This window comes from Moschus berezovskii, chromosome 24 (genome assembly GCF_049115385.1).
Source record: "Moschus berezovskii isolate FMDL1 chromosome 24, NW_MosBer_1.0, whole genome shotgun sequence".
Taxonomy (NCBI): domain Eukaryota; kingdom Metazoa; phylum Chordata; class Mammalia; order Artiodactyla; family Moschidae; genus Moschus; species Moschus berezovskii.
The window spans coordinates 1126398-1404221 of NC_142483.1; the positions used below are offsets into that span (position 1 = coordinate 1126398).

At 57.6% G+C, this 277824-nt stretch overlaps 6 protein-coding genes across 10 annotated transcripts; 3 read left to right on the forward strand and 3 right to left on the reverse strand.

The window, feature by feature from the left end:
• Positions 1 to 5068: 5068 nt before the first annotated feature.
• On the forward strand, positions 5069 to 65107 carry KBTBD12 (kelch repeat and BTB domain containing 12). 4 transcript variants are annotated; one of them, XM_055413434.2, is made up of 7 exons: positions 5069 to 5178; positions 14551 to 15732; positions 20188 to 20458; positions 23406 to 23556; positions 41201 to 41398; positions 61254 to 61363; positions 62247 to 62439. In XM_055413434.2, the coding sequence occupies exons 2-7, from the start codon at positions 14663 to 14665 to the stop codon at positions 62298 to 62300; spliced, it is 1854 nt and encodes a 617-aa protein (XP_055269409.1). In that variant the 5' UTR covers positions 5069 to 5178; positions 14551 to 14662; the 3' UTR covers positions 62301 to 62439. The 4 variants fall into 4 exon arrangements, with proteins under 4 accessions (XP_055269409.1, XP_055269406.2, XP_055269408.1 ...); XM_055413431.2 differs by having other exon boundaries at positions 61254 to 65107; XM_055413433.2 differs by lacking the exons at positions 61254 to 61363; positions 62247 to 62439 and adding an exon at positions 52309 to 58688.
• On the reverse strand, positions 53727 to 58818 carry LOC148773963 (uncharacterized). The gene is made up of 4 exons (XM_088831880.1): positions 58682 to 58818; positions 58453 to 58557; positions 56866 to 56961; positions 53727 to 53993 (listed from the first exon to the last, which is right to left on the reverse strand). Exons 1-4 carry the CDS (start codon positions 58727 to 58729, stop codon positions 53727 to 53729), a joined length of 516 nt encoding a protein of 171 aa, XP_088688006.1. The 5' UTR covers positions 58730 to 58818.
• A 3604-nt stretch (positions 65108 to 68711) lies between the features above and the next one.
• SEC61A1 (SEC61 translocon subunit alpha 1) lies at positions 68712 to 82558 on the forward strand. The gene is made up of 12 exons (XM_055413436.2): positions 68712 to 68858; positions 68974 to 69041; positions 72046 to 72111; positions 72196 to 72274; positions 73217 to 73348; positions 74918 to 75027; positions 75305 to 75458; positions 77490 to 77650; positions 78613 to 78810; positions 79056 to 79247; positions 79594 to 79670; positions 80698 to 82558. The coding sequence occupies exons 1-12, from the start codon at positions 68852 to 68854 to the stop codon at positions 80882 to 80884; spliced, it is 1431 nt and encodes a 476-aa protein (XP_055269411.1). The 5' UTR covers positions 68712 to 68851; the 3' UTR covers positions 80885 to 82558.
• Positions 82559 to 87874: 5316 nt separating this feature from the next.
• RUVBL1 (RuvB like AAA ATPase 1) lies at positions 87875 to 119562 on the reverse strand. The gene is made up of 11 exons (XM_055413437.2): positions 119341 to 119562; positions 115967 to 116053; positions 108400 to 108532; positions 102890 to 103041; positions 100154 to 100243; positions 99280 to 99429; positions 97683 to 97746; positions 96458 to 96656; positions 92514 to 92616; positions 89044 to 89135; positions 87875 to 88263 (listed from the first exon to the last, which is right to left on the reverse strand). The coding sequence occupies exons 1-11, from the start codon at positions 119479 to 119481 to the stop codon at positions 88104 to 88106; spliced, it is 1371 nt and encodes a 456-aa protein (XP_055269412.1). The 5' UTR covers positions 119482 to 119562; the 3' UTR covers positions 87875 to 88103.
• A 6842-nt stretch (positions 119563 to 126404) lies between these two features.
• Positions 126405 to 241994, forward strand: EEFSEC (eukaryotic elongation factor, selenocysteine-tRNA specific). Of its 2 annotated transcripts, none has more exons than XM_088831894.1 (7): positions 126405 to 126550; positions 171949 to 172156; positions 179412 to 179508; positions 180298 to 180462; positions 218154 to 218804; positions 223019 to 223175; positions 241616 to 241994. In XM_088831894.1, exons 2-7 carry the CDS (start codon positions 171969 to 171971, stop codon positions 241801 to 241803), a joined length of 1446 nt encoding a protein of 481 aa, XP_088688020.1. In that variant the 5' UTR covers positions 126405 to 126550; positions 171949 to 171968; the 3' UTR covers positions 241804 to 241994. The 2 variants fall into 2 exon arrangements, with proteins under 2 accessions (XP_088688020.1, XP_088688019.1); XM_088831893.1 differs by lacking the exon at positions 126405 to 126550 and adding an exon at positions 126870 to 127258.
• A 21726-nt stretch (positions 241995 to 263720) lies between these two features.
• On the reverse strand, positions 263721 to 264416 carry DNAJB8 (DnaJ heat shock protein family (Hsp40) member B8). Its single transcript, XM_088831719.1, has one exon. The coding sequence runs from the start codon at positions 264414 to 264416 to the stop codon at positions 263721 to 263723; it is 696 nt and encodes a 231-aa protein (XP_088687845.1).
• Between the last annotated feature and the right edge of the window lie 13408 nt (positions 264417 to 277824).

Genomic DNA, 277824 nt, shown 5'->3' on the forward strand with positions numbered 1-277824 from the left:
GTCAGCACGCAGTGTCGCTGCGTCCAGCTGGTTTGGGTCGAACACGGCCACCCGTCCAGCAAAGCCGCTCCCCTTCCTCTGGGTCACAGCGCTGGACTCGGTTTCCCAGCCTCCCTCTCAGCGAGCTGTGACCATGTGCCCTCCATCTTCCCAGCGTGAGATGTGCCTTTTCCAGCCCCGATCCCCCAAACCTGCTGTGTGCTCGCTCCCACAAGCTGTCCCTCTGGCTGGAGACGGATCCCCAGCGGACGCTACTCAGCACCGCTGCCACAGGGCAGGTGTCTGAACAGCCAACGGGCGGAGGAGCCCCCGGGTGATGCACACGCCTGCCCTCTGCCGCCGAAATAGGAAGTGCGCGTGCCTGTCCGTGCTGAGCCCTGGGCTGCTGCAGCCGGTTCTCACCGCCGCCCAGCCCCCACACTGCCCATCCTCATCTTCCTGTTATCCGGCCTCCGCTCCCCACCTGCTGCGCCCCTGAGGTTTCTGCCAGGTCCTGGGCTCCGATCTGGGTTCTTAATTCTTCCCATAACCCGACTCTCCTCCCACCACTTCCTCCTGGCTGGCGTCCGCAGCCAAATTCTGTTTCAGTGGCTTTGATTTTCGGAATATTTTTCTCCTGTCCCTCCATCTCCACCCCGACCTTGGGTGTGTCCCCATCCTTGGCTTCTCTCTCTGACGCGGCTTCATCTCTGATCTCATGGTGTCTCCTGTCTCATCCAAGAAAACAGAGGCAGGAGAGCTTAGAGGTGACTTGTCGCCTCACCAGGGTATATTCTTCCAGGAAACAAGCTTGTTTTATTCACAGCTGTTCACTGGCATCTAGTTATGCCTGGCACAGAACAGATGCTCCATGAACGTCACTCATTTTTATTTACTTTTATTTATGGTGTGCAGGGTCTTCGTTGTTGCCCGGGGCTTCCTCTAGCCACAGCAAGTGGGAGTTTCTCTTCATTGCGGCAGCCTCTCTTTGCGGAGCACAGGCTCCGGGCCTGCGGGCTTCAGCAGCTGTGGCCCCAGGCTTAGTTGCTCTGCAGGTGGGATCTTCCCGGACCAAGGATTGAACTTGCGTCCTCTGCACTGGCAGGCGGGTCCCTGTTTACTGCATCACCAGGGAAGTCCAATGTCTGTTAAATGACTAGACAAACGTCGGCCGTGTGGACTGTATCCCGCCAGTCCCCTCTGTCCTCGGGATTCTTCAGGCAAGAATACTTAAGTGGGCTGCCATGCCCTGCCCAAGGGCATCTTCCCGCCCCAGGGATCACAGCTGCGTCCCCTGAGTCCCCTGCGCGGGCAGGCAGGTTCTTGACCACTAGCGCCACCTGGGAAGCTCGACTAGGCAAAGTAACAGAGGTGTTGCCTTTCCGGTGTCAAAGCCCAGTGAGCCCCAGTGATGGGAGGACAGAGTCCAGAGTTCAGCTGGGAGTTTAGAGAGAACTCGAGATCTCGGGGTGTCACTGGGGAGTCAGGGCGCTGCATGACACCCCTTTCTCGCGCAATGTGGCGTGAGGGTCTCTGCCGCCAGCAGGCACCAGCAGAGGGAAGGAAAGGGCTGGGGCACAAGTGTGGAAGAACGTTTCAGGAGAGGAGCCACATGAGCGGTGCGGGCAGGCACAGAACAGGAAAGCAAGAGCCCAGTTCTCTGCCGAAGCTGACAGTTTCTGAGAAAGTTCCACGTCTGGGCCTCCTCGTAGCTGAGGATCTGCTCTGTGACAGCCACTGCTGCGCTCTGGGGACACACAGCTGAGAGCGGCCACTCTGTGCCCAGAGAAGCCCACCGTCCAGCAGCACGTCAGACCCAAACCACGGTCATGAGGTCACACACTAAGCGGTACCTGCCAACAGCAGAGCAGGAGAGCCCTGGGCACAGAGGACGGTGCCAGTCACCCTGCCGGAGACGTGTACTGGGACAGACACACAGAGGAGCTGCCGCCTGGGCTCTTCTTGGGAGAAAATCCCCTACTAAGGGCATCCGTTCACTCTGCAACTGGTACTGAGCTCTGACCCTATGCCAGGCTCTGGGCCACAAGGGTGGGCAGAAACAGACACAGCCCTGACCTCACTTCCCCGGGGAGAAGTGCCATCCGCCTCACAATCACGCCAGCAAACAACCTAAATCGGAAACCAAGGCAAAGGCGGAGCGGTGCCAGGCTTTGCTGGAGGAGAAATAAACCTGTGTGCACTGATGGGTCTGTGGCGAACGTGGTGGGCAGAGACCGCGGGCTGCACCAGAGTGTGGATAACAGAGCTGCCGGCGCCCAAGGAGAGGCCAGACTGTCCGGGCCCACCCTCAGGGGCGAGGTCTGGCCACGTGACCCAGTCACGGCCAGCAGAATCTGGGGTGTGACTCCTGAGCACGTCCCTAGAGGAGGGACTTCTTTCCCTCCCTTTTGTTCACCTTTCTCCCCCGCTGGAGGTGCTGGCCAGTCGTCTGGGAGCCTATGGACCGCGGGAATACTCCAGGGAAGCTGGAGGCGGGGGCCCCAGCGCACTGATGCTGGAGCTGCCTTCGGAGCCCAGGAACCCTCCCCAGGTAGGCACGTGAAAGAGAAACGGACTTCCCCCTTCTTAGGGAACCATCACTGGAGCGCTTTGTGGGAGCAACTAAACTCACACATCTTTTTTTTTTTAGAACGAGCCTTATTTATTTGTCCGGGTCGAGTCTTGGTTGCAGCACACGAACCCTCACCGCACCACGCAGGATTCGACACAAACTCGGGCTGTGGCGTGCAGGCTCAGTGACTGATGTGTGAGTCTAGTTGCCCCTCGGTCTCTGGTAAAGAACCTGCCAGCCGAGTCAGGAGACATAAGAGACCCGGATTCGATGCCTGGGTCAGGAAGGTCCCCTGCAGGAGGGCACGGCAACCCACTCCAGTGCGCTCGCCTAGAGCAGCCTGACGGGCTACAGTCCACGGGGCCGCACAGTCAGACACGGCTGAAGCGACTTAGTACACACGTGGGATTTCAGTTTCCCGACCAAGGATCGAACCCATGTCTCCAGATTCTTAGCCACCAGAGTGCCCAGGAAATCCCCGAACTAATACTTCTTAATGCACACATCTGGAAGATACTAACAGTCGCTTAGCTTTCTTTTGCCAAGGAATTGATGCTTTTGAACTGGCGAAGACTCTTGAGAGTCCCTTGGACTGCAAGGAGATCCAACCAGTCCATTCTAAAGGAGATCAATCCTGGGTGTTCATGGGAAGGACTGATGCTAAAGCTGAAACTCCAATACTTTGGCCACCTCATGTGATGAGTTGACTCACTGGAAAAGACTCTGATGCTGGAAGGGATTGGGGGCGGGAGGAGACGGGGACGACAGAGAATGAGATGGCTGGATGGCATCACCGACTCAATGGACATGGGTTTGAGTGAACTCCGGGAGTTGGAGATGGACAGGGAGGCCTGGCGTGCTGCAGTCCATGAGGTCGCAAAGAGACACGACTGAGCGACTGAACTGGACGGTCGCTTAATAACCCCACAGACAGTAACAATTAGTCGGACTCTGCCTCAGGAGAGATTTAATTATTCGTGTACTCAGGATCTGAGGAGCTCATTGCTGGGGAAATGAAATCATCTCGGGATGTGGAGAGAAGTTTGGCTTCTAGAAGGTTCGTGACCTTTTCAAACCCCCTCACATCTATTAGATTAAGCTGTGTGCAGCCCCGGCCGCCCCCAGGCTGGGCTGTCTAAGGGGCTCGTTATCCCAGGAGAGGGAAGGCAAAGCTTAGCAGAAAGACGGCACTCCCTTCTCCACGCTTCCCCATGACAGGTTCTTACAGCAGGAGAGCCTCCGAAAGGAACATGGTTCCTGCCTCTGGCTTAGGACACGACACGGCCAGTATTATCAGTGAGAGGTGACCGTGGCCCGATTTCAAGTCCTGTGGGGAGAGGAGTCTGCGTTTTTTTTTGTGTGTGTTTAATTAATTAATTAATTTTAATTGGAGGATAGTTACAATATTATGATGATTTTTGCCATACACCAACATGAATCGGCCACAGACATACATGGGCCCCCCATCCTATCCTCAACCCCCCCGACTTCCCTCCCCACCCCACCCCTCTGGGTTGTCCCAGACCACCGACTCCGGGTGCCTTGCTTCATGCTTCTCTGAGGTCACCTGGTTTATATACGGTATTCTGTATGTTTCAGTGCTATTCTCTCAAATCCTCCCACCCTCTCCTTTAAGGACACCGCCACCTCAGGAGAAAACCACCTGGGGAACAGGGTGGCTATCACAGCACATTCAAGCATCAGATCTCTAATAACATGGGAGTGAGCTGGACGCATTAGCGGCCAGTCTGCTGTCCCTGGGGCTTCCCTGGTGGCTCAGACAGTAAAGAATCTCCCTGAGATGCAGGAGACTGCAGGTTCGATCCCTGGGTCGGGAAGATCCCCTGGAGAAGGGCATGGTGACCCCACTCCAGTAGTCTTGCCTGGAAACATCCCATGGACAGAGAAGCCTGGCAGGCCGCAGTCAGCAGGGTTGCAAAAAGTCGGACACGCCTGAGCGACTGAACAGCAACAACTGCTGTCCCCCAAGAGTCTGAGCTTGCACAGGAGGTCGCGGGGCCTCAGGAGCAGAGGCAGCTGGACGCCTGCTTCCTGCCCCTCCGCAGCTCTGCCCCACCGTCACCGCCATCGGTGCCCACTCGCTGGCCACGTGCTCTCTGCAGGGCCAGCATGCCAACGCGGGCAGGGCAGAGGTCACAGCCTCTGGGGAGGTGTTCGCACCTGGCTGCAGTCTGGCTCTGGGGTGAGCACCGTGTGCTCGGCGGGACAGCTGGGCTCCCAGCGCTTCAGGCCGGATCGTCCACAAAGGACAAAGAAAGGACTGCGTGGCGACGGCTGGGACCTCCCGTGCTCACCACGAGGCTCGGGTACGACGGCCCCGCGTGCATGAAACACGTGTGTAAACACACACGCGCGCACGCATGCAGTCACGACGGCACGCGGTGCCTGCGCCCGGGGTGGGCGCGGAGGGCGAGCAGCTGACCGCGCGGAGCTGCCAGGTCGGTTCCCTGCCCGCGCGGGCCCCGCGCCCTCCCTGCGCCGTCTATTTATATGCGCCCCGGCTCTGCCCATATTGGTCAGGCGCCCGGCCCAGCCGGTCAGGCGCCATCGCGGCGGCCCCAACGGAGCGAGTGCGGCCGCGCCTCCAGCCGGGCAGCCCCAGCCCCGTAAGTAGCGGCGACCCTCCTCGGGGCGGGGGGACCACCCGCGCGTCCCGGGTCCCTCCGACCCTGCGCCTCCACCGCGCGCGTGCGCGCAGCCCCGCGCTGGGACCCGCCCGGCCCTGGGGCGCCCTCCTCGCCGCCGGTGAGCGCTGGGGCGGGGGCGCCTGCCGGTCCGGGGGATCCTCCTGGAACCTGAGGACAGTGCCCGGCACAGCACACGGTCCACAGTCTTCACTGCAGATTGAAGACTCTAACCGCCCTGCGTCTCCCTCCCGCCCTGACCCCGGGGGGATTCTTGAGGAGCGCTGTGCCAGCTAAAGGCTCTGGGGAGAATGCAAAGAGGCCTCAAAGGAAGGCGCAAAGGAGCATCTTCTGTAGCTTAATGCCCTCCTGGTCGGCCTTGAGGCCCTTGTGTGTTTTATGACCATGCAGTAAATCCAGGGGCGTCAGTACCCCTGGGAGCCTCGGGGCACCCAGCCCAGTCCGGAGCCATTTCTGCCAGGCTCTGAACAAGACTGTGATGCTGAAAGGCAATAAGGCTGGAGACTAGTGGGGGAAGCGAGGGGTCACCAAGGCTGTAGGGGTGAGAAAAGCAACAGCTCGGGAGGAGTTAGAAATGAGGGCGGGGTCTGTCCGGGGAGAGGGGGCGGCATGTCCCCTCTGAGAGGAGGGGTTACTCAAGGCCTGCGGGTGGTCGGCCAGGTGTGTGTGTTAGTGGCTCAGTCGTGTCCGACTCTGCAACCGGTGGACTGTAGCCCACCAGGCTCCTCTGTCCATGGGATTGTCCAGGCAGGAACACTGGAGTGGGTCACCAGTCCCTTCTCCAGGGGATTTTCCCGACCCAGGGATCAAACGCAGGTCTCATGCATTGCAGGCAGATTCTTTTCACTGAGCCAGCAGGGAAGCCCGGTCTGAGAGGTGGGGTTACTCAAGGCCTGCTGGCGGTCCTTGCCATGCAAATTAAGAACCCCCTATTGCCTGTCTTCCTTTTTTTTTTCAATGGATGCTGGAATATGTCAGCTTTGCATGTTGACAAGTTACCAAAAAAAGTCTGTGAGCTGCCAATTTGCTATCTCTGGCTTCAGGTCCTTAAGACAGGGGCCAGAGCCAAATTCCTGAACACACGGTGTTTCCTGGGAACTGATTTAGAGGGCTGGAGACCTGGATGTCAGAATGTGTCAAGCTGTAGGCAAGGAAATCAAGGTAATGATTCTGCAGCATTTATTTGCCTTGGACAAAGGAATAGCAACTTAGAGAATCAAGTGCCACTTTTGCATGTAGAAAGAGAACATCTTCACGATATTGGTTAATAACATGCATAAAAGCTATGAATTTCTTAATTAAGGGCTAAGCAAAGCACTCATTTAATTGCACAAACCGTGTTGAGCAACTCTCCTTGCCAGGCGGTGTCACAGAAAGATGTTAAGAACACAAAAGGAGGTACTTCCCAGGTGGTCCGGTTGCTATGAGTTTGCCCTCCCAGTGCAGGGGGCCCAGGTTTGATCCCTGGTCAGGGAACTAGATCCCACATGCTGCAGGTAAGACCCAGCACAGCCAAATAAGTAAATAATGATTTCAAAAAAGAATACAAAAGGGCTAAGATCGGAGCCCCTACTGTCACTGTGCTCTCCAGTGAGAGGGGAGGAGGGCCAACACATAAATAAATTGCGGTAACAACAGTGCTTTTGAACTGTGGTGCTGGAGAAGACTCCTGAGAGTCCCTTGGACTGCAAGGAGATCCAACCAGTCCATCCTAAAGGAGATCAGTCCTGGTTGTTCATTGGAAGGATTGATGCTAAAGCTGAAACTCCAATACTTTGGCCACCTCATGCAAAGAGCTGACTCACTGGAAAAGACCCTGATGCTGGGAGGGGTTGGGGGCGGGAGGAGAAGGGGACGACAGAGAATGAGGGGGCTGGATGGCATCACCGACTCGATGGACACGGGTTTGGGTGAACTCCGGGAGTTGGTGATGGACAGGGAGGCCTGGCGTGCTGCAGTCCATGGGGTCGTGGAGAGTCGGACACGACTGAGCGGCTGACCTGAACTGAACAACAGTGCGGTCACTGCTGTGCTCAAGGTAAAAAGCAAGGAAGAGCGTCCCAGGCTTCGCTGAGAGAGTGATGTCTGGGCTGAATTTTGAAGGGCCAGTTCCAGTTTTTGAGGCGGAAGCGGACGAAGGGCACTGCAGACACAGAACAATGTGTGAGGCTGGCCGCCTGGAACAGCCAGGGGTTCACAGTCATGGACAGCCTGTCATACAAGGGGGCGGAGTCAGCCGGCGAGGCAGGCAGGGCTGGGAGGGGCCTTCTGATGCCTGGGTGGCGCTGGTGCTGGTGAAAATAGGCTCGAGAGAACTTCTGTGAATGTGGGGAGACTGAGTTCATGCAGAGCCCCCAGCTCCCAGAAGGCTGTGTGGTAACTCTGGAACTCAGGCAGCACTTTCTGAGGTCGCACTGACCTTCCTGGGCTTGCCAACCAAAATCTGTTCAAAGAGGTTTTAGGCTGGAATTTGGGACTCTAACCATGTAATTTCTTAGCTCTTCAGTCTTTTTCATCAATAAAATTCAAGGCTTTGCTATTGAGCAACTCTATCATTTCAGATTATAACCTCCTCACATACTGAACATATCTATGGGAAAAAAATATATATACACTAATTCAGTAACTTCTTTTCCCACCAAAGCAGATGTAGGAAGACATTGTTCCTGCCTTTCTCCCAAGGCAGTTCTCATTCAGACTGGAGAAGCAGGGTGTAAGCTTTTGGATTTTCCAGTGACTCGTAAGTTAGGTTGCCTACACCGTGACGGGTTTAAAAGGAGATTCACGATGTATCCATAGATCCTGTCTGTCTGTCTCTCTATACACACACTAATGTGGTTTACCATGTAGGCTACATTTTCAAAGTCAGTAAGTTTCTCTAATGTTAATACAAAGTTTAATTTTAAACTTAGTTTATGCAGTATTTAAGACATGCAAAAAGGCATGAGCAATAATAATGAAATGCGTCGGGTGCCCACCGTGCAACTGACGAAATTAAACGTGGATTATCCGGCAAAGCTCCTTGCACCTCTCTCCAGCTGTGTCCCCTTCCTCCCACGCCTTCTGAAGGCAGCGCTGAGCTGAAGGTGGTGTTTATAGTTACCTTTCATTTCTTTATACTTCCGCTACAGTTGCATGTATCCTTAAAGAATATGCAATTCTTCTAACTTTCTTCTGTTTATTTTCTGGTTGCACCATGTGGCAGGCAGGATCTTATTTCCTCGTCCAGGGATTGAACCGAGGCCCTCTGCACTGCGAACACAGAGTTCTAACCACTGGACAGCCAGGGAAGTCCCATGACTGCTCATTTTAATATAATGTCAGACTTACAGGACAGCTCTAATAATAGCACAAAAAACTCCCTAAAACCCTTTACCACATTCACCAAGTTTTAATATTTACTTTGTCCTAATTTACTCCCTATGTTTGCTCTATTAGAGTACATAATACTGTTTTGCATATTTTAAACAAGGCGTCAGTGGCACGCAGCCCCTGTTCTTTTCAGCCTTTTTCACACACCGAGGTTTGTGAAATTCATCCATGTTGACACGTGTAGCTCTAGTTCATTCTTTTCTTAAGCTTCTACACGCTCTTTTTAAATACTGTACAATATTCTCTTGAGTGAATATGCTATAGTCTATCTGCTCTCTTGTTATTGGCTATTTAGGCTCTTTCCAAAGTTTTGCTAACTCAAACAGTGCTACTTTGAATTTAAACTACTTTTAACTTCAGCAAACTATAGAGGCATGGTCACGTATGAATCATTATTCAGAGAGGGTTGGATGGCATCACTGACTCAGTGGACATGAGTTTGAGCAAGCTTCGGGAGTTGGTAATGGACAGGGAGGCCTGGCGTGCTGCAGTCCATGGGGTTTCAAAGAGTTGGACTCGACTGATCGACTGATCTGAACTGAACTGAGCAACTTTAAAGGTAATATAAAGATTATAAAACTAAACATCGTAAAAGCACAACACTGGCAGTTTAAGTAAATTAACATTCTTATGTCCCGTTAAACTTTGCAGCAATCCACTTCTTCAAACTAAGGATTCCGGACGTGGGTGAGACTGCACACTGGCTTTGCAGAGTAATTGGGCTCTATTCTTGTGACGTGTTCATCTTTGATACTCATTTTCCCCATTGTTCTGGGCACTGTTAATATGAGTGCACAATTCAGTCCTCTGTGAATCGGAGCAGAGAATAACTTCCCATTGATGTCACTGAAGACTTTGTCACAGTTTTATTTTGCTGATGAAAGGAGAATGCCCTCTGTACCCCACCCCCCAAGGAAACGTTGCCCTCAGTTCTTTTACTTGTGAGCCATGTCTGTGCCCACAAGTAGTCTGTCTAGGAGCCCAAACATTTTTATTGTTCAAAAATTATTTGCACAGGTGTATTCAGCTTCACCAAGCAAATTACATATTGGAGATGCATGGCCTTATTTCATTCTCCCAACTATTCTGATATAATTGTGGACACTAATCTCAGGTCAGGAATCAGAAAGAAGCTAAGAAACTTGCTCATGTTGTAAACGGCACAGCAAGGTCGCAGAACCCAGGTCTCAGGAACCCAAGAGAAAGCCCATGTTCCTCACTTCTGAGCCACACTGCTGCCCCACCATGAGCACCTGGACCCAAAGGACTGATCCAACTGTGAGTACACAGCGCCCGCACCTTACTGATGCAGAAACCAGCGTGCAGAAAGGTTCCATCGTTCTAGGGTGACAGCAAGTAAGTGGCCCAACTCAGACCCAGGACTGCGGTGTGTGTGTGTGAGTTACTCAGTCGTGTCTGACTCTTTGCCACCCCATGGACTGCAGCCCGCCAGGCTTCTCTGTCGATGGGACTCTCCAGGCAAGAATACTGGAGTGGGTTGCCATTCCCTTCTTCAGGGGTTCTTCCCGACCCAGGGATCGAACCCAGGTCTCCCACACTGCTTGCAGATCCTGTACCGTCTGAGCCGCCAGGGACGCCCAGACCCAGGACCGCGCCACGTAAAGCCCCGTCGGCAACGTCAGCGTCTTCTCTGCAGCTGATGCGTTCAGGAAACAGTTCTGGGAACGCTTATGGAAGCAGTTAACTGCCCACGCGTTTTCCAGGGTCTCCACCAGGAAACCCATTTGGTCTGCAAATCCATAGCAATTAGAGTAGCTTTCAGGAATTGTATAAAAGGTGGTTAGAAGGAACAGATACTTAACTGCATGTGTCCATCTAAAAAAGTCATAAATGTTTCTTCAGAATGTTTGAAACAGTATTATTTGTTGTTGTTGTTGAAGCCAGTGTTTGGGGCAGAGAAACTGTATCCAAACATTTATTTAGAAAATTGATTTATCTTCAGGAATCTCGGGGAGACAACCAGATGATCTTTTTAAAACAGGAATCTGACCCTTCCCTGTCTCAAAACTCTCCAGCTGGACTGAAGCAGAGATTTGGAGACCGAGCCCCAGACAGGGTCTGGACGGTTTCCTTATGACAGCGGTTCAGGCTTGTTGTCCTGCTGTCTATTTTGCATAGCCCGTGAGCTCAGAATGAATTTCATCATCTTAAACGGCCTTTTAAAACCAAAAGAAGAACAACATTTCACGATGTGCAAGTGTACGGAATGTCAGCTTCAGTATCTGTAAGACGTTTGTTTCTGGCACAGAGCGGAGCTCATCTGTTACAGGCTGTCTGTGGCTACCCCTGCATGGCAGTAGCAGCTCCGAACTCAAGACAGAAACCCCACCAAGCTGAGACTTCCTCCCGGCTCTGGTCCGGTGCTTGCGTTAGAGGGCTGCGTAAGAGAGCAGGCTCCGGAGTCTGGGTTCAAGACTCAGTTCCCCTGCTCATGAGATGTGGCCGCTGAGTGTGAACAGGTCAACCTGACTTAGCAATTTCCGCCTTCTATCAAGGAGAAACAAGCGACTGTGGAAATGTCTACGGTTCCTTTGCTCCACGGTGCAGCGACAGAGAAGATACACACACAGTGAAACTGTGAACTGCGTATCTGCAATTCCTTATGCAACGCTGCCTCACGCTCGCGCGCGTGCCACCTGAACTAGCGAGGCCCCCCGAGTGCCAGCAGCAGCAGCACCACCTCAAGCTTGCTTGGACATCGAAGGCAGCGGCATGCCCCTCTGAGCTGAGACACAGAGCTATGAGGCATGTCTGAGGCACCGCCGCCCTGAAACCGCTGCCTCCCTCCCTGCCCTGGCTCCGCCCTCCTGCTGGCTGTGGGCACACGGTGCAGAGGGTCAACCCGTGGTCGAGCACGCGGACGCCCCGACCACTGCACCAGAGGCTGAGTGTCACTGCAGTAGGGCCAGGGCGAGGGGCGTGGGGGGGAGTCCACCGCCCCTACCCGGGGAGGCAGGCTGGGTGCTGAGAGAATGCTGGCACTGTGCATAGAAAGCTGCGGGTAAGACGTGACCTGTGATGCGTGTTTATCAAGAAAACCAGCCCAGGAACTTCCCTGGTGGTCCAGCGGCTAAGACTCAGCGGTCCCAATGCAGGCGGCCCTGGTTCCACCCTCAGGCAACGAACTGGATCCCATATGCCGCAAACAAGGGTTCACATGCCACCCGAAGATCCAAGTGCCCACGTTCCACAGCAGCACAGCTAAATGCATAAATAAACAAGATAGAGATTTAAGAACAGAAAACCCATCCATCAGGGACCAAGGATTCTGTCTTTGACCTCTTTGAAACGAATGCCACTTCGGTTTTTATGAAACTAGTCCTAAGCCAAAAGGTTCAACAAGGGTGGCTTGGTTCGTGCCTGAAAGATACAAAATCCCTGCAGTCATAACGCTTGGGTCCCCAGTGCCTCATTTCCCTCCAGCATCATCAAGATAAGCGCTTTAGGAATTAGCAAGGCTGAATTGCCTGCATTGTGTTAGATCTTGTAATGCCACCAGGAAGCTTGCTCGTGGCCTTCTAGCACTGTGGGGGTAGGTGCCCTTTGAAAGAGTCTTATCTATCAGTAAATGGAATGGAAATCTTCAAACATTTATTTCCTTTTAAGACCTGTTTTTACACTTTTTAAGCTGAGGCAGCAGCTGTCATCTGGAATGCTGACTGATGTGTTTATGTACAAAGAAGCCTGCATAATATGGTTTGGACCACTCATAATGTGTTGCAGGAGACCTCAGAAAGATAATGACTGCCTAATTACCCGTAATTGGATTCTCTTTGTAAAAATCTACAAGAAAGCAAAAAAGCAAAGGTTCACTTTTAGCCTGAAAACTCTTACATAGGAAGTTTTAAGTTCTTATTGAAATATAGCTGAGCCATCGTTCTGTTCTTATTGTTGTTTAATTGCTAAGTCATAGCTGACTCTTTGCGACCCCATGGGCTGTAGCCTGCCAGGCTCTTCTGTCCGTGGGATTTCCCAGGCAAGAAGACTGGAGTGGGCTGCCATTTTCTCCTCCAGGGGATCCTCCAGACCCAGGGATCAAACCTGTGTCTCGTGCATTGGCAGGGAGGCCCTTTACCACCGAACCATCAGGGAAGCCAGCTGAACCATTACTGCCAGAAAATCCGTCAGGGAGGGCTGTATTCTCATCTCGAGTGTACGGATTCTAGGACTGGCTAGATGATATGATTCTACACCCTTGAGCAGAGTGATTTTTTTTTTTTAGGTCTTATAGTTGATATTATATTATTAAACATTCCTTACATGTTTAACACTTGTTTCCTGAAATAAACTTTAATTCAACATCGAAAACGTGCCATGTCTCCTTGAGACATATGAGATTTCTAACGCTTTACCGATTATAGAAATTTGGAAAGCTTATAACCTTTGCAGCTGACAGATTCTGCTTTCACGGTGTTGAAATTATCACCTCCCCTTCTTTCTTAGCTCCTCTGCTGACTTTTCTGCCATCGATGTTAATTCTTGCTGTGTACAAATGTAGCCACATTACACCTGGATGGGGTGACAGAGACTTGAGATCCACTCCTCCCATCAAGGGCTTCCGACTCTAGGAATGTCCTTCTTTAGAGCAAAATGGTTAATTGGCTTCCTTGAAACATCCTGTTTCCGTTCCCCTGGGGAAGGTGAAGCTGAGACAAGCTTAAAGAGATTTTTAATTAGACTTGTGCCTTTTCAGGCAAGAAGTACTTCTGCCTCTGCCTCTGCCTCTGGGAAATAGGGAAGAGCCAAGGGAGGGTCAGAGAAAGGGGGTGACTCTTGTGGGTCTCGTGAGTTTAGGACAATTTAGTTGTAAGTTTCACGTGCTCTGCGTTCTCACGTTAACAGACACTTGAATGTGCTTTGCTTTCCCAAGTGCCGTTTTGAAGTATTTACTCCACAGCAAACCCTGAGCAGAAGCTTAGTGGACTCTTTCCAGTTAGCCTACAAGGCCCCTTGTGAGTTTGAAGACTGGCCATGATCACATCTGGGTGCATTTTGGGGGATGGCGCATGTAAGCTTTGGGGTGGTGGGGTTGCATCTCCACAGAGACTGTCTCCTGATGACCCCGGTCTTCCACCTGAGGGTCAGCTGAATTTGGTAACAGGAAGTGGACACACAAAAGGTGCCCATCTTGACTCCCTGCTGGTCTAGTCGTTGAGAGTCTGCCTGCTAATACGGGGGACACAGGTTTGATTCCCGGTCTGGGAAGATTCCACACGCCTCGGGGCAACGAAGCCCGTGTGCCACAGTTCCTGAAACCCGCACACCCTAGAGCCTGTTCAGCATGGGAGACCCCTGGACTGGGAAGCCTGCACCCCACAGCTGGAGAGCAGCCCACCCCGCAGCTAGAGAAAGCCACCCAGCAACCGAGACCCAGCGTGCCACAGATAAACAAGTAAAATCACTTTTTAAAAAGGTGCCCATCTATTCTCTCTTCATTCACGTTGGCAGGGAGGTCTTTCCAGCCCTCCTAGAAAAATCTCTGCCATTAGTTAGAGCAATATTGTCCATGGTTAGTAATTTATTGGTTTTTCTTTTCTTTTTTTACTATCAGTGCCGTTATTTTAGACACCACAGCAGTTGTCTTTTGTTGTTTTGTTGCTGTTGTTTAGTCACTAAGTCGTGTCTGACTCTTTGTGACTCTTTAGAGCCCGCCAGGCTCCTCTGTCTATGGGATTTCCTGGGCAAGGATCCTGGAGTGGGTTGCCATTTCCTTCTCCAGAGGGTCTTCCTGAACCAGGGACTGAACCCAAGTCTCCTGCTTGGCAAGTGGGTTCTTCACTGCTGAGCCACCAGGGAAGCTCCCTAGAGGTTGTCTTAATATAAAAAGTCTCTGCTTGGAATGAATGTTTCCTTATAAGTACCTCTTAGAACTAATGCTGCATGCTTAACCTTCAGAGAATCTTTTTCTTAGAAGGAACCTGCCTCTTTCCTTCCCTTCAGGAACGTTTCGTGACATCTCTGTCTCTTGATGAGTAATGAGACATGAAAACAGGCCCTCAAGAGTCAAGCTGCATTTAAAGAAGCCCTACTCAGAGACGCTGGAGAGGACACCATGGAGTGCAAGTCTGAGGGGAAAGAAAAGTACCAACACAGCTGGAACTTGCTGAACAAAATTAAGACCATGAGAGATTTAGCGGAGATGATTGATGTTGTAATCATCGCGGAAGGGGAGGCGTTCCCTTGCCACAGACTGGTCCTGGCTGCCTTTAGTCCTTATTTCAAAGCCATGTTTACCTGTGGGCTCCTCGAGTGCACCCAGAGAGAGGTGGTGCTTTACGACATCACTGCGGAGAGCGTGTCGGTGATACTCCGCTACATGTACCATGCGGCTCTGGAGGTCAGCAACGCCAACGTGCAGACTGTGGCCATGGCCGCCTACTTCATGCAGATGGAGGAGGTCTTCCAGGTGTGTCAGAAGCACATGATGGCCCACATGGATGCCTCGAACTGTGTCGGCATCTATTATTTTGCAAAGCAGATTGGAGCTGAAGACTTAGCCGACCAATCATGGAAGTACCTGTGCCAGCACTTTGCCGAGGTGGGCTTGCACGAAGAGATCCTAGACGTGGAGGCGCACCAGCTCCTGGCGCTAATTCAGTCAGACGACCTGAACGTCTCCAGGGAGGAGAGCATTCTGGACCTCGTTCTGAGGTGGGTCAATCATCGCCCGGACCGGCGCACGGAGCACCTCGTGGAGCTCTTGAAGCAGGTTAGGTTGCAGCTGGTCAGCCCTTCCTTTCTGAGACAAACCCTGAGGAGGAACACGGTGCTCCTGTGTGATGCAAACTGCATCGACCTCATTCAGAACGCATTCAAAGCCATCAAGACGCCCCAGCCGCACTCCCCGAATCTTCGTTACGGCATGGAGACCACCAGTCTCCTGCTGTGCATTGGCACCAATGCTTCAGGGATCAGGTCGAGACACAGGAGCTATGGGGATGCCAGCTTTTGCTATGACCCTGCGTCGCGGAAGACCTATTTCATCTCGTCTCCCAAGTACGGCGAGGGCTTGGGCACCGTGTGTGCCGGTGTGGTCATGGAAGACAACAGCATCATCGTGGCAGGGGAAGCCAGCGCCTCTAAACTCTCCAGACAAAAGAGCAAGAGCGTGGAAATCTACAGGTTTGTATCCAGCGATGTGCTTGTAAGTTGGTTTCCACTATGTGGCTTTGACATTGGCAGCAGAAGTTACTGCTGAGAGAGCACATTTTAAATGAATTACCCCGTGACCATGTATTTTCAGTTCAGTTCAGTTCAGTCGCTCAGTCGTGACCGACTCTTTGCGACCCCATGAATCACAGCACGCCAGGCCACCCTGTCCATCACCAACTCCCGGAGTTCACTCAGACTCATGTCCATCGAGTCGGTGATGCCATCAAGCCATCTCATTCTCTGTCGTCCCCGTCTCCTCCCGCCCCCAATCCCTCCTAGCATCAGAGTCTTTTCCAGTAAGTCAACTTGTCTCATGAGGTGGCCAAAGTATTAGAGTTTCAGCTTTAGCATCAGTCCTTTCAATGAACACCCGAGATTGATCTCCTTTAGGATGGACTGGTTGGATCTGCTTGCAGTCCAAGGGACTCTCAAGAGTCTTCTCCAACACCACAGTTCAAAAGCATCAATTCTTCGGTGATCATGTATTTTACATAGAGGTAAAATTCATAATGAAAGCATCCACATTATTTTCCCTCTCCCTTTCATTGTTAAGAATCCGCCTGTGATGCGGGAGACCTGGGTTCGATCCCCGGGTTGGGAAGGTCCCCTGGAGAAGGGAAAGGCTCCCCACTCCAGTATTCTGGCCTGGAGAATCCCATGGACTGTATGGTCCATGGGATCGCCTAGGGTGGGACACGGCTGAGCGACCTTCCCTTAACTTTCATTGTTAAGCAGGTACAGGTGAAGTTGCATGAGTTGAACTTGTATGCTTTGCAGTTCCTCTGTGTGTTTTCATCAGCTTTCACTGGTTATCCGTATGCTATGATCACTTTGCTTTTGAAGAGCTGCATATAACTTTTAACAAGAAGAAAAGTTTACTAACAGTGACTCCTGTTTGCTGACACTTTCTAGTTCACAATTCAGAGTAATAAGTAATTTTTTTCTTGGCCAAAAAGGACTATGTATCCTGCCAGTTTTCATTCTGTACCCTTAATGAGTGGGTCTCTCCTAAACCTCTTGGAGAAGGAAATGGCCCCACTCCAGCATTCTTGCCTGGAGAATCCCATGGGCAGGGGAGCCTGGTGGGCTACAGTTCTTGGGGTCGCAAAGAGTCGGACACGACTGAGCGACTAACACCTAAACCTCTAATAGTGTAGAATGCTGGCAGCCAAAGAATGCGTCAGCCTAAAACTGTAGGAGAAAAGGAGTTTCTGCTCAGCAGTCGCGTCTGTCTCAGTCGTGGACGCAGAGACAGCAGGAATTCCGCCCTGAAGTGGACCCGGGTGAATAAGAACTGGGCAGGTAGGCCCTCAAGCTCCCCTACATACCATCCCCTCTTGGGGCCCTCGGGCCGGGCTTTCTCAGACTTTTTGCTCAGGAAGTGCTTCTCGACAGCAGAGTGGGGACAGAGAGAGAAGGAAAGGTCTCTCTTTAGCTGTCATCTCCTTGCATCGCAGGACCACTTCAGGCTCCACCGAGCGCCCTCACCTCCTCATGTGGAAGGCATGTCGCTTCTGCCCAGCAGTGGGGGCAGGCATGGAAACCCTGCGCAGTGACTGCCCCTCTAGCCTCTGCCCGCGGCGACAGAGCCGCCCCTGAGCAGGGGCAGGCTCGGACCCCAGGTTCCTGGGGGAAGAGGGCCTGAGTATCCTGGGGGGGGGTCCTCTGGGCCCCTGATGCTTGCTTCCTGTTGCTGTTCCCCTTGGAGCCTCAGGTTCTTTTGGCCTACGCTGTCTTCCTCAAAGAGGTGCAATTCTGCCATCAGAGTTCATTCTTTACAGTCTCCAATCCTCTCAAAGTCTGTGTTTTGATCCTTAAATGTCTCGCCCGTAACTGTCTTCAAAATCCCACTCTGCTCGTCTAACTGCGCAGCCTGCGTTCCCTTTCTTTGCCTTGAGCTCACCCTGTTTCGTGTGACCCACAGGCTCTCCCACAGTGGGCAGAATTAAACCATCAGTTTCGCTCCTCACTTTCCCCAGTGATGAAACTGTCAGCACGGCGAATAAAGAGATAATCAGACGCGTTTGGTGTCACTGTTTCTCAGTTGCTACATCATGTCTCCTTGTGACCCCGTGGACTGCAGCATGCCAGGCTCCCCTGTCCTTCACCAACTCCCGGAGCTCGCTCAAACTCATGTCCATTGAGTATCCAACCATCTCATCCTCTGCTGCCTCTTTTCTCCTTTTGCCTTCAATCTTTCCCAGCAACAAGGTCTTTTCTAATGAGTCAGCTCTTTAGAGGTGGCCAAAATATTTGAGCTTCAGCATCAGTCCTTCAGCTGAATATTCAGGGTTGATTTCTTTTAGGATTGACTGGGTGGATCTCCTTGCAGTCCAGGGACTCCCAAGAGTCTTCTCCGACACCACAGTTCAAAAGCATCAATTCTTTGGTGCTCAGCGTTCTTTATGGTCCAACTCTCACATCCATACGTGACTACTGGAAAAACCATAGCTTTGACTATATGGACCTTTGTTGGCAAAGTAATGTCTCTACTTTTTAATACACTGCCTAGGTTTGTCATAGCTTTTCTTCCAAGGAGCAAATGCCTTTTCATTTCATGGCTGCAGTCACTGTTCACAGTGATTTTGAGGCCAAGAAAACAAAGTCTCCCACTGTTTCCACTGTTTCCCCATCTATTTCCCATGAAGTGATGGGACCAGATGCCATGATCTTTGTTTTCTGAATGTTGAGCTTCAAGCCAAACTTTTCACTCTCCTCTTTCACTTTCATCAAGAGGCTCTTTAGTTCCTCTTCACTTTCTGCCATAAGGGTAGTGTCATCTGCATATCTGAGGTTATTGATATTTTTCCTGGCAATCTTGATTCCAGCTTGTGCTTCATCCAGCCCAGCGTTCCTCATGATGTACTCTGCATAGAAGTTAAATAAGCAGGGTGACAGTATACAGCCTTGACGTACTCCTTTTCCTATTTGGAACCAGTCTGTTGTTCCATGTCCAGTTCTAACTGTTGCTTCCTGACCTGCATACGGGTTTCTCAGGAGGCAGGTCAGGTGGTCTGGTGTTCCCATCTCACCAAGGGCACATTTCACGCAAAGACAGGCCGATAAAGGACAGAAACGGTGTGGGCCTGGCGGAGGTTCGTGTTGAGAGTGAGCAGTCTTTGTTTACGTTTCTGCTGTGTCGTGTCTGCCTCTCGCGCTGTTTCTCTTTGCCAACACGCTCTTCAGTTTGCCTCTACTCTGCGGTTCGCAGATTTCCTTCCTCTCGACCTAAGAGAGGAAGTAGATTGTCCGCACTGTAGCAGGTTGTTTCTTTCTTGAAAATACGCCTTCCCATCTCTTTCCTCGCTCACGCTTTGTAGACACGCAGCTGAGCACGTGTCGTCTTTCGACTGGGAGCCTCTGGAAGAGCCGCGCGCGCTTTCCCCACTGCCGGTGTCGGCTCTGTGGCGCGTGCAAAACTGAGCTTGGCAGCTTATCTGGGAAATTCACCTCCTCATTCTTGGGTCACGATCCTAAACCAATTACCAGGTCGCCCGGCAAATGCACTTCCCAGCCGGCAAGGGATATATTTTTGTTCTTGGCCCCTTAAACCATGTCTCAGAAAAACAAAAACTCGGCTTTTGAAGACTTTTGTTTGTTTGCTTAACATGGACTATTTTTAAGGTCTTTTATTGAATTTGGTACCGTGTTGTTTCTGTTTTATGTTTTGGCGTAAGGCATGGGGGGTCTTAGCTCCCCCACCAGGGATGGAACCCCCACTCCCTGCATTGGAAGGTGAAATCCTAAGCCCTGGGCCACCAGGGGGTCCCCCAGATCCCAAAACCCATTGCCGTCCTATGGACACGTTCACCGTCTGTTTCAGGAGCCCCCGCCTGCAGACATGCGACCCTCCCTTCTCTAAGATCCCCTGCGGTTCAGAACAGTAGTGAAAATACTGTCTGTGCTGCTAGGAACTTTGGTTTCCTGCCCAAAATCACTGAGAAGACAGCTGTCCTGAGGGTTGATAAATGTCGGCGTTCAGTTTGTGACCAGCCAGACAAACCTGAAGGAAAAGAACAATCTTCCAACTTCCCTGTCCAACCTGAAGTATAGCGTCATCCTGGGGAAGAATGTAACAGTTTGTCTAGAACAGCTGGGGAAACGCCTGTAATATGTTCACCTGTCAAATGTTTGGTGCACAATAAGCAACCTATCCACAGAAGCTGTGCTCTGTGTGGAACACAGAGACTTTTCACCTGTTTCCAAACAGAACCTTTTTTTCTTCTTCTCCATATTTTTCCTGGGGTTTTTCAGGCACGACTTAGCGATCAGACACCACCATGTATCACTATCTTATATTGATGGTTTTTTCCTCTCCAATTAGAAGAACCAAATCCTGTTGTTTTTGGAAAAGAAACTTGTGTTTCTTTGGCAGGTTGTTTTCACGTTAAATCTGATCCTGGTTCTCTCTCTGTTAATTCACAGGTACCACGACAGAGGAAACCAGTGTTGGGAGAAGTTATGCACGGCAGAATTTCGAGAGCTCTACGCTCTGGGCGCCGTCCGTAACGATCTCTATGTGATCGGAGGACAGATGAAAGTTAAAAACCAGTACCTCATCACAAACTGTGTCGACAAGTACTCTGTGGAGCGGGACAGCTGGAAGAGGGTGTCCCCGCTTCCTCTGCAGCTGGCATGCCACGCGGCGGTGACAGTGAACAGTAAACTCTACGTGATCGGAGGCTGGACCCCGCAGGTTAAGAGTGCTCTTGTGTGCCTGCGTGGCATGGCTGTGCTGAGCCCGGCTGCTCTGCTAAAAAACGTTGCAGTGGTTGAATACTAAAAGAGGGTAGCTCGTGTTTTGGGGGCTTCCCTGGTAGCTCAGAGGTTAAAGCGTCTGCGTGTAATGCGGGAGACCCGGGTTCGATCCCTGGGTCGGGAAGATCCCTGGAGAAGGAAATGGCAACCCACTCCAGTATCCAGTAAGCCTGGTGGGCTACAGTCCATGGGGGTCGCAAAGAGTCGGACACGACTGAGCGACTTCACTTTCACGTTTTTGATAACATGCTTTTTATGTTATAGAATATTAAACAGAAGACTTTAAAGTGTGAAAGCTGCTTTGTTGTTGTTTAGTCGCTAAGTCGTGTCCGACTCTTTGTGACCCCGTGGACCATAGCCCACCAGACTCCTCTGTCCATGGGATTTCCCTGGCGAGAACACTGGAGTGGGTTGCCATTCCCTCCTCCAGGGGGTTTCCTGGATCAGGGTTCGAATCGTGTCTCCTGCATTAGCAGGCGGGTTCTTTACCACTGAGCCACCTGGGAAGCCTGATAAAGCAGCTTAGGGGAGTGAATTCTATTTTATTTTTTAGGGGAATGAATTTAAAAGTGCGGTATTCTAGATCTGACTTTATTCCGTCTTTCTGCTGCGTTCCTCAAAACCCGCCCCCAGTCTTGCAGACAATGAAGGAGGCCTGTGCTGAGGGCTTATGTGTGGGAAGCATCTCCGCTCGAGGCAGAGAAGTGGGACCCCCACCCCGATTCTGTCTGCGCTACGGTTGTGTGACCGGGGACACGTAACTCTTAGGTCTTTTTCATATAAAGCTTCTCACTCTAAGCGGAAAACTGAAATATTTATCTGTGATGTCACAGCCATCTTCACAAGAGGGTACGGTGATTTTAAGGGCCTCTGTCTCTGCTGGCCATCAGCAGAGGGAGAGACAGAGGCCAAACGGAAGTTCGGTGAGGCAGGGCTGCAGGATGGAGGAGCCCGTGGGCTGGGGCCACGGTGCCCCCGTCTCTGCTCTTTGGTGGCCCTGCCAGCGCCTGGGGCTGTCACGGAAGTCTCGCGCAGCTGCCTTCCGCCCCGGCCATCTCAGTAGCTCATTGTCTGTCCCCACATCGTTGTCACAGTTAAGTGGCTAAGTCGTGTCTGACTCTTTGCAACCCCAAGGACTGCGGCTCACCGGCCTTCCCTGTCCTTCACCATCTTCCAGGGCTTGCTCAAACTCATGTCCCTTGAGTCGGTGATGCCATCCACCCGTCTCATCCCCTGTCGTCCCCTTCTCCTGCACTCAGACTTTCCCTGCATCAGGGTCTGTTCCAAGGAGTCAGCTCTTTCATCAGGTGGCCAAAGGACTGGCGCTTCATGCGACGTATATTCGCTTTATTTTTGCCTGTATGAGTTCTCCTCTGTCCAGATTTGCTTCATGATACATCAGTTGTCTGACAAATCTTTTTGTAATCTTTTACAGTTTTTAACTTCACATTTAATACATGTTGTAAGTTCATGCCATGCATCGAAAATTAGATTTAATCACAACTAGTAGCTGAAACCTGACAGATTATTTGTAATTAAGCTTTTTCAGAGCTATTCATTACTACGTAGTTAATTTTGCATGAATATGCTCCAAAGAAAAGCTTTCCTTTGATTTTTTTAACACTAAAGTAGAGATTAAATATTTAAATTATAAGGAAAATTAAAACAATAAAGACAGTATTTCCTAATTTTTAATGTCTTTGAACATGTGACTATTTCCTGGATAATGAAAGCCTTTGCTAATCTGTACAGAATACAATACATTAAATTGCAAGATAGCCTGGGGCTGTAATTTCAGTATAGTGATTAGAACCCTGAGCCAAAACTAATTGCATGACTTTCATAAGCAAGGAAATTATTTCCGTGCTGAACTCCTCCATGAAAACAAAAAGCAAAGACAGTCATCTTCAGCCTGACATCTCGGGAGTTCCTAACACACTGCAGACAGAAAGTATGACTTTACCTGAAGTTTGTCACTGTTGCTGCTGCTTGGAATTTAGGAGGAGGGGAAGCCACATACATCTATGTGTGCTCAGCCGCTAATGTTTCTGCTCACGACATGTGTACATTCATTATATATATATAATAAATGGGGCTCCCCTGGGGGCTCAGTGGTAAAGAATCCACCTGCCAATGCAGGACACATGGGTTTGATCCCTGGGTCGGGAAGATCCCCTGGAGGAGGAGATGGCAGCCTACTCCAGTACTCTTGCCTAGAAAATCCCGTGGATGGAGGAGACTGTTGGGCTACAGTCTGTGGGATCGCAAAGAACTGGACATAACTCAGCGACTGAACAACAAGTGTAAAATAAATACTTAAAAATAACTGCAAATAATCTCTATTAATCCATGAATCTTTAAAACTAAATTCAAACCACTCCTATACTATGGGATAAAAATACTCTCATTACTAAAACACTCAGTTGTTTTTCTGGCTTTGCTCTATTTGGATTATAAAAATGCTATAGAGAAAAATGCCTTATAAATTGTTAAAGTTAGTTTCTCACAAGTATTATTTAATCAACCACTATAAAGCTTGGTAAAATAAAATTACACTTTAAATACTGTTCAATAAACCTTGGCTTCATTTTTTAAGGCTTTGCAATGCTTCATTAAAAAAAAAAGCGGTATTGTCTCCCTGCTAAAATCACAGGTTCTTTGCTAAAACCAACACCTTAACCCCATTAGCACAGAATATAAATCCCTCTGCTATTGACAGCGTACTTATAATCCCAAGCCTTGGGATTTGGTGTGTCTGTGAGTATAAGTCACTGTAGTTAACCTCTATTTATCTTCTTGGCTGTCTGCTTTGATTAATTGCACTCATGTGTTCCCAAAGATCTCTAAATGGGCTGTTATTATATTGGCTGTCATATTTCATATAGATGGATCTTCCTGACGAAGAACCTGATCGATTGAGCAACAAGCTGTTGAGATACGACCCCAGCCAAGACCAATGGATGGAGCGGGCGCCCATGAAGTACTCAAAGTACCGGTTCAGCACAGCCGTGCTCAACAGTGAGATTTATGTTTTGGGTAAGGAGAGGCTAAATGACTCCTTTTATTTTGCTCAGCAGTTTGTCTCCATGAAAACGAAATATTATTCCTTCTCGCATCCCAGTTCAACTACACACACCACTAGCCCCCAAAGTTCTTTTATTTTCTAGAGCACAGTCAGATAAGATTACATGAAAGTCCACTGATGTGCTGAAAGCAAGTTTACTTTTATCGAATTTTTAAGTCATCTGGAACCCAAGCACAGTAGTGATACATCCTTACACACCCACCAGGTAAAATGCTGTGAAAAGGCAGTAAGCCTCTGGCCACCTTACGTGGATCAAACATAGGCTTTTACAACCAACTGGTTGTCTGCACTAATTAAAGGGACAGGCAGAGGGTGAAAAAACGCCACCAGTTATGCCATTCCTCTGCACTTTGCCTCACTCACCAGAATTCTACTAAGGTGTTATCAAATGATATTTCATCTGAATGCGTCTGTCCCTTATCTCTGGAATGAATGTGTGTGGTCTTGCGCTGGCCCATTGGAGCTGGTGAGAGGCTGGTTCCTTCCCACTGAGGTAGGTCCAAGCAACTCCAGAGCACCCTTGGTGCCTCCCTGTCCTTCCCAGTCCTTGCCTAAGCTGCTTCCCTCCTAACGTCACCCTCCGCCAGCCTGCCTTCCCCGCCCATGAGCATGGGAAGACAGGGGCTGAGATAGGCTGAGTGCACTGGTAAAATGATGCCGATTCCTTATCCCTTCTGCAGTGCTGTCCAACTGGCAAAAATAATGGGTAACAGAGAAATGGAAGAAAAAAGAAAAGAAATATGGGCTGAAAGCAAACCAAGTCTTTGAGTAGTTTCTTTTTTTTAAAGCTAAATGGAAGCCATTATCTCTTGGCTGCGCGCACAGCATGAAGCAAAACAATTAATGCAACATTAATAGTTGTGTGATTTTAAGAACGAGAACATTATGCCGCATGATTTATGACTGCCTCAGTTAAGAGACTCGCTTGAGATTATAATTAAGTTTTTCCTCTGGGTATACATTTGTTGCTTTTGTTATAACGATATGCAGTGCCATCGCCCAGTAGAGATAACATCTAAGCTAGGATCAATCGCCTGGGACTGATGTATATGGAACTCAAGGAGCACAGGGCCGATCTACTGATTATATTAAAGTTGGAGGCAGTTGAAAGTGGGATAGAAGTGATTGTCGATGGAAGCACAGTGAGATTTCCACCCCCTCCCCAATGCAAAAACACAACTAGGCTAAATGTGAAGTAAAACCAACAGTGCTGTTTTTGTAAATTGTATGGAAAGGACCAGATGGTCAATACAGAAATCAGATTGATTATATTCTTTGCAGCTAAAGATGGAGAAGTTGTATACAGTGAGCAAAAGCAAGACCAGGAGCTGACTGTGGCTCAGATCATGAGCTCCTTATTGCAAAATTCAGACTTAAACTGAAGAAAGTAGGAAAAACCACTAGACGATTCAAGTAGGACCCAAATCAAATCCCTTACGATTATACAGTGAAAGTGATGAATAGATTCAAGAGATTAGATCTGATAGACAGAGTGCCTGAAGAGCTATGGACAGAGGTTCCTCACATTGTACAGGACGCAGTGACCAAAACCATCACAAAGAAAAAGAAATGAAAGAAGGCAAAATGGTTGTCTGAGAAGTTTTTACAAACAGCCGAGAAAAGAAGAGAAACACAAGGCAGAGGAGAATGGGGAAAATATACCCAACTGAGCGCAGAGTTCCAAAGAATGGCTAGGAGAGATGAGAAGGCCTTCTTAAGTGATCGATGCAAAGAAATAGAGGAAAACAATAGAATGGGAAAGACAGATCTCTTCAAGAAAGTTAGAAATACCAAGGGAACATTTCATGCAAGATGTGCTCAATGAATGACAGAAATGGCAAGGATCTAAAGAAGCAGACAAGATTAAGAGGAGATGACAAGAATACACAGAAGAACTATACGAAAAAGTTCTTAATGACCCAGATAACCACGATGGTGTGACCACTCACCTAGAGCCAGACATCCTGGAATGTGAAGTCAGGTGGGCCTTAGGAAGCATCACTACAAACAAAGCTAGTGGAGGTGATGGAATTCCACCTGAGCTACTTCAAATCCTAAAAGATGCTGTTAAAGCACTGCACTCAATATGCCAGCAAATTTGGAAAACTCAGCAGTGGCCACAGGACTGGAAAAGGTCAGTTTTCATTCCAATCCCAAAGAAAGGCAATGCCAAAGAATGTTCAAACTACTGCACAATTGCACTCATTTCACATGCTAGCAAGGTAATTCTTAACATCCTTCAAGCCAGGCTTCAACAGTACGTGAAGCAAGAACTTCCAGATGTTCAAGCAGGATTTAGAAAAGGCAGAGGAACCAGCAGTCAAATTGCCAGCATCCATTGGATCACAGAAAAAGCAAGGGAATTCCAGAAAAACATCTACTTTTGTTTCATTGACTACGCTAAAGCTTTTGACCATGTGGATCACAACAAACTGTGGAAAATTCTTAAAGAGATGGAAATACCAGACCACTTTACCTGCCTCCTGAGAAACCTGCATGCAACAGTTAGAAAAAAAGCAGCAGTTAGTACCAGACATGTAACAACAGACTTGTTCAAAATTGGGAAAGGAGTACGTCTTCTGTATATTGTCACCCTGCTAATTTAACTTCTGTGCAGAGTACATCATGTGAAATGCCAGGCCAGATGAATCACAAGCTGGAATCAAGAGTGCTGGGAGAAATATCAACAATCTCAGATATGCAGATGATACCACTCTAACGGCAGAAAGACGAGGGACTACAGAGCCTTGTGATGAAGGCGAAAGAAGAGAGTGAAAAGGCTTAAAACTCAACATTTAAAAAACTTAGGATCATGGCATCCATTCCCATCACTTCACAGCAAATAGATGAGGGAAAAAACAGAAACAGTGACGGATGTTATTCCCTTGTCCAAAATCACTGCGGACAGCGACTGCAGCCATGAAATTAAAAGACGTTTGCTCTTTGGAAGAAAAGTTATGACAAACCTAGACAGCGTACAACAAAGCAGAGATATCACCTTGCCAACAAAGGGCCATCCAGTCAAAGCTATGGTTTTTCCAGTAATCATGTATGGATGTGAGACTTGGACCATAAAGAAGGCTGAGCGCCAAAGAATTGATGCTTTCAAACTGTGGTGCTGAAGAAGACTCTTGAGAGTCCCTTGGACAATAAGGAGATCAAAACAGTCAATCCTAAAGGAAATCAACCCTGAATATTCAATGGGAGGATGGATGCGGAAGCTCCAGTTCTTTGGCCACCTGACGTAATGATGCTGGGCAAGATTGAGGGCAGGAAGAGACGGGATGACAGAGGATGAGATGGTTCAATGGCGTCTCCGACTCAGGGGACATGAGTTTGAGCAAGCTCCAGGAGATAGCGAAGGACAGGGAAGCCTGATGTGCTACAGTCCATGGTGTCGCAGAGTCAGACATGACTTAGCAACTGAACACACACTCCTTAGTTCAAGGATTGTCCATGGACCAGATGCTTCTGGAGGTCATCTGGAAAACCTCAGTTTAAGATCCCTAATGGGTGTGTGTCCAGTTCTGTTTACTTTCTGAAACTCTTTGAAAATGTTCATCCCATGTTAGACCTAAATCAGCAATCTTCCATTCCAGTGTATTTTTTCTGAGACTCCTTTTTCAAATTAGATTCCATTTACAAAAAGAATTGTTGTTCAGTCGCTAAGTCGTGTCTGACTTTGCAGTTCCATGGACTGTAGCCCGCCAAGCTCCTCTGTCCATGGTATTATCCCAGTAAGAATACTGGAGTGGGTTGTCATTTCCTTCTCCAGGGGATCTTCCCAACCCAAGGATCGAACTCAGGTCTCTTGCGTTGCCAGGCAAATTCTTTACCGCTGAGCCACCAGGGTATGGTTTTCTGGACCTTAACTCTTGGGTGCATCCAAGAAAACTGAAAGTTTCCTAGAGTCTATGTTTAAAGTCTCCTACTGAGTCACCTTTATGGGTGTTTGCGTTTTGAACCTTTGTGTTATGGTTACTTGTCCAGCACCACTTAGATGATCACATGGACAACGTCTTTGTCTGCAAAAGGTTTGCCATCTTACTCAGAGGATAAAACTGCCTGTAAGTGAGCAGACCATCCAGCTTTGCAGTCCGAGTTCACAGTAGTGCAGAAACTTTTCCTGGTGCTGGAAATTGCGAGTCTGTATAGTTACATTTTCTGAATAATTGATGCCAGCATCTTTACCATTTATTTGGCTGTGTTGGGTCTTTGCGTCATTTGGGATCATTTGTTGAGGTGCGAGGACTCTCTAATTGTGGCTCGCGGGCTCAGTAGTCACAACACATGGGCTTAGTGGTCCCAGGACAGGTAGGATCTCAGTTCCTTGACCAGCGATTGAACCTACATTCTGCCTGCAATGCAGGACACCCCGGTTCGATCCCTGAGTTGGGAAGATCTCCTCAGGGAGGGCATGGCAACCCACTCCAGTACTCTTGCCTGGAGAATTCCGCGGACAGAGGAGCCTGGTGGGCTGCAGTCCATGGGGTCGCAAAGAGTCGGACACGACTGAGCGACTTCACTTTATGATTTCCAGCAAGTGGGCTCACTTGTCCGAGTCTGTTTTCTTTTAAAACGGGACACTTAAGTGGGATGAACACTGTGCTGTGCTCAGGCACCCAATAAACAGCAGAGACAGTGCTGATTATCACTTGTGATGAGTGGGGAGGGAGGGCCCCCGGCGGCCCAGTGCTCATGGCCTCTCACTTCCCACGCAGGGGGCTTGGGTTTGCTCCCTGGTCAGGAAACTAACATCCAAGTGCCACACAGCGCAACCAAAACAAACACAACGAAACAACAACGAAATAGGCGTGTGTGTCAGTGCGTCAGCCGCTCAGTCGTGTCCGACTCCCTGCGACCCCGTGGACTGTAGCCCATCAGGCTCCTCTGTCCATGGGACTCTCCAGGGAAGAATGCTGGAGCGGGTGGCCGTTTCTTTCTCCAGGGGATCTTCCCAACCCAGAGATGGAACCCAGGTCTCCTGCACTGCAGGCAGATTCTTTATTCTCTGAGCCACCAATTTAAAAATGTGTTTTTAAAAAAGTGGCCGGGGGTGCCCTTACACTGTAGTGTCCGAACATGGCCCCAAATTCTTTCCGATCCAGCTCCTGCCCTGCAGGTCTCCGTGCTAGCCTCACGGTCCCTGGAGGGGCGCCCTTGGGCTGAGGTTGCCTGTCCCCAGGCCTTTGGAGCCAAAGGACACCCTCTCTACTCTCCTCCCGTTCTCCCCTATGGACACGCACTCTCTCCGTCCTCCCCTACAGATATCGCTCTCCTCCCGTCCTCCCCTAAGGACACACACAGTGGCCCGCTGTCCATTCACACAGCCTGCCCCTCTGTTGGGGGAATACTGGCCGGGACGTATTCCTCCTGTAAAAGCTAAAGCTGCACACATCAGACCGCGGGTGCTGTCTCTGGCTAATGCTGCCCCTGGAGGTTTGATTCGCGTTGTAAAGATTTAAGTTAAAATCTGCACTAAACGTTTACTGTGAAAATGCCTATATTGGAAAACCACATCATCACAGACACCATGAATAATTTGAATTTAGATGAAAATGACGCCAGAAGTTACAACAGACTAGCAAAGAATGCATTGGTAAGCTATTGGGTGGTTGTTCCTGGAAAACTATACATTTCCTTCTTAACATACAAATACAGGCACTTCCCTGGTGGTCCAGCGGCTAAGACTCTGCACCTCCAATGCAGGGGGTCTGGGTTCGATCCCCGGTCAGCGAACTAGATCCTATATGCTGCAACTAAGACCTGACATAGCCAAATAAATAAATAAATGTTTAAAAGTAAAATAAAAATTCAGAAAAGCATCTATCTAGGTTGTTGCTAAAGTGAGTCCACTGTTCATGCATTTACATGTGTATTTTAGCAGCTTCCCTACACGGTAACTGGCTCTTCTGGTGACTTTCTGGAACACTTAAAATAATTTAAATAGTCTCCATGGAGCCTTATGAGTAAAGTGCGTGCATGCTCAGTCATGTCCACTTTTTGTGACCCCAGGGATGGTAGCCCTCCAGGCTGCTCTGTCCAGGCAAGAATATTGGAGTGGGTTGCCTTTTCCTCCTCCAGGGAATCTTCCCAACCCAGGGATCAAACCCGAATCTCCTGCATTGCAGGCAGATTCTTTGCCACTGAGCCAAAGATGCCCTTATTAAAAACTCCAGGTATTTAAAACGAGTTGATTTCCACGCTGACTTTTTCCTGAGAGCTGCCTTGGGCAGCCCGTTCTCAGGAAGAGCAGGGAAGAGGGGCTGTGTCTAAACAGAACCCTTTGAAATCCTCTGGGAGGAGACCCCTGGAAGGGTGCTGCCTGAGGCCATGCATTTTAAGATGCTTTGTTTTTAAGAAAACTCTTGTCATTTGTACTGTGAGAGCTCATTATGAGACAGTTCAGCTACTTTAACCCAAAATATGGCTTAATCCTCTAAAAAAAGTTGTGAGTGTTCCCTGTCATTTCAGAAGCAAGCATACTGTATTCAAAAGTGCAACTGCAATCCTCTAAAAAAAAGTTATCAGTCCAGTAATTTTAGGTTAAGATGTCCTATTGCGAGGAGAAAATGTTATTCATTCCTTGTTTTCAAGGCTTTGAATCCTACTTTTGTGAAGAATAAAGTAGGAAAGAAATTACATGAAGACTCTTTTGTAAAGACTTTTTTATGTGGACCTCTTTGCTGAATGTGATACAGTGCTGCCTGTTCTATGCTCCGATCTTTGGCTGTGAGGCATGTCAGATCTCAGTCCCCCTTTGCTGTTCAGTCGCTATGTCCGACCCTGCGGCCCCATGGACTGCAGCACTCCAGGCCTCCCTGTCCATCACTATCTCCCTGAGCTTGCTCAAACTCATGTCCTTTGCGTTGACGATGCCACCCAACCGTCTCATCCTCTGGCGTCCCCTTCTCCTCCTGCCCCCAATCCCTCCCAGCATCAGGGTCTTTTTCAATGAATCAGCTCTTTGCATGAGGTGGCCAAAGTATTGGAGCTTCAGCATCAGTCCTTCCAATGAACACCCAGGACTGATCTCCTTTAGGATGGACTGGCTGGATCTCCTTGCAGTCCAAGGGACTCTCAAGCGTCTTCTCCAGCACCACAGTTCAAAAGCATCGATTCTTCGGCGCTCAGCCTTCTTTATGATCCAACTCTCACATCCATACATGACCACTGGAAAAACCATAGCTTGGACTAGATGGACCTTGGTTGGCAAAGTAACATGTCTGCTTTTTAATATGTTGTCCAGGTCAGTCATAGCTTTCCTTCCAAGGAGCAAGCGTCTTTTAATTTTATGGCTGCAGTCACTATCCACAGTGATTTTGGAGCCCCAAAAAAGAAAATCTGTCACTGTTTCCACTTTTTACATTTATACTTCCATGAAGTGACGGGACCGGATGCCATGATCTTAGCTTCCCAACTGGGGATCAAACCTGAAAGCCCTGCATTGGAAGGTGAAGTCTTAACCCCTGGGCCGCCGGGGACGCCCTCTGCACACTCGTACTGGTAAAGCTTTGAGAAAGATAAACCCTTCTGGGCTCCACCTCATTAAACCCAACTCTTAATGCTCTGTTATAAAATACTGATAGAATGTGATACCAAGGGTTCTCTCTCTGAAAACACTTTTTGTGAGATAAAATTCAGATTTCATAGTATCAGTTGCACCTTTGAGTGCAGTATGCTTGCTTCTGAAATGACAGGGCACTCATAAATATACCTGGGGTTTTCCTCAAGTGTTTTTAAAAAGCCAAATTGGATTCCGAAGTTCCTTTAACTTGATGGGTCAGGCGAAGTCAAATATAGACAGTGAGTCGTGAGATCTATTTGTGGAAACGCTGAGACCTGTCCTGGGCTGGCCCCAGCGGCCACTTGGCCATGTCCCTGCCTGCCCCACCACGGGCCCTGGAGGTCACCCCTGCACAAGCCTCCCTTCTGCGGCTGGGTTTCCTCTCTTCCCTCTGCTCTGAAGCCTCTGCGTTCTTCAGGGTCTGCAGGACGCCACCCCTCGAGGTGGTCTGTGTGGATCGGGGGTGCCGTTCTCAGCAGACCTCTGGCCAGGCTCCCCGGACACCCAGGGGCAGAAACCTGCCCCGCTCGTCTGCGTGTGTCTGTTCTGACTGCCGGCCTGCCTGTTCCACGTGACCGGCGCTCACAAACATCAGTTGATGGAACTGACCTTTCTCTCCTACTCCTCCACCAGGGCAAAATACCTCAAACGGCGTCAGAGTTCCAGGTGTTGCAGGGAATTTTGCAAAGCACAGATTTTTCACTTTCCTGTCCAGGGAGCCAGCTAATACCAAGTCTCCCCACGTGGCCATGGGGTCGTTTTCACTGGGTGATGGCACACCTCGAGTGGGGTAGTTACATGGAAGGCTCCAGTTGCTGCAGTAAATTCATGTCAGTGAGCAGTCCCAAGGGGAATTATGAGAGGACCAAGCTTCGTCATCATTCTGATTTTGCCTTTTTATGTCTTTTGATAAAATTTGAAGCAGTAACTTTCTTAATGTTTTGCAAAGTAAGCTTAAAAAAAACTTTTTTTTAAATTTATTTTTCCTTTTTTTTTTTTTTGCTGCAGCAACTGGTATATGAAATCTTAGTTTCTGCACCAGGGTTTGAACCTGTGCCCCCTGCATTGGAAGCAGAGTCTTAACCACTGGACCACCCGAGAAGTCCCCTTGAAGCAGTTTTTTAAAAATATAAACATGTCTCATATTACCCAGGCTACTCATTAATGGCAGAATCCTGGCCCCGACCTGTGGCGAATTCTGGGCCAGCAGGCCTGACGTGGGGTCTGGGGTCTGGTCTGTGGGAAGCGCCAGGCGGCGCTGGCGTGAACGCCTGTAGGACTGCACCTGGCAATGTTCAGATGCCGGGTGCAGAAGGGAAAAGGGGATGCCGTGCTCATGGAGGGTGTTTTATGCTCACAACGTTGACCAAGCCTCTGGTGCATGAGCCGCCCCGGCTGGCGTTTAGGAGAGACCAGAGGTGAAGGGACAGGTGCCCCCTGGACAGCGCGTGTCCCAGGAACACAGGTCAGGCATTGCCTGGGGCTCCCCGTGTCTGCACATCCTCAGGGCATCTTCTGGGCCTAGAGATATGCTTCTTAGGCTCACGCTGGACAAGGAAAGAAGGTGGTTTTTCAACGACCACAGAAGTTCAGAGGGGAGTCCCAGTGCCCCCTTTATTCTGAGAGCAGACTTGAGTTTAGACACAACAGCTGAAGTGGTTTTGAACCAGAGAGAATGGCTCACCGTGTTTTAGAGGTCAGTACCCATGAGAGGTCAGTACCCAGGGGATCCTGTGAAGGGTTTTCGCCTTGATTACCTGGCTGCCTCACTGGGGAACCCAGAATCAAGGGCTCCCAGAGGCCAGAGTTTGCCTGGGGTTCTCACTGGCGTGCTGCAGTCCGTGCGGCCGCAAAGAGTCCACGTGACTGAGCGACTGAACTGAACTCACGTCACAACTTAGCTCTAGTCACTTTCATCACTAATATCCTACAGATCCACAGAGCTGGCAGTTCTACATTTCCGTGTGGCGATTAGTGGGAACTTTTACTCTGTTGGATCGATATATAATTGCAATGCTGTATTATCATGGTTTCTTATTTGCCTTAAATTTCCCAAGACTGAGTTTTGTACACAAAAAAACACAAAACATACAGACAAACAAAAGCCTTAAGCTTGTTCTCTTGGTAGAGACAGGAAGTAAATATCCGAAATATACACACAGATTGCTCAAAAGTAACTGGTGGCCCAGAGGTGAAGAGTCTGCCTGCCCGTGCAGGAGACACAGCTCTGATCCCCGATCTGGGAAGACCCCACAGGCCTTGGAGCAGCTGACCCCATGAGCCACAACTGTTGGAGCCACAACTCCACACCCTGGAGCCCACGCTCCACAACAAGACAAGACACCGCAGTGAGAAATCGCAACTGAGACCAGCACAGCCAACAATAAACACATAAAATTACATATACGTGTAAAACTAACTGGAAGTTCACAGCGACTCTGACGCTGAGAGCAGAGAACGTCAGAAGCTGCTGCTGTGTGAGAGCCGCGGATGGACAGGGATGAGACGGTTACCGAGAACAGATGAGAAACGTCTGGCCGACGCTGTCTGGGTCTCTGACTTGTTTGTGTTTGTAGAGGAGCATAAGGATGCAGCCAAAACCTTGGGCAAGTACACTTTCTATGCTTTGCTGTCATGAAAAGAGGTAAATTGCTCAAAGCCACACCAAAAGCAAGGATTCGTTCAGCAAAGCAAATCTAGGTGTGTTTTCACGCAGCCTCGTGCACAGAACCGGCTATGTCTGCAGCATGCTGGGAAACAGAGCGTACAGTTACTTTTCAGTCCTGAAGAAAATCATGACTCTGGCATCATCAGTTCACTGAGGCGGGGATAACGTAATACATGTTTTAAAACAGCGTGAAGAGTTGAAATGGAAAAATTTTAATGCTTTAAAGAAGAAGATATCTATTTTAAAATCCTGTCGTTTTTTAGTACAATATATTATCTTCAACTAGTTTGCCCTGATTCATGTATGTGATCGTTTTATAGATACTCCCTTCCTTTCCCCTTTCTTGGGGCGATATAGGAATGAGTACAAATTATCACTTTCTATAAATGATTTTATTTACACACAAGGTCAATCTGCCAGATTTGTTAAGTTTTTTTTTTTTTTGCTGTTCTGTGTAGCTTGTGGGATCTCAGTTCGCTGACCAGGGAGCAAACCTGGCCCCAGCTGTGAAAGCGCTAGAGTGCTAACCACTGGGCTACCAGGGAAGCCCTGAGACCTTCTCCTACAATGACTGCTCAGCACACAAGCCCCCTTTAGAAGAACCCATGCTGCACACACGCTGCCTCCACACTTTACATCCTGTGTGTCTGCGTTTGCAAGCTGTGGAGTCCATCCGATTAACGCGTCTTTGCTTAGTCGCCAGAGAGAGTTATGAGTATAAACTCAGCCTGTGTCCTGTTACGTTACGTCCAGCCCGCGTTAGGGGAGGTCAGTGACTTTTCAGGCAGGCAGATCTGGGGGCAGAGATGAGCCCAGCAGCAGACAGCAACAAGGTCCATATCTGCGCTGTGAGTCCTGTATCCTTAAGCAGGATAATCTGTTTATAATCTGACGGGAAGTGAATGTTCAGCTGTTTGGACTTAGGGCTTGACCAGTTCTAGAAAGCTAGTCGTCACTTTGTGTTTTGACAGAAGAGTAGAAGAAAACGGTGCCCGCAATGTGGGAAGGGGCTGGACCATGCACGCACTCAGTTAAGATTTGTTTCCCGACCGTCTGCCCCAGTGAAGAGTGTGGGGTGCACGGATGTGAACAGGCATCCTTCTGCCGTCCAGCGACCTGCAGCCCAGATGGACACACAGGAGCAGCGTCTCTACAGGAGCCTTGATCTCTGTCCAGAGAGCAGCAGGCGCCCGAAGGAGGGATAGCCGCCTGCAGAGACACAACGCCTTCCCTCGGGAGACGGCCGAGCTGAGCCTTGAATGGCCGCTTGCAGAGACACAATGCCTTCCCTCAGGAGACGGCCAAGCTGAGCCTTGAATGGCCGCTTGCAGAGACACAATGCCTTCCCTCAGGGAGATGGCCGAGCTGAGCCTTGAAGCAGGGATTTGTCCTAGGGAGGAGAGACCCGTGCAGGCGGAGACCAGCCTCCACAGAGGCCTAGAGGGGCGCTACCTCACTGTTTGGGGCCCAGGCTGAGCCAGCCCGGGGCACAGGGTGCCAGGAACAGGGCGGCCGGGGAGACAGGCAGGGAGGGGAGGAGTGGGCAGAGGGGTGGCTGGAAGCCAGGCACGCCCTCGGGAGGTGGACAGACCCACGACGTCTGGGGGCTCCTGTCTGAGGGTGGCGAGGTGGCGGGAGGCCAGTTCCAAGGTTCTGACCTCTGCAGGCGCTCCCTTCACCCCACTGTGGGCTTGACTCCTGGACCTGCTGGGACCTGCAGGATGAGCTGGGGAGGACAGCCAGGAAGAAAGGAGGCAGAGATGGGTCAGAGTCTGGAAGAACAGAGGGGTGAGGTGGGCTGAGGTCCACGGAGGCCCAGGGCTGGGCCGGAATCAGCCACAGATAAGACCGTGGCTTCTTTGGTGCCCGGGACTTGGAGCCAGAACTTCTGTCAACTGCCTGCATTCCCACTTGGCAACTGTCAGACACTTCACACCCTGGAGTTTCCCTCCAAAATCAAGCAGAGTCAAGCGCTAACCAATGGAACTCGGTCTTTCCTTTCAGCTCTTTTATTTGAAGAGCAAGCAGAATGGAGGCACGCGGTTGTTTTCTTAGCAAGAAAAGCTGCTGATGGACGGACAGGGGTCAGCGGGTGAATGGGACGCCACACAGAGAGAGCGACACTGCCCGGGTGGTGAGCCGGACACTCCTGGGCACGGCCGGGGAGTTTGTGAAGGCAGGTGACCCTGCCTTTCACCCTGTGCTGAAGGGCTTTTTTTTTTTCTGAAAATACCCATTAGAGCCCTATGTTAAGTAACAAGGGACGAGAAGCAAGGTCGTGTCTTCTGGGGTTCAGGCTTCATATCTGGAACTTCTAAATGAGAGCAGAAGAAAAGCAGAGCTCTTTCCTGGAGGCTCAGTGGCAAAGAATCCATCTGCCAATGTGGGGCGGGGGACACAGGTTTGATTCCTGACCTGGGAAGATGCCATAAGCCACGGGGCAACTAAGCCCGCAGGCCACAGCTCCTGAAGCCCGCACGCCCTAAAGCCGGCGCCATGTGCCTAGAGACGCGACTGCGATGAGAAGCCCGTGGACACAACTGGAGAAAAACCCGTGCACAGCAGTGAAGACCCAGCACGGCTGTGAATAAATAAATATGATTAAAACAAGAGAGAGAGGGCAGATGGCCTGGGTGAGAATGACACCGCCTCGGGCATTATATTGTCAGGAAGGGACCGCACCCACACGTGAGTCAGAGCAGCCCCTCTGCCCCGACCCGGGGCGGCCTCACTCCCAGATACCCGCCCCCCAAACAGGGTCCTCCCGCCTGTCTGCCGTGGGGCCACCTGACAGCTCCCACCCCCGAAACGCTTGACCTGATGCACCGTGTCAGGGAGCCCGTCTCCCCGCCTGGAGGTTCAGCTTATTGCTCAGCCCTTCAGCCCCCGACCGCCTCCATCCAACCTCGAGGGAAGCGTTTAAGAGATTCACCCCCGCAGTCAGTAAGCCTTAACCACAGACACGCAGACAATTAAGCTGAGAGCAAGCAAACCGAAGGCTTCAGCAGCTCCCGTGAATACCGGCTTACTAGCACAGCGTCCTGGAACATGGAGGGGGAGGGACGACTCCCCCTGGACCTGCTATGTGCTGGCCGCTTGCTCACGTGGGAGTGTGGGAAGGAATCAAACTCCCATCCTAGTGGCGACACTCGGGCTCGCGACACACATCTGCTCCTCCGCACCACTCTCCTCCTTCACCTGTAAGTTCATCTTTACAACGCTTTACGAAACTGAAATTATCCAAAATTTACAGATGAGAAAATTGAGACTTAGAGAAATCATGTTGCCCAAAGCTGTCCTGGTGGCTCAGACAGTAAACAATCTGTCTGCCATGGGGGAGACCTGGGTTCGGTCCCTGGGTGGGGAAGATCCCCTGGAGAAGGGCATGGCAACCCCCTCCAGGATCCCTGCCTGGAGGCTCCCATGGACGGAGGGGCCTGGCGGGCCACGCTCCACGAGGGGCCGCGCTCTACGGGGTCGCAAAGGGTCGGACACGACTGAGCAGCCAACACTTCCACTTTCATTTTCTGTTTTCAAAAGCCCACAGATGTTTTCCAAGGCCCATGGGAGCCGGCAGCAGTGAATGTATTTATTAAAGCTTGCTAAGGGCCTTCCCTGGAGGTCCGGGGGCTAAGACTCCTAGCTCCCAACGCAGGAGACATGGGTTCAATGCTTGATCAGGAAGCATGGTCTCACATACTGCAACTGAGACCTAAACAACCAAATAAATAAATATTTTTTTAAAACAAACGAACAGCCATGGAAGCGACTCTGGGAGCTTGTCAGAAGTGCTCCAGAATCACCCCTCCTTTGGGGTCCAGCCCAGAGCGGGGCAGAATAAGCTCCTGGAGGCAGCCTGCAGGGGAGGGACACAGGAGCAACCCCCATGCTGCGGTCAAGGGCCCGTGGACAGCAGGTCCTAGCGGAAGTCAGGGCAGGACCACGCCCTGCTGTCCCCAGCCCCTGGCCAAGGCTCTGTGTGGGGAGACATTTCATCTCCAAATAGGGAACGACCATGATGACCAAACACACAAAGAGCAGATCTTCATCTTGGCAGAAATATAAGAGAGAGAGGCACCCTCTTCTGGAATCCACCCCCTCCCACCCCACCCCAAAAGAACTAAGGTTTGTACAACGCCCCGGAGGCCGCTGACGTAGGACTTGCAAAGATAACTTCTGTGCGCCTGTTTCTGAATACAGGCAAGTCAGGCTCTGGTGGCACATACGTGAGAGAGCCACGCGGCTCACTGAAATTCTAAAGATGCTCTGATCCCACTGCAGGATCAAAAGACTTCTCGTAGGGCTGGTGCTGAGTTATTAATAAAGACCACGCTTTCCTGGGCTCGTTTGTCTAATCAGCCTCCACTTTCAGGTTAAGCTCATTAAGTCGCTGGTACCAGAGGGGCACCGAGTGTGCCTGGTGGTGGAATTACATCCAGGGGAGACGGTCAGAAACAAAGGCAGAGCCCGTGCCGCGCGAGTGGAGCCTGTGAACTCTCTGCCAGCCAAGCAGGAGGCACAGCTACGCGAAAGGGCTGAACAGCACCATTAAAGGCACTTAGCGACAGGGAGACGAAAGTGACAAGCACCCTAATTATCCCAGCAACCTCCAGCATAAGCCCGTGCTTCTTGTACATTATGCTTCCCTGATGGGCTTTATGTGAACTTCTGATCACATCCAGGGCGCTGGCTGCTGCTGTGCCAGCCTGATGACCAGCGACTTGCATGCCCTCTGCTCGCCTCCACTGACCGGTTGTCCCAAGCGCTCGTATTAACGACAGAAACCAGCCCGGTAACCACTCTCCCCATCTCAGGGAGCTAACTGGCGTCTTTCTTACCTGATGGGTGGTTGCCAGGGTCAGCGGCTATGGATAAAGCCTCTCCTTTAAGGCTGTCCTGCCCCTCAGGCAGAGACTCCCTGATTTGTCCGACGAAGCAGCCTCTGGCCACCCCAGCGCCAGGGGGAAGTGGGTCTGTGAGCGTCAGAGAGCACAGTTGACTGAGGCCCGCGTGGCCCCTCCTTGGAAGCGCAGCCACTCAGACTTGGCACGGTAATGGGCTAAATTATTTATCCAGGCGGAGAAGAGAGAAAGCGCTAAGAGCTTCCTGTGCTCACAGCCCTCACCCCTGGATGTGTCCTGAGACAGGAAACGGGCCAGGCTCCATCAGCAAAAGGGGAAAGAAAAGGCTTCCTCCCACACTCTCCCCCATCGCCTCTGTCCCGGGTGGGCCCGACCCGGGAGAGAACGAGCCATTCCCATCAGACCTCTCGATTCACTCAGGGCCGAGCGTCACGCGCAATAACATGAGTGTGGAGAAGACAGCTGGACCCTGAGGAGGGCTGAGCGCCGAAGAATTGATGCTTTCACTCTGTGGGGCTGGAGGAGACTCTTGAGAGAGATCCAACCAGTCCATCCCAAAGGAGATCAACCCTGCATAGTCCTTGGAAGGACTGATGCTGAAGCTCCAATACTTTGGCCACCTGATTCGAAGAGCTGACTCATTGGAAAAGACCCTGACGCTGGGCAAGATTGAAGGTGGGAGGAGACGGGGACGACAGAGGATGAGATGGCTGGAGGGCATCACTGACTCGATGGACATGAGTTTGATCAAGCTCCGGGAGTTGGTGAAGGACAGGGAGGCCTGGCGCGCTGCAGTCCACGGGGTCACAAAGAGTCGGACACGACCGAGCGACTGAACAGCAACAAACGAAGGAGACTGAAAACCGCGTGGTGGACGGAAGGGTCGCCAGCTGCGCACGACGGGCACGGGGTTAAACGACAGGAGAGACACCACGAGGCGTCCTGGGGTTAATCTCCAAGTGACACGACACACTGGGCAGAGGCTGTGAGAGCCGAGAGGTCTCAACGCTGGTCTCGGTGTTGCTGTAAACACCAGAGCCAAGTCCCACCCCCACCCTGCCGCTGTGACCCTTCCATGTAGCCGAGGCTGCCACCGTCCCAACTCTGATGGGCCGTGCAGAGCCGGTCGTCCGATGGGGTCTGTATGCAGTGAGGTCACCGATGAGAGGACTGCCTTCCCCTCCAGGGAGCTCGCCTGCTTCCCAGGAGCCGTGCTTCAGACAAGGAGAGAGAGCCCTGACGTTCACAGCCTTTCCTTGCGGGGCAAACTCCTGTTTCTTATTACGGTGGATTAGAAATCCTTATGCCATCACTTCCCCGGTGGAAGGTGGGACTTAGAGTCACAGTTATGTTCATGGTGCTTCTGCTAACTTGTTGCAGTCTCTGGACTTCCGAGCGTAACCCGTGTCTCCCATGAGGGGCCTGTCATGATGTCTGCTCTCTATTTGTCCGTGTGGCTTTCCATCCCACTGGCTTCCTAACGGCAGGAAACGTGCCTCGCTGCTTTCTCAGCTCATCACGAGCATGCTGCCTGCCGTGTAACGGGCGGCCAGAGAGCACCTGTGAATGCACGGTGTCACTCAAAAACGGAAGGCACAGTGAGCGTTCGGGTCTGGGGCCTCCCTTTGAACCCTGAGGTCAAAATTTACCAAAGGCTGGCCCTGCCCTGAGGGGGGAAGGTTCCTGACCCTTGAGAAGAGAGGGTGAGGGGACCGGGTGGTTAGGACTCTGCCTTTGCATGGCACCGGGGGCAGGTTCGATCCCTCATCAGGGAGGTAAGAGCCCACAAGCTGAGTCGGTGCAGCCAGAAATAAAAAAACAGCAGGAGAGGGAGAAATGGTCTGGCGACAACAGGGAGGGGAAAGGACGTCTGCTCAACAGCCAGGCCCGTGGGGTCCTAACGACCACGGGACGGTGGATGTCGGAACTGGGCCACCCTCACACGCAGACCGCAAAGGCTTCCTCTCAAGGGAGGGTCCCTGAGACAGCCAGCGTGCGTCTGCCCCACGCGTGAGCACAGACCGACGGGCACCGGGGTCAGCGGGGTGGACTTGGCTGTGTGCACAGTGGGCCTCACCACTGCTTAGCAAGCACCTCGGGATAGACGTGTGGAGAGAGTGACGTGGAGGCTTCCATCGCTGTGTGTAAACCAGAGAGCCAACGGGAACGTGCTGCATGTCTCAGGGAACTCAAACAGGGGCTCTGCATCAACCTGGAGGGGTGGGGTCGGGAGGGGGATGGGAGGGAGGCCCAAAAGGGAGGGGACGTGTGTAGACCTGTGGCTGATTCAGGTTGAGGTTCCACAGAAAACAGCAGAATTCTGCAAAGCAATTATCCTTCAGCTTAAAAAAATTAATTAATTTTAAAAAAAGAAAGCAAGCATCCCGGGAGAAGCACAGGCACACAAGAATGCCCAGGCCGTGAGACTGGGGTGTGGGCTGGGCGGGCTGGAGGCATGCCCACACCCCGGTCACTCTGTCCTGTGTCCCCCTCCACAGGTGGGATCGGCTGCATCGGCCAGGACAAGGGCCAGGTCCGGAAGTGCCTGGACGCGGTGGAGATCTACAACCCGGACGGGGACTTCTGGAGAGAGGGGCCCCCGATGCCCACGCCCCTGCTCTCGCTGCGCTCCAACTCCACCAGCGCAGGCGCCGTGGATGGGAAGCTCTATGTCTGCGGGGGCTTCCACGGAGCAGGTACCCACGGGGCTAGAAATGCCACGGCACCGCCCTTAACCAACCCGACCGACAATCCCAAGACGGGGGTGGGCTGACAGGTTGCTGCTGAGTGGTAAAAGACGCTGAGATTCTTGGCCCCGGGAGGAGAGGAATTCAGTTCGGGGCCAGTGATGCGGCTTGATCGCTCAGAGCTTTTGTGTATTAAAGTTTTATTACAGCATAAAAGAGGCAGAGAAAGCTTCTGACACAGACATCAGAAGGGGGCGGGAAGAGTGCCCCCTGCTGGTCATCAGTTGGATGTTATACAGCTGCTGCTGCTGCTGAGTCGCTTCAGTCGTGTCCGACTCTGTGCGACCCCACAGACGGCAGCCCACCAGGCTCCCCCATCCCTGGGGTTCTCCAGGCAAGAACACTGGAGTGGGTTGCCGTTTCCTTCTCCAATGTGTGAAAGTGAAGTCGCTCTAGCAGTCTGCTAATTGGAGAAAGGGATTGTCTCAAACTCAGAGTGGCACCAGGCCCCTCACCCACCACACGCATTTTGAGATAACCTTGGCACCAGGTGAGTCTTCCTGGGCTATCAAACGATTGACGTGAAATCTTTAAGGCAGATTTCCAAGCAAATATATTAACACAGTTTAGGAGAACGATGTATGAGTAAAGCATACTGGTTTGTCAGGTCGGTTCTGAGTCTTAGGCAGAACCGACGTGAAGACGGAGTCTGGGGTAATGCACAGCGCGTTAACAAGGCTTAAGACAAACATTTCCATAAGAAAAGCGCATCGCTTAGCTCAAGGTTTGAGAAAAGTTAAGTTCAGGTGGAGCCAGGCGTCATCTTGGCGACACAGAATTTTAAAGAAACCTCTTTTTAAATTTGCACCGAGAAGGGGAAGAAATCTTAACCCTTGCAGTTTGTTTCCTCCTGCCGCTTGGGAGAGAGAGGAAAAATGTCTGACGCTTGCAGCCACCCCCGGCCTCCCTGCCTGTCACCCTCTCAGGAGACTGACTCAAAGTCGGTGACCTCAAGCCGCCCGCCAACCTCTGACATTGGGTCTTCACACCCTCAGCGTGGGGGCTGCTCCCCCCTCGGTGGGTGGCAGGAATGAGGTGGGTCTGTAACGTGCCTGGCGCACGGCGGGCACGCAATGAGTAGGAGCTGAACACGAGGGGAGGAGGGAAGGCCAAGAGCTGACTGTAGAACTTAAACATGTGAGAGCACACGGACACAGGAATAACCAGAAGTGCTGGGGGCTGTCGGTGCCTTTATCGGCCTTTATGGAAATCCTGTCCTCCGAAAACTCACTCCTGCACTGCTGCCACTCGCGGTAGATTTCCTGAAAGCACTTCTAAGACAACACCTAATCCATGCATTCATCACCAGTCTCCATAACTCTAATTGCTTCCATTGTTGCAATCTGTGGGATGGATTTATAATTTTTAATGCAACAGGGAGAATTTTAAATATGCATAAATCTAATAAGTGGCTGTCTCCAAAGTTTGATTAGTTGCCCTGGTAACTAAGGTGGAAAGCACTTACACTAAAAATGACTAGAAGTTTCATTCTAATCTCCCTAATGGACGCTCGAGGCCAGGACAGGTCTAGGAAAAACATGCCTCAGGAGCAATCACAACTTTGGACGCGTGCCAGATAAAAATGGCACAGCCCCTGAAGAAAGCCGAGGCCGCGGTGTGCCTGCCCTTGTGTGGAAAGCACATAAATATGTTTAAGAATAAAGTTTTCATTAAGAACTGAGAGGCTTTGGAGATATGTGAACCCAATATGACGAGTGTGCCTTATTAGGCTCTTGAGTCAAACAAATCTTCTGCAGAAAGATATTTTTTCAGATAATCTGGGGAATTTGAATGTGGACTGGAGTGTTAAATGGACTGGAGTATTAATACTAGATGGTATCAAGGAATTGGTAATTTTGCTATTTCGTGATAATAAGGGTGTTGTAGGGGCTTCCCTGGGGTTTAGACCGTAAAGAATCTGCCCGCAATGTGGGAGACCCAAGTTTGGTCCCCAGGAGGAAGGAAGGCATGGCACCCCACTCCAGTATTCTTGCCTGGGAACTCCCATGAACAGAGGAGCCTGGCAGGATACAGTCCATGGCTCTCAAAGAGTTGGACACGACCAAGGGACTGACACTTTCACTGTTTTCACCGTAGTTTTACAGAAGAGAGGAAGACAGAGGAAAAACATTATGAATGATTAGAGACCGTAGACGTTTCTATAGATGAAAATGATACGCTGTCTGAAATTTGTGTTAATGTGCCCTAGCAAATGTTTCTTTTTAACTCAATGGGGACTGGCTGCTGGGGGTGGCAAGAATAGATTTTACAACATTGGTAAAGTGCTGGTCGTTTGTACAGCTGGATAATGGCTACAGGGGTTTTACTTACTACTTTTCTGTTTTCGTTTTGGCCACGTGGCTTATGGGATCTTAGTTCCCCAACCAGGGATCAAACCTGGGCCCCTGGTGGTGAGAGCACTGAACTCTAACCACTGGACTGCCAAAAGCCCATATTTACTAGTTTTTGTATGCTTGAAAGTCCCTGTACTAAGAAGCTTCAATTTCCCTTTCTCTATCTGTTCTTCACAGAATTTTCCAAAATGAATTTTTAATGGTTCTAATAGCTTTTATTATTATACTTTGGCCACCTGATGCGAAGGGCTGACACATTGGAAAAGACCCTGATGCTGGGAAAGATTGAAGGCAGGAGGAGAAGGGGACGACAAAGGATGAAATGGGTAGATGGCATCGCCGACTCAATGGCCATGAGTTTGAGCAAGCTCTGGGAGATAGTGATGGACAGGGAGACCTGGCATGCTGCAGTCCATGGGGTCGCAGAGTCAGAGAAGACTTATCAGCTGAACAACAAAATATCTTTCAGATTAACCATCAGACGCTCACATAAAGGTGGTACCTGTCACAGCAGCAAGGACCCTGGCAGGGCAAGGAGATCTTGTCAGGACCCTCGTTGGAGCCACGAGTGTAGGGAGGCCCGGGAGGGGGCAGCAGAGAGCCCAGGTGCCCGAGCTCCCCCCGCGCCCGCCTCTAGGGCTCCCCTCCAGCACTGAGCTCAGTGCTAACCGGGCAACAGGAAAAGGAAGAACAAACCACAGAACCCCTGCAGGTCACAGCCCTGCCCTGTCCTCTGGCTGCGGGCTTTCTCTGGAGCAGAAGACAAGATGCAGGGCGGCCTCGGGACCTGCAGAGCAGCGGCTGGTGATCAGTGTCTAAGGATCCAGAAGATACACTGCTTCATCTCTTTCCCTGTCTTGTCTTCCTTTGTATCATATTGAGTTAGAGAATTGATATCCTGCTTTTCAAGACTGTCTGAGCCAACCTCTTCTCCTGGAACAGCACTGGACTAATAATGCTTCCAGCCAGAGAGAAACGGATTTGCCAGGCAAGCTCTCGGAGTCCATTTTAATTATTTGCTTCGCAGACAGTGGACTGTCTGGGACTGGACGAGTGAGTTGTCACAGGGGTTTACGGAAAACAGAACAAATGAATCAATACAACAGCACACTCATGGCGAACTAGGGATCTCAGGGTTGGACCTGAACGCAACTGCTGAGCTTTCTCTTCTTATGCAACAAAAGCCTACACGTCCCACTTATTTAGTCAGAGAACCCCAGTCAAGACATTTCTCTGGCTTCTTCGGTGGCTCCGCGGCACACAACCCGCCTGCCGTTGCAGGAGACATGGACAGAGAAGTGTGCCGGCTGCAGCCTGCAGGGTCCAAGGGTCGGACGTGACTGAGCAATGAGCTCAGCGTGATGGATACCACAGCATGTGATATACACAGTGATGGGGTTTTGGTTAAAATGGTACGTGGAACACCTCTGTTTTCTCCCACACTCCCTGAAAAGGACAGGACACGGAATGAACAGTCAGACAAAGAGAAGGGAACGGGGAGCGCAGCAACACTGTTGGAGACACAAAGTGGGCGTGTGAGGGACTGCCCAGACTCGAGAGCTCAGTGCTCACCTGGCAACAGGCAAAGGAAGCCCCAGCCACAGACCCCCGGGAGCGGACAGGCGACTGTGCCGGAGGGAAGTGGGGAGACGCTGAACACACGGGGACAGCAGGCAGGAAGGGGACCCCAACTGCTGCCCTCCCACACGGAGACGAAGCCCTTCCTACACCCCGACCAAGACAGACGCTGAGGACGAGGCGGCGGGTGGGGGGAGGTGATCAGTGATAAAAACAGGGAACTTAAGAGAACAGCTACGTCCCGAACCTCCAGAGCGTCAGCTTTCTTCCTTCTCTGGCTCCCAGACGGGGGCTGTACCCTCTAGGCAGGAGATCAGACGATTCTCCCCTGGGGATCGACCAGCGCCACCCCCCTCCCTGGAAAGGGAAAGCAAACTCACCCCCTAAAGACCCTCACAGAAAAGGCTTCCGTGGTGTCCTTCTGCTACAGATGAGCAAACAGCTGGGAATCATCAGACCTCTGCGGAAAGCGTGTACGTAACAGAGAGAAAGCACAGACACGAGGAAACAGACGATGCCAGGAGGAGACGCGTCCTTGGAGAGGAGAGAGAGAACGTGCGTCGGTGCCAAAGGGTTCCTGGAGGTAAAGGACACGATAGGAAAGAAATCTACAGCAGAAAACCTGGGGTGCAGGGTGGAAGAGACATTTCAGCAGCTGGACAGGAAACGAGAGAAAGAGTATGTCTGCGATGTCCAATATTTGAATAATAGGCGTTTTAGTTAACAAAAAAAAAAGATGAAATAGGACAATGGTTGGATGAAACACCCCTGCAGTAAGTGAGGAAAGTTTCCTGGAACTGAAGTCCCCAGATGAAGGAAACAGCCATCCCAGCGGAGCGGGAGGAAACGGACGTGAGCGAAGCACGGGGTGCCGGGGACACAGGAGGGTCCCGACAGTCCTGGAGAGAAAGGGCTCGTCTCGTAGAAAGGGTCGGGAATCAGAGGAGCCGCCCTTAGGAAACGGGGCGCCAGGAGCCAGATGAAAGGGAGGCCAAAGCCTTCAAACGCCTACGGGAAAGTCACCTCCTCCCTGCACCGCCGTCCCCGCCGAACCGCCAAGCAGGGGGCGCGTTTTCAGACGTGAGACACGCTATGTCTCCCAAAATCTGTCTCCACCATTCCCTTTCACTGGGTTTTCCTTCACCGAAAACAAGCGTCCAAGCCAAGTAACAGTGGGAAGTGGGGGCTTCCCTGGGTGGCTAAGACTCCGAGCACCCAGTGCAGGGGGCCCAGGTTCGATCCCTTGTCAGGGAACTAGACCCTGCAAGCGGCAATGGAGACTGATGATCCTACGCGCCACAAACAGCTAAGGCCCAGCGCAGCCAAACAAAGACATGGAAATAAAATGTTTTTTTAAAAAGCGGAGACGGGGGCCAGGAGAGAGTTAGACGCGGCGAGGGCAGTCAGTCGCGCTCACTGGCCTTTAAGAGCCCCCAGTTGCTGAGCTTGGGGCTCCCCTCCTTCAGCGCAGCCCACTGACTATTAGGTGCCACCAGGCGCCCTCCGTGCCGCCGTGGGGCTCAGGCTACTGGCAGCTTTAAGCTGCAGGTACGCCGGGTCCTGCCTCCAGACCCGAGGCTTTCGGGCCGTCTGCTGGTGTCCGTGGAGCTGCAGCAAGCTCACCAGCAGAGTCTCAGGCTCTTCACAGTCCTTGCCCAGAGTCCTGGGACTCACCAGGGTGAAAGACAGACTCACAGCCTCCGCTGTCCCCCCCAGCACCGGCTGAGGAAGCCGAGGTTTCACTGCAGAAAGACCAGCGCTCACGACACCAGTGCTTCAAATCTCACAGGACACAGGACAGCAGCGAACGCCTCCAGCTCTTCTGATGAGGCCAGTATTTCCCCGAGACCAACACTGGACAGACACTGCAAGAAAACTACGGGCCACTACCCCGAATGAATGCGGACGCCAAAATCTCAAGAAAAGACCGGCACACTGAACGCAGCCACGTGGAGAGAGAGTCACGGGCGACGACCAGGCAGGATTTACCCCGGGCCCGAAGAGCCGGCTCACAGAGATTGATCAGTGCGACACTCTGCCCGTATATTTGTAGGATAAAGGACAAAATCAGGGTGATCATCTCAATAGATGCAGAAAAAGAACCTGACAAAATCCAACGCCTTCCACGGTATAAACACTCAAAACAGGGGGGTAGAGGTGGACTTGCACAACCCAGTAAAGGGCATCTATGAAAATCCACAGGGAGCATCAGACTTGCTGCTAGACCAGAAGCTCTCCCCCACGATCAGTAACAAGATAAAGATGCCCGCCTCCCCCATCACTCCTAGTCAACACTGTACTAATCAGGGCAGTTAGGAAAGAAAAAAAATAAAAGGCATCCAGATTGCAGAGGAATAGGTAACTGCCCAGGACACGATATTTTATTTGGAAAACCTGAAGGCACCCGCCAGAAAAGCTCCGGGAGGGACTTGGCCGGAGCTCCATCGCTCGGGAACTCAGCTTGTGGTGCAGGAGACGCGGGCTCAATCCCTGATCGTCGGGGAACTAAGATCCCACAAGCAGCGGGGCAACCAAGCCCACACTCCACAGCCACAGAGAAGCCAGCCTGCTGCAGAGAGGATCTGTGTGCTGCAACCAAGAACAGATGCAGGAAACAGATAAATATTCACAAAGAAAAAAGCCAGCAGAGCTAACATGAGTTCACCAAGGTTGTAGGGCATGAGACGAATGTACACAAATCAACCGTATCTCCATAAGCTCACAACAACTACTCCAAAAACAACATTGAGAGAGCAACTCCAGGACTGCCCTGGTGGTCCGGTGGCTCAGACTCTGCGCTCCCGGTGCAGGAGGCCTGGGTTCAATCCCTGGTCAGGGAACTTGATCCCACACGCTGCAACTAAAGGTCCCGAGTGCTGTAACTAAGCACAGCCAAATAATTACTAAATAAATAGATTTTTAAAAAGAAAAAATTCCATTTATAGTAGTATCAGAAATAATCAGGGGCTCCTCTAGTGGCTCACACAGTAGCGAATCTGCCTGCAGTGTAGGAGACGAGGGTTTGATCCCTGGGTTGGGATGATACCCTGGAGAGGTAGATGGCAACCCACTCCAGTATTCTTGCCTGGAATATCCTATGGAAAGATGAGCCTAGCAGGCCTCAGTCCATGGGGCTGCAAATAGTAACAGACACACACGCACAGTGTGACTCCAAAAACCTCAGCACTTGTACAATGAAAACTGCACATCATTAAAGGCATTGAAAGCCCAAGTAAATGTTAAGACATCACACACAAAAACTGACAAACCAATCCTAAAATTTACATGGAAATGCAGGAGACTCAGAATACTCAAAACAATGTTGTAAAAGAACACACTTCTCAAAATCCTTCACAGATACAATAATCGGTGACTGTGCAGCAGGGGCCCCATGACAGGCATGGAGGCCAGTGGAGTACATTTGAGAGTCCAGAAATGACCCCTTATGTTGACGGTCAATTTATTCTCAATATCAGTGCGAGACAATTCAATGGGGAAACGATCCCCTTTTCAGCAAATGGTGCAGGAACAATTGGATATCCACGTGCAATAACTGGACACTCATTCATGTGCAAAGGAATGAAGTTTGGACCTCACACAGGCACAAAAATGAACTAAAAATGGATCAAAAACCTAATCCCAAGAGGAAAAACGATGTACTTTCAGAAGAAAACATAGGTGTGAATCTTTCTGATCCTGAATTAGGCGATAGTTTCTTATATAAACTTAAAGCACAAGTAAGGAAACACAGATGCACTGTCCATCACGCTTTAGCTTCTGAGCTCGAAGGGCAACGTCAGGAGAGTGAAGGCACACCCACGGGATGGGAGGCAGCGCCACGCATCCGATGAGAAACTTGTGTCTGGAATCTGTTAAAATCTTACAACTCAATGATACAGAGAAAACTATTAGTAAGACTCTCAACAACTGGCAAAGGACCTGAATAGATACATATCCAGTGAAAATAAAGAAATGGCCAAGGGGTCACATGACCAGCCACTAGGGAAATGCAAATCAAAACCACAGTGAGATAAGCCTTTACACCCACTAGAGGGATTGTAAGGAAAAGAAACAGATAATAGCAAGCGTTGACAAGGATTGGAGAAATTGGACCCTCATACATGGCTGGTGGGAATGTAAAATGGAGCAGCTGCTGTGACATTTGAAACCTGAGGTTTTTGGAGTCACATTGTGTGTGTGTGTGTGTGTCGAGACTCTGTAACACCATGGACAGCAGCAATTCCCCTCCAAAGCATATACACCAGAGAAATGAAAACATCTGTCCACACAGAAGCAGAGCAGCAGTATTTGTAACAGGCCAAACACGAACAACCTAAGTGCTCATCAACTAACGAACGGATGAATAAAACACGGTGCGTCCATACAATGTTACCTGTCGATGAAGGAATGAAGGCTGACACAGGTTACAGCGTAAATGAACCTTGAAAACATGGTGCTCAGGGAAAGATGGCAGTCATAGAAGACCCCAAATGAGTCCATTTATACAAAATGTCCAGAAAAGGCAAGTGTGTGGAGATCCGATGTCAGGGGCTGGGGGAAGCATGAATAGGAACTTACTGCTAATGGGGACAGGGATGCTTTCTGGGGGTGATGAAAACGTTCTCAAAGCAGATGGTGGTGATGGCTGAAACAGTTTTGTGAATATACTAAAAAGCACTGAATTGTTCACTTAAAAAAAGACAACAACAATGTGGGAGTTGGACCGTAAAGAAGGCTGATCGCCAAAGAATCGAGGCTTTTGAACTGTGGTGCTGGAAAAGACTCCTGAGACTCCCTTGGACTGCAAGGAGATCCAACCAGTCCATCCTAAAGGAGATCAGTCCTGAATATTCATTGGAAGGACTGATGCTGAAGCTGAAACTCCAATAGTTTGGCCACCTGATGCGAAGAACTGACCCTTTGGAAAAGACCCTGATGCTGGGAAAGATTGAAGGCAGGAGGAGAAGGGGACGACAGACGATGAGAGGGTTGGATGGCATCAGTGACATAGACATGAGTTTGAGCAAGCTCCAGGAGTTGGTGATGGACAGGGAGGCCTGGCGTGCTGCAGTCCATGGGGTCACAAAGGGCTGGACATGACCGAGTGACTGAACTGAACTGAATGTTTAAGAGCCAGAGAAAAATAAGAGATAACATATAAGGAAAAATTATTAGAATGACTGTAGGTTTCTCCAACCAAAGAGACCAGAAGCCAATGGAGCAGAATCTAAGCACAGAAAACACACACACACACTGCCAGCTATCTGGAATTACAAATCCAACACAAACATCCTCCAGAATTGAGGGCAAAATGACAATCAGACTGTCTCAGGCAGAGGAAAGCTAAGAGAAAGCATTGCCAACAGACCTGCTTTAAAAAGAGAGAAGGACAATCCTCGAAACGAAGGGCAACGGCATCGCTGAGAAGGCACCCTGGAGGAGAAAGAGAAGCAGAGGACAGCGGAGGCGACCGGGCTAAACGTGATGCACGACGTTCCCGCCACTTCCGTTCTTACGCACGTGAGTGGCAGTGATGGGGAAAATCGGCACTGTCCGTCCGATCACGCTCGCAGCGTGGTTAGTGCCACACAGAGAGGGCCGGCCCTGTGGTGACAATTAAGTGGAAAGGGGTGGCAAGGCAGAGTCCAGATGCAGTGACAGGAGCGCCCGCCTCCACTTAGGTGATGAGGTATAAATGCAAACAGTCTGTTCAAAGGTACTGCAATCTTTAGAACAACTACTAAAAATAGCTGGACAAAGAACATGCTTAATAAAAAAAAAAATTTAACAAAGAAAAAAACGGAGGCTTAAAACCTCAAAAGAAATTAAAATGGGATATTTAAAATATTCAAGCAATCCAGGGACTTTCTTGGTGGACCAGTGGCTGGGAATATACCTTCCACTGCAGGGGACGTGGGTTTGATCCCTGATCGGGGAACTGAGATCCCATATGCCTCAGAGCAGCTAAGCCCGTGAGCTGCAACTGCTGAGCTCCGAAAGAGGGGGACTAGACAAGCCCCCACACCGCAACAGAGACCCAGGAAAGCAAAAGAAAGAAAGAGAGAAATTCAAATAACCCAAAAATAAGAAGGGGAAACAGAGCAGAACAGAAACAAGAGTTCAGTGGCTCGGGAAGATCCCCGGAGGAGGAGGCTGCAAGAGCAGCCAGTACTCTTGCCTGGAGAATCCCGTGGACAGAGGAGCTTGGCTGGCTACAGTCGCTGGGGTCACAAAGAGACGGTCGTGACTGCCACACAAGGGTGAACCTGGGGGACACGGTGCTAAGCAGGACAATCCAGACCGAAAGCCATCCCCGTGTGGTCTCAGTGAGACAGCCAAACTCACGGAAGTGGACAGTGCGGATGGGGGGCAGGGGAGACGGGGAGACGCTGGTCGGAAGGTCCAGGCCTCCAGCTCCAAGGTGAGGGCGTCCTGGGATCTAAGGCCTGGCCGGGGACTGCAGCTGATGGTACTGGGAGCCCCCTAGCAGGCCAGTGGTCAGGACTGGGCACTTTCCCAGCCACGGCCCAGGTTCAATCTCTGGTCAGGGAACTAAGATCCTACAAGCTGTTTGGCTAAAAAAAAAGAACAAAACAGAAAACAACACTGCATTGTGTGCCTGAGATTTACTAAGTGTTCTCAACACGCAAGGGACCATGTGGGGTGAGGGGTGTACGAAACGCTTGACTGGGGGGGACCATCCCACCGGGCATGCACAGCTCGGTCACCGCCTGTCCGAGTGACGCCTGAGTGTGAGGTCTCACCTGGCCTTTCCTGGCTCCTTAAATGTCAGGAGCACGGTGGCTTCCGCGGTGCGATGGTCCTGCTTGTTAGCTGACTTTTGGTGCACGGCGCCTTCTAGCGGAAGCTGTGCGACAGTGGCGACAGCCTCTGGGCTCAGTGCCGTCCTTCTCTGCTGCTTTTCAGATCGCCACGAGGTTATCTGCAAGGAGGTCCTGGAGCTGGACCCCTGGGAGAACCAGTGGAACGTGGTGGCTGTTAACGTCCTCATGCACGACAGTTATGACGTCTGCCTGGTGGCCCGCATGAACCCCCGCGACCTCATCCCCCCACCAGCGGACCTGGCGGAGGAGGACGGGGGGCGCTGAGGCCAGCGTCGCCGGGGGCCTCCTGTGGCGTCCGCGGAGGAGGCACTGGGCACAGGGGGTCCACACACACACCCATCACCCGGGACACGCGCATTTGCCTGCGCAGTGGCCCCCAAGCAGAGCAGTGCGTGCTGGGTGCTGCAGGGCACGTGGGTTATGCAGACAGGGGACCCAGCCTTTGCAATGTCTTCCCCAAGGCCGGAGGGTAAGGACGGAGCTGCCCGCTTCAGTCACAGCTGAGCAGCATCGGGAAACAGCCTTCTCCCAAAACATAATCTAGGAATGTTGTTTGAACAGCCCGCGGAAACCCATCTATTCCACGCGTCATCTCTGCTTCTGGAAGCACACTGCATCCAAAGAGTGCGTTCTGGTCGCTGTCCTTCACCAACTCCCCAAGAGTTTCACGTGCACAAGACTCTTGCTTAAGCAGGAACAGTCAGTGGATCCCCTCTAACTCCCGCAGGAGACCAGCGTGGACAGAGACAGCTGTGGAGCAGAGCCGTGTGGCTGTGCTGCTGGTGTTCAGTCGCTCAGCCCTGTCCAACTCTTTGTGAGCCGGTGGCCTGCAGCACGCCAGGCCTCCCTGTCCGTCACCAACTCCCGGAGTTTGCTCAGGCTCATGCCCATCGAGTCGGTGATGCCATCCAACCATCTCATCCTCTGTCGTCCCCTTCTCCTCCTGCCCCCAATCTTTCCCAGCATCAGGGTCTTTTCCAGTGAGTCAGTTCTTTGCATCAGGTGGCCAAAGTATTGGAGCTTCAGCTTCAGCATCAGTCCTTCCAATGAACTCTCAGGACTGATCTCCTTTAGGATGGACTAGTTGGATCTCCTTGCAGTCCAAGGGACTCTCGAGTCTTCTCCAGCACCACAGTTCAAAAGCATCAATTCTTCAGCACTCAGCCTTCTTTATGGTCCAACTCTCACATGCATACATGACTACTGGGAAGACCATAGCTCTGACTAGACGGACCTTTGTTGGCAAAGTGCTGTCTCTGCTCTTTAATACGCTGTCTAGATTTGTCACAGCCTCTCTTCCCAGGAACAAGCGTCCTTTAGTGTCATGGCCGCAGTCACGGTCCGCAGTGATTTTGGAGCCCCATGTCCCCACATCCCAGCTGCTGACCCAGGCAGGAGGGGCCGGTCCGTGGAATCTGGAAACCTGCTTCTGTCAGCACGAAAGGGGGCCAGTGAGACCCAGGGTGGGTTGTCTTGAGGCCAGACTGTCAGAGGGCGAGCTCATACCTGTCTCCTTGCAGGTGTGCCCCAGGCACCCAGCACACACGTGGTCTTTGGGTGTCCAGCATGGCGATGCCCCTGCTCCACCCACATGACCACAGTGGAAGCTGCCAGTTTCCCCTGGACGGTGGGGGGTCCCGTGGGCAGGTCGCGTACTTTTCTAGATGCACTGGGTTTGGCATCCAGGCTCCGGTCCCAGCTCTGCCCCTCAGCACGCTGTGTGGTCCTGGCAGCATAATCTTTCTGAAGCCTTGTTCTCCTCCCGTGCTGGAAGGGAAGGAAACGAGGGAGAAAGCGCTGAGCACAGTGCCGCGAGCCAGCACCACGGGCTATACTCTGTAGCTGCTGCTACTTTTATTGTCGTCGTCGTCAGCATCCCCCAAAGCAGGGTGCCCAGGACACCCCCCCTTGGAGGGGGACTTGGGGCTCCAGGGGGAGATGGACATCAGCTTTGAGATGCTCTGAAGCCCCGGCCCCAGGTCCCCTGCCCCTCCAGGCCCAGGTGGGCGGCTGATGACCCAGCCCTAGTGCGGCTCCTCTGGCCCATATTTGCAACTCTGCGCTCCGGCTGTTTGCTCAAACTCGTGTCCATCGAGTCGGTGATGCCATCCAACCCTCTCATCCTCCGTTGTCCCCTTCTCCTCCCTCCGTCAATCTTTCCCAGCATTGGGGTCTTTTCCAGTGTCAACTCTTCACATCAGGGGGCCAAAGTACTGGAGCTTCAGCTTCAGCACCAGTCCTTCCAGTGACACTCAGGACTGGTCTCCTCTAGGACTGACTGGTTGGGTCTAGATGTGACTGTGAACTCTGGGAGGCTGGAGGACGGAGGAGCCTGGTGCGCTGCAGTCCACAGGGTCGCAGAGAGTGGGACACGACTTAGAGACTGGACAGCAGTAGCCTCCTCTTGCTGGACAGAGTTAGCAATCCGGCCTCAAGTGTTTCCGTCTGCCCTGTTCTCTCTGCCCTGAGGTGAAGGCTGTCCCAGTGTGCGTTGGGCAGGGGGGGCTCATAAGACTGGGACCGTTGCTGGTTCTCTTCCGTGTGAGACAGGATGGTTTGGGGCCGAGCAGGGGGCAAGGGTGGGCACAGGGTTGGGGGAGTGATTGGGACGCTGAAGCATCATCGTTCTCACTGACTGCCTTTAGAGTGAGCAAGTGCTTTAAAATGAATCATTGAATAAGATCTCTCTGATAAAACGTTGCTCTCATTTTGTTTCTCCTACGGCGATTTAGGGTAGCTTTCATTTGAGGAGGGGGCGCTCAGCAGTCCCCGGGCGGGAATCAGAGTCAGGGAGGTCTGTCTTCAGGGACATCGGGAGACAGGCCCAGAGGCCAGGACATGGGTGGGTGGCCAAGGACAGGAGGTGGTCCCGTCCCCAGGGCAGCCGAAGCCCCAGAGGACACGGAACCAATCAAGAAGACCCCTAAGGAGCAGAGGGGGAGACAGGAGCCGCAGAGACTGTGGAACCTGAGATGAGCAGCTGCTGCGGCCAGTGCCCAGAGGTGGGGCCGGGGAGCAGCCTGGGCCTCGGAGTCGGGAGGAGGTCGGGAGGAGGTCGCGGGGTCAGCGAGCGACGGGCCCCCTCGCCTGCGGGGTGACCTCCAGTTGGCTCTAACAAGGGCCCCGGGACTCAACTAAGGAGGCTGGCACTACCCCCCGAGCTGTCGTGTGAGTGATTCGCCTCCTGGAGCAAAGTGTCCCTAACTGGGCTCCTCCCTTGGGGCAGGCGGACAGAAGGGGCAGCCTGTGCCCAGGCCCCGGTCGGGAAGGGCGTGGCGGGCAGGGGGCCACCCTGACCGGGCTGGGCGGGCCGACTCCGCGTGCTGTCCGGGCGGCCCCTCCTGGGCGCCCGCCCGCCCCGCGCCTCCCGGGCTGGGCTGGCGGGTCCTGGAGCCCCGCGCGGAGGGGACGCGCGGTCAGTGGAGCAGCCGCTCCCCCTGGTGGCGGCACCAGGCAGCCTTCCCACAGCGAGGCCGCAGCTGGAGCTGGGCCGCCAGGCAGGACTGCTCCCTCTCGGAGGCCTGGGGGCCACCTGCTGGGGACACCGCCTGGACGGCTGCGCTCAGGAGCAGCTCGGACCCTCAGGGAGACAGCCCGCATCGGGGATGAGCAGAAAAAAAAAAAAAACCTGGGAGAACAGGGAAAGGGAGCAGGCTTCACAGAAAGGGAGCCGGGAGGGGCCGGGAAACCAGGAAAAGGAGCTCATCCTCTTGGATTCGAGGAGCAGCAAGTCCACCCGGAAGGAGGGGCCACTTCACGCCTGAGTGGGCCGGGCCGGCCCCTCGTGGTGCATGTGCAGGCAGGGCCGAGCAGCCCCCGTGGGGAACGGCGTGGTGTCACCGGGTCGTCCCCACCCCCGGAAGCAGAGCCCAGTGGCCTGAGCTCACACTGACAGCAGGGTTTCTGCAATGTGGGGTCAGGAAGTGCCCCAGCGCCCAGGACAGGAGAATGCACGAGCGTCCAGGCACGGTCCTGCTTGCAAACCCCACAGAAGTGAATCAGATCAGAGCAGGCACGTGTCTGCGGGGGGGAACCTCAGAAACACAGCGCCGAGGGCAGACAGGCAGCGAACCAGCAACTGTGCACACCACCATGTGGTCGGGCTGGAAATACACAAGAGCGCCCCACATGACACAGAGACAGGGCCACGTGAGACGGAAGAATAGTCTGGGGGAGGACTCTGCGACCTGGTGGTGGCCTGGAGGGAGGGGCACACGACACAGGGGGCGGCTCTGCGGCTCAGTGCCCTCTGAGCGTGCCCGGGCCTCAGTGACTCTGATCCCCGCCATGCGCGACACAGGGTCTGTCTGTTCTGGGTGTTTCAGTTCAGTCGCTCAGTCGTGTCTGACTCTTTGCGACCCCATGGACTGCAGCACGCCAGGCCTCCCTGTCCATCACCAGCTCCCGGAGATCACTCAGACTCGTGTCCATCGAGTCGGTGATGCCGTCCAGCCGTCTCCTCCTCTGCCGCCCCCGTCTCCTCCCGCCTTCGGTCCTTCCCGGCATCAGGGTCTCCAGGCATCTCTTAACCTGGTCTCTACAATCTCTGTCACTTTTACATTTTGTAGTCGTTTGGTCACAGCATTGCTCGAACCTTGTTTGGAGTGAGACCCACGCAGCCAGAGCCCCCTGGACTAACCTGGCCTGGCGCCCACTGGTCAGCGTGCGTGCGGCCTTGGTCACTCAGCTTGCTGCACTTGTTCATGGTGGCGTCGGGGCGCTGCTCCGAACGGCCCTGTTGAGAGAAGTGAGGGAGTCAGTCCTCCAGGGAGTTGTCTGGGGCCTGCGATGAGCCAGGCGGCGGGCAACGTGGACACAGAGGCTTCGAGGCTGGGCAGACGCCCTGGCTCAGAGGGTGGGGGCAGAGGGGCGAGTGGGGTAGCTGACCCGCGCCCCCGCCATGTGGGCCCGCTCCCAGGGCAGCCAGCGACAACAGAGTGCTCCCCGACACTGAGGCTCCTTTGCAGCGACCTTACAACCTCCTGTCTGTGTCCAGGACATGTCCCCATGGGGCACACGCATCTTTACTTTTCTCCAACCTGAGCTCACCTCACTTTACACCCTAAAGACCAGCCTTTCTTGGACAATTGGGCAGAGGCTGGAACCTGAGGAAGCACTCGGTGGGCGGGGTGGCCCCCACGCTTCGGGGTTTACAGCAGTGATAAGCGAACACTCTGCGTGAAGAGCTGAGTGGCAACCATTTCAGGCTCTGTGGGCTAAATGGTCCGAGTTACAGTCTTTGCTGGTTTCTGTTGGGGGGGTGTTTTCCACATCCTTTAAAAGTGCAATTCTTGCACCGAGGCCTGTAGGGTTACAGAAATTACTTGGGGGTGTGCACCCTAGGGACCTAGGCCCCAACCCAGATGCTCTACGTCGGCAAGTCTAGGAGAAGGCCCGAGACCATGTTTTCCAGGGCAGCCGCCTCCCTCTACCCCAGCCCCTGCCCTCCAGCTCACCCCACCCCTACCCAGACCCTCTTGCAGGGAGAGGAGGTCCCCCTGTCCCCTCCTGTCCATCCCCTAGGACGCCAGGAAGGCCCACCAGGCCCGAGCCACCCGGATGCAGGCCTCGCGTCCCCTGCAGACCTGGTCCCTGCGCCCCTGGCCTGGCCTACAGCTGGCAGACGGACGGATGTGTGGCGTGGCTCTGCTGGCCAAAGCCCAACCCTGCCGGGATGGGCAGCTGGCCTCCCCCACCGGCTCGCCAGCACCTACCTGCAGCTCCCTTTCCTCCTTCCACCCTCGTCCTGAAGGGTCTATTCCATTCCTACACCTCAGCCAAGCAAGCAGAGGGCTGAGTCCCCGATCAGTCTGCACCCCTCAGCTTGGGGAGGGAGGCCACAGGGACACGCAAATGGCTTCCGGGATGGCCAGCAGGCGGCGGAGCTGAGCGGGGGCGGGATGGAGGAGTTGGAGGAGCTCAGGGTCCAGAGAGGAAGACACGGCTAGGCTGTGGCATCCGGAAAACTGTAAGCCCAGCTTCCAGAAACACCTTCCGCTGAGCCCAGGCCGGTGGGCATCAAAAGGAGGAATTTCCAGCAAAGAAAAAAAACAAGCCTCTGCTAAGGAGTCAGGCGGATCATCGGCAAAAGAAACAGGCCAGTGCAGCTCTGTAGCGGTTTTATTGAGATTAAATTCACACAGCGCAACGCTCACCCACTGAAATGCAGTGACTCAGTACATTCAGAGCCGTGCAGCCATCACAACCAAGTGAGGACATGTTTTACCTGAAATGAAACCCCAAGGAGAAGGAAACAACGGGGAGAAGACACCGGGACTGCGACGCCAGGGCGAACAGACCTCACTGCCGACCGCAGCTCTGCTCCCGTGCTCTGATACAAACAGGAGCTGAAGTCAGCCCACTCGTGCTCCTTAGAAAAGAGACCCCCACACACACACTTTCCAGGCACCCCTTCACTTCCTCCATCCCCACCCCCCGCCCCGGAAAACACTGACCTGACTTGTCTCTAGGATGGCCTGTTCTGGACACTTCGCACAAGGCATGGTCCCCGGGACTGTCTCCTTTCGCTAAGCACCATGTTTTCAGGGCTCAGCTACGTTGTAGGAAGAGTCAGCACTTCACTTCTTTCTGCTACAGCCAAAAGAACAGACCACCTTTTTTTTTTTTCAGTCACACCAGGGCATGTGGAACTTCCCTGACCAGGGATCAAACCCAAGACCTCTGGAGTGGAAGCCCAGAATCTGAACCACCAGGGAATTTCCTATTTATCTATTCCTTATTTGCTGGGCTGCCGCCACTTTTTGACTATTGTGAATAGTGCTGCTATGGACATTCCTGTGCAAGTTTTTGTTTGGACATCTGTTTTCAATTCTTTGGGGCTTATATTTAAGCATGGATGTCCTGGGTCAGCAGATAAAGATCATGCCTGCAACACAGAACACACAGGAAATGCGGGTTCACTCCCTGGATCAGGAAGATTCCCCTGGAGGAGGGCAAGGCAGCCCACTCCAGCATTCCTGTCTGGAGAATCCCATGGGCAGAGGAACCTGGCAGGATACAGTCCATGGGGCTGCGAAGAGTCAGACTTGACTCAGTGATTAAGCACGCAGGAGAACTCACATGAAGAACATTTAACAGTTAAGCCATAAGTCACTCATTTGATGCTGACACTTAATCATTAGTCATCTGGTCATTGAGGAACAGCCAGACGTGTTTTCCAAAGTGTTGACAGAGTCTTAAATTTCAACCAGGAGTTTACCTGTCCGCAACCCTACATCTGGGGAAATGACCAGGAGGCCTGGACAGGGCACGGGGTAGGTTGGTCACAGCTTTCCTTCCAAGGAAAGGAAAGTTCCTTCATAGTTTAACTTCATGGCTGCAGTCACCATCTGCAGTGATTTTGGAGCCCCAAAAAATAATCTGCCACTTTTTCCATTGTTTCCCCATCTATTTCCCATGAAGTGATGGGACCAGATGCCATGATCTTTGTTTTCTGAATGTTGAGTTTTAGAGCAACTTTTTCACACTCCTCTTTCGCTTCAAGAGGCTTTTTAGTTCCTCTTCACTTTCTGCCATAAGGGTGGTGTCATCTGCATATCTGAGGTTATTGATATTTCTCCTGGCAATCTTGATTCCGGCTGTGTTTGTATGGAGGCATGGAGAAGGTGAAACCGTGGGGACAGAAAACCCGTCCTGGTCGGCAGGAGCTGAGACTGGGGGCGGGGGCACTGGCCAGAGGCACAGTGGACCCAGCTCTCCTGTGCCCTGACTACAGTGGCGGCTGAGGGACTGCATGCACTCACCACGCGTGGCACAGCTGTCCAGGAAGAAAGGTGAACTTGGGGGCTCCCCTGGTCGCTCGGCGGTAAGAGAATCCACCTGCCAGTGCAGCAGGCACGAGTCCAACCCCTGGTCCGTGATGATCCCACAGGCAGCGGAGCAGCTGGGCCCGTAGCCACAACTGCTGAGCCTGCGCTTCGGGACCCAAGACAAGCACAGCCACCACAGTGAGAGGCCCGTGCGGCGACCACAGCAACCCCCGCCCGCCGCAGCGAAGAAGCACACACAGCAATGGAGATCCAGCACAGCCAAATAAGTATTCTTAAGGAGAGCAAGTCACGCACACACAGCAACGCGGGCGACTCTCACAGGCGCGTCTGATTGGAAGGAGCCAGACGCACACGGTCCCACGCTGAGCGCTTCCGTGTACCCAAAGCTCCAGAACTCGCAGAAGTCGTGGACGACGGCAGAGGCTGGAACAGTATGTACCTGGGGGCGGTCTTGAAACTGGGACCACGCAAGGAGCCTGTGGAGGCACCGAGTCCCCATCTCGGTCCTGGACGTGGCGACCTGGGTACAAACGTGTGTGAACGCTTTTCCTGCTGCACCTCTTACTTAGGCTCAGTGGTGCAGGCCCCAGCCGCCCTCGTGTGACGAGGGACTGGGTTCCGGCCTACGAGAGCTCCCTGGAAGGTGTTTGTGTGCAGTTTCTGCAGAGGGTCTTTAAAAGGAGGAATGCGACTCTCCCGTCCTCTGTCCTGCTGGCTGGCTGGAATGCAGACGCAAGACTGGCGCTTGAGCAGCCATGCTGGACAACGAGGTTTCACAGGTGGCGGGGCAGTAACAGAAGGGGCCTGGGCCTCTAAGACCACGGAGCCTGGCGGCCGCGCTGAAACAACCACCTCCAGACTCCTGCAAACTGACAGAGAAATCAAGCGTCCAAGCTGCCGTCATTTGGGGTTTCCTGTAACAAGCAGCCAGACCTGCTCGTAAGTGCTGCAGACACCGGGGAGGGCACGTGAGCCCCAGAAGCCTGTGGCGGGTGGGCTGGCTGGGGCCGCGCGGGAGTGCGCAAGGGCGGTCACTGGGCAATGCGTCCTGGCAGTGGACGCCTGGCCAGGAGACACTGCGGAGGTCGCAGTGGATGCGGACATGAGGACAACACCGCAGTGACGTGGGTTCAGATTCCCAGGAATTAGGAAAGTGAGGACTCTGTAAAGACGGCGGGAAACAAGACGCGGAGCAGGTTTGTGAAGCCAGAGGGTGACCTTGATCTCCCTTTTCCAGTGACCCCTGAGCCAGCAGTTACTGACCGATGGACGCCTGAGGAAGCCCCCGGCGAGCTGAGTGCTTCACACCCCTCCCTCCCTGAGTGCTCAGTGCCGGGCACAGCTCAGGTGAGCGTGACTTGGGCCAGGCTACCGCCCTTGGTTCCGGGGCCTGTCAGAGACCTGGGCTCAAAGCTGCCCCTTCTGACTCGAGTCGGCATCCCGACGACGGCACTCTTCCAACGCCCTGGGCTGAGCACGAGACCCTGGCGGGTCTCGAAGGGGGAAGGTGACCCCTCGCCCCACGGGCCTGGATCTACCCACTGGGAGCCGCTGGCACTCGGCGACCCTCTCCCGCCGCGGGGCGCCTGGCGTCAGGCCCCCTTGTGTCAAAGTCCCTCCTGCACAAGAACAGACGCGCCCCCTCTGGTCTTCAGCCACTTCCCTCGGTGGCCCCCACCTCCTCCAGCCACTTCCCTCGGTGGCCCCCACCTCCTCCCGGGAGGAAACTGGGCTCGGGGAGGGGACGGGCAAGGCCGAGCAGCTGACACGGCCCCCGACCCGACCCCCGGAGCCCGGTCACTCGGGACGGTGGAGCGGCGCGGGACGCTGGACACCCCCAGCCCTACAGCTCCCGGGGACCCGACCCCTTCAGCAGACGCGTCCGGAAGCCCCCGGCGCCCGTTGCTTGAAGCTTCTCGGAGCCGAGGGGCAGGGCAGCGCCCAGACCGGAGGCTGAGCCAGCCCGCACCTTGGGGCACCTCTCCCCAAAACCCAGCCCCGTCGGGAGGCCGGCGGAGCCCCAAGCCGCCTCCCGAGATGCCAGGCCAGTGTCCCCAAAGAAGGTGCCGGGAGCAGCCCCTGCGCTCGGGGGTCAGCGGAGGGTCAGGGGCTCCCTGGGCTGAAGCCTGCTGCCGTCGTCCAACTCCCGGGAAATACCAGGAGGATCTGGTAATTAAAAATGCCAAATATTTTTCTCCCTTGTGCTTAGCCCCGTTTCACTCGCCTGCAGGAAGCCGCGTGCAGGGCCCTCGCACTCGTCACCTCAGAGGAAGTCCTGGTGTGAGAGACGCCGGGGCGCGGATCCCCCTCTCGCAAGAACGGCCGGCCAGGGAGCGCGGGCTCCGGGGTGCAAGCCCACGCCTCTCCCTTCTTAAGGCAAAGGTTTCCTTTGCTTCTGAGCTGGCTCACACCTGTTCTCTGGGCTCCAACCACCCAGGGCAGGAGGACCCTGGCAGAGGACCAGCTCGAAAGGGTTGGGAACACTGATGGGCTTCGCTGGGCTGGAACCTGTTGGGAGCAACGTCGTCCAGGTGAGGACACCCACCTGCAGAAAACCGCAGGCGCCAAGCACAGGGGGGAGGCCATGGGGACAGGGGGGGAATATTCTAGAAGGCACGGCCGGTCCTGCAGGCCAGATCAGCCTGCATCCTGAGCGGCCCGCACACAGCCCTCTTCCAGTCCAGCTGAGAATACGGGCCTTTCATGTTTAAAACTATCACCTGCGTCAGAGTCAAACTAGGTGCAAGAAACATGGCAACACATGCCAAGGACGTGAAAAATGTTTGCCGCTGCTGACCCACCCAGAAACTCCCACTTTGGGAATTCTATTCCAAAGAAGTAATGAGAGGGTACGTAGGCAACATTTTGGTCATGAATCAAGAGATTCATCCCAGTGTGATTTGTAACAGAAAAAAAAACAAACAGTGAAGACTCTAAACTCCTAACTTCAGGGAAATCGCTATATATATAACACCATGGATATAACACCACTATAGGACTCCCTGGAGGCACCTCCCATGAGTAGAATATTCAAATATGGTTTATGGGGAAAAAATGTTAGTCATACGAGGAAAATAGTACACAGTAACATTGAGAATGTTTATCTCGATATTGAAACTTTTGAAAATCAAAAATGATTCAAGATATAAAAGCAACACAGAAAAAGACACGATTACATCAGATAGGTGCGGAACAGACACGAGACGACCTTCTTTCCAGACGGGAGGTTTCCCATCACTTGTTTGTGCACTTACACATCTTCCAGCACTTTAATGCCCTGAGTGACTTTATCATCACAGCAGGGGCGTCGTGTTTGCTGAGACCCCATCCTCCTACCGGCGAGAAGACACTGCTCTGCTCACCTCCTCCCTGGTGAGACTCAGAGCCTGGCTAGACCCAACGTTCTCCTGGCCCCGAGCCCAGTGACTGCCGTGGGGAGAAGACATCTCAGGACCACAAGCCCAGGCAGGCTTTCCGGGGCCCTGCTGCCCTCCTGGGCAGGGCCAGTCTGAGACGCCGGGCCTCTGGGGAAACCTGAAAGCCTGAGCTTCCGTCCCTCCCTGGCACCAGGCTGGGCTGAGCCAGGCTGAACCCTGATTCACTCTGCCCAAGGCCCCGCCACCCCCAGTGCACACCCAAGCTCCCTTCCCTCACTTACATGGTCCCAGGACTCACTTGCACCTGTAAGTCCAGGTGAGACTTGACACGCACATTTTTCCTGCTTCATGGAGGAAGGCGGTGCAACAGGGATGAGGATTACGAGCAAACACGCGACGGTGAGAAACGGTGGCTCTTGCATCCCGTTTTAGGTGTCGTGAGGCCCCGCTGCAACAACGGCAACACCCGGGGTCTCGGGCTGGCCCCGCCCAGGAGGGCAGCAGGGCCCCTGAAAGCCTGCCCAGGCTTGCAGGTCAGCTGCTCAACCAAATCTTGGATTTCATGAGCTCATAGGCAATTTTGTCTCTTGTACTGGCCCTGAATTTGCCACTTAACCTGCTACCCTCAAACCCTCCCAATGATATTGTTAACTGCTGTCTTATTAGTTTGTTGATTGTTCTGTTGTTCATGATGAAGGAAACAGAACAGGCTCTATTTTGAAAGCAGGACTCCATCTTGGGCCAGACTGTGGACTCTGAGCTCTATGCCCAGTATCTACGGAAACGACATACCAACTGGAAAACCAGACCACCCGGGTGGAAAAGCCCCAGGGCTCATACCTAGACCCTCTGCCTAAAAGAATACCCTAATTATCTGTGTAACCGAATAGAATTGTGCATTCTATTATGCTTATTGGGCTATGACCACAGGCCTATTGATAACTGTCCACTGTTAGCCACCGAGGCTTAAGGCATACGAATCACGGGTTAACTTTGTATCTTTCTTCTCCTTTGTTCAGAATAGTTTCAGGGAACTGGGGGAGGTGGGTTTGGGCATGGATGCTTAGGGTATATAGGGTTCTCACAAAAACTGGTCGGGGTCCTTGGCTAGGGGGAGATGCTGCCTTGGGCCCGCCAGTGTAATAAACTGCACTCCACTATCTGTATTGTCCTTCTGGGTGAGTTTGTTTCCCAGAACGCGTGGCTACAAGTGTCCGCCCTCTGGCTTTCTTGCCCATCCAAGCTGAACCCCTCGGAGACAGATACTAGTTGGTCCCACAGTTCCTCAAAACAGGTGTGGAAGTATGAGGCATCCCTGTGAACACACTTCATTTACCCAACATGGAAGAATACTTCCTAGAAAGTATATTTCCAGATCAACGGTATTTGTGTCACGTTATTAGAAAAACATAAACTTACGTATGTGACTAGACTGCAGTCAAGTGTAATGAGTCACCTGTTGGTAATGATTTGCTTCTATGTAAATCAGACTGAATTTGTTTGCACTTTACATGTGGTTCCCGAGAGGGGATGAAGGTGTCACAGAGACGGTCAGGAAGGTAACTGCACACGCCAAGGGACTGTCTGCAGTATGACGCCTACCATGTCAGACCTCCTAGCAGAGCGCTGTAGAGTCCAGTCCATCCCGTGACCAGTGACATGCTGTGGGATAGCAGGAGACTGACTGCACACAAAGTATACCTTACGGTGCTCAGCAAAGACCAGGACACCAGACTGAGCCGTTTCCTGGTCTCATGGCATCAACATCACATATTTAACAAGCTCTGTTCTGTGCAGGTTACTGCTCAGCATCAGAACAAGTTCCAGGCTGGGACTGACTACTACTATAATTCCTTCTTTGTTCTGCAGACTAACAAGACTCAGATTTACTATATTTAAAAATATTGAAAATTATCCAGATTTTGTCATCTCTTCACTTTACATAGTTGTTCTTAATATTTATAATACGACCTTAACTGTATAAGCATAAAAACACTGCACACTTGCTGCTATGATTTAAAAGAATTACACCGGGCAGACAAAACTTTAAGGCGGTGATTCTCCTAAAGCAATGTGCATTCTGTTAACACAGACAACTTAGCCACAGTCCCTTCAGTGACACAGACCAAACCGTGCCGTGAATGTTCCACAGATGTGGTTACAAGAGCAGATTCATATTCTATGGTACTAATGTCCTAAAACTGTCAGCACAAACCACTGAGTTTATATGAAAATTTATATTAACTAATTGTAAGAGTACCATTGTACAGGAGCAGTGATCAAAACCATCCCCAAGAAAAAGAAATGCAAAATGGCTGTCAGAGAAGGCTTTAAAATAGCTGAGAAAAGAAGAGAAGCCAAAGGCAAAGGAGAAAAGGAAAGATAAACCCATCTGAATGCAGAGTTCCAAAGAACAGCAAGGAGAGACAAAAGAGCCTTCCTCAGTGATCAGTGCAAAGAAACAGAGGCAAACAATAGAATGGAAAAGACTAGAGATCTTTTCAAGAAAATTAGAGATACCAAGGGAACTTTTCAGGCAAAGATGGGCTCAATAAAGGACAGAAACAGTATGGACCTAACAGAAGCAGAAGAGATTAAGAAAAGATGACAAGAATACACAGAAAAACTATACAGAAAAGATCTTAATAAGCTGGATAACCAAGATGGTGTGATCACTTACCTAGAGTCAGACATCCTGGAGTGCAAAGTCAAGTGGGCCTTAGGAAGCATTACTACGAACAAAGCTAGTGGAGGTGATGGAATTCCACCTGATCTATTTCAAATTCTAAAAGATGATGCTGTTAGAAGTGTTGCACTTAACATGCCAGCAAATTTGGAAAACTGAGCGTGGCCACAGGACTGGAAAAGGTCAGTTTTCATTCCAATCTCAAAGAAGGGCAATGCCAAAGAATGTACCGCACAACTGTACTCATTTCACATGCTAGCAAAGTAATGCTCAAAATCCTTCAAGCTAGGCTTCAACAGTACATGAAACGAGAACTTCCAGATGAACAAGCTGGGTTTAGAAAAGGCAGAGGAACAGAGATCAAATTGCCAACATCTGCTGGATCATAGAAAAAAGAATTCCAGAAAAACATCTGCTTCACTGACTATCCTAAAGCCTTTGACTGTGTGGATCACAACATACTGTGGGAAATTCTGAAAGAAATGGGAATACCAGACCACCTGACCTGCCTCCTGATAAACCTTTATGCAGGTCAAGAAGCAACAGTTAGAACTGGGCATGGAACAACAGACAGGTTCCAAATTGGGAAAGGAGTGTACTGTCTGTATATTGTCACCCTGCTTATTTAACTTATATGCAGAGTATATCATGTGAAATGCCAGGCTGGACGAAGCACAAGCTGGAATCAAGATTGCCGAGAGAAATATCAATAACTTCAGATATCCAGATGATATCGCCCTAATGGCAAAAAGCGAAGAGGAATTAAACAGCTTCTTTATGAAAGCGAAAAAAGAGCGCAAAAGCTGGCTTAAAACTCAACATTCAAAAAACTAACATCATGGCATCCAGTCACATCACTTCATGGCAAAAAGACAGGGAAACAATGGAAACAGTGACAGACTTTTGTTTTCCTGCACTCCAAAATCACTGCGGACAGTTACTGCAGCCATGAAATTAAAAGACGCTTGCTCTTTGGAAGAAAAGCTATAACAAAACTTGACAAAGTATTAAAAAGCAGAGACATTACTTTGCTGACAAAGGTCCGTATAATCACAGATATGGTTTTTCCAGTCGTCCTTTACGGATGTGAGAGTTGGACCATAAAGAAGGCTGAGCGCAAAAAAAACTGATGCTTTTGAGCTGTGGTGTTGGGTAAGACTCTTGAAAAGTCCCTTGGACTGCAAGATCAATCCTAAAGGAACTCAACCCTAAATATTCATTGGAAGGACTGATGCTGAAGCTCCAGTACTTTGGCCACCTGATGCAAGGAGCCGACTCATTTGAAAAGACGCTGATGCTGGGAAATATTGAAGGAAGAGAAGGGGATGACAGAGGATGAGATGGCTGAATGGCATCACCGACTCAATGCGTAAACTCTGGGAAATGGTGAAGGACAGGACTGGTGTGCAGCAGTCCATGTGGTCACAAAGCAGCGAATAAGCGACTAAGCAACAACAGTACAATTACTATAATTTTTACCATAAAGCGTTTCAATAGTTTCACCATCAAGATGGTGCAGGGTCATACGTGCTAAATATCAGCTCTGAGCTACCTCCTGAATTGTGTCCAGGGGCTGACACAAAACTGCAGCAGGTATCACAAAGGGGTCCAGCACGGGAAGATGGGGCTGCTCTCAGAAGCGGGCGAGGAGGGTCGGACTTAACTTGTTTCTGTGGGGGATGCATAGCAAGTGGTACCACACCTGGTCACTTCGCTTAAATTCCTGCCCACCTCCTGCTGGCATCTGCATTTCCCACCCACGGGTTCAGTTCAGTTCAGTCGCTCAGTCGTGTCCGACTCCCTGGTTAGGTTTTGAAAGAAAGTACTTCCGGTCTTACAAAAAACCCCGAGGGAAAGACCTGCTAGAAATGGAGGGAAGGGAGAAGAGAAATGGCAGTCCCATAGTCCCGTGGAGAAGGCAGTGGCAGCCCACCGCAGTGTTCCTGCCTGGAGAATCCCAGGGACGGCGGAGCCTGGCGGGCTGCCGTCTATGGGGTCGCGCAGAGTCGGGCACGACCGACGCCACTCAGCAGCAGCAGCAGACGAACACTGCAGAAGGCCGCTCGCCACCCCGGCCTCTCCTTCTGCCCCCGGCCCGGCTCCAGGCCGCGCTCGGGGAGCCTGCCCTAACCCAGGCGGCCGCGCAGCCTGCTCCGACGCTGGCGGCACGGGGTCTGCTGCCCCGGGTCCCCTCTCGCGCGCCACCGGCGGCCACAGCAGCTCGGACGGAAAGCCCACGCTCCGCGCCGACGCCCCGAGAGCGCCGAGGCCTATCGCGGCCGCACACAGCCCCGCGCCCGGCAGGCCTGCGCGCCCGGGCCTCGGGCCGGCGCCGCGTGCGCCCCCGGGGCGCCTCCCCCAAGCGGCCGCGGGTCTGCTCGGCCGGCCCGCAGAAGGGTGCCGTTGTCCCGCCGCCGCGCGCCTGCCGGCCGCCCGCACGGCCCCAGGGCGGCCCCGCGCGAGGCCGCAGGACCCACGCCCGCGAAACCGACCAGCGCGGGCCCGACTGCGCAGGCGCGCGGCCCCGCGGCGGGCTCCGCGCCGCGCCCCGCCCCGCCGGCCGCCCTCCCGGCAGGCCGCGCGGCCCCGCTGCACGCCGGGAGTTGTGGTCTCTGCGCGCGCGGGCGCGGCGCGTGGCAGGAAGCGGAAGCGGAAGCGGCCGCCGCGGCGCCAGCACTGACGTGTCCCTCGGCGAGGCGCGGCGCTCCGGAGCGGGCCGGGCGGCGGCGGAGCGGCACTCGGAGCGCGACCCGGAGCCGAGCAGCCGGCGCCATGGGCAGTGAGTCCCGCGGGGCGGCGCGGGCGCGGGCGGGGCCCCGCTCGGCCGGCGGGGAGGCGCCCCGGGCCCGCGCCCCGCTCCCCGGGGCTCACCTGCTCCTGTCTCTCCCCCGCAGTCAAGTTTCTGGAAGTCATCAAGCCCTTCTGCGTCATCCTGCCCGAAATCCAGAAGCCCGAGCGGAAGGTGAGTTGCAGCGAGGCTCGCGGGCGCTGCCGCACGCCCCGAAGCGGCCCCGACGCGCCGGGTGGACGCCCCGTCCCCCGAGTCCGGGCCGGGTGGCGTGCTTTCCCCGAGCCGCGCCGGGCTTCGGTTGCAGCGTCCGCTGCGGACGTGCCTCGGGTGGCCCGAGCCCGGGCTTACGCTGCCCCGGCGGACCCCGGCCTGAGAGAGGCAGGCCTCGAGAGCCTCAGACCCTCCGCTGGGAGCGCATCGCCGTCTGTCCCCTTTCCCGGAGACGCTCTTCTTGTCCAGCTGCTGCAGGGAGTTGAGAGCAGTCACTTTACTGTGTGTGACTGAGTTTGTCCCTTTCCCGTGTGCCTTCACTGTACCGAGAATGGGGGCAGAGTGTGAGCCCGGTCTTTACAGCAGGCTCGGTGAAACATGGGAAGATAGCAACGCAGAGCTCTGATGACTCTCTGTCAAGAATATTTGCACGTGCACAGCTTCAGGCCCAAACAGAGAGCTGCCAGTGTAAGCGAAGCCATTAAACGAGGGAGAAAAGCTTCACCGGGTTCTTACGGACAATTAGTAGGAATATATGTTTGTCCTCACATTCTTTGCATCTCCTCCACAGATGTGCTGGCTTTGATGGGGTGATGTGCAAAGCTGTGTGTGCGTCCCCATCACACACACAGAGGGCCTGGCTCTGGAGGCAGGCTCGCCTGGGATCCACCCTCACACACCCTCCTCATGTGTGACCTTGGCCCTGTGTGTAACTGAGTATGGTGGGAGAGCAGTAGGAATGTGTGCAGGGTCCAGCAGTAGCTCCAGAAGGGATTCGCTCTGGAGGACATTGTCTGATGGCAGCCGTGAAGGGAGAACAGAAGTGTCCTTGAAGGAAGGAAAGGAATTCCAGTGGCATAAGGAGTGTGGCTCAGAGGTTAAAGCGTCTGCCCCCAATGCGGGAGACCCGGGTTTGATCCCTGGGTCGGGAAGATCCCCTGGAGAAGGAAACGGTAACCCACTCCAGTATTCTTGCTTGGAGAATCCCATGGACGGAGAAGCCTGGTAGGCTACAGTCCACGGGGTCGCATAGAGTCGGACACGACTGAGCGACGGAACGGAAAGGAAGGAGTGTGGAGTCTGCTAAGGCAGAGACCAGTGGGTGGGAGGGTGTTGGGTATTGATAGAGCAGAAAGGGCGGGCAGGGAGCCAGACAGATTAGAAAATTGCTTTGGGGTAGGGTAGAGGTTGCGAGGATTCTGTCAAAAGCGTGAACTCCGGAGGCAGGGGAGGCAAACCTGGGGTAGTGCTTGCTGTTTGGCTGTTGAATTTGGCTGCTTCCACGAGAGGAGACCTGGTTATCTAGGAATGAGGATTCCGGTGAGACTTGCCCACTCTCTTTCTCCGTAAAGAATCATTTCTAGCTTGTTTGTGACCGGTCAGCCTGACAGGGTGTTGCTCTCCTTGTCTGTCTCCTGATTTCTGGGTGGGTATGGGTGCAGGGAGCATTCTCAAGAGGAAGAGTTCCGTGGACTCCGCCCAGCTACGCGTAGAGTGTCTCAGCGGCCGACCCGCCCACCACGGCGCGGTTGTCCTCTTGAGCCCTGTCCACAGTGATGAGTGCAGAGGCGCTGTCGCCCTGTGCTGACCAGAGATCTGTGGCTCTGGCTCTGTGCTCACTTAGAACAAAGCTTAAAAAGTGTACGCTTTTGTTCACTTACTACCTTCTCTCACAAGGTGTTTCTGTGTTAGGATTCTCAGTCCACAGAGTAACTCCTGTGTTCTCTAAGCCTTTAAAGCCGTTCATTCTTGCTGCGCAGGCTGCAGGTGCTGTGAAGACACTTGGGTTTCAGAGCAGAGGGGGCTTGGGCAGGGCGTCTCAGCTTCCCCAGTGATGGTTCTCCGTCATCTGTAAAACGATTCTGAACAGTCACCTATCCTACTGACACACCTGAGGAGATGGGACAACTCTTGTTAAACGGACGCTACCGGTAATTAGTCGGTTGAACGTGTAGTTCTCCCTTCTCCTCCAGTATATATTGCAACATTTTACCCTTAATTCATGGAGAATGCACAAAGAAACACGGGTTGCAGATTAGTTGACTCCAGCATAGCAAGATTTTGTCCATTACAAAACCCTTCCAAGTGAGAAGTGATGCTCCTGTGCTGCAAGGGCGGGTCTGGTTTAGGGACCTTTCTGTTGCAGCATTCTTGGATTGTGGGTCAGATCCTACACTGTTCATTGCTGACGGTTAAGAGCGCAGGCTTTGCACTCAAATCCATTACAGCTGTGGGATCTGAGACAAACTTGAAAGTGAAGTGACTCGGTTGTGTCTTTGCTTCCCCACGGACTGTAGTCTATCAGGCGCCTCCGTTCATGGGATTTTCCAGGCAAGAGTACTGGAGTGGGTTGCCATTTCCTTCTCCAGGAGATCTTCCCAGCCCAGGGACTGAACCCGGGTCTCCCGCATTGGAGGCAGACGCGTTACCGTCTGAGCCACCAGGGAAGCCCATTTTTCTAAGCTTCAGTTTTCTTGTAAAACAGCAAGGATAGCGTCACGCTGTGTGAAGATCGAACGAGATGACGTATATGCAGGTCTCCGCATCTGTGCCTTGTTTGCAGAAAGGCTTCCTAGGTGGCTCCGTGGTAAAGAGTCTGCCTGCAACGCAGGAGACGTGGGTTTGATCCCTGGGTCGGGAATGTCCCTGGAGGAGGAGATGGCGATCCACTCCAGTGTTCTTGCCTGGGAAATTCCATGGCCAGAGGAGCCTGGCGGACTACATTCCGTGGGATCACAGAGAGCTGGATGTGACTGAGCACACACTCGTGCACACAGAAAGCATGCAGTCCACACACTTAGCTTTGGTGCGCAGTGTGGAGTGTCCAGGGTCTGCTTTTCCGTGAGCAGAGACAGGCGTCTGAGCAGATTCCACCTCTGTTGGTTTGCTTCTGGAGCTAACTGGCCATTGGTTAGCTTGCTTCTGGCGCTGACTGGCCGTCTCGCCCCGCCCTGCCCCGCCGCAGATCCAGTTCAAGGAGAAGGTGCTATGGACAGCCATCACCCTGTTCATCTTCCTGGTGTGCTGCCAGGTGAGCCCGGGCCGGGGGGTGGGGTCCGGGCGGGGTGTGGGTGGGCCGGAAGCACGTGCCTGGCTCCTCTCTGCTTGTTTCCAGATCCCACTGTTTGGAATCATGTCTTCAGACTCAGCCGACCCTTTCTACTGGATGAGGGTGATCCTCGCCTCCAACAGAGGTACGGCTGGCCTCTGTGCCCCCGGGTGTGGGGGCTTGACTGGCCGCCCGCAGCTACATTACAGGCGTGGCTCTAGATGGAGTCCAGAGTGTTTGCAGAGAGTGTTAGCGTGCTGTGCTAAAACAGACCTAGTGAGTGCTAGGTCCATCGCCGAGCATGTCACCCTATTCAGAACTGCTCTGTATGCAGCACAAAACCTGTAAAGAAGATAAGTCTACATGGCAGAGGTTTTTATAAAACGTGGAGAGCCTAGGATGCTTTTTAAACAGCTGAAATGATGGCATGTCTATCTTTTTTCTGTTTTGATAGCATTCTTTGGAATGTGTATTTGTTTCTCTGCTGTGTCTTGCCCGTATCTGCAGGTTATATGCGCCCAAAGTAATCAACGCATAAACAGTGTACTGTATACGCTAAACAGCTACCTATTTGGGGTGAGGGGGGGATTTTGAATGTTTATGCTGATACTGCTTTTGATTAACTCGTTTTAAAAATATGGTTCAAGTTCTAAATCAGTTGGAAGTATAGCTTGTTTTAGTATAATGGATATAGAGGTTTTCTCGAAACTAGATACAGTTGTATGGCCCTCATCTCCAGAATCTGAAAATTATTCTAATGTTATCCTTTTTTGTTAACCAATGAAGAGACAAACCTATCTTATCTCTGTACAACCAGCCTGAATCTGTTTTTGTGAATTTAAATGTAGCAATCAGTTTTAATGCCATGTGACTTCCTAAACAGAATGTTGCCTAGCGGACTGAACAGAATGAATTGACTCACCCTCTCATTGCTGATATCTGGGGGCTATTCTCTGAATTGGATGTGGATGGCAGACTGAAGCGCATTGGGCTTCTGCTGGGGCACACAGGCCAGCTGCGTGCGGTCATTTTCTTAGCGTCTGGCTTCTCCACACTGACTTCGACTGTGTTTCACCCCCTCCCTAAGGCACGCTGATGGAGCTGGGCATCTCTCCCATCGTCACCTCTGGCCTCATCATGCAGCTCTTGGCTGGCGCCAAAATAATCGAGGTTGGTGACACCCCGAAAGACCGAGCCCTCTTCAATGGAGCCCAGAAGTGTAAGTGGGATTTTAACTGATGTTCAGATGTCTATAGTTGAGAATTTGAATTTGCTATGAAGTTTGGGTCACCAAATATTGGTTTGGGGTTTTTCGGTGGCGGGGCTGGTTGTCTTTGGCGGGAGTGGGGGCATCATTGCTGTAAGCCCCTTGGCCCTCCAGCCCTGTGTGGCCTGTGTCAACAAGAGGCACTTGGGAAGGGCTGGAGCAGGCAGACGAAGGGTGTCGCTGCCCAAGGCCGGAGGGCCCACCCTCCACCATCACCCTGCCCTTCCCACTGAGAAGCAGAGGTGTGGTAAGAATTCATTTGAATATTGTGTGAAAAACCAGTGAGTGCCTAGCCAGTGGTAGTACCTGGCAGGGTGGTTTTTCTCCTTGTGGGAGTTTAAGAGGAATGATGGTCCTCTCAGCTTAGCTGTGCCGTGTACCAGCTGTGTGACTGGGCAGTTAGATGCAGCTCGTGTCCCAGTTTCTTTACCTTTGTAAAAATGGGGATAATGATATTTTCCTGGTAGTAAATCATAAGCAGCACTGGTAACAATGACCAGGCATCAGAATTAACCAAGTTAAGCCTGACTGTGGATTGACAGGTATTAATCAGGAAATAATAATTGCACTTTCCTACCTGGCCGTATTTCCTTCCACACCAGCATGTTTTAAGATCTTAAGTTAGTAGGTTAAAGTGTTGAGCACGAAGACTAATCTAGTTTAAACTTGTCGGTTTCAGACACAAATCAGGATTTTAAAATATATATGTGCGTTATTTTTCAGAACTATAGATCAGCTGGTTTCTCTTTGGTCTTGGACTTTGTAAAAAAATTTTTTCTGCCTTAAGAATTTGGTCTTATTGAGCACTTTTAAAACGTCAAAAAGGGACTATACATGACAGGCACTTTGGGGTAGAATATGTTTCTTTTGGCGGGGGCGGCAAACTGAGCCGAAAAACTGGAGTTGAGTCCCAGTCCCATACTGCAAGGTCCATGCAGTATCGTGGAATCCAGCAAACGTGTGAGATTCTGTTGTGCATCCCGGTGGAATGCAGTGAACGCTACAGGATACAAGACTGTGCGTGAAAAGGAAAGCTTCCTTCAGGGGAGATTGAGTGAATTGGTGGCATGATGCAAACTGGGAAGGCGCGCCTGATGGCCGAGTTTGTGTTCTGTGCCCTGAAACACGAGCCTGTTGGGTGGCCTGGGCGTGTGCTCCTGGAACCCGGGCCCCGATGATGGCTTCAGTGTGGCGTGCAGGATGGGGACGTCCCTGAGCTGTGCTCACGTCTGTTGTAAGGAGCCGGGTGGTGACTTCAGGCCTCTCCCTCCGCCCGTCACTGGAAGGGGTCGCACCGAGGAGGGGTGGGTCTAGAGCGCACCTGAGCTTTTGTCCCGAGTTTGTGTTGCCGCGCGTTACTGTCACTGTCCACGTGGTTGTCCAGCGTTTCCTGGCCGAGCTCCCTGGGGGCAGGGTCTGTTGTCCCCACCTTTGTCCTCCTGGCACGGAGTTGGCGTCTGGTCACCATGTCCTCCAGGACCACGCGCTGGCCCCTGAGCACGGCTCCCCTCTCGCCTGCAGTGTTCGGCATGACCATCACCATCGGGCAGTCCATCGTGTACGTGATGACGGGGATGTACGGGGACCCGTCCGAGATGGGCGCCGGCGTCTGTCTGCTCATCACCATACAGGTAACGCTGGGCCGGCACCCCCGGCTGAGGCACCCTCACACCCACCCCTGCTCAACAGCAGATCTGAGGCAGGCGAAGAGAAGCTTCCTGAGAAGAGGCCCCGGCCCTGGGTTCCCTTCTGAGTTCACAGAGGAGCCCCCCACGGCTGGCCTGCCCTCTGCCTTCAGGGCTTCCTGTCAGAGAAGCCAGCTCCCAAGGAAGGGTAGAACCATGCTGTGGGGAGCAGTCATGCAGTCTCTTGAGGTGTCTGTACGTTTTTATTTTTTAATGCCGACAGCTCTTTGTGGCTGGCCTGATTGTCCTGCTTCTGGACGAGCTTCTGCAAAAGGGGTACGGCCTGGGCTCTGGCATCTCCCTGTTCATCGCCACGAACATCTGTGAGACCATCGTGTGGAAGGCGTTCAGCCCCACCACCGTCAACACTGGCCGAGGTGAGGCCCCGGCGCCCCGTGGACGGGGTTCGGTGAGCAGCACCCATGCTCCCCCGTTTCACAGGAGAGGCGCCCCGTGGACGGGGTTTGGTGAGCAGCACCCGTGCTCCCCCGTTTCAGGGGACAGGCGCCCCGTGGACGGGGTTCGGTGAGCAGCACCCGTGCTCCCCCGTTTCAGGGGACAGGCGCCCCGTGGACGGGGTTCGGTGAGCAGCACCCGCGCTCCCCCGTTTCAGGGGAGAGGCGCCCCGTGGACGGGGTTCGGTGAGCAGCACCCGCGCTCCCCTGCTCCCCCGGTTCAGGGGACAGGCGCCCCGTGGACGGGGTTCGGTGAGCAGCACCCGCGCTCCCCTGCTCCCCCGTTTCAGGGGACAGGCGCCCCGTGGACGGGGTTCGGTGAGCAGCACCCGTGCTCCCCCGTTTCAGGGGAGAGGCGCCCCATGGACGGGGTTCGGTGAGCAGCACCCGCGCTCCCCTGCTCCCCCGTTTCAGGGGACAGGCGCCCCGTGGACGGGGTTCGGTGAGCAGCACCCGCGCTCCCCCGTTTCACCGGAGAGGCGCCCTATGGACAGGGTTCGGTGAGCAACACCCGCGCTCCCCCATTTCAGGGAAGAAGATCAGTTTTAGGTACATCGCTTCTGATTTTTCTGTGTGTGTATCTGTAAGGGTTTTGAAGATACAGGTTTCTGCTGACACCAATGTGTCAGTTGCATTTTTCACCTGGAGAGCACATTGTAAACACCGGCCCCGCCGGGACAGCCCACCCCGCCTCACTTAGCACAGCCTGGCCGTCACTGCATGGACAGGGCAGCTGTCCCAGCAGGGCTTCCCTGGTGGACACCCAGTTGCTTCCAGCCTCTGCAAGGGGCAGCTTTGTAAAAGAGGCAGGGATGTGGGCGCTCGCAAGCTGAGCTGAGATCCTGGCCACACCCTTGGCCACCAGGATTAAATGACAAATAACATGAGCTCACGGGGCTCCAGGCTCACAGCAGTTACATGGTGGATGTGAGAAACTGCCAGGTTACAGAGGGTGTGCTCACGGAAAAGTCCTGAACGCTCAGGGAAGTATGACTTCCTCGGAGAGGTTTTTCATCACTAAATGCGTTATCCACTCAGGGGAGGCCCAGGAGAAGCAAATGTTGGCGCACATTTGACTGTTTCCTTTGAAGTAAGTGCCGGAAGCAGTCCCTGGCTTCCAGAAGCCACATAATCTCGTCGTTAGACTGAACTAGGTCCCCACACCAGCGAAGGCCGCTCCTGCTCTTTTCCTTGAGCCGCTGGTGGGCGCGCTCTGCTCCCTGGCTCTCTTCCTGGCTCTGCTGCTGGCCTGCCCCCACAGACGCACTCTCGTGGGGGGCGTGAGCTCTGACAGCAATCAGCCGTGTGTGCGCACACGCGTCTTCCCCTCGGCTTGGCTGTTGGGGTGAGGAGCAGAGAGCCCGAGCCTACCTTGTCTCGACAGCTTGACCACAGCTGGGTGCTGTGCTGCCATGGAGCTCCCAGGGACGTGGGGTGGGCAGCTCTGAGCCCCTCAGGCAGGACCCCTTAAACTGGAGCTCCACAGACACAGCCGTCAGACGTTGAAAGTGTTAGTCACTCGGTCGTGTCTGCCTCTTTGCGACCCGATGGACTGGAGCCTGCCAGGCTCCTCTGCCCATGGAACTCTCCAGGCAAGAATACTGGAGTGGATTGCCATTTCTGGATGGCGTTTTCTTGACCCAGGGATGGAATGCATGTCTCCCACGTTGCGGGCTGACTCTTTACTGGCTGAGCCATCAGGGAAACCTGGTGTTCCATCCGCCTGATGGCCATTGACCCACAAGCCACAGAAGTAACATCAGTTAATTCAAAAAGGAAGACTGGCCCCCCTCTGCAGGTTGAAGTCTGCAGAACAGAAACGAGGGCCGCGAGGCCTCACTGTGGTTCCCAGAGCAGGCACCGAGTGTCAGGGAGCTGATCCTGGTCTCGGTTCTGGCCGCCAGGATGCTTGGGGCTGCCCTGAGCTCCTCCCGCTACCTTCGCCCGTAACAGGAATGGAGTTTGAAGGCGCCATCATCGCGCTGTTCCACCTGCTGGCCACCCGCACCGACAAGGTCCGAGCCCTGCGCGAGGCGTTCTACCGCCAGAACCTCCCCAACCTCATGAACCTGATCGCCACCATCTTTGTCTTTGCGGTGGTCATCTATTTCCAGGTGCGTCCAGAGCCAGCCCTGGGGAGTTAGGAGGGTCTGCATTTCCGATGCCCACACCCCAGGGGTGGTGTGAACCATCGTGTAGCAGTGAAGTGAGCAGGTGGCATTTGATGGAGTGAGTTCCATGGACTTACGGGAACTTGCCTGAACTAACAGGCTGAGGCAGATCTAACATTTCACTGTCTTAATTCAAGAGAAGTGAGAGTGCTCGAGGTCTGAGACCTTCCTGCTGCTCACCTGAGGTTTGCAGGCGCTACAGGCAGTTTCCCTGTCCTCGCAGGAGCTGTCAGCTCTTACATTGTGAGTCTGCGTGACTTGCTTCTGGACAGGAGGCCTCAACTGCCTATTGCTTTGCTATAGTTGGACTCATGTTTGTCTTCTTCGGTCAGCTGTTCTGTGTCCTGACATACAGGTGTTTATACCACCAGGTGCTGAGGACTGAGCACGTCTGCTCCTTTGGTCGATGCTGGTTAATGACAAGTTAGCTCCTTAGGGTCTTGGGGTTTGATTATTGAGATTTTATATTAACTATTCTGAACTCCGTTCTAGGCAATGGGAGAGTGTTTAAAAAAAAATACGTAAAGGAAGCCCTTTTTATTTTCCAAGGGTTTCAGAGGGAAAGGTGATGTTAATAGAAAAGCAGAGAAGCCTAGCCTTTCTGCAGTGAGTGAGCCATCCGAGAAGGGCCCTGCTGGATGTGGGCTTGTCCGGGGCTGCCGTGGGAGCAGGGGAGGGTGCTGACGAGCCACTGATAGCTCTTCCTGTGTACCCGTCATGCAGTGGACTTTGTTTTTTGACAGAAACACTGCTGTGCTTGGGTGCATTTTAAGCAGCTTTTCTGGACCCTTCTGTCCATTTGCTCCTGAGTGTGGTTGGGGGGGTGGGGCGTGGAGGCCCTGGGTCTGAGCCCTGCGCGAGGCTCGAGTGCAGCAGTGAGAACCTCGCTCTGCTTGGCTCCTCAGGGCTTCCGTGTCGACCTGCCCATCAAGTCGGCCCGGTACCGGGGCCAGTACAACACCTACCCCATCAAGCTCTTCTACACATCTAACATCCCCATCATCCTGCAGTCCGCCCTGGTGTCCAACCTGTACGTCATCTCCCAGATGCTGTCCGCCCGCTTTAGTGGCAACCTGCTGGTCAGCCTGCTGGGCACCTGGTCTGTAAGTACAGCGGCTCCAGGGCCCACGCAGGGCCGGACACTGGTGCGTAGGGCTGTGGCTGGGCCGTGCTGGCTCACGACCAGGGCCTCGTTCCCCCGAGATGCTTTCTGGTTGTGCCTGTCGCAGATCAGTGACGTTTCTTCGGGGTGGGACAGCTGCGCCGAGGGCCCCTGCTCGGAACCGTTTCTGTGCTGAGGTGAGGTGAGGTGTCGCACGGCACTCACCGCTCTCTGAAACTCCCCCAGGACACTTCCTCCGGTGGGCCGGCGCGGGCCTATCCCGTGGGGGGCCTTTGCTATTACCTGTCTCCGCCCGAGTCGTTTGGCTCTGTCCTGGAAGACCCCGTCCACGCCGTGGTGTACATCGTGTTCATGCTGGGCTCCTGCGCCTTCTTCTCCAAGACGTGGATCGAGGTCTCAGGCTCCTCCGCCAAGGACGTGAGTAGGAGTCAGTCCCTGGGAGGTGGTTCACGCAGAACCAGCGTCCTTGCCTGCAGCTGGCATGAGGGACTTGGCTCGGCCCTCCTGGGATGCGCCTGTGAACACACACGGCAGCCAGTCCTTGCTAGAGCCAGTTCCAAAGCGTTAGCGACCGTGGCAGGACCCCGGGGTAAACTAACCCTGCTCGTCTGGGAAGCAGCAGGCAGAGTAAACTTGCTGCCCTTCCGCCTTCTTGGCGGTTTCCCAGTGCTGTGAGGGTGCTGGGGGCGCCTGCGTCAGGTGACGTGCTGAGGGTTTGCCTGGCCTTGGGCTCACATTGTCCTCCCGGGCGGGCGTCACACAGGTTGCAAAGCAGCTGAAGGAGCAGCAGATGGTGATGAGGGGCCACCGAGAGACGTCCATGGTCCACGAGCTCAACCGGTGAGTGCCGGCCCTGCGGCGACACGGCCCCGGGCCTCCAGGCACCCATGAGCTACCGGTGCGGCGGGCCAGCTCAGTGCCTGTGGCCCTGCCTGCAGAGGGGCGGCCAGGGCGGGGAGATGAGTGCTGGCGGTGGACAGCGCGGTGAGGGTGCTGACCGGGAGGCTGCGAGCCGGCTTCTCTGGCAGGCTTCTGCAGGGCATTCCAGGAGGAGGGTGGAGGGTCAGGCATCTCAGGGGTGTCTAAGTGCAGGTGAGGTCAGAGAGGCCGGCGGAGGCCGCTAGGAGGGGCCAGTGTGTGGAAGGCCCGTGCTGGAGGCCGAGACCGCCGGGCAGGGCGAGGGGGCTGGACTCGGAGGTGGGCGGGGTGAGGAGGCTGTGGGGGTCTGCAGGCCGCTCCCCTCACTGGGGCGGGGCAGCAAGGTGGCTGTAGTGAGCGCCGTGGACTCTTAGGCCGCCCTGTGTCAGCTCCCTCTCCCCGGTGCGTGAAGGAAGGAACAAGCGTGACTGGTTTCCTGTAGAGCTGTTTTCCAGGACTGGGTTTTGTTGTCGGGGCCAGGTCTGTCCTGGGGACCACAGCTCGCTTGCCTCAACCACAGGAAGTCCGTGTGGCGAATGCCAGGTCATTTTCTGATGCCTAATGGGGTGGGCAGGTTCCTTCACTCCTTTAAGAATTCTCTGACGCCTCTAGATTTATAGTGCTGTTCAGAAGAAATATAACGAGAAGTCGTAAGGAGACATTTTATGTTGCTGTCTTCAAAATCTTTTGTGACATTTTCAGCGTCTCAGTTTGGACCGGTCCTATCTCAGTAGCCGCCAGTGACTTGTGTGCCAGCTTACTAGACGGCAAGCCCTAGTCTCGACCGTTAGGCTGTCTGGGTAGATGGAACCTGACAGGGTTGTGGAGCGACCCTGAGGAGTCAGGGTCCTCAGGCAGAGGTCAGCAGGCTGCTGCACAGCCGCTCCCGCAGCCTGGGTCAGGCCCAAGGACTCCGGGCAGCCTGTGGCTGACGTGCACCCCTCCCCAGGTACATCCCCACGGCCGCGGCCTTTGGCGGGCTGTGCATTGGGGCCCTCTCGGTCCTGGCTGACTTCTTGGGCGCCATCGGGTCTGGAACCGGGATCCTGCTGGCGGTCACCATCATCTACCAGTACTTTGAGATCTTCGTGAAGGAGCAGAGCGAGGTTGGCAGCATGGGGGCCCTGCTGTTCTGAGCTGTGGCTCCCGGACCCGGCAGAGGCGGCATGCCCCACCACGGCCAAGAGGGGACGAGGGAGCCGCGCTGCAGGAGCTCGTCTCAGGCGCTGCTGAGGCGCAAGGACTTCGGTTCAGTCGTGTGTTTGAGTTTCATATTCTTTTCGTTCCACTTTGTAAAGTGCTAGAAATTTTCCAGTTTAAAATTTTGCTTTTCGTTCTGGCATTGGCAGCGGAACTGCAGAAGGCGGGTCTTGCTCAGCTGACTGCCAGAGGCGGGGCTGGGCTGTCAGTGTCCCCAGTGTCCACGTCACTTTTGTGTTAGCCTTTGCACCTTCTCAGTGTTGCCGGCGACTGCAGCAGTCTCGGCGGCCCCCCTCGGAGGGAGCGTCTCATTGGTTAGAAGCACAAATGTTGTTGAAACGTCTCTGTCTCAGGGGGCAGGAGGGCGGGCCCCGGCAACAGGTGGTTTTCTGGTGCCTGAGGGTGGCTCACCGGCACGTGCCCATCACAGTCCGGCCATAACATTTGGTTTAAAACGGTTTCTCTGGAAGACAATCATTTTCCCTTTTGAAGTTAGTTTTTTAGGACAGAGTTTCTTCCAAACTAGAGGGATGAATTTCCAGAAGACCCTCCTGGCCCATCTGTGCGTCTTTCTGTTGGCTGACCTGGTGTCCTTGGTGGTGGAGCCGGGCTGTGAGCCACAGCTCTGCAGCCGTGCCGGGCTGAGCTCAGTTCGTTGTGCGGAGGACCCTGGGCTGCTAGCATTCCAGTTGCCCTTGCCCTCACTGAACTTGCTCTCCGTGCTGCGTCCCCTCCACCCGCCCCTCAAGAGGGGAGCAGCTGTGGCCGGCCCCACACACTACCTTCTAGGCTGAAGACTTCCCATTTATATTTTTTTAGAACATTTTTACTGTGCTTAGGACCAAACACAAGTGAAGTAAATGACGGGATGCCTCTGATCTCCACTGTCACCAGAACCGCCCAGCAGATAGGAGATGGGCTCTAGATCCACGGTGACATCAGGGATTTTTGCTAAGTTTTGCCCATGTTTGATATAAAAAGACAATTATGTCTGAGAGAAATTCTGTTTGCAATAACGGGTGACCTAGATCTTAGGAATTACCACCTTCTCAAAGGCCTTTAGGGAAGCCCCCCTTGGGGACCAGCAGAGTTAGGTACCACAGCCTGAGGGGTGCTCCCTGGAGGGAGCCCCCTGGGTGCGTACTGCCCCTCGGAGACCAAACCTCACCAGCAGCGGGCACTGCCCCTCACCAAACCTCACCAGTACAGAGCCAGTAGAGGTGGCAAGTTTGGCACCCATCTGAGCCCAAGGGGCTCCGAGACCTCACTGACCGTGCTGCCCAGGGAACAGACCAACCGAGGGACAAGGAGACTTGCCCAGCACCACCTGGCAAGTTGACAGCAGAGCCAGGATGGGCCCCAGCCTGTCTCCCCTCGGCCAGGGCACCCACCATACCACACGTGGCCTTGTCCGACCCAGCCCCACGCAGAGACCTGATGCCCCGCAGCCCTGCTGCAGCCTCTGACCACGGCACGGCTCGGGCGTCTGACCCGCAGTCACTGGTCCTGGAGGCAGCTGACCCCGACTTCCAGGGGACTGTCACTGTGGAGGCCCAAGTGGCATAACAGATAAGGTGAATAAGACAAAATAAAGCCAACCTTTTACAGGCTGCCTGCGGGTCTCTTGGTTTTCAGTTGTCGCCGAAGCCAGTGAGAGGAGGGCGTGGGCTCGGCTGCCTTCAGGGGCACAGGGGTGGTGTGGGACTCGAGTCCTAGTTCTGCACGGGGTGCGGGGTGCCCAGGGTTCCCCCTCGACGGGAAGCTGGAAAGCTTCGTTGTCCAGGTGTCTGGTGCTGCGCACGTGTGGGCCCCTCCAGGAACGGGCGGTGGGCCGACTGCTGTGAGCATAGCAGGTTCCCCACTTCCAGGTCCAGGCTAACAGGCTGCTGCCCTCGGCTGTGGCATGTCCTCCCACACCTGGTCGCTGACACACGGTCACCTCGGCGGGTCTCCACTCTGCCCCCAGCACTGGGGGCAGCGATGGCCACTCCCTGGGATGTGCCATGCAGAAGTTTCCAGCAGTGTCCATCGAGCTGAATGGCAGGTGTTTCCAGTGACATGAGCCCGTATTGTGAGCTGTTGCTCTCGTCCAGACAAGGCTTCACCTCCAAGCCCTCCACCCCTGCCTCCTCAGGGGCCCGTGACGACACGTGGACAGGGCCTTCCTCCTGAGCTGTCCACATGGAGCCCTGGCCCTCACCTCATCCAGGAAACATCTCAAGGGGTGTGCCAGCAAGGCAGGTTGGACCCTGGGACCCTTGGAGGGACAGGTGCTTGGGCCTGGCCTGTGGAAGCCGGCACTGAAGCATAAAGACAGGCAGGGTGCCCCGTCACGACCCCCCAAAACTCCATTAGAGGAGCTCCTCCCTGGCGGAGCGTGGCAACCCTCCCCGCCTGGCAGTTGGGCTCCACCTATGGCAGAACAGAGCCCTGGAGCCCCCTGCCCTCACTCCCCACTCGGGGACTTTCCTGGAGGGTGGGCTCTCTGCGGGGCAAGGAGGGGGTGCCTGGGGAAGGCCGCCCACCCCTCCACGTAGGAGCCTCCTGGGGTGCGCCCAGCCACCCTGCTCCAGGCCCACTGCCGCCCTCCACCCCTGCCTGTCCCACACCCTCCTTGGCCTGCTCCTGCCGAAGGCCTTAACTGGGCCCAGTTCCCCACCAGGCTAAGTCCTTAAGAAGCTCGTGCAGGGGAAATGGGTGGGCGTGTGTTCCTGTCCAAGGGTCAGCAGAAGGCTCTGCACTGGAGTCAACCCCTGCTAGCGCCCGATTCCAGACAGTCCTATGGGGACCCTTGGGCTGTGCCCCCCAACTCCCCTGCCCTGAAACAGACCCGGGGGAGGAGGGGGTGGGCATCGCACTGCCCTGAACGGTATGTACATGAAAATGGATAAAAACGAGAAAAGTGCAAAGGAGCGGAGGCGCAAAGTCTCCCTAATAAAAATGCTAGAAAGCAGAAGGCGGCTGATGGCAGGAGGCAAGGGAGAATGTTAAAATCAAAAGCCGGGTTGAGTGCGGTTCCCTTGGACCCACGCTCCTTCCTTGCCCCTCCGTGGGCTCGTCTCCATAGTGGGGCAGGAGGGTCGGACCCAGCCGCCGGCCTTGGCCACCCCGGCTGAGGCGGGACGGGGCGGCGGCGCCGTGCGCGAGCGCCGCGTGGGGGCGCCGTGGCCTCGCAGAGGCGGGGGGCGCGCGGCCGGCCGGCTGCAGAGACCCCGGAAAGGGCAAGCGGGGCCTGGAGCGAGCCCGGCCGCTGCTCGCCCCCGTCACCTCCTCGGGGAAGCGCTCCCGGCCGCCCCCGCAGCGCCGGCTCGCGCTCCTGCCCGGCCGCGTGCGGCGGGCTGTCTGGAGCCCGTGTACGCCCTCGCGCACGGGGCCAGGGGAGAACGCAGGCGATCGGGCCAGACCGCGGGGCCCCGCGGAGAGGCCGGCGGCCCGCGGGCGGAGGCAACGGCGGTCCCCGCGCCCAGCCCTCGCGCAGGGCGGCGCACGCGTGTCCTGGGACCGCCGGCCCCGCGCGCGCGCGCCCCCCGCACCGCCGCGTCCCCATTAATCACACGGCGACGGCGGTGTCGAGCGGGCGGCCGGCGGGCGCCCGGCGGCGCATCTTATCGCGCCGGCCCAGCCGCCGCGCGCGCCGCCCATTGATCGCGCCGGCCGGGCAGGGGTCAGCGCGGGCCGGCGCCTGACAGCGCATCCATCGCCGCAGACGCGCGCTGACGGCGGCCCGGGCGGCGCGGCCTGGCCATTAATCACCGCGCCTGCCGCGAGTGACGGCCGGGGTGACAGGGCCAGCCGGCGACAGCCAGCCCTGCGGCGGCCCCGGCACCTCTTCCCCGGTACCTGCTGTCCCCAGGGAACGGACGCAGGATAAGGACTGGACGAGTGGACCCCGTTCTACTCCCAGCGGGCCTGTTTCCAGACGCCAAAGGGCAGGGCTAGGCTGGGACGAAGCCGGAAACCAGCGCCCCCATCCCCGTTGCCCAGCCCTGACTGCACCTCACTGAGGAGGGGGCCAGGGGGCAGCGAGGGCCGGCACACGCTTCCTGGGAGTAGTGGACATTGAGGAAAAGGCCCAGACCCCTGCCGGCTCTCTCCACTCTCCAGCCTGTGGGCCTAACTGACGGGTCCAGCTGCAGAGGACCTCCAGCCTTCCCAGGACGAGCTGTCGGGACCGGGAGGGGCAGGGCCCAGCGCCCAGCCATTTCTGGCTCCTGTTGGATGAAGTGTGGCCTCCTCCTCCTCCAAGAGGGACAGGGGTCGGGACTCTTCACTGAATCTCAATAAATGGAGTGCCTGATACAGCCATACCAGATGCCCCAAGTCCGCAACCAACCCATTTTCCAAACCAAACCTCAAGAACCAGAGGGATCAAGGGCAAGGGTCAAAGACAACCTAAGCTGCGCCCCTGCCTGCCGGGCCCCCCGGACCCCTGCTCCTGCCCACCTGCCGGAACCCTCCAGAGCAGGCGCTGCTCAGGCTGGTGCAGATGCTGTGGGGCACCCATGTCTGCTGCTCTCCTGGGCAATGCCTGCAGGGTCTGAGACGGTGGTGGGGGGCCATCAGGGAACGCACCCCCACCACTGTGGCACTCCATTTTATTAGAAAGACGGTTGAGAAAGGTCTGCTAGCCAAGAAGTCGCCATCACCTGTTAAGTTCTGAAAACCAGTATCCTCTCAGAACCACTCTTGGGGGTGTAAGCTAAGAGGTGTGGCGGTGAAGAGACGTGCGCTGGGAAAAAGGAAGCAGAGACGCCCCTTCTAAGCCCTCAGGCCCCGGGCCCTCACTCGCATTCCTGGCCATTAGCACAGGAGCAGGGAGCGGGATACAGGCAGCTCACCCATCTGGCTTGCTGGAAGGCACCCAGGACAACCTGGGACCAGAGCATGGAAGATTAGCCACTTCCTACCAACAGCCCTCTCCCTGCCTCACGTTAATATTACAACAATTTTTCACGTCGGAGCTGAAATAGTGCAAAAAATGGGGCTGCTGTAATTGTTGGTAGATTGTGTGTCAGCCAGATAAGATGTAACAAATATTTCCCTCCCTACCAGGGTCTGTTTCCCTCTTGGTAATGGATGGAGAAACTTCTCATAGTCGGCAAGGGATTGATCGTAAAAACTTCACCTGGAAGATTAATGTAATAATCACAAGCTTTGCTGGTAAAAATAGGAGGGAAATTAAAATAACCCAGCCTTCCTACCTGTCCAGACCCGTCTCCCTCACTGTGAGTGCCGACGGACGAGCAGGCCATCTCTCTGGGCACCACCAAGGCCAGGAGACCTGGGGAGTCTGAACAGGGGGCAGTGAACACACACGCCCATCCTCCCCAGGGCTCGAGGGCCCACCCCGCGACCGCTCGGCACACTGAGGAGCACAGCCTCCAACCACCTGCCCAATCGTCACTAGCTGGGCAAGGGACCCCCCAGTCCAATCCTGGGGGGCTGCTGCGAGCACGCGGAGGAGGCGCACAGCATCGCGGCCAACAGGGCGAGCTGTCGCCGCGTCTTCATCTGCGGTTCATGCTTCTGTGGGTCCAGGCTTAAGCTGGGAGACCAGAGATGTGGGCGCGGACTCAGGGGAGAGGGGTAGCCAGTTCAGGCCAGCGCGCATGGCCCTGGCCTCAGGAAGCACCCCACCACCCCTCCCTGTGCCCACTTCCCTCACACCCCCCACCTCAGAACCCCCATGCTGGGGAGCAGCAGGGCCCACACAAGACCCACGCTGGCAGTGGGAGTTCGAGGACCCCGGCACTCCGCCCGCCTGCCTGGATTCCCGCTCAGGCTCCGGTGACCGGGTGCGTGCAGGGTAACTTACAGTGGTGCTCAAGATTCCCGACTCGGCGGGTCCCCTGTCGTGCACACGAAAGCACCCGGAGACCCTGCCCGTGAGGCGCTGCTCCTGTGCTGAGCCCCGCCTCTGGTGAGCAGCAGGCGCAGGGACTAGAGCCGGCCGGGCAGAGCGCGCCGTGTTCCTCCTTCCGGCAAGGACACCCAGGCGGAGTCTGCCCACACTCCGCGGGCCCTCCCTCCCAGGGCCTGACAAAAGACATCGTCCCAGTGATAGGGGCATGGCTCAGGGACACAGGGTCCAACTCAAAGGGATCCCAGTGGTCAAAGCTGAACAACTGGAGCAACAAAATGACGTCGTAGCGGGTTATAACCCCAAAGGATGTAATAAAACTCCAGGGGCTCCCCTGGTGGCCCAGTGGCCAAGACTCAGTGCTCCCAGTACAGGGGCCGTGTTCAAGCCCTGGCTGGGGGACTCTATGCCGCAACCAAGACCCAGTGCAGCCAAGTAAATAATAAAAGGTCCAGACATCCACCCTGATACAAACAAGAACATGATCTCAGGGGCAAAGACACTCAGCCTCCAGGAGGCGAAGTGAAGGTGCCACCCCTCTGGGAGGGCTGGACTTCCAAGGAGGACGGTGAGGAAGGCAGGCAGAGAAAGCCGACGGCACAGCCCGGACCCGGGGACCCAGGTCAGCACGACAGCCAGGAGTCCCACCAGCGGGCACAGCTGACAGGACATGATGGAAACGGCCCTTGACCTGTGCTCTTTCTCCCAATGACCCTTAATCCCAGCTTAATCATGAGAAAAACACCAAACCAGCCCCACTAAGGGCGATACGACAGAGTACCTGACCAGCACTCCTCAAAACCGTCCGGGTCATCAGAGACGAGGGAGCCACAGATGTGGCGCCAGAATGTGGTGTGGGCGCTGGGCGGCTCGGGGTGGACAGAGGGCAGCAGACCGCCGGGGACACGTGCACACGGCACAGGGCATGCGCCATGGGCCCAGCACACACGCCACATGGCTGCGAGGCGCTGCCGGCCAGGGATCCCGGGCCGTCGTCACAGTCCTCTACCTCTCCAGCTGCTCCAAAACACAAAGGTTCCTTTTTAAAAATTAAGGGAGTCAGATGTCATCAAAATAACCTATCAGGATTTATTAGAAAATATACCAGCGGCAGGGTTCCTTCCATGCAGCCATGGGAAAAGTTACAATCATTTAAAGGAAACATTTCCACGCCGACCTCACAGCGCTGCTGTCCGCCTGGGTGGGGACAGAATCCAGCGTGGCTGGAGCCTCCTGTCCATGGCTGGACCGGAGCCTGGCTGACCGCAGTCCCCTGGCAGAGGCCCTCAGTCGCCTCACTTCATGTACTTGTCCTGCTGGTCGGCCAGGATCTTGGCCGAGGACTTGGCGTCGTAGAAGAGCTCGCTGATCTCCTCCACGTGCTCCTTCTCAATGCCGTCCTTCCCGTTGATCTTGGCCAGCAGGTTGGCCGGGGTCAGCAGCTGCACTGCGTACCTAGAGTGGCCAGGGCAGGGGTGAGTCGGGGCCATGGGCAGGGGTGAGTGGGGCCATGGGCAGGAGCCCCTCCCCATGCCAGGAGGAGCACTGATGAGCCCCAGGAGCTCGTGCCAGCTGCTGCAGACGCGGCAGACAAGGACAGTGGTCACTTCCCAGAAAGCTGGACCCACCGCCCCACCAGAGGAGCCAGAAGTCACCAACACACTGTAAACCCCACTGCCTGAATCTGTCACCGCCTGAAGTGCTCCAGCAAGAAGCACCCGCGCTCCTGGAAAGGGCCCGCAAACCGGGGTGCACACAGTGGTGGGGAGGAAATGCCAGGGTCCAGATGAGGCAGGGCACATGGCAGGAAAGGAAGACGTGCCCCTGAGAGCACGTGCGCCATCCAAAGGCGAGGACATCCTACGCTTCTGCACGCACTGCACCACCCAGCCAGCTTGCAGCTCTGCGTCCCCCTTAGAAGTGAGGAGCCGATGCCAAGGCAAATGGGGCCGGGCTAAGCACTGAGAAGCTGTGACTCACAGGAAGGAATCAGGACACTGAGGGGCACCCTCCACAGCAACCGGCTTCTGGCCGCTGGGAGCAGTCAGGACAGCCGCCTCTGTCGGCGCTCCTCCCCGCCCACCAGACAGGCGTCGGGGCTGCAGGGGGGCCGCTGGGCAGGGGGACCATCTCAGGGACGGAGGACTTGCCTGCTGCTCAGCTTTCCCAACACCGCCAGCGGGCCGTTCTGGCCCTGGGCTGGGCTGGGACCCCATCCAGATGGGGCCAGCTCACCTCAGAGTGGTCTTGGTACCGATCTCCCCCAGGTGGTTCAGCGCCTCCTCACTGATGTTGATCCCTTCTGTCTGGGCTCGGATCTTAATGATCTTTGGGAGAAAAACTGTGATCAACAGCGGCCGACCTCAGCATTCTCGTCCCACCTTCTGAGAGCATAGAGGCCCAACCCGGGCGGGCGGAGCAAAGCCACCTCTGTGGGCACTGCAGGCCTCACACCCCTTGGGATGCAGCCACAAGCCCACAAGGAAGCAGCTGGTACCTCCTCGCCCTGCCCCTCAGAGCAGCCAACCTCCCTCCCCAGGGCGAGCATCACCGCCTGTAAGCACGTCGGCAAGGAAAGACACTTTTTCTCTGCCTGACAAATGACGGTTAAATAAACTTAAAAGTTACTTTTAAAGATTCATCAGCCCTCATAACATCACTGGGCGGTATCAGGTCTGTCAAGAAGAGGCTGGCGCGTGTGCACTGAAGATCCGGGGGCTGGCGGGAGGCAGGCTGGGTGGGGCGGCAGCATGCATGGCGCTGGGACCCTGGCCGCGCGGCAGCGCTGAGTGATAAGGGGCAGCAGGGTAACGATGCTGCGTGTTGTGTAGCTGAGATAACTCAGGGACGTCGAGCCTCGTATAATACAGGAATTTTTCACTCTGGCAGCTTCGTAAACAAGATATCAAGAAGCCCTTGTTTAAATTAAAGCCATAAAAACGTACCAGCCACAGAAGTGGGAAAGAGCGAGCCCCAGGCTAAAGCGTCACCAGGGCAGAGGGACCAGAGGGTTAGGAGCTGTCAGCAGGGAAGACCCTGCTCGGAAGCAGGTCCCGCAGACTTGAGCGGTGAGCGGGCAGGGGCAAGGTGGATTGGAAGGCAGCCCCTCTGCAGTAAGCAGTGCCGCCAGGGCCAAGGGCCAGGTGCTGGCAGGAAGGTCTCAATTCAGGCTTTTGTAAGAAATGTCCCGAGCGCTAAAATGCTGTCCACTTATTTAAACACTTCACAAATGCTGCGCTGGCCCCATCAAACATTGGTTCAGCCGGGGGCTGCCAGGTGTGATCTCAGTCCAAAGCATCTATGTGCACGAGGGGCCCATCTGGGCGCTGCAGGAAGTGCAGCTGAGCAGAGAAGTCACCAGACGGGCACGTGGACGGCGGGGAAAGCAGGGGCGGGAGGCTCCCGCCAAAGGATGCCCCTCCGGTCACGCCCGTCAGAGCAGGGCACTCTGCACTTTCCAGTACAAAGAGCTTCTCGCCAACAGCTGGGTCTGCCATGAGGAAGTCCCTGGGGCCCTGGGGAACTCTAGGGAGATGTGGACACGGGGTCCTGGAGCCTGGTGGGGAGAGCCCAGCCCGAGCGGCCGACACTGGAGGGTGTCAGGGACGCTGTGTTCTCACTCTGCCTGGAGCAGGTCACAGCAATGCCAGGAGCTCCTGCTCCAGACCGCTCACCAGTGACAGTTCATAAATTAGATCTTTAATCATTTAATAACCTGCAAGGGATAGTTTATGAGGGTGTCGGTGCTGGTGGCAGAGTACACAAGTTACATCACTTTGTTTTTAAAAAACCCGCTGAGACTGTCCCCTGAACGGCATGAGCAAAGTCAGGCTTGTCCTGGAGCTGGTCTGTCATCTCCTCGCCCAAGGGAAAGCCCGAGGAGAGGCCCCCCACTGAGCCTGTGGACCCTGGGGCAGCATGCACGTGCTGGGGGAGTAGGGCAGTGTGCTCCGGGTGGAAACGAAGCCACAGAGGCTGGCTGGCTGATCTTGCGATGCCAGCCTGGAGCCCTGGTCACTGAAAGCCGCTGTGAGGAGCCTGTGAGCAGCAGTCACTCCTCCCTGAGTTCCCGCACTCTCCCCTGGGGCCTCCCAACGGCCCCGAGAGAAGGGAGCGCTTGTCCTGTGAGCAGAGGCGGAGGCCTACAGAGGACACCACTCAGCCATGAAGCGCTATGGGGTGCAGGGCGCTGCCCCAGCCACAACAGTCGGGGTGAGGAAGGGACTGATTTCCCCTCTGCTTTTGCTCTGCTCCTAGTCAGTGAAAGCCTTGGCTTCAACCTAGCATTCATCCAAGAGCAAGAGACCACTACTATGTGGGGACAAGGCCTCTAGCCACGGACCCCATCTCCTACCCAGCTGCTGCCATAGGCTACAACCACCTGGGTGTCCGATCCATGCTGGTCATGCAGGGAGAGCTCTGGCTCTACACATCATGGGCACTCCTGGGCACTGGTCAACAAGACACGCAGGGCCAGGCCAGACAGGCCACAGGCAGGCGGGAGGGCTGCTGGGGAGGGTCCAGGAGAGGCCCTCTGAGCTCCGAAAGGAGCGGCCTGCTGACCAACCGCCACAGAGCCTCCCTCCCAGATGGGACATTTCTCACGGGGAGGAGGCTGGGGGCAGAGACGCCAGGCAAGGGGCTTCAAGATGAGGCGGCCTGGGTCCCAGTCCTGCCACAGAGGGGCCGTGGGAACCTGGGCAAGCTAACCAGTCTGCGTCTCAGCACCCGCTCTTCAAGAACATCAGTACTAACTGTCCTCCCTACCTCGAGTGACAGGACCGAACGACTCAGTACACCATCCAAGGGAGGGCTCTGGGAGGAGAGGGTCTGGCAGAGCCACCAGGATGTCAGTGCAGCCCTGGGCCACTCCAGGTCCCCAGCCGTGGCCATACGCTGACCCACAGTGAGAGACCTATGCCCCAGCAAGACTGTCTGGGGTCAGGGTAGGCAGAGCAGATGGCTGGGCCCCGCAGCACATGGCCGGCTTTGTGTCCTGGAATCGCCACTCAGGGCTCAGCCAGCATAGGGGGAGAGGACGGCTCGGCAGGCCCAGGAGGGACGGGGCTGCCAAGGCTGTGGGCGCTGCGGGCACATGGTTGCAGCTCCGACTCTGGACGGAGAGCTGGGGCTGCGCCCTGGGGACGGGGCCAGTCCCGAGAGGCCCGTCACCTCCTGATTCAGCACAGGCCGAGGCGCCGTGTGGGCCCTGAGCTCAGTGCTCCCCTGCGCGCCTCTCCTGTGAGCGTCACTCCACGACCCTCACCCACACGCCCTCCGCTGGGACCTGGGCTCTGCCTGCCGGAGCCAGGCTGCTGTGGGCTCTGGTGGGCCTATCCCTGAGTGGGCCTATCCCTGAGTGGTGCTCTGCAGCCTCTCTCTCAGAGCTGGGCCCTCCTTACTGGCGGTCCTCCAGTTGGTTTTCCCACTGTCCCTGTCCTAAGGTTACCAGACGGGATGGAGCAGAAGAGAGGCCCACCAGGACTCTAGCAGCTGCAGTTCTGGGGCACTGGAGGCAATGCCCCGTTGGCTCACGTGTCATTCAGGTGGGCCAAGGCTTGGGAGCACTGAGACATGCCCGCGGCCGGCAGCTCCGTGGGGGGCGCTGGGGGACCAGGGCCACTCACGGGCGCCATCCTGCTCGGTGTCAGGGACCTGGAGGGCAAGCAAGGCGGGGAGAAGAGGGCGGGAGCGGGGCTGCCCACCTGTTTCGTCTCCTGCGGGGTGTACAGCATTGTCCGGATGATCATCACTCGGTCCAGAAGGTCGAGAGGGATGCCATGAGGAGAGGTGATATCCTCTGTGCCCCTGCAAGGCCGACAAGTTCCACATCACTCAGGCCTCTCTGGACAGTGGAAACATGGCTGAGGCCTCGGTGATAACAAAGCAGCTAGTTCTCATCCTGTCGGAAGCAGGTCCACAGAGGACACAGGCTAACTCAGGTGGCATCAGAAACCATGTCATTATTTTTGCAAATATCAACACCACAGGAAATTGGGGGAGGAGGGAAAAAGCCAACTGAAATCACATTAAAAATGTTCATATAGGTATCTGCCAAATTTTCTTAAGTTATACTAAGTATGTAGATTTTTTTGTTTTGCTTTGGTCCATGTTGTTTCAGTATTAATAGCCCGTGACAAGTGTCACTTGACCCAAACTACTGGGCGTCCATGTAGTTGTTCCTCGTTGTTGCTGTTATAATTACTGGTGTTTTAGGCATACTGCCATGAACATTTCCTCAGCATCTCTCACAGAACCTGACACAACCCTGAATATCTCCCTAAACACATGAACGGATGAACGAAGGAATGTGTTAACTTTTGCAGCCACATGAGCGATCTGGCCCCACTATACTGCAGCCAGCACTGAGCAGTCTAATAGTTTGCTGCTTAAAGATCTAGGAAAAGGAAGGTCTAACACCTCAATTTGCATTTCCTTGATTATTAATGAATCATTTGAATGCCTTCCCTTATGTTCATTAGTTATTTTATTTCTTTTTGGGAACTGTCCAATCATATCCTTTGCCTGTCTCTCTCTTGAATCCTTAGTCAAACCAATGAATGGCCACCCCACTGGGTTGAACAGCACCAGCTCCCAATGGGCTGTGTGCTGGGCAGACCCTGTGGCACATGTGCCAGGCTTCAGCCATGTCTGGAAGCCCAGTGAGCTGAGCCGGGGGCTCCTGCCTCCACTTTAGGAAGCCACAGCAGCAGGCCCCCAATTCTGGCCTCCCCAACTTGACCAACTGCAGTCAATGGTCATCAGTCATCAACACAACCAAGTAAAAAAGCAGGTCACTTAGCTTTAACTTTCAGTATCAGAATACTTGGTTTCCTATATAAGCAAACATTCTAGAAATATAGCTTCAGTAAAAGAATACCTGTTGCCATTCTATCCAGTCAGTTGAAGTGTAAATGTATACTGATTACTGCAAGTATAAAATGTTGTGGACACATGCGACAATAGGGTGAACCTTGAAAATGTAATGGTAAATGAAAGAAGTCAGCCACAGAAGGGCAAACACCGTATGATTCCACCTACAGGAAACACGCAGAAGAGACAAATGCACAGAAGTAGGGTAGATCAGAGGTTACCAGGGTCTGGGGGAAGGGAATGGGACTTACTGCTTAGTGGGGAGAGTTTCTGTCAAGGTGATGCAAAGTTCTGCAGAGAAATGGTGGTGACAGCTACACAATACTGTGAGTGTAATTAACAGCACTGAGCTGCACACTTAAAAATAACTAAAACGGCAAACTATGTTATATGCGTTTTACCACAATGAAAAAAAAAAAAAAAGCTACATTAATAATTGTTAAATCTAATACTTAAAAATAATTAAGACCTTTTCAAACAAAAAAGGAAACAGACTAGTAGCAAATACAAAATATTAAGATACCATTAGAAAAAATCTTTTTCACCAACAAATGTTTCTAAAAATAATAATAAAGAATTATAAAGATAAAATTCTATCAAGATTAAAATCTTAGTATTTGGTATACCTGTAATTGTCATATTAAACAAAATAACCTTTAAAAACTATACTTAATTTTCAGTTATTTAATTCTGTTTAGGCTGTATGTTTCTCTTTTTAAAACCTATTTAGATATTCTCCTGGGAAAAGTTTAAAAGATCTCAATTTGCCATCTTAAAATATCCCCAATTCTACAACACTCATGATAAATTATCTTCATTTCAGAGATAGTAAATATAAAAAGTCTAAAGAAAAAAAAGATTAGGGAAAAAAACACAAAGGAACAGAATTTATCAATATGTGTTAAAAGTTTTTCTTACAGTTTTGAGTCCATAAAACCAAAAATTTAAACAGGAGAAAAACAAAAAAAAAAAACCCTCTGCTTAAAAATACTAAGCACTTCTCAGGAATTAAAGACCAAAGACTGTGGAAATGTGTTCAAGCTCTGACTCTTAGATACAAAGTTTCTTTCAGACAATGTATTAGAGAAAATGGTTTCTGGAACACACATCCTTCTGGATGGGTCTGGGGCCAAGTTCCCCAGGCCCCACTGGGTGGGTTCAGAGGTCAGGGCCACCCTCTCGTGCCTCTTTTTTCCCTAGATGGCATGAGACGAAGAAGACTCTGATCCTGAGAGCTCTCGGCCCAGCTCTTGGCGGGGATCGGCTCTGGCCGCGTGGCTCCCTCAGCAGGGGGCGCCATCTGTCCAGGCTGGGCCTGTCTGCCCGCTGTCACACTGAAGCCAGGCCCCACCAAAGCAAAGTCCAGAAAACACACATGGGGTCTGTGTGGTCGGACACCAGGCTCACCAGACCAGGTGTCATTCCCAGATGCTTCCCAGGTAGCCAGGCCCTGGCTGGCCTGGACCTGGTCCAAGCTGCCTTCCCTTCAAGACCTGAAGATACCTGTGACGGTGAGGAGTGGTGTTCTTAACAAGACAGCACTGCTGCTGCTGCTGCTGCTAAGTCACTTCAGCACTACAGGGATTCAAAGAGGGGCTGCAGGATGCTGCCACCCGCACTTGCACCGTGCACACAAATCCCCATGCTGAGCAAGAACGGCCACCTGAATGGGGGCTGCCCCAGAGCCAACAGCATGGCTTCCGTGTAAGCTCAGCGGAGACAAAGCCCCTCTATAGAGGCAGGTCTGGGGTTTGGGTTGGTCTGGGCTCCTCACTCGCTTTGGCTGCAGCTCTGTGCTGAGACATTCATGGTCTCGGGGTCTCTCTTCAGATTCCCGCTCCCCCTGGGCCAGGAGCATGCAGTCTCCGGGCCCTGCTGCCCTTACCACTGTGCGGCAGGCTTGCCGAGGGCCCTGCGCCACCCCGTCCTGCCCAAAGACTGCTGGGAGCAGGCCCAACACCCACGGAGCACAGAGCACCAGAAGCCAACTACTGACACACTGGCGCCCGCTCAGGTGCTGGAGGGGGGCGAGTCCCCTGGGCGCCCTTCCTTTTCTAAAACTGTTACTTGTCTTTGGCCGAGTTGGGTTTTTGTTGCTGCGTGTGGGCTCTCTAGCTGCGCTGAGTGGGGGCTACTCCCCAGCCCTCACTGTGGTGGCTCCCCTGTTGATGAGTACATGCCTGTGGGCTCCAGCATGGGCTCAGCAGTCAAGGTGCAGGCCTAGCTGTCCGCAGCATGTGCGATCTTGCTGCAGTGAAGGCAGATTTTAACCACGGGACCACCAGGAACGCCCCTGGGCTCCCTTCTTGAAGGTGGGCCTTGGCGATCAGGCGGGGAGGTGCCAGTGTGGCTCCAAGAAAAGGTTTGGGCCAGAAAGAAGCGACAGGCTTCACATCAGAGGCCTGGGTTCTTGTCCTATCTGCGGCCAGGGGCACACCATGCTGTCATTCTGTTTCCTCATCTGAAAAGTGAAGTTGCAACACACACCTTGGGGAGCTCCCGTGGGACGGAAGTCAACACAGACCGTGTCGCTGAGGGCTGGCCCCCCTGACCTTTCCTCTGCCCACTCCACCCAGATGGCCAAGCTACCCCACGGGAACCCCAGTGAGCACGAGGAAGCCCTCCCATGCAGAAGCAGGGTGACTGTGCGGGAGTACACCAAGCCATCTGAGTGTTCCCCTCCGAGTGAACAGGGCGCCCTCCTCCCCACCTCGACGGGTGGCATGGTGGGGTGGCTGGCCCTGGAGACGCCTAGGAGCCGGGGGGTGCCGGGTACCTGATGACGCAGTTGCCTCGGTTGGACGCGAAGATGACGATGGGGGCGATGGAGGACTCGAGCGCCCGGTGCAAGTAGGTGAAGCACTCGATGTCCAGCATGTGAACCTCGTCCACGAACAGCACGCCCGGGACCAACTCTGCCACGCCCTGGTCAATGTACTTGTTCACCACCTTGTTGATCTCCCCCCGCAGTTTATCTAGGAGTTGACGAGGGTGATAGGCAGGGTCAGTGCCGTGGGGAGGCGACCGCCTTTCTCTTCACTCCCTCCAAATCCAACCCAAGCCCAAGTTTAGAGCTGGGCTTGAGTGAGAGCTGTGTGACCCCACCATCAGGCTACAACCCCACTCCAGGCTTCAATTTCATCTGAAAATAGCGCTAATGTTACCGAAAAGCCAGAACACTGGCACACTCCCCTGAAATCACGTTAAGTTTGTAAACGCTCGTCTTCACCAGGGCGCACACCCCGGTCTGGTCTGTCACACTCCCCACCTGGCCTTATGATCTCACAGCAGCGCCTGGAAGGTGGGAGGTTTTCATATGCAAATTCCCTGTGCTACACTGAGAAAATGACCCTTTCTTGTGGCCTGTGTGACAAAGCTATGGTTAATTAACTTTCAGTCAAGCGCCTAGAAGGAACAGGGTGCGTTCAGAATCCAGTCTGGAGGAAAACCTGTGAAGAATGACAAGGTCTGAGGAGAGGCCCCATCTCAGAGCTCCAAGAGGGACGAGCATCTCAGAAGCTGAGTAACTGTCCAAGGTCACGGCTCTCATTCTCCAAATCAGCAGGAGCGAGCAGCCCACACACCCAACACCTTCCGCCACAGCTATGAGACAGGGCTGGAAAGGCCATGTTACGAGAAGGACACTGCTCTGGGGGTTCACATCGTGCCACTGGCTGAAATTTGAAAGAAAACAGCTTTAACATTGACAGTTTTCAAGTGACAAAGCTATCTGTGGTAATTAGAAAAAAGGGGAGCATACAGTTAGCAAAAGAAGCAGGTAAATCACAGGCCCAAAAGGGGCAGCCAGCCTGCAGCCTTGCCCGGGGAGGCAGGCAGGGGCCACTGAGGCGAGTGGGCAGTGCGCTGCAGGCGGGACGCGCCCCTGACTGCCTGTCTCCCTCTCGGGATGCGCGTGAGGATCCAGCGCAGCCCCTGCTGTCAGTGGGGCAGGACCCCACGCACCGCCAGGCTCAGGCCCCCAGCACTGCGTCTCGTCTCACCTGTGATCTCCGTCTTCTTGGGCTTCATGAGCTGGCCCATCATAGACAGGATGTCTTGTCCCCCCTGCACAAGAGAAGGCTCAGGATTCAGTCTCGCTTCCTAAGACAGCCGCAACGCCTCATCACCACCTCCCGGGGCCCCTCATCAACTGGTCAACTCAACAGGGGTCCTGAGCAGCAGAGACCCCTGGCAACTGCACTGGAAACTTGAGGAGCTTCTCAACACAGGACTTTTAAGAGGCTCCCCCATCCTGCCAGAATGTAGCAAAACCCCCATCCCAGCCATGTCTCTTCCAGGTCCCGAATGCCTGCCTGACTCCACAGGACTGCCAACCTTTCCCTGGGGACCTGACTCTCCAGGACTCACTTCGAGCCCACCTGCCAGGAATCCCATCCTGCTTCCTAGGAAGCTCCGAGCCCGCCCTGCTGCCCCAGCCCTGGGGGCGGCAGCGACTCTGGCCGTGTCCTCTCACCGGGCCTAGCTGCCAGAGCTGCTCAGGGCCTGCAGCCTGGCGGTGCAGCAGTCCGCCCCACGGCAGGCTCTCCAGCTGCCGGCACCTCCGTGCAGGCAGCCAGAAGCCAGCTCTCCATGGTCACTGGGGCTACCAGGCCCTGCCAGGCACACAGGTGGTCCCTGAACACACAGCAGTGAGAGGTGGCAGATGTTTCCTGACCGCTAAAGACATCTGATCCCCAGAACAGCCCCGCCAGGTAGGAGACAGTACGCCCTCCTTTCAGAGGAGCAAAGAGAAAATCAGAGAGCCCTAAATCAGAGAAAAACCGAAGACCCAAAGCAACCATTAGCTGAGCCAATCAGTGTTGGAACAACAGTCCCTGGGCTGACTCGGGCGAGCGGCTCCCACAGGCTGGTCTGGGACAGCCGTCGCACAGACCGAGCAGAGGTTCTTCAGCAGTTTCTTGGCCAAGGCTCCAAGGGACAAAACACCCACAGATCGGATTTCAGGTTAGAAAGCCTGTTCCCTTGCTAGCGGGGATAGCCTCTTTTAGGACGAAGAGGAAACCAGACCCGAAGACCACCAGCGGGGAGAGAGTCAGTTCTCTGAAGCGCACATTCCCCAGAGACGGCAGAAAGCTATCCCGCGCTTCCCCACGTTTTATTAATCAGGACACAGGCATCCATCTTCTACTCACACGAGGGGCAGGGACAGCTCCAGCTCAAAGCTGGAAGACTGGGGTTCTGCTGGGCAGGGGGAAGACTGCTTTGTGAGGCTCTCTGAAATCCTGCAAAGGGCTCAACGAACACTCCTGCCCCCCGCCATTCACACCCAGAGCATCCCAGGCCCGAGCCAGTGCTGGAGGGAAGCCAGGGAGAAGCTGGCAGCTCAGGCCAGAGGCTGGGTTGGGAGAAGGAACAATGTGCAGGAAGCCATCTGTGACTAGAGCATCTGAACTGGAACAAAGGAGGCCCTCGTCGCTCTTGTCGATGTTAATTGCTGAACATTACAGACAGAAAAGGACTGTCTGCCCTAAGAAGCGGCAAGACTGACAGCTCATCCAGGAGCCCCCAGCGCACAAAAGGCTCCCGCGCTAGCAGGGCCGGCGGCCAGCTGCCCAGCAGGACCTGGGGGGGCAGTACCTGGGGTCGTGCGTTGGCCACGTCCAAGTCATGCAAGGTGACATCCTGGATGATCTCCTTCTTCTTGTGCACGTCCCCCTTGGGCAGGGGGACGTACTCTTCAGCTTCAAGGTCAAATTCTGTGGCATAGGTGTCACACCTGCCCTGCCTCTACAGAGACAGAGAGAAGCCTGAGTGCCTGGTGAGGCCCAATGCCAAGTCCCCATGCCACTCAGAGCGAGATAAAAGTCTCCGGTCCCAACTGTAGCCAACAGCCGCCTTGACAAACTCCAAACGTGGCCTGGTGCCCTGCTGCCAAGAGAAGGCGCTATCTGCTCATCGCTGGGCTCCAAAAACCCAGCTGAGGACACCCGACACTTTCTCCCAGAATCCCCCCCTTGTTTTTAACTGCATGCAATTCCCGATAAAGGGCAAATCCAGTAGATTAACTGGAGACGGAGGGGCTGCTCAGACTCTTTTGTAGGTGGGTGATTTAGTGCACGATATGAAGTATTATGCTCATCCATTAAACAGTGAGGAACTCTGTACAGGACCCTGGAAATCAGATACTAATGCAGCATTCCTTTCCACATGCATATATCTTGGGAAGAAAATACCAAAGAGATAAAAGGAAGATTAAATACCCTGCACATTTCAATTTGGAAATGACTACCGCTATTTCACCTCCTCACTGTTCTCCCCTTCCAAACAGGTTTTAGTATTTTTCTAACAGACTGTCTGTTTTCATCATGAGAAGGTTAAAGAATGCAGATAAAGGGAAAGCAAACTTGACTAAACATAAAGGGGCAGCAGATCCAGAACCCCATCCCACACGCCCCAGACCCCAGGAAGAGAGAAGGCCACTTCCCGCCCCCTGGGTCTCCTGTGGTGTTACCTTCACGGCCCCACTGTTGGCTTCGATGTAAATCACATCTCCAGCTTCTACTCGCTCTTTCTGCAAACTTTCAAAAATGCTGGGGTCCAGCTTAAAAAAGAAAAACAGTGAACCAGAGAATTATAGCACACATTATACTCTGAGAAACTGTCAGGTAGCTTCCCGTATGAGAGTTGAGGTAGTCAGTGACCATGTGGAGAAAGAATGTGCGTGTGAGGCTGTGTGAGGCGGGCTCCAGCGCCTGCGTGTCCTGGAGAGCAGGCAGGAGAGGGGCACAAAGGGAGACCTGAGCGCCTCCTTCCTTCACCCCAAGAGGCTACAAACTGGCAAACACAGCTCTGACCACTTCCAGGTGGGGCCCATGCTGTCCATGGGACCAAAGACCCTAATGCCCCCTTGTGAGACTGCTCTCCCTGCTGCAGTCCTTGGCCCTCCCCACCTCGGGCCGGGGTGGCATTTTCTGTACCAGAGGCAGTGACAGAACCTGTTTACTCTCCACGATTGCCCTTCAGCAGGCCTGTGGTTTTAGACCAGGCTCTCTGAGCTACACTTTCCTCACCCACATGACAGCACCCAGGCGTAATCACATCACAGATGCGATTCATTCAAAGGAAACATAAAACCAGGATCTCTCTGAAGCCAGTGGATTCAAATCCTAGTGTCTGCTCCTTGGGCCCAACTGCTTCTATCTCCAGAAAGGAAAAGCAGCACATCTGGGAAAAGCTGCCTTCTCCAGATTGTCCAGACTCGGGCCACCTAGGTGATCGATAATCTGGGAGAGCATCTTTTGTAAGGAGTCTTTATTTAGAAATGTTTCTCTCTGTTAAACTTCAAGGGGAGCTGTTACTCTCAACTCTCAAACAAAATTAGAATAAAAACTTACCAGGACTCAGCAGGAAAAGCCATACATAAAAGAACACATGTTGTATGATTCTAATTTTTATGAAGTGTTCAGAAAAGGCAAATATACAGAAACAAAGTAGATTAGTGATTGCCAGGACCTGGGGGTGAGAATGGGATGTTACTGCAAATAGGCATGAGGTTTCTTTCTGGGATAATGAAAATGTTCTAAAATTGGATTGTGATGATAGCTATACCACTCTGTAAACCGATTAAAATTCCTTGAGTTGTGCACTTAAAATGGGTGAATTTTACTTAAAACAAGACCTCAATGAAGTTGTTAGAGACAGTAACCACAGCAGCCCAGGGCTCCACCCTCCTGGACCACTGCTGTGAGTGAGACTGGGGTGTGGCAGGTCCCTAACGTAGGGCTGGGACAAGGGTGGCACTCCATAAAGGCAGAGGCTTGTCCTTCACACTGAAACATCCGTCTCTCCAAACAGCTTGCACAGATGCTCAATGTGGGAGGAAGTACTCATTTTGAAAGCAAAACATTCATCCTCTTTGTTATTTTCTTAAAGAAACTGTGCAAAACAGCTTTATGGATAACTGAGATTTAAACTGTATGCCTTCTATTATCTATCCCACATTGGATAGTACACGTTCTTTTTTTCTTTTTTTGGTGTAAAGCATTTTGCTATCAGTTAATTTCTCAAATGAATTGACTGAAGATGTAATTACTGGAAAGGTGGCAGATCCTGCTAAGAAATGTAATTAATACAGAATGGGAGATATGAGGGGGAGGTTTAAGAGAGATATTTGCAGAGGCAAGCTCCTGAGATGGAAACCCTGTTAGGACAAAGAAAAATGGTGCTTTGGAGAGGTGACATTTTTATGATCTCCATAAAGCAGTGACCAAGAAACCACCTTACAAAATCAAAGAACAATAAAATCGCAGAGGAAAGCAAAAATGGAGACATTATACGGTCAACCTACTGCAGTCTACAGATAGGGAAATGGAGCCTCAGAGAGCTCAAGTAACTCCTAAAGGTCCCACAGCAAGTTACAGCACAGACAGCAGTCAGTAGGACTTGGAGAATCTGCCCCGCCACTAACTAGCTGTGCGATCCTAGGATAAATGCTTAACTTCCTCGTGTGCCTCAGAGCTCTTTTATCTGTAAAATAAGGGAAATTACACACACACACAGATTTGTTGATGCACTCAGCCCAGGGCTCGACACATACAATAAATAAGTGCTGTGAAGAAAAGGTTATTCCTTATTATTAATAAGGCAAAGCCACAATCAGATTGCGCCATTTCACAACATCAACAGCTACCACTTCCCACTGGCCTGTGGTATCACACACTCTCAGTCACTTCCCAATTTCAAACTCAGTCATTATCTTATACTGGAGTTTTCTCAAGGCTTACGGGACACGGGTGGAGTTCACCCAGGACCTTCTCCACTGCCACCACCACACTCTCCACAGAGCCCTGGGCCTATGCAGAACCGACCAGTGAAGCCATCACGGTTTCAAGGTCCCAACACACAAACGGGACTGCAGCCGGGGCTCCGCGCCGGGCCCTCGAGACGCGCTGCCACAGCTCTTCAGCTCCCAGCGGATCGCTCAGTGCTGCCTCTCCTGCGAGCACCAGCGCTGGAACCAACAGTCAGCGGCCAGCCCCAAGACATGTGGCCCCCCGGTAGGACACAGGATGGCACCACACAGCTCAGGTCCTAACACACACACCTTCCTCAGTGTCAGCAAGGAGGAGCCATCCTCACCGAGTCGTCGTGTGCCAGCCCTGCCCACAGGTGCCATCACTGCCCCTGCACGGACGCGCTCACACAGGGAGGGGCCTCAGGAGAGTAGGGCCCACAGGCACATACTCACCTTCAGCTGCTTGGTCCCCTTGGCCGTCTTGAGCCCGATGATCACATGGCTGATGGTCTTGCCGTAGCCCCCCATGGGATTCTCCGTCTCACACGGGGTGAGCTCCGTGACCTCACCTTCGTACACCTCCTTGGTCTCCTTTATCCGAAGCCCTGGAAGAGATGACAGAACAAACCCTGGTGAGAAACTTGACGCCCTCTCCCTTTTTCCACAGTCTTTTTAGCTGTAAAACCTCCACGTTATAAGAATCATCGAGTTGGCCTCGCTCACACATAGTCCTGGGGAGGGAAGCACTGCAGACGCAGCCCTGGGGTGAGGCGAAGGGTCCGTCCCTCTCCAGGGAACTGAGGACCAGATCCGAGTCTCCAGGACCCCTTTCCTCCAACCACACTACAGGCCAACTCACTGACAGCGTTTCCCATGAAACTTGCCCTGTCTTCCCCTTACAGTCAACACGGGCCTACAGGCCCCATCACTCCCATTCTGCTAGCCCTTGAGCATGGCCTCCCCCATCTCTATCTAGTTTATACTTTGCCCAAAGGTAAAAACAGAAACATAAGGGAAACACAGACTCAAAAGATGTAAGATACATGCCAACTATCTTAGACCTTTATTTGTGGCCTAATCACACAATACTACTATAAAAGAAACACATTATGACACTCACGGGACAACTTGAAATTCAAACATTAACTACATATGTGCTGACATTTAAGAATTTATTGTTAATTTCTTCTAGGGGTGAAAATGGCATTTTTAAGTCCTTATTTTCCAGAGATACACACAAATATTTATAGGTCAGAAAGCAGGTCTGCAATCAGATGGGGCTATGGGGAGCTTTCCTACCACTTTACTACTTTTCTTGCATACTTGATACTTTCCAAGATAAAAATTTTAATAAAATAAAAAACAATGAAATACTACTTTACAACCTCCAGAATCACAAAAATTAAAAAGACGGGCAACACCAAGAGTTGGTAAGGATGCAGACCACTGCTGGTGGGAGTGGGAGTTGGTTTAGAAGCAATGTGGTGTTTATTATCTCCTGAAGTCGAACACATGAATATCTGTGACCCTCCAATTCAACTCCAAGGTTTATACTCTCAAGGCTGCGGGGCACATGTGCACTCAACGTCATTCTTACTTGCCAAACACTGGCAATCTGCCTGCAGTGGAAGAGCCACCTGCACTGTGACGTATTCATACAAAAGAATATCATGGAGCAATGAGAAACGATCGTGGCTACTCGCAACCATAGGGATGACTCTCAGAAATGGAAGGAGAGCTGCCACTATGCGGACGCTCTGGGGCACTGGCAATCATCTCTCTCTTGACTGTGAGCTGGTTTCATGGCTTTTCAACTTAAAACAACCCACCGAGATACACACCGATGTTCCGTGCACCAAACTACCAAGTCACTTTAAAAAGAAATAAAAAGAAATGTCTAAGTAAATAATGGGGCTTCCCATGTGACTCAGTTGGTAAATAATCTCCCTGCAGTGCGGGAAACCTGGGTTCGATCCCTGGGTCAGGAAGATCTCCTGGAGAAGGGAGAGTCTCCCCACTCCAGTATTCCATGGACTGTATAGTCCATAGGGTCACAAAGAGCTGGACACGACTGAGCGACTTTCACTTCACTTCAAGTAAATAATAGCAGCAGGACCAGACAAAGGAAAAACACTGCCGGTTGAAGCTGAGAGAGTACAGCTCCAAATCTCTACTGTGTCCAGTCACATGCTCACACTGCAGACTCACCCGATCCCACCCTGAATGCATTCCGATATCAGGGGTCGGGCCTTGTCATCACTATGAGTTTAAAGCTCCCCAGATGATCACAACACATAACCCCAGCTGAGACATTCATCCACAGAATGAACCAAGAACTCTGCTCTGCTCATGACGTGGAGACATCAACTGGTGAGGGTAGGAAGTCCTGTAATGGCTTGGGTGCCTCACCATCAGACTTCTCTGTCCTGACAGAGAAAGATCCCACTGGCCTGTGGTGTCACACATTCTCCATCACTTCCCACTTTCAAACCCAGCCATTATCACTGGGTTGTTTTCCTTCTTTGCCCAGAAACCCAATCAGGACAAAGACTCAGATATTACAGTTAAGGAATAGTTTTACTCTCCTTCATTCGACCTGACCCCAAAGGAGAGGCTGAACTTCATTTCTACTACACCTAATGCTTAGTTCCTAAGAATGAAGACAAAAGTTTTCCAAATGACATGAATGCACCAGAAAATTATAACAACATGGAAATTTCTGTACTTTTAAAATGAACTTTGATTTTTTTTTTAATAAAAACTTATATCCCACAGAGACAAGCTCCTTCAAGTGGAAGGCTTCTTTCTATTTCCTGGCAGACAACAGTGACACGAGATTCCTGAGTGGGGAAGAAAGGCATTCCCATCTCTCACTAGCCCTGAATTTGTTTAGAAGTTGCTCTGTGCTGACAAGCAGGCAGGGGATGTGTGGACGGACAATGAGACCGGCTGTTAGCCAGGAAAGGGGCCGGGCTGGCGCTCTCTTTGGCAACGACATCGTGAACGACACAGGTTTCATCTGCTGGCTCAGGTTTCTAAATCCCTGACAGGAATCTTCATCACGTCAAGGAAACAGCACAGACTCCTTGCTTTTTATTTCTGGTCAGCTTACTGCTTCCTCCCCACCCCCTCTGCCACTTCACAGGAACTCAAAGGCAGAGGAAGATGCATACGGTTCCCTTTTGAAGGCAGTCAATGGCCTGCCTTTCTATTCTGTGGCAGGATCAAGAAATTCCTCTTTACCTTGCTGCCATCAGAAGAATCACATTGTCCCCTCACCTCAAAAATGGCAAATCACTAGACAGATGCTCAGGAAATTTATCTTTTTTCCAAATTTTAAGGTATTTACATTTACTTAAAGCAACTCAAACATTCGCATTCATGTAAAGGTGAGCTTTGTCATCTTTTACCAGTTTCAGAAAGTAATTCTCTAAATAAATAAAAATATATTTTAAAAGTACTCAGATAACTGGAACCAACTGTAATATCTTACTTTTTATCTCATCAGCTACTGAGTTAAATAAAATCTCTGGCACATGTTCCTCAAATTATTGAAAAGTACTCAGAAAGAAGTTAAAACAGGAAGAGGGTCTTGTGAGCCATTTCCACTGTTATTCCAGAGAGAACACAACATGTAATAATAGGAACTGAACCTTACAAAGATAAAAGCTGTAAGGAAGCAAGACACAGCACCTAAAATCAATTCTGTCCAGAGAAAGTTTATAAATGGGGCAAAACTAAGCCACACTGCCCGGGACACATAAACGGGTGTACAGGGCTACGACAGCTCAGGAGCCACTGCCGCGACACTCCCACGCTCTGTGGGGACACAGTGGGAGCTGAGGGGCTAGGACCTCGCAGAGCATGAGTCATGTCTGATGCTCTGTACCCTGAGCTGAACGGGGGCTGTCTGAGCATCTACTTCATTACTGTTAAAATATAGGTATTTTTACACTTTTCTATGTGTATGTTATATTTCAATTTAAAATAGGTACATAAAAGGAGAAGGAAATGGCAACCCACTCCAGTATTCTTGCCTGGAAAATCCCATGGATGGAAAAGCCTGGTAGGCTACAGTCCATGGGGTCACAAAGAGTTGGACATGACGGAGTGACTTTACTTTAAGGATCAGGAACACAGATTCCTTTGCTTTTTCCATCAATGTCCTATACATAGAAGGTCTTGATATTTGTTGAATGCCTTTTTTAGGACATAATGTTTTTGTAAAGAATTCTATGAGGAACATTTTAATAAAGCAATCAAAATTTTAAAAAATTTTTAAAAAATAAAATAAAATAGATACATAAAAAATCCAGTGTTTCAGGGTAAAAAAATATTTTCAGTCAGAATATTTTGCAGTTTGAAAAAATCCATAACTTAGCCTGCTTTGCTGGGACCCCCATGGTCATGCAGGAATGAAAGCGTTTCTCATTTTACAGGACATATCCCAATTTCCAAACACTGGCAACTCATTCGAGAGTTATTAAAAAACATCGTGTAAACCAAACAACATCTATCGATCAGACACAGAACTGAGATGCAGAAGCCTCTCTTTCCTTCTACCTGCTTCAAAGTGCACCCCTCCTCTCATTCAGAAAAACAGCACTGAGCACCCCCTGCCATGGGCCAGGAACTAGGGCGACACTGAGGGACACAGTCCTCTGCACCCACAGTGACATTCAACAGACCCTCCTTCCCGCGTTTCCCCTCCACTGAAAATGGCAGCACCCGGCAATCACCCTCACTTCCTCTCTCTTCCAGCCCCACATCTAATCTTTCAGGAAATTTCATCGCTCCACCATCCAGCTGGACCCAGAACCCAACCATTTCTTTCTGCCTCCACCAGGCTGGTCCACACCCCACCACCTCTCGCTCAGACCCCTCAGCAGCTCATTGTTTCTGCCCTCACTCTCCACCCCAGTGAGAGGGATTCTTGTGAACCCCAAACCACTCTTCAACTGCTTCTCTTTTCACGCAGAATAATTTGCAAAAGCCCTGTTCAACATGCCTTTAAACTAGACGCTAGATTCTTGAGGAAAGAATTCTGGGCTTAGACAAACCCATTCTTTCTTAAACTTTGAAGAAAACTTCCTTGAAGTTTTCTAGTAAACGTCCCTCTTGAGAATACTTGCCTTGCTTTGACAACCAAAGGGACTACACAATGACATAGGTGCTCTAACAAGTGTTTATCACCCAGTGCTCAACAAGCACATCCGAGAGGCAAATGCAGGTCTGAGGGAGACTAAGATTTCCCCAGACCCAGACCTGCAGGCATGGGGCCAGGAGAACACCCCAGAAGTCCTGGCTGGAATGAGGGTCATTTCGGAAGAGTAGTCACTTTCTGCTCGCTGTATGGAGTCAGAGCATGGGCCCCAGGGTCAGACAGGTGGAGGCTTAAGACTATGGTTCTGATGCTACTTACTAGGTAGATCACCACAGGCAAGTTATTTAACTTTATGAGACTCTTTTGTCAGATGCAAAATGCAGAGAACTTCTTCTTGGGCAGTAAAAGGCCACGGTCAGTAGAGGGCCTGACACGTTACAAGCCCTCAGCACGGGAGCTCCAGGCGCTGCGAGGTCGGCACCACTGCCTCAAGGCTCTGCAGCCCCACACAGCTCCCTGCTCCCTGGCCGGCTCGGCATGCAGGCCAGCGCTCTGACAGCACAACACACAGTGCTGCTGGCTCACGCCCAAAGCCTCGTCAGCGGACTGTCGTCTCGGGAAGCACAAGACGGCTGCCAAGAGAATCCACTTTGTCAGTGAAACCCCAAACCATAGCCGGGGCCCACGTTTGCCAGTTGCTAAAGCACTTTTCTAGAAAACTGGGGTTTTGTTTCATTTGTAAAGATAACACTAACAGTGCCAAAGGAAAAAGCGCAGTGCCGCAAACGCCAGTCCCCGAGCCGCCTTCGCCAGGATAGGCAGGCGAGGACAAGCCTCCCCAGGTGCAGGTGGTACTCACCGATGGCCCTGCGGAAGTTCTCCATCAGCACTTCTGTCTTCTTGATCTCCGTGGAGTACACTTCACTCCCCACCATCGGGCAGAAAGGGACCTTGCTCCCCAGCTCCTGAGCAATAGCCAGAGCTAGAGCTGTCTACACAGAAAACAAAGGAAATGCTTTGCTTCACACTCTTGAAATACAGTAATTCAGGAACATGTGCTATAAACAGAGATCACTGCCTAGGAACTGAGACTCTAGTCCTCTTAGTTCTAATAGCAGGCATGTCTCACAGTAACATGCAATGACTCCTGCGGACAGTCCTCTTAGTTCTAACAGCTGGCATGTCTCACAGTAACATGCAATGACTCCTGTGGACAGTCGACTTCTAACGTGAGTGGCGTCTCCAGCGGTCCCTGTCATCATAGCGGCTGTCGCGACTGAGACTCGGCCAGTACAGGTCCAGCTCCCCATGCTGCACACACCCCTCCCACTAACCCTGTGAGCTGGACACCACTACTCTCCCCGTTTCACTAACGAGGAAGCTGAGACACAGATTAAATAACTCGTCCTCAGTACCATAATCTAGGAAATGGCAGAGTGGAGCCTCAAAGTCTGGCAGCAGGGTTCCAGAGATCATGTTCCCATCAGAATCAGCAGAGGCTTCCAAAACTGTTCCCTCAATGTCAAACCACGGTCCTGACCACGTCGCAGTAAAACAGCTCTGCTGGTTCTCTGAGATACTGCTTTCTTTCCAGACTCAGGAAGCCATCAACTACAGCCCATCAGAAATCAGTAATCAAGGAACAAATGACCGCATGCTCACTTCATGCTGAGTGGCCCCACAAACTGTGAAGAACGACACCCAGGCTGGGATTCTGAGGCTACAAGTTGGTAAAGTCACACTTGAACATGCCCATATAAACTACAAAATGACCTTTGCTAAAATAACTACAGCTGCTAAACAGACTAAGACTTAACAGATATATGATCAAACATCAAGGACGAAGAGCCAGAGCCTTAAATGCTGCTTTCAGCTCTCCTCAGCTCTGACACAAAAGCTCAGGTAAGGTCAGCTCCCAAGGGGCACAGGCTAAGACAAGAAGCTTGCTGCTGAAGAATGACGTGGACCTCTGAGACAGCTTTAAAACCGGCCCAGTGAAACTGCCTCTTCCGTTCACTGCTGATGGTCTCCTCTTCACTGTGAACCTGAGCACGTGGGCCAGCCTCGTGCCCGACTTAAATCAAAGGCCTGGGTTAGTCACTGGGAGCAAGCTGACTGCCCACAGGCTGCTCCTATTTTGGCCTGCAGTCTCAGGCGTATTTTTCAACTTAGTTGTTGCCCATGCTTGAAAGTAGGGAAATTTCACAGAAAAATACAGTTATTTAGCTTCTTCTGAGAAGCAAGACGCTCTGGCCACAACGGGCCCCAGTGACCACATGGCTGCACTGAGAGTAGACACCAGGCAGCTGCCTCCCCAGCAAGGGCTCGTACTAGCTCCTGGGCACTTCACTCAGCCCCACTTCCCACGTGAGCAGGCATCTGAGCCTGTGCCCTCGATGCTGATATCTCTAGAGCTGTGCTCTCCTGTGTTCTGAGACTAAAGGGCAAGTCTCTAGAGCATGGCAGCAAGGCAGCAGCACGCTCAACCAGGACTCCCGCGGGAAAAGCCGCAGGCCAGCCGGGCCCGCCTACATCCAAACTGCTCACCTTCCTGCCGCGCTTCTCTCTCCCCCAGCCCCAGCTCCCCTCCCTCGGTTGTGAACTCAAAGACACTGCCACACCTGACGCAGTGCAGACCCCACCGCAGCCAAATACACAAGAAATGACCTACATATTCCCGTAACGTGAGAGAACTGCGTGGTTAAGAAATGCCTCAGGGGTGTCCAGTCCCCTCCACTTAAAGGCTCTCAGAAGGACGGCACAGTATACGGCTGCTGTATGGACTGGGCCTGCACCTGCTGCACAGGGCAGAGTGACCCACACGGAGACTGCGTGACGTGACCCGAGAACGTCCAGATGTTGAAGCTGGATCCAGAAAAGGCAGAGGCACCAGAGGTCAAACTGCCAGCATCCGCTGGGTCACAGAAAAGCAAGAGAGTTCCAGGAGAACTCCCAGATGTTGAAGCTGGATCCAGAAAAGGCAGAGGCACCAGAGATCAAATCGCCAGCATCCGCTGGGTCACAGGAAAGCAAGAGAGTTTCAGGAAAACATCTACTTCTGCTTCATTGACTACACTAAAGCCTTTGACTGTGTGGATCACAACAAACTGGAAAATTCTCAGAGAGATGGGAATACCAGACCACCTTACCTGCTTCCTGGGAAATCTGTATGCAGGTCAAGAAGCAACAGTTAGAACCAGACATGGAACAACAGACTGGTTCCAAATCACGAAAGGAGTACATCAAGGCTGTATACTGTCACTCTGCTTACTTAATTTATATGAAGGGTAAATCATGTAAAATGCTGGGCTGGATGAAGCACAAGCTGGAATCAAGATTGCCCCAAGAAATATCATTAACCTCTGATATGCAGATGACACCAACCTCATGGCAGAAACTGAAGAGGAACTAAAGTGCCTCTTGATGAAAGTAAAAGAGGAGAGAGAAAAACCTGGCTTAAAACTCAACATTCAAAAAACGAAGATCATGGCATCCGGTCCCATCACTTCATGGCAAATAGATGGGGAAACAGTGGAGACAGTGAGAGACTATTTTCTTGGCTCCAAAGTCACTGCAGACGGTGACTGCAGCCTTGAAATTAAAAGACGCTTGCTCCTTGGAAGAAAAGCTGTGATAAGCATCGTCAGCATATTAAAAAGCAGAGACATTACTTTGCCAACAAAGGTCCCTATAGTCAAAGTTATAGTTTTTCCAGTAGTCATGTATGGATATGAGAGTTGGACCAAAAAGAAAGCTGAGAGCAGAAGAATTGATGCTTTTGAATTGTGGTGTTGGAGAAGACTCTTGAGAGTCCCTTGGACTGCAAGGAGTATCAAAACAGTCCATCCTAAAGGAAAACAGTCCTGGTTATTCACTGGAAGAACTGATTTTGAAGTTGAAGCTCCAATACTCTGGCCAGCTGATGCGAAGAACTGGCTCACTGGAAAAGACCTTAATGCTGGGAAAGATTGAAGGCAGGAGAAGAAGGGGACAACAGAGAATGAGATGGTTGGATGGTATCACCGACTCAATGGATGTTGCGTCCATTGAGTCCAGGAGTTGGTGATAGGCAGGGAAGCCTGGCATGCTGCAGTCCACAGGGTCAAAAGGGTCGGACACGACTGAGTGACTGAACTGACTGACTGACTTGCACAAGAGATCCCGCTGAACCCTCCCAACCAGGCTATGAACTTGATGACCTAGTTGACATTTAATGGATTTAGAAACTGAAAGTCAGAAATTTTCAACTCACTCAAAGTCAGTTCACAAGCATCAGGGCCAGAATGCAAACCCCAGTCTCCAGGACCTACTTCTGCGTGACCACCCCAAGCAAGTGGCACCAAGAGGTTGTTGCCAAAAGATCAAAAAATCAACTTTATTCTCAATCTCAGATGAACACCTTTTTCTAAAACCCAAACACTAAGTCCCATTATTATGAGTGTGCAGCCTTAAGAGGGGAACGGCCACATTCTGAACAAGCACCATACTCCTGCCGGCCATTCAGTTAAGTTGCCTAAACCTTGGGGCCCATGGGCGCAATAACGCAGGAGAGTTCCCACACGCCTTGAGCGTGTGGAGAGGGACTGGACCACCCACAGGGGCTGAGAACCTCTGGTATCTCCTAGAAGGAAAATGGTACGATATTACCAAAGCACCAAGGACCCATGGTTCCAGCAAACTGGCTGAGAGAGCCACAGCCACTCCTTCCTGTTACAGAACATCCAGAATGAGTAAATAGTCAAGACAGATCCAGAGAGGAAAACTACCATGCCTGGAGAGCTGGGCATGTGTTTGATAGATGCCAGAAACCATGGATACAAAGAAGCCTTAAAGAACACATGTCAATAGACAAGCTGACCACAGAGAAAATCTCCAAGGGCCAAGGACAAGCTTGTCAGTCTCAGCACAGCTCTGGCTGAGGAGGTCTCCCTAGCAGGCTCTCAGAGAGATTCAGGACTGGACTCTACATGGCCTGATGGCCAGAAAACCCAAGCCACAAAATTCCCATCACGTGCCCTGGGCTGGTAGCAAGCAGGGCCCCTCACAAGTCCTCTCAGGAAGTACTCAGCCCTAATCAGGAGATCAGGGAAGCCTCAGATTTGATCAAACACAAGTCCACAAGCAGACACAGGATATAAAGTGAATAAGAAATTGTTTCATGAACAAGAAACAAAAGGCTATCAAAAATAGCCAAATCTTGAAGAAATGAAAAAATTTAAAAATAAGAGGAGGAGGGAGAGGCTTCTTCATTTAAAAAAAAAGTAAAAAGAAAAAAAAAAAGGCAAGCTAATATATGTATTAATGAGGAGGGCATGGCAACCCATTCCAGTATTCTTGCCTGGAGAATCCCAACAGAGGACTCTGGTAGGCTACAGTCCATGGGGTTGCAAAGAGTCGGACACAACTGAGAAACTAAACACAGCACAGCACGCATGTATTAATAGAGGACACAAGAGATTCAGAGTCACCGTTGTGCGACCACCAGTGCGACAACTGACAAGGGGAGGACCACTGACGAGCGCCCCAGCCATCGGGTGGAAGGCTGTTCCCACCGCCTAAGCGTCACTGCCCAGAAGACTGAGTTTCAGAGCGGGCCGGGCCCCGCAACAGAGAGCACGCGGTGGTGCCAGCCTTCCGCTGCGATGCAGGTTCCAGACACAACACCGCCTATGCAGCATTCTGCCAGAGTGCTGAGTGTTTCAAACACAATCAGACAACCGCAGTAGGACATTCTACAAAACAGCCGTCCTGGACTTTTCAAAAATGTCAACATTGTAAAAGGAATCAAAAAAACGCAGGAAAGGGTAACTGTTCTAGATGAAGAGACTAAAGAAACTATTGTGAATGCAATGTGAGGTACGTGATTATAATTCAAATAAGAAGTATAAAAAATGAAAACAAAAACAAACAAACAAGAAGCACAAACAATGAAAGAGCCAAAAACCGAAATGACTTACAGGTATTTTAACATGAAACATACATTAGCTAATCCTGTTAGCAACGTTACGTTTCTTGGGTGATAACAGTATCATGGCAAAGATGGTCCTGGCACTTACTTTCAAATAGTTCAGAAGTAAAATACAGAAAACACAAATGTCACAAAATATTTGCCATTAGTTCCCTATGAGTAGGGTACAGAGGGGTTCATCAGACTGTTCTTTCCATTCTTTTATAGATTTCAAATTTTCAAAATGAAAAATATTCAATGGACTGTATTGAAGAGTAGCTTTCTCACAGGTTACAAGGCAGACTGGAAGAGAGGTCTAAAGAAGCTACCCAGAATGCAGCAGAGTCAAAGAAACAGAAAACGTAAAAGAGGTTAAAGACTCGGAGGATAAACTGAGAGGCTCCGGCCCAGGGCACTTCAGGCTGGAGAACTCGCCGTAGGGACTGCTCCATGCTCTGCAGGACGCCTGGCAGGGCCCACGGCCTCCACCTACAAGAAGCCAGCAGCACTCGCTGCCCCACCAAGTGCAGTAATCGAAAATGTCTCAGGACAGTGCCAAAGGGTCCCAGAGGGCAAAGGTTGTCCAGGCGGAGGACCTCTGCAATGGAGCGTCACCTCACTGGACTTCAGGAGAGGAAAGAGAAAGGCAGCATCTGAAGAAAAAAAGGCTAGCCAGTTCCCAGAACTGATTAGACATATTACATACTCAGATCCATATCAAGCAGGATGAATGAAAATAAATCCACTCTTTGACATACCACAGTGACACACCAAAACCAAAATATCCCAAAAACACCCAGAGAAAAAAGACAAAATCCTCAAAATTAATCTTCTCAAAAGCAACGCTAGTAGCCAAAAGGTAGGAAATACCATGGAGAGAAACAGCGCTGAGAGAACGCATCTGTCAGCTGCATTACAGATCCAACAAAGCTATCTTTCAAAACAAGGGCAATTCAATTAACACAAACCTGACTTTGCCACCAATACACTTCTAGAAGGAACTTCGTAACCATGCGGTTTAGGAAGAAGGAAACGGAAGGAGAGCAAACGCCTAAGATATGAAAAGGAATAGTAAGCAAATAAATGGTAAATACAGTGACGAACCTGGAGAAGGAGTGTCAACCACTCCAGTATTCTTGCCTGGGACATCTCATGGACAGAGGAGCCTGGCGGGCTACAGTCCATGGGGTCACAGGGAGTCGGGCATGACGGGCGACTAACACACACACAGTGATGAGCAGAAAGGAAACTGAAGTTCACGTTTACAGTTTACTTGTTCACAAACACAGCACTTTTCCCTCAACTTTAAGACACTAGTATAAGATATACTGGCCATTCAATTACATGACTTCAAAATGATAAAGTCATCATCTTACAATTACCAGTTTAATAACTCTTCAACAGGGAGCGTGGTGCTACTGCTTCAGAAAAGCTAAGGGACCTGCCTGGGGCCTTAGCACCAGGGTGGAACCCCCTTCTTTACAAACTCACTCCCACGCTCCTCCTCTCCTGCATCAAGTGAGTGAGTGAGTTGCTCAGTTGTGTCCGGCTCTTTGCGACCTCATGGACTATAGTCCATGGGATTCTCCAGGCCAGAATACTGGAGTGGGTAGCCTTTCCCTTCTCCAGCAGATCCCCCCAACCCAGGAATCAAACCGGGGTCTCCTGCATTGCAGGTGGATTCTTTACCAACTGAGCTATTAGGGAAGCATCAAGTAGCCCTCTTAAAGAACAAACAGGCCCAGATGGGGTGTTTCAAGCACCCGGCCAAGGCCCTCACAGATCCCACAAGCTGTTAGGCATCTTGGCCTAGAAGGTCTTTTTCTTTCCTGCAAAGCCAAACCCTCTCCCAGCTCCAAGAGCAAATGTCAAGCCTCAACTCCTCCAGCCATACCAGCCCAAGTGCCACCTTCTGCTGCAATGCCAGTTGCATTTATGGCCAGGCGATGCCCTGCAGCTCAGTGCTCAACTGAAGACTTTCCTGCTGCCATGGTTTCCTCTCTGCCCCAGAGAGCCTATGAGGCCCTTGGAGATAAAAAGATAAAAATCTTTTTCCCTTCTCCTGCCATCTCTCACAGCCAGAACAGTGTTGCATCAAGTCAGCATTCGGAAAATTGCCTGCTGACCGTTTTCTTTCCCTCCCAAATAAGATGTCATTCCCAAGATTTTATGACGCCCTAGGCCAACAAAAATATATTTCCAAAGCAAAGGAGACTTGAAAGAGATAAAAGACAAATTACAGACAATGAGACCCCTCTGAGGACTTCATTCTCTTTTCTCTGGAGGTCAGCCAGGATAATTTGAATTTTAGAAGCATGGATTTTAGATACTCAATTGTATTATTGCACATCAGTTTTAAAAACATCATACATATAACCAATTCAGCTAAACAAAGACTAGTTAAGACACAAATTCACTTTGGTTTCGACGTTAAAATTAACCTCTTGGGCAGATTTTTAAAGTGAGAGGAAATGAGTACCTTGCCAGTTCCAGGAGGTCCTGCCAACAAGACAGCTCTTCCAGCCATTTTCCTGCTCTTGATTAATTCCACTATCACACCACAAGCCTAGACACCGCAGTGGAAAGAAATGGGAAACCAACATCAAAACGCGTCACGGGAGGCAAGTCCAGTCTCTGGCGTACACGATTCAGACTCACTCATCGAATGCCAGGACACCACAGGGGCTGTTCTAGGTGCTGGAGGCCATGAAGGCCACAAAGCTCCTGTTCGAGTGGAGGAGACAAACACAAAATCATTATGAAGAAAAGCGGGCAACAAAAGGGCAAGTGGCTGGGGGCTGAGGTTACTCTATAGAGTGATCTGGGAAGGCCTCTTCAACATTATATTTGATACCTGAAACTCCAGGCAGGGCAGAAGTCAGTGTTCCCGGCAATTCAAAATACAGGAATGAGCTTGGCACACCCAAGGGACAGAAAGGCTGCATGAACCAGAGTTCAGAAAACAAGCAGACAAGGAAGATGAGGTTGTGGAGGCAGGAAGGGCAGAATTAGAATAGGACCTTCCAGTCCATAGTCAAGTTTGGATTTTATTCTGCATGTAACGGGAAACCAGTGAAAAAGTCTTAGGCTACATGTCATGTTCTCAAGATCTGTTTTTAAAAATTCTTGATGGCTGCTATATGGAGACTGGAAATGGGAGCTGTAGGATATACTCCAGGGGCCCTGTAGAAATTGGAAATAAAACTGTGTTTATATGTTCATGTGTGCATTTTTCCAGGGAGAGGATTCACAGCTCTCACTAGATTCTCAAATTAACCCGCTAAGGGGGTTATTAAGAATCAGTGACATATTCTACTAGTTGGCCATCAGTTAACTATCCCAGAACGCTGCAAGCAAATGCTGCATGTGACGTTTAATCTATGGCATCATAAGATCCAATAAATGCCTTTCAAATCCTCAGGATTCAATTATTTATTAGCATATTTTAAGTATTCTGAGCATTAAGGCATTTTGTACAGTATATACATTGTGTGTATATATATATACATAAAAAATCACATACATCTAAAAGTATGTATAGTTGACCCATGAACCCTTGAAGCTGGGATGCGCAATCTCCACACAGTCGAAAATCAGCGCATAACTATACAGTCAGCCTCCATATCTGGGACAGCAGCCAAGCGTCCTAATACTTATATATTGAAAGAAACCTGCAGATGGTGGACTCATGCAATTCAAACCCATGATGTTCAAGGGCCGACTGTATACTGACACACACACGTATGTACATACACGGAAATTCTATAAATGGCTTACTGACTTTTTGCATTTTAGAATATTTAACTATAGTGGAGCAAGGCTGAGAAAGTCACACTCCCTGAACACGTGTATCTCGAGATTACATAACACAAGGTTTCTTATACTGATTTAAAGCATGACTCTCTACAGGGTGCGTTCTATTTGTCTTGAGGCAGGTCACAGCTCTCCTCCCTGGGCAGTGAACACATCTAAGTCTTCTCTCGCTTTTCCCTGTGGACTACGGAGATGCATCTTGCTCTCACACTTAGACAGCCCCTCAAAAACAGAGGTTCAAGGAAAGTGTGTGGATGTGCTCTATTCCACTTCTGGCTCAGCTGAAAAAGCACAGTACACTTTCACAGCCTAGAAGACATTCTTCAGAGGTCGCATTTTTAAAAAGATAAAAGAGCCACTGTGGTCTTTCCATAGTAACCTCTGATATCATAATCCTCAGCACTGGAACTCTTTGGGCAATTCAAAAGAGGTAGAAAACTTTTCAAGCCTTGTCTATATACTCTTATTCACACACTTCCTCTTCCTTTAATATTCCTCCATTTAGGTTCCTTCTCTGCAGTGAGATACTTCCAGTGAATTCCAAAATTTAAAAAGTATGAACTGGAAGGGCCTTTAAAAAACTGTAACTCTCATTTTTCAGATGAGGCTGTTAAACATCAAGGAGGCTGGTGCTGTGACCAGACTCAAACAAAGACCTGGTAGCACAGGTGGGATGACTAATAAATCAGTACATAAATTCTGAGTCCCTATAATAAGCCAGGTTCTGGATATTTAACACCACCTGGTCTCTATCCTTGGGAAGCTCATATTCATATGGAGGCACACAGCATCTGAGTTAACAGCGTGGATTTTGGAGTTAGGTTGCCTTGGCTTTAAATCCTAGCTCTACCAATCACCAGCTGAATAATCTCAGACCCATAACCTAATCTCTGTGAAACACAATTTCCTCATCCGAAAACATAATTCATAACATAGAGGCACAAATGCTAACAGTTTTACAGTAAAGTATAGTAATGTCTACAACTGAGTATGAAATGCAAAGGCAGATTGCTGGATGGATACATGAGCAGACAGAAGAAAAGCAACGGTGTAAAATGTTACTTGTAGAAACCGGGCACACAGGCACACAAGTGTTTCAATTTTGTCCTATGTCAGAAAACTGTCATAAAAAAGTAGAGGAGGGACAGTATAAGGATGGAGGGGAACAATAAGACAATGGAAATGGGGCTGCTTAGCACATGGAGATCACCCAACAACTATTTGCAGTGACAGCCTCTCTCAGACAGCTGAAGCTGGATAAAGAGAAACTTCAGTCACCTTAATCCTGTCACATTTTCCCCTCTTGAAGGATGGTGTTCAAAATGAAGGCTTCTCTTTGGCCCTTTCTTAGCACAATTAGGCTAGAGGGCAAGAGTCTTGACCTGGACTTACATAGCTGCTGAGCCACAGCAGAGGTCCACAGGCAATGGGCTGAGGGGGACTGTACTACACAGAGCACCGTCCCAGGAGTCACAAACACACAGGCACAAACTTCAGAGTTACTATTACTAAACTGAGTGGCCAGTGGATAAACTCAGCCAGCGGACTGAGTGGCCAGGTCTCTCACCCTTAATTGTTTCATCTACAAAAAAGAACAATTAAAAAAAAAAAGGGCCTGAATAGTTCTGTGATAATAATGCAGGTGAGAGGACTGGGCGCCGTCGTCACTTAGATGCGGGCTTTAACTGGAACGGTGAAGAAGGACTCGGTCCCCGCCACCTGCCAAGGCCGGTCACTTTCCGACTTTAAAATCGCGGAGCCTCCCAAGGCGCTCTCAGAGGCCCCCAGAGCCAGCGCCCAAAGTCTAACGCTCCTTCTGTTGAGCGACTTAAACGTTTGTGTCCGAGACGCAAGGTCCGGGAGAGCAGGGATTTCGCCCGTTTTCTCCCCGCCGACCCCCGCGCGGCGCCGACCGCCCGTGCCCAGGCCAGCCCCGCCCAGGCCCGCCTCAGCCCCGCCTCAGCCCCGCCTCAGCGGCCCCACCTCAGCGCCCGGCCCGCCTCAGCCCCCGGCCCGCCGCCCGCCCGCCCGCCGCCACACCTCACGCGCGTTCTCCTGGCCCACGAGTCCCGAGGCCGCTTGCTTGGCCAGGCCGCTCTCGTCCAGCCCCAGCCCCTTCACATGGCTGTGGGAGGCGATACGCTGAGTCTTCGTGGTGCTCTTCACCTCCTCGATCTTCATCCTGACCACCCGAGCCCCGGAGCCCGCAGAGCCCTGGCCGCGCGCAGCCCGTTACCACGAGGCCGTTACCAGGCGGGCGGTCCCGCCCAGGCCGGCGTCCCATTGGCCGCGGCGGGAACGCCTCCGCTCCCCATTGGCTCCTGGCTGCGCCCGTCGCGGCTGCCGGGGAGGGCCCGCCCACCAGCTTCCGGCGGTGTCCCGCGGTGGGCTTCCCCCGCGGCCGGCGCTTCCTTCCTGGGTGGGGACCGGAGGAGCGGCGCTGCGGCTCGCTGGCGGTGCGCGTCGCGCTCTTCTCCGCGCCTTCCGGTCCGTGAGCGCGTTCGAGCCGATTCCGCTCCGCGGAGCTCAGGTTCGGCCTCGGCGTTGGATTTAAGAGCCAGCCCTAGAACCTCAGCTTCGACCTGCGCCGGCTGAGCAGTTTTCTGACAGCCATCCTCTCACGGTCTTCGGGGAGGCCGTGCTCAGCTTCCGCAGGGGGCCTGGGCTCTGCTTCCCCTCGCCTCCAGTTCAGTTCAGTTCAGTTCAGTCGCTCAGTCGTGTCCGACTCTCCGCGACCCCATGAATCACAGCACGCCAGGCCTCCCTGTCCATCACCAACTCCCGGAGTTCACTCAAACTCATGTCCACAGAGTCGGTGATGCCATCCAGCCATCTCGTTCTCCGTCGTCCCCTTCTCTTCCTGCCCCCAACCTTTCCCAGCATCAGAGTCTTTTCCAGTGAGTCAACTCGTCGCATGAGGTGGCCAAAGTATTGCACTTTCAGCTTTAGCATCAGTCCCTCCAATGAACATCCAGGATTGATCTCCTTTAGAAGGTTGGATCTCCTTGCAGTATAAGGGACTCTCAAGAGTCTTCTCCAGCACCACAGTTCAAAAGCATCGATTCTTCGGCGATCAGCTTTCTTCACAGTCCAACTCTCACATCCATACATGACCACGGGAAAAACCATTGCCTTGACTAGACGCACCTTGGTTGACAAAGTAATGTCTCTGCTTTTTAATATACTATCAAGGTTGGTCATAACTTTCCTTCCAAGTGAAAAAGCAACCGTCTTTTAATTTCATGGCTGCAATCAGCATCTGCAGTGATTTTGAAGCCCAAAAAAATAAAGTCTGACACGGTTTCCACTGTTTCCCCATCTATTTCCCAAGAAGTGATGGGACCAGATGCCATGATCTTCGTTTTCTGAATGTTGAGCTTCAAGCCAACCTTTTCACTCTCCTCTTTCACTTTCATCAAGAGGCTGTGGGTGACGTTCGGTGTAATTCCCAGTCCGGATGAAGATGCGGGCGAAAAGAGGCCCCGCAGCTCACCCAGGAACGCTCAGCAAGTAATCAGCAGTTGGAATTCCTGCAGAGGATTTAAGGCATGGCAGCCTGTGGAACCCTCATCCCAGCCCTCAGATCAGACGCTCATCCCGCGGCTGCGTCCTGTCCGTTCCATGACAATGTCAGCGCTGCCATCCACCCACCCGTTCAACAAACATTTGTTTGCACCTGCTCTGAGCCAGACACTGCAGCGCACTGGGATGCAGACTTAAATACAAAGTCTCCAGCCTTAACAAACTCAGTCCTTAGTTGGGAAGCTTGAGACGGTGAGGTGCCAGAACAGGTACACCGGTGTGGTGTGCAAGCCCAGAGCAGGCCACCTGGGACAGCTGGAGAGCAGAGGAAGGCACCAGGAGGTGGTATGGTAATGCCCACACAGAACCCTGATGGTAGGCTAACATCCTTAGAAGCAGGTGGTACTTTGCCATGTCACAGATAAGTGGACTCAGGTCCAGAGAAATGAGGGACTTGCCCAGAGCTCAGGGGAGCATTTTTGCATCTGGGCTGAGACAGACCTGAAGTCAAATCCCGCTGCAGTGGTTGCTGACTCCGTGTCTCCTGTGCTTCTCCATCATAACTTTTGAGCCTAGGTTTCCGGTTACTTGCATGACGATCGGGTTGGTGTTAGTCTTTCCCACTAAACTGCAGGCATTGTGAAAGCATAGACCACGTCGCTGCTGTTGGTCATTTTCGCGTCAGTGCCTGGCCCATAGTCTGGCTCTTCCTGGTCCTGGACCCCCGCGTTCACACAGGGTCATGCAGTCTTGCTGCATGTACTTTACACCCTGGGCCTCACCGGGCTTGGTGATGGTTCCTGTCAGTGAATGGAAACTGCTGTCCCCACCTTGTCTTCCAGCAGAGCTGCTGCATTTGTTTCCTGCTAAAGAAGGGTTCAGAAATCTGATCTGACCCAGCCCTGTCTTTTTACAGGTGTGGAAACTGAGGCCCTAAAGGAGGACGGAGTTTGTCCAAAATCACAAATTGAGCAAATGCCTTTCCAGGCCTAGACCGCAGGTCCAGCGTGCAAAGAGACGACCTGGCTGCAGAATCAGGCAGTTCCTTCTGTTTCAGCAGGAGATGATGTAGCAGGCCAGTCTCCAAGACGCGTGAAGGCAGGTGAAGCCATAGCAGTAGACTTGATTATTATGCCTGCCCAGCAGCCTTCTTACCTCCTGACCCCCCTCACTCTCATTTTCTGTAGAGAACCACCCTTCCCTCTCTGGGCACTACATGGCTTAGATGGGTTGGCCCTCCCTCAGCTTTGTTTCCGGGATGGACACGGGACCCTGGCCTCGCCGATCAAAGTGTCCCCTTGTCCCCAGAATAGTGATTGGTTCAGAAATGTGAGCGGACAGTCCAGTGACTCTCAGTCCTGCACCTTTATGGAAAATAACTGGAAAGAGCCTTGGTCCTGGGTCTTCAGGTCACCTTTGCCACTTCCTGGGAAGGCTCCACTTGAGAACGAAGCCCGCACAGAGGAAAGGTCAGCTGGCAGTGACTCCTGAGGCAGTCCTTTATGTCCCCAGACCTGGCTTTGCCCCACTTGCAGGGTGAACAGCGCGGACCTTGGGGCTTAATATAGCTTGAGTTAGATTTCCATCCATGGGCCCGTGCAGTGACACATACAAGGTACGGGACAGACGCTGCATCCCAGCTTGTGCTGTGTGGGCCCTGGCCTGCCTGCTGCCCGCCTGCTCTCTCACTCTAACCCCTGACCCTTGCTCTTTCACCACCTGTCCCTTGACCCCTCATTTCTTCATCTAGGCTTGATCATCTCAGCCTGTTGGTTTCCACCTCTTCTGCTCCCTCCTTGCTTTGAAGTCTTTCACATCTCACCTTTGAACCCCCAAGTCCAGGTCAAGCCTGCCTCTGCCTTCTCCACACCTTGAGAAGACTGCTGAGTATAGAGGGAGGCAGTCACTCAGGGACCCTGTGGAGCCACGCACCCATCATGTTCTCCAGCCTCAGCTGAGCGCTCAGAGCGTATCCTAACTAATAGAACATTTAATAATGGCCTACGGTAGTCAAACAGTACAGCACTGGCATAAGGACAGACACAGACCCATGGAATAGAATAGAGAATCCAGAAATAACCCTCAGATACGAGCAAGGGAGCCGAGACCATTCACAGGGACAGAGCTGAAGCTGTAACTAAGTTTTGGTGACTTTGGGCTTAGCAGAAGTGACTGTATTTGGGGCCTGTTTCGTTTTTAACAATTGCCTCCTTCCGATCAGTGTCTCAGCCTGAGAGATTCAATAAAAATTTAAGGCATTAGCGCTACTCTCAGCTGCCACTCTGGAGCTCTTGCAGTTTTTGCTGAACCTCTGTGCGGTGCTCACAGCTCATGATGTCGGGTTCACGTTCTTTAGCTCAGTAATTCATTCTTTTCCTGACATTTCAGTCTCAGATCATTTGCTTTGTGGTTAGTGGCTGTGAACACGCATTTAAAGTTTTTGAGAGAATACAATGCACTATGAAGATTATGATGATGATTGTAAGCAAGATAATTCCCAGGGTCTGGGGTGCACTTCAAAGCCATGACCCCCAAGATCCAAACCAACCACGATCAAAGCCAGAGAAAGTCCCTGTTGAAGGAGGCCCCCTTGTAAGATAATTGGCTTCGTCTCTGGTCTTATTTTCCCACATACTCACCAGCATTTGGAATGACCTTCCTTTCCGATTATTGCCAAGCACACTGGTATGCTTGTTTCATCTCCAGGTTGATTTCTGGTGACAGAAGGAACAGATGATTTTGCTGGCATCTTGGAGGTGGTGCAAAGACACACAGCCAAATAAGATTGATCCACATAGTGAGAACATTACTGCCTTTTTAATCCTTTTTTTTTTTTTTTTAACATTTTTCTTTTTTTGGCTGCACAGCTTGTTGGATCGAACCTTGATTCCTGACCAGGGATTAAATCCCAGTTCACCGCAGTAAAAGTCCACGTCCTAACCATTGGCTGGCCAAGGAATTCCTGTGCCTTTTTAATTCTAATTCAGCGAATCTTAGGGGGTGAAGTATGACTCTCCCTTCTTAATACTAGCTAGTCTCACTTTTTATTGAGATTTTTGTGGTTCCCAGCTATTTGTTGCGAGTGATAATGTGTTTCCGGGTACAGGGAAATACTTTTATTTAAGTCAAACTTAAAATTCTGTCTACCTGGACCTTGCATAAATGATGAAGATGGCTCGTATCACTGGGGCTGAAGAAGCCTGACATGAGACAGGGATCAGCTGGCAGGGAGCGGAGGGCCTGAGCAAGTCCCCTCTCGCGGCCCTCCTCCCTCTGCCGTGAAGCAACCCTGGCAGCACCTCCGAGGCTTATCAAGGGAATTCAGTGGGGCCTCTGGTGTCCGGCTGGAGCACTGGAGGCAGCACAGAAAGTGCCATCCGCGCTCCACGACTCGGAGGCCTGGGCTCTGCACCCCTTTGCCCGCTGCCTCCTGGGTGTGCTGCCTTCCAGTCATCCCGCCCTGCTTTCCCCCGAGGACTCTCCTGGGAACTGCTGTGGAGCCTGAGGCAGAAAGTGGGGCTGGGGTCAGGTCAGCCCACCGCCTCTGCTGGGACCCGTCTCCATGCCAGCAGACACGCCTCACTGCAGCGGGGGAGCCTGGCAATAAATGCCGGGGAAGCAGCTGAAGCCCGCAGGTCTTCAGAGGGCTTGGGCTGCACCCCACCCCACTGGTGCCACGTGGCAGCAGGGTCAGAGGTCAGGGCAGTGTGGTCTGACCAGAGGACAGGCCGTCAGGCTGTTTCCGGTGTAAAGTCTTCGCTGTCAGACTGTGATCCTCTGACCAGGTGGGAAGGGATTATGAGCCATTCACTAGTGTGAAAACAGACTCCACAGTCTAGCTGAATGTCTGTATCTGCCTCCTCTGCCTGCAGCAACCAGTTCCTCCCAAGTGGCGTCATAAGACAGCTCCCATGTATTCCGTCACAGCTCTGCCTGTCAGTCCACAACAGGCCTCACTGGGCTAAAACCCAGGTGTGGGCAGGCTGGGCTCCTTTCCGGAGGCTCCGGGGAGCTCCCACAGGCTGGGTTTCCAGCTTCTACAGCCTGCCCACCTCCTGGACTCATGTCCTGCTTCCACCTTTAAAGACCGTAATGGCCAGCGACGTCTTCTCATTTTGCTGTCTCTGGTTCCTTTTCTCCCTCCTCTCTCCCCGGGCCCACGGGATAATCTGGGATAAGCCTCCCCCCTCAACCTCATCTCAAGATCTTTAACTGAGTCACATCCACCAGGTCTTGTTACCGTGCAGGCCAACACTGTCACAGGTTCCAAGATGTGGACATTTCTGGAGGTCACTGTTCTGCGTGGTCAGCCTCCCCCGCAGGGGTCCTGTCACAGCCCAGACTGATTTCCACAGGTTTTAGTCTGTATCAGAGAGCATACTTTTGGACTGCTTGTCTTGGAAAAAGATTTCAGGTTTTTCTCCAATTGTGCTAACTTGGGTCACACGCTCACTGCCGAACCAGTGGCCATGGCTAGTGAAAGGGACCCGAGTCTCAGGTCCATCCCTGGACCTACAGTGGGGTCAGCTAGAGTGGGGTCAGCCCCCATGGTGACCCGGAGGAGAAGGGCGTGAAGCCTCTGAGGACAGTTGAGGAGGGAGAGGGCCCCGACCCCTCCAGACCTTAAAGAGCTTGTATCCATATTCAGGTGGAAGAAACGGGGCGGGATGGGGGGACACGGGGCGTGATTCCAGCTTGTGGGGGCCAGTTCTTGCCAGGATGTCAGCTCCCGCCCTGCAGCTAAGAGGGCACTAGCAGAGCTGCTCAGCGCTGGCGGTGCCGTGGAGCACAGTGGTGGCCTGGTGACAACCTGATCCAAGGTTAGTATGGGACATGCCAAGGGAGGTATATGGTTAACACAGTCACTGGCAAGGTGAAGCCTCAGAGAAGACGGAAATTTCAATTTCACTCCTAAAAGCATCTTTAAAGCGAAAACTCAAATCAAAGAGCAAAGTATAATAACTTTCTCTGGGCAAATTTATAATTAATCCTGGATTAATTGGCCTTAATGAAGTTGAATTAATTACTAGCTGTTTGTAAAGAACTTTGAACTACCTTAATACAAAATAGCATTAAAAGAACAGAAAGGAACCAGCATTGCATTAACATTAAGAAGCAATCCCAAATAATCGCAGTTCTGCAGGCCGTTCCCTGTCAATCATTACCCAGGCTGGGACTCAGGAGTTTGCGGCAGAGGAGGGTGTCTTTGAGGGCTGGAGGTTTGGGGGTGGCTCCACTCAAGAAACAGTTTGCATGTGCCCGCCTGGGGGCAAGCAAAGATACGCAAGGGTCCTCAGCCCACTGGGACAGGGGCGAGCACCGGAGCACCAGGCCGGTCTAAAGCAAAGTGGCTTCCCTGGGGTAGAAGCCAGCAGAGAGACAAAGGACAGACAGGCGGGCGTGATGGGACCTGCGTCTTGCTGGCAACGGCGCTCCAGTTCCCGCAAGGTGTCCCTCACACTCCTCCTGGCACACCTGCCAAGGCAGAGCTCTGTGCTTCCCTGCTCGTGCCCAGGCACCGCTGCCCCCAGGATACAGTCTTAATCTGGCCGACTTTCAGACAACCCAGAGCTGCCATCTCCTTGGTGCTTGTGGAGATGGAGCTGGACTCCCCGACGCGGCTCAGGCCCCACCCCGAGGCCCACTGCTGGGGAAGGAGCTGCGTGTGAGCCGGCTGCGGTGGGACTGGAGACAGGAAGGCCTGGCCTAAGCCGCAGCCCCACCGCCGGTGAGCGTTTAGGTGTAGGTGCAGCCAGCGATGGCTGCGGCCGACAGCGCCAAGCCTCAGGGGTTCACCAGGCAAACGCTCCTGGGATTTCAGACGGAACACTCTTGACGGGCGGGGCTGGTGGTCCCAGCCGCGGTCGCTTGGCTGAAGCCGAGCAGCGGCAGCCCGTCCGTGCAGGGCCCCTCTGGGCGCTTTAAACCCTGCGCGCTGTCCTGGGCGCCAGCTGCCGGGCCCAGGCAGGCGTCTGCAGCGCGGCCCGCGCCGCTCTCCCGCGGGCGCACGCACAGCCCTCGCTGCGGCCCGGGCCCCGGCGTGCGCACCCGGGCCGGAAGCTTGGGCGGCGGAACGCGCGGGCCGGGCGCGGGCGGCGGCCGGGCCCGCTTGGCGGCCGGACCGGCGGCGGCATGGCGGGCCGGCGGGTGAACGTGAACGTGGGCGTGCTGGGCCACATCGACAGCGGCAAGACGGCGCTGGCGCGCGCGCTCAGCACCACGGCCTCCACCGCCGCCTTCGACAAGCAGCCGCAGAGCCGCGAGCGCGGCGTCACGCTCGACCTGGGCTTCTCGTGCTTCTCGGTGCCGCTGCCCGCGCGCCTGCGGCCGGCGCCGGGGCCCGCGCCCGAGGCGGAGCCGGAGCCGGAGCCGCGGCTGCAGGTCACGCTGGTCGACTGCCCGGGCCACGCGTCCCTCATCCGGACCATCATCGGCGGTGAGCGCGGCCGGGCCGGGGGCGGGAGGGCCGCGCGCGTGGCACGCCCGCGCACTCGGGGAGGCCCGGAGACCCGCTCGGCGCCCGGGAGGCGGCCACGCGCTGCCCGCGGTCGGCCGCCGCCCCTGCTGCGCCGTTTCCGGGAGCGCCACCTGGAGACGGGGCGCCTGTGTATAGGTCGACTCCTCCTCTTGTTGCTCTTGCTTTTCTTTATTTTGTAAACAAGGGGGTAACCCCACATGCACTATTTCACTGGATACTCCAGGCTGCCGCCCCTGTATGTAAAGCCGCACCCACTCCAGTGTTCTTGCCTGGAGAACCCCGCGGACAGAGGCACCTGGTGGGCTACAGTCCATGGGGTCTCAAAGAGTTGGACACGACTGACAACTAAGCACACACACACACACACACACACACACACCACAATACATCATTGTTTTCACCATCACGTGAAAATCCCTTGTACACTGGCACCGCCATTTTCTTAGTGTGTTAATGACAGACACTTATGTCCTTTGCCGTCTTTGCTCACAATGCTGCTTCAGTGAAGTTTCTAGAACAGATGTCTTTGGTGGGCGTGCTTGTGTGTCTGTAGGAGAGCCCCTGGAACTGACACGCCTGGGCAGAGGGTCTTGGTGGGTACTTCTTAGATGCCCTCCTGTGATGTGCCGTTTCGTTAATTTTAACAGTACATGAATATATTCTACTCCTGAAGAAATAGAACCATACACCAGGTAGCAGGTCCCTACTTAGCCGTTCTGTCCCTCCAGAGGAAGTCGCTAGTGTACCTCTGGGGAATTACCTTTTCACGCCCTTTTCAGTTCACTGGACTCCACGGACAGGACTTTAAATCATGTTCCTTTTATATAGAAAAACGGTGCTTTAATGCAAGCACATGGCACAAAGGGCGTGTAGCTCAGAGACTCTTCCTTCTAACTGTGGACCCAGGACCCTGGTATCTCCCACCTGTCCTCTTCCTCCTGTTCCTTCTGGCCACTCCCTGGGCCCATGGGCACATATAGGAACACAGATTGTTCAGGTGGTTTCATTGGCCTGCTGGTGGACGCCGTCACTGGGTATAGGGGTCCCCAGCTGTATGATGAGTGTCAAATACTTCCACCTTGTCGCCTCCCAACTGTTCCATGCTGCAGGCAGTCTGATTTTCCTGTTTTCAGGAGAGGAAATGGCGGCACTTCTTGCAGGTGTTAATGCAAGACCTGAGCAGATGGAGGCCACGGCCCCAGGCTGCTGCTCTTCTTCCTTCAATAGATCAGATGCCCGCCTTCCCCTCGGGGAAGTGAGAAAAAGGTGGCTTTTTCTTTTGAGTGGAAGGGAACGGCGTTCGAGTGTCTGCCAGCCTGTGGCTGCAAACCTGTGTCTGTGCAGCAATGCTGGTTGAAGGGGCGTGTTGGGGGAGTGCGGCCCCAGCTTTCCGCTGAGGAAACTGGAGGTCTCTGGACAGGAGTCGGAAGCCACTCTGCTGCCCATGACCTGGGTCTGTGAATTCCTGCGTTATCCTCATGACCCAGAGGCCTCACATGTCTTGGCCTTCTTGAGACGGCTCCAGAGACTGAGTCCTGGCTTCTGTCCCCAGACTCCTGCGTCCTGGACCTTGCCTTCCTCTCTGGACCACAGGCCCTCTCCTCCTGCCTTGGCTTCTGCGTCACACGATGGATGGATGTTCGTCAGATCCGGTCAGCTCTCAGCCTCAGGACTGTCCTGAGCTTGCTCATTGCCTTTGTGGGAACCGCGGTCTGGCCTCTGCCTGCCCCAAGCCTCGTCCCTGTCTCCTGCCGTCTCGACACACGGCCTTCTTCTTGTTGGATGGGCCAGCCTCTCGGACCATCTGGCTCCTCCTCACTTAAGTCAGCTTGAGGGTCACCTCCTGGGATAGGCCCCCTGGGACCTACTGACCTCTTGTCCCCGGCTCTCTGCCTCCTACTTCCTCGGGTCCCGTTGCTTCCTGCGGGCCCTTTGTGCTGTCTGCTTTGCTCGATGTGCTTGCTTGTTGAGGGCCTCTGTCGCCCATGGGGGCAAGCGGGAGCAGCGTCCGCCTCTCCAGTGTGTTCTCAGTGCCGTGACCAGAGCCAGGCCTGTGGGAGGCACTCGGTGGGTTCCGAACGAACGAAGCCATGTGCCAGCCCCGAGGCCATCAGGGGTGGTGACAAGTCAGCAGCCGGGTGTCCTCCGCCTGCGGACTCACAGCGGAGCAGAGAGTGAGCAGAGCACAGGGCAAAGGGTCAGAGCTCGCTCTGCGCCGCGCCGACCCGCCCCCGCAGCACTGGCTCTCGGTGCCCGTCTGCCCAGCCCCTGACGGGGCTTCTGGGCAGTATTTTTCTCTGATCCATTTTAGAGTATACATCTTTCAGAGCTGGAACTTTGGCAAGATTCAGTGATGGGGCTTGAGTGGGGGTGAGGGACTCAGACCCATCCTTGCTCTTGCCCTGGCAGGAAGGAGGAGGTCTGACAAATGCTGGCGGCTGGGCTTGGCCATCTATAGTAGTCTGTGGCTGCTAGGATTAACAGCGCAGTGTCGCCCCGTCTCCTGTGCCTGTGGGTAATGAACGGCCGTTCAGCGCCCGACCGTCGCCCTGATCACCGGCCCCTCGTGCACCCATTCAGCAGTGCTTCTGCCGGGCTTGCCCCGCTCTGGGCCTTCCTGGCCAGAGCTACTGAGCTGTCACAGCCTTACGCATGTGGCTGGGGTTCCTAGCCTTGGACAGCAGTGGGCAGCCCCCGGGAGCCTGTCTCTGCGGCCCGGGGTGGGGGAGCATTCTTTATGACACTTAAGCTTCTTCCATTCTCTGTTCTTCCACGTCTCCGAGCTCATGGGACAGCATGGAGCAGCATGGTGCCTTCAGCTGTTCTCTCCAGGAGTACGCCTGCAGCCTGTCTGCAGTACTCTCTTTGGACCCACGAGAAGGCTCATGTGCGAATGACCGTGCGTTTTCCCCCAGGCTTTGACTGTGCTCGTTGGCCGTCTGCATTTAGTGCCGAGCAGGCCGCGTGGCCCAAGCAGAGGTACCACACCAGGGGCCTGGCCACTCCGGGAATTCAAGTGTTTTCCTCATGCAAAACCAGCCAAGCAAAAAAGACACTTCCTGTTTTCTCCATTCCTAGTCTTTCAATGGATCTGTCTAGAAATTCCTTGTGTTGAGTTATGGCATCTTACGCTTGTCCTCAAACGCTGAGGCATATTTAAGGGCGATGATACGAGTGGAGGCGCTTCCTGAGCTCTAACTCCTTTGGCTCCTAGAATCCGTTGGCTTTCGTCCCCTCTCCTCGGTGTGCACCGGTTAGGACCCCTTCTTTCAAGCCCAGATCCCTCGGCGTCTCTAGGAGACCCAAGTCAAGCTTTGCCTGCAGCAGCGGTCGCTGGCCAGCGGGTGACTTTGCTGGGGTTTGGGCGAAAGTGCTGGAGCTGTGTAGCGTCAGAGGCGTGGCCTCGACTTTAAATGAATGCAGAATATTTGAGCAGCAACGAACCGGGAAGAAAAATGGAAGGAGGTAGCCATACCTCATTCTGCTGGGGTACATTTTTCTTCTCACGGGGCTTGCCCTTGAGAACAAAACATATCAAATGTTAAATCAAAGAATATTTTCTAGTCATGCTAGGAATAGAAAATAATGCAGACTTGCTTTGGCGAGGCGAATGTTTTGCTGGAAGGTTATAATCAAAGTCAGGAGGAAACCATAGCCACAGCTTTCGGTAAAGCTGTGATCATTTAAAATTAATTGCTTTTAAACTTCTCACTTAGCCTCAGATTCACTCCATCCAGGTTGGAATAAGATTTGGGCAGGCGTCCCAGGAACCAACCAGTTAATTAAGCCCTGAGACCTATTCCCTGCGTGCTTGTCCTTGCATTGGCTGGTCCTGGGCCAGACTGGGCCTGAGGCTCCCTTTGACCAGCAGGCCCTTGAGGCCATGCTGTGGGAGGTGACGGGGAGAACAGTCTCTAGAGCTCTGGGGACCCAAGGGGACCGGGAGGCCTTCCACCTGCTGTTCCCGCAAGCCTGGAGGCCTCCAGGTAGCTCTTGAGCCAGGCAGAATGGACTATCAAGGCTGTTTTGTTAGACGTTTGTTCCGAGATGGAATTCACACACCATAAACTCTGCCCAGTTCAGGTACACGTTTAAGCGTCTTCAGCCTGTTCCCAGAGCTGTGTAGTCATTGCCGCAGCCTGAGCTGCATCAGTGTCAGAAGATCCACACAGCCACAGCGGTCCCTACCCCGCCCGCTCCCTGACCCGGGCCTGGAAGCTTCTCGCCTGCTCAGCGTCTCCGTCCGTGTGCCCGTTCTGGAGCTTCGTACAAATGGAATCACACACGATGTGGCCTTTTGTGTCTGGCTTCTTCCACCAAGCGTGTTGCTTCCAGGGTTCATCCATGTTATAGTGTGCGCGATGCTTCATTCCTTTTTAAAAATCCATTTTTGTTTTTAGTTGTGGTAAGATACACTTTACATAAAACGTGCCATCATAACCATTTTTAAGCCTGTAGTTCAGTGGCCTCCGTTTCCAGAGCTCTTTCCTTCTTACAAAAGCAGAACTGTGCCTGTTAAACTTCCCTCCCCCTCCCTCCTTTTTAGGGCTGAGTAGTAATCTGGGGCCGGGGAGCCTGGTGGGCTGCCGTCTGTGGGGTCGCACAGAGTCAGACACAACTGAAGTGACTCAGCAGCAGCAGCAGCACCCATTATATGCATAGATTGCCTTGTAAAACTCCAGTCATCAGCTGAGGACGTTTGGGTTATTTTCACTTTTGGACAATGATGGGAAGCCCCACTGTGGACATTTGCATTCAGCAGTTTGTGTGGACGTATGTTTTCACTCTCTTGGGTTTATACGGAGGAGTGGAGTTGCTGGGTCAGAGGGCACCTCTGTCTGCTTTTCGAGGAGCTGCCGCCTGTCTCCCGTGGCAGCTGCTCTGCTCCGCTCTCCCACCAGCAGCGGTGCGCGTCTGGTCTCTCCGCGGCCCCGCCAGCACTCGTGACTGCGTGGCTTCGGGACCGTAGTGTCCCGGTGAGTGTGAGGTGACGGCTCACTGACTTCTGCAGTTGCATTTCTCAGGTGCTTTCTTGTCCCACTTGCACGTCTTCCCTGGGGAGCTGCGTATCCAGGTCTGGAGCCCTTTTGTTCAGATGGCTCACTGGCTTCTGTTACTGAGTTGTAAGGGTCTTTATGTGTTGTGGATACCGATCCTTTACTAGGTATCTGATTGGCAGATATTTTCTCCCCTTCTCTGGATTGTCTTTACTCAGTAATATTTGAGGTAAACAAATAAGTGAGTTGAATTAAATGGACGTAGTTTGAGAGGATTATGTGTGCCAGATGTTATTCAGGCTGTGAGGAGCGAGGAGTGTCTGGAAGTGCTGTTTCCGTGTTTCTGGAAGGCTCCTAGGGCCCCTCCTGTCCTCCTCCTGGACCCGCCCACCCCCGTCCTTAATGCCAGCAGGAGGCGGCTCTTCCTGTCTGTCTGCCCCGTGGAGGGTCTCACCCCACACTGGGGTCTTGTGCAGGTATGTTTTGATGGCCCCTGTGTTAAAGTCTTTTTCCATAAAAATTCATTGCCAGCACGTCAAAATCAGGAGCTTTTCTGTAACAGCTCAGAAGTCCACCACTTCAGATGCGAGCGAGTGTACACCTGAGTGCAGAGCCCAGAGCGTGGGGCGCCTCCTGTCGGGGGAGGCCCAGGGAAGTGCAGCAGAGCGGGCACAGCACCCAGGAGCATCTCCCATCCAGCCGGGTGCTCTTCCGGGCCCCAATCGTCTCACCGCGTCCTGCCAACCGGCCCCAAGGCGGGGGTTTCCCTCCACACTCGGGGTCACCCCAAAAAGGAGGCTGCATGGTGCTGGGTCGGAGCAGCTCCAGGCCGCGTGTAGGGCCTCAGCCCACACTGCTTTGGGGGGAGCCCGGCTCCTGAGCAGCCGTTTGTACATAAGTCAGTTTGTCAAAAGCACAGACCTGTGCCTCCATTCTCCCTGGATTATTGGAGTTCTGTGTGTTGTTAATTGGGTCTTTATTTTCTTGTGATTAGGCTCCTGCTGCTTTGAAGTGGCCGATGCTGGTGGGGAGGGGGACTTAGCTGATGTGGTGATCCTCTCTTGGCAGGAGAAGAAACAAGTTTTGCTGTTGAGAGAGAAGTTGAGTTTCCCTCTGCCGTATCTCTTATGCTAGGATGATGCCTCTGTGTCTCGGGGCTTCAAGGAGACTGCGATCGCTTCCTTTGTCTCTAACCTACTTCCCGAGGACGTCTATTTGCTGGCACACACAGGTGCTACCTGCAGATAAACCTGTTTCCTTTTAGAGTTAGTACTGGGAAATAAAGGAGATCAATCCTGGGTGTTCATTGGAAGGACTGATGCTAAAGCTGAAACTCCAATACTTTGGCTACCTCATGCGACGAGTTGACTCACTGGAAAGGTCTCTGATGCTGGGAAAGGTTGGGGGTGGGAGGATACGGGGACGACAGAGAATGAGATGGCTGGATGGCATCACTGACTCTGTGGACATGAGTTTGGGTGAACTCCGGGAGTTGGTGATGGACAGGGAGGCCTGGCGTGCTGTGATTCATGGGGTCACGGAGAGTCGGACACGACTGAGCAACTGAACTGAACTGAACTGACTGAACTGAACTGAATTAAACTGAACTCGGAAATGCCAGCTCGGAAATGCCAGCGCGGACCTGCTGGACCCCCTGGATGCAGGGCTCCATCCTTTGCCACTTGGGGTCACTCGGTGGCGTAAAGCTCCCGGAGCGGGGGGCTCAGCCTCTGTCACCTGACGTCGGGATGAAGGCTGTCTGCCTCCCGGCTGTGCGGCAGGGTGGCGCTTACTCTGCTGAGGTCACTTCCAGGTGAATTCAGGGCCCCCTGCCCTGGGCACCCAAGACCCTCCTATGTGTGTGACCCTGGTGTTCCCTGCCCTAAAATGCGATCTGCTCGGAGGTGGTCCTCAGAACTTCTGCCCCAGAGGAAAAAGACTTTCTGTAAGTGGGGCTGCTTTCCCCAAGCACCTCTGGGGTCCATGGGCCGGCAGAGCACAGGAGGCTGGGAGGATGCTGGGGTCCCCAGCGGCATCGGCTGGGCGGGGAGGGATGGCCCCCACTGGCTGCACGGGGCATGTTTGGAGAGCCAGTGCGGGGTGTCCTCAGTACCACCAGCAGGCCGCTCAGGGATACTGGCCTGTCCCCCCGCAGCACAGCGCAGCGACAGCCAGGAGCCGCGGGCGACTGCAGACTCCCTGTCCACCAGACACCAGTGGCCCCTTCACACTGAGCAGCGCCCCGATTCTCCACAGTGGGGCGGGGGCCCTCCTGCGACCCCGCTCCCTCTCCTGCTCCTCCACCAGCGACCTCAGCAGTGCGCCCCCTGCCCCTCTGCCCAGCGCGGCTGCTCCCTGGATGGGCCTCCGTCCACCCCGCGCTGGGCGAGCACCACCCGCAGCATCTGGGGTTCCAGCCCCTCTGCAGGCTGTCCTTCCCGCCCGCGCAGAGAACTCTCTCTGGATGGCTAATACGGTTATTTTATTTCTCTGCCTAAAAGGTTTTCATTTTCTCTCCGTTGGTGTAAAGGCCAAACTCGGCAATAGGCTGACAGGGCCCTTCCTGAGGGGCCCGTGTGTCTGTGTCTCCCAGGACCCCAGGCTTAACAAGCTGCTTGCGGGTCTCTGGACAGAGAGACTCTGGCTCTGCCACGTCTCTGGAAGCCTCCCCGTCCCCACTCTGGCCGTAGGGAGGGCCAGACCCACCCGCTGGGCCCCAGACCCTGTGTTCTCCCCTCGTGTCGGTGTGTTCGCTGTGCCCGATGCCTCCGAGGCGGGGGTCCTGCCGTCATCCGACTCCAGGACCAAGGGCAGGGCCTCCGCGCAGGCGCAGAGCAGAGCCGCGGCCGCGCGGGCGAGCAGGCCGGCCCCTCCGCCGGCGGTCCGCACCCTGCCTCCCCCGGGGCTGGGCGCCCTCGGCCACACAGGGTTCACTGCCGAGCAGACCTGCCCGGAGGTCAGACGAGTTAATCTTTCAGTGGAAATTCAATCCTCATATTTCATTTTCAGGCCACTTTGCGTAGCAAAGTAGTTTAACTCGGAGCAGATTTCTGCTGTGCTGACGGTTAATTTCATGGCCCGCAGAGGGTCAGCACGCTGGGGCCGGGGCCGCCGCGACCCCGAGCAGCTCACCGCACACGGCGAGGGCCCACAGCCTGTTGTCTTAGGGAGGCCGTCTCAGGCATCCTTCAGCGCGGCGCTCTGGAGTTAACAGGGTGACCTTTTCAAGAACATTTTTAAAAGCTACAACACAGATCCCTCCCACACCGTATATTTTCCTTTCTCCACACAGTTCAAAGGGGCTGGGTTGTCTCAGGTTTTTCGCCGGCGATCTTCAGCTTGACCCTGGTTGTTTAAATCTGCCGGAGGAAATTTGAACAAACTTGTACTTTGGTAATTCTTCTGCCTCTGTGAACCTTTAACCTTAAGGGTTCTTGGAGAGCCTGGGGCTGCATTGTCACCAGCCGTCCCTGCTGGGGCTCTCAAAGGCCATTGTCTGGCGCGTCTGTTTCCACTTTGCTACTGGAGTTCTCTGGAGGAAGGGTATTAATTCAGACCTGATCTGCAACAGGACGAGGACTTCTGAACTTGCCCCCGAGCTTGGGGCCGGGGAAATGAGCATAATGCAAGCCTGTGGGCCCCGTGGGGTCCTGCAGTGGCTGTGGAGGTGGGGGCCTCCGGGGCGGGCCGGCGTGGCGGCTCCCCGCGGCGGCCCACCTTGGCCAGCCCTTGTAGGCAGCAGGACCACAAGCAGCTCCTGCCCCCGGTGGTCCAGCCTAGGGCCCGAGTCTCCCCCGACCGCGACCTTCCTGGAGCACCAGGTCCTCAGGAACCCGGGAGGCTGGATGTGAACCGGGGCCCCACACCCTGACGGCGCGCCTGTGACTGCACCCTCCTGGGGAGAGGGCCCGGGCTCCCCAGGCCAGAGGGCGTGGTCTGGATGTGGGGCCTGCCAGGGTCTCCATCGAGTTCTCCCTGTGCTCCCCACAGGAGGGCCCCGAGACCCTGAGAGTGTGTGATGCCTCGGTCACGGCGTCGGGGCACCGGCGTTTGAGGTGGACTCTGCCCACCTCCGTCCTGACGCTCCTCCTGCGTCCTGGCAGTTGCTCTCTGCAGGAGCCCGGGGGCTGTTGGAGCTCCTGGCCCGCCCCCGTGGCTTTCTTTCTCTCCTCCCAGGATTCACAGCGCCCTGAAGCTCTGGCCAGGTGACCTGATCCCTTACAGTCAGACTTTGAGGAAGGAGCGGCGCACTGATGTGTTCACTCACTGATTCATTCTGCAAACCCCGAGCCACACATGCACACGTGGAGCGGGGTTGACATGGCTGAGCAGGACGGAGTGGAGCTCAGTGGCCGTCGTGGGGGCAGTGCTGTGCGCTGTGAGCGTGCGGGGAGGAGTGAGCAGGACACGTGGAGACGGAGCAGCAGGCAGGCGGGTCCCGAGGCTGCCCTGCGTGTCGGAGGCTGGTCTGGCTGACTCAGCAGGAACCTGCTGTGGGCTGGCCTGTCTGGACAGATGTGACTGTTTGGAGCCTGTGTCCCTCTCAGGCTTGCCAGAGGACAGGGCAGTGCGTGTCCTGTGGTCCTGACTGGTGGACAGAGGCCAGGGGGGAGGGCCCCGCCAGCTGCACGTGCTGAGTCCTGTGTCTGGCGCTGGACCCCCTTTTCTTCCCGGGGTGGGGCAGGATCACGGGGAGATAGGAAGCGGCAGGTCCCGCGAGCTGGACAGCAGCCAGGACGCCAAGATGCCAGGACTGCGGTCGGCCATTAATGCTGAACTGCCGAGCCTAGCGATGGGCATCGCAGGCAGGCATTGAAGGAGCTGAAGTTGCTGGCACCCCGTCCTTCCCTCTGGGTGCCCACTGGGCTGAAGGGGGTGCGCTGGGGGCAGACTTTGTACTTTCTTCCCCCAAAGTGGGCTTCCCTGGTAGCTCAGCTGATTAAGAATCCGCCTGCAATGTAGGAGACCTGGGTTCAATCCCTGGGTTGGGATGATCCGCTGGAGAAGGGAAAGGCTCCCCACTCCAGTGTTCTGGCCTGGAGAAACTCATGGACTGTATATAGTCCATGGGGTCACAGAGAGTCGGACACGACTGAGCGACTTTCACTTTCTTTTTCTCTTTCCCCCAAAATGAGTGTGGTGTGAGGGTTGGCCTATCTTGATTGTGCCTGGAAGGGTGCATGTGGGTGCAGCGTCTGGGTGGCTTGTGGTTCAGAGCAGACCTGGAGACAGCCAGAGAAGCCCAGGGCTTTGTTTGTGGGCTCCTGCCGGCAGGCTGGCCTCCCGCTGGGCTGGACCTTGGCCTCTACTCCGGTCGGGTTCTGTGCTGAGGGTCAGTGGTTTACACCCCGTGAGGCTCTTTCAAGATGCCGGGGTGGTGTGGTCTTCTGGGCACGGCCTGGACCCCAGGGTGCAGGTCACCCTGCAGGTTGGGGCCTGTCAGAAAGAAGAACCCTGACTGAGCTCTGGGGGTTCATCTGAGAAGCAGCAACTGGGATGCCCCCACCTGTTTATTTCTCCCCCTGGAATCAAGTGGAATATTTTCCTGGCAAATATTTCCTAGGTAAAAAGAAGTACTATACACTTGTTTTGCAGATTCATTAGTCGTTTCTAAAAGTTCTTAAAAGTAGATAAGAAGAAAACCTGCCGTGGAAACCAATGAAGTTTCTCTTCAAGGACTGACTCTTTTCTAGGAAAGATAAGAGGCAGTTATTTGGGTAGTTATTTCGTAGCCGAATCTCTCTGTCTTCCTCTTACCTTACCGTCTGTCCCGGAAGGGGACACTGGAGCAAGCTCCCTGGTGACACACGTGTGTTACCTGTTCCTGACTGCGTCTGGGCCTTGCAGAGGCGGCGCTGGGTAGCGGCGGCCGCATCTCCCTGCCGACTCGGGCCTGTTCGGTGCACAAGAGGGCAGTGTTTGCTTGCGGTCCTGGGTGGAGACATCCATATAGGGTAACAGGTCAGCGGAGTTAGAACGACCTCGGGCTTTTCCGAGACAAAATAAGCCATAGGCCACAGTCAGGATGGCTTCCCATGTATGCCTTTAAGTGCTGACCCCTCCAGAAAATAGCTGCTTGCTGTCTTTTTTTTTTTTTTCCTTAAAAAGAAAAATATTGTTTCTTTGAACGTTTATTTTTCATTTTTTTTTAATCAGTGGAAATATGGTTTGCAGCCTTGTGCGTACAATGGCAGAGGTTAACGAGTTTTGCGAAAGCAAAACAACCACCTTCCAATTGAAAGCCATATGGGAGGGTTTCTGTTTGAAGCGAGGGGTCAAATGTATACGCCGCCCCTTGCGCATCAGTGTGAAGATTACCGGGCTTCGCTTCTAAAGCGTTTGAAGATATGGGCTCAGTTGTCAGCCCCTTCGCTCAGCTTTCCTTTGTTTCTGTAAGTTTGTGGTGTTAGCCAAAGCAGGGACTTTCCAGGAGAAAAAAGAGGTGATCTGCTGCCTCCCCAGGGTCACTGCTCTGGCTGAGCTCAGCCGTGTCTGCTCTTGTACAAGGATTTGCCTATTTTTGGCTCCTCCGTGGTGCTTTCCCAGAGCGGCTTTCAAGGCTGGAAGACGCGTCTTGGTGCCCAGCCCTCCTGACCCTGCCCCCCAGGTCTGGGGTCTCACAGCCTCTGTGTCCCCTCAGCCTAGAGGTGCAGGCTTCAGGGGCCCCCAGGAGGGGACAGCCAAGCCCCCCAGGACATGGGTGGAGCCAGCTGTGGCCCGCTGCGGCTCCAGGCGGCCCAGTGCAAGGCCGCTTCCCTCCCACCGGCCGCACGCCTGGGCCGCGGGTGATCACCCTGCTCACTCGGTGGGTGTACCAGAGCGTGGACGGCAGGACTGCCAGCACTTGGTTGGAGAGGCAGTGGTGACGTTGCCCCTCTGCCCCGCTACAGGAAGCCGAGGGCTGCCAGTGCCGGGTGTGAGGCCCGAGGCGCAGACGGGGTGGCTGCCTGTCTGCGTGCCTGCAGCCGGGCAGGGGGTCCAGGTGGAGCCTCCGAGAGCCATCGGGAGGAGAGTTGGGTTCCCAGGCTCGGCCTGTGTGAGTCCCCCTCTGTTCTCCTTTTCTAGTCACAGCGTCCGTTTCCCAGGTGGCTGCGTCCACAGGACCGACGCAGCGTGCACGGTGGGCGTGTGAGCACAGCTGTCCCCTCGGGCCCGTGCGATGCAGAATCTGACTGTGCCCGCCCTGCCAGAGCCTGGGGTGGCCTTCTCGCTTGTATCCTTGTGAAGCCCCTCTTCCAGCCTTTCTTAGCAGGGAGCCTGAGCTCAGACTTACAAGAGCCTCATACCGTGCTTCTCCAGGAAGGCAGTTTGTGAAAAACGCAGGAACCGTCCACTTTCAGGGGAGCCGGGTTTGTAAGGGAACGGAACGCTGCTTCCGCCTTGGGTCCTGAGCTGGTTTCCATCTTCGGTGCCTGAGGCAGGGGTGGTGAGCACGGAAAGGTACAGACGGTCCTGGGCAGTCATTTCCAGGCAGATTCTTGAATGCCATGTATTTTTCGGGTCACCGTCAACTCATAATGGAGCAACACGGAGTGAGAATCCCTGCTGTGGAGACATGAGCGGCGCCCGCAGCCGTGCGATGGAGCAGATAGGGAGCTTCCTGTGAGCGCAGGGTCCCTGCGCTATCTGGGAAATTCAGATTGAATGCGTTCTGAAGCGCTCCCTTTCAAAAGAAGGCCTTCCACGAGCGCTGCAGCCCCAGTAAATACCAATAATTTTTATTTCCCTGTCCTTATCGGTGGCCCTGCTGAAATGCCCCTGCGCAGCCTATCTGGTCTTTCCAAGTGAACATCACCTGATTAGTGTCAGCTTCCAACCTGAATTATGATCCATCCTTCAAACCACAGGCTGCTTCCGCACCTCTGCCTCTGGAGCTGATTGCCAATACCCCGCAGTACCGGAAGGCAGCCGCGGGTAGAGGGGACGTGCTGAAGTGCTGCCCCGAGCGCAGCGGGCAGGGCTGTGTGCCCCTGTGAGAGAGGGTGCGGGGCCTGCCTGTGTCTCTCAGGTGGGTGAGGGGCTGCGTGGGCCCGGGAACATGGGGGAGGCCGGGACAGTCTCCCTGCGGCCTGGAGGAGGCGCCCGCTGTGGCCTCTGCCCCTCCGAGCCCGCCCCCCCCCCCCCCCCCCCCCCCGTTTCCTGGGGTCTGCTCCCACGCCTGGGGGCGGCTGCTCTGGGACCTCACAGGCCTGGAGGGCGGAGGATGGAGCAGGCGTCCCTGACCAGGCTTCCAGCGCGTCCTTCTCCCCCGTGCGTCCAGGGTGCCTGGGGGCCTTCCCTCCTCCCACAGTGCAGTTGGTTCAGCCCCAGGACGCCCCAGGTTTGCAACCAGTCAGACTTTCTGGTTTGCAGACTCGGTCAACGCGGGTCCTCTGCGTGTCCTCCGGGTGGTCCGCGGCTGATCTCCTTGAGGGGCAGAGAGGCTGCTGGGCTGGGCCCTGCGGCCACCGGGACTGAAAGGGGATCTGGCTCTGGTGCTGGCTTGTTGTGTGACTGGCCGTTTGACTTTTCTGAACCCTCGTCTCTTCACACGCTGCAGAAAGGAATCATGGCTCTTTTATGGGACTTGCCGTCAGGATCCCTGTGGCAGCCGTGATACGGTCGGCTCCAGCCTGGTGCCCTCCCTACCAGGGGCGTGCAGACCAGCTCTGAGGGTCCACACGGGACATCCCACTCTGAGGGCTTGTGAGAGTCTAGCACCCCTTTCCCTCAGCACTTCAGACGGTGGGAGCGAGCTCTGAAATTATGCAAGAGATATGTTTCAAAGAAGGAAGTGAAATTCTTGCATTTTTTCAGGCAGAGAAGGGGAGGGAAAATAGATTCATTGTTTTGCTTGGCGGTTCCACAGGATGCAGGACCGAGCTGCACAACCCACCCCCTGCCCCGCAATGGTATTATCGGCTGACTTTCTTTCTCTTTCTCCCTCCTCCCCGCTTCCTACGCAAACTGCAACGGAACCCCCTCTCCCCGAGCCGGGCTCACGTCCTGGCCTGGAATAGCGTCCCGTACTGGAGGTGCGCTGATGCTGGGCTGTTTCCTCTTTGGTGGTCTCTGGTCTCCTGGTCAGCACCTCGTGTGCAGGGGGGTGTCCGGTGCTGGCCCCGGGGCTGATCTTGGGTCTTGCAAGGAGGCTCCCCATCCTGGGAAGGGTGCCATCCCTTACTGTGTGGCCAGGGCTGGGGGTGGGAGATGGACGTGGACAGAAAGCTAGAGGCTGACCGCTGGGTCCCAGGAGCCAGGGGTCACAGGCCAGGCGTAGGCTGGCAGGTGCCGGGGGAGGTTGTCTCGGGGGGCCGTCACGTCTGGTGCCCCCTCCCAGTCACACCTTCACACAGCCCGGGCAGGGGGACAGGGCCCAGGTGGGAGCCCCTCAGGGGGCAGGGGCTGCTTGTAGCCTCAGTTTCCTCATCTTCAAACTGAGGAGTCATGGTGCGGGCTCTGTGAGACTCCACCGGATAAGCTGTTGTCCTTATCTCAGCACACGACTATGAGACCGACAGAGTTCTCTGCAACCTACGAGGTCTCAGGAAGTGGCGTTAGCTATTAGGAGCGGAGCTAAGTGTGATGTGATGTTTTAATTTTTAAAAGACATTTCATGTAAAAATAAACCATTTGTCAGAAGTCTCCTTGTTTCTGGTGGGAAAGAAAGGCTGAGTGGATGGCGTCTGACGTGGTGGGAGTGTAAGGCTGTCAGGTCTGCTTTGTCATCGGCCGTGGCGTCGTTGGGGAGAAGCTGAATTGTCCCCCTTGAAGCATAAGCGCTTTGTTACGTGGATCTGGCTGTAAAACTGCAAGGTAGTTGGAACTGGGAGAAGGAAGGGCCCACAGCGGGAAAGAGGGCCGGAAGGCAGGAGAGGCGTGGACATTTGTTAGAAAGCAGCGCGTTTGTCTGCCAGGAGAGGCCGGGCGGCCGGAGGCCCTCGCGTGTTCTGTGTGTGCGCCGAGACGTGCCTGTCTCTGCTGGCTGCGAGCGGACCCGAAATATGTGATGGGAGCAAGCTTTCTTCAAAGTGATCCGGGCCTCCACGTGGCAGAAGAAGGACACGGAACACACAGCAGCACACGGGGAAACGCGGAGCAGCTTAAAAACCTTGAGGCTTCGAGTCTGAGAAGCTGAATTTGAGCCGTTAGCTGTGTGACCTTGGACAGATTCCCCGACTTCCTGGGGCCTGGACTGCCGGTCGGCAAAATAGGACAGAGTCGTCCTAAGGATGAGAAGAAACGAACCTGGTGTGGGACAAGCGTTCAGTAAACGGTGTTGCTTGGGAGCATTGCTCCCCCGGCAACAGGCCCCGTCTCTGTGGCTGTGAGCGTGGGCTTCCCTGAAACGCTCTGGTTCCTTCTGTAAACGAACGCCTGGACCATCAGTTCAGTATCGAGGGAGGCTCGTAGGTGAGTTCACGTGACTGAGCCTTGGAAAGCTCTTTTTGTTAACTCCTGATTTTAGTACCAGGACAGAAGAAGGCTCTTCAGAGCCTAATGTGCTTGAAACCTGAGCTCAGCCTGTGTGTATGCCTAGGGGAAAATTCATCAGAAAATTCGGGTTTTTCCAAAAACTGGATGGGGTGCCCTTCTTTCAGTTGCGGAAACAATTTCCCCCCGAGTTTACTGTTTATTTGGGGGGCATGTATGTTTCCCAGTATATCAAATATGATACATGATATTGATGTATTTTAAAGTTTTCAAGCTAACAAACATTAACCCTTTATGAGGGTTTTAAACGGCCTTGCTGATTTTCCGTTTCCCCCAGATTTGCATGAGTGAAATTCTTGGAAGCTTTGTCTGTCTGGCCGAGCAGACGACACCTCCGTCTAGGGATGGTGGGGAGACCCACGGGCAGCCAGTTTCACTGCAGCGAACTCAGAGGCCTGCGCACTTTCGCTTTGCTGGGGTGCAGGCGGCCGAGGCCACGGGGCGTCGTTCCAGTGTAGAGGTCTGCGTCTTGGAGAAGCAGGTTCCAGTTTGTGCTTATAAACAGGAAGGCTGATTTGCGAGGAGGCGGGTGAAGCGTCTAGAAGAGAGAGGGCACGTGGCACCTCCAGGCCTTGTTTGTAGGTGCCACACCGTGAGCCGTGCATAGACGTTCTCAGTGTAAATGGTCAGTGTCCAGGTCTCCAGATGGGCCATCCACCGATGCGTGGCCCTCGAGAGCAGATTTCAGGCTCGGGAGGGGTCAATGTGTGCCTGGACACCCCGGGCCAAGCAGGGTGCGCCCAGCCCATAGTGCTGAGCCAGGGACCTGGCACAACTCGGGCCTTGAGGGCTCTGTTACAGAGGGACTGGACTCTGGGGTTGTTTTAAAGGAGAATCTCTTGGGCAAATGAGAAGTATGAAAACTGTCTTCTTTTCCTACAAGTGAAACTTTTAAACACTTTTTCCCCGTGATCTTTTCAGCATATGAAGTGAAACTGGATGCAGTCTCCATAAGTAGCTCATATCTGGGGGCTGAGAAGCACAAAAACTCAGCTTCTGAGGACGACTCTTCCTAGGAAGTCAGCAGCACCCAGACCGACCGTGGGGAGAACGTTCTCGAAGCCGCAACCGCGGTGCCTCAGCTGTGCTCAGACTCACACTAGCTTAACGGGGACGCTTCCAAGGGGGGCCGTCTGGAGGTAGCTGCATTCGGGGGCCGGCGTGTTGGTAGAGGCTGCACAGACTTCAAGCTCAGAGACGCGCCTTGCTTTCCCATGGAGCTCACTCGCTGCACAGCTTTCCAGAGCCTTTCCCGAGGAACATCTGTGACCGCAGAAGCCCAGCACCCGAGCCGAGTGAGACTGGCCTCCCGCTCCGCTACCGTGCGGCTCCCAGACCTCCTTTCTTTACCAGGCCCGGAAACTGCTTCTCACCGATAGCTCTGCCTTCTTATGCTGAGTCTCCCAGCCCCTGCTGTTGTTACTGGAATTGTTCCTTTCCTGTCAAGACTCCTGCTGAACCAGCGCGGGTCTCCGCGAGAGAAGATGCCGCCGTGCGTGTTGGCCCAGTGCGCGTGAAGCCGCGCAGGGAGTCTGCCTGTGTTTGCGGGAGTTTGCACCTCGCGGCCGGGAGGGAAGCTTGCTCTCACAGCCTGGAAGGGCAGCCGTGAATCCCAGTTCTGGGGGAAGCCAGCATGCATACTGACTTGTCCCAGTGAAAGGAAAGGAAGCGCTCGGTCCCGTCGGAGTCTCTGGGATGAATGGGGCCTCTTTCTGGTTCCGACTTGGCCGAGGCGGCCTCTCCGTTTCCCCAGGCGCCACTTCCCAGGGTGAGCAAAACACGTTCTGTGCACGAGAAGCGTGAGCTGCCGGCGGCACGGGGAGCGGGGACAGGAAGCTGTTTGCAAGACTGCTTAAAATAAACTTGAGGGGTCAAACACAGAACACAGTTGCCGAAGAGAAAGGAAAAAATGCCTTAGGTCAGTTCAGCTGAGTAGCTGGGCATTCATGTTGGCTGGAGGACTGAGTATTTCTTGCAAATCAGATACAACCGGCCCAGATAGTATTTGTGTATCTGAAGCTCAGTCTCGTTGCCTGTACGTCAGGGAAATTAACCTAGCGGGTCACGTTTCTGAGTTCGGTGATTTGGACGAACAGACACCACTCGGAAGAGACGTGGACTGTGCCCCTCATTGTCCGAGGTGTTCAGACCGGGGTCTGCCCGGGGCCGCGCAGAGGGGCTGGCTGGCGTTGGCACTTCACTGAAAAGCGATCGGTACTTCTAAATTAAACATGCAGAGTTATCTTCATGAGGCATTGAATGGAGGTTGCTGGATTATTGAATCTGGCCCACAGTTCAGCCAGTTCAGCAGGGACTGGGGGCGCCTGAAGCAAATCGATATGCGAGTGCATTTGAGTCAGCAAGGTAGGAGATTACTGTCTTATCAGGACAGGAACCCCTTCCCCGTGACCCACACCCTTCAGGACGTAGATGAGACCTGTTGTTTGAGGCTCCCATCTAAGAGTGACGACTTCAAATTGCAGATTTTAACCACAAACGCACACGATGGAATAATTGCATTAAACGGGGAAAAAATTGTTCTCCTATCTGCATGACGCGAAGCACAGAGGAAGTCTGGGGGGCGGGGAGGTGGTTGTTGTTTTGGTTTTGCTTAAATAGGTCTGGAGAAAACTTCATTTTCTTTGTTATAAAGAGCTGAGGTAGTCCGAGCACGTGAACTTGCTTCATCCCATAAGCCTGAGTGTGGCTCTGCCTCTGCCTCCTCTCTCCTGGCCCGGCGCCCTCAGCCGGCGTGGTCTCCTGAGCCCCAGATCAGCCCCGGCCCCGTCCACGGCAGCCCCTCACACCCCGCTCCCAGCCGGCACGACATGTTTCTCATGGACACTGAGCCTTGCTCATGAGGCTGTGCAGTCCGGGCTCAGGCGTCCCTCATCCTAGTCCCCTGTCTTTAAAATGGGAAGTGCGGCCTTGCAGAGGGGTGAGGAGGAGCATGTTCCCGGGAGCTGACACGGCAGATGGCCCGGCAACCCCGGCCCCGCGGAGCGGGAGATGCTGCTGAACTGGGCAACCGGGAGGGGAGGCCTATGACGGCGTTGGAGCTGGGGTCGCAGCTGCTGCGGCTCAGGGAGCTGGTGGGTCACCGCTCTGCATCGTGGCCTGATTCTCAAAGGTGGGAGGCCTGGTATAGCAGGACGATTCAGTCTTTCAAAGTCACGTGACTTTAAAGCAAAACGAAGAGAAGGGCTCCCAGGGTGGCGACGGCCTTGAGTTCTGTGTTTTCTGTGGAGCCCCTCTCCTTCTGGAAGCTCCAACCTGACCATCTGCCTAATCGGGACCTGATCAAGGTCATTCTTCCCATTCCATGGCCTGAGCTCCCCTCAAAGCATGCAGCCCCGGCCACGTGGGGGCACTTGAGGACACGGCCCTGGAACTCACGGCCGGCCCACCACGTCCTTCACACGGGAGACACAGGCCGCGTTCTGGGCACACGTGGGTGGTGGCCCCTCCCTGGCAACGGGCCGCAGGGTTCCCTCCAGGCCCTTTCTGCTGCCGATGAAGGACACAGTGCTGGCGAGGGCGGCACTCCTCGCAGTTGCAGTCCCACACCCTTGCCTTACGGAGCGCGTTCTGAGTCTGCCCACTTGTCTGCCGCCCGCCACCAAGACTCGCGTTCCAGCCGACATTCCTCCCGGCAGATCACGTGCGCTTGGCAGGCAGCGCGCTTTCTGAGCATTCCGCTGCGTTTTCAGCCGTGGTCCTTGGTTCTCAAGGGATCCTCCTGCAAGCCTCCAGCCTGATTTCAGATTTAAGGGGGGAAAAGCACATGCACAAAGCAAAACAAGAGCCTTGATACAAAATAGTAGAACCTGGGGGCAGCGAGTGAGATCGCGATGAGGGTGGGAGGCGGCCCTCTTCCGACAGGCCTGTCTTGGAGGAGTGTGCTGGCCCAGCACGGCCTGTCCCGCGGACCCCGACCCGGCTCCTGGGGGCTCCGAGAAGTGAGAGGCGGCCATGAGCACCGCAGGGCTAGCGTGGTCAGCCCCCTTGTGGTTTGTTGGTTGAGTTTGCGGACGGCGGCCGACGGTCAGAGTGCTGCGGCTGAGTCCCTGCTCCACTTTGCCGTCCCCGCTGATCCCTGCAGGATTTCAGGGAGGAAAGTTTGTGTTTGCTGTTGCTTTTTAATAGATGAAGAAGAGGTGACTCAGAGGGCGCCCACACGATGTAGTGGGAAAGTGACCGATGCAGAAGTTTTATGAAGAGTGCTCTGTTCACCTTCCGGCACCTCAGCCCCATGGTGGGGGCACACGGGGACGGGAAGACGCAGGGGCAGGATGTCCCCTGGCCTCGTGTCTGGGAGCTGCCCTGGGGTGACGCTGCCCAGTGTCCCGCGTGGAACCGGGGTGCCCCTGCCTCTGTGCACGTGGGTCCCGGGGTGCAGTCCCGAGGCAGTCCTGCCTGGTGGCAGCCCCACCACACCCTCCTGTCCTTCTGCTGCCCAGCCTCCAGGGGCCATCTCTCGGGTGACTGACTAACGGAAGGAGCAGCGAAAGGCCTGTCCTTCCGCTTGCCCTGCGTGTGCTCTGTCGTCTCCACCATCTTCGGAATCCCGCCGGCCCAGGCTTGAGTTCTGGGTCCACTGCTTTATGACTCGCTGAGGGACTTCAGGCTACTGCTTAACCTTTCTGAGCTTCAGCTGGGTCAAAAACTCATAACCTGTCCCCGTGAGGCTGCTGTGACAAAAAGGGGAGGTGCTCCAGCCCACGCCTCCCGCTGTGGGGCAGCACTGCTGTAAACCCTCTGGCCTGACCTCTGCTCTCTCATCCCGTCCCGATAAAGCCCAGGCCTCATCCCTCTGAGTGACTCCAGTGAGTCCCTGCCGAGGGCCAACCTCTGAGAGCGGTGGCGTGGACATCTGAAGTCACACTGTCGCCCCAGAGCCACGGGCTTGGCCACTGGGCTGTGCTGGCCTCCCGCCTGTCCACAGGTCTGGTGTCCACTCTGCCTTCTGCTGCTGGCGCAGCTGGAGCTCTGAGCGCACATTCGTTCCGGAGACGGTCACGCCTTACCAAGGACCAAGGAAAGCTCCCAGAGTTTGCCTTCCTGGGAACATGACCTGGGAAAGACGTGCCGTCTCCCGCCACCTGTTTGCATGTCTGTAACCTGGGGAGGCGGCCCTGCACCCCTCGTGTGTGGTCAGCACCCCCAGGGGCGCGGCACCGAGCTGGCGCACCCTCAGCTGCTGGTTTCCTCTTACCCGGCCAATTCATGAAGCTACTGCAGAGAAGTGTGAGCTTCTGACCCCACCTGGAGTCGCTTCCTGCCCTCTGGCGGGCACGGGGTGGGGGCGCCCACCGTCGCCTCTCGAGGACGCGCTGTGTCGGGTGTCTCTGTGCCCTGGCCCCTCTCGGGACCTCACGGAAGTGGAGTCCCCCAGGAGCTGTGGACACAGCCTTCCTGAGAGGCTCGTCCCACTGAGCTCCGCGTCCTCCGGGCTCCTCCGTGCTGCAGTGTGTGGCAAGGCTGCTTCCTTTTTAATGCTGAGCAACGCTCCGCTGTCTGTGTGTCTTGCCAGGTTTTCAAAGCACAGATTAAGGACACAGACACACGCCTGCACGTGCCAGCATGCATTTACTCACCGCACCGCTGTCGTTTTGCGTCTCGGTGTGACGAAGCACGCACTTTCCCACGTGAGTGCTTGGCCTCTGTCAGTGTTGTCAGCGGCGACGCCGTGTTGGGCTCAGCTGAAAACAGGCTGTTTGCTGTCCTCAGCTCCTGCAGAAGTCGCTGTGTGGAACTCGCCACGTGTTTCTAGAGCGGGCGGCGTTACTCGGGGACGCTGGGGAGCGTGTGGTCTGCTGTCTCACTCCCCGCTGAGATGCGGGCTGCGCCATGAGGCCTCAAGGACAGCCGAGCCGCTGCGGCTGTGTGCTGCACAACGTGGACCCACTGTTCCTGACACGTGATGCTGAAATTCCACAGCCTCCTGAAGTTCAAAGTGTCCTTTTGGGAGTTTGGATGTAAGCTGATCTGAACCGACTGAGGCTATGAATAGCTTTTTGTAAAAGTTATTTATGAACGTTTACTTATAAACTTTTTATTTTTTCCCATTTAGTGTGAATATAGGTAATGCCCCATCCCTGCTGTGTCACTGCATGATGTATGGTATATTTTTATTTGTGTAGAATTATCTTTCTGTGGGTAATTTTTTAAAATGTATTCATAATCTGGTAATTGAAGCACTTCATAAGTAACTCCTTTTTACTTAATGGTACAAGGTGGACATCTTTAATTTGTAATAGAACATTCCTTTGTATGGTAAGTATCTATTTTTGAAAACTGTTTTTATAACAGCTTCATTGAGATTTAATTCATATACCGTAAAATTCAGCCGTGTAAAGTATCGATTCCGGGGGTTTGGTATTCACAGAATTGTGTGAGCGACAGCACCACCACATCAGGATAGTCCTTCCCCGCAAGGAGACCCGGCCAGACCCCCCACCCCCGCCTCGGCAGCGGCTCAGTGCTAAGCTCCGTCCCTGGAGGCGCCTCTGCCGGAGTTCTGTACTCCTCAGACGGAGCCCTGGGTGACACGTGGCCCTCTGTGTCCGGTTGTCCCGCTGAGCAGAGTGCTCTGGGGGCTTGTCCGCCTTGCAGCAGGGGTCTGTCTTCGTTTCTGTTTGTGACCAGAGAACGTCCCGTAGTTTGAGTAGGAAACGTCCTGTGTGTCATCCTCTGAGGGGCACCTGGGCGGTTTCCGTTCTTCACCGGTTACGAGTCATCGTGGACGCTTGTTTTCAGGTGTTTGTGCAGACCTACACTTTCGCTCCCTTGGGTTTATGCCTAGAGAGGCACGGCTGGGCCAGACTCCACCCCTGCTTTCTGAGGGTCCCCCCACCAGCCGTCAGACTCCGCTCCTGCTTTCTGAGGGTCCCCCCCAGCTGTCAGACTCCGCTCCTGCTTTCTGAGGGTCCCCCCAGCCATCAGACTCTGCCTCTGCTTTCTGAGGGTCCCCCCAGCCGTCAGACTCCGCCCCTGCTTTCTGAGGGTCCCCCCCGCCGTCAGACTCCACCCCTGCTTTCTGAGTGTCCCCCCAGCCATCAGACTCCGCCCCTGCTTTCTGAGGGTCCCCCAGCCGTCAGACTCCACCCCTGCTTTCTGAGGGTTCCCCCCAGCCGTCAGACTCCACCCCTGCTTTCTGAGGGTCCCCCCACCAGCCGTCAGACTCCGTTCCTGCTTTCTGAGGGTCCCCCCCAGCCGTCAGACTCCGCTCCTGCTTTCTGAGGGTCTCCCAGGTGTCAGACTCTGCCCCTGCTTTCTGAGGGTCCCCCAGTCATCAGCCTCTGCCCCTGCTTTCTGAGGACCCCCCCAGCTGTGTTCTCCTCAGAGGCTGCCCCGCTTTCCCGGCAGCATGGGGGTTCTGGAGTCCCCATAGCCTCTCTGGCACTTGCGGTCATCTGGCTCTCTGGCTACACCCATTCGAGTGTGTGATGTGCTGTGTCATCCTGGGTCCGGGGGCTGAGGTGGGGCCGGGAGATGGGGAGGGGGCGCCTGGGGTTGGAGGTGGACGCTGGACACCAGTGACTGACTTTTGCCTGGGGACGGGCGGCAGGACGGAGGGTGCCGGAGCAGGGTGGCTTGGGGCATGGTGGGGCGAGACCGCGGCTGCCTTGGGGCCCCGTGTCGTGGGGCAGATGAAAGAGGCTCCCATCCGCTGTGTTTTGTGCCAGTCAGGTGCAGCCCTTGGGTTCCTGGCGAGCTGCCGCGTGGCCCGGGGCGGAAGCTTGGCGAAGTGCCGTTGTTGACCCTTTGTACTGGATGGGAGAGTATCTGCCTTGCAGGCCAGGCCGGGGATCAGGTATGTGGAATGCATAGCTAATGCGTTCCACCCCAACCTTTGGCATTATTATTCCACAGAATCACATCTAATGGACGATTTCCAAGCGTCCTTGTACATTTCGCCCACAGAACAGGGCGGGTTGTCCTCAGCCCCTCTCTGCTGGGGCCGCCCGGGAGCCGCCCCGCCAGCCTTGCCCACCTGTTGTCCGGGCCCCTCTTCTGGGTGTAGAGGAGGGGCTGTCCTGTGGGAGGACGGCCTCCCTGCAAGGAGGGCGTCGCAGGGCCGCCCTTTCTCTAAAGGAAGGTTTCTCCTCAGGGCTGGCGGGGCTGGGGGTGGGCAGGGGATAGGTGCCATCCAGGTGGGGCAGGCTGGGACGGGCAGCTGCTCCCAGCCCCGCAGGGCCGCCCACACGCCTCCCCGGCCCCTCCGCCGGCAGCCCCTGTGCCAGCCGGCAGCCCCTGTGCCAGCCGGCCGCCTCGCCTCCTGCCCCTGCAGGATGAACGCAGCCACTCAGGGCTGAGCCTCAGACACCTTCAGGGCAGGACTATGCTCTGCTCAGCAGCAGTTACTAGAGGCTTGGCCCAGCGTTTCTGGGGCTGGTTGTGGGAAATCTCTCTAGAGCCTTCAATGAATTCTGTTTGTGACTTCGTAATTCACCGTCTAGGAAACGTGGACACGAGCCAGAGCCAGCCTCGCCTCTCACAGTCGCCGCCCAGTGGGCAACTGAGGCACTCCGTGCCGCCCTTCCTGGAAACGGTGTTTACGGAGGGAGTTGAAGCAGGAAACCCCCCCCACCCCCGTTAAATACAACGTTACGTGAAGCCATGGGGCCGGAAATTCTGCTCCCGCCTGGCTCACTAGTGCCCGGCTCCCGGAGACGCAGGCACACGTGCAGAGAGACAGTGGTCCCCCGCCGACTTCCGGGGCGGGGTGTCGGTCCCTCGGTTTCCGTGATGGAGGAGGGGCTTCTCCCGGTTTTCTCTTTCCCCGTGTTATTTCCCCAAATGTCTGTAACGGGCATCATCCGTCTGCCCGTCCTCCCCTACCAGGCCCCCCGGGGCCCGCTTGGCAGGGCGGCGCCTCGCACGGTCTTTGCTCTAAGTCTATTGGCGGTCTGGGGCTCTTCCTTTAATCTAAGTGCTTTTTAAGGTTTCAGGGCCAGGCTGTTCTGTGGCTTTTGTTGAGGAAACAAGAAGAAAATCTGCCTTCCTCACATTTGTTTAACTGCTAAAGCATTTAAAATATTATTTTTCCTTCTCTGAGATAACCAAAACACAGCTGATTCGCCATCGCGGTGTGGGGCTGGACGCTTGCTCGCCATGGTTAGCTCCGAGAGATGGAGGGGGCAGATTTCACAGAAGCAGTTGCCGCGCGTTCGGGGCTTGTTACTCTGCTGCCTCAGAAAAGAGAGCCAAGCCTGGGTCTTGCTGAGCGCCGTGTTTGGTGACAGCAGAAGAAGGAGCTTCCCAAATCCCCCGGAGCCAGGGTCGCTGCCAGCTCTGCCGTTTATCAGCCGTAGAAGGCGTCTCTCAGGCAGAGCTGCAGGTGCAGGAAGCTGTCAGTTCTCAAAGATGGCCGAACCTTCACTCTGGCCCTGGAAGCTGGGCTTGGGGCTGGGCAGAGGGAAGAGCCGGGGGTCTGCCGCAAGGACTTGCTGTGAGGTGGGGTCTTCATGGTGGCCAGAGAGCCAAACTGGGCTGGGGCGGGGGCGCTCCGGCCTATCTCCCCAGCGAGAGGTGCAGGACTCCCAGCAGGGCCAGGAACGCCAGGTCTGCAGAGGCAGCTCTGGCCTGGCTGGACCCACGTCACGGGCTGCCTGTGTGGGGCTGGAGAGTGGGCAGCCCTCCCCGTGGGTGGCTCTCTGCTGGAGCCAGCAGGGAGGCCTCAGAAAGTGTGCCGGTGCCTCTCGGCTGGCTTGTGTGAGGGTCGGTGCCCAGGGAGAAAAATAAGGAAGCAATCCATTTACATTGATTGTCTTCTGACCTCTGTAAGCCCAAATGGCTCGTGAAGAGAAAGTTCGGAGCGGAATAAAATGACCCCTCATGATGAACTGCGCGATGGACACACGCACAGATGTCCCTATGCTGGGTCTCCTGGCCCTCCTGCGCCTGTGGGGTTTATGGAGCAGGAGGGAATTGCTGGGCCCACGGGATGTGTGGGTGGGATGTGTACTCTGACACGGGAACACAGAGGCCCTTTATACAGTTTCAAATACAAAGCCATTGTTTTCTGACTGTGAAACTAATACAGACCTATTTTAGAAAATTTCGATAATGGGCAAAATTATAAGGAAGAAAGTCATCATCTAGTTGACACGGTTGAAATTATAAATTTTATGTCCTTTTTTCTGCGGCTTTTAAAACTTCGCCATTGTATTCGGGGCAGTTTTCCCCACACCATTAATCACCTTCTGTAAGCATCGTGGTTTCACGCTCGCAGGCACCCCATTGTGTGAACAGGGGGACAGCGGACGCAGGCGCGCCTGGCTCAGAAGCCGGCAATGACTCCCTGATCCTGCTCGCTCTGGAGCCTGGGCTCCCCACCTGTGACCGGGGGGCTCAGTCGGTCCCCCGGGCTCCGTGGGGCTGGAGCGTCAGGAACCGGCCGCCCGGCTCCGGCCTCACCGTTGAAACGCAGCCTGCTCTCTGTGCTGTGCGCTTCCCTCTCTCGCACGTACGTGTACCCTGCATGTTTGTGAGGCCGCTGTGCAACCCCTGTGCGTCAGGGCAGCAGCGCACACGTGCTCCGCCGCCCCTCCGGGCCTGGCCTCTGTTCCCGTGCTCTGTGAACAGTGCTGCCCAGGATGCGTCTGTGCACCGGGCCGTCCTGGGCTGCGTTACTCCGCGGGGCTTGCGCACAGATGCAGCACTGCAGGGCCACGGGCACATGTGTGTTCACGCCTCCGACCCGCACCACCAGCTTCCCTCAGAAGGCAGAACCCGCCTGCGCTCCCCAACCCTAAGCAGGGCTCGTGGCAAGCCCTGGGTCACCGGCCCCCAAGTCCACGTGCCCCCGCCCCTCCCGGTGGCCCTTCCTCCCCATGGCCATGTTGCCCTCCCCAAGCGGCTCAGGCCCCTCCCCTCCTGGGGAACCTTCCTTCTGGTGGGAAGGCCTCGCTGCCGCCAGCCAGTCCCGCCTGTGTGGACGCCCCTCTGCCGAACAATGAGCACATTCAGGCCCGACTCGTGTTTTCAGTTATTAAAAAGCGGAGCCGCCTGTCTCTGCCTGTGACTTTCATCTCTAAGCCTTTATTCCCCCTGCCCCCTTCCCATCGCCTCGTGTCTGTGTGGGTCCAGCCCCGGTGTCCCTGCGTGTAGGCCTTCTGGACGTGTGGTGGCTCCCCAGCAGCGCCGATTCCCACGGCCCTAAGCGGTGTTGGTGGGCTTGGGGTTGCGGCCGGGAGGGCAGGGGCCGTCCTTGCCTGTGCGTCCCTGGGGCCTCACTCACACTTGCTTACACGCAGCTCTGGAGCCGGCGCCTGGGTCCATCCTGTCCCTCGTCCAGAGTCGGTAGAGCCCCGTCTGCCTCGGGCTAGCTTCATCTTTATACTGCCAGTGGCCTCTTGGCATTTCCTCCTGGGAATAGTTCTTGTGTTTGAATTATATCTGATGAAAGCAAAAGTCCCAAGAGAGGATCTTCAGTGATCATCTTAGGCCTCCCAAAACAGCCAGAAGCACGGCACTGGGCAGCCGTGCCCTTGGCTTCAGGCAGGTGCTGCCTGGGCAGCAGTGTGGATGCTGACACGGCTGAGCCCGGCTGCACACGTGGGGACGGGGAGCTGGGCCGCGGGGCTGTAGCAGAGGAGGGCCTTCCCGTGCAGTGCCCCGTCCTCCAAGCTGTCTGCCGCCCTCAGGGCCTGTGGGCATCACGCGCCAGGCTGTCTGCACTTGGCGTCCCAGCTGTGTGCTCTGCTGGAACACACCTCTCAGCACCGCGCGGAAGCTCTGCGAGTTTCAGTCGTGGAGTAGACTGAAGGGGCAAGTGCGTTTTAATAGGTGTGCCGCCCCCTGGTGGCCACTGTCTTTGTCTTGGTTTCATCAAAGTAACATGTTAAGGGCGTTACCATCAGGGCACCAGAGAACTAATACCAGTCCATCCTAAAGGAAATCAGTCCTGGGTGTTCATTGGAAGGACTGAGGCTGAAGCTGAAATTCCAATACTTTGGCCACCTGATGCGAAGAGCTGACTCATTGGAAAAGACCCTGATGCTGGGAAAGATTGAGGGCAGGAGGAGAAGGGGACGAAAGAGGATGAGATGGTTGGATGGCATCCCCGACTCAGTGGACATGGGTCTGAGTGAACCCCGGGAGTTGGTGATGGACAGGGAGGCCTGTGCTGCAGTCCATGGGGTCGCAGAGTTGGACGCGACTGAGCGGCTGAACTGAAGTGACTGAAGCATCACGGAAGTGAAGGCTGTGTCTAGACTCTCAGGACCACACGCTCCCGCTTCTCTGCCCTGGCACACCAGCTCACACACCGGGTCTGCAGACTTGGGATGGAAAGGCTTAGTCGCCTCTCCCGTGTCCATCCTGGCTTTACTGCGTGCCCACTGTGAGCCAGCCGCCAGTCCCGCGGGGGGACACAGGAAGACGTCTGCTCTCTGAGCACCGACGTGAGCCCTCCTTGGTGGCCGAGTGTTTACCGCTCTCCAGCCAGGCCTCGGGCAGGTCGGGGGAGAGTGTGGGTTGAAACTGCAGCAGCGCTGTACTGTGCGAAAATGAGCAGGACGCGGGTTTCACTCACAGCCGCCACCAGAGAGCCGTGGAGGAGTGAGCCTCTGTCCTGTGCGGCCAGGGTTGTCCCTCTGGGACGCTTCCGGTCACGGGGTGAGCGTGGCTCCTGAAGGTGGACTGGCGGTGCTCAGGGACGAGAGACGCTCGAGGCTGCCCAGCTCGGGGCAGTTTGCTGTTGATCATTTGGTTGCCGCTGGTGATCCCAGACTCGAGCTGTGCTCAGTGCACCCTGCCCATCTGTCTTCTCTGCACACTGCTTTGTTGTTAGTTTTTACTATTGTTAGGGGCGCATTCCTGCCATTGCAGTGAAGTCTGCCTGATCAAAGGCCCCAGACCCCGGCACACGGCGCTCTGGCCTCAGGCGGCCTTTGTCTGTGAGAAGCTTGGCCTGTAAACGTTTTATTAGACCATTAAGTGGCCTGCAGCTCCCCCACGCTCACTAACGCCAGAGAGGGCCACGCACATGCGTCTACTTTTCTGAAACTCTTGCTCTTCCAGAGGCTGTTACCCTTTGGCCTGATTTTCTCCAAGTCTCACCCTGCGGACCTGCCTCACCTGCGTGGCCGGGACGACCGTCTGTAGGGAGGACCTCCCTGGAGTGTGAGGTGCGCTGATGACTTCAGGGCGCGGAGCTCCACCAGCCCTCTGGCAGTCCCGTGCCTCCTAAGCATGGCTCTGCTCCTGAGCCTCCGGGTCGTGCAGCACCCGGGGGCGGGGGTCCGTCCGTGGGCACTGCCTGGACTGCCGCTGCGTCCTCCCCTTCAGGGTGGCGAGATGACCCGTGCATCTCAGCGTCAGCCTTGGGAGCGCGAGTCGCTCTGGCACTCGGTGTCGTGGCCCATGCCGTGCGAGGCATTCTGGGGGGCTGCCCAGGGACCCCGGCAGCGTTGGGCCCTTCCTCTGGCCGGAATCTGCAGCCCCATGTTAGTGGCCCCCTTGGGCCCCAGGGCAGGCAGAAGGTCCCCGTGTGGGTGACCAGCCACCAGCCTCGAACACTGTCCGTGTCCTCATCAGGCCCCAGAGGAAGGGCTGAAGGGGAGACCCTTCTCTGCCGGGGTCCGAGCTCATCGCCAGACCCCAAGTCAGCGTCACAGCTCGTGGCAGCTCCAGAAGGGTCTTCCTGGCCTGTCCCATCTTACACAACCGCGGAGATTGCAGACACGCCGCGCTCTGTGCTCTCGCTGGAGCCACAGGCGAGGCGGGAGGTGTGTGCCTGCAACACGTGTGTGCTGGCCTGAGGGCGCGGCGTCGGGGAGGTGCTGTGCAGCGGGCACACCTGCACGCCCCTCACGGTCCCTGCTGACTTGACATTTCTGGACCATCCTTAATATTTTACTGCGATTTGACAAGAAAAAATTTCGACCTAAGAAAAGTCATTCTGTGACAGATCACTAATATAAGCTGGTTAGAAATATGATATGAGATTAAAGTTTCAGCTTTCTCAGTTACATCAAATGAGGCGTCTGAGCAAAATTCTGCCTCAGCCTGTGATGGCTTCTTCGAGACTGTTTTCTCTGTGGACTGCAACCGAGCACAGACCCACGGCTGTCGGGGACCCCAGAGTGTCCAAGGGGTGGTGTCGGCAGTGGGGCTCCCCGAGGGCCCTTGTTTCCAGGGGGAGGCTGGGGGCTGCCGGGCTCCGGGTCTCCTGAGGGCTGTAAGTCAGGTGCTGTTGAGAAGGCATGTGGTCAGCAGGGAGCAGCTCCATGGTCTCAGAGGAGGAGGCGGCCGCGCGGTGACGCCGTCACAGAGGCCTGGGGGAGGCGGGGTGGAGTCCAGGCAGGTGGAGAACCGAGGCGGAAGGCAGGGTGTTAGGCCGAGAGGCCCCGGTGGTGGCAAGGCTCCGCATAGCCTCCAGCCCCGAGCCGCGACCGCTGCGCCATCTCCCTCCCCTGCACCTGGACGACAGTGGACGCTCCCTACAGCCGGGCTTCCGCACGCCCAGCGGGCTCCCGGGCTGACGTCCAGCTGACTCGGGCTCTGGGGGTGAGGGGTGAAGCCGCATTTAGGACAGGACCACGCACAGCGAGGCCACAGGGCCTTCCTGGGAGGATCGGGCTCCGGGGAGGTGGCCCTCCCCTCCATGTGACTTCGGGAGCAGCCCTGAGGGGCGTGACGGTGGTGGTGGCCTCGTCTGTGAGTTCAGGGCCGGGGGATGCGCTCTGTGCGGCCCCCGCGGGTCGGTTGAGGCAGGTGTGCAAACTGGCGCTGGGTTGCTTGGAAAATGCCCTGAAAGGTCAAAGGCAGGATGCTGAGGGGAGGAGAATCGCTGAAGCCTGCTGGTGTGTAGTCTACATTTGCGAAGAGCAGAAATTCCGCCCAAAAAATTGCTGCCTGGAACCAACGCGGTTTGTGGGCTGGATTCAGGCACAGCTGGATCCAGGCCTGCCTCCAGCCGCTGCCTCTGTGTGGCACTAGAGCTGCCCGGGGCGCTCAGCACAGCTCGTTTTTGCTGGTCAGTGCCCCCGGCCGAAGATGCAGGACAGACCAAGCAGCCAGCCAAGCCCAGCCTGTGCCTGGTGCTGGGCCCGGGGTTCCTGCCACGTACGGGGGCTGAGCCGGGACCAGGGTGCCGCAGGAGAGCAGTGCCCTGGGCGGCTGGCAGCCAGGGTGCGGGGTCCCCAGGTGGGCTTCCAGCCCCTCAGAGCAGGAGCTGTTCTCACAGCCGCCAGCCCCGCAGAGCCCTGGCTTCCGTTACAAACCAGGCATTCAGCTGTTTTTCTTGCTCCGGGAATTGTTGATAAAAACTGTTTAGTTGAAACATCACAAAAGTTATACAGGAAAAATAAACAAATCAGAGGACCTGGCCAGTTGTGGCCTGGAGGGACATCAAAGGTTGGCCGGTCACCAGGCCCCGCTTGCACTAGGGCGTGTTGTGTCCACCACAGGCCAGCAGGCCGGGGGCTGGAAACCAGTTCCAAATCCAGGGCTGTGCTCGGGCTGGGCGTCTTGAGCCCCTGCTGGAGCAGCGGGTGGTCCGCACAGGCCTTCCTCCCGCCGCAGTCCAGGGGAGCCCACCCCCCCCAGGCGGTCCCCTCAGGCTTGCATGGGGGTCTCCCCACACCTCTCCTCCCCGGCACCCAGCCCGCTCACCCCAGCTCCCAGGAGCGCTCACCAGGGGCCCTTTGTGCCCCTTGCAGAAGCCAGGGTCACAGGCAGGTGCTGGCTGGGCCACGCTCAGAGCAGGCCCAGTGCCCCCACTGCCTGTGGCTGCTGCTGGGCTGCAGGGCTGGGCACTGAGGCTGGAAGCTTTTCCAGGGGCAGGGGCAGACTTTCCCCGCTGGCAGCATCCTGAAAATTGCCCTCAGGTCCCTGGCTTGGCCCAGGGAGCCCTCTGCGGTGGACTCTGAGTGGGTAAAATGTAGCCAAGCATCTTCACGCTAATGTCTTAGTAGGTAGTCACTTTCATTGTAAAGTATTTGCAGTTTTCTTGTCCCAGTTTTGGGAAACAGCACAGGAAGAGGAAAATAAAAATCACCCAAGGCGCTGGGGCTCGGGGCAGCTGCAGAGCTTGGCCAGTGGGGCAAGCAGGGGCAGAGAACCACGGCAGGGGCACAGCGCACGCGCGCTTTCTCTTATCCCACGTCCCTCTTACGGGGCTCTCTGCACATGGCACTGAGGGCCCAGGAGGATGCCCTGCGTGCGTGTGCTCTGCGTGACTCATGGCCCTGAAATCCAGAGGGGGGTGAAAGACAAGGCCCCGCCGCAGTGGGCTGCCCGAGCGGGCCTCTGTGCCGCCGAGCGGGCCTCTGTGCTGCCTGTGAGAACCGCTCCGGAAACAGCTGGGGCAGACTCCGTGCTATCAGCCTCTCTGTTTTCGTTGTTACCAGAAAAATAATCGGCTCCATGTCTCACGCGCTTGATGCAGTGGCCCAGACACCAGCTGTAGCTCAGAATGGTTTCTGCTCTCCTTGCTTTCAGACAGGAGATGGGTGGGCCCCTGACCGAGCGCAGGGCCCACGTCCCGGCTCAGCACGTCTGCTCTGTTCCGTCTATCCTCCGCGTCTCCCCGGCTCTGCTGGGCATGGTGCTGGGCCAGCTTCGGGGGCCGGGAGTGCACATACTGGGGCAGAGCCCCCTCCCCTGGCACCCAGCCAGTGGCTCTCTGTGTCAGGGCGCTGTGCCCTTTCTGGTTTGGGGCCTTCCCTGCAGCCTCCTTCCTAAGGAGGCTGGGACCCTCTCCCCTCCCGTCAGCCGAGGGGGCCGAGATGCTCGGCAGAGGGAAGTGGGGAGGCTGCTGTGAAGGAGCTCGTGGGGGACAGAGCAGCAGCCCTGCCGGCCACTCCCTGGACTCACCACTGCCCCACGGACCTCCAGGAGCCCGCCTGGCTCGCCACCTCAGGCCCTCGGTACGCGCATGGGGGGTCCAGGGGGTCCAGGCCCCCGAGGAGAGTGTGTCTGCTGCACAGACCTTCCCCCAGGGCCTCTGCCCACCACCCTGGCCTGAGACCATCCCCTCCGCCTCCCGCTGGACCCACGAAGCTTGGTAATGCTCCTTGGGAGTTGGTGTATGTGATTTTACTCCTCACCAGTTATTTTTTTAAGAGTCTCTCCCCACCACAGTCATTTATGCATATTGAGAATCTGATTCTCAAAATAGAGGAAATTCTCAACTGCTCAAAATAGAGGAGAGGACGCGGGGGCAGCCGAGAGGCTTGTCACTGTGGGTGACGCCCGTGGGGGTCTCTTCTCAGGTTTGTCTATGCAGCCGTGCGGGTCTCAGTCGCGGAGTGCGAACTCTCCAGCTACAGCTTGTGGGGTCTCGCTCCCTGAGCAGGGGTCGAGCCCGGGCCCCCCACACTAGGAGCTCAGAGTCTCAGCCGCTGGGCCACCCGGGCAGCCCCCACCTGCGAGCATCTCACAGGGTGTCTTTCCTGCTGAGGACCCTGACTCTGAATTTTCAGGGCCTGCTTTCGGTGTCCTGGGCCGGAAGCCTTGTCTCTGAACCGCATGGGCTCTGACGGCTTGCTCAGCAGCTCCACGTGCCCCTCATCCTGCCCACCCAGCCTGAGGGGCACACACGTCAGGTACGGAGCACTCCCAGGGGCTTCTGCCTGTTTCCCGTTGCTCTTCAGAGGGGACGGCTCCATCAGCAGCTGTGGGAGCAGTGGTGTGCAGACTGCTCAGCCTTACTATTGTCCAACAAGGGATCTGGTCTTGTCTTCCTGGGACAGAGCCCCTGAAACTGGGATCCCCTGGTGGTTGTGGTGGGCCCCTGGACCGCATCCGAGCTCCCGCTGGGGATGACTGGGGACCAGCTCTGGGCCAGAGACAGCATCCCGACTGCCTGACCTCTGGGGTCAGGGGCAAGCTGACTGCGTTCAGTCCCATGGCCAGGGTCTGAGTCACTCACGCCCACGTAGTGAGACCCCGGGAGAAGTCTGGGCCCAGGGCTCTGCAGGGCTTTGTGGCTGGTATGGAAATTGATGGCGGACGAGGTACCCTGAGCCCACAGGGGAGGCGGGGGCGTGTGTGGCCTGCGTGTCTCTTCCTTCGGCCGGTTCGGGTTCGTGTCCTGCAAGGGAACGTTGCAGTCGGCAGCCCATCCTGGGTTCTGTGGCCATGGCGCCTTCTCTGTGTATGTTCTCAAAGACCTCGCCCTGGGGCGAGGGTGGCTGGGCCCCGACCCTGAGACGGCCTGGCTGCGAGGAGCCCTGGTGGACGCTGTGGGGTATTGTCTCCCGCCCCGGGTCTGTGCACAGGGTGCTGTGCCCCGTCACTCCCAGCTTGGGTGCGAGAGGCAGCAGAGTGGGCTCTGACTCATGGGTGTAGGGGCCAGGGGCAGGGAGACGCTCGGGGCCGGAGCCCGGGGGCGGGGGAGATGCTCAGGTCCGGGGCCCAGGGGCCAGCCCCCATGCCGTGATCACAGAGGGGAGGTTGGTGGTCCTTGAAGGAGAGGTGCCCAGGGATCCTGTGCTGCTGACCACTGTCAGGAGTCCCTGAAGCAGGCGCCCCTGGGCCCCGGTCCTGAGCGTCTCTCCCGGGCCCCTGAACTGGGCCGGAGGGGCTGGCGGACGGTCCCCACGAGGGCCCGAGGCTCCGTCCCAGGTGGCCGTGTGAGCTGCGCTGCATGGGGGAGGAGTAACAGCCATCCCGCGTTGTTGCAACGGAGTGGGGTCTGGTCCCTGAGCCAGCAGTCGGCGCCTCCGGCCCTTCCGAGGAGTCTGGCCCGTCCCCAGGGTCCGGGGGACATGGGACGCATCCCTGCAGCCCCGCCACGTCCTCGCTGGGCTGGCCCCCTCCCACCCCACCCTGGCCGCTGAATGCTCGTCCTCGGTGCTCGCTCAGCACAGGCCTCGCACCTTGCTTTGATGTCCTTCACTGCATTGACCTTGTGGATCTGTGTCTCCCCACTGGACTGAGAGCTCCTCGAGGGCAGGGGTGGGCCATGCTGGGGGCCGCGTACAGAGCGCGGAGGGGCCCAGTGTGGCTGGGGGGCAGCTTGGGAGGCAGGCGCGGGGGGAGAGGCCCCGGGCGGGTGGCCGCGGCTCAGCCTCTCTGACTCCGTCCAGAAAAACGTCTGATTGTGTCTTGAACTCATTTTCGTTGCCTGCTTCAGTGGCCTCACTTGGCAGCTGAGGCCATATGCTAATTCCACCCTTTTCATGAAGGAATTCTGCTGATTTCACTGACTTTTTATGGTAGATTTTCCCCCTTTCCTTCTTTGCTTTCTCCCGCTTCCCCAGTAAACAGATTCCTGCGACCATGCTCTCAGGCTCCGCGACCCTGCATGCTCCGACCTTGTCACCCGGGGCAGCCTGTCCGGCCTCACCCTCCCAGCCCTCTGCGCCCGCGGTGCCTTCTCTGCCTCGGGGCTCGCTGTGGCTGGGGCCCCGTTTCTGGAAGGGCTTGCCTGTGTCTGGGGCCACGGCACCAAGCACCGCCGCTCAGAGCTAGAACCTGGTCCTGTTGTCTCGGGGCCCCTTCCCTGGTGGTGGGGGCGGCGGGGCCTGCTGCCTGGGCTGCTTGCTGCCCCACCGGGAGTCGCAGCGTGTCTCCCACGAGCGCCCCTCCTCCCCATCACTGGGGTCCCGGGGGTCTTCTCCTGAGGAACGCAGCCTCTGCAGGTCTGGCCCTGGTGTTCACTGCACGCCATCCTGCCTGGAATGCGGCCATCCACCCTGCACCCTCCCTCTCCTCACCATTTCTGGAACACAGGCGCCCTGTGTGCCGGGGGATATCATGCCGCAGGCCAGGGAGGAGTCCGCCCGTGGCTCACAGTGGGCTGTTCAGGGCCCTCACTGCCCCCCAGTTATCTGCGTTCCCTGCAGAGGGGCTTGCTCACCACCAGTCTGAGTGGCGGGGGGCTGCGGGGGTCACAGGACGTGGCTGTGCTGGGCATCGTGGGCCCCCAGGAGCCTGGGGGAGGGCCGCCTGGTCGAGACAGGGTGGTGGCATCTGAGCTGCAGTCCCTGTGTGCAGCACCAGGGGAAGGGCGAGCGCGGGTGCCCAGGTCCCGGGACATGGGGTTGATATCCGGGCTGGGCTCATGGAGGAGGCTGGGGGGCCAGCCCCAGCGCCCTGCCCTCTGCCCCTCGGGGGCCTTGCGCCGTCCCACGGTCTTGCCTACTCGGGGGGCCCCGCGCTTGTGGGCCCAGGGCTGTGAGCTGTGTGCCCGCCGCCGCGGCCACTCTGGGCCTCCACCTGCAGGGCATAGGCTGGACGGGGCGCCCGGCCCTGTTGGACACCAGCGGCGGGGATGGCATCTGTCCTCAGGGACGTGCTGGCCCAGGACCACGAGGTTTCTGCCTCACTCTCCTGGGAGAACTGTCATCTTGGGTCCCCCTTAGGCTGCCCGTGTCCCGGGGCCCTGAGCCGGTGGGAGAACCTTGCCTGACGCTGGGGGGATGCCTGCCAGAGAGTGGCTGGCTGTGAGGCTGCAGGGGTGTCCTCGGGCTGGGGGGGCCTGGGGAACCCCGGGTGAGGCCTGCAGAGCCCCCCCCGCCGGGGCCCACGAGAGTTCGGGTCTCAGCTGAGGTTTCTCTGGCCACAGGCCCGTGGCCTCAAGCCCCACTGTACCCACTGGGGGGCCCGCCTGGGGACCGTGGGGACCCTGCCCAGCTCCTCCAGGAGGAACCCTCACCCCGGCCCCTGCCCTCCTCCCGAGACCCGGGGTGGGAGGGCCCAGGACTCAGCAGGATTCTCCAGCCAAAGAAGTGGGCGTTTGCTCCGCGTCCTCCAGCCCCCTCCGGAGACCCTCCGCTGGGAGCTGCCGGCCGGCTTTGGCCAGTAAACATGTTTTGTTTGGGCCATACAATTTAAACATGTTTTTGGAATTGGTTGTCAACATTTAAAAGTTGGCACAGTTCATACAGTGGTCCAGATTTTTGGCTTCTTTTGAAAAATCAGAAGATCTGGCAACTCCGGGCCCACATTCCTCTCTGGCCATGTGGGCTGGAGCCGAGGAGGGGCGTCCCCTGCAGCGCGGCCCCAGGAGTGACCGTGGCGTCCTCCCTCTCCAGGTCAAGACCCACACGGGCCCTGCGGGCCTTCGAATTTGCCCACTGCCCTCACCTCGGGACAGGCGTTCATCCAAGTCTGGGGTCGGTGAGGCTGGGACCTCGGGTTCAGCACCTACCGTGCCAGGCCCGGGGCTCTGAGGTCTGCCCGTGGCCCCGTAGGTGACAGGTGAGCCCGGTGTGCAGGTGGGAGAGCAGGTCTCCCCAGGCAGGCAGGAAGGGTGCTGAGGGGGAGCCCGTGCGCCCCCATGTGCGGTGACCTGTGTCTGCAGGCCTTGCCCTCACTCACGTCCGCGGGGAGGGGAGGCACAGCCCGAAACCCAGGGACACATCTGCTTTGGGATCACAGGCTGCGTCTGCAGGAGAAATTGTCCCTGGAGCCACTTGAGGAGCCAGGCCGAGGGGCCCTGGGCCAGGCGGGGCCAGCTCCGCCCCAGGTGCCCCTGCCTGGGTCCCCCGCCCACTGTGTGAGATCCCACCGTGCAGTGAGCCCTGGGTTTCTCTCGCGGTGATGGGTTGTCGGCGCGCCTGACCAGCCGCATGCAGACCCATGGTCTCTGCAGCCACGGTACGGTGATGAGGCTTTCAGGCTCGTCCCCACGATGGGCCCTGGATTTGCAGGAGAAGGCAATGGCAAGCCACTCCAGTACTCTTGCCTAGAAAATCCCATGGATGGAGGAGCCTGGTAGGCTGCAGTCCATGGGGTCGCTAAGGGTCGGACACGACTGAGCGACTTCACTTTCACTTTTCACTTTCACACACTGGAGAAGGAAATGGCAACCCACTCCAGTGTTCTTGCCTGGAGAATCTCAGGGACGGGGGAGCCTGGTGGGCTTCCGTCTATGGGGTCACACAGAGTCGGACACGACTGAAGTGACTTAGCAGCAGCAGCAGTGAAAAGCACAGACTTAAAAATAGCATTTCCCCAGGCATGCGTGAGTACGGGGAGGACCCGGGTTGGGGGCTCCGCGTCCCGAGGGCTACATGGGGCACACAGCGCATGTCGCTGTCAGTGGCCTGCTCCCCATCGTGGAGATGAACACACAGGCCCGCTGCCTGGCTGGTGAGCGGAGCTGAGGCGCAGACTCGTCACCACGGGGCCTGGCCACGACCCCACCCGAATCCCAGCGGGCCCTGCGCATCCGGGGTCCAGGCAGTAAAGGCTCAGGAGTTGTCTGTCCCGGAGATCCTTCCGTTTCTGGCTGCTCAGCAGGTCCTGCGAGGACCCAGCCTGGCTCACCCTGAGGTCTGGTGCCCACGGACCACGTGGCCCAGCCTGCTGGCTGAGGCTGTTCGGCCCAGACGTCCCGGTGGCGAGGGAACTGCCGGCTCACGTTCCCACGTCCAGCCTCAGTGTCTGTCTGCACGGAGCTCTCCCACCATATTTGGCGATTTGTCTCTCTCCCCCGCCCCGCTGAGGTGTCTGCCAAAATCCTGTATAATTCGTGTCATCTCCTGAGCTGTTACAGTATATGAGGGCAGGGGATAATTTAGTTATTTTTGAAAAAAGAGTCTTAGCAAAAGTCAGAAAGGAGGGGGGAGTTTTCATACTCACTGCATGAAATAGACAATATTTCCTGAAACAGGAGATACGAACCTCAAAGAATTTAAAATAAAACATTCATTTTATTATTTTTTTTAAAGAAGGAAAAACGAGGGAAAAAAAAACTAGAATAGTCAGTCTTTTTATCCTAAGTACAGATGAAATTGATTAAACCTTAAAGACTGGCCTCCGCACACCCGGTTTATTAATTGAAGAATTTCCTCTTACCCAGAATGGGAAGTTCACATTAAACCGAGCTGGCCCCTGAGTGGCAGTGACACTTGAGAGCCGAGCGTTCTCCACAATCCTATTTTCTCTTCGGTGCGAGAGGAAATCCTAAAATGGTTACAGGGCGGAGGGGCGGGGGAGCAGAAACCCCGCATTTTAAGGAAGCCTTCTTTCATTTCCTTGTAAAGCATGAAATCAAATTATAGCTCATGGCCCACAATTATTTTATTTCTACATTTCACATTCCATTTTCTGCTCCTTCTCTCTGCTCTTGAACAGGAGTCATGCTGTTGTGCAAAGTCAGCTAAAAAGATTACCCCAGGTAGGAGACGACACAGTAGCTTAGGGAAGCAAGTGCGGCCAGGACTGCTGGCTTGTGGTGGCCCTGGAGCCCGGCGTGCCTGCGTCCCCTGAGTCCCCTCCGTCTGGGAAGGTGTGCTGGCCGACCCGCTGCGGCCCTCTGCCCCAAGGAAGCAGAGACCGCCTGCGATTCCTGTGCTGCCCTCCAAGGAGGGCGCCGCGAGCCATGTGTTTGCTCTGTCCCAGGCGTCCAGGGCAGCTGGGGAGACGGAGGCGGGGAGAAGGTGTGAGCCCAGAGCCCGCTTAACCCCCTGCCTGGAGAGGCTGAAGGTCACGCCTCTCCCGACGGTCATCCAGCCCTCGTTCTGTTGCAGGGAGACCGTCGGTTAGATCTAGCGTGTCCTTCGCGCGCTCTTGCCAACCCCCTCGTGCACGGCAGGCCTGGGGCTCACGGTGTTGCCTCATGCTTCAGCAGACTGCTGTGCGGGACCGTGTTTTGGTTTGTCGTTTGTCTCCCGTTAGCTGTTTCTCCTGGTGGCGGCAGCTCGGGCTCCGCCTGGCTGCCGTGCGCGGGTTCCTGCTGTGGAGCGCAGGCTCTGGGCACGTGGGCTTCAGTGCTTGCCGCATCCAACTCTTTGCGACCCCATGGACTGTAGCCCACCAGGCTCCTCCGTCCACAGGGTTCTCCAGGCAAGAACACTGGAGTGGGTCGCCATTTCCTTTTCCAGGGGATCTTCCCGACCCAGGGATCAAACCCAAGTCTCCCACGTTGCAGGCAGACGCTTTACCACCTGAGCCACCAGGGATGCCCCAGACCAGAGATCAAACGTGTCCCTTGCATTGCAGGGCAGATTCTTAACCACTGTACTACCAGGGAAGTCCAGTTAACTTCTACTTACAGAAAGTTTAATGCATTTACTGTCATGTAAAGTGAAAGTGAAGTTGCTCAGTCGTGTCCGACTCTTTGCAGCCCCATGGACTATAGACTACCAGGCTCCTCCATCCCTGAGATTTTCCAGGCAAGAGTACTGGAGTGGGTTGCCATTTCCTTCTCCAGGGGATCTTCCTGACCCAGGGATCGAACCCGGGTCTCCCGCGTTGCGGGCAGACGCTTCACCCTCTGAGCCACCAGGGAAGCACCAGGGAAGTCATGTAAAGTTGTATTTAATATAAGTGCATTTGAGTTCCAAAGAAAGGACTCGCTCTAAACACACATAAGTCCCCAATACTAGCAGCAGCGTCCGTGGGTGGGGCACGGGTGACTCACACGCCCTCCCTGACGCAGGCTCTCCCACCCTCCAGCCCTCCAGCCCCCGGTCCTCCCTCCGTGCGCCATCTTTATCAGCCCTACCGCTCAAGAAGTCCTCTGAAAGGTCTACCCTTAAAGACTCCCTTCAAGAGGCTTTCATGCTTCCATTTAGGATCCCGTCGGCCTGTCCTTCTGAACGGGGACCAGCCCCAGTCCAGCTGCCTCACCCACAGTCCTCTCCTGCCTGGACCCCAGAATCAGGGCGGCCCCGTGGTCCCCCCACCCCACCTCCACTGGACCCCAGAATCGGGGCGGCCCCGTGGCGTCTCTCCCCCCGCCCCCGCTATGACTCCTGCTCCTCTGCCCAGCCCCTCCCTCCCGCGCTGCAGCTCACAGACTGGGGCCTGGTTTTTCGTCTGTGTTCACAGCCTTCAGCACAGGCTCAAGCTGGGGCAGGGCTTAATCAGTCTGTGGGCCTGAGCGGGCAGACGGCGGCCTCCCCAGCCTCCCCTCGGTTGACCAGGAATGCCGTCCTGACGCTGAGGGTCCGCTCCCTGCTGGCATGCAGAGCGGCCTGAGTGCCTTGCTGTGGCCGGGGGCTGCAAGGGGAGGCTCGAGTTGTCCACCCGCCTGCCCACCCGCCTCTGGTGCCTCCTGTGATCCTCGGGATGGGAGAGGAGACTGCCAGGCCCAGAAGGGCCAGTGCAGACGGGACCCGGACACTCGGCTTTGTCCACGACCTCCCTCCAGCGCGCACACCGCCTCCGCAGTAGGCGCTCGGCACAGCCGACACCAGGGCCTTCTGAGGGGTCCTGAGGTCACAGCGCCTCGAGGGGCCCCACTGGAAGCCGGGTCAGAGCCAGGAGCCACCCGCGCCCGGCCCCAGCCCCCGGTCACTCTGTTTCTTCCCCACACTTTGATCCGGGGACAGGAAGTGACATAACTGGCCCGTCTTGTCTTTCTCTAAATCCCCAGTATTTCCACAGAATGAATCGCAGTGTCTTTTCCGATTCCCATGAACCCGGGGTAGGAAATCACTCTGAGGCTGCGGGGCCAGAAGGAGCGAGTGGGTGGGAAGCACAAGTGGAAACCTCGCCACTCACAAGCGCCCCTCTGTATTTCCTGGGCTATCAGCGCTTTCCATCTGCTTCTGCGGACTGCAGAGTCCTTTCAAGGTTTGCAGAGCAATTAGAACAGGGCTGAAGTTTCTCAGTACTTTTAAAAATTACAATTTCCAATTCCATAGATTATGTATCTTAATCGTTTTGGAAATAAAAGTAAAGAAAGACATATAAAGGTCAGTATTTAACACGTTATCTGTGAGATGAAATTTTCCTTCTGGGACTAAAAGGAGGGAAATGTGTTTGGGGGAAAAAAGTTTTCAACGGGAGAAACTGAATATAAAATGTTAACCATTTTAGCAAAACCAGATCGTTAACCCAAGTTTGAGTTGCTATGGGCATCATAAATAAGAAGTAATATTGAATTTAAAATCCAGAAAAAACTTTAACTGGTGACGTTAAATATTCAAGAAGTGGTGTAGGTGCCCGACAAGCCACAGTGTAGAACTGCGGTGAAAGCCGGCGTCCTGCCATCATCAGGAGCGTTTCCCAGCACAGTGAGCGCCTCCATGCACGGGAAGCCTCAGGTGGAGTCCCTGGACGGCAGCAAGGCTGCAGGAGGTGCCTCATGAGGGCCGTGGGAAGCGCCTCAGGCGCAGGAACCCTAGGACGTGCGCTGCTGGGATGGTTCTTCCATGGCGGGCGAGGGAGAGGAGTCGCGACCACGTGGAACGGTTCTGACCAGCATCTGGGAGGCCCTTCACAGGGCCCCTGGTGAGTGCCAGCCCGTGGCCTGGAGCGCTGTGTGTCCCAGTGGGCAGGAGATCCGGACCATTTGAACCTGGCCTGCAAAGGGGGCTGCCCCCTGCACGCGCGCACACACACACACACGTGTCCCAGTGGGCAGGAGATCCGGACCATTTGAACCTGGCCTGCAAAGGGGGCTGCCCCCTGCACGCACGCACACACACACACACACACACACACACACGTGTCCCAGTGGGCAGGAGATCCGGACCATTTGAACCTGGCCTGCAAAGGGGGCTGCCCCCTGCACGCGCGCACACACACACACACACGTGTCCCAGTGGGCAGGAGCACGTGTCCCAGTGGGCAGGAGATCCGGACCATTTGAACCTGGTCTGCAAAGGGGGCTGCCTCCCCCCACACACACACACACGCACACACCCTGCCCAGCAGGGAGCCGCCAGGCCGGGAAACCTGGGCCAAGCTGGCCGTGTCCCCCCAGGTCACCCAGGGCCCACGGCGCCTTAGTTGTGAGGCCCAGCTCCCTGTCCTAACAGAACGGGAGGGGCCACACCAGTCTGAGCAACTCCTGTTGGCACGCTGACCCTGGGTCTGGCAGACCCAGCATGCTGCTGGACCCGCAGGAGCCCTAGAGCGGCCTCTGGCCACAGGGACAGGCCCGCGGGCTGGGAGCGGGCCAGTGTGGGGCCAGCTGTGGACGGTGGCCTGGGGAAGGACACTGCTTAGCCCACACAGACTGCCCACACTCAGCCCAAGGAGGGTCAGGTAGAATCTTTCGGAGTCGGTGGTTGTGGCCACCCCGGGCCTGCCTCCGACACGGCCGAGGAGCCGTCCTGCTGGGCCCACGGCTGCCAGTTGCCCCAGCCTGGCGTCTGTGCTAGCGGCCCAGCTCCTGACCGAACATGCGCCTGTGAGTCCTGCCTGCTGCGCTCCAGCTCTGACCCTCGGCTTGGCCCCACGAGGAGGAGACCCCCTTCTCACAGATAGGAGGCGGAGGTCCAGGCACAGGATACTAAGAAGCAGAGCTTCAAGCTCGCAGCTGTCTGAGTTCAAACGTCCACGCTTCCCACCGCCAGCTGCCTGCAGGCCAGGGCCTGCACTCCTGAGTCCCTGGGCCCCTGCAGCGTCCCAAAGAGCAGGTGGGCTAGGCTCCTCCGAGGAAGCCAAGAGGACTGGGAGAGGACAGGGCGCAGCGGCACGCTGCCAGCGTCCTCGGGACGACCCGAGCCGAGCGCCGTCCCTGGGGGCACAGGGCCGCTCACTCACCACCCCCTGAAGAGCCTGGGAGGACGACAGGGCCATGTCAGCAGAGGAGGAACAGGAGAAACAACAAAGCCAGCCGTGTCGGAGACGAGAAAAAAATAAACAGCCGAGGACAAGACAGCAGAGAGGTGCTGGACGCCTGCCAAGAGGAGGGAGAGCCAGGAGCCAGCCAACGCCGGAGCCTCGCGACACGGCACCCGCGGGGCTGGGGGCAGGCCGCCGGGCACGCGGGGTCCCGGCTGCAGGGTCCCCCGTGTGCGCCTCTCCTCTCCGAGTCTCACTGTCCGGGTCTGCAAAGGAGAGCAAGCATGTTACCGTGACTCGGGGACGATGGGTCGATGGGTCGCCATCCGTGTAACACTCAAGTTAGGCCTCCACCTTGCATTTTCGGCCAGAATGCATCCCACAGGGGTCAGTCTCAAGCACAGACCTGAAAGTGCGTATGTTTGCACATGCTTGGCTGCATCGCGTCTCGGTTCTGTCTTTGAGGTCCTGGCGGATCTTCCGCTGCGGCCCGCGGCCCTCTGGTTGTGGCACTCAGTGGCTCTGCGGCGTGTGGGATCTTAGTCCCCCGACTAGGGACTGAACCCACGCTGCCTGCACTGCAGGGTGGATTTTTTTTTTTTTTTTCTGAAAAAGAATTTTATTAAAAAAGCACAAATGCAAAGAAATGAACAGAGGAAAATTTATGCGTCGAACCTGGACTGGTGGATTCTTAACCGCCGGACTGCCGGCGAAGTCTCTGAAGCAGAGACATTTAAAGCTGTAAAAGTACTGGAAGAAAACATGAAAAAATACGTATAACCCTGAAAGTAAAAAATACCCAGGCAACACACAACGCCCAGAAACAAAAGGGGGAAAAGGAAAGACTGGCCATTTCCACATAAAAAGGAAACCTTTCTGCGTGGAAAGGAAAGAGTCAGAAAAGCCAAAGGTGACTCAGGAGAGAGGCCTGGAATGCGCCTTCCCCACCCAGGACAGCTTCTCAGTGTTTACAGCGTCTCTTTAAAGGAAACAGTGTCAACAGGGCCCTTGCAGGCACCCCAGCCCCTCCCCTCGGCTCAGCAGTGTTAAAGTGTCTTTAAATTGGCAACAGAGAGTAACAATCCAATCCGAAGGGGAAACAGTATCCATCCGTGTCCCACCCTCCTCCATGGGGAGGCCAGGCAGCGCCCAGTGCGCCGTGGAGGCAGAGGAGCTAAGAGGCAGGAAAAGAAGGCTGGGACGGGTGGGAGGCAGGGGGGCTACGATCCTAGTGTGGCTGTCAGGCGGGTCCCAGTGACGGGGGACTCAGCCAGGACTCGGAGAGGCTGGGCAGGGACCCGGGCAGAGACCCCACAGGGTGGTGGCGGTCCACGGCCCAGCTCGGAGGCTGGAGGCTGGTGAGCCGTCAGACAGCAGCCTGGGCAGAGCCACGGAAGGCAAGCAGCTCAAGTTAGAAGTAGAGGCCCTCCGCGCCAGCATCAGGAAGAAGCGACTTGAGGGTGCGTGGAGGTTCTGGTTTTCACCCGGTGGGTTGACAAAATAACACTGAGCACAGCAAAAGGGCGGCCGGGGAGTGAGTCCTCCAGCTGCCAGGCCGCTGGGCACACGGGCTCCTGGAGCCCCCAGCGAGCCTGCCCAGCTGCCCGTTTAGAGATGAGGAAACCCAGTCGTAGAACTGGGAGGGGCCGGCGTTCCCGGTCAGGTGACCCCCACCCAGCGCTAGGGTCTGCGGTCACCACTCACACCCTCAGCCACCCCATTCCCCTCTGACCTCGTCCTCTCTTCCCCCAGGGGCCCAGATCATCGACCTGATGATGTTGGTCATCGACGTGACCAAGGGGATGCAGACCCAGTCGGCCGAGTGCCTCGTGATCGGGCAGATCGCCTGCCAGAAGCTGGTCGTGGTGCTGAACAAGACCGACCTCCTGCCTGAAGGGAAGAGACAGGCGGCCATCGACAGGATGACCAGGAAAATGCAGAAGACCCTGGAGAGCACCAAGTAGGTTCGCCGACGAGGGGCGCTGGGGCGCTGGCTGGCGTCCGGGGTAGAGGCTGCGGTGCTTGTGCCGAGGACGAGGAGCCAGAGTGGAGGCTTCCTGATGTGAGTGGCAGGTGGCTCCGTCAGCGCCCCGTTCAGGGACCCAGGCTGCCTGTGTCTTGCTGGCCCGCCGCTGCGGGTGTGTCCTGGGGGAGCGGTCAGAGCCGGGCACCCACCCACGAGGGTCCAGGGATCACACGGCCTGAAAGGGCCCCAAGCCCCCCTGACCCGAGACCCTGTGGGTGAGGACTCAGTCCTGTCTGCTCACCGCCTGCTCAGCTGAGACCTGGTTATTGGAAGGGGGCAGGTTTGGGTGACGACTGGACATGACCGTCTCAGAGGCTTACGGAGTTGGATGGACAGACGGACAGGTGGATGGAGGGGTGACGGACAAAGGCTGGATCATGGGGCCCTCTGGAGTATTTTATGCCAAGGTCTTTACGATTCTGTCCTGTGGGAAGTGGGGCGTCGTTGACTTGTGCAGGGGAGTGCCTGAGAGAAGCAGGCTGTGGTGGGGAGGGTCCCGGAGACAGTGGAGAGCCCCGGGAGGGGGCGGTCTGAGCAGGCCCGATGGCCTTGTCCCACTCCAGCTGGCGGTCTTCAGGGTCCGGGGGCAGGAGCGGTGGGGGAACCGTGGGGCAGAAAGCCCCCTGGGTGCTCGGCGGCCACGGAGGCGAGAGCTGAAGACACCCATGGACACAGCCTGGCTGTGTCCTTGGCCCCCTCGTGGCCAGCGCCTTCTGATCAGGACAGACCCGCGGCTGCTGCCTGCCCCGCCACCCCCGATTCCGCCAGCCTCAGCGCCTGCTCCTCCCGCCTGGGGCGCACACACGGTGGAGGTGGTTTTGTCTCCCCGTCACAAAGACGGATATGCTTTCCCCTCTATGATGCTTTTTTCGGCTCTAACACCTGCTCTTGCTCAGAAATCTCCAGTTGGTTAAATTAAAGCTTCAACCCCAAGAATGGGCCAAATGTGTCATAGAAGATTTCCCAGCGCTGCCTTTTGTTAGCAAAATTCATCAATCCGATAAAATCGACACATTTAGATAAGTGTTGCGTAAGAATTCAGACTTCGTTATTCCCAGCGGAAGTGGATGTGAGACTGTACAAAGGGAGATAAAAAGTTATATCTTCTTTCTAGTGAGTTATTTGATCTCCCTGCGGTTTTGTTTACTTGTCAGAAAGGGGAGACCAGGTCCTTGGGGCTCCTGTACAGTGTCCGCGTTGTGTGCTGTAAACGAGACCTTCTGGGAAGTGCTTAGATGCTGCTAAGGGTCAATTAATACCAACCATTTAGATTAGGTCAATTTAAGGAAAATTCTCACGTACACCTTTAAATTACCCTTCCTATTTTAATTTATTGGGCGAAGGTCAGTCCCAGCCTTTATCGCACATGCAAAGGAGACTGGCCTCTGAAAGGCCGCTGACACCTCAGCTCTCCTCACGCAGCGCCTGAGGGTGGAGAGGCTCGGGTGCGCCTGCCAGGGCGACCCTCTCGTGGGAAGAACTGAGCTGTTACCTCCATGTAGCTGAGAGCTCCCTTCAGTCCTTTTCAGTAGCCACGGGGCTTCCCTGGGGGCTCAGCTGGTAAAGAATCTGCCTGCAGTACGGGAGACCTGGGTTCCATCCCTGGGTCGGGAAGATCCCCTGGAGAAGGGAAAGGCTACCCGCTCCAGTATTCTGGCCTGGAGAATCCCATGGACTATACAGTCCATGGGGTCACAAAGAGTCGGACACAGCTGAGCGACTTCCACTTTCACTTTTCCTTTCCTCTCGGTCCCTTGCAGGTGGATCCTTTGTCACAGCTGCTTCAAATGTGAAGCAACTTTCTGTCTAGAAAGGAGAAATCTGGACAGCCAACCCATGTATGTATCAAAACTTAGAGAGTAGTAAAAACACGGTGCTTCGTTTTTCCTATCCAAAGAGTAACTGAAAGAAACTTTGGAAAATAGAGAAAAGTTGTTAAAATAAAGTGAAGCCCCCAAAGGATTTCTCAGAGCAGCAGCTGCTACCGTGGTCTGCCCCGCTGCAGTCTTCTGGGACGCGCCGTGTCACCCCGCCCCGTCTTCGCATTCAGAAAGTGCAGTCAGGTGCACGGCACGATGTTTGTGCTTGTGTCCATTGGTAAACACACTGTTGCAGCGCTGAACGCCTTCACAGAGCTGGGCCCGTGTCACCGCTGTGTGCAACCCTTGTTCATGGTCCCCGTAAACCCTGTCCCCACTGACCGGCCCCTGCTCCCCTCTGACCCCGGGCCCTGCTGGCCTCTCTGCCTCTGTCTCTGGGAGTCTGACTGTTCTGGGACATCATGGAAGTGGAATCAGGCCACATGTGGCCTTCTGTCTGCCCGCTTTGCTGAACACAGGGCTCCAGGCCCATCTGCGCTGGGGCGTGTGTCAGACACGCAGCCCTTTTTTCTACTGGGTTTAGGCCATGTTTTGCTTATCCGTTCACCTCTTGATGGACACGGGCTGTTTTCTCTCAGCTGTGGGGAGTGGCGCTGCTGGGAACTTGGGGTGTAAGGCTCCATCCTAGTCCCTGCTGCAGTCTTCTCGGGTGTGAGCCTGGGAGCAGGCCCCAGGGCACAGGGCGCTTCACTGTCTCCGTGACTTTCTGAGGGGCCCCGTGCCGCGTCCTGCTTGGCGCCCTGGGGCTCCCGTCTCTGTGCGCCCTCTCTTCCGCAGCCATGCCAGCAGGCGTGCAGGGTGCCTCACTGCGGTCTTGGTTTCCTCTCCCTGGTGGCTGCTCCGGAGACCCTTCTGTGTGTGTTGGCTGTTGTCTGTCTTTGGAGAAATGGCCGTCAGATCCTTTGCCCGATTTTTAATCAGGTGTTTTGTTCTTGAGCTGAAGGAGTTCTCTACGTATTCTGAAGGCTGAGCCACGGCAGACTTGTAGATGTTTTCCTCCATCCTGTAGGCTCTCTTACTTTCTTGATAGTATTCCTCGATGCACAAAAGCTTTTAATTTTGATGAAATCCAATTTCTTTCTTTTTCTCTTTTGCCTGTGCTTCTGTGTCACATTCATGAAATGGTGGCCACATTCGATGTCGCGAGGATTTTCCCGTTTCTTTAGTCTGAGAACTTTATTGTGCTAGTTATGAAGTATAGGCGTTTCCCCACTGTTGGTTAGCGTTTCTGTCTGGGCTACATTAGTGGCGCACCTCGTTCCTTTGCAGATGTCCAGTGTTCCCAGCACCACGTTTCCCTTTCACCCTTCTACGTGTGGGCTCCAGAGGCCCCTGTCTGTCCTGGCCAGCACTGCCTGCCTCAGCCCCTGCCCCTTTGTGGAAACCTTGCGTCGGGAAGCTAAGCCCTCCACCTTCCTGCCTCTTTCTCAAGATGGTTTTGACTTTGGGGTCTCCTTGCAGTTCCCATCTGAATCTGAGGATCTCCTTTTCCATTTCAGCACAGAATGGTGATTGGAATTGTGATAGGGCCTGTATTGAACCTGCAGATGGTTTTAGGCAGAATGGGCACCTTAGCAGGAGTGAGTCTTCCGGTTCATTGACACAAATGTCTTTAGTTGGATCTTTGCAGGTGCCTCGTGTCCGAGTTTTGCTGTTTTTGGTATACAAGCCTCTCGTGTCCCTGGTTAGCTTTGCTCCTAAAGAGCTCATTCTTTTTGACGCTGTTAGGACTGGAATTGCTCTTCATTTCCCTTTCAGGTTGTTTTGGCTGATATATAGAAACACTATATAGGGCGATTTTTGTGTGTTGGCCTCGTACCGTGCAACTTTGCTGAATTCAGTTCTCCCCCTTTAAACATACAGCTGTGGTCCTGAGGTATTTGCCTTCCTGACTTGTGCTTCTGCCTCTTAACATTTTATAGAGCAGTTCTCCGTGTGACCGTGACTCTGTTGCTGACCCTTGGGAATGGCTTAAGTTTTCTTTCTTGTGAATAAATAATCCTCATTTGACCAGCATTCAGCTGTGTCTGTACTGTCAGCTTTTTCTCTTGAGAGAGTGCTGGGACACAGGGCAGGAGCCCTTCCAAGCCCTCTGTGCGTCTCTGGGCGCCTTGACGTTTCTCACAGGCGAACGGAGTGTCTAATTTAAAAATGGATTTGAAAACTCTCAGATAGAATGCTGCTTCTCTCTTGTTATAATAGCATGTGATTCTTTAGTTACTGGTGAGACTGAAGGTCTTTTCTTATGTGTATAAAGTGCTGCGTTTTGTGTGTTTAACTTGCGCCTGCGTGTTTTGTCTGCTTGCCTCTTGCAGTTTTAATGCTTACTTTTTGATTTTCAGGAGTGTTTACTGTCAATGAGGATTCATTAGTTAACCCTTTGCCTGTCACATTTCCCATAAATAAGTCTTTAGCATTTGTTGGCTTTCCGTTTTATTTATTTATTTTTAACGTGCAGAAGTTTCTAACTTTTTTGTAGTCAAGCTCTTCTTTTGATTTATCTCTGAAGGCATTTAAATTTACTCTTGCATAAGCATTTATCAGTGTTAACAGAAATAGAAATAGAAGGTAACAATGTACCTGTATCTTCCCAACGCATCAAATCACAGTGCTTTTCCCGGGGCCCCTGTCTGTCTCCCCCACACGCACGTAATCTGAGGTGGCTGTTATCACACACCGACGCTGTTCTGAGTTCTAGGCTGTTTGTTTCTCCACTGCAGTTGTCGTCTAACAGCATCCTAGGGACTCTTTCTCCCAGACCCACTCTGGTTCCCTCCTGTTTCTGTTCTAACCAAGCTGTCTGCTAACAGCACCCCTTCCCTGGGCCTGAGGGGCGACAAGCCCCCAGACCCGGCGGCCCCCGCACAGCGCGTGCTGCACACCTGCTCGCAGCTGACATGGTCTCCGGCATGGACTTCCTGTCCGGCCTCTGAGTTTCCTCCTCCGTGGAGTGCGAGCTGATAGGTCTGGCCTCGGCGTGTTTATCGTCAGGGAGCCTTGGATGTGGGGCCCGGCCGTCTGGGGGCTTCATCACAAGCTGTCACGTGTGGAGCAGCTACTGTGCGCTCCGCCCTGGGCTGGGGCTCTCCCTCGCAGCCAGCTGGCCACAGGCACCCCTGGCTTTGTGTCTGGCTTGACTTGTGAGCAAAGTAAGGAATCGTAAGTATCGCTCATATTTTTTAATACCATTACTCTGCATTTTGCTATTCCAGATCTAAAGCTCAGATTGCCTTGTGTGCACCTTTTACGTGCATCACACACACAGATACCCATGTGTGTGGTTTCAGCTGATCTGAGGTGGGTCTTGTGTGCTGACGAAGGTCAGCCTGCATGTACAGGCAGGAGGTCTGGGCCTGGCTCACACAGTGAGGAGCCTCAGCGGTGGTGGTGGGGGAGCCTGGGGGTCTGGGCCTGGCTCACACGGTGAGGAGCCGCAGTGGCGGCGGTGGGGGGGCCTGGGAAGAGGAGGCGCCCTCTCCCCCGACCCTGTGCTGCTGGGCGGAGGCGCTGTGCTCTGGGCTCTTGCTGCCATGTCTGGCCAGCATCCCTGTGCCCCTAGAGCCCAGACGGCAGCCTAGGTCTAAACTGGGCAGTGGCCGCCTGTCCCCCGGGAGCCAGCAGCCAGGACACACGGGGCGCTCAGCAGACCAGCAGGCCAGGTCCTCAGGAGCCTGGGACAAGGCCAGACACCAGCCCAACACGCCGTTGTGTTCTGTTACAGTGCAGTGCCCAAAAGCATTTGGATAAACAATAATTGAACTTCCGAAAGCTTTATGGTTGATCACTGGAAATCTCAGCGCCTGCCTTCCCTGCTCTGTGGCCCTGGGCCTGGGGCCGGTGGAGCGCGGGCCGAGGTGCGCGTGGGCTCATGCGCTTCGCTTCGGGCTGAGAGCCAGGCCTGCGCCCCACTTCGGGCTGAGAGCCAGCTTCCCCAGGAGCCACCAAATAGAAATGACACCGTTTCCCGGGAAGGGGCTCCGAGGGGCGCAGACACGCTGCCGCGCGCAGTGGCCACCGGGCTGCTGGTCTCCACTCTGACTGAGACTCGGGTGCTTGAGGCTCCTGCAGGGGCGAGGATGGTGCGTGGCAACGAGGCAGGTTGCAGCGCCACAGCAGGCCCCTTGCCGAGGGGCTCGTGCTGAGATCCTGCTGTTTCTCCTGACTGAGCCTTCCGTGGACGGCTGCGGGCCTCTGTTGATCTGCAGGGTTCTGAGAAGGCCGGTTCTGATCACGTTTCCAGTGCCCTTGTGAAGAGCCTCTTTGAGTGTCTTTACTCCACATGTCACTGATTTTCCAGTTTGTGGAGTCTTTGACAAGCACCCCCTGAATGTAGCCCAAATCACGGCGTATCCACCAGCGTGTTTACCTCAGTGTTATTTGTAACAGTGAGGAATCTGAAGTGTTCTGGATGAGCCCCACTCGTGGGGACAGCGTGCGTGTCCCAGGCCCCACGGTGGTGCAGCTGTTAAGGGCAGAGGCAGCCCGGGCCACTAGCCCGAGCTCCGGAGGCGCTGCCTGCAGCCCGGCCCTGCCACTGACGGGGGGTTCAGGGCGGACTAACCCGCCTCTGAGCTGCTGCCTCGCATCTGTAAGATGGGGATGCTTCCGTCCTGGCTTTCTGGGCTTTCAGTGAGACTGTCCGTGTCGTATTCTCGGCTTAGTCAGGTGAGTCTTATTATTGTTGTGGTTATTTTTCAACAGAAATGTCTTTCTAATATACTGGCAAATAAACTAGAAGGATATGAAACTGCGTGCTAATGGAACCAAAATATGAAAAAGTAGTTCCTTGGCAATGCACAGAGAGACCAAGGTTGGAAGCTGGGATTACAATGATGAGTCCCACCACAGCGATGGGAGTGCAAGTTGAATGTTTTCTCTTTCCTGTTTTGTGGCTTTTGTTTGTTTTCCAGTGGAAAACATCAGTGTCTATTCTGTGGGAGTCTTTGCTTAAAGAGGCAGGGCTCGGGAGGCCGGAGGCTCTGGAGTGGCCTGAGGGTGCCCGCGCATCCTGAGTCCCTGCGGGAGGCTGGGCAGGGCCCGGTGGTCTTCCCCGGGGGTCTTTACTCAGGGACGGGGCCTGGGCCTCACTGCGCCTCCTCAGGGGGGCTCAGCTAGGAGCTTAAACCCAGGGCCCCCTTTAATGTCTGTGGCTCAGCACGAGGTGCTCCTTGGGCCTCCGCATGGGGTCACTGGGCGGGAGCGTGACGGCCACCCCGCAGTCCCTCCGGCAGGGAGGCCCCCGTCACGCTTGGTCCTCTGGGCAGCCCCGGACGTGCTCGGTGACCCTGGTGGGCCTGTCTCTGTTCCAGGTTCCGGGGCGCACCTGTCATACCCGTTGCGGCCAAGCCTGGGGGACCAGACGCCCCTGAAACGGAAGCTCCACAGGGCATCCCGGAGCTCATCGAGGTATGTCAGCTGCATCCACGCAGGGCTCCGCTTCTCTGCCCTTCCTCACGGGTTAAACCCAAGCAGAACCAGGGTCTCCCCTCGCAGGGCCGGGGTGGCGTCCCATCAGAGCTTCTGGCAGGGAGGTCAGTCACGTTCCGGGAGCCGCCCTGCGCTCCTCTCGTTAGCGACTGTGGACATTTGCGGTCACGCGATTAACGAGCCTTGGGAGGCTTCAGGTATTGATCTGCATCTTGGCAGGAGAGAGCCTGGGGCTCAGACGGGTCAAGTGACTTGCCCAGGCTCGCACCGTGAGCAGGAGCTGAAGCTGGCATGCAGACCTAGGTCGGCCGGCGGGATTGGCTTCAGGTCCGCCTGCCCTGGGCCTCAGACCTGGGCCGGGTGTGGCCATGCGTGCAGCCTCCATTTCGGTGATTATACCGGGCAGACTTTGCTGACTTAGCAAACCCATTTCTGAGTGAAGCTTTGGTGACTTTTTCGTCAGCTCCAGATCGCACTGGTCTGTGATGCTGGGGCGGTGCTTTCTGCCGCGGATGTGTTCGTATATCCCTGTCAGAAGCCTCCGGGCCAGGCCTGCTCACACACTCTGGTCTTTTTCCAAAAGAGTCGTTACCGCAAGACCAGGACTCTGGGCCGTTCAGTACCAGACAGCTTTTGACAGTGCCTTCTCTAATTAAGTCAGGAAGGAGCAAAGTAGAAAGAGTCAGGTGGCCTCCAGGAGGGCGGGGGTCTCCGTCCTGCCCGCCAGCTCCCCGCCCGCCAGCGTGTGGCACAAGCCTGTCTTTCCAGCTCCTGACGTCCCAGATCTCCATCCCGACAAGGGACCCCTCGGGGCCTTTCCTCATGTCCGTGGACCACTGCTTCTCCATCAAAGGCCAGGGCACCGTGATGACAGGGACCGTCCTGTCGGGCTCCGTCAGCCTCGGCGACAGCGTGGAGATCCCGGCCCTCAAGGTCAGTCTGGCCTCACCCCTCTTCCTCTGGGCTCTTCTCGAGTGGCAGCCCCCATGCGCCCCTGCTGCCGGCCGGCGCTGCCCCAGCTTCCCTCCGTCCGTCCTGCCCGCAGCCTGGAACCCGCGCTTGCCTCCGTGCTCAGAGCAGCACCTGGTGGCTGGAGCCTCGCAGGCGGGGCTTCTCGGTGAAGACGGGAGGCCCCCGGGGGCACCCGGGCCCAGGAGCACGGGCCCTGAGTGATGCGCTGGGCAGAGCCCCTCCGCTTTCTGCAAGCCCCCGAGTCAGGGTGGCAAGGATGTGTGGGCGCTCATTCCCGAGTCCCTCGTGCTTCGCCGCAGGGATTTCACGTTAAACGCAGTCAGAACCTTGGCTGCTCAGGGCAGGACAGTCTGGGGCCACCTGGATGATGGCGCATTCCTAGCATCACTGCAGGTGCCGCGTCCTCTGTGGAGACCTGGGGTGGCAGCGGGGGGTCCTTGCCACCCCTCCTCCTGGTCACTTCCGGCCCAGTGTCCAGTGGCCCTGATCCCTCGCCTCGGGGGCTTTGTTTCCTGGGAAGGAAACACAGATAGGCCACCCGTTCTCTCGTCCTTGGGGAATACAGGGTGGGGAACACGGGCTACTGAGAGCCTGGAAGGCCACCAGGCGTTCCGGGCCCAGGGAAGGTCTCTGGTCCTCAGAGGAAGCAAGGGGAGGGCAGTGGCGTGTCCGAGGATGCATCTCGGCTGGGTCCGGGGCCAGGGATGTGGCCCATGGGGCTTCCGTGGGCCTGGAGGGTCATCTGCAGGGCGGGCCCGGACGCCCACTGGGATTTGTTTTGCTGGGTTTCAGACTTTCCCGGGACATGACCTCTAAGCTCCTTCTGCGTTCTCTGTGTGCCTGCGTGTGAGAGCTGATAACTTGTCCAGTTTCACCATCCACACAGGGAGGTGTTTTGCCCGGAACAGAGCACCCCAGACCATTCAGGCCGGATCTAGGGGCTTAGACGGCGAGACGTGAGCTGGTGACTTTGAGTGGGGAGTTTGGAGCGCATTAGAGTTAAGGCTGTAACGGGGTGAGGATCTGGATACTGGAAGGGGTGACGGTGCTTTGCAAACAAGCTGGTGTGGCGTTTGGGGGACCAGAGGGTGGGCGGTCGCAGGTGGCTTGTGCCCCAACAAGCACTGTGCCCTCCAGAACCTCCAGGAGAGAGGTGAGGCTCTCACCCTAGGCAGGGCGGGCTCTCCACGCGATGACAAGCGTCCAGTGACACAGGGACTCAAGGAGGGGGCATGTGACGCTGGGGGCTGAGATCGGGGCCCTGAAGCCTGAGCCCAGGGGTGCCCCTGGTCACCCGGCCGCCTGCAGCCGGGAGGAGTAGGGGACGTCCGGTCGGAGGCCCCGGGGCCTCAACCCGGCCAACACCTGGGCCTTGGCCACATGCCTCCAGAGGTGCAAGAGGACGCTCTCCCACTGCTCCTACGGCCGAGCCTGGGGTGACCCGCCTTGGTCCCAGGAGTGAGTGAGGATTTCAGACGACAAGCCTGAGGTCAGGAAGCTCTTCCCACCCGCTGGGGCCTCGGGCTGGCCCTTCCTGTGGCGTTACAGATGGCTCACCGGCTCACCGTCTGGGCTGCTGGTGGGAGACGTGGGCCTCGGGGCTCTGTGGGTGGGTTGGCGCTCGCTGACGGCCAGCGCCGCTCTCCCGCTCCTCCCCGTGACCCCATCTGACCCGGAGGAAGGCCTTGACTGAGGAGCCAGTAGTTGAAGCCGCTTGACCAGCGCCAAAGCCCGGCTCTGGGCACTGTGCCCACCTCTCTGGGAGCCCCCCCTCAGCATCATGTGCCCGGGCGCTGGGGCCCTGCAGGGCCGGCTCCGAACTGGATGGCTCTGCCCCGAGGCCACGACATCCCCATCAGACTTCCCTAACCACCTTGGACACCTCTGACCGCCTGAACTCCCTGGGCGGTGCAGCCCGGCCCCTCCAGATAAACAGTCCCATCCCCTCCCGGCCGCCTGCAGCCCGCCAGATCCCGGCCCGCGCCTGCCGGCTGTGTCTGCCCCCAGCTGGGGCCTGTTAGCTCAGGGCGGGTGAAGGAGAACCAAGATCACACGGCTTAAACCCCAGACCCCACACCCCTCAGGCTGCCGGGACCCTTCCATGCTTGGCTGGGGGCCCTCCAGTAAGACGCAGTCTTGGGGGCTTAGCTGCTGACGTGTCCACTGGTGACCTGCTATCAGGGCTGTGTCATAGGACCCATCGGAGGTGAAGGCCGTGAGGAAAGGAAGAGAGACCCAGGCCAGGCCACAGGCAGGGCCGTCTGCTCCACCGGCCGTCACAGCCCAGACCCCGAGGGCCCCGTCCCTGACCGCCGTCTGCTCCACCAGCCATCACAGCCCAGACCCCGAGGGCCCCGTCCCTGACCAGGGAGTAGCGGAGAGGGCCCCGCACTGGAGGCCGCCTTGCTGTGTGACACTGCCATAACGTGGATCTGTGTGGGTCCACGCGCAGGGATCTGTGTGGATCTGTGTGGGTCCTCTCCTGGTTGTGCGGGGCAGCACGTCTAGTGGGCCCCTGAAGTGGGTGCACGTCCAAGCCTGAGGGTCCGTTGAGAGCCACGTCGGTGTGATAAGGAATGGCTGTCACCGGGGGGTTTGGACACCTGTTTAGTGGTGAGGCTTTTAGAGGAAGTTCAGGGCTCGATAGCACACTCCTCCAGATGAAGTCTGCGTGCAGGTGGACTCACCTCTCACTCAAACCCCACAGAGGAGACACTGCCTGAAACGGGACCCAGCGGCGTCTCCCCTCCCCTTGCCTCTGCTGGGAAGCTGATCCCTGGGGTGAGGCGAGGCCGGGACTCCGGGGGGACTCGGTCCTCCACCGCCACCCCTGCCTCTGGCCGGGCCTCACCTGCGCCCTGCCCACCCGCTGGGGTCTCTCCTGGAAGCTCCTGGCTGCGCCCTGGGTGGCTGGCTGGCCACGCGCCCCCACGTGTGTCTCTTCTGTGGGTCCCACTTCAAGGACCTCCTCCATGGCAGAGACCGCGTCCACCCGGCTCTGCACCTTCAGCACCCGACCCAGAGCCCAGCCCAGAGCAGGCTCCAGAAACCGTTCGGTGAACAAAGCAGTGGAAGAAAGCCAGAGAGCGAATAGGCAGCTTGTTTCTTAGCAGCTTTTGATGCAGTTGACGACCTCAGAGGGCCGTGTAGATGCTGCTTCCCGGGCCCGGGGCAGGACCCGCGTCCCAGCGCCCCCAACCAGCAGGCCCAGTGCCGATGGAAGCTCGGCACTCGGGGCTGCGGCCCCAGCCGAGCCCTCTGCCCTGGTGCCTACCTCCTTAGGCGTTTCCTGGTACGGAAGGTTCGTCTGGGAGGGAGTGGTGCCAGGCCGGCCGGGCCCCTCGCCCAGCCCCCGGCCCGGGCCGTGGTCCCTCCTGCCTGCCGTCCTCTTGGCGCTGCCGTGACCCTCGTGGTTTACTTTCCTCATTCAAGGAAAGGTGAGTGTTTCCTGAGTGTACATAGAGCCAGTGTACCATTTACACTGAGTATTTATCATTCTTTCTTTTAAGAAATAAAACAATGATAAAAAACACCATAAACATCACTTTAATTGTGCACAGGCTTCAACTTGTAATATTCTTGGGGAAATGGCAAGTGAGATGTCACCCTAAAGTAAAGGCACTTGCCTGCTTTTGTTTGAAGTTTTGCTCAAATGCTTTATTGTATCACCTGTTCTTATTTTTTTTAAATGCCGACCATTGTAGGGATTTTTTTTTTTTGTCTTTTCAAAAGTACTTAAATGAGATGCTTCTGGGCAATGGTAAATCAGAGTCGAGCCAGCCTTGGGGGACTGAGCCAGCCGCAGTTACATCCTTGCTTGCTGTTAGTGACCCTCGTGTGTGAGGACATACGCGGGGTTGTATAGGTTAGGGCATGTCCGGTGGGTTATTGCATGTGCCTGCCCGCGCGCCCTCTCCTCCTGCACAGGTGCCCTCTCCTCCTGCCTGCGCACCTGGATGGAACTGTGGTCCTCGTGACCGGGCAGATTCCTGGAGAGCAGGGGACAGGTTCCCGTGTGAGGGTGGCGGGGGGGCGGGACTGGGTGCTGAGCCGGCAACACGCCTGCAGTGGCCCTGCTGAGAGGCAGCTTAGTGAAGGGACGACCTGAGTGGGGGAGGGGCACTTTAGCTGATGCTCGAAGATGGGACGAGTCAGACGGGCAGGGAGGTAGTGAGAGCAGACCTTGGGGGTACAGCGGTTTCAGCCTGTTGAAGACGGTGGTCCCTGTAACGTGCAGGAGGCTCTGAAGGCCGCAGAGGAGAGCATGGGTGTGTGCGTGCAGAGGGACAGGCTGCAGGGGCTGGGGGGCTGCCATGTGGCCCAGCAGTCCGGGGCACCCGGGTCCAGCCGGCAGCAGTGCAGTAGGCCTCAGAGCGGTTTGGGAGGTGGCATTCCCAAGCCCGGGGCTGGACTGATGGGGCCGGGTGCAGGGGCCGGCGCGCCCAGCACAGCTCCCAGGCCTCTGGCTTGAAGAGCAGGCTGGCTGGTGCGGCCAGTTTGCAGGGGGAGCCAGGCGAAGTCAGTGGGGCAGAAGCGGAGGGGAGCATGGGCTGGATTTCAGTAAGTTTGGGGTCTTTGAGGGGCATCCAGTCAGAGGGGCGGTCCCGGGGCTGAAGCTCAGACATGTGGGAAAGCACGAGTCCATGCACTGTTGGCGGGGGCCTCTGGTGAGGAGAGACAGCTGTGGCCCTAAGGTTTTCTTCCTGATGCCTGGAGGCCCCCAGCCCTCCTCCTGGCCCTGGCGTGGGAGCTGTCTGCTCTGCAAGGTGAGGTCTGAGAGGCCCCACGTGGGCACCTCAGGAAGGAGGGAGGGTCCTCCCGGGGCTGTTTACACTGTCCGGGGTGACAGGCCCCCGGGCCGACCTCGGGCGGAGCTGCCCCGGCCTGCCCGGTGCAGTGCCCGTGCCGGTCTGCGAAGCGTCCAGCTGCAGGGAGGGCTGCCGTGCCCCAGCCCCCGCGATGCTGCCGCCGCCAGAAACAAGCAGGGTGACTGGGCGGAAGGTCAGGAGTTTAAGAGTTTGTTTTATTCGAGCCGGGGCTAAGAGACAGGAGGGAGTGCGCGGGTTTATATGTGGATCCTGGTATTTGCTTTGAGCTGCGGCGAGTGGTCGGGCAGGGAGGGAGGCCGCCCGCCAGGGAACACTGCCAAGCAGAGCTCCGCTAATGCGATCCAGACGCGGCCCATCTCCCGCCTAATGCAGTCCTTGCGGCAGGAAGGGCCCGACAGGCCCGCTTAACCCTTCAGGTGCTGCGGTCGGACCACGCTCAGCCCTGGGCCCCACCCACCCATCACGGGAGCCCCCCCGCCCCCGTCGGGGTGCTGGGGCGTCTCTGGTCACTCAACTGCCAGACGCACCCTTCAGGGCACTGACCGGGACGAGCACGTGGGAAATGTTTGCTAGAGAACAAGGTGGCCACACGGTCTACAGGAACGGGCGACTCGCCCAGGATCTCGGGAGTGGAAGGAAGCAGAGTGGGGGTGGGACCTGGTCCCCAGGTACAGCTCTTCCTGGTCAGTGTCCCCGATTACAGCTCTGTGCGGGGCCCGGGACCCTCTGCCAGTTACAGCTCTGTGCGGGGCCCAGGACCCTCTGCCAGTTACGGCTCTGTGCAGGCCTGGGACCCTCTGCCAGTTACAGCTCTGTGTGGGCCTGGGACCCTCTGCCTGGTCAGCGTCCCCGGTTACAGCTCTGTGCGGGCCTGGGACCCTCTGCCAGTTACAGCTCTGTGCAGGGCCCCAGGACCCTCTGCCAGTTACAGCTCTGTGCGGGGCCCAGGACCCTCTGCCGGTTACGGCTCTGTACGGGCCTGGACCCTCTGCCAGTTACAGCTCTGTGCAGGGCCCCAGGACCCTCTGCTGGTTATGGCTCTGTGCGGGGCCCAGGACCCTCTGCCAGTTACAGCTCTGTGCGGGGCCCAGGACCCTCTGCCAGTTACAGCTCTGTGCGGGCCCCAGGACCCCTCTGCCTGGTCAGTGTCCCCCGGTTGCCATGGGGCCTGTAGACCTTGCTTCCTGGGAGGACCGGCCACCACATCCAGGGCAGCAGCCAGGGAGCGCAGGGTGTCCACGGGTGAGCGCCCCCCACAGGGTGGCGTCCGTGTGGGTGGAGAGGCAGGGGCGTGGGTGCCCGCTGGTCTGCGCTGGGCCCTCGGCACATTCTGTCTGTGAAGAGGTCGCACGCGTGTGCGGCGTGGTTCCAGCCGTGTGGGAAAGCGTGTGCGCACACACGTGTTTGCATGTAACCTGGTCAGGAGAGACCTGAGACGCGGCTCCAGGCGGGCACTACGTCATGGGTCCCTCTTGGGGGAGGGCGGAATCAGGGCGCAGAGAGGCTTCCGTGTTCTCGTCCCGGTGCTTGGCGTTCAGACCTTTACAACAAGCTGGTACTCGTGTCCCCCGTGTGGCTTTTAGGGAAGGAAAACCAGACTCAGCGCAGGAGCGGCTTCTGTCCTGTGCATCTGTCTCTGCCCCTCCCTCAGCCCCGGGCCCTCACCTGCGGACAAGCGGGCGGCCCAGCCCCTAACCCTGCTGAGTGGGGGCGGGCGGCCCCCAGGGAGGCGGCCGCTGGTGCTGGGCCCCGTGCCGGGCAGCCTGCCGCCTCAGTGCAAGCTGGAGCGGGCAGCCGGGCCCAGGTCTGACTTGGCTTGCGGGCCCGAACAGATTTCCAAAGGGCCCGCCTCGTGAACTTGACTGTTTCCCGGAGGGGGAGATGCCCCCATAGGGTCCTGTGCTGCCCACTGACCCTCACTGTCCGCCACCCAGAGGCCACTGGAGGAGACGGTCTGACCTGATGAAGCGCTGCCCCCAGCGGCCGGAGGTGCTGGCCTGCCCGCATCAGGTCAGGCGTGCCCGTGTCGGGCCCGGCGTGCCCGCGCTTCAGCCCCTTCCCAGCCGTGGGTCACGGGAGCAGCGAGCACTTTTGAAGTACAGCCTGGATGTCTGGCTTGACCGTGTCTGTTTGCTTAAGCATCGCCCTTGCCAGTTCACTCGGACCTTCTCTTTCTTTTAAAAACATGCCGCTTGCCAAAGGTTATTTTGGATCTGTTTTTGTTTATCAGGTGAATTGTTCCAGCACGATTGGAAGCAGACATGCGCCTGAGCCCCGCTCGGCCGCGTGCACGCACGCACGCACACACACACGCACAGGCTCCGTGCACACCCCTCAGGGCCCTAGAACACACACGGCACACTGGGGGTCTGGGGCTGCGGTGGGGAGAGCACTGTCGTCCAGGAGCTAGCAGTGGCAGGGTGGGAGAAGCTGGGCGCTGACCTTGGGAGACCCAGCCAGGGGAGTGTGGTGGAGCTCTGGGCCTGAGCGGGGCTCCTGGCTAGGTGAGCTGCTTCCTGCCCCGGCGCCTGCAGCGAATTTCTTCCACAGATGCATCTCCTGCCATTGGGACCCACTGTGCACAGTTGGGGCTGCTCAGAAAGCCCTTCCTGCTCTGAGGGGCGCTGTGCCCAGAGGAGTGTGGGGGTCGGCTCTCTGGGGTTGGCTTACCTGAGACAGGGTCCCACGCGGAGGAACGGCCTGACCTGGCACTGGGTCTGCTCCCCTCAGGCTGTCGAGGCCCCTCCGAGTCTGGGCTTCGCTCTGCTCCGTGTGGCGTGGCCTTGGGCCAACTCCGGCTCCCAGGAGCCCCTCGAGCTGTGCTCAGTCCTCATTTCCAGTGACACTGCATGATGCTGTGTTCCCCAGGCCCAGGATGCTGTCCCCAGGCCCGGGATGCTGTCTGAGGCTGGACCCAGGCATGGTTGCAGTCTCCCAGTGATGGGGCTGGGGTCCCTGACATGATGGCCGTGTGATGTGGCCACCCCCAACCCCTGGCCTGCAGGAACCCGCTTCCTCCCCCAGCCTGGGACCAGCAGAGGGAGTTCCAGCTGGGGGGGTTGGAGACAGCTTCCTTTCTCCCCAGATGTGAGCGGGGAGACTCACGTCTTAATGTTTTCTTCAGATTAAAAAAATGCTCATCAGTAAAAATTTGAAGTTTCTGAAAAGGATGTGGAGGTGACCTCCAGTCCCACCTGGGCCCCTTTGTCGGCACCGTCGGCCAGCTCAAGGGCGTGCAGACCCGGGAGACAGCGTGATGCATGGGGCCCTGGTCCGCGTTTGGCCCCGTGTTCTCCCACACACACAACCTGTGTGCTGTTCCATTTCATATGTAGATAGAGATTGTGCAGCTGTGAAGCTGACTGTACAGCCCAAAAGTAATTATGTCTTTATCTGAGTTTGGGAATCTTTCTACAATGTATTTTATACTCCTCTCCTTCCTTGAACATCTTAGTTCTTCCTAGAATACTGCATATAATTTCATCGGCGCATGATGACTCAGCTCATTTAGATGAACCAGTGGACATTGCAGGGTTGGCGTTGACATGTGTGGCCTGTTTGCTTCTCTGAAGGGGGCCCTGGTAGCCTTTCCAGTGGGGAGAGGGGATGGTCCATGCTGCACTGTTCATGGGGCCCTGGTAGCCTGTCCAGCGGGAGAGGGGACGGTCCATGGTGCACTGTTCATGGGGACCCTGGTAGCCTGTCCAGTGGGAGGGGATTCACTGTTCAGGCCATGGGGCTGCTTGCAGAGGCCAGGTGTGAGAGAGGGTCCAGGTGGGCTTCTGGGCACTCCTGGGGTCGCCTCATGAGGGGGAACCCTCCCATTTGCCTTAACCCCAAGAGCAAGGGACCCCTGAAGGGTGTTATCAGAGGAGGAGAGGGGAGAAGTCAGACTGTGGGGGCCAGAGTGGGAGTGGCGAGCTGGCTGGTCCTGGCGAGGGATGGTGGAGGTTCGGTCCAGGGTGGTGCTGGGAGAGGATGGCCGTGCCCAGCAAGCGACGCCCTGGATGCGGGCGGGTGGGGCTGGGAGAAGGTGCCCGAGACGTCCGGGCAGACAGCTGGCCCGCCGACATCCAGAGCAGAAGCGGACGGAGGCCTCCTGGACGGCAGGTCCCTGGAGCCGTGGGCAGAGTGAGGCCATGAAGAGTTTAAAGAGGAGGCCTTGCTTTCTACAGAGCCGTGGGGCGTGCTGTGTGTGCTGTGTGTGCGTGTGTGTACATGTGTGTGTGTGCATGTGTGTGCTGTGTGTGCATGTGTGTGTGAGGGTGTGTGCGCTTGTGTGTGCTCTGTGCGTGTGTGTATGTGTGCACACATGTATGTGCGCGTGTGTGCATGTGCTCTGTGTGTGTGCGTGTACGTGTGTGTGCGTGTGTGTGTGTGCTCTGTGTGTGTGCGTGTACGTGTGTGTGCGTGTGTGCACATGTGTGAGGGTGTGTGCACGTGTGTGCTCTGTGTGCGTGTGTGCACGTGTGTGCGTGCATGTGTGCTGTGTGCATGTGTCTGTGTGTGCGTGTGTGTGCGTGTGTGTGTTGTGTTGCGTGTGCGTGTGTGCGCGTGTGCGTGTGCATGTGTGCTGTGTGTGCATGTGTGTGTGCGTGTGTGTGCATGTGTGTGTGCGTGTGCGCGCGTGTGTGCGTGTGTGTGCGTGAGGCACCTCTCCACGCTCGGCCTCTCACTGTGGACACCACCCTGCTTCTCCGGCCCCTTCCTGCCGTCCTCAAGCCTGCGTCGAGCTTCGGCGCCTTTCCTGTGCCTCTGTGCACTTCCTTGTAGTTTAGCCAACACCCTTACATCGTTAAGTTGGAGGGGGAGCTGGATAACACCCGTGAGCCCGAGAGTGTGCTCAGCCGGCTGCACGCTTTCCCATCTGGGGCTGCCGCAGACGCCTGCCCCGCAGAGGTGTGCCCCCCGTGGTAGCGCGTCTGTTGCTCTGTCTCGGGCCCCGGGCAGCGGTCTTGCGCCTGTGCTGCTGCTCCCACCTGCATCCTGTGGGGGTGGCGTTTGTCCCAGACCCACCCGTCGTGTGCGGCTCCCAGGACTCGTGCTGTTCTTCCTGGAGTTCCCACCGCTTGTGTCGGCCTCCGGGGGCTCTTGCCCATCCGGAGGGGTCTGTCTGGGGTCTGTCTCCACCCCACACACACTGGAAGCTCCTTGAGCGAGGTGGGGGTGGGAGGGGCATGAAGGTGTCCCTCCTGGGGGAGGCGTGTGTGTAAACTGCTTGGATTCTTTTTTACGGGAGAACTGTCGCTTCTCACTGTTGGCTTGTTCAGCGTGTGTCCACATCTCGTATGCTGGGCTGTAGCGTGGTCCCTCCTTACCCTGCTGTTCAGCTGTCCCCACTTGTCAGGCTCCTGTGTCCCCCGGACGAGCCCTGTGCTGTGCTTTCTGAGTCCTTCCTTCACTCCTGGGGCTGCAGGCTGCCGCGGGCGCCCTGCCCAGCCCCGGGGTCAGCCGTTTCTGCAGGGAGCCCATTGCTTCCTTGAGGAGCGCGGGGTGCAGAGGCCAGGGGCTGGAGCTGGGCTGTCCCTACGCCTGGGCCTCTCGCCCTCCTGAGCTGGGTGACCAAGTGTGCACACAAGCTGTGCGCACACGTCAGTAATTACAGACACACGTGTGTCCGTCCGTCTCTGTCTCCACCTGGCCACGCAGGTGCATCCAGACCGACGTGAGCTCAGTGGAGCCCCGTCACACAGGGACCCGCCCAGCCCCCAGCCCCCACCGCCCTCCCTGCATCCAGCTCCCTGTCTGCTGAGCTACTTTTGCTAGACTGTGAGCCCAGGCCCCGGGCGCTGTTTCAGTCCATGGGTACGTACTGGCCCTGAGCCCCAACCCCTGGCTGCAGGAAGGTTGCCGTTCTTGCAGACAGTGTGAGCTCTGAGAGCTAGCTTGGCAGATCAGATGGTGAAACACCCCCTCCAGTCTGTCATTAACCTTAGTTTCTAATTGTTGAAAAAGTAGGTGGTGGCTTTCTCCTGATGGAAAAGTCCAAGCTCCGCGAAGACGAGACACGTGTGTCCCTCCCTTGGCCGTCTCCAGTCTCTTTCCAGGAGTGAGTGCGCTCTCAGGCCCTGCACCTGTTCTTCCCTTGATGAGTCCTTGGTAAGCTCTCTGTTTAGTGCCTTGGCTTTTCCCGTGGAAGCTCTGTCTCCTAAGACAGACTGAGGACCGAGCTCTACCTTCTTTTCTCCCCAGCGCGTAGTAATGGCGCAGAGCCGCCCGCGCCCCCCGCGGCCTGTGCTCACCCCCCAGCCCAGCACCACGGGCTGCCCCCCGCAATGGAAGAAGCGGGACGCGGTCCTCTGGCGTGCGTGTTGGCGGTCGGTCGTCTTGGGGTGACTGCTCAGCCCTTCACGCATCTCTGTACTGGTTTTCCATCTCTCTGTGGCTCTGAGGCTCCTGTTTATTCACACATGTGTCCTTTGTCAGATAACGTGTATTGAGGTGACTCCTCTCAGGCAGTAGCTGGCCTTTTCATTTTCTTGATGACATCTTTCGAAGGTTTTTAATTTTGAGAACTTCAGTTCATCGATTTTCAAGTACATGGCTTGTCTTTTTTTTTGTCTAAGAAATCTTTGTGTGTGCCCACCCCACAGTTAGGAATATATTCTATGTTTTTCTTCTGGAAACTTTATAGTTTTAGCTGTATATTCCATGTTCTGTTCTATGTTCCATCCCAGATTAATTTCCTTGTATGAGATGAAGAAGGGATTGAAGTTTATTATTTTTTTTCATATTTTTTCATTACCATTTATTGAAAAGATTTGCCTTTCCCACTGAATTGCAGTGGGATCTTTGTAGAAAAGAATTAGTTAACATGTCAGGTTTGTGTGTAGACCCTGTTCTGTACTGTTCATTTGTCTACTCTTATTCTAATCCTAGTCTGCCTTGAGTACTGTAGCTTTGTAGTGAATTTTGTAAACAGTGAGTCTTTTTGTTCTTTTTAGAATTTTTTTCTTTTTTCTTTTTGCCTTTCTAGGTTCTTTGCATCCATGTAAAATTTCAAATCAACTTATTTTTAAAAAAATACGTACTGGAATTTTGCTTGTCATTTGTATGGACTCCATGGAACACTTTGGGGACAATTGGCATTTTGTAAATATCGAATATTCCAATCCATGAACATGGCATGCCTTTCCATTGCTTTAGGCCTTTATTTTCTCTCAGCAGTGTTTTGTTGTGTTCAGTGCAGAGTTTTGCAGTGTTTCATTGAATCTATCACCAAGTATTTTGCCTGATGCTGTTTAAACGGTTCTTTAAAATGTTCTGTTTGCTGTTGAGTGAAGAAATAAATCCGGTTTCTCTATGTTGATCCCGTATCCTGCAATCTTGCTGACGTCCACCTGTTGAATCTAGTGCTTGTTTTGTGGAATCCTTACGACTTTCTTTGTAAACAGTCATGTTTCCTGGAAACACATATGACCCTTTCCTACCTTTTTGCCTTATTTTCTCCTGCCTCAAAGTAGTAAGAAATAACGAGAAGGCTGCTCCGTGCCCACGGCTGCACCCTGCCCAGACCCAGGCCCCTGTGGGCGGACTGTGCCAGTGCCCCCCGGGCGTGCTCAGGTGGAGAGCCCCCCGGGGCCAGGCTGGGGGCCTTGGCCAGGTGCCTACTACATCCTCCCCCACAGAGCCTGTGCTGTGCCCGGGGCTGACCCTCCCAGGGCCGGGCTGGACTTCTTCTCCCCAGAGCCCGTGCTGTGCCCTGGGGCTGACCCACCAGGACCTGGCATCTGAAGGGCTGGTGGGGAGAGCCACGTCTTCCCGAAAGTTCGTCCTCATCAGGGGAGCTTAGAGGGAAAAGCGAGTCCGCTCCATCACGTGTGCGCCCTGGACGCAAGCTGACGGAGGCTCATCTCTCTGCTCCTCACGGAGAGGCTGTGGCTGGCCCTGCTCTGAAGCTTAGGTCTGCCGGGGGGGGACCCCGGGGGCTTGAGGACCGTCCCTTAAAGACCAGTGGCCACTCTGGCGTCACCCAGCAGAGGAGGGAAGGGCTTCCCGGACAGCAGCGTGTGCGGACACGCAGGAGCAGGGAACGGCTGAGGCTGCGCTCCGACGCGTGGCCTTCTGTCTGCGTAGTCACCATTTCAGAGCAGAGACCCAGACGGCCCCCCTGTTACGTACAGTTGCCATTTTGACCGAGTGCCTCTTGTGTGCACTTCAGGCCTATGCTGTGCCCCCAGCGGGCACGTCCCGTGGGCTGGGCGGGTGGGGGCATCGTGTGGCCACGGTGTGTGCGCCCATGTCCCCTCACGGGGACGTGCTTGGTCAGGGGGTGTTTCATTCGGGCGTCCAGACTCGAGTGAAGCAAAGGGGGCCTGTTCCAGGACTGCCTTTCGGGGGTCCAGGCGCCCTGAGATGTGTCCTGCCCAGTGCTGGCCCTTGGTGCTGCCAGACGCAGGCCGCTGTCCACTCCCTAAGCTGCGCTGACCCCCAGGCTGCCCTCGGGGCCGGGCAGCAGAGGAAGCGAGTTCAAGCCTGTCACCTGTTTGTAGTTTTCGTAATTTCTGATTTGGCATTTTGATCAGTCTGTTTCTGGTCAAGGAAATGCATCCGCATCTCATAACAGGAAACCCTTTTGTGATCTTTACTTCAAGGCATTTTTCTCTCTCTACTTCCCCCATCGTTTTTTTCTCTTTTGGCAAAAATACAGGCCTAATATGATGTGCATCTTATTAAAAGTTCAGCATAATTTATTGCCATTGGTTTGTTTGCAAAGTCAACAATCCCCAACTGCACACCGTGGCCTTCCTACAGTCACTGCTCTTTTCAGACTTTCTTGGCTCTTCCTCGGGGCTGGGGTTGGGGTGGGAGACAAGGAAGGACGCACACTTGAAGGGGTTGCGTGGCTCCAGGCTGACTCCTCTCAGGTCACAGCACTAACCAGACGCCCCTCGATGCAGCAGAGCCACCCTCATCACTGCGGGGGTCCCAGGGGTGATGGACACCAGGACATTCTCTCCTCTCCACAGCCTGGCGGTCCCCCTGCCCACAGACCCGTGGGACGTGTGGGACCCTGCAAGGGGAGAGCAGGCCCACAGCAGTGTGTCCAGCGTGGTCCTCAGCCCCCACACACGTCTCTCGGCGGGGAGGACGGAAAGTGGCAGTGGGCTGGCCCCGATCTCTAGGGCTGACCTGGTCCGGGGCCTCTGGGGGCAGGGTCCTGGCAGAGCTAGAGGGGATGCCCCCTCTCAGGCCAGCGCTTCCCTCATCACTCTGCTGAGGCTGCAGTGGGCACCCTGGGAACACCCCAAGCCCACCCTGGGACCAGTAGACAGGACCTGGGGACGTAGCCTGTGGGGTCCGGTCTCCCGGCCTCCCTGGTGGGGAGGTGGTGGGGCAGAGGCCAAGGCAGAGCCTGAGCTGACCACCCTGGGCCACCACCGTGGGGCGTCCCCAGGAGCCGACCTCGTCTCTTCTCGCGGCCTGGCCTCCGAGGCCTGCACATGTGCTCTCAAGCCCCGGGCGCTCGTGGGGCCGCCCCTCCTTCCCGCACCCGCCCTGTACCCACCACGTCTGCCCTCCGGCAGCCTCGTGCAGTGACCGCCAGAGGCCAAGCCACCCTGCGGAGTGCATTGCCTACAGGGCCCCGGGCGGCGGGCACCTGTGGCCTCTGCCGCTGCCCAGCTGGCCTCATGCTCTGCGTCACCAGGCAGGGCCTCACCCAGGGCCCCCGAGGCTAGGCAGAGCTCCTGGGAGACCAGAGTGCATTGTGGGGGCCGATGGAGCGGTCGGTGTCTGCTCATCATGGTGGGCAGGGGGCAGGGAGGTCAGGGAGGCATGGGCTGGCCTGTGAGGCTCGCTGAGACTGGGAGGTGGAGGTTTCCGTTCCGGCCCCCCATTCCTTGGTTGCGGTTAGATTTGACAGCTTCCCGATGACTTGGGTTCTGCAGGGCCTCCACCTCTGTCTCTAGGGCTTCCCTGTGTGAAGAGGCAGAGAGCCTTCCGACCTCACAGTGGAGGGGCAGCCCTGGGCGCCGAGAGCTCGAGAGCCCAGGTGATCTGGAGTGTCTGCACCCTTTCCTCGCAGATCCCAGGGCTCCCTGCCTCCCGACCTCCACTTCCCGGGGCCGCGCCGGGCGTGGGGTGGGGCTTCATGCTCAGGCTGCAGGCCTTAGTCCCGGGGCTCTCCCGTGGTTGGAAGGGTGCATCCTCTAAGAGCTGAAAACACCAGCACAGCAGACACGTGGTGCATGAAGCTACCGACCTGGGTCTCCTGGCCCTTCTCCCAGACGCTGGACCCAAAGCCGGTGGCATCCCCGTTGCACTGGAAACCCTGGCGCAGGAGCTCCCAGCCGCCCTGCCGATTTCTGAGTGTTTGCTGGCTGTGTGTGTGGCCCCAGGGAGTCAGCCCGCACAGAGGCCACACGCTCCCTGTGTGTGTCGAGCACTCTGAGTCTTGAGAAGCTGCAGTCATGATACCAAGGTCCTGAAACGAACTGTGTGATTATGTTATTCAGTGTCGGGCGCTGCAGTAGCTTCTGAGGAGGCTTGATCCGGCCAGGGGTGTGCCCCGTCAGGGCCATGCGGTGACCCGTGCTGTGCCCACCCGGAGTGGCCGAGGACCCAGGGGCCGTGTGCCCGGGCCCAGGACGGGCGTCTGTGGGGGCGGGGCCAGTTGCCAGCCCCCGCGCTCCTCCCCACTCCCACAACCCATCGCCCAAGCCCAGGGTCCGCTTTGGACGGCCACCCCTGCGTCCCGACCTCCAGCCTCCTTAGGCTGTGGGGACAGGGGGACCAGGGCCCCGGGTGACGTAGGGGGGCTGGGTCGTCTCAGGGCCAGCAGGGCACAGGGCAGGTGGGCTCTGCAGAGTGGCCGCTGACCCCGGGCCCGGGTGGCTTCTGACTTCTACTTAAAGAAGACGAATTTTCTCATCGAAGGGGAAAAACTGCCCGATTTTTATCAGGGCAAGTTGGTTAGAGTGTTAGTTAAGTCATTTGTCAAAGCTCATTTAGTTGTCAAAATTAAATCATTTCCCTCCATTTCCTGGCGGATTGGTCATAATGATAACTTTCTTGGCGCAGCATTTATCATCCTGGTCCAAATGGGGGATGGGGTCGGGGGCAGGTGGGAAGGTGTCCCCAGAGCGATGGACTCCCTGGTCCTTCTGCAGTAGAAAGATGCTGTTTTAATCGTGCTTAGCTCCTATTATCACTTAGAGCATAGCATTCATGTAGCTCTAATCACAGGCCTGTACTAAAACAGGGCGACCCTGGCGGCCATGTTCACAAAGCAGGGAAAGGAACGTGGTGGGTTGTCAACTCCCCTACCCCAGCGACGCTGATGGCAGGAGAGGGCGGCCCTACGATGCAGTGTTCTGATCTCAGCCATGCGATTAAAAAAATTAACATCCTAAAATAATTATGTGAAAAAAAGTGTGGCTTATAAGAAAAAAGTGTCTTGCACAGAAAAGAAAAAGAGAAAATGGTCCAGCATCTCATTTCTCAGATGCTCCTGGACGTTTCTGTAAGGCCAGTCATGTACCTGCTCACAGCCCTCGAACAGCACAAAGGTTACAGCTGAAGAGTGGATTCCCTCCAGCCCACCCCCCACCCCAGACCCACCCCAGCCAGGCTTGCTGACTTCTCTAAATTTTTCTCAGAAACAATTTTAGGCAGTGTTGGCGTACACACAGCTCTGTATGTGTGTGTGTCTCTGTGTGTGTGTGTATGTGTGTCTGTGTGTGTGTGTGTCTGTGCGTGTATGTGTGTGTGTGTCTGTGTGTGCGTGTATGTGTGTGTCTTTGTGTGTCTGTGTGTGTGTGTGTCTCTGTGTGTCTGTGTGTGTATGTCTGTGTGTGTGTCTCTGTGTGTCTGTGTGTGTGTGTCTCTGTGTGTCTGTGTATGTGCATGTCTGTGTGTGTGTGCGTGTATCTCTGTGTGTGTCTGTGTGTGCATGTGTCTGTGTGTGTGTGTGCATGTCTATGTGTGTGTGTGTGTCTGTGTGCGTGCATGTCTGTGTGTGTCTGTGTGCGTGTGTGTCCGCACACATGCATATATGTGTGTACAGTTCTGTGAGTAATCACACTCAGAAAGGTGCTTGCGTTTTGTTCATCGCTGTACCCTTTGAGGCGATTGTGGCATGCGTGTTCACACCTGTCTCCCTGTTAGCTGCTTGCTATGCAGCGTGCCGTGTGAATATACCACGTCTTTTCCAGCCGCTGCTTACCCCTGTTGACGGACAGCTGTCCTCTTAAAAATTACAGCCGATGCTGCATAATGGGCTGCTGTGGACGCCCCGATGGACTTGTGTGAGAATACCCATGGACCAGTCCTCCGCGGTGTGATCCTGCATTTACAGTTTTGATGCTTACCGCCTCACCTGCCTTCAGCAGAGGGATGTGAAGTGGCATCCCTGCAGTCTCTCGAGAGACCACCGATCGCAGACCTCTATCCCCATCAGTCACGCTTTCCCTACCAGATCCCGCAAAGTGCCACTCCCCTAGCTTACGGGCGAGCTCATCTCTGTGTGTGTTTATTGGCCATTTGTGTTTTGCTGTCGGTGAATTACCTGTGGGCAGCCTCTGCCGTCTCTGCACCGGCTATCTCTCTCACGTTAATGACTGTAAACCCTCCACCATGAGCAGCTCAGCCGTGTCTGCTGCGCTGTGAGTTACTGGTCCCTGCCCGCCCATGCGTCTGGTCCTTTCCACATGGTTTCGTGGCCTGACGTGCCGGCCCTCAGGACTGCGTTGTGCGCTCTGCCCCTCTCGGCGCGGCCTTCGCAGCGACAGGCTCACGCTTGCTTCTGAAGTTGGTTTTTATTCGCTCACTTCTTTGCAGTTACTCCTGGACTTTGTTTTCATACAGCAGAACGGTGGTGCCAGCGCCATGTGGAACAGCACCTTGGTTTCAGTTTAAATGCTTCTCTGAGCTTTGCTGCGCTGCGCTGTTGTTTCCACTGGTTTGTTCTCTGTCCTCCAGTCAAACCACTTCTCCCCTCTCTGGCTCTGGTTCTCTTTCAGCTTCCTATTCACAGGCGTTAGCAGCTGAGGCTGTTTCTGCCTCTTCCCAATCCCAGTCCTGTTTTTTCTCAGCATCTTTGTAGCTGCCTGTTTATTTTTCAGATGAACTTTAATATCATTTTTTCAATTTCCAAAAAGCAGTTTTGATATTGTAATTGAAATAGAGCTGAATGTAGACTAATTCAAAGAGAGTTTACGTCTTTATAATCTCTAGGCTTCCTGTCTGACGGCACTGTGTGTCTTCCCATTCACTGGAGATTCAGAGTTTTCTTCAAATAGATCCTACGCATTCCTTCAGTTTTCACCTAAGCATTTTATCTTTTTGGTTGCTCTTATCAATTCGATCGTTCCTTTCATTGTAATTTTTAATTTGTCTTTGTACAGAAAGACTGTTGATTTTTTAATTTTGATGAGTAATACACCACTTTACTGAAACAGACTTCTCTGCAGTTTTTATTATTTTTCCCCACGGATTCTCTTGAGTTTTCTAGGTATATAATTATATCTTTTGCAAACAGGGACAATTCCCCTCTTTGTTTGCAATGCTTAGACCCCCCTTTCCTGCTTTTGTCTTTTTACGTGCTCAGTGGTCCCAGAACAGTGCTCAGTGGCAGGTCCTTGGATTGTCACTGTGATCAGAATGTGCCGAGTGTTCACCCAAAGGAGACTCCGCGTGTACCACCGTCTGTCCTCCTTCTCTCGGAAGCAGCTGAGCACTTCCGCTCCTCTTCTACAGTCAGGTTGCACTGTCGAGCGTCGGGGAAGCCGTCTTTGGAGTCTTGCGGGGCGGTCGGCGCTTTCCAGCTTCTGACCTGCTTTTTCACGTCAGCAGTGGCGCTCGTGCTGCAGCCCCGGGTGTGCCCTGCTCAGTCGCAGCGTGTCATCATTTTAAAGTTCCGCCGAGCTGTATTTGCCACTGCAGTCGTCGCAGTGTTTGTGTTAGGGGTCATGATCACAAGGTCTAGTGTCAGCTTTTGTCACTTCAGGTTTGAGAATCAGAATACCAGCTTCACGGAAAGAACTTGGAAGCTTTCCTTCTTTATTCTTCCTAAACAGTTTAAATAAGTTGTATGTTCCTTAGCAGGCTGAAGGTCTCTGAAACCATCTGAACTTTGTGCGTTTGGGGGGTTAGCACTTTGGTAACTGTAAACTTTTTTCTTTTTTGTTGGTTTTCTTGATTTCCATCTCTTCTTTTTGGTAAAAGATTTTACTAGAAAATTTTCTATTTCAGTTTTATCTTCAAATTTACTTGCATCGAGTGTTGTGAGTGAAGCCTCTTAATTTTTTCTGTGCTGTCATTCCGTTTTTCTCTCTCGTATTTTGTCTCTGCTTTACCAGCTTTTAAGAGATTTGCTTTCACAGTTGTCCACCCACTCTGTCGTTTCCTTTTCTGAATGAACCACGTGGGCCTTTGTCTCTGCTCCGTGCCCCTCCGCCCGGGTCGGCTCTCTTCTCCTCTGGCTCCCTGACGGGGAGGCCAGAGGCCGCGTCTGCCCCTTAGCCCCATCCCAGTCGCCTTCCCCTCCGTGTTTCGCGCTACTTTCTAGATATTCCACCACTTCTGTTTCCAGCCTTCCTCTGACCCGAGAGTTGTCTAATGAGAAAATCTTTGTTTCCCAGTTGGGTTTTTTTTTTTCCTGTTCATTTGGTTGTGCATTTAGCGTTTTTATTGCATTGTTGGGGGAGAACGTGGCCTGTGTCATGTTGACTGTTTGGAGTTTATTGAGTTTTTCTTCGTGGCCTAATACATGATTTTGTACATGTTCCAGGGGCTTTTAAAAAGAAGACTTATCTGTTACCAAGCCTGAGATAAACACCCCCGTGTTTCGCATGTGTGGGGGTCGGTGCGAGCTGACAGCTCCCTTTGCCGCAGTCCACTCTGACTTGCTCACCCTGCGTACTCCACTGGAGGCTCGCTGGGGCGGGTGGTGGCCTCTCCTCTGGCTTTCTCCTCTGCTCCCGACTCTTTGCGCTCCGCTGTGGTCTCTGACCCCTCATGACTCACCTCTTCCTGTGGGTTAAGACCTTCCTGAATCACCAATGACCCTTGGGCTCATTTCAGCTTTTTCTGCCCAGAATTCAGGCTTGTTGGATATCAATTTGGCAATTCAGGCCTCTTTTTTGTTAGGGCAGTAATCTCGATCTTGCTTTTCCTTCTAGCGTCTCTGAGTCATTTTCTCTTAGAGGTGATTCTTATTTGCAGTACAACGCACCGTGGCCTTGAAACAACAAAGTGGACATTAAGTCCCTCAGAGCGCGTGGGACTCAGTCTCCCTGTCTGTGAAGTGGGTCGGTCTCCTCAACCGAAACGGTGTGTGCTGCTTACTGTACACGTTACGTTGCTGACTGGCATGATGCCATCCTTGTCAAATTATTTCTTCCTCTGACTTTGACAGACGAGCCAAGCAGGTCCGGGAGGTGGGTTTTCCAGAGCGGCCCAACCGACCGAGTGTGGACTGCCACCACCCCCTGCCCAGGGCTCCCCACTTCCACACGCCACGTTCTTTCTGCTCGTCACTTGCAGCCTCCATCGCGCCATCGCTGGAAGCCCAGGTCACCCTGTGTGAAATGATTTCTGGCTTTCTGGACGTGCTGTGGCACGTAGGGTAACCTAGTAACCAGGTTCACTTTTATACTTAATTGGAAGCAGACCGCGGCGGGCTCAGGGGTCAAGCAAACAGTCTCCTCAGCAGCACCCCCCGCCCCGCCCGTCCTCTGAGCTGGAGGGCCACCCTGCCGGGGTGGCGGCTGCTCACCCGAGGGCTGCTCTGTGGACACTGCTTCTGGCTCCTTGTGACCGTCAGAAACAGCAGATGGAGCCAGAGACTTGGGGAAAAGGCCACCCGGTTCCGAGCCCTCACCTCCTGGGCCACGACCCAGCTGATTTGTCTGCTCGAGGACAGTCAGGGCGCACCCAGCCCTGGGCCCCGAGACGAGCCTGCGGCCCGAGCTCGCCCCGCGTGGGAGCAGCCCAGCCTCACCCCCTGCCGCCATAGCACACCATGGCTGGGCTCAGCCTCCTCTGCCTGCAGGGCCAGGCCTGGCCCCGCTCCATCTGGGGGCTGCTGAAGATGGTTCCAGGTGCGCATGCCCGGTGTGGTCCCAGTACCGCCCTGAGCACCCCTCGGTCCCTCTTGGCGGTTGCACTGTGGGCCAGGGAGCGGGCCTTAGAGCAGCGAGCAGAGGGTCTCTGCGTGGGCAGAGAAGCGCAACTGGAGGAGCCGAGCCCTCAGCAGTGAGCTCAGGCCTTTGTCTTTGGCCCAGAGCTGGCCTCAGGAGAAGGGACTGCAAGCCAGCCTCCAGCCCAGCTCTGCCTCTGGGCACCCGATGGCCAGGGCCCTGCCCACTCGGGCTGCAGGGCCTGGCCTCCCAGCCTGTCCAGTATAGGAGCTCAGGCCTTCTGGGGCCAGTTTCACCCTGGCATGGTGTGAGCCCCCGTCTGGGCATCTGGGGTGCAGGGAGGCATGAGTAGGGGGCAGACACACCCACCGAGCTCCTGCTGCGTGCTCAACCGGGCTTTCCACCCACTGACCTTCTGAAGGACCCTCCGGGGCCAGTGCTCTGAGCCCCAAAGTGCAGACGGAGGCCAGTGTCACCGCGTCTCACAGCGCTGGCGTCAGAGCCCTTGGGGCGGCTCCTCCCAGCACCCGCTGTGCCCCTGGGTGGCAGCTCTGTCCTCTTTAGCTGGAAAGGGCGGTATTGGGGGCCTCCCGTGTGCCTGCTCACCACCTGGACCGTGGACTGGGGTCGTGGGAAGACCTGGGGCGGCTGGCCGTGTGCTGCCGGGAAGTCCGGGCAGAGAGTGACCATCACCGTGGTGGAGGGGGTGAGGGCCTTGCAGGGAAGACAAGGTTTGGGTGAGTGTTTCCCAGGGGTCCGCATCCATCCAGGGTCAGGTGGTCGTGAGTGGTGGTCACGGAAAGGGCGAGAACCTGCCCAGAAAGCCAGGTCTGCCCTGCGTGGGGCCTGCAGCCGAGTCCTTGCGGGTAAGAGCCCGGGGAGGCCCCGAGGCTGGTTCAGCCAGGAAGGCTGGGCTGGAAGTCAAGGGTCAAGACCCTCCTGGCGGGGGGTGGGCAGGGAACTGCCGCTTCTGAGAACTCACTGGGGCCTGGCAGGTGAGGCCCCTTCCCCAGTTTTCAGACGGGGAACAGGTGCAAGGAAGCACCTCAGGGATTCATTCACACGTGGAGTTTTAACTGTGACAGACCGTGGGTCCTGCCCTCAGCCCTTGTGACTGGGCTGCAAAGGTCCGAGCAGGCAGTGAGTACCTGTGGCCCCAGTGGCCAAGGCGGGGGGCGCGGTGGTCCCGCCAGCCCAGTGCCCTCCTGCGCAGCTGCCGCTCCTGGAGGCGCACCCCGAGGGGAGCACACGGCTCTGCTGGGGGCCCAGGTGCCACACCCTGCACTCTGGCTCCCAGCCCTCTCGTCCGACTGTAACATGCATGGACCCAGGGAAGGAGACACGTTTAGGGAGGGAAACAAAAGCCAGCAGCTCAGTGCGGCCGCGAGGGGCCCGAGGCAGCGTCTGCACCTTGAGGAGCGCACACACCTGCACCCTCTGATGCCCCGAGGCCGTGCCGTCTTCAGACCCGCCGACGAGCCTCTCAGCAAGGGGAGCAAACCAGGCCCCTGAGCCCTGTGCTGAGTGATGCCGGGAGAAGGTCGCAGGGTGTGCTGTGCTTGCCCTTCTCTCCCTAGTACATGTGCGGCCGTGGGAAAGCACTCTCCGTGGCGAAAAGCCCACTCCGAAAAGTTTTCAGATTTTCTCGAGACGTCTGATAAGGAAACAAACCACACACCAACGTGAACTAGCTAGAAAGTAAGTGAACAAAGGTTATTTACAGCACAGGAGAGAGCCCGCGAGGAAATTGGAAACATTAGACTCTGGACTCAGACCAAAGTCACGTGACGGAACGGTGGCGTGTGGCGGAAGAGGACTGGCCACGCGGCTCCCTTCATCGATGGCGGCTCCTTCACTGGACGTGTGGTTGTCGTTACAGGAATTTGATCCCTGCCGTTTGCAGAAGCTTGCAGTGTTTGGCACCCAGGGCATGTGACGGGTTGTGCCTCCACGAGGCCCGGGGCTTCCCTCTGTGGTCGCCCCTGGCCCCTCCCCTGCCTTGGTGCAGCCACTTCCCTGCAAAGCAAGAGCCTGGGGGGTGGTCGGCAAGGAGAGAGCCTGGAAAAGGCAAGGACCCAGGGCTTCCTGAGGAGGGGGCAGCCTTTAGCTCAGAGCCATGGCCCACCGCCTTCAGGACACAAGGCCTCCGGTGTACGGATGGAGCCCGTGCAGCGCTCATGCCCGGGGAGCTTGGCAGGGCCCCCTCCTGGCCTGTAACCCCTGGAGAGGGTTCTGAGGAGGCGCCCTCTGCTGCGGCTGCTCCCCTGCATCAGCTGCTCTGCCCTCCCCCAGCTGTTGGAGACGCTCTTGGAAATCCTTCAAACTCCAACTGGCCCAGAGCCTGGCAAGGTCCACGTGGGAGTCAGTTCTCCTGCTCAGCTCTGCTTCTCGTGCAAAGCTCCCTGGCTGCTCTGTCTTGGGGTCCCAGCCCCTGGATGGTGCCCAGGCCACCATCAGGTTCGTGCATGGCCATCGGCCCCCGGGGACCACGTGGCGGATGCGCAGAGCGTCCGCCGTGGCTGCTCGGGCTTGGTGGCCAGGAGGCCTGTGTTGGGAAGATTCTGTGAGGGGCCTTGCTGTGGCGGGAAGGAGGCCTCTCCTCGGCGGCTGCAGGCTGAGCATCTTCTGCGCATCCTCCTTTCTGGCTTAGCCCCCACAGCCCTGGGGACCGCCATGAGGCCCAGTCCCTCTCTTGCTGCGGCCACTCACAGAGGCAGGAGACAGACCCTGCTGCCCACATGTGCCCTGCACCCAGGACAGGGGAGCCTTTGTTCGGCTGAGCGCCCACCAGGAGCATGCCAGCATTCCCGAGGGCCGGCTCATGCCCTCCAGGAAGGACCGGGCCGTCCTTACTTGTTGAAAACTGGAACGTCGGCTAATGAGGAGCTGTTGAGAGACGGGTGGGTCCCGTCCCAGGACAGCTCACCACGGTGGGCCTCACTGCTCCCCGAGGTGCAGCGGCAGCCGGGTGGGAGACTGCGGCTCCCAGCCTCCTGCTCACAGGACATGGCCAGGTGCCGGGCCCAGGGCCGGGGCGGGGGGGGGGTCAGGTTTTCTCTTCCCTCCTCACCATTTAGCTGTGTCATCGTGTGAGGAGCAGTCAGAGGCGGTGTTCTACTCACCGTGTCTCTTGGGGACGCCTGCAGAGAGTCAGCTCCGCAGGAAGGCAGCCTGGCCTGGGGACTCGGGCGGCTCCTGGTTGAACTCAGGTCCTGTCACACGTGGCCTCGTGGAGCCTGGCTCCTGCCTGTGCCCATCTCGGTGCTACTGCAGGCAACACACTAACGCTGGGACCAGGCGCCTCGCAGGGTCTGGGTGAGACGCTGCCGCCTCCCTGCTGTGGGCTGGGGTGACGGTAGCCATGCGGGTGCCTCTGGGGCGCTCAGGCCAACCATCGGCGCACCCCACCCCACCTGTGCCAGGCCTTCCCGGCAGGGCCACACTCACACCGGCTGCAGGCCTGGGGGTCCACATCCAGACATGCTCAGGAGGCGGACGCGCTCAGGTCGCAGGGCAGGCAGGTCGTCGGGGGTGGGCAAGGCCACTAGCCAAGCTCGGGCTGCCGTGGCCTCTGCCTCGTGCATTCAGAAGACAGGATGTGCCTGGGAGAACGGAGGACCTGAGGGTCCACCTCTGGCGGCCACACCCTTCCAGTGGAGGGTATGCGGGTTTGAGCCCAGGTCGGGGAACTAAAATCCCACACGCTGAGGGCAACTAAGGCTGTGTACTGTGACAAAGATTCTGCACATCACATCTGAGGTCCAGCGCAGCCACGTAAAGAAACAGTGCCCAGGCCGCGGGTCACCCAGCAGCCAGCGCCTCTGGCCCGCCCAGCCCTCTCCTGCCCCACACAGGCCACGGGACTGGGGGCCAAGACTTGGATGCACTTCTTCAAATCTTTTCTTCTCTGTTGAACACATGTTTTGTCGCGATTATAAAAGCAGTGTACATACCTAGTGGGAAAAGTGCAGAAAAGAGCAGCAGGGAAACTGACCATAGTTCTGTCGATGGCCATCACGTGAGCTCCCTGTGGCTCACTGTGCTGTGTCGCAGGCTGTGTGTCTGTCTATGGCGGACGCCACTCTGCTTGTCTGCCTCGCGTGTCAGTGTTTCTGATGCCTGGAGCACCGGCCTCACAGGTCTGTCCTGTGTCTTTGAAAGCCCTTAGCTTGTTGCTGTCTCATTGTTTCTTACTATCATCCTTAGGTTACCGCCTCTCTAAGTTTTCCCGAAGCGCTTTGCGTGATGCCAGTGATGTCTGAGGCATGCTGCCTCCGCAGCACCTCACTGCTAGGAAGAGCACAGCCCTTTCTGAGCACCCTCAGCGCGGGTGTCTGGCACCTCACTGCTGGGAAGAGCACAGCCCTTTCTGAGCACCCTCAGCGCGGGTGTCCAGCACAGGCTCTGGCGCTTGTGTTCTTTTTTGACTATTTGGCTGCGCTGGGTCTCAGTTGTGATATGTGGGCTCTGTGTTACGGTGCATGTGGGATCTGAGTTCCCCGACCAGGGATCAAACTCGCATACCCTGCATTGGAAGGAGGATCCTTAACCACTGGACCACCAGGGAGGTCCCAAGGCCGCTTGTCTGTGGACCCGTGCTTTGAAGAACGGTATTATGTATTGCCTTTTTCAATTATAGTGGAAATGCATACTTGTGGAAAGCTCCACACACTGTCCCCTAAAGCTAAAAGTCAAGTTCCCTAAGATTCTGCTCCCAGAGAGAACCAGTGGGAGGGGCATGTGAACATCTGTTTGATGTCTGTGTGCACATGTACACACAGACGCACACACACAAATGCACACAGACACACACTCACACACACGTACACACTCACAAATGCACACACACAAACATGCACACGCACACACGTACACACTCACACAGATGCACACACACACAGAGACACACACAGATGCACACACACAAACGCACACAGACACACTCACACATGCACACAGACACACATGCACACACGCACACACACGTGCACACTCACAGATGCACACACACATGCACACGCACACACATGTACACACTCACACAGACGCACACACACTCACACACACAAACGCACACACTCACACACACAAACGCACACAGACACACTCACACATGCACACATGCACACATGTGCACACTCACAGATGCACACACGCACACACGTACACACTCACACAGACGCACACACAGACACACACACATGCACACACAGACACACACATGCACACAGATGCACACACACACACGTACACACAGGCACACACACAGGCTCACACACAGACACACACACACTCACACACATGTACACGCACACAGACACACACACAGATGCACACACTCACACAGGCACACACGCACACACACATGTGCACACAGGCTCACACACAGACACGCACACACACAGACACACACGTGCATGCGCACACACTCACACAGATGCACACACAGGTACACACACACAGACACACTCACAGAGACGCACACACAGAGTCACACACAGACGCATACACCCACAGACACATGCACTCACACAGACGCACACCACGCACATACACGCAGACACACATAGACGCACACATATCACACACACACACAGACACATGCACACACAGATGCACACACACTCACACACAGACTCACTCACACAGATGCACACACAGGCAGACACACACACAGACACACACACACAGTCACACAGACGCACACACAGATGTGCACGTGCACACACTCACACAGATGCACACACAGACACACATGCACACACAGGCACACACACACAGACTCTCACAGACACACACACACGCTCACACAGATGCACACACACAGACGCATGCACACACTCACACAGACACACAGTCACACATGCACACCCACACACACACTCGCAGACGCACACACACATATACACACATTCACACGCAGGTACACATAGGCACATGCATGCACACCCATGCACACAGACACATGTACACACATAGGCACACACACGAGCACACACGCATGTACACACATGCATGTGCCCTCGGGAGTAAAGGCCCCGTGGCCCCTGGCTGTGGCTGTGTTCCCGTGACGCACTGGGTCTGGTCCACAGGAGGCAGTCGCGGCTCCGTTACGTCCCCCAGGACGGGCTTCTCAGCTGCCCCAGGGCCCTGGAGCGCCTCCTCAGGGCTGGTCCCGGCTTTCTGGACCAGTTGGCCCATGTGTGGAGTCATGTGGTCCCAGGGACTGGAGGCCCCACGCGGGGGATGAGGTGTGCCCGGGCCGCCCGGAGCTGGGTGCAGAGGAGCGGGGGCCGGTGGTGCCCCGGCCTCCCTCAGCGCACGCTGCCATCATTCTCCCTGTGTGACACTCGACAGCGGGGAGTTGGCCAGCTTGTTTCATCTCTTCTTTAGGAAAAGTTAAATTTATAATCCCAGCCCCGACCTTCCGTGTAACTCATGTGCTCATCCTGCTCCCTGGTTTGATGTATGGCACCGCTGTTTCATTAAACAACATACAGGAATAATTAGTTCGGCAACGATGCCTCAGAACAAAAGCCCTTGATTTAGTTTGACTTTATAAGTCGCTCTCTTTTGATGTGCAGGAGCACATCTGGGGTCTCAGAGAGAGCAGAAAGGAAAATAGACGCCGTCGAGTCAGGCTGGGGCCCCAGGCTTCCTGAGCACAGCCAGTAACCCTTTGGTCCCAGGCCCCAGCGGCCCGCATGAGCCCTGCAGACCCGGCAGGTCCCGCGCTCCCTGCCTGGCGGCCTGGACTTGCCTCCGGCCCCGCCTCCCACCTGCAGACCCTCCTTCTGTTCCTTCCCTCACTCCGCAAGCCCTGAGTGTCGGGGCCCGGGGTATGCGCTGCCCCTCGCGTGCTCCGGGGGCCGCGGGTGAGCAAGGCCTCAGCCCCACCTGTCCTGCCCTCGGGTTCTGCCCCCGCAGGCTGCCTGGGGGTCTTCTGACCTCCCCCCCCAGCTCCTCCAGCCAGCAGGTGAGGCTGCAGCCTTGCCCGACCGACCCCCCGGGGCCCTGCAGGCCCCGTGCTCATGGACCCTCCGCCCCTGCCCTGCATGCACCCCTCTTCCACGTGAGCTGCCCCCCGAGGCTCCCCCACAAACAAGTCCCTGCCAGCTGGGCACCATGGCTCCTCCCTCGAGCCCTGCGTCCTTGCTGCCCTGGGAGAGCCCTTGGCGCACGGTGCCCGGGAGGGGGTGACTGTCGGTGCCGGAAGCGCTGGGGTGGGAGGCTTATGTCCCGGCGTCTGGCCCCCTCGAACCCCACGGAGGTCCAGGCACACACAGGCTCTGTGCACGGGGGTCTGGCCTGCGCGCCACCTGCCCTAGCCGTCCGGGTGCGTGGGGACCCCTGCTGCCCAGGACCACGTGAGCCAGGGCGGCCCCAGGCCTTGAGGGCTCGTGTTTACCACCGGCGCTCCAGCAGCGGTGGTGCCATCCTTGCAGAGGAGTTCTGGACCAAGTCCATGCAGGTTCTGTTCCAGCTGGCTCTCGGAGCCGTGGGGGCAGAGTAAGTGGCTCTCTGGCTTTTGGTCGCTAGGGAACCAGGTCTGGGACAGGCAGACGGCGGGTTCCCCGAGCCCCCTTGCTGCTCCAGCCCTGCCCCCCTTGCCCTCTCACCCAGGACACAGAAGAAGGCGCCCACTCTTAGAAAGGCCCAGTGGGAGCGCCAGGGCCGCCCTTGCCTCTCTGGCTGGATGGGGGCCGGGACTGCCTGGTGCACGGCAGAGTGGCTGGCGTTGCTGCTCCAGCAGGCCATCTGGTCCCTGCCTGTGGGCCGCAGACCCCCGGGGCCCACCCTGCCGGTGCTTGCACAGCCCCCCGCTCTCTCCTGGCCTGGGAGAGGCGGTGTATATCCCCACTTCACAGATGAAAACTCCGAGGCCAGAGCGGGGATGTGACGCAGCCCAGCCCTGCGTCCTGGCCAGGCTCTGAGCCTCAGTCTGCCTGCGTCAAAGCCCCTGCTCGCTCCGCTGCTCAAGGCGAGGCCCCTGGGGTGACCACACACCTTTCCCGCCTTGGGGACACATTTCCACCCTCGGGGACATGTTTCCGCCCTCAGGGCCCGTCAGCCCGCTGCCCTGGTGCCTGGTCCCGACCCATCCATGACCCCTGCCCCGTGGCTCTGCCTCCTGACACTCGAGTCCACAGCGTTTGCCAGCAGGAAGGGGCCTCTGCCCATGCCGACTGCGTCGCCAGGGACAGCAGGCTTCGGGAGGCTCTCCTGTAATCTCTCTATCCACACGGCCCTCATTTTAATTTGCAAAATTGAACCCAGATCGAGAGCAGTAAAGCCAGAGGACGGTAAATATTCATGCCTCAGTGAGCGAGGGTGGCTCCATTACCGTCGTGAGATTGGGAGAATTACCTTGGGGATTATGTATATTCATGGGCCGATTTTTATTTGCGATATAACATGACTCCCATTGGCCTGTGTGTTACCCGGTCTACCCGAAACAGACTTTGCGCAAAGCTCCCGCCCTTAAGCTCCTGGAAGTCCTCTCGAGTGGATCAACCTCTCCCCGCTTCCTAGGAGACGGGCGGGAATAGTAATCGCCCCGCACCCAGCCGGGGGCGGCCGTGAGTCCTTCTGTGTCCGCTCCGCAGGGCGTGGTGCGATTCTCGCGTGTCAGACAAGACGAGTTCTGTTCCCATGGCTGTCTCCCCACCCCCCGCCGCGGGCTGCAGGGCCAGGCCTGGCCTGCACCGTGTGCCCGGAGCTGGGGAAGTGCTCACAGGTGACCACCCAGTGAGGCTGGTCGACGGCGGCCTGCCCCGCGGGGCGTCCAGCTCTGTGCACAGCTGCTCAGGAGCACCCGCGGGGTGAGCCGGGCCTAGGCAAGGTGTCAGGCTGTCGCAGGTCTCTGCCAGGCAGCTCAGAGCCGGGTGGGCTCAGCCGGCCGCTGCCCACTGCCTGCCCTCAGACGGAAAGCTTTTCGCGCCACAACGGCAGAGCTGAGTGGCTGCGATGGAGCCCACGCAGCCTGGGAGCCGGAGGCGGTGGCCGTCTGGCCTTCTGCAGAGACATTTGCAGCCCCCGGTCCTTCAGCTTCAGGCCCTGGCCCTGTGCTGGGCTCAGCCCTGGCCCTCACATCCTCTCACGATTTCATCGTCACAGCGACCCCGATGAAGCTGGGGTGCACGTCTCCTTTCTGCTGATGACACAGTATTAATAGTTACCGTGTTCACGGCTCATCTTTACTAAACAGTTCCTAGCTTTTGATGCCGTGTGAATGGCTCCGCATGCATTACCCAGGGTAATCCCCCCACTGCCCGGGGAGGCAGGTGCGTCTTCTATCTGAGGAAGCGGAGAGGGCATGCCCCGTGTGCCCAGCGTCATGGGCTGGCTGGAGGGAGCTGACCTGGGAAGTCTGACCACAGAGCCGCACCACTGGGGCCCTTGCCCTCAAGTGCAGCCTCCTTCTGTGGGCGGGACTTGTGGGATCCCCGTGTCCTCCAGGAGGCCTGGCTCAGAGCTTCCCCAGCAGGGTCTGCGTCCCAGCCCCACCACCGCCGTCGGGGAGGCCTTGGGCCCCATCTGCCCCCTCTCCACGGGGGTCGCGGTGAGACCGATGACTCCTCGGGCCTGTGCGAGGACTGAGTGGGCTGGTGTAGATGAGCTTGTTGGAACACTGCCCAGGGTATACAGTAGGTGCTCGCTGAACGGCAGCAGTGGCGGGAGGAGGTGACGAGGTCCCTCGGCTTCTGAGCGGCCCATTGGTTAGCACATCAGCAGAGGGTCTGCAGACCTCGAGCTGTGGGCCAGAGGCCGGGGTGGACCTTGGCCGTTGGTCTAGAGCAGCGCCGAGTGGTGCTGGGCCCCCGAGGCCACAGGCGGGGAGGCGGCTGGGTCGACCTGCCCCCAGGCCGCCATCACCGCCTCCCCGCACCGTGCCTCTCATGCACCCTGAGCACCCCTGACGCCCAGCCGGCCCCTTGATGGGACACGCCACCCGACTCGCCACCCACCCGGGGCACTCACTTGCTTGGCTTTCACTGCTCCGAGTTCTAGCTTTCCGGGTTTAATCTTGGTCCATCTCACCCGCAGCCCCTGCGCCTCTCAGATAGCGTGACGGGGTCCCTCGCAGCCCCACCAGCAGGTGGGCGTGTCAGCTGTCTGCACTGGGAACCTTCCATGTCTGAGAGCCCTCTCCAGATTTCCAGGCAGACCCTAGTCAGTCTAGGCTTCGCCGGTGCCTCGGGAGATCTCTCAGGTGTGGAAGAGACTCTGCTGGCTGAAGCTGAGCCTCTTCTTCACCCCGCGGCTCCCTGAGTCCTCGGTGTCCTCCCCGCAGACGGCTTCTGACGGGCCAGGCTCGGCGCAGCCGAGGTGCCTTCGTGCACTGCGGCTGGTTCGCCAGCTCTGGCTGGGGTTCCGAGCCCGGCCTAGCGTCAGGAGCAGGTGCATGCCACTGACCTTTGTCACCCGCAGCCCTGGAGCCTGCACAACTTCAGGATGTAGTTCTCCGTGGCCGGGCGTTCGGGGTGACTACCCCCACGGGCCAGGAACTGGCAGGCCACAGCCAGCGGGTCAGTTTCCCACAGTGGCAATTTCCAAGAGGGCAGTTAAACCCAAGCCTTATTTATTTTAAAATAAACATGGACCTGTTATGGCATTGAACACAGAAATTTCCATGAACCTTAAAACTTAGAAGCGGTTCTGTGCCCCCAGAAGGCGGCGTCCTGCACCTGCCCCCCTCTGCCGTCTCCCAGGACCGCTGGGCTCTGGGGCCCATGGGCTGGCAGGCTCCTTGGCACTGTGAGCCCCGCAGCTTGCCCTGAGGGGCCCGGGAGAGAGAGGTTGTACTTTCATTTCTGAGACTCCCCCGTCTCGTCCGAGTGGGCTCATCCTTTGAAACCCCGTCGCCTGCCCGGGACCCAGGCCACCCGGTTAGTTGGCTATGGCCCGAGTGTGGCTGTGTCCCTGCTTGGGACGCCTCTCCAGGCCAAGCCCCGTGTCAGAGCTGGCCCCCTTGGCTCACCTCCCAAGGATTCCTTACCCCCCAAAAAGCCCGAGGATGTCGTTAAAAACAATTAAATCCCCAGTTGTATGGAAAACAGGAGAATCAGACATCAGCGTAATTCAATTTAAACTTTTATGGGATGACAAATGCATGGAGGGTGGCTGGGAGGAGGAGCGTGGAGCTTCCTGGCAGGCCCCTTGTCACTTTTACGGTTTTCCATTGTTGGCCGACTGGGTGGCTAAGAACCTGGGTAAGTTTGTGAGGTCGCAGTGGAGGGGCGGGGCCTCTGCTGGGCCCACGGTAGGAAACCCGATCCCCCCCACAGTCCCCCCTGCGGGGTGCCCACCCCGAGACAGCAGCAGGAGGGGCCCAGCAGGCAGCAGGATGGCACGGCCTGCCATGGACAGCCGCCCGCCCGGCACAGGCGCCGAGAGGGTGGAGCCAGACGTGCAGACGCGGCGACGGCCGTGGGGCCTGACGGTGCTCATCAGTGCTTGCTGGGCCCCGGGACTCTGGGAAGGGGCTGAGTGGGGGCGGCACGCACAGGCCTGGGGTGACCGAGCTCCGGGCACGCAGCCTGGCCGGGCACCTGGGGGAGGGGCAGTGGCTGGAGTAGACAGATGCGCCAGCAGGCAGAGCCCCCGTCTGAGCCTGCACTCGGGTCCGGGGGTGCATGGGGGTCCCCGGGCTTCTGAAGATGGCCTCCTCCTCTCAGGTGGCGTGTCTTGTTCCTGAACAGGGGCTCCTGAGAGGAAGGTCTCCTCGCTCTCCTCCCCAGGGGGCAGCTGGCTTTGGCTGAGGCCCCTGGGGATGTCTGCATGGAGCAGAGCCCACGGCTGGGCAGCAACGCAGCCTCCCGGGACGAGGCCAGGCAGGAGGGGCTGGGCCAGCACTGCCAGATCCGGTTCCTGGTGGTGCCAGTGCCCGGGGCAGGGGCCGGGGCATCGAGCCAGGACAGGGAGGGGCCAGCCTGACTTCCTGCGATGTCGCCTCCCCGGGAGCACGCCCAGGAGGCTGCTGGGCCTGGCCATCCGCTGTGGAGTGGAGCTTCGCCCCTTCGCCTCAGAGTGAAGTGGGGGCAGCAGGGACCCCCAAGGAGCCCCGTCCTGGTGGGCGACAGCTGGGCGGCAGCAAACAGCTTGCGACGCCACGTGGAGGCGCTTCCCTGTGCTGCTGGGGGCAAGTGGCCGCAGTGGTGGGCGATCAGGGAGACAGGCAGGCTTGCGCCCCACCATGGGTCTCCATTCCGACCCCTGCAGGGCGGTACTGGGGAACACAGGGGGCGCAACAGGAAGGGCCCCCGCAGCAGCATGCCCACGAGTGTGGGCATGGGTAAGAGGACGGACCGTGGACAGACTGTACACGCAGAGTCTCCCAACATGAGCAGACGTCCACCCAGGGCACAGGGACAAGTCGTCAAGTGGACCAGTGGCACGGCCCTACCCTGTACGCTCAATCACGTGTACCCTACGGGGTGCTCACGAGGCTGCGAATGCCCGTGGTGGGGCACGTGATGACGCCGTGGAGGTTGCTTCAGGGCGGCAGGGCCGGGGTCAGGCCTCGGGGCCTCCAACCCCACGCTGAGGCCAAGGACGAGGCGGTTCAGATGGGCCCGTCCCAGGAGGGAGCCCAGGCCGTGGGCACCTCGCTTGACCCTGCCCCTCTCTGAATGGTCAGGTGGGTGGGAACTGACCCCCCAGGCCGCCCTCTCCCCAGCGGCGTCCCGAGTTTGGCTTTTTGCGCAAGATACAGTTAATGCACTAGGCGGGGGATGTCTTATCTGTGCCCGGCCCGGCTCAAAGAAGAGGGAGAAATAAGAGCAGCCAAATTGAAACCTTATTAAACCAAATTGGCTAGGTCTGATGGAGCCAAACCTGGACGGATCTTTAAAAGCTTATTTCATTTTTCCCTCCGGTCTGAACCTCTTTGAATTGCAATAACTGATCCTGGTGTAAGCTTATTAGTGTCAACCTTGTGTGTCTCTTCTCCTCTCCCGACTTACATTTCATTAAGCAGTGATGCAGTTGCAGGGCCCTGACCCTCGCCTTTGGCACAGCCAGGAGCTTCCAGGCTCATTAGTGGACGAAAACGGATAACAGGGTCCAATCTCATTACGGCCGGTGCCATTATTACAGCAACCTCTGCCCATCAGAAGCGAGGCTCAGCCCCCTTCTCTCCAGCATCTGTTGATTCTGGAGGCTGTCAGGGGCCCCCACGTGCCGGTCCCTCGCATGTGTCGTGGTGGCTCTGGCTCCTCTATGTCCTATGCTGCAGAAACAGCACTGCCAGAGAGCTGGGTCAAGAGCTGCGGTGCTCGTGGACTCTGGTGGGGCTGATGTGTGTGGTGTGATGGGAGAGGGGCTTTCAGACGGGTAGATCGGGTGCCCCGGCACACACCTCACCCCTGGGCCTCGATACCGGATCTGTGAAGTGCAGTCGCTGGAGCCATCTGGGGGTGGTTGGGCAAACGGTAAGGAGCAGCTCATCATTTGATGAGCGTCCCGCAGACACTGTGTCTCTCCTCTGCCCTCACCGCCGCCGGCTGGGTGTCCAATCCTGCAGGCTGGTGCTGTGGAGGGCAGAGACGCACGCCTTGGGACCCCGCCTTGGGCCATTTCCCTGCTGGCATTCAGCAGCATTAGAAAGCGCCCCGGTCACTGTGAGCCCAGCCTCCCACCAAGGGCCCCAGACACCAGAAACCACGGTGCAGAGGCTCAGAAGCTGGAGAGAGCCCCTGAGCATGTGGGGCCTGGCCGACAGGGCATCTCTTTGCTCTCCCACTAGCCCATCCCAGACCCCACGGAGCGAGAGCCTGTCCCGCTGGGGCCCTGCTGGCCAGAGCGGGGTGCTGAGGGGCTCTGAGGGACTAGGTCTGAAGTCTACTGGGCTGGCCATCAGCAGGCATCACTTAGCTCAGCTGGGGCAGGGGAGATGGCTGGGCCTGGCCTCCAGCTCCAGAGCCTTCCTGGATTCATGGTGGGGGTGTCCACCCTGCGGCCCCTGGCGCCGCCCCAGGTCAGCTGGTCGGGTGGTCAGGGGACATGCTGGGAGCCAGGCCTGCCTCAAGGTCCCAGAGCTGATCAGCCCAAGTCTCAGCCTGTTTGCCTTGTGACCTTGGAGACATCAAAAACCTCTGTTTTCTCCTCCATAAAATTGAATGTAAAAATATTGACCTGCCTCATAGGGTTTTATGAAGAATAACTGACCCAGAGAATGGTAAAGCTTGCTTATTCATCAGAAAGGGCCAAACTGCTTAGAAGGCATGAGCTTGAGTTTGAAAAAGTGTTGGCTTGCTTGATGGTATTTCTCTTCCCCTCCTCCCAGCTTCCCCCCCAACCCCCACCCCCCGCAGAAGCTCCAGCTGCGGGGGAGACAGGCCGAGGTGCTGCAGGCGGCTGGCCCTCCCGGGAGCTGCGCTGGGGGGCCTTCCTGCCCCAGGAGACGGCACCCCCGCCGCCCGCTTGTCTCGTCTCTGGGCTGTCACTCGTCAGGCCAGTCCTTCCACGTGTTGCGGGCGCTTCCCCTGTGGAGGCTCCGGTGCCCCCACACACACCACGTGGCAGGCACGCTGCAGGGACGGGGCCCTGTGGAGGGCGGTGAGCGCATTGCGGGGCTGGGGAGCAGGCGCGTGGGGCAGGGCTGGTGTAAGCTGACCCCGCGGTCACTCGGTCGCCCCGCGCCTCACTCCTGGAAGGCCGCGCCCCGGCGCTCGTGCGGACTGTGCGGGCGCCTCGTGTCTCTCTCTGGTTGGTCTTGACGGTGGCTTTGACACGGCGCCCCTCACTTTCTCTGCCCTGTGACCTCCCGGTTGGGTGCTTAACGCTCTTTGAACAAACACTGGCGTTTCAGGCTCCACTGGGGAGAGCCGGGCTCCTGTGGCTCACGTCAGCCCAGCCCCGCTGCACAGGGCGGAAACGGGGGCGCCACACCCCAATCTCATAGACTGGCTGCCCACAGTGTAGCGGCTGGCGGTGCCTCCGTGTGAAGGTGGCGGCGGGTTTCTGCTCCTCTGCTGCTCTAAGCAGAGGTCCTCTGACTGTCTCGTCACCCCGACGTGGGTCTCTGCAGAGGCGTTGCTCGCGCTGTGCATGTTTATGGGGCCTTTTCTACACCTGCTCCTGATTTAGCCGCCTTGGGCACAGAAGTGTGCTGCTGGGGTGGGCGTGTGAGGCTTGGGGACGGGTGAGATCCGTCGCCCCTGGTCTTCCAGCTGCACCCCACTCCTTACCCCCGCTGCAGCCCACCACTGCCTCCGCACCTCCAGGCACCCTGGTTGTGAGTGGACTTTCTCTGGCCCCCACACAGCTGGCTCTTGTGATCAGGGTGTCAGCTCAGACACGGCCTCTGCAGAAGTCTCCCCTGATCTCTGCCCCCATACAACCAGACCCCCCAGCGCCCAGCCCAGGGCCCCACATTGCGCTGTGCTGTCTCCTCTGAGCAGGGCGTCGGTGACGCCCAGATAGCGGGCATGTTAGTCACACCGACACACACACACACACACAACGCAGTTACACGCACACACACACACACAACGCTGTCACATGCACACACACAACGCCGTCACAGACACACACACACACACACCATCACATGTACACACACACACAACACCGTCACACGCACCTACAGACACACACACACAACGCCATCACACGTACACACACACACAACGCCATCACACGCACCTACACACACACACACGCTGTGTCACATACCTACATACACACGCCATCACACGTACACACACACACACAACGCCATCACACGCACCTACACAAACACACAACGCCATCACACACACCTACACACACACACACACCACACCATCACACACACAGACACACAATGCCGTCACACGCACCTACACACACAACGCCGTGTGTCTGTTCTGTTTATGCTAGTAGGTGTTGTTGCTGCGAAAGTACCTGTAGGGCTGTTTCTAGAAGCTGCGTTCTTTGCGGACACAGCTGGCCCTGTCCCCACACCCGGAACAGCGCCCGGCACGCAGCAGCCCCGGGGCCAGTGTGTCTGGTGAATGAGGAGCGGCTCTGCCCAGCGGAACCTGCAGGCTGGCAGCGGGCGGGTCCGAGCGGGCAAGGGTGGCACAGCGGGCGGCGTGGCTGGGAGGCGCTGGGGCAGTGCTCTGCCCATGGAGGTCTGGGCAGCCGTGTTTGTCCTGCACTTTCGAGGGGGCCGGGCAAGGCCAGGCAGGTGGGAGGTGGTGGGAAAGCAAGACTGGACCGAAGGCTGGGGGAGAAAGTACGGGACAGAGCCTGGGTGGGGGGGCGAGCGGGGCCCGTGGGAGGGGCGAGCGGGGCCCGGTGGGAGGGGCGAGCGGGCCCCGTGGGCGGGGCGAGCGGGGCCCCGGTGGGAGGGGCGAGCGGGGCCCGGTGGGAGGGGCGAGCGGGGCCCGGTGGGAGGGGCGAGCGGGCCCCGTGGGAGGGGCGAGCGGGGCCCCGTGGGAGGGGCGAGCGGGGCCCGTGGGAGGGGCGAGCGGGGTTCCGGCGGTGCAGTCAGGCTGCAGTGACACCGCCCAGTGAGCGGGGCCCCTGCGGTGCAGTCGGGCTGCAGTGACCCCGCCCAGCGAGCGGGGCCCCGGCAGTGCAGTCGGGCTGCAGTGACATGGCCCACAGCCAGGCCCGGCGCCCCGTGGGCCTGCTCTGTGCGGGGGCATCTGATTGGGAGCCCGTGGCTGCTGGCAGCCTGGGACGCAGACCTCTTTGCCAGGGCCCCCACCCTGGGGTTCAGACTCTGAGCGCACGCTCCTGTTCCGCCCAGGTGGTGAGGAAAGTGAAGTCCATACAGATGTTCCACACGCCCGTCAGCTCTGCCATGCAGGGGGACCGGCTCGGCATCTGCGTCACCCAGTTCGACCCCAAGCTGCTGGAGCGCGGGCTGGTGTGCACCCCCGAGTCCCTGCACACGGTCCATGCGGCCCTCATCTCCGTGGAGAAGATCCCCTACTTCCGGGGGCCCCTGCAGACCAAGGCCAAGTTCCACATCACCGTGGGGCACGAGACGGTCATGGGCCGGGTGATGTTCTTCAGCCCCGCCCCCGACAGCCTCGACCGCGAGCCCGTGCTGGACTCCTTCGACTTTTCCCGCGAGTACCTCTTCCAGGAGCAGTACCTGTGCCCGGGCCCGGCCGCAGCCAACACGGCTGAGGCCGACGAGAAGGCGGGCCAGGCCTCGGCGGGCCGCTGCCCCCAACAGCAGTGGGCTCTGGTGGAGTTCGAGAAGCCCGTCACCTGCCCACGGCTGTGCCTGGTGATCGGCTCCAGGCTGGATGCCGACATCCACACCAACACGTGCCGGCTGGCCTTCCACGGCGTCCTTCTTCATGGGCTGGAGGACCGGAACTACGCGGAGAGCACCCTACCCGCCCTGCGGGTGTACAAGCTGAAGCAGAAGCATGGCGTCGTGGAGCGGGTGAGCACGCCTTCCTGCCTGCGGTTCTCAGACGGGGAGCTGCATCCACATCCTCTGGCTCGGCCGGTCAGAGCCCGGCCAGCACACAGGCGGGCCCCGTCAGTGCGGGCGAGCAGCTCCTTGGGCGTCTCCCCACCATCAGCTGTCCCCGCAACCCCACCTGGGAGCCCCCGTCCGCTTGGCCCTGAGCGGATGCACGTGCGGGGGCCTCCCTGTCCCTGTGGCTCCCTGGCATCGGCTCCGGGGGTCAGGGATGGCAGGGGGTGGTCCTGGGACCGACGGGTGTCTGCAAGCTCTCAGAGCCACCCGCTGAGACCCCGGCACCGGGAACTCAGGCTCCCGTGGGGCCTGCCTGAGGTCCCCACAGGCCCCGCAGTCCTGACCCCCGAGCGGCAGAGGAGGGTTGGCCATCCTGGTGCAGCCCTGAGTCTGTGCAGACTTGGTGATGGACGGGGTATGCAGGGCCTGCGGGTGGGTATGCAGGGCCCTGGAGCCCGTGACTGCGGGCCCCATGGCCTCATCTCCGACCCCCTGCACCTCGTCCTCTGCTGGCCCCCAGCCCTGACTCCCAGGGACCTCGGCCCACCACCGCCCGTGTGCCCCCACGCTGACCTGGGTGTCCCACACTGGAAGGCGTGGTGTCGTCTTCACCCTGGCCGCCTGCAGATGAGTTTCAGTGAGAGTTGGCATGGCCGGGCATTGGCGAGTCTCTTTCCCTCAGTTCCCTTACTGGAGAAGTGGGGGCTGTGCACCCCAGCCCTGAGGGCTGTGGGTGGGGGCCCGCCATGTAGGCAGGGCCGGCCCCAGGCACCAGGCCCCGTCTGCTCTCCTGGACTCCCCTCCTGGTGCAGTTGCCCAGGTTCCCAGCTGGCACCCCTCTGCTGTGCTGGGTCAGCCTGGGTGTGCCAGCCCCCCTGGGCCTGGCCCCCGCTGGCGCCGGACAGGCAGGGCCTGCGGGCTGGGCAGAGGAGCCTGTGGCATTGGCCCAACCAAGTGTGGACGCGCAGACGCCACCGGGTGCGCTGGCCGCCTTTGAAGTCTGGGCAGCTCTGCCGCAGCTCCCGGCTCACCCCGCTCCACTACTGACGGATCACTAATTGTGCCCAGGGCCCCGAGGAGCACGCCGGCCTGGGCACGGGTGGCCTGAGACTGCCTCTGGCCAGCGCAGGCTCTTTACTGTTTGGCAGCGCTGCCCGGGGCTCCCCAGGCCCCACCTGGCTCCCAGGCCACTCAGGGAAATCGAGACACTTCTGTAGCCGCAGCCGAGCAGACCCCGCCTTGGGGAAATCAGATGGCCGCCCGCGAATGCGGGCCCCACCCAGCGCCCAGGTCTCTCCTGCCTTTCCCACAGCATCAGATAGCCCGTACCTGTTGGCCCACCTTTGAAAATGGCTTTTTCTGTATAGACAGAGGGCCAGGGTGGCTGGCCATGGTGGAAAGTGCTGGCTCTGGATCCGATGTCCCGAGCAGGTGCTGGCCTGGCCCAGCCGTGGACCGTTGCACCCGCCCCCAGCCCAGAAGCTGTGGCCTCTAATGGAGCTGGTGGAAAGCTGGTGAGACCGCACATGGGAGGGCCTGGCCTAAGGGGTGAGCCTGGCCCGTGTGAGGTGCTCAGCAGTGTCCAGCCACTTTTCATCCCGGGACACGGCGCTTTGGTGCCCCTTTTTTGGCACCAGAGGAGCTTCGCCCACGTCGGCGCCCAGGGATGGGGACAGTCAGGGAGGCAGGGTTCGTGAGTTGGGGCCGTGGACACTGGGCCTGTCCCTGCAGGTCGGTGCCCTGGCTGCTAGGCAGGCCTTGGTCTTGAGGAGTGGGCCTGGGTGTCCTGTTAGTGGGCGTTGGGGCCAGAGCTGAGCCCCCGAGGCCTCTGGAAGTCACCCGACAGAGTGAGGTGACTTGAGGGCCAGTCTCCACCCCGGGTTTGCCCAAGGGGGCTTACACGGGGCCAGTCGCCCCGAGACCGTGTGTCTTCCTTCCAACCACCTTGCAGGGGATACGCGTGTCCTGTGCCCCCAGGATGGGGTGCCAAGACCGGGGAAGGGCCTGGCCGCCCCGCCCCACACTGGGGGAAGGCGCGGTCGTGGCAGCATGTTCCTTAGGCCGGAAAGGACAGACAAGCCTAACTCGTCTGGGCGCTGCTGGTCCTGGTGGCTCCGAGAGCCCGCTGGCGGCAGAGGTCTCCCCGGGGGCCCTCCCAGTGCCCGTCCTCCGCGGGCCAGACACCTCACCCTCCTGGCCGCGGGCACGTCAGAGGAGCGCCCACGCCTGCAGCCCCCTGCTGCTCCAGCTTCAGCTCCTGCCGGCTGAGGTTCTGGCCCCTGGGCGACTGTCTTGCTACTAGGTCTCCCCTATTCTCGCCGACACCAGCACCCCCTCCTGACAGTAGCCCTTCTGGAAGAAGCCCTGGAGGCTCAGCAAAGCCCTGGGCATAGGCTGCAGGGCCGGGGGAGGCGGACCAGGCCCCCTTCCAGCGGTTGCCCCCTGTCCCCGCACCCGTCCTCCGACGCCTCAGGACTCGGGTGAGTCCCAGGCCGCGCCATAGAGCCGGCCCGGAGACACGCGCGCGTGACAACATAACTTGGTGTGCCGCCAGCCAAGTCCCACTCGGGGGCTGGGGCGGAGGGGCCGCGCCCGGGTGGACCCCGTGTGAGGCTTGCTGCACTCGGGGAGCGGCCCATGGCTGGGGGGCTGACTGGCCAGGCAGCTCCTTCGTGGCCACTGCGGCCCCTCAGAGCCGTCTCACTGCCAGGGCTCAGCGCGGTCCCCGCCCGACGTCCCGGGGTAGGCTCAAGGGGCAGCCGGCCTCCCAGTAGGATGTGCTGGTGTCTGATCCCCGAGGGCTCTGCTGAGACTGGGAGCCTGTGGAGACGAGCTTGACCGCCTCCTGCAGGAGGCCTCGCCCTCTGACCCCAGGTGTCACTGAACGCCAGTCCTGTGGCAGAGGTTTGCTGGGACCCATGGCCGCACCCTGTCACTGCTGGAGGCCGTGTTCTGGGTGCAGGGGGCGCCCTGGCCCCTCCTGGCTCCCTGGTGGTCATCTGTCCCTGCTGTCCCCTGCTTCCACATTGGCAAGCCGCTCGGACCCTGTCCCTGAGCTCGGGAGAACCCTTGCAGACGAGGGCCTGCGGGGCTGCAGGGCTCTGAGGGCCCCCGACTCCGGCCGGCGGCCTCAGCAGTGATGCCGAGCTGGGGACCGGCCCCTAGGGTGGGGGACACAACAACTGGTCCAGACACGCGGGTCCGTTTGACTGTCGTCCTGGCCCTGCTGGCTGACCGGGCCCCGTGAGGCCGGGACAGGGCTTCACGTGCAGGCCCATCCGCGGGGGTGCAGCTGGGGGCCTGCAAAGGCGACAGGCACCCTCACCCTCCGAGGCTGCTGCCGCCTGCTCACCTGGACTCCCCGGTTCTGGGGGTCGGAGCGGCTGCTCCATGCAGTTCACGCACAGTGGGCCCGGGGCCCCCCTCACACAGCCTTGCCGGCTGCCACGCGGAGGGCAGGGCTGGGTTTGCAAGCGTGGAAGGTGCAGAGCAGTTCCTGTGGGGGCAAGGCTGGCGGCTCCCCACGTGGCCTGTTTCTCGTCCGCCTGTCACCGGGAGTGGGGGTGCACGTGCCTGGTATCTGGCTGATGAATCTAGTCGGGTAGGGTGTGTTTTTCTGCAAGGTTTTTAGGGTAAGTGGGGCAGCCTCTGCTCTTCAGAGCAACCCATCCCAGTCCTTGGCCAAATCTTGGCTTCATGGACAGAAGTGTGATGTTCCTGAGCCTGGCTCACAGGGCCCCAGGAGGAGGTCCCCGCTGACCACATGCCCGCCTCTGCAAGCTGCCCAGGCTGTGCCCGGGGCCAGGGGGCAGGGGGAGGCCTCCCCGGCACTCCGAGGCCTGGTAGAGCTGGTGCTTACACACACGTGTGCACAGCCCCTTTCTCCCCTCTGCAGAGGCCATGGAGTGGAGCTGACAGGGGGCCTGGGGGTGGGAGGTCGCCGGAGCGCGGGCAGGGTGGGCTCGGGAATGGACAGCACCCCCTTGGCCTTCCTGAGGAGCTGTCGGCTCCAGGACAGGTGGGCGGGACGGCCCTGGGCTTCCGTCCCCTCTGCGTGTCCCTGCGGGTGGTGGGGTAGGGGGCTGGTCATGAGCGGTGATGCGGGCTGACCGCGCACGCATGTAGCCGCCGGCCTTCCCCCGGTACTAACGCTCTCCCTGGGCGGGTGGGTGCAGGTGCTGGACGACTACAGCGTGATCGGCCGCTCCCTGTTCAAGAAGGAAACCAACATCCAGCTGTTCGTGGGGCTCAGGGTGCACCTGTCCACCGGTGAGCTGGGGGTCATTGACAGCGCCTTTGGACAGAGCGGCAAGTTCAAGGTCCATGTCCCTGGTGAGTGCGGTGGTTTTCTCCCGCTCGCGGGAGCTGTCACCCTGCCAGGCTCAGCCCACGGGGCCTCGTGGCCTCTGCTCCCACTGCCCTGTGCCCAAGAGCCAGCGGGTCCTGGAGACGCCAGCTGTGGGCACCGTGTCTGGTCTGAGCGCCCAGGGCACGTCACCCAGCCTGTGCGGGGCATGGAGCTGCTCGGACCGGCAGCTCAGGGGGACCGGGAGCTCAGGAGGCACACGGCTCCCTGGGGTTGGAGTTGCCGCCCCATTCCTGCCTCCCGCTGGCTCTGAGGCGGGCCTGGTCCCGTGGGGTCACGGCGCGCGTCTGCTGCCTGGGGTCCCACTGCACCAGCCGGTGGCTGCGGTCGTGGTGGCTGCAGCAGCAGAAGGGCCTCCCGCTGGCTCCGCAGGCCAGAAAGGAGGCCGGGGAGCCCTCTGGGTATCCCACCCCGCCCCAGGCGCACTGGCTCTCTCACCTGGGACCGCACGAGCCACGGGGCCAGGCCAGGTATCAGAGGCCAGGTTGCAGGTGAGAGGGAGAGGTGGGGACTGCAGTGACCAGGTAACTCAGCCTGGGAGTCAGGCTTCATCTGATGTACTAAACGTGGAATTTCCTGATGAAAACCTGGAATGGTCTGAACTATAGGAAGCCTGTCTCTGGGCTGTGTTTGCCCATCGCGACCCGTGACTCCTACTTGAGCCTCAGGATGGACGCGGGGTTGTCAGGATCACGTGTCCTCGTGGAGCTGTAGTACGGGAGCAGCGCCCTCTGAGACCTCGAAACTGGACGGGCTCGCGGGACGCCCCTCTCCATGATACCCGAGGAACTTCCCCCAAAGTCCAGGGCCTCACGGTTGAAGGGCCTGCGTTGACAAAACTGCCCCTTCCAAAGGGCCACCTCCATCCAAAAGGCCCTAAAGGCTGAGGCCCTCCCTGCGAGACAGCTTGGGGACCCGCTGGGCGGTGGGTGGTGAGGGTGGGGGATGTTGCCAGCGGTGATGAGGGCCCCCCTGTCCATCTCCACGTTGCTGGCACCCGGTGACCCTCCCCGGATTCCAGATGGTGCCTCCAAGGGACCTGGAGCCTGGCCGTGGGGCAGTGCCTGGGGGGTGGGCCGCCATGGGTGCAGGTGTCCCAGAGCCGCCGTGGGGTCAGCCCGAGGTGGGGACCTGGGGGCACCAGAGGCAGGTCTCGACTGGATGCACAGTTCTAAGCATCCCCTGGACGACCGTCTGAGAAGGCGGAGGGATGGGGGAAGGCGGAGGCCGCTGCAGCACAGGTGACCGCACGTGGAGGGGAAGTGGAAACTCACGTTGGTGCCAAGGGGAGACCTGGCGTCCTGGTCACGGGTGTGGTCATGTCCCCGCAGGCTTCACACAATGGGCCTTTGGGCTGTGCCGGCCCTCTGGGTTCAAAATGAAACTATTTTCTTTCCTGTAAGATGTGCCCTCCCCATGCACACCACCCCAGACACTGAGTCCCGCCTGCATACGCTGCCTGGAGTGGATTCTCGGGCACCCTCAGGAACCTGTGCTTAGGACACCCCCTTAGGGGCACCCGCCCCCTGGGGCCACTCCAGCCTTTAGTGAAGCACCAAGGGCTGGGTGTGTGCAGATTCTGCAGCCCTGCTTGCCTGGGAGGCAGGAACAGGGCTCCTGCAAAGAGCAAGGGCCTGCAGTCTACCAGACCCACCCTGAAATCCTGGCTGGAATTTTAACTTTCCTGAGCCTCAGTTTCCTCATCTGTAAGATGGGTCTTTTGTGGGGATTTTTTTTTTTTTCTTCCCAACTTTTTTAAATAACTTGATCCGTAGAGAAAGGTGGGAAGAAAAGTGTGCTGAACACTCACGCTCCTCAGATTCCACACCTGTCAGCATTGCGTCACACCCACAGAGCACGTGCTGAGCCGCCCGCACGTTGGCAGAGGAGACGCAGTGGCCCCGCGTGCCCGCTCACGCCCCTGAGGACGGCGTCTCCACACAGCCACCCTCACCTGGAAGGGCGCCTCCCGGGGGGAGGACCCGGCAGGACCATGCCCGGCCCGGAGCATCATGTCCCCGGAGGAGCCCCGGGGTCCTGGGGGAGCCGGTCTCCCCGCGGGGGGACATGGCCGGAGCAGGCGGGGGCAGCGTGACTGACGTCTGACGTCACCTTTGAAAGGACTCGGAATACGAAGTTGCCCATAGCACATCCGCCCGGCCGCGTGAAAGGGAGTCTTACAGAGAAGAGAACAAGGAAGCCAAGAGAGAACCTCCCGGTGGGGGCTGTGCAAGGCTCTTGTCCTCTTCGGTTTTCTCCAGCATGTGGAGTTCACGGAACGAGCCTGGTGGGTGCGGCCACGACTCTGGGCCAAGGACACGGAGACCACCTCCCCCAGCTCAGACCCCTGCACCGAGCCCGGGCCACCCTCAGCCACAGCTCCAGGGCCACAGGGGCCCAGAGTCACGGGAGGCAGCCCCTGCCACCCCCGGGCCCCACCATGGAGAGGCTGGGCAGGCAGTGAGGGTCGCGGGCTCCTCCAGCCAGGAAGGATGAGTCTCCCTTTGCTGGACTGCGGACAGCCTGGGCCCGAGGGCAGGGCCCACGTGGGCACCGAGCCCCACCTCTGGGGCCGCGCCGTCAGGGAAAGCGGGCAGGCTGCCCCCAGACGGTGGGCGGCGCAGGGACCTGGGCGCTCGGTGAGAGCCTCGGGAGGGAAATGGGCTCACTCCAGGAGGGGCCCCTGCGTGCCTTTGAGCAGAGGAGGCCAGGGTCTGTGGTGTGTGGGGGTGGTGCTCCAGGGAAGCTGCACACCCCCTGGGGAGCCCCACCCGGGCCCAAAGCCGGCTTCGTCAGGGCAGCGACCCTGAGGTGTGGGGACCCCCCAGGAGGATCCCTGGGCGGTCAGCAGCCTCCCACCAGGTTCTGTCCCCGGCCGGCTGAGGAGACTCCAGAAAGCAGCCTGGCAGGGAGAAAAGAGGGCTGCAGAGAGGTTAGGGCGAGAGCCGTGGCTTCAGAAAATCCCTGTGAAGTGAAAACAAACCATCCGTCTCTCCCTGGCGTCTCACCCGACAGGGCCCTTTGGGGCTCTGGCTCCATCTGTGGGGACGGCAGCTCAGAGGCCCGGTCCCGAGCCAGCCCCACACCGCCCTCTCCGGAGCATCCTGACTGGGGGGGACATGTCACTGAGCACGGGGAGCCCTTGGGATGCCTCTTCTCCCCAGAAGAATGGCCCGCCTCGTCCCGCTTTGGCCAGTGAAGCACTTCTAAGCAATTGTAAAAGTTATATGAACCCCATCGAAGGACTGTTACAACAATGTTTATACCCAGTATTTGAAACAAAGACAATGATATTATAAATAATTGTGGACGATGAAGATAAGCAAGAAAAAATAACATCATTAAAAGAATTTTACAAGACGGACCGTTCACAAAGACGGATGGAGTAACACAATACGGTAAAAATATCTGCAATTAACATAAACACGGCCCCATGGACAGAAACCATCTGCTGGTCCCTTAGCCGGCCGGGTCCCTGGTCATCCCCGCGGGCCGTGCCAGGGCTCCCTGTGCCCCAGGGGCGGGCCCCCAGGCTGGGTCGGGAAGAGGCCCCCGGGGGCCTATGCCCAGCAGGCCGGGGCCGCTTGGGAGGCCATCCAGCAGCGCGAGAGCTGGGGCTGAGGGCTGTCCTCGCCCCTTCCTGCCCCCAGCCAAGGCCAGCCCATCCGTGTCCCTATGGCGCCTGACGCTTGCTCCCAGCTCCTCGATGCAGATCTGTGTCTCTGGGGTCGGGGACGAATCCGTGGCCTCTGGGTGCCTCGGACAGCATGTGGTAGCAGCGCCGCAGGCCGGGGCGGCAGCCCATTCCCTCCTCGTCCACAGCACACAGACGGCCCCCGGCAGAGCCATCCCTGCACCCCTTTCACCGTTAACCAGTGTTGGATGTTCTAAAAAAAGTTACTTTTAACTCTGGAAAAACTTTGACCACAGACAAGAAAAGAGAAACCCCTGAAACAAGAGAAATGAGGAGAGACTCCCCCAAAACCAGCGAGATCAGAAGAGACTCCCCCGAAACCAGCGAGATCAGAAGAGACTCCCCCGAAACCCGCGAGATCAGAAGACTCCCCTGAAACCAGCGAGGTCAGAAGAGACTCCCCCGAAACCAGCGAGGTCAGAAGAGACTCCTCCAAAACCAGCGAGGTCAGAAGCTGCTACTGCTGCTGCTGCTGCTGCTGCTGCTGAGTCACTTAGGTCATGTCTGACTCTGTGTGACCCCATAGATGGAAGCCCAACAGGCTCCCCCGTCCCTGGGATTCTCCAGGCAAGAACACTGGAGTGGGTTGCCATTTCCTTCTCCAATGTGTGAAAGTGAAAAGTGAAAGTGAAGTCGCTCAGTCGTGTCCGACCCCTCGCGACCCCACGGACTGCAGCCCACCAGGCTCCTCCATCCATGGGATTTTCCAGGCAAGAGTACTGGAGTGGCTTGCCATTGCCTTCTCCGGAGGTCAGAAGAGACTCCCCCAAAACCAGCAAGGTCAGAAGAGACTCCCCCGAAACCAGCGAGATCAGAAGAGACTCCCCCGAAACCAGCGAGATCAGAAGAGACTCCCCCAACACCAGCGAGATGCTCGAGCCCTGCCCCGCCCACCCGTGCGCCCCTGCTCCTTTTCCTGTGGCTGCATCCCTGGCACAGGGCGTTGCCAAGGTTTCTGTGGCTCCAGCCTGGGTCCCATGGGTGGGACTCACGTGGTGCTGCATCCCCAGGGGTTCCTCACCAACCCACCCGCCCGCCATCCGTCTGAGCACAGGTGGGCATATCCCGGGGGGCCCTGCAGCCGGCTGGCCTGGTCCCCACCTCACGGAGGACGTGGTCGGTAGGCTCCGCAGCCGCAGAGCTCGGCCCTAGTGTCAGGCTCTGTGGGAAGACCAGGGTGGTGGGCAAAGGGGCACCCAGCGTTTAAGTGGAGGCTGGGCTGCTGTTTGCTGTGCTCCATCTCTGCCGCCAGCCCCTTCCTGTCTGTAACGGGACTCAGAGCACCTTGGGTCCTGGGGTGGGAGGAATGCGGGCCTCTCAGGCAGAAGTGCTGTCTCCACGCGAGCCAGCCCGTGATGCAGGGGTCAGCCCCGAGCAGGGGGGTCGGTGAGGCCTCGGTCCATGAGCTCAGGACGGAGCTGCTGCCAAAGCCAGGCGGGGCTGCTGTGGGCACCCCTGGCTGCGTCCCCCGAGTCTGGGCCCTGCACCCATCTCTTCCCCTGACCAGGCTCCTGGCCCTCACTTCCCGGACCTGAAGAACAAGCCTGGCAGCCTTTGGCCTGGTGGCCCTGGGCTGACCTTGAGGGGACTATCCTCCCCACAGCCCACTGGGGGTCTGGGCCTTGCCTGCCCAGGGCAGAGCCTGCAGCCACCGGTGGGCCCGCGGCTCTGGAGGAGGGTGTAAGCCTGACTGCCACCCGGACCCAGGCACAGGGACCCCTCCCTGCAGCCCCAGGCCCAGCCGGGAGCCCACAGCCGGTGGGAGCAGTGCGGGCCGTCGTTCTGCCTGGTGTGTCTGAGCCTGTGCGTCCACCAGTGTGTGCCCGTGTGAGTCTGCACTCCTGTGTGTGTCTGTGCCCATGAGTGTGAGTCTGTGCCAATGAGTGTGAGTCTGTGCCCATGTGAGTCTGCGCCCATGAGTGTGAGTCTGTGCCCATGAGTGTGAGTCTGCGCCCATGAGTGTGAGTCTGCACCCATGAGTGTGAGTCTGTGCCCATGTGAGTCTGCGCCCATGAGTGTGAGTCTGTGCCCATGAGTGTGAGTCTGCGCCCATGAGTGTGAGTCTGCACCTGTGTGAGTGAGTCTGTGCCCGTGAGTGTGAGTGTGCGCCCATGAGTGTGAGTCTGTGCCCGTGAGTGTGAGTCTGCACCCATGAGTGTGAGTCAGTGCCCGTGTGTGTGAGTCTGCGCCCATGAGTGTGAGTCTGTGCCCATGAGTGTGAGTCTGTGCCCGTGTGTGTGAGTCTGCGCCCATGAGTGTGAGCCTGTGCCCGTGAGTGTGAGTCTGCACCCGTGTGAGTCTGTGCCCATGAGTGTGAGTCTGCACCTGTGTGAGTGAGTCTGTGCCCGTGAGTGTGAGTGTGCGCCCATGAGTGTGAGTCTGTGCCCATGAGTGTGAGTCTGTGCCCGTGAGTGTGAGTCTGCGCCCATGAGTGTGAGTCTGTGCCCATGAGTGTGAGTCTGTGCCCGTGTGTGTGAGTCTGCGCCCATGAGTGTGAGCCTGTGCCCGTGAGTGTGAGTCTGCACCCGTGTGAGTCTGTGCCCGTGAGTGTGAGTCTGCACCTGTGTGAGTGAGTCTGTGCCCGTGAGTGTGAGTGTGCGCCCATGAGTGTGAGTCTGTGCCCGTGAGTGTGAGTCTGCACCCATGAGTGTGAGTCAGTGCCCGTGTGTGTGAGTCTGCGCCCATGAGTGTGAGTCTGTGCCCATGAGTGTGAGTCTGTGCCCGTGTGTGTGAGTCTGCGCCCATGAGTGTGAGCCTGTGCCCGTGAGTGTGAGTCTGCACCCGTGTGAGTCTGCGCCCATGAGTGTGAGTCTGCACCCATGAGTGTGAGTCTGCGCCCATGAGTGTGAGTCTGCACCTGTGTGAGTGAGTCTGTGCCCGTGAGTGTGAGTGTGCGCCCATGAGTGTGAGTCTGTGCCCGTGAGTGTGAGTCTGCACCCATGAGTGTGAGTCAGTGCCCGTGTGTGAGTCTGCACCCATGAGTGTGAGTCTGTGCCCATGAGTGTGAGTCTGTGCCCGTGTGTGTGAGTCTGCGCCCATGAGTGTGAGCCTGTGCCCGTGAGTGTGAGTCTGCACCCGTGTGAGTCTTCGCGCGAGTGTGAGTCTGTGCCCATGAGTGTGAGTCTGTGCCCGTGTGTGTGAGTCTGCACCCGTGTGAGTCTGCACCTGTGTGTGTGAGTCTGTGCCTGTGTGTGTGAGTCTGCGCCCATGAGTGTGGGTCTGCGCCCGTGAGTGTCAGTCTGCGCCCGTGTGTGTGATTCTGTGCCCGTGTGTGTGAGTCTGTGCCTGTGTGTGTGAGTCTGTGCCCGTGAGTGTGAGTGTGTGCCCATGAGTGTGATTCTGTGCCCGTGTGTGTGAGTCTGCGCCCGTGTGTGTGAGTCTGCGCCCGTGAGTGTGAATCTGTGCCCGTGAGTGTGGGTCTGCGCCCGTGAGTGTGAGTCTGTGCCCATGAGTGTGAGTATGTGCCCATGTGAGTCTGCGCCCATGAGTGTGAGTCTGTGCCCATGTGTGTGAGTCTGTGCCTATGAGTGTGAGTCTGCGCCCGTGAGTGTGAGCCTGTGAGTGTGAGTCTGTGCCCGTGTGAGTGTGTCAGTGCCCGTGTGAGTGTGTCTGTGCCCGTGAGTGTGAGTCTGCGCCCGTGAGTGTGGGTCTGTGCCCGTGAGTGTGAGTCTGTGCCCATGAGTGTGAGTATGTGCCCATGTGAGTCTGCGCCCATGAGTGTGAGTCTGTGCCCATGTATGTGAGTCTGTGCCTATGAGTGTGAGTCTGCGCCCGTGAGTGTGAGCCTGTGAGTGTGAGTCTGTGCCCGTGTGAGTGTGTCAGTGCCCGTGTGAGTGTGTCTGTGCCCGTGAGTGTGAGTCTGCGCCCGTGAGTGTGAGTCTGCGCCCGTGAGTGTGAGCCTGTGAGTGTGAGTCTGTGCCCGTGTGAGTGTGTCAGTGCCCGTGTGAGTGTGTCTGTGCCCGTGAGTGTGAGTCTGCGCCCGTGAGTGTGAGTCTGCGCCCGTGTGTGTGAGTCTGTTTCCATGAGTGAGTCTGTGCCCGTGTGAGTGTGTCTGTGCCCGTGTGAGTGTGTCTGTGCCCGTGAGTGTGAGTCTGCGCCCGTGTGTGTGAGTCTGTTTCCATGAGTGAGTCTGTGCCCGTGTGAGTGAGTCTGCGCCCGTGAGTGTGAGTCTGCGCCCGTGAGTGTGAGTCTGCGCCCGTGTGTGTGAGTCTGCGCCCGTGAGTGTGAGTCTGTGCCCATGTGTGTGAGTCTGTGCCTATGAGTGTGAGTCTGCGCCCGTGAGTGTGAGCCTGTGAGTGTGAGTCTGTGCCCGTGTGAGTGTGAGTCTGTGCCCGTCTGAGTGTGTCAGTGCCCGTGTGAGTGTGTCTGTGCCCGTGAGTGTGAGTCTGCGCCCGTGAGTGTGAGTCTGCGCCCGTGTGTGTGAGTCTGTTTCCATGAGTGAGTCTGTGCCCGTGTGAGTGAGTCTGCGCCCGTGTGAGTGTGAGTCTGCGCCCGTGTGTGTGAGTCTGTTTCCATGAGTGAGTCTGTGCCCGTGTGAGTGAGTCTGCACCTGTGAGTGTGAGTCTGCGCCCGTGTGTGTGAGTCTGTTTCCATGAGTGAGTCTGTGCCCGTGTGAGTGAGTCTGCGCCCGTGAGTGTGAGTCTGCGCCCGTGAGTGTGAGTCTGCGCCCGTGTGTGTGAGTCTGTTTCCATGAGTGAGTCTGTGCCCGTGTGAGTGAGTCTGCGCCCGTGAGTGTGAGTCTGCGCCCGTGTGTGTGAGTCTGTTTCCATGAGTGAGTCTGTTTCCATGAGTGAGTGTGAATCTGTGCCCGTGAGTGTGAGTCTGCGCCCGTGAGTGTGAGTCTGCGCCCGTGTGTGTGAGTCTGTTTCCATGAGTGAGTCTGCGCCCGTGTGAGTGAGTCTGCGCCCGTGAGTGTGAGTCTGCGCCCGTGAGTGTGAGTCTGCGCCCGTGTGTGTGAGTCTGTTTCCATGAGTGAGTCTGTGCCCGTGTGAGTGTGTCAGTGCCCGTGTGAGTGTGTCTGTGCCCGTGAGTGTGAGTCTGCGCCCGTGAGTGTGAGTCTGCGCCCGTGTGTGTGAGTCTGTTTCCATGAGTGAGTCTGTGCCCGTGAGTGTGAGTCTGCGCCCGTGTGTGTGAGTCTGTTTCCATGAGTGAGTCTGTGCCCGTGAGTGTGAGTCTGTGCCCGTGAGTGTGAGTCTGCACCCATGAGTGTGAGTCAGTGCCCGTGTGTGTGAGTCTGCGCCCATGAGTGTGAGTCTGTGCCCATGAGTGTGAGTCTGTGCCCGTGTGTGTGAGTCTGCGCCCATGAGTGTGAGCCTGTGCCCGTGAGTGTGAGTCTGCACCCGTGTGAGTCTGCGCCCATGAGTGTGAGTCTGCACCCATGAGTGTGAGTCTGCGCCCATGAGTGTGAGTCTGCACCTGTGTGAGTGAGTCTGTGCCCGTGAGTGTGAGTGTGCGCCCATGAGTGTGAGTCTGTGCCCGTGAGTGTGAGTCTGCACCCATGAGTGTGAGTCAGTGCCCGTGTGTGAGTCTGCACCCATGAGTGTGAGTCTGTGCCCATGAGTGTGAGTCTGTGCCCGTGTGTGTGAGTCTGCGCCCATGAGTGTGAGCCTGTGCCCGTGAGTGTGAGTCTGCACCCGTGTGAGTCTTCGCGCGAGTGTGAGTCTGTGCCCATGAGTGTGAGTCTGTGCCCGTGTGTGTGAGTCTGCACCCGTGTGAGTCTGCACCTGTGTGTGTGAGTCTGTGCCTGTGTGTGTGAGTCTGCGCCCATGAGTGTGGGTCTGCGCCCGTGAGTGTCAGTCTGCGCCCGTGTGTGTGATTCTGTGCCCGTGTGTGTGAGTCTGTGCCTGTGTGTGTGAGTCTGTGCCCGTGAGTGTGAGTGTGTGCCCATGAGTGTGATTCTGTGCCCGTGTGTGTGAGTCTGCGCCCGTGTGTGTGAGTCTGCGCCCGTGAGTGTGAATCTGTGCCCGTGAGTGTGGGTCTGCGCCCGTGAGTGTGAGTCTGTGCCCATGAGTGTGAGTATGTGCCCATGTGAGTCTGCGCCCATGAGTGTGAGTCTGTGCCCATGTGTGTGAGTCTGTGCCTATGAGTGTGAGTCTGCGCCCGTGAGTGTGAGCCTGTGAGTGTGAGTCTGTGCCCGTGTGAGTGTGTCAGTGCCCGTGTGAGTGTGTCTGTGCCCGTGAGTGTGAGTCTGCGCCCGTGAGTGTGGGTCTGTGCCCGTGAGTGTGAGTCTGTGCCCATGAGTGTGAGTATGTGCCCATGTGAGTCTGCGCCCATGAGTGTGAGTCTGTGCCCATGTGTGTGAGTCTGTGCCTATGAGTGTGAGTCTGCGCCCGTGAGTGTGAGCCTGTGAGTGTGAGTCTGTGCCCGTGTGAGTGTGTCAGTGCCCGTGTGAGTGTGTCTGTGCCCGTGAGTGTGAGTCTGCGCCCGTGAGTGTGAGTCTGCGCCCGTGAGTGTGAGCCTGTGAGTGTGAGTCTGTGCCCGTGTGAGTGTGTCAGTGCCCGTGTGAGTGTGTCTGTGCCCGTGAGTGTGAGTCTGCGCCCGTGAGTGTGAGTCTGCGCCCGTGTGTGTGAGTCTGTTTCCATGAGTGAGTCTGTGCCCGTGTGAGTGTGTCTGTGCCCGTGTGAGTGTGTCTGTGCCCGTGAGTGTGAGTCTGCGCCCGTGTGTGTGAGTCTGTTTCCATGAGTGAGTCTGTGCCCGTGTGAGTGAGTCTGCGCCCGTGAGTGTGAGTCTGCGCCCGTGAGTGTGAGTCTGCGCCCGTGTGTGTGAGTCTGTTTCCATGAGTGAGTCTGTGCCCGTGTGAGTGAGTCTGTGCCCGTGAGTGTGAGTCTGCGCCCGTGAGTGTGAGTCTGCGCCCGTGAGTGTGAGTCTGTGCCCATGTGTGTGAGTCTGTGCCTATGAGTGTGAGTCTGCGCCCGTGAGTGTGAGCCTGTGAGTGTGAGTCTGTGCCCGTGTGAGTGTGAGTCTGTGCCCGTCTGAGTGTGTCAGTGCCCGTGTGAGTGTGTCTGTGCCCGTGAGTGTGAGTCTGCGCCCGTGAGTGTGAGTCTGCGCCCGTGTGTGTGAGTCTGTTTCCATGAGTGAGTCTGTGCCCGTGTGAGTGAGTCTGCGCCCGTGTGAGTGTGAGTCTGCGCCCGTGTGTGTGAGTCTGTTTCCATGAGTGAGTCTGTGCCCGTGTGAGTGAGTCTGCGCCCGTGAGTGTGAGTCTGCGCCCGTGAGTGTGAGTCTGCGCCCGTGTGTGTGAGTCTGTTTCCATGAGTGAGTCTGTGCCCGTGTGAGTGAGTCTGCGCCCGTGAGTGTGAGTCTGCGCCCGTGTGTGTGAGTCTGTTTCCATGAGTGAGTCTGTTTCCATGAGTGAGTGTGAATCTGTGCCCGTGAGTGTGAGTCTGCGCCCGTGAGTGTGAGTCTGCGCCCGTGTGTGTGAGTCTGTTTCCATGAGTGAGTCTGTGCCCGTGTGAGTGTGTCAGTGCCCGTGTGAGTGTGTCAGTGCCCGTGTGTGTGAGTCTGTTTCCATGAGTGAGTCTGTGCCCGTGAGTGTGAGTCTGCGCCCGTGTGTGTGAGTCTGTTTCCATGAGTGAGTCAGTGCCCGTGTGAGTGAGTCTGCGCCCATGAGTGCACTCGTGTGTGATGTTTTTTCATAGAAGGGGGGTGACTTAGAGGCCAGCTTCCTGACAGGGCAGTTGTAAAACATTCATAAAACTTTTACTGGACTTGCCACCCTTCCAGATAAATATTTTTCGATTTTATGGGCTTGTTTTAGGGCCCTAAGCTTAATCATGGCTTTGTAGCTGCTTTGAAAAAAAATTAATTATTGTTTTGGCAAAGGGAGCCCCCGCCTCCACCCCACCAAAGGCAGCAGCTCTCTGAGCTCATGAATTCCTGCCTCTCAACTCTTGCCCTCTCCCTGCGTGCCCTCGCAGTACGCTGGGGTGAGCCTGGTCGCGGGAAAGCGGGAGAGGAAGACTCACTCCTGCCCCCACTGCCGCCCCAGCCTCGTGGGAGGGTGGTCAGTCAGGCCCACAGTGCCCATGGGAGGACGGGCTCGGGGTCCCGCTGGGCACCTGCCACCCCCGTGGAGCTGCCCGCTGGGCCGATGCAGGTAGGCTTGCACAGCCCCTGCTCCTTCCTGCCCCTTGCAGGCTGAGCCACACCCCATCGCCGCCCAGCGCTCTGCTGCAGCTCCGTCCTCCCCACGGTGGCGATAGGTGTGTGCCGTGCACACTGTGTGCACGCTGAGGGCAGGGCCCGGCTGTGCGTGCCGTCACGCACGCCCGGTGGGCCCTGGCAGGGCTGATGGAGTGTGCCCATCTGTGCTCCGCGCTGCATAAACCTTTGTGCTGGACGCGGCCCTGAGTGCTCTGTGTCCTGAGCTCCTGTGGGCCTCGTAGTTCAGAGACGCCGTGGAGGCTGTCTCCTGCTTCCGGGCCACCGTTTTTCTCTTCTGTCTCTGATGAGAACACAAGCCCCAGGAAAGATCCCCCAGATACCTCTGCCTGTGCACAGACGGGGCCAGTGTGCCTGGGCAGGGTGGGAGCCTTCTTGGAGGCGGCGGCACTGAGCTTCGCCTGAAGGGGGCGGGGAGGTGGCCTGGGGAGGGCTGTTCCAGGCGGAAGGAGCTCTGGCTCTGCCGCCCAGAATACAGGGGTCGAGGGGACGCTGGGTGGGGCGCGGGGCGCCTTCTGAGGGGCAGGATCGGAGGTAACTGGGGGTCCTGGCTCCAGGAGGAAGGGCTGACCCAGGCTGGAGAGTGGAGAGAGGATCAAGGATCGGGCCAGATGCGGTGGGTGACCAGGTAACCTGAGGGCGGGGGAGTCGGGACGCGCCGAGAGTCAGGTGTCTCTGCCCCATGCCAGGCCCCCCGGGGGCGGGGACCCTTGCGGTCACATGGCGGAAGGCTGTCAGCCGTGCTGTGGGGATGCAGCGACTGTGCCACCAGCCTTGGAGGGCACACTGGGGCACCCGGGGTGAGGGCTGGTCCCGCCCCAACACCTGCCTCCCTTGGGCCTGCGAGAGCCAGCCAGCCCGCTCTGCCCCGGCCAGGGAAGGTGGACCCCGGAGCCCCTGTGTCTGGGCAGGAGTGTGGAGGGACCCGGCTGTCACCTCCAAGCCCCCATGGCAGTCCGGACTGCAGCCCACCCGCCCACGTTGGAGCCGGGGCCGATACGTGATCAGACCGCCCTGGAGCCAACCGCCCCAGCCTTTGTGCCCCTTCGTTACCCCGGATGAGGCTTTTTCCCGACTCATAAAAATGACAGTTTTAATACATGGAATTTTTTTTTTTTTTTTTTAGGAAAAGCAATATGAAGAAGACTTTTATTGTCAATAAGCTCTACCTTTTAAACCAGTTATCGCAGTTTCTGTTCTAGGTATTTTAATTGAAGAGTAACTGCTGTTAGCGAGTGTATGCGATTCGGGAGTGGGTGTCTGGAGTATTCAGATTCAGCTTTCTCGCCGGTGGGGACCGTGTCGGTGGGGCCACCAGGTCCCAGGCCCGTACCTGCCAGCCTTGGGGATCTGTGGGTGGAGGAGGCCCTTGCAGGAGGGTCTGTGACCAGCATGGGCTCCTGGCGGCAGGGCCGGCGGGTGTGTACCCCCGGCTGGCTCGTCCCGACCCAGGAGCCCCCCCGCTCAGGCCGGAACGTTCGCAGCAGTGGCCCTGCCTCTGGGGTCTCCTGTTGGAGGCGCGTGTGCACGTGTGTGCGTGTGTCTGTGTACTCTCTGCTGGCCGGCCCGCCTCAGGACGTGTGTGTGTATCGGGGGTGGGGGGGTTGCTGTGGGTGGGGGTGCTGGGCGGGGGTGATGGGGGCTGTGCTGGGGTGCGGGGCAAGGAGGGGGCCTGGCAGGGGCAAAGCCGCGGCTGCGGGCGCACAGGTGTGCAGGAGCAGCTGGCAAGGCCGGGCTGGAGAACTTGGATGCCGGCCTGAGGAGTGGCTGAGGATTTCTGAGAGGGGTGCTCGGGTCTTTGTTCTGGAAGGATCTCTGGCTGCCGACCCACGGGCAGATCAGAGAGGGAGCTGGCCCGAGAGCCTGGAGGCTCCTGCCAGGAGGCCAGTCCCGGGCCTGCTCTCCCCCATGCTGGGGCACCCACCGCTGCTGCAGGGTCCAAGGCCCGGGCTCCAGGCTGCAGCCCGGGAACAGCCCTGTCACGCCTGCCCTGGCTGAGGGGAGCGGGAGCCAACGCTGGTGCTGGGGGTTCCCCGGGCGCCCAGAAGCCCCGCACCAACTGAGCCCATTGCAGGTGGCCTTGGACGCCTCTGCCCAGGCTGCCCCCGTGACCCACCCTCTGTCTGATGCTCACAACGAAGTCATTTCCTACTTCAGAATGGTTTTCTTTTTCACCTTAAAACAAAGTCCTTCCTTCCACACGGCACCCTGCTTTCCCTCCCCACACACCCCCGGTCGCCAAAGCCTTAGCTGCGTTGTAATTTCAATTTACACAGTGTGGGGGAAGATTTCTGCAAAGGGTCCTTTTTTGTTTTTGAAGAATTCATCATTGCTGCTAAGAAGCTTAATATAAATTAAAGGAGGAATTAGGCAACATTAAGACATCAAAATAGGGGTGCGGGCGCCCACTGCCTCGCCTCCGCCCATCAAAGGGCCGCGTGGACCCGTCGAGTGTGGGAGCCTCAGACGGGCCCCGCTCCCGGACGGGCCTGTCGCTGCCGCCTCCCTGATTCCCTTTGTCGCAGGGACACACGTCTGATAAAAGCTTAATCACCTTATCTTTTTAAAGCAAATTGCATCTTTGTTTACATACGGGGTCCATAGCGGGAAGGGAAAGGAGGGAAGCTGGGCCCCCTCCGCCCAGGCTGCCAAGCTCGATGCTGGGAGCGCACGTGAGCAGCCGGCCGCCTGGAGGAGGCGATCCATCCAAAGTCGCCATTCCCCCGGTAGGCCTTCAGCAGGAGGGGAGCCGGGGGGCCGGTCCTCAGGCGGCCCTGCCCGCCCTGCGCCGCGCTCGCTCGCCTCCCACGCTGCCTGCCTGTCCTCCTGGTCTGGGCCAGCCTGGGTCCAGTCTCAGAGGCCTCAGCCACACCCACCCTGTCCAGAGTGGGGCTCCGGCTGAACTCACAGTCCCTGTGTCCCTCTGAGCTCCCCAGCCCCCGTCACCCCACAACGCAACCCCCACAAAGGCCCCCCCACACGGCCCAGAGCTGCGTGCCCCGGGAATGGCTGGAATGGCTGGACTTGGGCTGGCCAAGGGGGGCCACCGGGGGGGCCAGTGACCCCGAGCCGCTTGCAGGGATCCGTTCCCACTGGAGGGTGCGGGCCGCCCACCCGCGTGGAGGCCCCTCGCCCGGGCTGGCCCCTGACATGAAAGCCACGCCAGCAGCTGGAGGCAGTTTGGCGGCTTTGATGGCCGTGTCGGGGCGGCACCCGCGGCCCGGCCTTGGGAAACAGCACGGCCACATTCTTCCCTGATTACTGAGCTGGCCCGGCCAGCAGCCTCCAGCCCATTGTGCCTTTGTGTGGGGCTGGCGCTCGGTGAGAAAGGCCAGCCCGGCCCTGGGAGAGTGTCCCCAGGGGGAGCCATGGGGAGCAGCGTCACCCCCAGGGTCACACCCGCCACCCCCAGGCTGCTGGGGCCGCTGGTCAGGGGTGGGGCAGGCCAGCTGGGCTCCGAGAGTCCCCAGGTTCAGGGAGAAGGGGCAAGGACGCCCTGAGCCCGGGTTCAGGCGCTGCGAGAGCCTGGAACCTGGCGGCCCTCCCTCCTGCCCCACTGCCAGACTGGGTCACGGGCGGGGCCACTGGCCTGGTGGGCGGTGTTTCCCACTGGGTGGTCCCCTGGTCTGCTGCACCCAGGCGGGACCCCACTCACCCTCTGTTTTCGTCCAACACAGCCGCCTGCACCCGCAGGCCAGACCCCTGTCCCTGCCCTCGCACCTGACAGGCCGCTGGGGAGCTCCTGTCCCAGGGGTTCCGGGAGGCCCCGCCAGCCTGGCTGGGACAGCGGCTGAGGAAGAGTCGGCAGGGAGGGCAGGGCATGTGTCCAGACGCGGCGCCCTTGGTGTGTTGGCCACGGGGCCACACTCAGGACCCAGGATGCGAAAGAGGGGGGAGGCGCCGTCACCTGGGCGGAGGTCCGCACAGCGGACCCCGGTCAGCAGTCGCCCAGGGCAGTGGTCCCCGGGGTGGCTCCAGGGACACCTCCTGTGCAGGCAGGGGCTAGGAAGAGCTGACAGAATTCAGCATCAGCGTCAGACGCTGTGGCCTCCACAGGTGCAAGGAAGGGCCTGAGACCCTCCCTGTCTGCCTGTGAGCCCAACTCCGGGGGCACCTTGCAGACACAGAGCCCGCAGTCCCCCCAGAGGCCTGGCCCCGCAGCCCCACCAGCATGGGGTGTCACGCTCCCCCCAGGACCGGACGCTCAGACTGCGGCTGTCAGCACTTCCACGTGGCTGGTGCCCAGGGCCGGGCCTCCCGGGTCCTCCCAGTCATTCCCGGAGGAGCCAGCCCTCAGCACCGCCCCCGGTGGCCTGCAGGCCGCCCGCCTGACTTGCTACTGCTTCCTGCCTGCCCGAGCTCTGAGAATGCGCCCCCCAGCGTCTCCCAGGCAGGAGAATTGTGTGCAGGCTTCCAGGTGACCACCGACGCCCTGACCTGCCCTCCATCCATGCCACTGGCCACTCGGCCGAGGGGAAAGGCCACCATGAGAGGAAAGGCCACCATGAAACAAGGCAGCTCCCAGTAGCATTGCCAGGAACACTAACAGCCAGCTGCCCCAGCGAATGATCTCTGCTGGTCGGCATGCTGGCCTTGTGTCCAGACCACCCCATAACGGAGCAGAGGGAAGCGGGGCTGGTGTCTGAGGAAGGCAGAGAGACGCTGCGTCCTCGTCAGTGCCCAGTAGACTCCCAGCTTCACTGCTCCAGGCGGCGTGAGGTCTGTGGAACAAGAGCCCTCACGGCGAGATGGCCTGCAGATTGGGCCGCGCCTGTCTCCCTGCCGGGTGTGGACGCCGGGAGCCCCCTGCCCCTATAGCCGTCAGACCTCACGGCACCAGAGGGCCCGGGCGCCCGTGCCATCTACCAAGGTCGGTGCCAGCCTCTGCCCTGCAGGAGGAGCCTGGAGGCAGAGGGCACCTGCTGGCCTGGCGCCTGCGGGAGGGCTGGCCCAGGGCCCTTCCCACGCCCCTCGCCCTGGCCCAGGGACTGCGGTTCCACAGCCCGCTGCCCAGCAGGAGCCTGGCTCCCTGGGGCAGCAGGCCCCTCAGCCACCTCGTCCTGGAGCCTCGTTGGCTGAGCGCCCGGCCCCCCAGGGGGCGCAGGCTGAGGTGGGTGGTGGAGAGGCGGACGGAACCCCTGTGCAGGGCCGGGCACAGCTGCTCCTTGTGCAGGTCTGCTGCAGCACGTGATGGGCTGGGGTCGGCAGCCCGCATTCAGCCCCAGACGTGGCCCAGAGTTTACACGCCCGCCCAGCCCAGCTCCCTCAGACCCCGCTCCACTCTCCTCAGGGAGCCAGCCAGCACCCAGGTGGGGATGGGCGGGGAGGACCCCCCAGACACTGGCATGGGCGGGGCAGTAGGGCAGGGGGCGCCCACCCCCACCCCGCAGGCTCCGGACACCCAGCCAGGGGTCTGTGGGCGCTGGAGCCCCCTGTGTGTGTTAGGAATGCTCACCATCCTGGGGCATGGCGGCCTGCCAGGACCCTCGCTGCCCAGAGGGGGAGGGCACAGCTTGCTCCCACCAGGACCCCCGGCAGGGTCGCAGAGCTCACAGAAGGGGAGCGGCTGGTCCCGGGGTGCCCGCTGGTGCAGGGCTGGCCCGAGCCTCAGCCCGTCACCCCAGGGCTCACAGGTAGGGTGGCCCCCACTGGCAGCCCATGAAGAGGCTGCCTCCTGCTGCCCCCAAGCAGGCTCCTCGTAAAGACAAACCCTGAGAAAGGGGCCCTGGTGCTGGGGGGGGAGGCAGGGCATCTTCATGGAGGAACAGCATTGGCAGTCGTGAGTGCAGCGAGGGCCCAGGCCCGGCTGCGGGGACACGGAGAGTGGTGGGCAACAGGCACCAGCAGGAAGCGAGTTCTGCTGTCGCTCAGCCAGCAGCGGAGACAGTGGGTCTGCACCCGGCGTGGGCGCCTAGAGGAGCCAGGGACCTGTGGGGCTGCCCCACTCGGCCTGGAGTCGGGGGACAGCGTCCGCCAGCACCCGGGGAGGGGCGCCAGCCTGAGCTCCACCTGCCCCTCCCACCCTCCCACCCGCCGGGGTCCCTGGGCAGAACCGTGATGCCACCCGCAGAGTCACCCTGGGCGGGAGTGTGTCTCGGGTTTCGGGTGAGAGTCAGCGTGAGCGCCCGGGGCAGCGGCCGTTCATGGCAGGAGAGGGCACGGTCAGCGAGCACAGGGCTGGCCCAGGGGCCTGGGCGCAGGGCGGGCGCGGGCAGGGTCCTGGGCGCAGGGCGGGCAGGGGCCTGGGCGCAGGGCGGGCACGGGCAGGGGCCTGGGCGCAGGGCGGGCGCGGGCAGGGGCCTGGGCACCAGTGCGAGCCTTGCTAAGCTCCAGGCCAGCGTTGGGGGGGGCACAGGAGGGGCGGGCCCAGCCGGTGCTGGGGGTCCTGGCTCCATCGGGGGGCAGGTGCTGGGGGTCCTGGCTCCATCGGGGTCAGGTGCTGGGGGTCCTGGCTCCATCGGGGGCAGGTGCTGGGGTCGCGGCTCCACCGGGGGGCGGGGTCACTGCAGAGCCAGGACCAGGTGGAGTGACAGGCTCCCCATCTGTGCCTCACAGGTGGCCTGAGCCCCAAGTCCAAGCAGATCCTGACGTCCGTCCTCAAGAAGCGGGGCCGCAGCGGCCGGGGCGAGGCAGCCAAGCCGGAGGAGGCGGAGCGGCCAGAGCCCACCCAGCCCGTGGGCCTCAGCCTGTCCTTCAAGCGCTACGTCTTCGATGCCCAAAAGCGCATGGTCCAGTCTCCCTGAGTGCCCGCTGGCCCCCCAGACCCAGCCAGGCCACAGTGCTAGACGTGCCTCCGCCTCTGGGTCCTCCGAGGCCCCGGGCTCTGTCCCTGCCCCTCCGTGCCTCTCGCCAGAAGAGCCATCTTGAAAGGCTCAGGGTGTCCCAGGCTGCCCAGTTTGCAGCTGCAAATAAATGCCCCATGGTGCCCACCTGCTGTGCTGGTCCCTCTGCTTTCACGGGCACCCCCACCCTCCTGAGGCAAATGTCAGAGGAACTGCTGAGGCTCCTGATGGGCCTGGGGCCACAGGAGGGACCCAGACTCAGCACCCAGCGGGCTGAGGGTATCCACGAAACGTCAGGCCCTTAGGCAGCCTGGGTGGCCCCAGGGTCTCCTGGACCATGAGAGAGTAGCCATGTCCAGGGAGGGCACCTCCCAGAGGAGCACCCGTGGGGTATGTGGGAGCTGTGGGGGCCAGGCCAGTGCCACGGGGCAGGAGGCAGGCCGCGGTCTGCCCCCACACCCTGGTACCAGGAGCTCCCAGGCCAGGCGCTGAGCCCAACAGAGCCCCGCAGAGTCCTTCAGAGCCCTGCAGAGCCCCAGCCTGGCTCCTCTGCCCCCTGCGGCCTAGCCGTCCCTGCAGACACATCACAGGGCATCAAGGCGTTTACAGACTTTTGCAGGATGAACAGATGTTCCAGTGACCCTGGGTTTGGCCTGCAGGTAGACACAGAGGCCTCCCTTTTACCCTGGTAATCGGTGCATCATGATTTAATTTGCAAACACAGCATTAAGAGTATTACCAGGGACAGGTTGTGATCGGGTGACACAACCCGAGCCACAGCCCTGGGAGGGCAGGGTGCTATGGACCTGTGCACGTGGCTGTGCTGGGTGGGAGGTCCGCGTCCAGGATGGTAGCGGAGGCCCGGGTGGGCAGGGAGAGTCCAGACCTGGCCCTCACATCCCGGTCGGGAAGCCCCTGTAGACCATCACCAACTCCCCACCACTGGCCAGACTCCAGGCCTGCTCCCATTCAGCCCCCACCCCTGCCTACAGCCGTCTCTCCAGGATGGGGTCCCCACGGAGTGACCTCAGGGAGAGGCCCCGCGGCCCCCAGCCCAGTGCATTCCAGGGGGAGCAGTGACCCCGGGTGGGGGTGGACTCGGGCGGGGATGATGAGCCACAGGGCGGGGCCCCGGCTGCAACGTGCAGCTCCGCAGCAGCGTGCCTGCCGCGTGGCCGTGGCCCAGGAGGGGACGCTATCAGGCCTCGCATCAGTCGAAACCTGAGCGCCCAGCCACGCCGGCCGGGCGCAGCCTTTGAAGGGGGAGCGCGGCGGGTGGGGGCTGGGGGCTGGGGGCCGGCGCCCTGTGCTCTTGCAGGCCGCGCCTGTTTCCTGTGACTCCGGGCACCCCCAGATTCTGCATCTCAGGAAGAGAGGGCCCTGCGGCAGCTAGTGGCATCTGCAACTCCCGCCCACGGGTGCCCCGGGAAGCAGGGTCCAGTTTAGAAGTGGGGGCCGCCTGTGCACAGGGGAGCTGGGCTTTGAACCCAGGGTCTGGATGCCCTCAGAGGCCCAACACCTCCACTGCGGCCTCAGAAAGAGCTGCCCGCAGGGAACGGGCCGGGGGCGGGTGTCCTGCCACGGGCTCACTGGGCAGGAGGGGCAGCCGTGATCTGCAGGCCCCCGGCTGGCTGGCGGGGCTAATGCACCAGCTGGGCGATAAGGCTTATCTGGAAGCGTCTCTGGAATCGAGACTCTGATGGAAACAGGCTTCTGGGTTAATACAGTTTTGACAGATAAAGTCTCGTCGACGGGAAGCCCCAGGGGCCAGGGCAGGCAAGGGGGCAGCTTCTGTCCTCACCGGCTCCTGCCCGGCTGGCACATGCCTGCAGACCCGTGTCTGGGAGGTGCCCCATCCGGGGCCCTGCCCTTCAGGCTGGGGGTCTGGCGTGTCGTGGGAGTGGGGTGACGAGGCGGGTGTCAGGTCTGGTGTGCACAGGGCGTCAGCGTCTTTCCAGGCCAGCTTGTCGCTGGGGCCTGGTGGGGTGGGCGTGGGGACTCACTGCCCTATTGCAGCTTCCCCGAGGGGGCCCAGGCCTCCTCACAGCCACTGGAATTTCCAGGCTTCCTTCGGGAGCTCAGGCCAGTGTAGCCACGGCCTCCCAGCTCCGAACTCAGCCATGTCTGTCCCCCTTGGCTTCGTGAGGCAGGGTTAGGTCACGTCTCCTACCCCGGCTGGGCCCCTGGGAACCTCCACACCAGCAGTTCTGATTACAGAGAGTAATTAGCGTTTCGCTGATAATGGATCGGGGCCACCCATCAGCCAGCTCAACCAGGGTAAGGGCGCGATGGCTGGGAGGCAGCCAGGCCATGGGGTGCCAGACGTGGGGTACCGTGTCCCCGGGGCAGCCAACCCCAGCCCTGGGCCTGCGGCAGGGCGGGGAGGTGGGGGCGCAGCCGTGGAGGCCGCGAGAGTGTCAGCTCAGCGTTCAAGAGAAGCCCCCAGCCCCCAACTTCCCACCAGCTCTGGGCACCCCTCAACAAGCCCCGGGCCCTCCTGGGGGGCAGGAGCCTCCCAGGTTGGAAGCGGACCCCCAGGGCGGACTGGTGATGGGCCAGCGGGGCAGGGGTGGGGGGGCGTGCAGGCTGAGGCCAGTCCCGGGGAGGAAGGGGAGGGAGGGGACCCGGTTGGGAAGACGCCTGGGGCTGCTCGCGGCGCACTTACTGAGCACCTGCTGTGTGCTGGACTCAGTGGGCGGGGCAGCCCTGTGCCCCCCACCACCACCACCCCCGGGCCGGCAGGTCAGAGGTCATGTGCCCATGGGGTGTTGCTCAACGCTGTCCCCCCCACCCCCCGTTATCACCGGGTCTGGTGGGGAGACAGCTCGGCAGAGAGAAACGGCTGCTTCCTGCGGCCACAGCTGGGCTGCAGATAAAGGGCGGCCAGGAGCCCAGTCTGCCACCTCGTCCCCCAGGGGCACCCACAGACTCAGCCCGGCACCCAGCTTCCCGCAGCTGCCACCCAGCAGGGCACTGCCCCCCAGCCTCAGCCGCACCCTCCGAGCCCACCCTGCACCCTCGGGGGGCCGTCCACCCCATCTGGGGATGGGGCAGGTGGGGGTGGACCAGGCAGACGCAGAACTTGGGCTTCCCCGGAGCCCCAGGCAGGCCCTGGGGGCCCAGCTTCCCTGAGGCCTCTAGCCGGGCCCTGAACGTGCCGACCCCTGCTTCCCGTGCCAGGCGGGCCCTACCTTGTCCAGCCCGCCTCAGCCCAGAGTCCCACGCAGGCCTGTGTACGCAGGACCTGTTGGGTGGATGGGTGGGCGGCCCAGAAGGAAGGGCCGCAGCCAGGTGGGGCGGGGGGGCCGCATGGCCTCTGTCCTTGGCACCAGGGGGCAGACGTTCGGAAGCGGTGCGGGAGCCCAGCCCCACAGCTTCCAAGAGACATGGTACCCGGGGGTGGTGGGTGGGGGGCGGCAAGGCCAAACAGGAGAGGAGGGAGGTGTGCTCTGCAGGGCCGGGGGAGGGAGCAGGCGTGGGAGGTCTGGACGTGGCTGGAAATGCTCAGCCAGGGCAAGTCTGGCGGAGGCAGCCAGGCCCTCCCCGGGGGGGGGGGGCAGGCAGGGTGGGCAGACTATTATGCAAGGGGTGGGGACCCGCCTGAAGCAACCTGCCCTTGATCAGATGTGGGCCTCCCAGTTCCCAGGCCTCGGGGGAGTTGACTGACGGGCGCCCCCACCCCAGTACCTGCCGGGTGCGGGGCGGGCTCCAGCCAGGGACAGACTGAGGAGCAGACGCCCTGCTTCCTGGGCCCCCTCCTCACGGGGAAATGCAGGCAGATGGGGGTCCTCTGACCCCCAGGGTGAGTCCTGGCACAGAGCGGGGTCTGGGTGCGTGGGTGGACGCCGGGCTGGCTGCCGATAAGGAGAGACGGTTGTCAGAGTCACAGGGCGCCGCTGATAAAGAGACAAGCATCTCCCGGCGGGCGGGGGCGGTGAGGGGACCCCCCGGGGGTGCCCACATCTCGGGTGGAAACGCTGAGGCTGTCGGGCGCCTCCCCACCCGCCCCTGGCCTGAAACCCTCACAGCGAAGCCAGGGGCCAGGCCTGGACTGGGGCGGCCAGCCTGAGGCGCCCGCAGGCACGAGTGTGGACGTTGGCGGCTCCCGAGGCCACCCTGGGGGCAGGATGAGCCAGGACCAGGCTGCAGCTCGGATGCCCCCTGGGCACTGGGAACGGCGGGGGGTGCCCGCTGAGACAGAGACAAACAGAGAAAAGTAGCAGGAGAGAGACAGACCTCAGGAGAGACGGCGGCGGGGGGGTACTCAGACTCACAGAGGGCCCAGGGCACCCTGAGCGCCGAGTGCACTCCGGGGACGCCCCCGAGACGGGCGCGGGGCCTGGGGCCAGCCCTGCTCCGATTGGCCCGGGCTGACTGCAGTGGAAGCCAGTAATTGATTCCCTGGGAAGACGGGGATCATTTCCATGCAGAGAATTAAGATTTTCTTCCAAGATGGAAATAAAGATTAATTTGCAATTTCCTTCCTCACTGCACACAAGAGAGCGGCTCTGCTGGAGGCAGCCTCAAGCGGGCAGGTGGGCCGGAGGCGGGCGGGCGAGGGCGGCCTTCCCGGGGGAGAGCGGCCTCCAGTGGTGCCTGGCGCCCCCACCCCGCATGCCCATCATGGCCCCGAGGGGCAGTCAGTCCCCCGAGGGCTCCCGGCTCTGTGCTAACGGCTCACGGCACCCCTGCCTCCAGGCCTCCACTCGCCATGCCAGGCACACCAGCCAAACCCAGGCAGGGACCCAGGCCAGGCCCCCCAGAGAGAAGCTGGGTCCCCATGGCCTCCAACTCTGCACCCTCCACTGGGGCCCAGGGGCAGAAAATGACAGCCCGGGCGCAGACGCCATGGGGCACCCACACCCAGGTCCCTGGACCAGACATCCCAGGCTTGTCCCCGGCAGGCAGGGCACAGCAGGCCACGCCACGCCCTCCACCCTCTCCAGGCCCACTCCCTGCCTGCACACCCTCTGAGCAAGTCAGCCTGCCTGGGCCAGGAGGCCAAGGCCCACCCACAGCCAGGGTGCTATGACCCCGGGGTGCTGCGACCCCAGGGCCCCCGTGAGTGGCCCCAGCACAGGCCGGGGGCTGGCGGTCTTATCCGCATCTCTGGCGTCCCCAAGAGCTCAGGGCCTGTATTCAGTGAAGCCTCTGGGCAGTACCCCGGGAGCCCCAAGAATCTGACCTTGGGCTCTCAGCCACGTGTGGCCCTGAGACCTACCGTGCTCACCTCTGCTCTCCGCCCACCCTGTGCTGCCTGGTGGCCCACCGAGGGCCCCGCACCCCGGGGAGTGAGCAGCCTGGAGCTGGCCCATCGAGGGCCCCGCACCCCGGGGAGTGAGCAGCCTGGAGCTGGCCCACTGAGGGCCCCGCACACCGGGGAGTGAACAGCCTGGAGCTGGCCCACCGAGGGCCCCGCACACCGGGGAGTGAACAGCCTGGAGCGCAGCCTGGAGCTGGCCCACCGAGGGCCCCCAGCCCGGGGAGTGAGCAGCCTGGAGCTGGCCCACCGAGGGCCCCCACCCCGGGGAGTGAGCAGCCTGGAGCTGGCCCACCGAGGGCCCCGCACCCCGGGGAGTGAGCAGCCTGGAGCTGGCCCACCGAGGGCCCCCACCCCGGGGAGTGAGCAGCCTGGAGCTGGCTGCCGCACCTTGTGCCAGCCTCTCCTCACGGTGACCTCTGCATGACCTCCTCTAGCACACGAGAGGCGGGAGGAGCAGGTTTACGAGTGGGAGGCAGGCACATTCCTCCCGGGTGCAGCCCACCGGCCTTCGCCTATCTCCCCATCACCACAGGACCAAGGGCCCGGCTGCCCCCAGAGCCCCGAGCACCCCTCCCCAGCCCACCTGTGGACACCACGTGCTCCAGAGCAGGGACGTCACCCAGCCTCCACACCCTGGCTCCCCAGGCCAGGCGGGGCCCACTGCCGCAGCCTCTGCTTGCACACCTCCAGACATAAGGCAATCTGCCCCCAACCCTGGCCGAGATGAGCTGCCCCTCACATGGGGACACCAGGGGCCCCAAGTCCACACCTACAGCTCTATGCCCCCAGAGCTGACCTGCGGGGTGGCGTCCCCCAGCCAACACCTGCGAGAAGCCCGCCCCGCCCTCACCCCGCGCCCCAAGACACCCTGGTTGCTGTCGGCCGCTGCCTGAGGCTCGTTGCTTCATTGATTCCTTTGACCAGTAACAGACCTGGAGTTCCCAGCATGCTGCCTGGGGCCTTGGGGCATCTTGGAATGGCCTGCCCCCTCTGAGGGCCACCAGGAGGTCAGGGGCGGCCACTGCTCAGGCCTCAAGTCTGTGAGTCCCAGTCTAGCCTCTCTCCAGGGAGAGTCAGCATACAGGTCCTTCCTGGTGCTTCCACGGGCCGCCTGCCCCCCGGGGTCACGTGGCCGGTTCCCGGACCCCATGGCCCCCAGCATCCCACTTTCAACTGCACAAGCAGATGTTGGGCCCAGTGAGGCCTGGAGCAGCTGTCTCACCCTCTCTGAGTGCCCGCAAGACGAGTGACTGGTGGGACCTGCCTTTCTGGGGAGCGGTGACGGTAGAGGGGCACACAGCAGGTGCCCACCGCGTGCCCCCTGGCGGCAGCCAGGGGGGGCCTCCCAGAAAGTGAAAGTGACTGCCCCAAAGCGGGAGCGGCGCTGACGTTCATCCGCTGATGAGTCGGGAAACAGCCCGTGCGGGGTGCACCCACACACCACCCGGACTGTCACCCCGCGACACACATTCACCTGAAATGTGAGTCGGTGATGGCGGTGGCAACAAAGGCGTGCAGCCCTGATGCTGCGGATGGGCCTTGAGGACACTGCCGAGGGGGAAGAGCCAGACACCAGGAAGCCGCCTTCTGTGACTCCCCACGCGCGGGCTCCCCAGAACCAGCGACGCTGCGGAGGCAGAGGGCGTGTCCTCGGGCCAGGAGAGGGTGGGAGGCAGCGGGCGGAGGCCGTGGGGGACAGGGCTTTCGTCCAGGTGCTGAAAAGGACCTCAAGCTGATTGTGGTGATGGCACACAGCTCCGCGACTTCGCTGAAGCCACAGAAGCACACGCGCAGTGGACTGTGTGGTGTGTGTTACATCGCAGGGAAGCTGTTTAAAAAAGAAGGAGCAATAAAGTTACATATGACCCAGCAAGTCCACCCCTAGGCCTGCGCCAGAGAGCTGCAAACATCGGTCCACACGAAAGCGTGTGTGACTCAGGACAGCAGAAGAGAGGAGAGAACCCGACTCCATCGGCTGATGCGCGGAGAAGTGAGACGTGGAGTTAAATACGGACGCAGGCTCCACGTGGCTTCCCTCGCAGCTCAGTTGGTAAATCATCTGCCTGCAGTGCAGAAGACCCAGGTTCGTTTTCTGGGTTGGGAAGATCCCGTGGAGAAGAAAATGGCAACCCACTCCAGTATCCTTGCCTTGAGAATCTCATGGACAGAGGAGCCTGGCAGGCTACAGTCTGTGGGGTCGCAAGAGTCGACGGACTTAGCAACTAAAGCACCACCACAGGCTCCACAAGGATGAACCTTGGAAACCGGCTCAGTGAAAGAAGCCAGACAGCAGTCATACACTGGATCACGGCATTTTCAGAAGGGTCCCAAGTAGGCAAGCCCACAGTTGTAGACAGCACCCTGTGGTCGCCAGGGGCTGGGGGACCTGCCGGATGGCAGTGGTGGCTCGTGGGTGTGGCTCCCTTTTAGGGACAAAACGTCCTCAACTTAGATCGTGGTGAAGGTTGCAGCACATTGTCAACACATGGAAAGCACTGAACTGTCTGCTTTCATTGTGGAGCTTCATGGCATGTGAATTCTGTCTCCAATTGGCTAACACTGTCCTTGCAGCCTCACAGCCGGCCCTCAGCAGTGGCCCCACACCATCTGGTCCTCTCTGCTGGGAAGCCAGCACCCAGCCCCGGGGGCTGCGGGTCAGAGTGCGCGAGGAGCCCTGGCGGTGGGGGTCGGGGACGGGGACACCCAGAAACTCGTGCGTGGCCTGGCCCGGGCCCCCGCCGCCTGCTGTGCCAGCCCAGGGTGGCTCTCGGCTCCCAGAGCTGCAGGAGAGGCCGGCGGAGTTCTGCAGGGGGAATCGTGTTGTTCTTGTTTTAAATCACTTCAGTGTTTGTCGTGTTTATTAGGGAACTAGTTCAAACATGTGAAAAATGCGCAGAGCCCAACAAAGTGAACTCCCACCAACAGCCATGTGGGGAGTGAGCCGTGGGGCAGCCGCAGGGACCCTCCAGACCCCACGGTTGAGCCTCTGCGGACCTCCAGCCTGCCTATCGTTGTGGGGAGCAGGCCTGCTTGGGAGGCGGGGGCACCCCCTCCTTCGCTTTCCCAGGCTGCAGGATCAAAGTTCACCATCGGGACCAGAGGTGGGGGGCCTCGGTGCATCTCAGACTCTGAAAGTCTGTAACTAGCTGTTTTTGAAAATCATTGCTGGCTGCATACAGGAAAAAATGCCCCTTTCACACGTGCAGCTTGTCAGTTTGGGGAAACACACTCAGCCCATTACAGCCGAGTCGCCCCCTCCAGATCCTGCAGGCCCGTGACCCCTCCTGCTGCAGCCGGTGTTCTGTCCGAACAGGAGTGCGTCATCTCGACTGTCCCGTGGCCGTGTTTCCTCCTCTGGGTCCATCCACCGTCCGCAGTGTGGACCGTGGTTCCCTCTGCCGCTGAGCAGGCTGCACTGTGTGCACGTCCCCCAGCGGGGTACTAGTCAGGCGGTTTCCAGTCTGGGGCAACTGCGAATAAGCCGCTGAATTTGTAGGTGAACCTGAGTTTGACTTCTCCTGAGTAGGTGACTGGTTGCAGAACGCGGGGATGTGAGGTTAGTGGTGTCTGACGTTCCCGCTGACCAGCAAGCTGTGTCCCCTCCTGACGCGGCTGTCTTGCTCCTTCCCAGGGGGCCAGGCGCTGAGCCAGGCCGGGGGTGGCCAGCGAGGCGCTGCCAGCCCAGGAGAGGGGAGACGAGAGTCGTGAACACGCAGGCTCGTGTTGGCTCTGAGGGTGACAAGGAGGGGACCGTCAGCGAAGTCCTTGCAAACCAGGGGAGCCATCAGCCTGAGGCCCAGGGCACTGAGCAGGGCCCCAGGCCCCAGGGCTGGCGCGTCTTGGCATGGTACCGTGCCTGGGATGGATTTACTGGGCACTGACTGTGCCCAGGCTGTGCGGGAGACCTCAGAGACACACCCTGCTCACAGCCGAGGGCCTGTGGAGGTCGCGGCCAGGCGGGCAGAGCTGCGGCCCTCCCTGCCGTCATGCTGTGTGACCCCAGGCACGTGGCGGGCCCTCTCTGGGCCCCTGCCCTCCCGTTTGCGCTGCAGCCCCGATGGGAAATGGCACGGTGGCGCCTGCGGGCGGGGGGGGGAGAGACCCACGGGCGGGACAAGACGCGGGCCCCGCGCTGCCGCTGGCCACCGACAGAGGGCAGGAGCGGCCCGCGCCTCCGAGGCCGGCGCGGAGGCAGCCTGGCGGGGACACCTGAACACACAGCCCAGCCGGGGTGCCTGCAGGCCCCGCACCGCCCGACCTCCAGGGCTTAGTGTGGAAAGCGAACGCAGACCTCCACCGCCAGCAGTGTTTACACGGGTCACCTGTTGAGCCGGCGCACTTCTGGACTCACCAGGTTAAACAAAACCTGAAAGTCAGCTTCACTTTCTTGAAACGCGGCTGTTTGGGGCTCAAGCTCCATGCAGGCTGGCGGTGCTGTGTGCAGATGGGCGTGTGCCTGGCACCCCATGACCCTGGTGGTCCTCCCCGCGAGACGTGCCCCACCACGACCCCCAGTTACAGCTGGGGCTCCGAAAGGGGACAGGCGTGCTCGGGGCCGGCCCCCGCCCCAGTGCAAACACGTGTCCTGTGCACGGGGCACGTGTGCAAGAGATGGACAGACCAGTGCTCAAACACACTCACACCCCTGGCCAGCACCCTCATGCACACCCCGCACAGCCCCAGCTGTGCGCCCGGGTCCCCTGAAGGCCCGAGCCCCACCTGGACGGCTGTGGGGATCCTGTTGTTGCCCGGCAGGCCCAAGAGGGTCGTGGTCTCCCGGTCACCCTGGACCCGGACGGGGCGCCTGGCCGCCAGCACAGGCAGGTCTGGGATGCCACCCCTGCGGGGAGCGGGTGCGAGTGGCCTTCACCCAGCCCGCAGGCCCTTCCTCCTGGCCACACAGCATTTGCATAGTGCTCCCCAAGCCTGCGGATCGCATTACATGCAAACCCGATGATAATCTTTGTTGAAATAATATTTAACACATGCTGCACTTTTAATTAACTATCTGAATAATCTCAAATTAATACCAGAGCTTTAAAAATAAGTTTTCATTTTCGCGTTTGGTAACATAATAGCGGCCCGGCCAGCCCGTTTCCTCCTTTGATTTAATTAAAAGCCCTTTTGTATGTCTCTTGTCACTTCAGAAACAGACAAGAGCCCCCGAGGTGGGCAGCTCAGGCCCCCGACTCAGGGCCCAGGGCCGGGGTCACAGCCGCGGAGTGCCATGCAGTGTGGCTGCGTGTCACACACATTCACACAGAGGGAGGGGGCCTGGTCACAGACACGCACACAGAGGCGGCAAGCTGCTTCCACCCTTCCACGCGCATGCCAGGCTGCACGGCCGCTCCCTGCACCAGCTCCACTGGGGGTCGGCCGGTCGGTCACCCGCTGGGCAATCAGGGTGACACTCAGGCCGGCTGGGGCTGGGGGTTCCTGGTTGGCATTCCGGGTCTGTGTCCGAGGCCACAGCTGCTGGCCAGTCAGCTCGCCGAGTGTGGGCGTGGGTCTCCCTGTCACGCCGTCTCTGTGTGCCCAGGCTCGACACTTCAGAAGCGGCTGGGCGGGCACCTCCGGGGGCGCACAGCAGACACCCAACCCGAGCCCGGATTCCTGGGAGGAGAGCGCAGAAATCCCTTTGACTCGGGGGCTGGGGGTCAGAAACGGCTCCTGCGTGGAGTGAGGTGCGTGGGTGAAGGGCCGATCTGAAAGGGGCTTCTTCTCCTCTGGCCAGCAGATGCGGGGGGCTGCATGCAAGCTGAGTGGGCACCGGGCAGTGACATGAGAGGCCCCTGCCCTCAGCGGGCTCTGTCAGAACATGCTGCTGCGGGCGGGAAGCCAGGCGTGGCCGAGGAGAAGGACAAGGTGGGTGGGCGCCTCCCCAGCGGGAGGGTCAGAGGGGGCCCCTGGGGCTGCGGTGCCTGACGCCAGGGTCTAGCCTCCGTCCAGGGCGCCGGGCCTGGAACCTGGAGCGTGACCAGCAGGGCCTGGCCTAGGAACCGGCTGCCCTGGGGTCCAGCTCTCCTCCCCGACACCAACCAGTCCTTTCCGGCTGAGGCGGACCGGCCAGCCCCGGTCAGCGGGGCCCAGCAGACTCCTGCCTCCAGGGCTGCCTGTAAGGTGGGAGAGCCCGCTCCTACCCACCCGCCCCTGGCTTGGGAAGACTGGCCTGGCCACTCCAGGCACTTCGCCCCGCCATGTCACACTCACACACACTCCCACCCATGGTCACAAGTCACCCGGGACTTAGGGTTAGGGTTAGGGTTAGGGTCAGCCCGCGGCCCACAGGGAGGAGTGACCATCGTGGGCTGGGCTCCAGGAGCCTGCCGGCCTGGGGAGGCTGCATACGGGCCGGGAGCACCCTCATCCCAAGTTCCCACTGGGTGCTGGCGGCCCTGCGTGACCCAGGAACCAGCACGGGTCTCAGGCAGGGCGGGCGGGAGTCCTGGTTCACAGTGGGGAGCAGAGCTGGGTTCAGAGAGGCCAGGTGAGTTGCTCAAGGTCACACAGGGGATCTCGAGCAAGCGTGCACAGGAGTCAGCCCCCCGTGCCCCTTCTACTGAAGGCAGCGTGGCCAGACCAGGAGCGAGGCGGGCGGGTGACCCCAGCGCTGGCCCCCCGGTGCTGGCCCGGAAGACTCGGGAGCTGGGGAGCTGCGGCTGAGGTGGAAGAGACTCCCCCAACCTCCGGACGTGGCCACAGTGCAGACACTCTGAGGCCTGAACCCGCGACCTTGTGCTGAGGTCTGCTGGGGTCAGGGGGCACGGGTGTGAGCCCCAAGCTCGAAGTGCCCGGAACCAGGGGTGCTGCAGGCCGGCCCCTCACTCATTCATGTGGTCAGTCACCAGGTATGCACCCAGTGCCCGCAGGGCAGGCGCTGTCCTGGACAGGTGTGGCAAGCCTGACCCGGACCCTGCCCTCCTAGGAATGCCATTCCACTGGGAAAGGGACATCACACATCAAAGAGACGGAGCGAGCGGTTTCAGATAGTGATCGGAAGCCAGAATAGTCAGGGCGGGCTTCTCTGAGGAGGGGTCCTTTGGACTGAAACCTGCCTTGGCGATAAGAATGAGGCGGCCAAGGAATGAGTCCTGGGAGAGGACTCCAGGCAGAGGGACTGCACGGGCGGGGCCCCAGAGGAAGGGAAGTTCGTAGAAGGGGGGCCCCGGGAGGGTGGGGGTCTGCCAGCCTGGCCTGGGAGCAGCCTGGTAGAACTGGGCACACGGGGTCTGAGCACCCAGTGTGGCCAGAGGTTCCAATTCACCAAGAAAAGCTGGCGGTCTGGGTTTTGATACAAAACCTCAATTTTTAAAAAATAGCCACAACCAGTTGCACTTTTCCTGAAACTGTTCTGAGGGCCCAAAACAGCCGGTGGGCCTCTAGTTCAAGACCTCCCTCAGAAGTGAAAAGTGAAACTGCAAAGTGTTTGGACTGTAGCCCACCAGGCTCCTCTGTCCAGGGGATTCTTCCTGATCCAGGACTTGAACCTGAGTCACGTTGCAGGCAGATTCTTTACCATCTGAGCCACCAGGGAAGCCCCCTCCCTAGGAAGCTGGGGCCTGGATTCGAGTCCTGCCTCCCAGACTTGCTGGCTGTGTCAGCCCCGTGCAGGCTGCCTGCTCTCCGTGCGCCCCTGTGCTTCCACCTGGAAAGGGGCCGCCGTGAAGGACCAGTGCTTTAAGGTACCCTTCATTCAGCAGCTGTCTGCTGGACGTCTCTGTGTGCCCGAGTCAGTGCTCTGGGGATTGTAGTTGCGGACGAAAGAGACAGTGTCCGCCCTGGTGCCTTACCCTCCATGGGGAACAGGAATTGAATGGCTGAGTGGTCACCGCACAGGACTGCCGTGTGTCCAGAAGACCGAGGAGAGAGAATAGGACCAAGAGGCAAACAGGTATCAGGTGGAGGGACCCAAGCAGGGCAGAGGGCAGTGCAAAGGCCCTGGGGCCTGGCTGCTCCAGGAACAACAAGGCTGAAGTGGGGGTGGGGGAAGGGGTGGGGGCAGAGTGGGAGGGAGATGAGCCCTTTGGGGGCTGTGGGGGCTTCGGCTTTTCCCCCTGAGCCAGGTGAGCCGGGGGAGGGTGTGGAGCTGGGCACAGGTGAGGTTGCCTCTGGGGTCCACAGGAGCCTCCTGGCTGCCACTGGGCCCGCTGGGGCTGGAGGTGGGGGCCCAGGAAGGCGGTCCAGGCAGGGGTGAGGGGCCGGACCGGGCCGCAGTGGGGCTGGGAGGACGGTGAAGGTCCCCCGGGCACAGGGAAGGGGCAGAGAGGCGCCTGGGCTTGGTCCAGGCCCCTGGAGGCTGGGATGGAGAGGCGGAGAGAGCTGGTTCCCGCAGCGGGGGCCCACTGGGACATGACCTCCGGCGTCCCGCCCGGCGAGGCCGGGCGACGCTGCCGGGCGGCCCTCGGCGGCTGGACCCGCGGGCCCCCCTCCCCCGCGCCACCTGCGGGGTCGGCCCGGCCTTTGTCCCGCCCCGCGCGGCGCCCCCCGAGCAAACACAGCTGAGCGCCGGGCTCGCGTGCCGCCCCGCCCGGCTCGGCGGGCCCCAGCTCCGGGCGGGCGGCGGGCGCGGGCCGGCGGCTTAGCGGGCAGCTGCGGCCGCGGGCGGGTGGGCGGCCGGCCGCTCCGCCGGCGCCGCGCTTTGTCATGCAGATGCCCGCCGGCGGCGCGCGCCCGCTCCCCAGCTGACCCCGCCGGCCGGCCGGGCGGCCCCAGACCCGCTTGATCGTCCGCCGGAACCGGATCTGCCTGGTGCTGGGCCGCCCGGGCCGGGGCCGGGCGTCTCTGGGCCTGTCTCCTCGCGTTCCCGGCAGAGCACCCCCGAGTCGCCCCTGCGCGGCGGGAGCACGTTTGGGGACCAGCCCCCATCCCTCCCGCCTTCCCTGAGCTCTGCGGCCCGCCCCGCCCCCGCCTCAGTCTTCCCCTCCCTGCTTTGAGAGCAGGTGACCAGGTGAGCGGGATGAGCGCCTGGCCTGGGGCCGCTGAGGCTGATGACTCAGACCGCAGCCCCCCAGCGCTTCCCCCCACCCCCAGGGCGGGCAGCTGGGACTTGGCCTGGGGACACGCCCAATTTCCCCGGAGCCAGAGGCACCAGGAGAGAGGTGATCAAATGGAAAGTTATTTACTGCCCTGTGTCAGGAGTCAGGCCCCAGGCCAGGCTGGGAGCAGGAACATTCCTGGGTGGGATCAGGCCCTGAGCCGCCCAGGTGCTCGGGGTCACCGCGTCTGCCCCATGGCCCCAGTCGCTGGCCTGGGATTCATGCCAGAAGCTGCAGAAATGGCCACCATGCGTGGGCCTGATGTTCGGGTTCTGGGACCCTCCACCAGAGGAGTGAGTCCTCTCAGGCAGCCCAGCCGGGCAGTGGGCAGGGACCCCTCCCAGGGGCGTCCCTGAGGGCACCCCGACCAGGGACCCCCCCTCCCAGGGATGTCCCCGAGGGCACCCCAACCAGGCCCTCTCCCAGGGGCATCCCTGAGGGCACCCCGACGGCACCCAGTTTGTCAATCCCAATCACACAGGTAGTTCCAAGGAAGCTCTGGTCCAGAGATTTCACTCCTAGGACTTCATCTTCGAAGGGTGAAGTGTGTGTGCCCTCTGCCGCTTGTGACCTTGGGCACCGACCTCCGTGTCCTGTCTGGAGGCAGGAACATCGGCACGCCGCCCTCCAGGGCTGCCTGAGGAGGGTGAAGACTCTGCAAGTCGGGGGTCCTGATGTGATGGACAAATGGAGATGAGACCCTCTCCCTGGGTGCCTCAGGGTCTGTCCAGCCCCCACCCCACCCTCCTGCACCCAAGCTCTGATGGCTGGGAGAGGGGCGCAGTCCCAGCCCAGACTCCGCCTTGCCTGTCACAGGAGAAGGTGGGGGAGGCCAGGGTGGGCGGCCCACACCTCCACCCCAGGCCCCCGCCCTCTGCTCTGGCGGGAGAGACCCTGGAAGGTGGAGGCTCGCCTGAACGCACCTCCAGGGAGGGGCCTCCGTACCCAGATCCAGTTTCTGGCAGGACTGGTTGGTCTAGGTGGCCCTGAGGGATGGCTGAGATAAGGCGCGTGCAGGTCGGCGGGGCTAAGAACGGGGTGGCCTGGACCCCGCCCACTCAAGGGTGGCTTGGGGTCCGAGCCAGTCTTGTCCCAGCTTCTGGCACCAGCCTTGGGAGGGGGCCACACAGGCGCCCTGTCTGAACCCCTTCCCTGCCTGCAGTGAGAGTGGCACACGAAGCGGTGACCCTGAGGAGGGGGCTCCCGGCCCAAGGTCGCCCAGGCAAGACCTGCTGCAGGTGAGGGTTGTCCAGGCACACGGCAAGCTTCTGGAGCCAAGAGGCAGGCGGACTGAGGTTGCCCAGGCGTGAGGTTGTTCGGGACCCCACGTTTCAGCAGGGCCCTAGCCTGGCTGTGTCTCAGACCTCCTGGGAGCGGGAGGGCCCGTCCTCAGTGGCAGCCGGCCTCCTCTGTCTGACGTCCCCACGCTTGCAAGAGCGCCTTCATCTGATCCTCCCATCTGGCTCCAGTGGCACCCCTCTCCTACCGGGACCCTGACCGGTAGACCTCTGGGGCCCCAAAACTCAGGGGAACAGCGGTGGTCCCCACACTTCAGGGCAAGGAGTCCCATGGGGATGGCCACAGAGGAGCTCTTAGTCCCCCGGACAGGGCTTCCCTCAGCTCAGCACAGGCCTTGGGCAAGGCGGCCCTCAGATCTGCCTGGAAAATGGGTTTTGCGTCCAGGATGGAGTTGTGGGAAGTGGTCCCGGGGAACAGGGGGTGGGGGACAAGGCCAGGCAAGGGGAGAGCGAGCTGGAGGAGGTGCTGCTGCTCTGCGGTCAGTGGGCTGCAGGCCCTGGGGAGGCCAGCTGAGAAACCTCGAGGGGCGGGCCGAGGACCGTCTGCCTGGAGACAAGAGGGGCATGGCTGCAGCCTTCACCCCATCGAGCCAGGCTTGTCCGCCGGCCTCCAGGGCTCGTGCACACAGGGGCCCAGCAGGTCCCGCAGGCGTCCTCACGCTGGCTCAGAGCAGCTCCTGGGGAAGGGCGAGCCGGGTCTGCGGGACGCTCTCCACAGTGCCGCAGCTGGCAGACGCGTGGCACACACGGGCACGCTGCCCGACGCACACACCCACACCCCCGTCTGCCCGGGGGCAGCCTTTTCTCACTTCCACGTCTGGGGCAAATGAACGCAGTCTCCTCGCATCCCGTCTGTCCCCCGTGCCCACACCCCCAGCCTCAGTTTCCGTGATGACCAGTCAAAGCCTCTCTCTAGACTGCAGTCCCCTCACAGGTGGGAACAATCTCCACTCGTCAGTCGACAGAAAGCCACCCCCTGCCCGTGGCCTAGGGGGTGAGCAAACCCGTCCTCCCTGAGTGAGCTCAGCGAGTCTCTGGTGGTGGCGATGGCACCAGGGATGACTGCTCATCCCGCTCCTGACCTTTCTCCTGAACCCGAGCTCATGGCCGCCTGTCACACGTGTCACACTCAACAGGCCCCCTGGTTCCCCCTGCTGCACCGTCGTCCCGTCTCAGAGCAGACAGGGCCCTCGGAGGTGACGCAGGCCTTCCCACAGCTGCTCTCCCTTCAGCAGAAGCCGCCGCCTCGGGGCCTGGGCATGTGCCCCCTGCAGGGAACACTCACCCCACACCTCCCTCGCCTCTGCCAGGAAGAGCAGGCTTGTGAGGCTGAAGCCCAGGGCAGAGGGCTTAGAGACGCAGAGCCCACAGGAGGCGGAGTCTGTGATGCAGGGACTCTGGGTGACCCTCGGGGGTCTGGGTGGGCGGCTGGGAGGCCAGAGGGACCAGCACTTGGCAGGGGCCTGGCATGGGGCAGGCCTGGGGAGGGAGACGTCACGTCCACGTTCGGCCCAAGGGGCAAGCAGCTTCCGTGGGTCCAGGCTGCAGCCCAGGACGGAGTTAGACAGCGGGCAGGGCCAGCTCGTAGCCCTGGGTTGGGCAGCACCCAGGTTCCTGAACCAGCTGGCCTGCCGGGAGGAGATCCAGCAGCGGGATTCATGGCTGAGCTGATGCTGGCCGGGCTCACGGAGACGCACAGACATTCACAGGCCGGGTGATGTTCCAGCCAGCCCTGCCCAGCCAGCAACTGGCAGACAATCGATAAGCCTAATTAATAATTAACTTTTTAATTAAATATCAATTTAAAACAAGTATGGGAATCAGTCTCTTGCAATTAACACCCTTGCTCTGCTTTCAGAAAGGGGCTGGATGGGAGATCTGGGCTCCGGGGCCACAGGGGCAGGGCGGGCACACAGGATCCCACGGGGCGGGGAAGGGGCCCGGGTGGCCCACCCCTCCCCTCCCGGAGCCACGGGGGCCTCAGGACACCCGCCCTGTCTCCTCCAGCCACAGGGAAAGTGTGCTCGACCCTGCGGTTACCGCCGCACTGGGTACACTGGACACAGAGCAGGACCCAGCCCTGCCTTTGAGGAGCTGGCCTCTTGAACGTCGAGGGGAACAGACTCAGCAACCTACGAGTGGCTGGTTCCCAGGATCCCAAGGAACGAGAAACCGGGGCCACAGGAGGACACCTGGAAGGACGTGTTGGACACGGGCGCGGCGGGCCAGAGGTGTGGCGGCAGGGAGGGGCAGCAGGCGTGTTGCAGGTCTGGGGTGGCCCGGGGCGGCCCGGCGAATGCAGCGGAAAGTAGCTGGTACATACCCCTGCTGCCACCCCGGAACCCCACGACCCCAGGGGTTTCCTGACCGGCAGCTCGGGTGACCGCAGGCATAACCACGGCGCCTGAGGGCTCAAGTGGCTGGTGGTGCAGGTTCCTGCTTGGGGGGCAGACAGCGCGGTGTGGTTGGCAGGCAGGGCCGCCCCGGGCAGGCGCTTGGGCTCCCGGGCCCCATGGCGTCCTCAGGACACGCCTGGTGGCCGCCAGGGGCATCCAGACCTGAAGTCCTGACGCAGAGGTGCACAGCACAGGAGGGTCTGCAGGAGGTCTGCTCGGGGAGCGGAGGGCCAGGGCTCCCCCGACACAGGTCCCCGGGGAGGGGCCCCTGCCGAGGGGCAGAGGCCAAGGAGAGGACAGGCCGGGCCTTGACTGTGTGGGTGGCGGGGCGGACTGCCCTGGGACAGGCCCAACCGAGGCCAGGTCTCAGCCGGGACAGCACACGGCAGGCAGGCAGCAGAGCCCCAAAACTTGTTCTCGCACCCCCCAAGGCCCGTACCCAAGGAAGGTGGGCTGAAATCTGTTGACAAAGCTGCCGTGGGGCTCCTTCCTGGGCTGTAAGAGCACAGGGCAGTCGGGAGGCAGGGGTGCCATGTGGCGGATGGGCACGCGGTGGGCGCTCAGCAGCTCCCCACCCCCCAGCCGCAGAGGGAGGCCATCCCTGACAGCAGGGGTCGTGACGACGCAACTGACCTAGAGGCCAGACCAAGGGCGCTGGCCGCTGCTCTGCACCGAGCTTGGACCCCTGCCTGGCCAGGGAGGGACCCTGGGGTCTGTGGCCCTTTTGTGGCAAAAGGGGCAGACCAGGGAGGTCTGAACACACCCTGGCACTTCCTGGGGAGGGGCAGAGAGGGCCAGAGAGGGCCACACTAGGGCTGGAGCTCGGCTCAGCCAGGCTCTGGACAGGGCAGCCTCTGTCCTACCAGCCCTACCCCAAGCCGCGCTGGGCATCAGTCCCGCCACTGCCCTGGGTACCGCCTCGTCTCTCCCGCCTGGGCACCCTCGAGCTTCTCCCCTGTCTCCAAGGCCCTGCCCCTCGAGGGTCTCTGGGTCCCCCCTCACCCCCACCGTCCTGCCGGCCCCTGCCTGCCCACGGAGCCCCCTCCCGCCCACTTCAGTGCCCTTATCTGGGTCCAGCCCCTGCGCGATTGCTGGGAGCCCATCCCCATGACAACGGGGCAGATGGCGGCTGCGATTAGCTGCTCTCCCTCCCGCCACAGCTCAATCCGTCTTTGAAATTAAATCAGCTGCGATAACATCGACTGGCCAGGGGAGGGGGGCAGGCAGGAGGCCGCCCGGGCCGCACCCACCCCACCCTCGGCCTGGGCGCAGGGCGAGAGGAACAGGAGGAGGGTAGATGGGCTTGCAGTGCGGATGGGTAACCTCATCCACGTCTCTCGGCCTCTGAGCCTCAGTTTCCCCATCTGTAAAATGGGGGCAAGTGGCCATCCCTGTTTTGGGGGTCAGTGAGAGTCTCTGGGGAGAGTGTACAGGAGGAGCCCTGGTGGGCTCAGTAGGGCTGAAAACATGGCCCATTCCCGTCCACGGAGAAGCCAGAGCCCTTGGGGAGACCCCGGGCCATCAGGGTCCCAGGTGGCCTCAGACTACACATGGTCGGAGACTGCAGACCTCCCCTGTGAGCCGCGGTGCGTCCCTGCCCAGGGCTTTGCTACCCTCGCTCATAAAGGCTTCAGCGTCACTGAACCTGGTGCCCGAGGGGCAATGCTGGGACGCCATCATGTCCACCCAGAAGTAGGGGACAGTCAGGGGCCTGGAGGGACGTGGGACCCAGGAGAGACGTGTGGAAGAGGGAGTGTAAGATCTCCCCGAGGGTGTGGTGGGAGGAGAGGCCTGGGTAGAGCGGGGTATTTCAGGAACCAGGTCGGTCTGTGCAAAAGTCCCACTTCAGGAAGAGGGTGCTGCAGGGAGGGGAGGGTTGGCAGTTGAGCGGGGACCCAGGGGCGGCAGGGAGGCGGAGACCCCGGAGGAGGGTTCCTGGCATGGCACGGCCCACGCTGAGGTCTCGAGGCAGGAGTCCCCCGGGTGAGTATGCAGGAGCGGCAGGAGACCACTGGGGCTGGAGCAGAGTGTGCCGGGGGGCCGGGGAGGTTGTGGGGGCCTCAGCAGCCACCCCGAGGATCTGACTTTTCCTTTGAGTGTCTCTTGAACCTCTCAGATTTTCACAAGACCCTTCCGGTTGCGGGATGACAGCGGGATGAAAGGAGGAGGCTGGGGCACTGTCCAGGTGAGCCACGAGCAGACCTGGGCCCAGAGCAGGCGGTGAGTGTGGGAGCTGCATTCTGAACGGGGGCCTCACCGTCTCCTGCCTCAGGACCTTTGCACGGGCTGCGCCGTGCCTGGAACCCTCCTCCCAGGCCCCTCTCTGCCCGCCTCCCTCGGGTCTCCGTCTGGCCTTCAGCTCCACCGTTTGTCAGATGGGGCTCCAGGCCAAGAAAAGGATGCAGAGAGGGGCAGAGGATCAGAGAGGGGCTGAGGGTGTGTGGCCCACTGAGCCAGGTCTTGGCCGCCACCAGCCTTCATCTACTCGGAGGGACTGGAAGAGGGGACCGCCACGACTGGCCTGTGAATCGGGGGGAGACACCGAGGTGAGGTCCTTGGGGTATCTGCAATCGCCTGTGCCTTGTGACCACCCAGCCCCGGGACCTTGTGCCCGCCGGTGGGCTGCTGGCCTGTAATTGGATTTGCCTGGCAGCTGTCCGGGCTAAGCAGGCCCACTTGACGCAGCCGCGCTTGGCCGGTAATTGGTGAAGTTAGCAGGTCGGCGGGGGCAGAGGTCGGGTGGTTAATGCTGTCGTGGGGGCTTTGATGAAGTCAGTCTGGCTGCAGGGCTCGGAGCCGCAGTGCGACCCTCTGTATGCCACGGGGCTCCGCTGCCCCTCGCCTAACGCGGTTAGGGGGCCTCCAGCTGCCAGCCCGGCCCCGGGGCTCTGCGGGGCCGGACCCAGGAGGCCTGAGCCTGCAGGGTCAGCAGGTCAGCTGCTGCGTGCTCCTGCCCAGGGCCCTGCAGCACCCGAGGGGACTCGCGGGCCCCTAGGGATCTTGGGGTGCTGCCCTATGGTGGGGATGGGGGACGACGGCCAGGCCGCCGGGATCTCCTGGGGAGGGCAAGGCCTGACATCTTCATGCTGAAGCTGGGCAGCGCCCCCCGGTGTCCCCGGGCCAGCGGCGGACCCCCGCGGTGGTTAGGGTCCCCGAGCCGTGGGCTGGGCAGGCAGGCGGCCGCCGTGACCCTCACGACCCCAACGACACGCGCGCACGGATGCGGGCACTCACGCACGGGCGCGGACACGGACGGACACGTGCGCACAGACACGCGCACGCAGACACACGCGCACGGACACGCACGCATGGACCCGCACAGACATGCACGCGCGCGGACATAAACGGACACGTGCACGCAGACACACGTGCACAGACCCTCACGCATGGACCCGCAGAGACACGCACGCACGGACACAGACGGACACGCGCGCGCGGACACGCACGAGCTTGGACACAGACGGACACGCGCGCACGGACACGCGCACGCAGACACACGCACGCACAGACACGCACGAGCTTGGACACAGACAGACACGCGCGCACGAACACGCGCACGCAGACACGCGCGCGGACACGCACGCACGAACACACGCGAGCACGGACACAGACGGACACGCGCACGGAGACACACGCGCACGGACCCGCACTCACGGACACGCACGCACGGACACGCGCGGACACGCACGCAAGCGCATGTGCCGCCAGCCCGGAGCCCGCTCGGCGCCGTGGCGAGGTCGGCCTGCACCGGACGCCTGCCCCGTCCCCGGGCCTCGCGTGTGGGCCCCGGCCGTCCGGCCCCCTGGCCCCCCAAGCGAGCCACCGCGCCCGCAAGCTCACTCAGCAGGTTTATTGAGCAGCGCCCGGCAGCGGGCGCGGGCGGCGCCTACTTGCTGTCCACCCGTTTGAGCTGCTCCTTGCCGTTGATGATGACCGACTTGAGCTGCCCGTCCTCCTCCACCTCCACGCGCTCCTGCCCGTTCTCCACGATGCGCTTGGTGCTGACCTTGCGGCCGTTGACGATCTCGGTGGACGACATCACCGATTTGAAGCCGGAGCCGCCTGAGCCGGAGCCGCCGAAGGACGTGGACGAGAAAGTGGTCCGGCCGGCGCCCCAGCGGCCCAGGCTGTTAAAGGCGGAGAAGGCCTCCATGAAGGCGGGGAACTCGCCGAAGCCGGCCGAGAAGGCCCCGCGCAGCCCGCGGCCCCGGGGCCCGCGCTCGCGGCCGAAAGGCGCATCCCAGAAGTCGAAGGAGAACGGGTCCAGGCCGCCGAAAAACTCGCGGAAGATGTCCTCCGGGTTGCGGAAGGTGTAGCCGCCGCCGAAGGGGCCGCCGTGCGGGGAGCCGGCCCCGCCAGGACGCCAGCCGTCGCAGCCCGCGCGGTCGTACAGCGAGCGCTTCTTGGAGTCGGACAGGACCTCGTAGGCCTCGGACACCTGTTTGAACTTCTTCTCGGCCTCCTCCTTGTTGTCGGGGTTCTTGTCGGGGTGCCAGCGCAGGGCCAGCTTGCGGTAGGCCTTCTTGATGTCCTCCGGGGAGGCGCTGGCCTGCACCCCCAGCACTTCGTAGTAGTTAGCCATGCCGAGGGCCGGGGCGCGGCGGCGGGGAGACGCGGGCCCGGGGCCCGGGTGGCCGTTGGGTGGGAGCACCAGTGGCAGTGCGGGTCGCTCGGCGGGGGCCTGGCTGGACTCTGGGGCTCCGGGGCGTCTCTGCCCGGGCAACTATCCTTTCATAGTACCAGCGCGGGGGACGGGTTGGGCACCTCCGCTAGAGGAGGGGGGGAGGGGAGGGCAGTGCCACTGGGGGGCCCCCCTCGGCCACAAGGCCCCCCGCAGAGCCGCCCGGCCCTTTGTGACATTGGGCCTGGGTGGGGCAGAGCCCGGCCCCTGGAGTCCGGGGCCTGGTACACGGGCCGGCCCTGAGCAGGAGGCCACGCCTGGGGGTCCACACTCGGAGCTCTGGCTGCTGGCGCTGCCGGGGCTGAGCCCCAGGGGCTGAGACAGGACCATCCTCCAGAGGTGGGCCCCGGGGTCTGCGCTGGAGGTCAGGGAGGGGAGTGAGGACCCCTGGGGTGCAAGTGGACTGAGCCCAGAGGCTGGGTGGGCGGCATCGGCTCAGGTGGGGTCGGGGCCGGAGTTCCTTCTGCTGGCGCCCTGTAGTCCTCTCAGGTCGTCTGAGGTGAGCCCCGCAGAGGCAGGAGTGTGTGTCAGCATCTCCGACTGCGCTTGGCTGACAGTACGTGTTCCTTGAATGAATGAGGCCCAGAGACTTGTGGCATCAGACTCAAGGTCACACAGCAGGTGGCTGAGAGAGGGAGGTGAGGCGTGGTGGACGGCGCCCGGAAGGGGCGATCCGCCCAATACCGGTGGGAAAGGCAGGGCTGGTGAGAAGCGTAGCTCAGTGACCACGGTGGGTCAGACAGCGGCCCCGTCCCAACCGCAGAACCTGTGAACGTGCTCGTATTACTGTTGGGGAGAAGGGTTTCTCTGTATGCAATTAGAGATCACTCTGGAGTACCTGGGCAGGTCCAAAATCCACGATAAGAGTCTTTGGGAAAGACGGAGACACAGAGGACAAAGTGGGGGTGGGCAGAGAACACAGCAGGGCCCACCGGCCGGCCCCGGGGACGGCGCCGGGGGAGCAGCCCCGACCCACCCTGAGGGAGAGCGGCCCCCGGCTGGTGCTACCTGTGGCGCTCTGCGGGGAGTAAGGAACCTGCGGCGCCCGGGGCGTCCCTGGGTCTTTTGCTCTTGTCCTGACGCTGGGCACGTCCAGAAGCAGCACTAACCGCATTAACGCACCAGTTTCCGTGCCCCTTGGCCCCTCCAGGTGAGACGGAGGCACCCCGGGGGCCAGCGGGCCCAGCGAGTCTCCCTGCGCCCGTTTCTGCTCTGCGCCCCTCCCTCTCTGCCCTCGATGGCTCCTTTTCCTTGATGCTCACGGGTGCTGGGCTCCAAGCGCCTCGTGGGGACAGCGTGTTCTAACCAACCCCAAAAGCTGGGGGTTTGTGGCCGAAAGCAGACAGTGGGGACCCTGGAGTGACAAGCGCTGTCTCCTCACACCCCTCGCCCAGAGGACGGCTCACCCTCCGTCCCCAGCCCGCACACCCACGCGTCCCCCGGCCGGACGCAGGTGCAGGCAGTTCCGTAGGTAGGATGCTTGGTGTCTGTCGCTGCAGTGGGAGCCTGTTCTCGACAGGCTTGTCCGCTGGGGCTGAGGGAAGGTGCCCACAGGAGGCGCCTGGTGGCGGAGGCAGTGGCCGGAGGCTCCCCCACGTAGCAGAGGCTTAGGACCGGCACTTGGCTCTCACCCGCTTTACATGTCGGCACCCCCGGGACAGCTGCTGGGGCTGCAAGACACATCCTCTCCTCCTGGAGTCCAGACCGAGGGGTCTCTGGGGGAGAGAGGCTGCCCCGAGAGCTGGCAGACACCGGGACCCTCCCACAGCCCCTCTTGGACGTCACGAATGTCACTCTTGCCCATGGCACACGGGCAAGGCCATTTTCAGCGGAGTGGGGAGTGGCAGTCCTTCAGGACGGGTCCGCGTCTCTCCGACAGCACCCTGAGAGGCACGGTCCATGCAGAGGGCAGTGCCCCAAGGTGGATGAGGCGGCCGTGGTCCTGGTGGAGGAGGCCAGCCTCGCTCCTGCTGGGGGCGGCAGTGGTGGTGGCGGCTAGTGGCAGGAACAGTCAGGGTGCTGGCAGGAATGGGGGGTGCAGGGGGGAGCGGCGCTGAGCGGGAGCCCCGAGAGCAATAGTGACAGCCCTGCAGACTGCGATCCCGCTGGCCGGCGCGCACACGGGGACCACCATGCTCCTCCATGGTCTCCATTGCACCCTGCAGAGCCCCTTATGGCTGGAGTCTGCAGGGGCCTGAGGTGTGGAGAAGGAGGCAGGAGCAGGCTGAGGGCAGCCTGGAGGTTTGCAGCAGCTTTGGGTGACCCTCCCAGAAGCCATGCTTCAGGGCAGCAGGCTGAGGTGTTCAGGGCACGTCATGGGGCTCGAGCAGCTGCCAGGGGACCCTTGAGAGCCACTGCTCTGGCGCCGCAGACCGCGGTCATCGGAGACTGCTTGCCTGGTCCCTATGCCGCAGGTTGGCTGGCGGCCGTGACCCCGGCTGCTGCGTCTCCACTCCTGTTACGTGGTCGGTAACTGCGTACCCCGTGGCAGTGGCTCAGGCGAAGGGGGTGGTGGCCGTGGAGCTGGTCTCGGAGACACAGGCGGTGGTGAAGCCGTGGCATCAGCATGGTGCTGGCAGTGACAGAGGAAGGCTGTTGCTGTGGAAATGGGGGCAGTGTGGGCAGGGTGGTGAGAAGGGCGTGGTCACGGCAGTAATGGTGGCCGTGGTGACCACCACTGGTTGAGGTCAGGATGCTGGTGGCGATGCAGGGATGCGGGAGAAGCGTGCGGGTGGTCACGGCAGCGCAGACACGGGCTGGGGTGGTGAGGCAGGGATGGGGTGCGGCCGGCGGGGACGGGGCGAGGGGCTGGTGAGGCGGGCGACATCAGAGGCGGCGGCGGCAAAGGTGGTGGCGGGGTGTGGGGTGGCGACCCCGGTGCGAGGGTGGTGCCCGTCCTGTGGGTGGGGAGGGCCTGTCGCCCTGGTGATGTAACAGGGCTGTGAACTTGGTGGAAGCCCGGCCGGTAACAGCACGGTCAGCACAGTGTAGGCAGGTACAGCGAGGTTGGACGTGAAACCCCAGGGCATCCCGCAGACGCGACCCTGGCCCAGGCCCCCTCTCTGCACCCTGCCCGGGGCTCCCCCGGCCTCCACTGGCCTCCTGCAGAGGAACCTCCTCTGACGCTGACGCTGCCCGAGCCCCTCAGCGGGCTCCCTGCTCTGCTGTCCCCCAGGTCTTGGGCCGGCCCAAGGCCGCCAGAGCAGGCGGGCGGGCGGAGGCCGTGGGGAAGGAGACAGGCTGGAGACCGTGGGGAGCGGGACGCAGTGCAGGAGGTGCGGGGCGGGCAGGCTGGGCGAGGAGCCCGCAGGGCGAGGGTGGAGGGCGGCCGGGGACCGGGGCCGCGCCTGTGAGGACAGCCGCACATAGAGGGGCTCCCTGCTGTGCATGGGGCTCTGCTTCCTTCCCTGCAGAGGGCTCCCCTTCTGCCAGCTTGGATTGGCGTCCTCCGAGGCCCAGGAGCCGCAAGTGTCCGCGGAGACGGCAGGAGCGGTGGGTCCGGGCCCCTCTGCAGACCCACCAAGGCTCAGGGCTGAGCCGACACTGGTTGGCCAGCCCCCACCCTCCTCCCTGCCTCGACTGCCCATGGGTGGCGAGGTTTCTCCGTGCCCAGCTTCCTGCTCCCTGGGGAGCCCCTGGCCTCCCTGGTCTCAGACCCACCTGGAGCCCCGGCCCAGGGTGAGAAACAGGCTCTTGGGTGATCAGGCGCTGGCTGGCAGAGGCCAACCCTATGCCCGGGACACCCAGAGAGGGCAGGGCGCACCCGAGGTCACACAGTAGCCCCACAGCGAGCTGGGGGGGCGGCCCGGCAGCCGGTGGTTGTTCTCAGCGGCCAGAGGCCCCTCTGCCTCTGTAATTAACGGAGTGGCTTTTTAAAAGGATTCTAATCACCCCCGATCCTATCTGCTTATCACTAGCGTCCCTAATTAGATGATCCTGGCAGTCACTCGGTTAATTCCCCCCAGCCCCATGCAGCCCTGCCCGGCCTGGGGCAGCCCCCCAGCACCCCCCGCCCCCCGCCCAGCCAGATGGGCAGTGCAGGCCTTGTCTCCCCGCAGGGCCCCGGGCGCGCTAAGTGCATTACCTCCAGGATGGATGGGCGACAGCAGCGGATGGGCCGCTGGGTGAACAGGGACCCGTGAGTGCAGGGACTGAGTGACGGACAGCGGCAGGGGTGGACGCGCGGACGGACGGGCCGGGAAGCTGCACGCTCGGCCCGTCCGGTCAGACGGTGCGGCCGTCTGCTTGCTGTGCGCTCTCGGGGAGGTCACAGCACCTCTCTGGGCCTCGGTCTCCTCTGTCAAACAGGGGCAGAGAAAGCATCTTCCCCATTGGGTTGCTGTGAGAACAGCTTCGGACGGCGGAGGAGCCGGCCACCGTGGGTTGATGACGGAAGTGCGGGTAACGGGCGAGGTCAGGGTGGACGAATGGAAGGACTGATGAACAAAGGCAGAGGGGTGGACGGGTGGTCCGAGGAGTCGTGGGCAAGTGGTGGAGGGACGTACCGGCTGGTGGCCGGGAGCAGGGCCTCCGGGCGGGCGAGGGCGTGGGGGTGGCCGGTCCCCTCAGACACCCAGGACGGCCTCCGCACAGATGAGGCTCGGACCTGCCAGCCTTCCCCTGGACCTCCAGGGGAGCGTCCCACCAGTGACACGTGCCCCCCGGGTCTCTGCGTCCTCACCTTCATCCCCACCCAGGTTACACCCCTGGGGCGGGCCGCGTGGTCTCTGGAGGCTCAGCTCCATCCTCCGGTGGGCAGTTACAGCCTGAGAGAAGGCATCACATGTGGGACCACCCCCCAAGTTCCAAAGTGTGCCAGCCTCCGGGGCAGCTGCCCTCCCCTCCCCACCCCCGCCTGCAGCAGCCCTGGGAAGGGGTCTGATCCTGGTTCCTGCAGCTGGTTCCGGGCATCTAGGAGAATCCAACCCCCAGAAACTCCCCCAGCACCCATGGGCCTCTGCAGCTTCCAAGTTGTGCGACTTTCTAGGTCTTTTTGGGAAAAGCATAGAACAAAGAAGCCTGAAGCCTGAATATACCTGCACATGTTCACAACATCCACCCACCCACCCACTTGTCCAGCTGTCGTCCTCTGCATCCATCCTGCCACCCTCCACCCACCCTCCACGCTCCTATCCACCCGTCCTCCCACCCACCCACTTACCCACCCATCCTGCCACTCATCCCTCCATCCCCCACCCAGTTATCCATCCTCCCATTCATCAATCTGCCCACCCATCCTGCCACCCACAAATCCATCTACGCATCCATCCTCCCGTTCATTCATCCACGCTTCTGCCTACCCACCCACCCACCCACCCACCCTCCGTCTCACGCATTCTCGTGCTCCCCTCTCACCTGCGCTGTGCCAGGCCCTCTCCGGGTGCTGTGGGCGTCTATGCCAGTGAACGCACTCGATGGAGCCTTGCGTTGCGGAAGTGACTCTAGTGTAGAAGATACGAGAAACTGGTAACGAGTAAGGTTTCATGTGATGTCGGGGAGTGAGAGGTACCAGGAAGGAAAGACAGAAAGGCAGCTCCTCCTAACGGGGCAGCCGACTGGGCACACGCCCTGCACACACACGCTCAGGCCAGGCCCCAGGGGCCAGTGCACACACAGCCCCCCCACGAGGTCGGGAGCACTGCTGTGCCTGGGGGTCAGGGCACGGCGTCCCCTAGGGTGTGGCTCCAGCGGGTCGCCTCCCTCTCCGCTCCCTGTGCAGCCTGCCCCGGGCTCTGGAGGACAGAGATGCGGCCGGCTTTGGAGGGGGGCCGGCCCTGTGACTGTGTGGACACCAGGAAACTGGAAGATCCTGCAAGAGACGGGAATCCCAGACCCCCTGACCTGCTCCTGAGAAACCTGTATGCAGGCCAGGAAGCAACAGAACTGGACATGGAACAATGGACTGCTTCCAAATCGGGACGGAAGCGCGTCAAGGCTGCGTGTTGTCACCTGCTTGTTTAACTTACATGCAGAGCACATCACGAGGAACGCTGGGCTGGAGGAAGCACAAGCTGGAATCAAGACTGCCGGGAGAAATACCAATAACCTCAGATACACAGATGACACCACCCTTATGGTAGAAAGTGAAGAGGAACTAAAGAGCCTCTTGATGAAACTGAGAGTGAAAAGCTGGCTTGAAAGTCAACATTCAGAAAACTAAGATCATGGCATCTGGTCCCATCACTTCATGGGAAATAGATGGGAAACAATGGAAACAGTGACAGACTTTATTTTTGGGGGCTCCAAAATCACTGTGGATGGTGATTGCAGCCAGGAAAATGAAAGACGCTTGCTCCTTGGAAGAAAAGCTGTGACCAACCTAGATAGCATATTAAAAAGCAGAGACATTCCTTTGCCAACCAAGGTCTGTCTAGTCAAGGCTACGGTTTTTCCAGTGGTCATATATGGATGTGAGAGTTGGACTGTGAAGAAAGCTGATCGCCGCAGAATTGATGCTTTTGAACTGTGGTGCTGGAGAAGACTCTTGAGAGTCCCTTGGACCGCAAGGAGATCCAACCAGTCCATTCTAGAGGAGATCAATCCTGGGTGTTCATTGGAAGGACTGATGCTAAAGCTGAAACTCCAATACTTTGGCCACCTGATGCGAAGAGTTGACTCACTGGAAAAGACTCTGATGCTGGGAGGGATTGGGGTCAGGAGGAGAAGGGGGCAACAGAGGATGAGATGGTTGGATGGCATCACCGACTCAATGAGTTTGGGTAAACTCTGGGAGTTGGTGATGGACAGGGAGGCCTGGCATGCTGCAGTCCACGAGGTCACAGAGTTGGAGACAACTGAGCGACTGAACTGAACTGATGGACCCGAGGCATTTGTTTCGTTCATATGAACATTTAAAACCATACAGGTGACTTGTTTAGCTATTTATTTCCTAATAAATTAATAAAGTCAGAACCTCGAAACATCAAGGAGTTGCCAGGCCTGAGGGTACAGAGGCTTCAGAGGGCTAGACCACAGGGCTCAGGTGCCAGACCCAAGAGTGTGGATGTGTCCTGGACTGGGGAGCCCTGGGAAAGGTTTGAATCAGGAGTAGGGGAGGGACTTGATCAGTTGCAGGTTCCAGAAAGATCTCTCCACAGCGAGAGACTGTTTCATACCCAGCAAATTAGTATAAATGCAGTGTGCAAAACGTACTAAATGGTGGCGAGGGTATGAAGTTCCCAGAACCTGTGGTGGGAACGTTAACTGGGACAAGTTTGGAAATTCCTTGGCCTTAGCCTACAGGTGGGGGGCGGGGCGGGGGGAGTCCCTTGACTCAGTAATTGCAGTTCTAGGCTCCTCCCACTCCCCTGAGAAGAGGGGGCTCTGACTTACGAGGGGGTGGTGTTCTGGGACTGTGGGGCTTTATATAAGCTCTGCCCAGTGGGTCCCTCCGTCAGAGTCTTGTCTGTTGCCGACTTAGAAGGAGGAGCTGCCAGATGGAGCAGCTGCAGGGAAGTCGAGGAGCTTGGCAGTCGGTCGGGTGTCTCCACAGTCCAGCCTCTGCTGAGAAGGCAGCCCTGGTGGCACCTTGTCTGCAGCCACATGGAGCCCTGGGCTCCTGATCCACAGACACGCATGTGCCTTTGAGCTGCTGAGACGGCGGCAGTTTCTTCCACAGAAGGGAAAACCAGTCCCGGACGGGATGTGTGCTCGGCCACTCGAGTCCTGTCTGCCTCTTCGCGGCCCCGCGGACGGCAGCCTGCCAGACTCTTCTGTGCGTTGCGTTCTCCAGGCAAGCATCCCGGAGTGGGCTGGAGGTGCTGTGTGGTTGGCGCTCTTTCTGGGTATTCACCATTGACATGAAAAGGTCGCACGCGAACCCCGTGGCAGAAGAGACAGGTGGCAGGGCCCGAGCAGGGGGTGGGGCGTGGCGGAGGAGGCCAGGGTGCGGGCGGAGCCGGGCAGTGCGTGGTGATGGCGTGGGGTGACGTGCGTCTGTAGATCTGCCTGCCCGCTCCTGAGGATGGGGGGCCTCGCCCCAGCATCCGCTCTTTGCCTGGATCACGGCCTCCCCTAGATGAGCACAGCCACACCTAGAGGGAAGGGCGGGGAGGAGGAAGGAGCCGGCCTCTCCTCAGGGTCCCCCCAGGGGCCCTGCCGTCAGGGCTGGGGGCGGGGCTAGGGGGCCAGATGGCTGGAAGGAAGCAGCTGGACTGGGCCCCCAAGTCCCCTCTCTGGGGAGGAGCCCCAGCTCCAGCCTGCATGCCGGTGGGAGCCATCCTGCCTGCCCTTCCTGGGGAGCAGTCCCCAGCGTCCTCAGCTGTGCAGAAGGGTCATCAGGGGTACCCCACCCTGCTGGGGGCAGGCCGGGGGAAAACGTGGAAAGCACCCGCTGAACGGCCGGGGCCGTCGCCTTAACGGCACCACCCACGCCAGCCGTAGGTGCCCTGGAGAACCGAGAACAGAGGCTGCCAAACACACGGCCTCCAGGCATGGAGATAGGCCCTGGGGCTCCATCCGAAGCCCCTGAGCTGAAATGGCCCCGGAAGGCCGTCTTCTGCTTGCATGGGCTTTCCAAGGACGGAGGCCCCTTCGCCTTCCTTGTTACCCTTTCCCCAGCCCTGCAAGCTGTGGTCTGCCTTACTGATGGGGAGTGAGGATTCAGAGGGCCACAGTCACTTGCTCAAGGCTGCACAGCGGGGAGAGGCAGTTGTGTCTGCCCCACAGCCAGGCAGTGACATTGGTTAGGGACTAGGGAGCCCTGAGGGGCTGAGGGGAAGGAGAAGTCAGGTAAGGCTTCCTCTAGGATATTTGGCTGGGGTTCTGAAGGGTGAAGAGGAGTTCTCCAGGCAGATCTGAAGGGGAGAACCCCTGAGAGAGAGAGACCGACCAGAAACAAGGCAGAGCAAAGGAAAAAAGTTCTAATAATGATTCTTTATTTTCTACATAACACAAGCAGCAGCTTAGAATATATGACACAAATTTATAAAGTGAAAAGGAGCATCTCCCAACCCGTGGCCTCTCACACTTCCCAGAAATAACAACTATTACTCACGAGGCATGTCTTCCCAGATTTCTGTCTATACCCACACAAATATTTTTTAAAGCAAAAAAGTCATGCAGTATATATTGTTCTTCCCCCTCCCCCCCCACCAAAAAAAACCCTTGCAGTTGAACTTTTTATTTCTAGTGTCTCTGTGAAGTGCTCCTGAGACAAGCTCGCTGGGCCGGGGAGCACTGGAATCCAGTCAGCATTCCCACAAATGGCTCGTGCCGGCAGCCATTGCTACAGTCTGCTGGCCTTGTCCGTCTTCCTGAGAGGGGAGGTGGAAAGCGGTGCCTCCATGCCAAGTCCGCATGGGCTTGATCCTCTCTGGGGTTGAGCTCCTGCTCAGATGATTGCCAGGTGTTTCCTTACACGTCTGTTGGGAAGGACCCCTCGGTCTCTCCTTTGCCTGTTTTCGTTTCTTTTTTGGGGGGCCGGGATGGGGGCGGCAGGGAGCTGTCTTTTTATTGCGTGCTGCGTGTTTCGTTTCGAGCTTTTGCATATCGGCCTAATTGCAAAGCTTTTATCTCCCATTTGCAATGGTTATTCTTCAATAATTCTGTTTATTATTAAAGCTATTAAACCTCATTACAGAATAGTTGGGAAATGGGGAGAAGAAGGAGAAATTGCCTGTCACAGAGACGTCACCATCTGTTAGCATTTGGGGACAATTCCTTCCCCAGACGTTACAGCGACTGTTGTCACCATGCTATACACTCGGCTTCAGAGCGTAACCTTCAGGAGGCGTTTTCAAGGCTTTCTAGTGGGCGTCCTGTGGTTCCCTCACCTCCCTCCTTTTTTTTATTGTGGTAAAATACGCATAACATAAAGGTTAAAGGTTACCATTGTAACGTATCCAGTCACTGGCATAAGGGCCTCCCCGTTCGTGTGCAGCCCTGACCACCGTCATCTCCAGGACCTCTGCGTCTGGCCAAACCGAAACTGTCCCTGGTAAACCACGCCCCGTCTGCCCCCCACGCCCCAGCCCTGGTAACCAGCCTCTCCTTTCTGTCCCTGTGAATCTGGGAGCTCTTGGGACCTCAGATAGGTGGACTCAGCCAGTACGCGTCTTTTTGTCACTGACTCGTTTCACTGAGCATGAAGTCCTCAAGGTTCATCGCCTGTGCTATAGTGGGAGTCAGAGTTCCCTTCCTTTCTCAGGTTGAGTAATATTCCACCATGTGGATGGACCACATTTCCTTTATCCACTCTTCTGTCAGTGAGTTGCCTCTGCCTTTGGGCTGCCATGAATAAAGCTGCTGTGAGCACGGGTGCCAGTAATAACTGCTTGAGTTCCTGCTTTTACTTCTTCAGTGAGTGAACGTTCACCACGCTCTCTTCCTGAGCACGCAGGTTGTATCCAGCCTCTCAGTTTTATAAGTAATGATACCCTGTGTCAGAACTTCTTGCTAAAGGTATTTGGAAGATTACTCCGCGTTCTAGCCTTGGAGCTGGAATGTCTCAGCTCGTTTCAGACGCACCGCACGACCCCAGGCATTATCCCCACTCCCTCCCTGCCCCAGAAGGTTTGCAGTCTTAGCACATTTCCTTAAAATGGGCCCTTCTTTCTCTTTGGTACCTGCAAAGGCCAGACTTCTCCTAGAGCTTCGCAGTGTTCCCTGGTCAATCTGTCGGAGAACCAACCTGGGTGACCCAGCTTGGTAGGCTGCAGTGAATGGTTTTGAGAACAATTCCTTGAGAAGTCAAGACGTGGCATAGACTCCATGGGACACTGGGACTCAGCCCTGTGTCCCCGAGACCCAAACAGGCCTGGACGGGAGGGGCCCGGTAGGGACGGAGCAGGGCTTCTTGAGGGGAGCAGTGCAGAGATGGCCTTGCACACACGCAGCCCCTCAGCGCCAGCTCTTTGGCCTCTTTTTAAGTGAATCTGCCAATTTTTTTTTCTTGGCTGTGCCAAATGGCTTCCAGGATCCCGGTATCCTGACCAGGGATTGAACCCAAGCCAAGGCAGCGCAAGCCTAGAATCCTAACCACTGGACTGCCAGGGAACTCCCTGAATCTCCTAACTTAGAAGTATTTGCAGCTCAGTCATATTTTTGTCAAACATGGTGCAGCCCAAACAAAACTTGTCCGCTGGCTGGTCTGGGCCGCAGGCTGTTGGTCCCAAACCTGAGCAGGCCTTCACCCGTGGAGGTGCTGCCGGCTGGGTGTTCTGACCCCCGGGACAGAATAGCCCTGCATCCTGCATCAATACAGGATACCTCGTTGATCACCCGTTATCTTGTAAAGAATCGGGTCTCTTTCGGGCTTACTTGAGTCTGAGCTGTTGATCGGCTTATTCTGTCCGCCCAGCCGCAAGGTTTGAATGACCGAGATGAGAGAGTCTTGTTTAATGGTGGAAAGCCACGCACAGGCACACAGCTCTGTTTTTCCCTAATTTTCTGACTTGTTCTGCTGGTCTTGTTAGTTTTTTCAGATAAAGTTCGGAATCATTTCATCATTTTGCCTAAAAGCAAAACAAGCCAGGCCGCCTTCTGATGTGCCGGCTACCGTGGCTCAGGACACGCCGCCCCCTCCGGGACAGTCCCGTGGCTCACCTTCCCTTCCCTCCCAGGTGAGCTGGGCCCAGGCATCCTGCCCACGCCCAGTGCCCCCAGGGTGGGGTCGGTCTGGGATCCTGCGGCCTGGAGCGCTGGCTCCCTGCCCTGTTCCTGGCGGAGGGTCCCCAGGAGCGGGGAGGAGGGCTTGGGGGACCGAGCTGGACTGTAAGAATTACAAGGAGGGGTTGGGTCCTCCCTCCCACAAATGGGAAGAAGGGGCCCCGCAGGAGGAAGGGCCCGGGCCGCCTGCCCCCCTGGGTGCAAACAGACGGAACAAAGGCCGGCCCACCCCCGGCGCCCGGCGCCGCCCGCAGAGTCATAAAGGCCCCGGCGCCCGGAGCTGCCCGCCAGCACGCCCGCCCTGCCTGGGAGCTCCGCAGCCACAGAATCGAAACTGCTCCCAGCACAATGGCCCTGGGCTGTGGGAGGCGTTGCTGGGGGTGGGGACAGCAGTGTGGGAGCGGGAGCCCCGGGCCTGGGCCTGCTGCTCAGGAGGTACTTGCTGGGCTGGAAGCTGGGCCTCCTGGGCCAGCACGAGCCCCCCCAGCTACGGGGGCCACCGTCCCCCTCAGCACCGCGCCCCCCACCGCCACCCCTCACCCAGCTCTGTCAGAGCCCCCTGCCCTGCAAGCCCATCGTCCTGGCAACAGGTCCCCCCACAGCAAGGAGCCTCGCGTGTCTCGGGCCCACCCCCACACCAAGAACCAATGAGGCTGGTTCCCGCGTGCAGGATCAGTGACCGGGTCTGGTTCATGGGCGTCTGAGAAGCGCCTGCCAGCGGTCCAGTGTCCAGCTGGCTCTCGACACCTTCCGCCTCTGTGGCCGGGGCCCCTGCAGGGACTCTGGTGGCAGAAGGAAGGAGGGAGATGGGGGGTGCTAGAGAAGCGTTGGGGACGGGGAGGCCTCTTCCAGGGGTCATCCTGGGCTGTGGATTCTGGGCTTGGGTTGGGAGTGGGCTCTGGTTCTGAGCTGCAAGCTCTGGACTGAGGCTTGGGGCCCACAACAGGGCCCCGGGGGTTCTGGGATCTGCTCTGATGCCCGGATTCTGAAATCCGGGCTCAGGGCCTCAGGCTGAGTTCCCGCAGGTAGGTGCTAAATTCTGGGTCGGGGGTCAGGCTCTGTGCCCCATGCTTCGGGCAGCAGCTTAGTCTCTGGGCTCTAGGCGGTGACCCTGGACTCTGGGTGGAGGGCCTGTTGGCCAGAGGCCAGGCGGGATCACCATGCTGCTCACAGTTTGGAACGTTCTCTGCTCTGGAGCAGAGACTCTTGCTGGTCTTGTGGGCCGTGTAGCCCCCAGACCACAGCAGGGCCAGGCGTGCGTGTGTGCTCGATGCACCGTCCGAGTGAGACGCCCTCTCCTGCAGTCGGGAGCTGGGGCACAGGCCAGCAAGACCCTGAGAGGGGAGGCCAAGTGCCACGGCTGGGAGGGGAGCTGCTGAGAGCCCGCCCCGACCACACAGCGGGCTGTTCCTGCTCCACCGATGGCGCGGGTGGAGGGCACAGCAGGGGCACAGCAGAGGCGGCCTGGGCCAGGGCCCCAGGCAGGCACTCCCCTCCCTCTGTCCTGACTGGCAGGGGGTCATCTGAGAGCCCCAGCAGGCACCCGAGCCCGCGCCCTCCAGCCTGCAGTCTGGACTGAGGAGGATAAAGGGGAGCCTCCTGGGCAGTGGACGTGAGTGCTGCCTGGGAGCAGGTGAATGGCTGTCAGATACACATCACCAGGGACCCGGGGAGCAGAGACGGTGGGGGTTGGGGTCACGGA

What these genes read in the sequence shown, in the direction of transcription:
- KBTBD12 (XM_055413431.2), top strand. Translation starts at nt 14,663, where the DNA reads ATGGAGTGCAAGTCTGAGGGGAAAGAAAAGTACCAACACAGCTGGAAC. An exon ending in TCGGAGGCTGGACCCCGCAG is followed by an intron (nt 20,459 to 23,405) that starts GTTAAGAGTGCT and finishes TATTTCATATAG; the next exon opens with ATGGATCTTCCTGACGAAGA. An exon ending in CGGGGGCTTCCACGGAGCAG is followed by an intron (nt 41,399 to 61,253) that starts GTACCCACGGGG and finishes TCCCTTTTCCAG; the next exon opens with TGACCCCTGAGCCAGCAGTT.
- LOC148773963 (XM_088831880.1), bottom strand. Translation starts at nt 58,729, where the DNA reads ATGCCTTGTGCGAAGTGTCCAGAACAGGCCATCCTAGAGACAAGTCAG. An exon ending in CCATCCTAGAGACAAGTCAG is followed by an intron (nt 58,558 to 58,681) that starts GTCAGTGTTTTC and finishes TGTTTGTATCAG; the next exon opens with AGCACGGGAGCAGAGCTGCG. An exon ending in TCCTTGGGGTTTCATTTCAG is followed by an intron (nt 56,962 to 58,452) that starts GTAAAACATGTC and finishes TTCTCTCAACAG; the next exon opens with GGCCGTTCGGAGCAGCGCCC.
- SEC61A1 (XM_055413436.2), top strand. An exon ending in TCCAGAAGCCCGAGCGGAAG is followed by an intron (nt 69,042 to 72,045) that starts GTGAGTTGCAGC and finishes GCCCCGCCGCAG; the next exon opens with ATCCAGTTCAAGGAGAAGGT. An exon ending in CTTCAATGGAGCCCAGAAGT is followed by an intron (nt 73,349 to 74,917) that starts GTAAGTGGGATT and finishes TCTCGCCTGCAG; the next exon opens with TGTTCGGCATGACCATCACC.
- RUVBL1 (XM_055413437.2), bottom strand. Translation starts at nt 119,481, where the DNA reads ATGAAGATCGAGGAGGTGAAGAGCACCACGAAGACTCAGCGTATCGCC. An exon ending in GCCAGGAGAACGCGCGTGAG is followed by an intron (nt 116,054 to 119,340) that starts GTGTGGCGGCGG and finishes TGCGGTGTCTAG; the next exon opens with GCTTGTGGTGTGATAGTGGA. An exon ending in GAACTTCCGCAGGGCCATCG is followed by an intron (nt 103,042 to 108,399) that starts GTGAGTACCACC and finishes CATCTCTTCCAG; the next exon opens with GGCTTCGGATAAAGGAGACC.
- EEFSEC (XM_088831893.1), top strand. Translation starts at nt 126,955, where the DNA reads ATGGCGGGCCGGCGGGTGAACGTGAACGTGGGCGTGCTGGGCCACATC. An exon ending in AAGACCCTGGAGAGCACCAA is followed by an intron (nt 172,157 to 179,411) that starts GTAGGTTCGCCG and finishes TCTCTGTTCCAG; the next exon opens with GTTCCGGGGCGCACCTGTCA. An exon ending in AGCATGGCGTCGTGGAGCGG is followed by an intron (nt 218,805 to 223,018) that starts GTGAGCACGCCT and finishes GGGTGGGTGCAG; the next exon opens with GTGCTGGACGACTACAGCGT.
- DNAJB8 (XM_088831719.1), bottom strand. Translation starts at nt 264,416, where the DNA reads ATGGCTAACTACTACGAAGTGCTGGGGGTGCAGGCCAGCGCCTCCCCG.